Source organism: Conger conger, chromosome 12, assembly GCF_963514075.1.
Source record: "Conger conger chromosome 12, fConCon1.1, whole genome shotgun sequence".
Classification (NCBI taxonomy): domain Eukaryota; kingdom Metazoa; phylum Chordata; class Actinopteri; order Anguilliformes; family Congridae; genus Conger; species Conger conger.
In genome coordinates this window covers 24,878,282-25,127,027 of record NC_083771.1, presented here as the reverse complement: position 1 = coordinate 25,127,027, position 248,746 = coordinate 24,878,282, and the positions used below count along the sequence as shown (strand labels likewise).

The following is a 248,746-nucleotide window of genomic DNA, read 5'->3' as shown; positions in this document are numbered from 1 at the left end:
CTTATAGTCAGTGGACTGTTAAATTAGGTGAACTAAGTTTCTAAATTAATTTAATCAAGCACCGCAAACTCGCAGAAACGATTCCCAAAGCGTAAGTACTATTGTTGCGGTGATTTCATTAATTTGTCTCTTGACCACCCAAATTTCAACTAGGTGTACGCGCCATTACGCGCTATAACCATAGTCCACCATTATAAGGCCCAAGCTATATTCTCCACCAATTCCTTCCCCCATCCTCTTCGCCCGCTACGTGTACTCACGTGCACGTGCTTTTTCCCTCTTGTCCTCCATCTTTCTTCCCACTTCAATGCGTTACTTTTCCGTCACGCCCTTTTTATTTAGGTGTGTTTATGTGTTTATCGTGTTCAATAAATACTCTTTATTGTCCGTCTCAATGTTTTTCCAACACTGAATCAAGCCAACTAGCTATTTAAGAACTACTTATAAGGCTACTTATAAAATTCGAAGTCATATAAGTTGTTGTTGAATTCATAGTATTGATTCAACTGTATGACTGCTGAATGATTTATTAAATCATTACTATTGAGTTCGTTATTAATAAAGTAGCTAAATTGAAATAATTAAATGAGACTGATTTAAAATACGATATTACCCTTAGGAACCTACAACTGTTACAAAAACTAGACCATTACACCAGTCGCACTGAACCAATCAGAATAACACCAAACATTACTACATGCTATAGTGTCCTGAGTGTCACAGTTTTACATTCTTCGCCGGAGCCATGAAGAGAGTCTTCCGCCTCCGAACCAGCAGCAATGCGCCAACTATTTCGGATCCGTCCTAATGCTCAGACTAACGCTCTCACGGGTGCCCCCTTGGCCAAAATTTACACTGTCACTTCACCTCTCAGCCTCCTGATCTCAGGGAACCACCAGGAGGAGGTCGCCTTTTATATCATGAAATAAACCTTTGTTCTTGTGGTATTGGGCAGGCTATAGCTGTTACGCCACAACCCCCAAGTGGACTGGGTCCAAGGGACAATCATGGGTTGGAGTCCCGGATGGCACGCGTCCTGTCTCCAATCAGCTTCTGGTCAGTCCCTGTCTACCCTGGCTACCAAAGAAATGCCCCCTGACCTATCTTCTGTTCCTACCGTCTATCACAACATTGGTCAAGTATTCAGTAAGTCCCAGACAAGTCACTCTGTCCCTATATCGACTACTGAGGGCTGAATGACGTCACAAAGAATCACTACCCAATTCCACTGATCTCCTCTGTCTTCTCTCTCCAGAATTTCAAGTTTTTTTACCAAGCTGGATCTGCGCAACGCCAACCATCTGGTGCATGTTCGTGAGCGTGAGTGGATGATGGCCTTCAACACCCCCAGCGACCACTACAAGTAACTTGTCATGCCTTTTGGGCTAACCAACGCGCCAGCTGTCTTCCAGAACCTGATAAACAATGTTCTCTGTGACATGATTTCTAAATTTGTCTTTGTCTACTGAGACAACATCCTCATCTTCTCTACTTCCCTTGAAGACCACGTCTGTCACATCCACCAAAGTCCTGCGGTGCCTTCAGGAGAACCGTCTGTTTGTTAAGGCTGAGAAGTACAAGTTTCACTGCTCCACAGTCCAGTTCCTTGGTTTTGTGGTCTCCCCAGGCCAAATACCACAGGAAGACTCAGGCTGTAGTCAGTTGGTCTGCTCCTTCTAATTAAAAGCCAACTGCCAACTTCTAAAGATGCCTCATCCCAAACTAACCCTCATATCCAGCAAAGTCTCCTTCCTCTGGACCCCTGAAGCTGAATCTGCCTCAAGAAATGCTTCTCCTCTGCTCCTGTGTTAACCATGCTTGACCCCGAGAAGCAGTTCAGCCTTGATCGGTTCTCCAACTTTGTTCGCTTTGTGCCATTTCCTAAGTTGCCCTCGTCCAAGGAGACAGCAGAGCTCCTCCTCATCCACGTCTTCCATCTGCACGGCGTCCCCTAGAGCTGACCACGGATCGTGGTCCACAGTTCTTCAGCTGCTTCTGGAAGTCGTTCTGCTTACTCATTGGAGCCAAAGCCCTATTGTCGTCTGGTTCTATCCCCAGACTAAAGGACAGACCAAAAGGGGGCGACATGGCTCAGGCAGTAAAAGCAGTTGTCTGGCAGTCGGAGGGTTGCCGGTCCAATCCCCCGCCCGGGCTGTGTCGAAGTGTCCTTGAGCAAGACACCTAACCCCTAAATGCTCCTGACAAGCTGGTCGGGGCCTTGCATGGCAGCCAATCGCTGTCGGTGTGTGAGTGTGTGTATGAATGGGTGAATGGAGAAGCATCAATTGTACAGCGCTTTGGATAAAGGCGCTATATAAATGCCTGCCATTTACCAAAAGGATGAACCAGGAGCTGTTGAAGTCAGCTTTTCTCACAGATGCTGCTACAGTAATAATGGAAGCTGATGGACAGAGCTTTTCTCCCAGATAAATATAGAGTCATGCCTAAACTTTATTGGTCTGAATCACTCATCTGAATCTTTCATTTTTGAGAGGAGCATATTTAAATATAATGATTTCATGACAATAATTGACCAAAATCATAAAGCCCAGTACATTAAAGTATTATGTTCTGGTCAACAAAGCATAATTATGCATTTAGATTTAAAATGTTTTTTCAACATCCAAAACAGGCATTTAGCTTGGAGTTAAGCACACACTCACTTTAGCATGAATGACTCCTGAGGGGAACAGGCTAATGGAAAACTGATGAACAACAGATATTTGTCAAATATAAATATTTTAAAACAGGAGAACACATTTTTCTCCAAGAACTCCTGACACTGAATTTATGTTTCTGATGTGGAATAGTGTTTGTGAATCACCTTTAATTCATGTGCACTACATTTGTGGTTTCTCCTTTGGAAAGAAATTATCTTATGAAGTACAGTATTTTGAGATCCACATTTTCACAAACAGCAGGCTTCTACTCCTTGTACATGCTAGAAACATTTCAACAAATTGCATATCAAACATAAAAATATATGGTCAATGGAATAATATAATACACTGAGGCTACCATTTGTGAACCGCTGTCCACCTGAGACCAGGTAACGCAGATTTTAATGTTTATAGAAATCTACACTGGAGTCCTTGCCTGTGTGCTAACAGTGTTGTTGGGGACCAAACAGCTGTGCTTCATGTGAAAACCAGAACAAGGCCAAGCCCCTGGAGACGGCCACACACGCTCCATAGGAATGGTTACCATGGCGACAGGATTGGAGTACGCACTGAAGGAATTGCCGTTAATATGAGCTGCACGCTGTTCAACTGTGAACCAGCCCCACATGCACACATACACACACATACGTGCATACACACACGCACACATATACACACATCCACGTATACACACACACATATACATACACACACATACACACATACCGGTTCAGTTAATAAGGATCTGCACACACGGCATATCTAATACAAGATTATAATCAGTAATACAGTTAAATTTCTTTTGAACATAGAGAAGATAAAACCAGTGAAGTGGTATCTTTGGCAAATCTCAGTGTAATCCGTTTATAGGGCAGCAAGATTTCCAAAGCTGTAGAATTGATTTGTTCTTTCAACCATGCAATTCAGCATACATTATGCAAGGTGTTCATTCATTATCAGCATCAATAGCTGAAATCATTTACATTTGCCAGCACCCTCATACAGAGTGCATGTGAAATCTATACAGCAGGGCCATCAAGAAGCAATTACTGGCCAAGACCATGCTACAGGAATTAATTAGAGTCAGCCTGATTATAGATAGGTAGCTGGTCTAAAGTAACAGAAACACAATTTTAAGTGTAAGGGTAAGTGTTATAAGTGAATGTCAACATAATTAAATAAGAAATAAGATAAAATACAAATGCACTATAATGTAAGTTTTTCTAATGTAGGTTATATCATGGTTTGACATATGGTTTTAGGTACAATGTATCTTCCATATTTAATATATTGTAGATATTGAACATATTTCTGGAGACAATATATTTATTGCACAGAATGGGATGTTTTTGATGACATACCAAAATAGAATGAAGGCCAGACAGACTAAGGACGGAGCAGATACATCATTAATCAATGTAATAAAAATCAGTAGGCCCTACGACTGCAATCACGCAATCTGATAAGGTCCTGTGTTATGTGACCAGGGCAGATCATCTGGATGAATAACCCATGCAGTGGTGCTGGGAAATGCCCTTTGACCTCTGTAATCCCCTGGCACTAATTTAGTGAGAGAAAAGGCTGCCATGATAAGAGTAGCATTACTTTGGTCCCTACAACAGCTGCGCACCCGTATTATATGTGTGACTGGGGGGGGGGGGGGGGGGGGAAGCTGGATAAGTGACTGGGTGTGTAATGTTTTGCTCGGTGAATGGAGAATATGCATTTAGCTGCTTTACCAGAGATTTGTTAGATTGTTATATCAGTGTCTCAGTATCATAGGTACTTGATTAAAGTTAAAAGCTCTCTTTTTTTTGTATGTTGTGGATCTGCCATTTGCATAGATTTATATTTACACCAAAAACCTCAGTCTTCTAGCAAGTTTTCAATTGACAGCCTATTGTCACCCTTCATTAAAACCACAAGTATGCCATGTACTGCTGGGTTGTCGAAATCAATGATACTATTAATACATTGGTATAGAGATAGAGAATTATACAATGAGACTAAATAAGCAATGATATAAAGTACTGTGAGATGGACCCAATATGATTATTAAGGGTTACTAACATAAACTTATTGATACCATAAATCACAATCCTCCATTTTTCATGGAGTATTCCTTTGCAGGTTTATTCCCATATATTAATTTTCCTCATATGGCCACAATCCCATCCATCATTTAGCACATTACATGGATTTCACCACACATATTAAGATTGAACCAGTTAATCACCACTAAATTACAACATACAAAATCAGATAACATAAGATCCCAGGTTATGACTTATGAATAAGCCATTACATTATTGATTTCAATTTAGAAACTGGAAAACACATTATTCAGCATGATTTTCAGAACTATTTAATGCAAATTGGAACTCAATTTCAGACCAAAATCTTTCATCATTGCTTCAGTGTAGACCAGTTTAACAATATAAAATACAGTAGACAGTAAACACATTCAGAATGGAAGTGGTTTGAAACTTCATAAATTAATTTGAATATTTTTTTGGAATGGTTACTTTGTCTTACTCTGGACTTTGAGTTGCTTTTATTTTGTAGCAATAAGTCTTAAATAAGTGTAATGAAACATGGACACATATTAGGACACCAGGAGCTTGTGAAGAAGGATGTAGAATAATATATTTAACACTGCTGCTTTTACTGTGAGCGGTGGGGAACGGTCTTAATTACATTCCACTCAGATATCACAGCATCTCAGTAAAACAAACGGAACTGCTGTGCTTTATTATTGTAATAATAATAATTATGGTGTATGGTAGTAAAAGGCAGGGACAGCAATAATTAAATTTAATTATTTTTAAATACAGCCATTTCGTTATTTGTGCCTAACTCCCTGATGATTTTTTCCCTCTGCATTACACCACTACATTTGCACCATTTACACTTGAAATGAATACATGTATAATGAATGCAGAGAGAGGAATTGAAACAGGAAGTGGAAGCAGAGTGGAGCGTGAGCATCCCCTTTGAGCCACCAGCTGATCCTGCAGGGCCTACAGGGCCCCAGGAATAAACAGTCCATCGCTCCATAAAGGAGCGCCCCAGTGCTGGCTCACACTTAGCAGCTCAGCTGGGCAACGTACCATCATGGAATCATGGCAATGGACCCGTAAAAATATGGCTGCCAGAGCACAGTCATAACTCTACCTTGATGAAACCATGGGCTCTTTCCAATCGCTTATTTTTCACCTCCCATCTCCTTGTCCTTTGCCTGACCCAGAAATCAATCAAGGTAAGCCATGTTTAAGGAGATTGCACCCTGTTAAATGTTCCTTCAAGGAGCTAGAAGTTAGGAGGCTGCCAAACTTTCCTTTGAGCAAAGGAATATACCCAGGTGAGACGGAGGTGATCTTCATCCCTGCTCTAGCCTCTCCCTTCTCCGATTTCTCCATCTCACTGACCTCATCCCCTAGTGCAAGAAACCTTGGAGTGGTGATGGACAACAGGCTGTCCTTCTCTGGGAACATCACTACGGTGACCCAGGCATGCAGGTTCTTCCTGTACTTCCGGAGAATCCAACCCTTCCTCACCACCTACTCCACTCAGCTTAAGCAATGGTCCTGTCCCGCCTGGACTATTGTAATTCTCTGCTGGCTGGCCTTCCAGCATCTGTCATCAGACCCCTACAACTGATCCAGAATGCTGCAGCCCGTCTGGTACTCAATGTTCCCAGACATTCACATGTCACCCCCCTGCTCAGCAACCTCCACTGGCTGCCTGTTATGGCCCGCATCAAATTTAAAACTTGGGTGCTCGTGTACCAGGCAGTTAAGGGATCAGCCCCTGTATACAGTCAATCACTTACCAAGACATATACACCAGCAAGACCTCTCTGTTCATCCACTTTGTGCCGTCTGGCACCTCCCCCTCGCCACACCTGCACTTCTCGCTCACGACTGCTCTCTGTCCTGGCCCCACAGTGGTGGAATGACCTCCCTGTGGATATCAGAATGGGAGAGTCTCTGACCTCTTTCAAACGCAGACTGAAGACTCATCTCTTCAGGCTGCACCTTTCCCTCCCTACCTCACCACCACCTTGTATATGACATAGACGATAATGGCACTTATATACTTATAGACAGATATTGTTGTGTTTTATATTAGCTATTGTACGGTTGTACAACCGTGGTATGCTAGTTTGTAAGTTCATGTATTCCTCAAGGGTTCCGATTGTATCTGTATGGTCACGCTAGGACTCGGAACCGTACCGTGCTCTCGGGTCCTCTTCACACTTGTTCCTGTGTTCGATCTGCACTTTATTGTACGTCGCTCTGGATAAGAGAATCTGCTAAATGCATTGTAATGTAAAAATGTAATGTAAACATGAGCCTTTCTGAAGTATTTATTTCAGACAGCGTGATCTATAAATTATCGACCTGTGGATCCACCTCTCCATATCTGCCATGTTTGTAATTGATGTGACTTCAAACTTACATCTGACGGAGCAAGGACATTGCATTGCATTTCCATAGATACAACGGGACGCTCCACACAGACCTTAGCTGAGGTACAAATGCGAAACCTATTTTCCTTTTTATCGCACGACACTGTCAGGGAGTGGGGGTCGGAGGACCAAACATGACCGAATTGGGTTCTGAAAGTTATCCACAAGATGTGAGAACCATTAATATTTTCTGGGGACATCCCTAGAGACAAGGGTTGCACCCCGGAGGAGGAAGGGGAAAACAAGAAAGGCAATAAATAACTCCCCGGCAATTAGCCAAGCAATAAAACGACCTTTCAAAATGGTTGAGAAGTGTAATCTGACTTATGGGAGGAAATAACAAACAACAGGGAAACTCAACCTCACGTCCTACTGATTACAACGGTAGACAAAATTAGATGCAAGTAATAACTTGGTACACAAACAACACCAGGGAGAAAACTATGCAGGCTCCCAACTGCGTTATAGCCTACCAAGGACTTGGAATGGCAAAGTGATAACAAAAGAAAAACAAGACATCCCGTTCCGCACTAACCCTAATACTAGCATACACAAAAAACATTAACACTGTAATTCAAGTGATGAAACAGGAATATTTATACATAGGTGAGGAGTGTACACGAACAGCGACGGAATCATGGGCGTCTCAGGCACAGAACCCCAGCACAGGGTCACGGGGGTCTCAGACACAGAACCCCAGCACAGGGTCACAGGGTCTCGGACACAGAACCCCAGCACAGGGTCACGGGGGTCTCAGACACAGAACCCCAGCACAGGGTCACGGGGGACTCAGACACAGAACCCCAGCACAGGATCTCGGGGGACTCAGACACAGAACCCCAGCACAGGGTCACAGGGTTTCAGACACAGAACCCCAGCACAGGGTCATGGGGGACTCATACACAATACTGAATGTGCAGGAGACTTAAAAATGCAGTAATTGAATGCACCTACTGCAGTGTTATTCAACACAGACCCCTGGGTGATCGGCGAGTCTTGTGAGGCTCTCAATGAGTGGGGTGGTCTCCCAACAACCATGCATTTAGTCCCGGTGAAACTGCACACTAATAGCAAACATATAGTAATATTGACATAACTACAATATGCTTCTCGGCTCCACCACCAGTGCAGGAGACATAAGAAGAAGCAAGATAAATACACAAACAGCCATGAGGATTTCCCGTAAAGAACTTGTGCACCCCAGACTATCGGGGGTGCACAAGGCTCGAAAAGGATGTTACCTCCGACAGTGGAGTATAGAGCCTTAGTGCTATATGCACAATAACAGACAAAAATGTAGACAAAAACAATGAGAAATGAAAGTGACAAAAAGAAACACCTCGCTATACCAAAGTAAACGCAATGCGGCTGTCCTTTGCAGAATCCTTTCTGCAAACGGATAGGGGGAACATTGAGTTATCCCTTATGCTTGATCAAAGCTGAAGGGAGTCTGAGGCAGTCTGAACCACCGACAGAGGGCCTCAGTACTCCTAGGTCCACACTAACTCAGCCTTACGCTCTTTCCTTCCAAAAGGTAGCTTTTAAACAAGGTGGAAATAAACTATGTGGATGAACAGCCAATGAGGGCAAGTCTGCGAAAAAGGATGCAATAAACTGAAAGCCCCAACACTAATACTTGGCTTAGACAGAAGGAAGCAGCTTGGGTCTCAATTCCCAGAGGAATCCTGTTTCCAACTGTCGTGTGTCTGACATTTGTGCACCAAATAAAATGTGAAGGTGAACGTGTGAAAAGTTTCTGTGTGTTCAGCCTCCAAAAACAGTCACAGACCTCATATAGTATAAAATAAAACAGTGCGAAATGGAGAATTCAACAGACAAGCACCGATTCAAAGAAAAGCATGACTTAAATAGAAAGACACGCAGCTGACCTTCATTGGTAATCAGACCACACAGAAGACAATTGGAATCAGTCATCAGCACAAGGGAATTGATTGCCTGAGCACCGCTCATTGGCAAAGTGAAATGAATTACCAAACTGAAAGAAATACAGCAAGGCCCTCTAGCAGCACAAAAAGGTAGCGCCTGGAAATTCATCAGAATAGAACTTCAGAACCGTCACAGAAGTAGGAATCAGGCTCCAACATTTCTCAGGTAGGGACACTCATTGGGTCTTAATGTCTCATCACATTACTGCTTATCGGCTCCTTTGGATCAGGGTCCTGTGCAGGGTGTACAAACCTGCTGAGTCATGACAGCACAAACCTGCTGAGTCATGGCAGCACAAACATGCTGAGTCATGGCAGCACAAACCTGCTGAGTCATGGAGACACAAACCTGCTGAGTCATGGAGGCACAAACCAGCTGAGTCATGGCAGCACAAATATGCTGAGTCATGGAGGCACAAACCTGCTGAGTCATGACAGCACAAACATGCTGAGTCATGGCAGCACAAACATGCTGAGTCATGGAGGCACAAACCTGCGGAGTCATGGAGGCACAAACCAGCGGAGTCATGGCCGTACAGCTCAACTCCTGGATTATAAGAAGCAGCAGAGCTACTGCATTAAATGTATACGTTTCTGATTGACTTTAATGCCCATAGATAAGGCCATGAAATGTGCAAGGCCTAATTCTTTACCTCCCATTGACTTCTACTGGACCATAAAGTACATTCCACTGAAAGGCAGAATCATCCATCATGTTTAAATTCCTTCAGATGCCGGATTGTAAAGGGCAATTTGAATGTCCAATTCCTCAAAACCAAATGCAAGGAAGTAGCTAAACATCCCCTGATGTCAGACAATACTTTTGAACACAGAATATAAATACCAGCAATGTGTTCTCATCAGGAAATAGCTGCTTGTTTATTACTTAATGCATGCCCCCAAAAACAATTCTTAGAGTATATTCATACAGTATGTTACAATATTGTGTCTGGGAAATCACACACAGATCTAATTTTGTACTTAGGACAGTTTGATATAACCAGTAAGCATAAAATTATGAGATGGGTGGGAAAATGACCTCTTTCCCACAGGAAATCGATATGTTGAACTGGACCTTATTATACACGCTTACCATATATTGAGCTCAATCCAGAATGGATGAGCTGTAAGCAAGCTGGAAAGTCATGGGACAGTGGGAGAGGATTTGTGTCACACTCACTGTACACAATAGATCCATATTAAGAGCTGAGATGGGAAGATCTGGTAACAATTCTCTCCAGAGAAATGAAGAGAATAGCAAGACTTATTTCTAAGCTGGCACACATTACATTTTTAATTTCCAAAGCAAAGGTCCGTATTATGTCTTCTGTTTAAATGGGGCTATGGGGCTTGACTGAGACCTGGAAGGCTGGTGGTTCAAGCCCCAGTGTAACCACAATAATATCTTGTAACTTCAGGGGTGGATTGGCCCATGCCTAGTCTTATCAATGTAAGTCCCTTTGGATAAAAGCATCAGCTAAATAACTGTAATGTAACATATATATAGATCAGAACAATAGCCTTTCCCAAAGTTACAACACCAGTGTTTTATTTAGTATGCAAGCCTACAACAAACACAATATTTGCCCAAAAATGAATCCCCAGTTTCCCCAGATTTATATTACATGCCTGGCTTAACAGCAATGGCTCTCCAAAGCCATCACCTGCAAAAACATGGGATGCTCTCAGAAGTAAGTGTCTATTAACAGAGGCTATGTAACTGTGCCCTGGGAGTTCATGTTTGCCTTAGGTAATTTTATATCTTCTGAGTCAATTTTCTCCTCAATGACAACCATCATTTGCTGCAAAATGTCAGCCACCAAAATGAATTTTAGCAGCCCGGTTCAGTCCACTGTAGTCCTTCCTCACAGAAAGAACTGGTGTAATGAAGACAACACATAAGAATATAATAACGATGGAAGCTTCATTTTTCCATTAATTTAATTCCATCTATGACAGCCTTGCAACCAACTCACCAATTTTCAGGATTTAATTTAGGTAAATTTCTGGTCTGTCATACGGGTCATTTTTCTCCCTTTAAATCCTGGGTCTAATTCAGGTTTGATTAAATTCAACAATTATGTATTTGAATGACAGCCCCCAGACAAAGCAAACTGGTTGATATGAAAGGTAGGAGATTAGACACATGAGGAAAGAAAACTCAAATATCAAACAGCATGTGCAACTAATGGGCAAATAAATAAATAAATACATAAAATGCGTATGCATACATACTGTATGCACTATAGAGTGACCAAGCATATTAATATGTTATGATCCTGATTTCTGTCAGTATTTTTCTGTAAATGTATTAGTTTTCATATTCATGTCTGGTTTTCTGGAGTCTTTGCACTCGTCTTCACCTCTGATGTCTGTGTCAGAATGTTTTCTGATCCCCACTCCCCTGTCTGCATGCTTCACTATTTGGGTGGATCCCACGATTCCCTCGGTCTCGCTGTTCTTACTTCCTGCTTTCTCTCCATTTCATGTTTGCAGATAGCACTAATATACTAATCCCAACTAACATAGAATTTGTACAGTACTAATTATATGAACACACGAATATGTGCGTCTAACTAACATTCATGAGTTTTGGGTATTTGTAATGAAATCACATAACTCACAGACTAACTCTACCTCTACTTCAATACTGCTCTATAACTCTGCCTCCCTGTTTTATCCCTAAATTGCTTGCCTCCATTCAGTGAAATTTTTACACCTGCTCTCCCCTATCACTACATGCCTTAATTCTGTACAATTGTCTACTCCCTAGTCCGGAGCCATTTGTATTACATGTGTGACTTTGTGAATCCAGTCCGCGTTTTCGTTTCCCCCTCATTATTGTATTATTACCCTTTCATGTGTCTCATCTGATGTTTAATTGTTAGACTGCCCTCACTCCCATGCCCAGCCTAGTTTGTCATTCCTCTGTGTATTTATACCTGTCCTTTTCAGTTGCACCTTGCTAGTTTGTCTTGTCTTGCAGGTTCTTCCTATACAACATACGGAGAATCCGCCCCTTTCTCACCCCCTACTCGACCTAGCTCCTGGTCCAAGCGATGGTTCTGTCCCGCTTGGACTACTGCAATTCCCTCTTGGCTGGCCTCCCAGCGTCTGCCATCAGACCCCTCCAACTCATCCAGAATGCAGCAGCTCGTCTGGTCTTCAACCTTCCCAAATACTCACACGTCACCCCCCTGCTTACTTCCCTCCACTGGCTGCCTGTCATGGCTCGCATCAAATTCAAAACATTGGTGCTAGCCTTCCAAGCAGTTAAAGGGTCTTCCCCAGCTTATCTGCAAAAAATCATCAGACCCTACACCCCTGCCAGACCTCTTCGTTCAGCCTCCACAGGCCGCTTGGCACCTCCCCCTCTCAGAACCTCCACCTCACGCTCACGACTACTGTCTGTTCTGGCTCCACGGTGGTGGAACGAACTCCCCGTTGAGGTCAGAACTATAGAATCCCTCCCCACCTTCAAGCGCAAGCTGAAGACACACCTCTTCAAACAGCACCTCTCCCCATCCCTCCCTACCTCCCTGTGAACCTTAATTGTTGTCTCTGTGACTTGTGTATCAGTATTTTAGTTGGCTAGGTAAGCAGTGTTTGGATAGTTAACTTTGGTGACTTTTGCTCTGTTTGTTTGTTTGTTCAAAAAAAAAAAAAAAAAAAAAAAAATGGCCCTTGTCCTTATCTTTGTTGTACAGGTAGCAGTTGAAATTGTACTTACCTCTAGGGTCTTTCAGCGAACTTATCCCTGGTTATGGGTATGCACTTTGTTGTACGTCGCTCTGGATAAGAGCGTCTGCCAAATGCCAATAATGTAATGTAATGTAATGTCCTGTTTTTGAGTCTCGAGCCCTTGAATTCCTTCCCCTTTGTTCTAGCCTCCTTGTTCCCGTGCCTTTGCCCTTGTGGCATTGTGTCCTGGTTTTTCTTGTTGGCTTTTGTTCAGTTTCTGCATCTCTTGTTTATAACCCCTGCCTGCTCTTTTGACTCTTCTCGTTGGATCACGCTTTTGGACCTCTGCCTTGTTTGGACTGACCTCCCGGTTTTAGAACTTAGCCTGTTTTTGACTACGCTCTGTCTGCCCCTTCATCTGCTATTAAACCTGCCATTGTTCTACATCGCAGTGTCTGTGCATGGTTCCTCTGCTCTGCCTATTGTGACAGTGTGTGTCCTTGTCATGATGTTTATTTGATACTTCACATGGCAACTTCACATTGGACGACAAAGAGATTCTCCATCGAGTCTTTTGAGCATGGATTAGTTTCTTGGACAAAGTGAAAGATGAATTAAATGAATTAATGAATTAAAATGACCCGAGATGGCAAGAGGCTTTAGAGGGATATTGTGATATACACAAAGGGATGTATACATTTCAACTCAGCTTCTTTTCATAGGGTAGCAACTCAAAAAGAACAGAGAAACAGAAAGCCTGTAACTCGAACAGCTGATCTTCTTTAAGCCGAAGGGATTGCCTTCACAGTGCGAAAAATGGTCTTAAATAAAATCTCCAACTGACCAGCAGATGTAACATATTAGACTACAAAACATGCATAAATACTGACAAACAAGGAATCACAAGCAATCGATTGTTCTCATTCTGAACACATTAACAGTTTTCACACAAACAGCTTAACCACACGAGTGAAAACACACAGAATCATTTAATTATGTTACAATAACACAACTGTGCAACTACCGTAACAATAGGCTACAGGCTAAGGAGTACAAGAAACATCTGCCTCGCAAGTGTGCCAAATAAATACACACAGCGGTGCATCTCAAAAAATAGCTGAAAAAAGTAAAAAAAGTAGGCTACTTGGGTGTTAGGCTAACAGGGCATTATTGCCAAATAGTATGCATGCTCAGTCAACTTATCCTGTAAAAATAAATATGAATATAATATAATAATAAATACATTTCAGCTCCAGGCTAGCGTTAGAATCGCAGTCGAACACCCACTGTAAACCAACAACGGACAGTCTTCGCTCTAGCAAAGGCTCCTCTGGGCTTCTGGGAATAGCATATCTATGGCCTATGCTAAATGCCAAAATAAATCACCCGAAAGAGAAAACACGCCCCTCCAATTGAACACCCATGTGGGCACAGCGCAAGTAAGCCCCACAGCCGGAAGCAAGAGCCGTGTCCAGCCAAGACTGACAGAAATGAGAAAAAAGCTTTATTTCATTTTTTCTGCACTGACAGATTGTGGGTGGGGCGGTGCCACATGTGCCCCTATTGACTGGCTGCCACTGCTACCTTAGTCCTAAATCTAGCCACACTGAGGTAACTCTACAGCCCTGAAGAATGCACAGGACTATTCCACATGCTTACAGGCCTGATTGCGAGATCTGTGCCTTTATCAGCTTAGTAACACGTGGGACGTTCCTTAAGATCCTTTTTCCTTTTCATATTTTTTACAGTTTTTCCTGCAAATTAAAGCGCTGGTGGAGGCAGCTACCTGCCAGAACACTGGCAATTAAAACCACATCAGAGTAAAGAGAGTGTGACCTTTCTTTCTAAGTTTTACTTTCAAGATACCTTAGTCTGCAGCACCCAATTTTTGGTTTTAATTTGCAGCAAATTTTATTCAGCAGCCAGGATGTGCAGAGTGAAAGCACTTAATGATCCAAACAGAATGAACCACAAACCATGCAGTCTAATTGTCCTTGCATTGTACAATACTCCACTCACATCTCATTCCTCATGTTTTCAACTTTAAAACTCAAATGAGGTATTTTAATACATTGTAGACTTATACAGTACATAGACACATTGCACTTGTGCTTGAAGTAGAAATGCAGACATTTGAGTATAGAGTGTGAATTCAATCATTTACATTTATGACTTTAGCTTTCTGTTGAGTCACTGATGAATCACAAGGCTGTTTGTTCAATGTACTGTCAAAGCGTGTCTCTCCTCTTCTGAGTCTGTCATAATGAAGATCACCAGCAGCACTGCCTCTTTTTTCAGTGGTGAAAAAAGCTAATTAGATTGGCGAGAGCTACAGCTTTCAGCACCTCAGTATGTGTCTGGTGTGAGCAGCCACGGCTCCTGTTGGGGAAGAATGTCATGGGGTTCTGAGAAACTGCCTGGGAACTTCCTCTCAACATTTCTAACCAGCACTGGATGAGGACAGCACAAGCCCATTGAGAAACACCCAGGCTGGAAAGGGCCCCAGTGACTGGATACTCTAATGCACACTGAAATAGAGCCATTTCTCAAGTCCACTTCTTAGCTAAAGCATCCTTTTAATCTCTGTAGGGATATTGTATTGTCAAGCACCATTACAGTTTAGAATTCATCCAACCAAATGTACAGTAATTAAAATGGAATGTATAAGATCATGGCACAGTAAATACATTTCTCACATGGGAAAACAAGTTTACTTCCCTCAGTTAAAACAGAAATTAAGTACAATAGAAATTCATTGCCCGTGCTTATAGAATTGCATTTTAATTTGCTCATTAAAACGCAAGGTAGCATTGCAATTTATTAACTGCCTGACAGCTTGAAAAATTATTATTGCTTATTAGGGTATATTTAAACCTTTGCTGTTTTAGCATATCAAAGAGCATTGTTAAACTATAGCAGTGTACTGTATGACTATAAATAGGTCCTCTTTACATGACTCTAGGGAAGGGCTGATTGCAGATTTTTTAATCTGCTATTTTTAAGTCCTTCACTTTCACTTTTCTCAAAGGCAGTGTGAAGACACTGTGAAAGTGGCAAGAAAGGAGAGCTATTTAAGACAATGAACACTGAAATATACTCTACAACAATTCAACATCAATTTCATCAACTGTGTTTGAAAAGTTTCAGAACAGTCACTATTTCACAACCCTTTTGTTTTTTGTTTATACATGCATATGCATAACTTTCAGTGTTATCATATCATCATATCCTAAAGTGGTGTTCACTTGAGAACAGACTTTTGTCATTGTCTTCACTCAGTGATCATAGTAACATAATTCTAATTACTGAGAGATGATCTGGTCTTTAGGGTGAAGTATCATCAGCCTGAGAGCTTAACTGAGTTTTATTCAGAAATAATGTATTCTGGCCATGTGAGCCATCGCAGTGTTCAGATGCATCCATTTTGACGTTACCATGACTACCTCTTCAGCTGAGGCTATTTATAGCAGCTGTTACACTCAAAACAAGCAAATATTTTCTCAGGGAAAAAAGGCTTCTGTGGGAAGAAGGCCAAGGGAACATGTCAATGACAATGAGACAGTAATTAGTTCTACACTTCATACAAAAGTATTTGTATTAGGTGAAAAAGGTTTTTATTAACAGTTGACCGGAATACTGAGACAGTGAAAACACCATGCGGACATTTATTGGCTACAGAATGCACATAACCACATACCAATTTTATTTCATAAGTCGAATGCATGTCATTAATATATTTCCTTATGCATATTAATGCACCCTTCTCAAATATATACACTCACCGGGCACTTTTTTACTTTATTACACCAACTTATTCATGTAATTATCTAATCAGCCAATTGTGTGGCAGCAGTGCAATGCATTCAGTTAATGTTCACATCAGAATGGGTAAAGATATATATATGTGGGATGATTGTTGGTGGCAGACAAGGTGGTTTGAGTATCTCAGAAGCTGCTGATCTCCTGGGAATTTTCATGAATACTAGTCTCTAGAGTTTGCAGAGAAAGGTGCAAAACACAAAAAATCCAGTGAGCAGCAGTTTCTGCAGACAGAAAAGCCTTGTTAATGAGAGACATCAGAGGAGAATGGTCAGACTGGTGAAAGCTGACAGGAAGGTGACAGTAATGCAAATAGCCACACATTACAGCAGTGGGATGTAGAACAGCATCTCTGAACACACAACACATCATAACTCTAAGTGGATAGGCTACAGCAGTAGTCTAAAAAGTAATAAAGTGCTCACTGAGTGTATATCTTTGTTTAGTCTGTGGTTTCCATTTCCTTTCACACAGCTCATCCAGTAGAAACAGGAAGCACTATTTTAAGGGGATTTGGTTGTTTTTCCATCACTAGATTGAACCTGGGGGCAGTTTTTTCCAATGCATCCTTTAGCTTGACATCTTGAGTCAACAGAGAAATATTCGACTGTGGCAGAGCACCCTGCTCTGATGTGGGGTTGTTATTGTTAATACTTTCTATAAAGATGTGTGTATATCTCACATATGTAAAAGAAAATGAGAAAAAATAACAGGTCAAACTATGAAACTGACATTTTTCGGAATGGATCAACAGGTCTATTTCACATTTTGCCGTGAAACAAGGTTGGAGCATCAGTGAAGAAGGAATGTAATTTCAAACATTTCATAAAAACTAAATTCCCTCTTGTACAGTATACTTGTTACTTGTACATACTGCTTGTTACGCATATATGAAATTACATGATTTTGTGCATATTTTTGCAGATTATCCTGTAGACAAACCACATATTCTGCAAAATTAGCTGTTGCTGCTCCCTATTATTCTGTCTGCTCATATTCAAAAGTATGTATCGTAAAATTCATAATTACTTCTTTATTACAACTGTGATAAAAGTCATAGGTAATATAAAAAATTGTAGGCCTGAGGTGACCAAGCTCACCCACCCAGAATGTTGTGCCTTCCCCCAGAAATATATAAGCTAATTTTCATATAAAATAATGATTGCAAGGCCCCTGAACCATAATCACAATCACGCTCCACTCCCCAACACCAGTCCACGATTGGTTGGTATGCAACCTCCTCCACACACTCACACACTCACTCTCACACTCTCTCTCACACTGTCACACACATTCATGTATGCAACGAGCGATATCAACCAGCTACCAGCTGCTTCAAAACCAAGCTTGAGCTATTTTTTTCCAGCATGGAGGTAAATTTCACACTGATATTTGTTAGTTTTTTGTTAGACAGGAAGCCAGTTATACGTGTGTGGGGCAGCTTGCAAACTCATGGTGTAGAGGCAGAGAAGCCCAGTCGGGCCACAGTGCTAGATGCCCTTGTGTCTGAATGACAGGCCTGGACGAGCTCACTGACTGACTGGTACGTTCTTCATGAAGTATTATCATGTTAACTACAAATTGAAGTCTCCAAAGCATACAGTACAGTGAATGCAAAGCACAAATATTTATCTCATAAGCTTCTCACCATCCTGGCTGGCGGACGCGTCTTAGGAACTTAATTTACAAAATATTGCTCCAACCAAAGATGGCAACACTCTGACTGAGCCCTGGGGCTTCACATACTTAACAGCAGGAAGGGGGCTATCACCATGGAAACTCTCCAATGGAGTGAATGCATAACTGAGAGTTGGGGAGGCAGAACACTACTGGACGAGATTAAATAGGCTCATTAACACAGAGGCAATTTACCACTGCATTTGCACAGCAGCGGAGCACCCAGTGAGTTTAGAGAAGATGGCCTCTCTTCATTAGAGAGCACAGGAATCACAGTGATAGCCTCTCCTATAATCGCATGAGTGACTGATTCTGATTGGCATAATCTCTCACATAAAGGGAGGAGGCACATTTGTGGGGTATGGTGAAAAAGGAACACCTGTACACCTACTTATTCATGCAATTATCTAATCAGCCAATCATGTGGCAGCATTGCAATGTATAAAATCATGCAGAAACAGGCCAGGGGCTTTGGTTCAACCATCAGAATGGGGAAGTAAAGTGACTTTGACCGTGGAATGATTGTAGGTGCCAGACAGGGTGGTTTCAGTATATCAGAAATTCAGATTCAGAATGGTGTGAAAAACAAAACAACATCCAGTGAGCAGCAGTTCAGTGGGCAGGAACATTGTTAATGAGTGACATGCAGTGGTATGCAGAAAACCGGCTATTCTCTGGCAGGGGAGGGGCGATGCCATGTGCGAGAACATCAACTGTAAAGCACGATACAACAACATACAGAAACACAGGCTATTTACTTCTTGTGAGGTAAACATTTTTCATGAATGGAACACGTTTAATTACGGAAAATGGCACGGATGACTGGACGTCATGAGTGCATTTCTTAAAAAAAGCAGCATTCTTAGAAAAAGTAGAAATAACTAAGCTAAACAGACCAACTCCAAGAGCAAGTGTATTTCTTATGATCATATGTGTGCTGTATTGCAACTTCTCTCTGTGTTTGTCTGAATATCCAGTAATGCGCGTTTGTAAGTTACCACTCTGTTCTGAATTTATGAATGATTCTAACCATTACATCTCAAAATAATACCTTACCTTTTGCAAGACATTGGGAAAAAAACAGAATACTCTGTGGAAGTGCAAAGAGTGTGATGCCCCCTTGTGCTTGCAGCTAAACAAAACAGGAACTGTTTAGAAAAATTGAGGTATTTGTGAATGGCATCTTCATTTTTTGTAGTTTTTGTGGCGATTTCAATAAATTATTGAATCAAAAAATGTATTAGTTTGTGGAAAGGCTTTGTCTTAGGGAGGGGTCAGGCCAGGTGTGAAAAGCCTACTTATCTGGCAGGACCGCATACCACATAAATAATAATTGAGAAAGGCCATTAGCCCTCCCATTGTCAGGCAACTAGGTTTTTGTAATTTATTTTATGTTTCTAATCGGATTTTGTACCATATTTTGTCATCTGGCGGCACGGATGGTGCAGTGGGTATTTGTATATTGTTACATACTCTTTTTATTTTTCATCTGCTTGTACTATTACTCCGAACCTAATTCTACCTGCTTTCTGTGGATGGCTGGAGAAAGGCTTGCCAAAACCTCAGGTCTGGTGTGGTAGGTAATTGATATATCAATAAATAAGATAAAATAAATTACCATAATGTAAGCATTACCATGGGCTGCAAGATGATGGTCAATAACAAAATAGGGGCCAGTTACATGAACACAGATAATGGATAAGGATAATCTCCTATTAAATGTAGTATAGGACTAGGCTTAATCTGCATCTGTGACTCAATAGTTATAATTTTAATCACTTTGCAGCATTGGTTTATTAATATACACTTACTTTTACATTTTTAAATGAAAGGTAACTGTTAAGCATTTAGTTTAATCATTCAAAGAAATCAAATGAGGCCAGATATTGCTCATGCGAGAAATCGGGAGCTATGATTTGGGGACTACAAATCTACATTATGTTTTAGGAAAACCTTAGGAATCCTAAGGAAGGCGATTGCACCATTGCATAGTAAAATTATAAATCTTTTCAAAACTGCATGCAACTACAGTGCATGCCACTCGGGTTCTACAGTAGCTTTTAATGTTAACGTCAGTTACAAACAAGCTCTCGAAAATACAGTTCATATTTGTATGACACTGGAACACAAAACAATGTCCATGCAACTAGTACATAACGTTACCTAACAAGACATTTAAAATCACTCGCTGCCCTGCTTGCATATCGATCTTAAAGACCATACTGAACGGTTTTTAAAATAGTGCAACCCCTTATCAGGCTCCTGATCAAACTTTACATTACATGGCCGTTTCACTGAAAACACAGCTGCTTGTGTGAACATTGACAATGAAAATGTCACGTTTCAGGTCTGTCTCGCCATGTTTTATGTTTATTCATTTTGTCTTAGTCTCGTATTGTCTTATCATGTATTATGTTAGTCTAGGTTCATCATGTTGTTTAGTTTATTTCTTGTTTCGATTTATTTTCTCGCCATGTCTAGTTATGTTTCGTTACGATTATATTACCTTGTTATGTTGAGTGGTTATCGTCTTAGTTTCGTTTTGTATTATGTTTTGATTTATGTTTATTGTTACGTAGACTGGTTACTATTTAAACATACACTTTTACATGTCTTTCCGCAAACCTTGCGTTCCGCCTTTTCTCTCTCTCTCTGTCATTCACACCCTAATTGTTTCCATTTGTCTATTTACTAAAACTACTAACGCTAGATCAGGATTGGGTAGAACTAACAAACTAATCATGTGTTCATGTTACCTTATGTTTCTCGTGCATGTCATTTACTAATTTACTAATGCTAGGGCAGGATAGGTTTATTACTAACGATTACTAATTACCTTTTTAGAATTGTCATCCATCGCACCTGTTTTCTATTTCCAACATCACTAAAACTTGGCAGTCAACAAAATAAGAAAATATGCTGATTAAACGGTGACACAAACATTATACTGAGTCTGACAAGCGTCATTTGGCCAACACAACTGTTTATCCAAGTTTCGTTAATGCAACACTGAACAGCGGTGGGATCACTGAATAGCTCCGGTGCTAGAAAACTGACTTACCTTTCCGAATGAGTTTTCAAATGTCTGTTGAAATTAGATGTGGTGCTCCCGCATCTTTTATTTTAATTCTCCACATTTTGTGAGTTGCAATCATTTTGCTTGGCTCGATGAGCCTGAACTTTTTAAACTCAAAGGCCACAACTTGCGGAACTAGCTAATCCAGAAAATACAGGGTAGGGTGTTTCTATGGTTACAACTAAAAGGTGCACGGTGTGGCGTGTAAAACGGCGTTGAGTGTGTTTTAACTAAGGAGTGTCTTTCATATAAATAATTGAAATTGGCTGTGATATTATTCACTTTGTCATTTTCACAATGCCATTTGGCAGACTGTTATTGTTCACGAGTCCTTATTGGTGAGTCGAAGTTGAGCCTCTGAGTCTGGAGTCCGTGTACATGCGACTCAAGGGCGACTCGAGTCCGAGTTGCTGACTCGAGTCCCCATCTCTGCTCCACATTACCAAGACTATGGTTCTTAGCTCTCTGGTTTCACTCATCCCTGCTTCTCTTTCTTGTAGTCTCCCTGGCTCCGTGTGCAATATGTTTAGTTACTCTTTCTCCACCTGTAGCACTAATTTTAACAAATGTGAGCTTATTGCTGGGTTGATGGCGAAGATTGCAGAGCTAGAAACATGCGTCTGCACTTAATATAGTATTAAAGCTGCCAAAGATTTTATTGCATCTGGGGCTGAAAAAGACTCATCAGCTAACCTTTTCCCTAGACAAATCACCCCCCTGCTTACTTCCCTCCACTGGCTCAGTGGTCACTTTTGCTCTGTTGTTTGTTTGTTTCTTTGTTCAAAAAAAAAAGAAAAAGAAAAAAAAGTTGCCCCTCATCCTCATCTTTGTTGTACAGGTAGCAGTTGAAATTGTACTTCCCTCTAGGGTCTTTCAGCGAACTTATCCCTGGTGATGGGTATGCACTTTGTTGTACGTCGCTCTGGATAAGAGCGTCTGCCAAATGCCAATAATGTAATGTAATGTAATGTAATGTAACACACCTGCTGAGAAACCTTTTGAAAGAGCCCTGGTAATTGCAAAAATGTGAGAAACGTGAAAGTAGCGACTCTGACAAGCCTTTTATGTACCTTTAATGTACATAAAATTGTATCTCGAATGATCGGGAGGCAATGAAGGGTTTGATACGGGAAACACGGAAGATCGGCGGGATGCAGTGTAGGGGAGGTGGGAGGTTAAGTTGGACAGCAGAGGGGCCGATGACCCTGGTGATGGAGTAGGTGCAGATGAAGCGAGCGACTAGCTTGGGGGAGGGAGTGCAGAGGGGAATGTCCTGGGACGATAGCCGGACACTCTGCCCTTTGTCCGATGCGTGTGACAAACGAGGATAGCAGGCATTTCAACTTCTTTCAACCTCAAGGAAGAGAGGGGGCTGCCGCCCCAGGCAGCAGGTAAATGGCGACAACCCTGTGGAGGAGTTTGGCAGAGTTGTGGGCGTACTGTGAGTCAGTGAGTCAGCTCAGTACATGGGGGACCTCTCCCCCATGAACTGTAGGCTTTTCTCAAGTTCCTGATTGAGTCGCTCAATTTGGCCATTGATCTGCAGATGAAATTCGGAAGGTAATTGGCTCCGATGGGCGAACAGAAAGTAGTCCAAAAATGGGAGCTTGAGAATTGCAGACTTCTGTCCAATGTGACTTCCAGCAGTAAGCCGTGTATAACAAATACATGTGAGAATAGCAGTTCGGCAGTTTGTTTGGAGGAGGGCAACTTGAGGAGAGCAATGTAGTGGACGATTTTGGAAAACTGATCACAGAAAACAGGTCAACACACAGGTCAGGCAATCAGGTAAATGCTGGAGAGTAAGAAAGAAGCATATAACAATATGGCAAATACTAGACGAAAACATACGGGTATATATACACAGGTAGATGAGCTGAAATGAGAAATAGGTGTCAGTGCAGATCAGGTGGCAGTTACGCTAATATCAAGACCATGACGGTTCTCAAGGCCTCGACATGGTGTCTTTCTGACCAGGGGCATGTTCAATCTGAAAAAGTTTTGCTACGGTTTCTGTGTTGAATGATATGTTTTCTCCCAACAGTGTGCAACATTTTACAGCAGGCTTTGAGGTATGCTTATTCCTGTTTGGTGGGTATGTTAGGGGTGTTGCCCGAATCAGTAATGACATGGACTTATGCTATAAGACCGGAGAATTCCTTCTCAGACACTATAGGAACAAACCGTACTACGTCAGTCAGTCCGCCCACGGTTTCCAAAAGGATGTTCAACGTGCCACCGTTTCTGTTTAAAAAAAAAGTCAAATACAAAACATCAGCTTATGGAAATGATCAGAAACTGATTGATGTTTTAGGGGGATGATTTGTTGTTTTATGCTTAATTACCTATACTGTATATGTGAAGCTACCAGGATGCCATGATAAGATTTTCAGTAATTGTGAGAATACATTGTGGGGGTTGATAAAAATATAGTACATAAGAGTGTGTTGGCCTTAAAGAAAAATAATTTGAAGACATTTGTGAATGCATTATACAATTTGATATGCAATTCAAAGAATGCTCATTTCATAATGTTTATTGGCCCAAGGTATGTTCTTTAGGCCTTTTGCTTTGCTTGCATTACATCATAGTACTCATTATTGCTGATTTTACAATGTACATCATTTCATGAAAATGTGCCAAAATATATCCCACTAATTATGCGGTGATATGTTGTGTAACGGTTAGTCTTCAAAACTGTTATTTTCAAGCGTGGCCTCCGGGCAAAGCGCTAACGGACTCAGCACATTAGAAGCTTCCGCTATTCCTAAAATAGCAAATTCACTTTCAAAATCAGGGAATGGAGGGGAAAAATCTGAATATGCAGTATTAATTGTAAGCATTCTGTGCACAGTCTATGAATATGTATTAACATTTTATCTGCAATCACAGAATTCAATCACAGAATATACACAAGGACAGAATCAGATCCTTCTTACTCTTTTTATTTAGCTGACGCTTTTATCCAAAGTGACTTACAGCTGATTAGACTAAACAGAGGAGCTTAAGCTTCCGTGTCCCATTCAAGCTCCTTAGCCACTAGGCTATAAGCTGCGTTTCACTTTCTCTCCTCTGCTCTGTTCTCAATCAGGCACTTTAAATTCATTCAAAATTTATGGAAAGATGTAAATACATATATCTCAATATTCATGTCATGACAAGATGTATTGTTCTATCCAATCCTCATCTGGTTTCCACTGTTTTGTTTTGGTTTTATTGGGGTGGGGGGTGCATATCATTAACACAGATCATGAAGGCTTCATTAAATAGACAGCTGAGTTTAAACATCCTTTCACCTCTACTCTAAGCAACCTGGAGGCAATCAGACACACCAAGAAGATCCTCTGTGAGCCGTAATGGCAGGTATTCTCCTTCATTACCCAGAACTGCACTGTACCCTGGAACCACCACCCAAATATCTCTAAAGATTAATGGGTTTTAAATGGCATTTTAAAAGCAATTTAAATCACTGTAAAGGTAAATCAATGGCTTGAAAGTACATTTTATGGCATCATCGTATGCATTCAGCATCGACAAAAGTGAACAACCTGAAATAAAATATCCAGACTGATAATGTTGACAGGTCACGGGCGGTATGCCCGTCAAGGATATGCTGTCAAGTATATCTTCTTTTTTTTTTCTTCACAAAAGAAGAATGCAACAGTTTGGTGATGTCAATGGGTTTCAGGTTTGATGCAGTTATTGCAAGCAAGGGATGTGCTACCAAATATTAACATAGCATTTCGAATCAGACTAATATTGGGTGGTCTGATTCAAAATGCTATGTTCTAAGTAGTTTAACACATCTAGGTGTAAATACCAGAAAATGAAAGCTGAAAAATGAAGCTAATACTCTTGTCTCGTGTTCACCTTTTTATCTCAACCCCAACTGTATTCAAATGTGTACTGCAAAAATAAAGGAATTGGCTGTGCTTTCCAATACTTTTGGAGTGGACTGTATTTGTAAAGTTAAAAAAGTTAATTTGTAAAGCATATTAATTTATAAATATGTGAAACTTCACTAATATTTAGCTAAATGTATGAAACATTTCACAAAATATATAATATAATAAATATTTATTTAGCCAAATGTTACATACATTACATTTAGCTCAATATTTACCGAAATATTTCACACATTTATTTCAATAGTTAGCTAAATGTTGTATACATTTACCTAAATATTTAACTAAATGTTTCATATATTTTGTGAAATATATAGCTAAATGTTTTATCCGTTAATAACGGTAAATAATAAAACATTTAGCATATATATATATATGTGGATGAGGATAGGATAGATCATGAAAATTTGGGGATAACACATTTAACATTTACACCTGCCATTTCAAAGATCCTTTTTTCATTGTAAGGAAAAAATATTTTGCTAAAATGTGGGAAAAATGCACAGAAAAATTATTGTGCCTAATGTCATATTTGGCACCCCATAACATTTATACATTTTTATCAGAGCCCGGTGCTGGCACTATGCAGTCATTCAGTGCCACAAGCATCCTTAAGACACACACAATTCAAGCTGAAGACATGGGTGGCATTCTTGTTTTGGGCCAGCAAATCCCTAGGGCTCTAATTTTGCCAAAGTATGGCACCAATTGTACTTGGTTACACTGTTACCACCTTCCAAGCTTTTCCATACACAGCGCTAACGTCGGGCTCAGGGACGGCGGAGGTCACCAGGGTAGTAACGTCGTGCCCAGCCTTCATTTCCCCCAGATTGCATCTGGGTTCAGCGGGTACGCGCAGCGCGCAGCCTGGCTATTCCCATCCCTCCCTTAACGCCTGAGTGAACGCTGTGTGGCTGCGCGCTCACGCCCCGCCCCCTACTCACAGCGACCGTATTCACCCTCTTAAATACACACATATCCCCTCATCACTTACCACAACCTAAGCACCGATGACGGGGTGCGGAAATTATGCGTACGAGGATGGAGTAACATGCCTTCTTTCTCGGATTTTCCGTTGCTTCCTTAGGCGGATTTCGATCCTCATATGAATACAATTTGATTTCAAGGTAAATTACGGGTGACGGGGCCGTGGGTGCTAAGTCTATAAGGAAGGAGATGTCCACAGTAGCAGGCTACTTCTATTGTCTGTTGGGGCGCATGATGCCTTCGCTGTTTTATCTTGAGATGCTGGGAAAGTTCGCTTCCTTCTGTATGCTAATGCACAGGATGGGAGATCCGTGTGGTTTCAGTAAATGACTTGGAAGAGGATAATTTTGAACACCAAGAATCCCTCACAAAAAATAGCTGGGAAGAGAGATGCTTTGCAATGGAGCCGTTTACAGTGCATACGGAAGCATCGTGTGGAAGGCAAACCTATGTGTAACCAACAGTGTTTCTACTAGGCTGATCAGATTTGTGTAATTATGACCGAAAGCAAATATATATACACATATATTAAATGTTAAACCGTCTCCATTATTCATTTCAGGAAACGATTCCAAATGATGGTGTCCAGATAGCTACAGATTTGGGACACCATAATTGGGATCCTAATCTGAAAATAATAATAGATACGGGTAAACACCGTTATTTGGAGTAGGCTACAAATTATTCTAAAAATAACTCCCTTCTTTGTTGGTATAGCTATTTGTGCATGCCAGTGCGTAGCCTACTTACGTTTTCCCTTCTTTTGGATTCCATTACTCCACCGAGTTTACACCCAACTGTCGTACGCCCATGACTGAATCAGTATTTTTAGAAGCACGAATAATTTTTAGTTTAAAATTGAGTATTATTTTAGCAGAAGATGCGAACTACTTGTTTTAATAAAATTAACTTAAAATTACCATACCTTGGTAGGTGGAATTATATGGGGTTAGGAAGATGTTGACTTCAACAAAGCTCTTTGGCTGCATCCCAGTGTGGTTCTTAGTCATTTTAAACATCATTGTCATCGCGGAATGCGTTGACTACCATGTTGTGGTGTTGTGTAGTATTATAATGCAATCAGTAAAATGGCTGTAATATTTTCAGACAGATTAATTTAAAAATCAGCCAGTCAGTCAGTCAAGGGGCACAGGTGCACGGAAATACCCACGCATAACTGCTAGCATTTATAGCGCCTATAAATTATGAATAGGTCTGCATGGCGATAGTAAAGGTGCCGTAATTAGGATCAATAGCAGGGATGATAGGATTTAAAACGTAATGGGACAAATGCCTCCAGGTCACCGTGGAAGGAAATACTGCCTAGAAGCATTCTTGTAAGCTTTAAAAAGAAAAATGTCCGAAAGGATTTTTTGTTAGTTATTGTTTTAAAATGTGTGTGAATGTTCTGTCAGTCTCAAGGTGGCCAGAAACACTATGAACAATATAAATATTAACTAATTTAACTGGAACATTCTATGTGTATAACCTCTATAGATCTGGGATTCCAGCAGAAAACATTGTTTTTGTCAGAAAATTGATGTGACAAAATGTGTCTGCTTGAGTTAAATGTAGGTCAAGAAAACTAATGCAAAATATAACACTGCAAACAGTCAATTATGTCAGCAAATGCAGATCAGTGTTTGAATCTAAACTCGTGTGACATGATTATACATGATTAGACTGATTAAATTGTGACGGTGCAAAATAAACCAGGATACCACTTGCAAAATATGCACTGTTTTCATCATAACGGAAACTTTTTTTTTTTTTTGCAATCAATTTTGCAATCTTTTATGATAAACATTCAAGGCCTGCAGCCATTTTTCATCACGATTGTGCTTGTAATACTGTATACTTATTTATTACCTTTGGAAGTGTCATCAATCAAATCACACCTGTAATTTTGAGCAAATAGAGCAATATACAAAATTACATTTCCACAGTTTAACCTTTGCAGTGTAATATGGCCATGCCTAGTCTTACAATATGCATGTGGGACATGTAATGCAGTGAGACTGGTTTTTAAATCTGTCTGGGACATGCGCCTTATTGATTGTAGGAATTGATCTCCATTTAGTAGCTTTGGGCTCTTCCTTTAAATGTGAATGTTTTCAGATGTGATGCTCTTCTATGAGAAACTATATGGAACGTGCACCAAAGAGTCAGTAGTTAGTTTTACTGGTAAAGTAATCTTTTGGTTAAGTCAGTGTTATAATACTGCGGATATTTTTGTCTACAATATAAATGGACCCTTTCTGTACCCCTCTTCTGACTGTAATGATGATCACTTGCTGCATAATTAGACTATTTTTTGAGGGTTTCTTACCTTTTGGTTGTAGTAGATACTGCTGTTGGAAAGGTTTTGACATATTATGAATCAAACAGAATAACTGCTGGTTGCCAGCACTTAAGATGGCCAATGCGTCATACTTACAGCTCTCTCCAGGCATTCGGATGTAAAGCCTTTTTTCATGAGGGGTGACTGAAGCAGTAATTTCGTTTGGCGTAAGAAAGTCAGGCCAAACCTAAATGATTATTCCATGGCTATAGCCCAGCAATACATGTTTGTTTTGGTCAGATAAATGTATAAAGCAGCTAAATTTGAACCTCAATTTCTCACCTGTTTCAAAACCAATCAATGCCATTTTGCAGGTCTACTGCAATGGGAACAGGCTCGCCAACTACTCATTTTGGTACAGTTATGTTAAGCCATGTTAAATAAGCCTATGTTGTGAATACCTAAAAAAAAACGCATATAAAATAATTTACTTTTTGCGCAAAAATAACTTGAATTTAATCCAATGAATCCCTACAAAAAATCCCTCAATCTGTGGGTAATTTCGAGACAAGCATGCTTTTTCAGATTTTCTGGCTGCAGAGTTTATTACATTTGAATTAGACCTCAAAATTATAGATTTTATCCAGAGACTTGGGGAGACACAAACTTCTCCAAGCTTGAATCGTTCTAAATTCTAACCGAACATCAGAATAACGAGAGACAGTGGTAGCAACCAGAGCTAGTCACACTCGCTCTGTCCTGATTTCTTGACGGTTCCAATAAGGTGAGGGTGATGAAAAGAGACCAGCTAAGTTGGTTTACATAACAGAAAACGTACAGCAGTCCGGGATGGCCTATTCTGGCCGTTGTAATTTAACTTAGCTAATGTGGCTAGCTATCATTAGCTACTAAGGCCCAAGCCTTTTCCCATCCTGCTCTGCATGAAAACACATAGACATTTTGCTAGCTGGAGTGAGATGATAATGCTGCATCGTACGCCCTCCCTCATATAACATACAACTTACAGTGTGTGTCTCAAACCACATAGCTAGCCATTTCTGTTAATGGGAGCTACCGTGTTGTCTTTAGGGTAAGGTAGTGAAATGGTCCAGTAAAGGTTCCATGCATAATAATAAGTATTAATTGAACCTCTTGGTGTAAAAACAAAGAAAATGAATCACAAAAACTTGACCAAGCCCTAACTTCAGCTTGCTCTCAGTCAAGGTGTATCAGCACAGATCTCTGACAACATGCTACAGCCCTGTAGTTTATATTCAGTGAATGCAGAAAAAGACCTAATTTATACCCAGTTATTTGCATAACATTAACATGGCAGCATATTATTATTTTGATAAAATCATCAAATACAATATAAATTGGACCAGTGAAATCCATTACATACAACATTATGACATATATTCCCACAATGAGAATCAAATTGATTTGTGGGTGACAGCATCGTTAGACTATCCACAGTAGTTAGCCACGACATTGTTCAATTGGTCAATTACTCTTAAAAATATTAATAATCACGTATATAAACCCATATACTTCTTAGCAGACACTTTTATCCAGGCCAACATACAGTAGGCCTAAGTCCCTTCAATCTCCTCTTCAGGAGGTGAAATGCATGCTCAATTGGGTTCAGGTCTGGTGATTGACTTGGAAAGTCTAAAACCTTCCACTTTTTCTCCCTAATGTAGTCTTTTGTTGTGTTGGCAGTGTGTTTTGGGTCATTATTACATTACATGGCATTTAGCAGACGCTCTTATCCAGAGCGACGTACAACGAAGTTTCATTGACTTGCTGCATGATGAATTCGTTAGGTCACATTTCTAATTAGTTGGCAGACAGAATGTTTTTGTAGACTTTTGAATTCATCCTGATGTTATCATGATGAGTTACATCAACAATAGATATTAGTGAGCCCACTCCAGAAGCAGCCATGCAAGCCCAAACCCTGACACTTCCTCCACCATGCTTGACTGATCAGCTTGTATGATTTGGATCATGAGCAGATCCCTTCTTTCTCCACACTTTGTCCTTTTTGTCACTTTGGTAGATCTCTGGTTAATCTTGGTCTCATCAGTCCATGTGCAGAGATGAGCCACAAAAGTTCTGGAACAAAGGTTGATTCCTTGTCGACCTGTTCAATGTTCAATACAGCAGCAGTTTCTTTCTTTTTCAGGACATTCTATGTTGTTGTACCAGCTATCCCCAATGCTTTTGCAGTGGCTCTGATTTGCCCTCTTTTCTAAGCTTAAAAATGTCTTGCTGTTCTCCCAAAGACAGGTCTGTGGTCTTCATGTTGGTTTATCTTCTCTAACACAAATGCAGTCTTCACAGGCAAAACCCAAGACTATTGTTTCACCAATCAATCTAACAAGACACATCTGTGCAGTAAAAAACACCGGTCACATGTTCCAATACTTTTGCTCACCTAAAAATTGGGTTGTCTGATATGAAAGGTGATATGTTGTAAGTTCAACAAATCTAGATAAAAATACCAAAAAATAAAAGTGGAAATTCAGATTTGTCATCTCATCTTTTGACCTCAAACTCAATTATCTTCAGTGTATAGCAGAAGCAAAAAAATTGACCTTGCTGTTCCAGTACTTTAGGAGGGGACTGTATATGAAATTGCCTGTTTTGGTGAGCAAATAAATTCCTACTTGTACTTTCACTCACCAATCACTTTTTAAGAACATTTTTACTTTATTACACCTACTTATTCATGTGATTATCTAATTGCCAATTGTGTGGCAGCAGTGCTATGCATACAACCATGGGAGCGACATGGCTCAGGCAGTAAGAGCAGATGTCGGGTCAGTCGGAGGGTTGCTGGTTCGATCCCCCGCCTGGGCTGTGTTGAAGTGTCCCTGAGCAAGACACCTAACCCCCTAATGCTCCTGACGAGCTGGTCGGTGCCTTGCATGGCAGCCAATCGCCGTGTGTGTATGAATGGGTGAATGAGAAGCATCAATTGTACAGTGCTTTGGATAAAGGCGCTATAAAAATTCCAACCATTTACCATTTACCATTTACAACCATCTAGATACGGGTCAGGAGCTTCAGGTAATGTTCACATGAACCATCAGAATGGGGAAAAAATGTGATCTAAGTGACTCGAGAGTTTGCAAAGAACGGTGCCAATAAAACACCAAAAAAATCCAGTGAGCGGCAGTTCTGCAGACAGAAACGCCTTGTTAATGAGAGACGTCAGAGGAGAAGGGCCAGACTGGTCAAAGTTGACACGAAGGTGACAGTAACGGAAATAACCACGCATTACGGCAGTGGTATGCAGAAGAGCATCTCTGAACACACAACACATGATAACTCCAAGTGGAGAGGCTACAGCAGTAGATAAAATAAGTCTAATAAATACCTAATTAAGTGCTCAGTGAGTGTATGTTCACATTCTGTGTATAGCAAACAAAAAAACAAAATGATGTACAGCAAACGCCAATAGGTTTCACAGTCAGTGAGCAGTTACAGTAGCAGGGTGAGTGTTGGAAATACAGGATAATCATTAAAAATGCTAACCATTACAAGACTGTATACACAGCCCATAGCTTTCTGATGTTCCCATCTGTCCAGAACAGTGCAAATACAAGTGTCCTGAGCATGCACATTCTGTCTCCTGAAATATGAATGCTTTCCCCCGCATTGCATACTGCCAACTAGGTTCTACCTACACAGTAAAATGTTCAATGTTAAATCAACTCTTAGAGTACATATGGTCCCAATGGTACTAATTTTACTGTGTAGTGGAAGTCTACAACTGGTATTTAAAATCATGTAAAATGGTTCTCCAAGCCAGAAATACACAATTCATTTGTACCCATTTTGCTTGTAAAAGGTACTTCATACCAAAATAGTACACAATTGTACTTTGAACAAAAGTGTACCTCCACTGTACCTTTATGTCTCAGAGTGTATGCATATGAGGAAAAGTAAGGGCTCAAGCACAGGGCAGTGAGGGACACCCTGCATCAGTATCTGAACATTTGGAGAGGTGACCTGCTTACTGTTGATGGGGTAACAGCAGAGTGGTGTGAAATTAAGCACAGGTAAATGGTGGGAAAAGGTAATATATCCCGGGGGTCAAACAGAGCCTCTGTGGTGTTGCTGTTCTGATTGGCTGTTCTGCTGCTATTGGCTGTTCCGACTGGCTGTTCTGCTGCTATTGGCTGTTCTCCTGGTATTGGCTGTTCCGACTGGCTGTTCTGCTCTGAAAGGTTGTTTCCTCTGCTCTGCAGTGTAGCTGTTTTGCTTGCTCAGGGATGAGAATGTGTATGATTGAAATGGACAGGTGTTTTTTGTTCTACATAATACATGGGTGTTTAACACTAGTCTCACTGCCTTTAATTTTTAAAGACATTATTCTAGCAGGCATTTGGACTGAGGCTGTTACCCATTTCCATTATGCATTTGGAAGAGAACATGGCGATATTTTATTTCACTACTATTCAGGGAATCACCCATAGCTTTCACCAAATACTGTACATAATGTTTGTTGAATACATGCCTATGATATACTAGTATATATACTCACCGTGCACAGTAGTCTCTGGAGTTTGCAAAGAATGGTGCAAAAGACAAAAAGAATCCAGTGAGCAGCAGTTCTGGAGACAGAAACGCCTTGTTAATGAGAGACGTGAGAGGAGAATGGCCAGACTGGTCAAAGCTGACAGGAAGGTGACAGTAACGCAAATAACCACACATTACAACAGTGGTATGCAGAAGAGCATCTCTGAACACACAACACATCATAACTCTAAGTAGACAGGCTTCAGCATTAGAAGTCTAATAAATACCTAATAAAGTGCACACTGAGTGTACATGTTATTGTTGTGTAAATGCATTGCTACATCATTTCAGTACCAAACTAATGTAAAACATGGCATGCTTCTTGTACAGGGTTTCCTACCCTTTCTAACAAGTTATAATGTGTCATTCAGGTGACGGACATATCGCTGTGTTTTGCACCGCAGAATGAATATACAGACGCGCGTAATTCCAGGATTTGGACTTGCTGTAGATATAAACCTGTAACTGACGGGGCTCTGGTTAACCTAATTTTAAAATAAAGTTCCATTTTAAATGTGATGCTGATTTGTTAGAAAGTGTTCGGTTGAGTTATCCTTTTTGGAGAGCTTTTTGAACACTTTGGAGAGCTTTGGGAAGCTTTGGAAAATCTGTTTTAATAGAAAAATAAGCTTTTCTGATCATTCATGCGTCTGGACAAAAATATGCAGATGTTTTAGGGACATCTGGGTGCAATTTTGGGAAAACTCATGTCGAATTGAATAAATTATTATTCATTAAAATACTAAAATGGCGATTATATATGATGGCTCCCTGTTAAGAACAGTGGCAGACGCAGGTTTATATTCCCCCTCGGAAGGCTCCGCCTACATGACTATGATGCGTTACCAACTGGATCTTTGAATGTTTTTGACAGAACAGGCAATGAAAGGCAATAAGTGTTTTGTTTTTAATAATGGCGTGATAATGTAAAATGTCATCATCATTTCACACAAATGTGTATCTCACTATGTTTCCCTGTGGCGATTGTGTTTAATGAAGGCACTGAGCATCTTTTGAGAATTTATGATATAAACATGCAAGGCTTTGGCTGATTAGTCAATTACCACTTCATTCAAATTCATTCATAGCACATTTTTAGCTTGCTAACCTTGGAATAGCCAAGATGTTCACATTTGCTTCTCTATGTTTGCAAATTACGCATTTGTGCTAATGTAACCCTTGGCTCAAACATACTAAATACTTCAAGAACAGAACTTTTGATATCTTTCTTGTCTTTTTTAGATTGTGATCGAGACTCGAATCTGAGGAAATGGCATCAGACAACACACTTCGTAGTTACTCCATTATACCGTGCTTCATCTTTGTAGAGGTAAGGGCTTACTCCATTAAAAATGTGACTATTCTGGTTTTATTTCATTTACATCTTTAACAGTGATATTCCTTAAAATTGCAGCAGTGCATTACAATGAACGTGCAGAAAATAGATAAGAGGTGTCAACTTGCTGTCTAGCAAGTCTAGCTGTCTAGTATTGTTTTGTGAACAATATTAGATTTGAGTAACATAATTACACAGGTCCTCAATAACCTTTCAGTCATAGCTGAACGTTACAAGAGTTTGCTTTAAAGATGTGAGGTTTGAGAATGTATGTTTTGCTTCAAGTGTAACAGTGCATACTCTATTTGTAGTTCAGCACATTTTGGCTACGTCTGTACTATGAATAGATTATCAGCTAATTAGAGAGCTCCAGTTGTATTTAATTGAAACACAGCCTAGTTAACTTTAATTACAGAAGCAGATAACCTAATTACAACTTTGGAACATTTAAACACACCCAAATACTACACAGGAGTGCATACACAAACAATTGTTCCCCGGTGAGCGATGAAAAATCTCTTTCATGAAAGGATGGCCTCCTTGTTAAAATGCGATGACATTTTAATTATTTTTTTATTTTTTCCATCTGCCATTGGTTCCTGTCATGTTAACAATTCCAGTTAGCTCTAAGTGAAACTCACTTGCATATAGCCTGAAGTTGGCTGAAAACTCGCATTAATTCGGCTCATACAGGAAAATGAAGGAATAATTGATGGATCTGCTGCCATGTTTTCTCTGGAGGACCACTGGTCCCACAAGAAGACGTTTGTGTGGTTTTACATACAGAAAACAATCACTGTCTTTAAGTGGCCATTCATCAGTGCCTCTCACAAGATTTTAATGAAGCTCGGTTCTGATTGGCTGGCTTGCTCCCACACTCTGAACGGCGTCTGTGCAGAGCTCTTGGATTGGTTCCAGCTACAAGGAGGGCTGTGCTGAAGCAAACAAGCTTATCATGGTGATGTCACAGCTTCGAGGAAGTCCAAACGGCTCTTTTAAATGCACATTTTCTTCATAGCGATTGAGGGGATTGATTTGGGGACTTTGCATTTTGATACTGTCAAATCTGATCAAATCTGTATCGGAAAAGTTTTCTATGACTTTATTTTAAGGTACAATGGGTAATTTCTGACTTCAAGAGAGGAATTGCAGCAACAAACACCCTCAAACCACAACACTGTTTATCCCCCCACATCATTGGCTGTGGCAATTAGAACCAATTTTCAACTAATGAGCTTGAATAATAATACAGTTATACTGTCAGGGATCGGACAAAGGGAACCAATTGCAGACTCAGGGGTAACATAATAAGGCAAGCTTTAATGACAAAGGGCAGATCCAAAACGTAGTCCAAAAACAGGCAATGGTTGTAATCCAAGCAGACAGGATTATGCAAGGCAGGCAGAGTGTAATCGGGAAAGTCGAGTTCAAAAACCAAGAAGACAGACAGGCAAATGTACAAAAAGAAAAATCCATAGCAGAGACCAAAAACCAGTAAAATCCAAAACAGAGCAAAACAGAGCAAACCAGACAGAATATACATTACATCACATTACATTAATGGCATTTGGCTGACGCTCTTATCGAGAGCGACGTACAACAAAGTGCCTAGGGATAAGTGCGCTGAAAGACCCCAGAGGGAAGTACAATTTCAACTGCTACCTGTACAACAACTATAAGGACCAGGGCCTATTTGAATTCTTTTTATTTTTATTTTATTTTTTAAACAAACAAACAAACAACAAAGCAAAAGTGACCAAACTTAACTAGCCAAGCACTGCTTACCTAGCCAAACTAAAAATACCGATACACAAAAAGCAAATCACAGAAAGACAACAATTAAGGTTCACAGGGAGGTATGGAGGGACGGGGAGAGGTGCTGCTTGAAGAGGTGCGTCTTCAGTTTGCGCTTGAAGGTGGGAAGAGATTCTACAGTTCTGACCTCAACGGGGAGTTCATTCCACCACCGTGGAGCCAGAACAGACAGTAGTCGTGAGCGTGAGGTGGAAGTTCGGAGAGGGGGAGGTGCCAAGCGGCCTGTGGAGGCTGAACGATGCACAGGGAAGAGGAAGCTAGAACCGGGGTAGGGAACAGAATATAACAGATAAGACTAGCAACAAGAAACTGAACAAGGACAGGATTAAATACACTACTGACAAGCACACAATGAGAAACAGGTGAACTGAATGACAAGAGACAGAAAGTAAGTACATGTAAGGCGTGGGGAGGTAGAGAAACAAAGACAAGACATGAGACACAAGACACAGGTGGAACAAATGAATGAGAGGGAATGAAACAGAAAACAGACTATGGTAAGCACAGAGGGTACAAATCAATGGAAATGCTCAAGACTTAAACAAAAATAGATACAGAAAAACACAGAACCTGACATATACTGTGCAATGATTTGGTACAGAGTCTCGGTCCGTTAACTGTATATTTGAAACCCAAATTTAAGGATTTTAATCACAGGCATGTCAGTAAGCCTTTTTCAACAATAGGAAGGGATTTACAAAGATCTTGTAACAATGTTTTAACATAGAAATCTTACCTAATGTACCTTCAACAAAATACAAAACAATTAGGAAAATTATGATTTGTAAATCTCAAATTTGCTCTTTTCTACTGACACACACACACACACACACACAAAAACACCCAAAACATCCACCACCAAATTTTTATTAAATAAATCCAGGGTGGACTTTTGCACAGGTCTGTAATGGGTGTGGATTCACCCTGCAGTCCAGCCGAGCTGTTATGGTGACAGTGTGCACATCTACTGCTTGCTAGACAGTAAGCACTCATAAGGAGTATGTCTTATGAAACCAGGTTAGAACCTGAGACTCAAACTGGTGGTTCAGAGACTGTGGGTCAGGGCCATAAGCCGTGTAGGTCAGGACCCACTGCTGGGTGAGGAGCAGAGCTGGGAGGCCCTGAGAAAACAGTGTGTGCTTACTCATTTCTATATGAAAATCTATTTCCTGTGCTGTGCTTTTATGATAGGAGTGGGCTCTAATTGCCATATGAGCTGTTTTTCTCATGAAGACATTGTTTTAAATTAGTAATGTTTAGTTATTATATGTATTTCTTATGTCTAGGAATTCAAATTGACTTTTTATTAAGTTATGAGGAGTCTGTGTAAGATGTGCTGTGCTGTGCAAAAGCCCAACTAAACAACCTGTGTTAGTATATGCATTACTGATAGAAATAGTAGTTTTATCATCTCAAAGGTGATCATTTATCCTTAACATTTCCTAGAAGAACTGCACAGAACTTTTATCTGTATTTAAAATATTATTTTAAATGTTGTTTCTGTTATACCACTCCCTCATTTTAGTGAATTATGACACTAAATAAAAATAATGTTGACCACCCAAGAGAGGGGTGGGGGTGGCGGGAAAAATACATTAAATGGCATAAATGGCGTTTTCTCTGCAATTGAATAGTTATCAACAAAATTAGTTTTACCATCCAATTTTGCAGCATAACCTCAGAAAAAGCTTTGCTAAAATCCTTCCAGGAATTTGATGAGTGATGAAGCAGGATGCAGGATTGCTGGGTACACACTGACCCCTGCAGGAAGTGAGGGAGTACAATACTATCCTCTGTTTCCTGCCTGACAAGGTCACTGCAGGATCTTCCCAAGAGTCTGCAGTCTCAAAGACCCACCTAAATTTTGCAAGATATATTCCCCAGTGTGCTGCCATGTCCTAGATAAAAAGTCAGTTTGTGAATACAAAACCAAACTTGAATCATAAAAAATAAGGTTTGATAAGATAATGGTAAAATGAAAGACGGTCATCTTTGCCATTGCTAGCTGTGTCATTAGAATACAAATGTATTTTTACGCAACCTGTGAGTGCCTTTACCGAGGTGCTCAAGGCCAGTTCATTTGTAGTGTCAGAGATCAAGTGTGCTGGTACGACTGTAATGATTCAATCAAACTCATGTGCCCCCTGTACACTTTTACATAACCTCGGGCCAGGAGGTGCAGTGTGTATGGTTCCAACAAACACAAGTGCTTCTGTGGGGTGTCACTACATACACTACACTACAGTAAAGTTTATTAAAATGATTATATGTAGCTTGCTATAACCCAATATTAATAATTCATAGTCACCAATATTTATGTCTCCTGTTTCTCTCTGAAGTATGGCTGCAAACGGTCAGTATAAACACAGTGACAAACATGAAGAGGCCTCACCACTGACCTGAGAGAGCTAGGAGATTAATAATACACATTATGAAATGTATGCAGTTGACGTCATGAGAATGTATATGTGAGATGAGACCTTGCCACTTCACAATAGCAGAAGAGCTGCTGTATTAGAAAATATATGTGGATCATACATCCATCCATCCATCCATCCATCCATTATCTGAACCCGCTTATCCTGAACAGGGTCGCAGAGGGGCTGGAGCCTATCCCAGCATACATTGGGCGAAAGGCAGGAATACACCCTGGACAGGTTGCCAGTCCATCGCAGGGCACACACACCATTCACTCACACACTCATACCTACGGGCAATTTAGACTCTCCAATCAGCCTAACCTGCATGTCTTTGGACTGTGGGAGGAAAGCGGAGTACCCAGAGGAAACCCACGCAGACACGGAGAGCACATGCAAACTCCACACAGAGAGGCCCCGGCCAACGGGGATTCGAACCCAGGACCTCCTTGCTGTGAGGCGGCAGTGCTACCCACTGCACCATCCGTGCCGCCTGGATCATACAGTGTATGTAAATGAATTAAACTAGCACTTTATTTTCATGGTGACACTACTTGTAACATCACACTCTCTATGGCAGCACAAATGAATAACCACCACCAAAAAAGAATAAAAGTAAAAATAAAAAAATGGACAAAAAAGAACAATCACACATTACAAGAATGTAATAATGAAAATGCTTTAATAAATGCAAAATGCAAATAAATAATTGTGCTATGCTTCCAACAGAATAAAGATGCTTCCTCCTGTGTAATATTGGCAGTGACAGGTTTCATTAAATATTTAGTGAATGAAGTGGCAAGTTTAGCAGAGTGGTGGTCTCTGTAATATGCATTCATGTCAGGCTGAAAGCAAACATGCCAAAAATCAAAGCGCAGGCATGCGTATGTAAAACAGCTGGCTGACTTGCCTAAGGCAATGTTGAGTGGCAGGCTCTTTCTGTTCCAGGTCCAGTTTGCTAGCACACTAGAAACAAAATACTGAATCACTATGCAAAAAAAAAAAAAAAAGAATTGTATCAAGTGAACCTCTCTGTATTTTGTAGAACAGAGGTGTCCAGTTTCATCCAAAAAGGGCTTGTGTGGGTGCAGGTTTTTGGTTTATCCCACACTGAGACACCTGATTCTACTTATCAAGGCCTTGATTGAAGGCCATGATTAGTTCATTAGTTGAATCATTTGTGTTTATTCCTGAGCTTTAAAAACAAACAACACGATTTTAATCCTAAAACTAACCGGGAGCCAGTGCATAGAGAATCGGTGTAAGAGAATTGGAGAATTTGTGTAATGTGTCATGTTTTTTTGTACCAGTTAAAAGCCTTGCAGCAGCATTTGGCACTACCTGCAGGTGGTGGAGGGATGTCTGTCTGAGACCGAAGAGCAGGGAATTGCAGTAATCAATAAATCAATACACTATTTCTGTGTGTAATAGAAAATACATTTCAGCAAGGCTCCAGAATTATTGTCACCCCTGGTTTAGTACTTGGTGAATAACTGCATGAAGTCTTGACCTGTAATGCTTGGGAACGGTCAGGATTGTGGATCATTGCTTTATGCAGATCCTTGCAAGATCCTTCACATTCTTGGGTTTGCGCTTACCAACTGCCCTGCTCAATTCTGCCAACAGATTTCTGATTGGATTGAAGTGCGTCAGTCAGTTCCTTCCAGAAACAGAACGAGCTGCCATCCCTTATTCCCCTGCGAACACTTAATATTACAGCCTATGGGACTGTAGTTTGTAATTGTCACTGATTATCTGATTGCTCTGCATTTGCTTACTGTATTTTGACAACTACTGTACTTTGCACTTTTGTAGTTTATCACTGTATTTAGCACTTTTGTATTTTTTTACTACTGTATTCTATGTATATGTTGTTTGTAAGCAGGGCACATCTGGAAAGTCCATCTCCTGCCATGTCTCAGCCTTATGGTAGAGGCAACCATGGTAGATTGTCAGCCAAAATGGTCTGATACTTGGTAGAATCCATTATAGCATTGATTTTAACCAGTCCCACTGGACCCCTGGAATAAAAACATCACTGATCCTCCACCAAATTTAACTGGGGGTAAGAGGTGCATCTTCTTTTATACAATGCCAAACATGCCGATACTCTAAAATGTCCAAAATGACCAATTTGTTCAATTTGCTCTCATCTGAGACAGGACCTTGGGGCAATAATAGTTTAAACCAACATTTGAATGACCAAAATGTGTTCATTTGGATAATAAGAAGTAATCTTTCTTCAAAAAAATACATCGAAATGTCACTAAAAAGGCTTCCTTTACTGTATATAGCTGGGTGACAGTTTGCTGTGGCTGTTGGCTGCTGAGCCATGTGAAAATAAAATAAGAATTCTTGAATGATGACAGTTGAATGCTACTCATGGTACTAATGGCTGAAAAAGCCTTTTAGTGAAAAATGTCATCTTGTCCAAATGGGAACTATGAAATAACTGAACACAGAACACTGTGTTCAGTTCCTTGTCCACTTTTGTTCATCGAGTCTGCATTATGCAGAATGGATTCAGAGCATGAAGAGAGGTCACAAGTAATATTAGCATCTTTGCACACATATTGGAATGTACATTATAGGCAGTTGAAACCATTATGCAAGTAAACAATTTTGCGGTGAAATAGTTTGTCATTTGCAACTTTTCCATTTTCAAAACTGAGTTATGTGCTATTTTCTGTTAAAATAACGTTGGGTGACGGAGCAGCCTGCCTTTAAGATAAGGGCAGAGTAAACCGCTTACAGCTCTTTTGGTTCTTGCTTTTCCCAGAATTTATCTGTCATTAGTTGGTCTGCATTTCCTTGAGGAGTGCAGAATCTATAGTATTTTTTATAGTATGTTTGTGTTCAGATTACTTTGACTGATTCTCCGCTTTTATGTTCTTTAGAATTATTCTATTATTGCCCCCCCTCCCCCGCCCCCAGGGATTATTTTTGTGTACTTTATGTCTGAAACATGAAACGTCATATAATTTCTACTGAGACATCTGAAATTACTGCATTTATTGTCTATTGCAAGGCTTATCTGTATGTCGTACAATGCACTATAATAACTATTACTATCCACCATTCCACCATTCTCTTTACCATCATATTAGTTGCAGCCGTAGACAAACACTGTTAAGCAACAAAACACTTGCATAAAGGAATGGTATGCAGTAGGGATGCACTGATCTGATCGTATTGAGCTGATGTTAGCCTACCATGCTGGTCATATTGCGCCGATGTTAGCCTACCATGCTGGTCGTATTGCGCCGATGTTAGCCTACCATAATGTGAAAAGTACTGCTCGAAATCTGGGAGTAATTTTTGACTCAGAACTTAATCTCAATCTCCACATTACAAAAGTAATCCAGACTTGTTTTTACCATTTAAGAAATATCTCAAAAATCAGATGCATGTTATCATTGCAGGATACAGAAAAAATCATTCATGCTTTTGTTTCTTCACGTCTGGACTATTGTAACTCCATATATACATGTCTAAGTCATAAATCCATGTCCCGTCTCCAGGTGGTGCAGAATGCAGCAGCCAGACTTTTGACTAGGACAAATAGAAGGGCCCATATTACCCCAGTTCTAGCGACGTAACACTGGCTTCCTATTGAATTTAGAGTCAATTTTAAAATTTTACTTATTACTTTTAAAGCTCTGGCTGGCATTGCTCCGGAATATATCATTGACCTTTTAACATCATATCAAACTTCTCGCACACTCAGATCGTCTTCCTTGGCATTATTGGCTGTTCCAAAGTCCAGGCTGAAAATGAAGGGTGATCGTGCTTTTTCGGTTGTAGCGCCCAGACTTTGGAACAGCCTTCCTTTGGATATCAGAATAGCTTCCTCCGTGTCCACTTTTAAGTCCCAGCTCAAGACTCACTCTTATAAAATGGCTTTTAATATTTAAGGTTTGATGTTTTGTGTATTTTTATCTCTTTTATATTTTATTGTTGCTGTCTTGTCTAATTCTTGTTTTCTTTTTGTGTGCTGTTTGTGAAGCACCTTGTGCTCTTATGCTTGAAAGGTGCTGATATAAATAAAATTTACTTACTTACTTACTTACTTACCATGCTGGTCGTATTGCGCCAATGTTAGCCTACTATGCTGCTCGTATTGCGCCGATGTTAGCCTACCATGCTGCTCGTATTGCGCCGATGTTAGCCTCCCATGCTGGTCGTATTGCGCCGATGTTAGCCTACCATGCTGGAAAGGGGAATACGGGACAATAGACTGGGGGAGAGTCTATGCAGAGAACTGACGGTAAATCGGTTAGAACCACTGCCGTTCATGAGTGATTTGAGTATTATTATGGGGAATGGCCTGATACAGAATTATTGCATGGATGTCTCATGCATTATGAATGACAATGATTGCTGGACCTTTGTCTGTTTTTAATAATTATTGGGTTATTGGGTTAATACTAACATATATTAACGCACACACTTTACAGCTAAGCTAAAGCTGATGATGCCTAACTCAGTTTAGTATCCTAGTCACAAAGTGTCTGCTTAAACGGATGTTACCTGTGATTCAAGAGTATTAATCATGTTCGCAAACCAAGCTATGAACTTTAACAGTTAAGTGCACTGTGCCTACTTAACCTGTGACTGCAGTATAGCTCAACGTTACCATTAAGCTAATGTAATGTCTATTCTTGTGGATATCAAGACTTTGTGGATGTAACAATGTTAACCCATGATCTAGTTGCTTGTATAAGCCTGGACTTGAACTTTACAGAAAAACACTGTAGCAATATATGCTACTGCATCTCAGAACGTCAAGCTCTTAGCATCTCATAGCATAGCATCTCAGGAGATTCAGAGTCAAACCGCAGGGTTTTTAGAAAGTAACCTACGTCAAGAGCATTGCGTTACGAGAGCAGCTGCCACACTGGCTAACCTAAAGACGACAGTATGTAAGTGACGCCCTTTCGTAACTAAGAGTGGCGTGTCTCTAATATAGTATGCAGGTAGGAGAAAGAAAACAGAAGCTGGCTGGAGATGGTCGGTGCAGTTCTGACCACTTTCGGTGAGGGCCCAGCCTGTGCCCCTCACTGTGCCCCCGTGAGTGACCAGCTCCATCGTCTGTCTATGGAGTAGTTTTCAGAAACCCACGCAGACACGGGTAGAACATGCAAACTCTGCACAGAGAGGCCCCGGCCGATGGGGATTCAAACCTGGGACCTCCTTGCTGTGAGGCGGCACTGCTACCCACTGCACCATCCTTGCCACCATAATAAGGGAACACCCTTTCTAAATAATGACTGCATTCAGTAATATTTCCTGCATATTTACTACACAAATAATCATAATTCAAAAAGCAGCAAAGAGTAATTTATTAGCCTACACAGCATGTAATGAGTTGTTGTGGGTGGGGAGTTTTAGAGGAGCCTAGTTGTTATTAGGCTGTTTTTGGCAGCCTTATAATTAATCGGCGTGTGTGAATTAGTCGTTCTGACTGGGTTATGATTGTGCTGATTGACAGATCATGTGGATTTGGTATTCAGCGTTGTCATTTATAGAACCACTGTTATGCACAACAGTGGAGTGTTTCAGCATTTTTTTATGTTCTCTTCCATACATTTTTACTAGCAATACTTAGCATAGATTAGAAGCATAGCATAATCTAGACAGCCACGTCATACGGACATCACAAAGGCTGGTGTTGATTCACCGAAAAAGGCTTTATTGAATGTTATTTAAAAATAAATTCAAAACAGTTGTGAAATTTTTAAACAAATGCTTGGTGTAAAAAATGTAAATGCATTTCACAAGCTTTACTTAGTGTGTCGTAGTGTACAATCTGCACAATATTTTGTACCTTTTTTTTTTGTGGAAGCAAACAAAAAACCAAGAAAAATCTTCAGGGTTTTGTGAGATGTTTCTAACACCTATAAAATCAGTAATGAAGCTTTTCAAATCTGGCCTGACACATTGTTATAGTCCTATAGTCTGCTTTGTCGTACAGCCACCCACTCTACATTAAGTCCTCCTAGCAACAGGGTAACAAACGCTGGGCTCAAACCACAGAGTGCCCCTTACCAACAACTGCAAAACTGGCAGATAGTGAGTGGGAACATTTTAATATGTAAAATATTCATTGCAGTCAAAAAGTTTTAGAATATAAAAAAACCTGTCTGTGAACTGTCATTTTAAACAGTACACCCCACCAGAACAAACTGGCCTGCTGATGAGCCACATGAAAAAATCTGAACTTTAAATAAAGTAAACTCTAGAAATTATAGAAATATATTTTTTCTTTTACAGTAGTTTATGAAATATCAGTTTAATGATGGACTACGACTGAACATGATTTATAAAGAATATATACAGTAGATATTTAAAATGATCACACTTTCACTTTGATTGATCACTCACTATCTGTAACGGTGTGGTGACCCGCTGGGTGAGAGAGAGAGGGAGAGAGTGCAACACGGGTCAAGTAATTCAGCACCGACCAGTCAGAGTGGTGATTGACAGAATTTCTTTATTTTCTGACAATTCGTTTTCTGTAGGCACCTTCAGAGTGCATGACAAAAACATCAAGAACCAAAATAATTCTCCACAAAAAAATCTTTTTTTAAATGAACTGCCGCCTCTCCCTTCCCGGGGCTGGGAAAAAAAGAAAAAGGACCGGCATTCAGATCACAACGTTCGCCCATCTTTGTTGGGGGCAGGGCATTTTAGTCTCCACAGTTTCCTGGTCTCGGTTGTCCTTCCTAGTGCTCCTGGGATGATTCCGTCTAGGAATAGAGGTACAGGGGGTTAGCTTGCATATGTCGGCAGTGTTGTGCTCACATGCGTCCTGGATTTGGGTTTCTTCAGTGTGGCCTCTCCGCAAGCAATGGAGCTTTCTCTTTCTTTCTTTCACGGATTTCCTCGACGCTTTGTCTAACCGTGGATCTGTTTGTCTTTAGCAGGGTTTCGGGAACGCACTGGCCTCATGTCTCTCCTTCTCCATAACAAGCCCCGCTCTGTTTGCCAGCTTTCCTTCTTGTAGGGCGCGGCTCTCTCCCTCTAACGCAGTCCAGCTGTGTCTGTTCAATTAAAGATCATTAGTTGCGTGCACGGTCGCGTTCCACATGCGCCTCGCCCCGGTGGTGCTGGCCTTGGTGCTGACTCTCCCCCCCCGGGCTCTCTCCAGGGTGCTGCATCATTCAAATAAGAAACAGGGAAATACTCGCCGTCAATCAGCGTTCCTAGCTTCTGGCGCACGGGCCGTTCCACTCCAGTGGCGTACCGATCCCGGATCGGGCCACAACACTGTGCATGCTTATACATACCTGCCTGCATTGGATAAAACCGAACACTCTGTGTGCATGCCTGCCTACACACCACATGATGGACAGAATTTCAGTGTGTGTATTACAAATATAGGCTCCTTTGTTGCACTTTCTGCATGTGGCCTCTGTCTTTGCATCCTCTGATAGTCTTCTTCTGATCTTAGTGATGGATTATAGAAGTAACCAAGCGATTTCTTTTTTTTATTTTACCAAATGTGTGTGTGTGTGTGTGTGTGTGTGTGTGTGTGTGTGCGTGTGTCTGTCTGTGAATTTGTGTGTCTGTCTGAATTTGTGTGTGTGTGTGTGCATGTGTCTGTGTGTGAATTTGTGTGTGTGTGTGTGTGCGTGCGTGCATGTGTTTGTATGTGAATTTGTGTGTGTGTGTGTGTGTGCTTGAATTTGAGTGTGTGCGTGTCCTTGCATGTGTCTATGTGTGAATTTGTGTTTGTGTGTGTGCTTGATATCCACAGAGAAACTGAGAGGTGATTTTGAAAAGAAATGTGTTGAGGGAATCCTTATGGATCAGGAGTAAGGGGTGGGGGTGGGGGGTTCACTAGGGGGTGTTGTGTGTATGGGGGTGGTGGTGGGTCACTAGGCTTGGGGATGTGTGTTGGGACAACTGTGTGTCCTTCACATTTTTAACCTGCTGTAAAATCCAGCTATGCCAGCTTGACCAGTTTAAAAACATAGCTTGAGCAGGTTATCCCGTGTTTCAGCGGGGGCTGATGCTTTGTGAAAACGCTGTGTTTGCGCTGGGGCTGATGCTTTGTGAATACGCTGTGTTTCAGCTCGTGATCATGGCGGGAACGGTGCTGTTGGCGTACTGCTTCGAGTGCACGGACACGTTCAGTGTGCACATCCAGGGCTTCTTCTGCAGCGACGCCGAGCTCCTGAAGCCTTACCCCGGGGGGGAGGAGAGCAGCTTCATACCGCCCCTCATCCTGTACTGCGTGGTGGCGGCTACGCCCCCCGCTACTGTGAGTATGACCCCCCCAACACACCCTAACCCCTCTAACCCTGCCTAAACCTCTCTAACCCCCTCTAACCCCCTCTAACCGCTCTAACCCCCCCTAACCCCCTCTAACCCCCCCTAACACACCCTAAACCCCTCTAACCCCCTCTAACCCCCCCTAACCCCCTCTAACCCCGCCTAAACCCCTCTAACCCCCTCTAACCGCTCTAACCCCCCCTAACCCCCTCTAACCCCCCTCTACCCCCTCTAACCCCCCCAAACCCCTCTAAACCCCCTCTAAACCCCTCTAACACACCCTAACCCCCTTTAACCCCCTCTAACCCCCCTAACACACCCCTCTAACCCCCTCTAACCCCCCTCATCCTGTACTGCGTGGTGGCGGCTACGCCCCCCGCTACTGTGAGTATGACCCCCCCTAACACACCCTAACCCCCCTAAACCCCTCCTCCTGCTCAAGACTTTGCTTGACGGCTTTGACTATACTTCTGTTAATCAGGGCCAGTACCACAAGTGCTGCCCAATCGTTCTTGTAGCTTTTTTTTTGTTGTTTAGTTTTAGTTTACACCCCTTTGGGTGTAAAGGCTTTTATTATTAATGTCAAAACTGTGTATTCACGGTTTTGGTTCCATTTCTCAACCACATTTACATAGTGTGGAGTCAACTACATCGTACACATTTTAGTGCCCTTATATTTGTGCTGTAGCAGAGCATTGATCACAAAGCTTTGCTTACACTTGTACAATGGGCACTTTCATTAGACTCCTGATTTAAGTGCTGGCGTATCGTGTCAGCAGTTGCAGTGTGGCATAGTGGCTATGGTACTGAGCTGACAACTCCAGACTGCAGGTCTAATATCCTGCTGCAGTACTACTGCTGTGCTCTTCAGCAATGAGCGTAACCCTCCGATTATTCTGAAATCTTATGCTGCCTTTTTATGTTTGGGGTCAAATTGACTCCCAAAAGTTTAAAATTACACAAAATTATTGCAGTAGAAAAATAAATACTTTAAATGTTGCCTTCTTAACATCACCCATCACTAGTTATTTATCCCTAAATATGAAAAAAAGGTCATTTCAAGCTATAGAATCTATGGGCAAAATGACTCCACACACCATGTTTATACAATGTGACTACATTACCGATAGCATTTTGTTGATTGCATGTTTACTTAATTTAATCCCACCAAATTAGGAAAAGTCATATATCAAGTATCAAAAAATAAGGTTAACTGTTATTTAAAAGATTTCAAACACTGAATGGGGTTAAATTGACCCCAAACATAATGAGGGTACTTCAGCAAGGTGTGGAGCAACATACTTAACCTGGATTGCTTCAGCTGTTTTTTGATTGTACAGAAAGTAAGTACACTGTGTAAATTGCCCAGGATAAGAATATCTGATGAATTCCCAAAAAGTGGAATGGTTTGATATTGAAGAGGGTTATCAACAGCCCTGAGAACTCCCCTCGTAGGCTCATAATAGAATGCTTGGCGTTCTGTTTGGTGTGCACATGCAAGAGAAATTGGAACAACACTAGAGGGTGCTGGAGCTACAACATACTCATACACGGAGAGGGTCACTGAGAGTATCTCTCCGCTGTTTTGGGCAAAATGTCTGTTTTAACATGCACTCGCACGGGTTTACAATGTATATTGCACGTGTCATGAACAGCTTATGATGTTTTTGCAAAACATACATTTTAAATGCAACATAGCCCCGCTGAATAGCCCAATAATAACATACATACATGATCTTTTTTTAATTCATATTTTTATGTTCTATTCAACTGAGAGGCATCATTTTTCTTTGTCTGTTAATGTTAAGTTAATAGCTCATAAGGTTGCATTAACTTACACGGTATAAGACGAGTTAATGTAACCACATAATTTACCGTATTATCGAAGCATTATTCATTATTGTAGCACACTTGTATGAGCCCTTTGTACGCAAAAGTATGATACATTTATGTCAAGAATATGAGTATGTTCTTGCATGAGGCCGAATGTCCTGTCATATAATGATCCAGGTTGTGCCAAGCTTTAGTGGCTAAACTGATCGCACATCCAGAGTACAGTGAGAGGGATTCATGGTGGACTGTGGATTGTGGGACATCCAGGTCCTGTGGCTGTGTAAAACAGCCCCAAATCATTACTTCTTCCCAAACACGCCTGATGGGGACCATGAGGTTCTTGTGGCAATACATGGGGTTTAGTTTTTGGAGTCGTGCATTACAGCCAGACTATTCTGATTTGGTCTTGCCTATCCATAGAGCAGTGCTCCAGAAATCTGTGTACACAACAGTTCCTGAGCCATGTTTGCATTGTCACACAATCACATTGATGAGCACCTGGTCCTAATTACCTTCTTAATTGACATATAGGCCATAAGCATTTGATCACACCTGGCTTCTGTATGGTGGCTTGTTTTTGGCTGAATAAATAGCGACAAAGTTACATTTGTGTGTTATGAGTCACGCTGAGGTTACGCTGATCTCCTATAAACTTCTGAGACCCTGCAGAAAAGGTTTACGTGTTCTTTGACATGATACAGGTGTCCTGGATGAGAAAAACATGTTGTGAAATTATCTTTCAGAAAATTATGTCTTTTATTTTTGATTATTGTTCCTATTGTTTAGATTTCATCACTGTACAATATATGGTTCACAAACACACATTATTAGCATTACTGGGCTTACTGTGTTTGATTTACTGTGACTGCTCCCACAAGAGCTTTCATTGATGCCAATTGATTAATTAATATAGCGTTTGAAATGACTATTCATTTGTTCACAGATTTGTTTTACAATATATTTAATCATTTTTAATTTGTGGTTATATATTTTCACATTATTATTTAGACAGAAAGATAACTGAGAAAATAGCTCTGCAATGGACAAATAATTCAGAAATTTATATCGCAAAGTGTGATCATTTGCTCTTGAAATTGCCTTCCAAATGAGTGACCCAGAAGATTATCTTCACCTCAAGCTATTATTTCTGAGAAACGATTTCCTTTGTAATCTGCATTGGAAGCAATCAATTCAATACCTAATTCATGTTTTCTTTATTTAGTTTAACATTTTATTCCTTATTCTTTCCTATAACATGAGACCTTACGAAGTCCAGCTTCATTATAGGCAGGTATCAGGACCCAAATCAAACTTATCATACCCAGTGCTCACGAATGCCTAATACTGTGTGCCCTCGATTTAAATGTAAAGTCTTGCCTCACTTTGGCTGTTGGTCATTTTCTAAATGGCTGAAGTTGTAAAGGTGGTGTTCATAACCTCACAATTCACACCCTGCAGAAAACCAGCCCCCAGAAAGAATTTACGATTCAATTTCATGCTTCTATACTTACTATACAATGCTGTGTGTTGGAAAGCCATCCCTTTCAATGTGCTGTATACAGTAGATCTATACGTAATCAATTATATATCGTAAATTTGATTAACCTCTGACTTCTTTGGCAAAACAGTATTTTCTCATTCTGTGGCATTAATAGTTTTAGCCAAATTAAGCTGTTCCTGAGCCATGTTTGCATTATCACACAGTCACATTGATAAGCAAACAGATTGATCTTAAATGTAATTATAAATAATCAGAGCCGTTGCCTCCAGGAAAATAATGACAACTTGCCGTTGGTTTGTGAGTGTATGTATAAATGGGTGAATGAGAAGCATCAATTGTACGTACAGTGCTTTGGATAAAGGCGCTATATATATGCCAACCATTTACCAAGTATTTATTTTTAAGGACAAATTTTGATAGTGAACCAGGGTTTAAAAATCTGAATACTCAGTCCACAAAGCCTGGATCAAGATGCTTAAACATGGAATGTAAGATTTGCGCTGGTGCATTGTCACCGATGAAACTGGCTTTTGAAATGGTTGCATTTATTTAATTCCACTGTCACGACAATGTGTTTGGCATTTCTGTACAGAGTAAAATGTTTGGCTTGCAATGTGCTGGTAGAAATGAGCAGCATCAGATCTCCATGAAAACACAAGTCTTTGTGAAGGTCCCCTCAGGGAGAAAGGCACTTTCCCCTGGCCTTACTTCCTCTCCTGTGTACAGTGGGCTTACCTCAGTGCCCTCAGTGTGAGCATAAGTGCTTTGATTCATATCAGGACAAAGTACACTGGAGAAAAATAAACTATGTACTCTTAACTTGATATGGCAGTTTCCCAAATCAACTATCTCTCAAGACTTTTTCAGAGCTACAGAATTGCACATAGCTTTTGGAGTATGCCAGGTCAAATGATTTAAAAAAAAAGATAGGAGTATTAAAAAACAAGTATAAAGCTTGAACTTGTACAGCTATGAAACAAACATGCAGTCTTGTGATATGCGCCATAAATTGGTATCCATCTGGCCGTGTGTGTGTGTGTGTGTGTGTGTGTGTTTTTACGAATCGCTCTGTGCTGGGAAACGCATTCATCAAATTGAGCCTATAGTGTGCTGTCCGAACGGTAGGGCACCTGACTAGACTCAGTTAGAGAGATTTCCGAACCTACAATGGGTGCTGTGGGCCTAATGGAAAAAGGAAAATCAAATGGCACCAAAACCAAATCCTCCATTTCCACAGGTGACTCTGTTGGAAGATGGCCCCTTTATTCCCAATCGTTCTGCCTGCCGTGCTCTCTTGGTGCTTTGGCGGATAGTTTCATTTAAGTCGTAGTGGATATAAAAGATACAGAAGAAAAACCAAGCAAAACAAAATCTCTGGCACTGTGGACAGCCCTCTACTTGTAAAACTCCCCAGGCGTGGGAGAATGTAGCATCTCCCGAAAAGCGTTGGAAGAAGTAATAAAAAATACGTATTGAGACAGTGTAATATTACATGTGGAAACCTTCCCTCTAATCGGCTGACCGGCACGTGGCAAGAATTAACTGCTTTCCCCTAAGCAGTACTGACTGTCCTCCCCAAGGCCAATCTTAGTTTGCCTTCATGTTTTTCACATAATTAGAAGGCCAACCTATATCACCTGTGGAACAGAGTTGTGTCCCTGACGTCACAGCAGCAAGTGCCAAAACATAAAAAGGGGGGGGGGGGGGGGAGAAAATGTGTGTAATTCCTAGTCATAATCGCGCACACATAAAAACAGATGCTCATAGACAGATTTGGGAATAACAGAGTATGATGTGACTGTAGCCAGGTTTTTATTTTTTTATTTCTCCTCCCCCAGGTTTTAATGCTACATGTATTACAGTCCGAATCAACAAAGAAACAGTCAATCATGACTGCCGAATAGCAGAGACATTTAACCAGTATTTCCCTCTCTCTCTCCACAAGGGACAAGGCACAGTACTGCATGTATCTTAGTTTGAAGTGACAAAGGTCAACGACTTAATAGTGCATAGGTTCCCCAAAGCATTCGGAATTAATCTAGTGTGAGTACATTTATGAACTGTAAAATAAGTTTCACTGGCGCTAAAATCAATCATTACAGCTATAAATAGTATCTTGGCTTTCAACCACATACACTAGAGCTGTAGAGTGTAGATACCATTTATTCTTACAATCATTAGATTTTTCTTTCTTCAAAGCCATATTGAGTGCAATTGTGCTTTTACTCAACTGATCCTAAGTGACCCAAAGTAAATTCTCTGTGAAATTCTCTGGAAATGTAGATGCTAACTCTTGCTCTGAGATGACTGTTCCCCAGGCTGTGAAGGATAGATGTGTCGTTCACTCGAGGAACTCGAGTAGCTATTGTTATTATGCCAGAGATGGGCATGCAGCATCTCTATCTGTTTCTGGATTCGATCATCGTCTTCTTGTAATCATTTAATTAGCCCAACCATATACTGTATATGAACTGACATTTTAGCCACAGCTGTAGGAATGACAGCTGATACCTGCTTCTGTGTTCTGATATGGATGTTGGTTGTTGGTATATAGAACTAATTAGCTCATTGAGTTAATTAGCAATCCAGGAACTCCCAGAAAGGAAATACATTAAGCACTGCCTGCTCAGTTCTTGTGCACTTTTGCAAATGTGTTTTATTTTTCATGTTTTTCTGCTGACTAAAAACTAAAAATCGTATTTATAAAGGTTTTTCCTGTGTACACTTCTTGTTTTATTTATCAAAAGGACATGTCTTTAAAGTTGTATAATATTACACCACAGCAAAATGCAACATTGTAAAATAGCAACTATAGCAGGTGCAGTACAGTAACCAATCCCTCAGATTGCACCGTAAACGTTCAGTTGGACTTCGTATTTGGAACACATTTCATTACACATTAATCTACACAGGGTACTCCATTTTGTTTATTAATTTGCTTGTTTCTGGTTTCAGATTTTCATTGGAGAGATCTCAATGTACATCATGAAATCTACCCGGGAGGCCCTGTTAGCCCAAGAGAAGACCATAGTGACGGGGGACTGCTGTTACCTGAACCCGCTCATTCGCAGGATTATTCGGTTTATCGGTGAGTAAAACAGCTGACACAGTTGGAACAGTTGGGAAATGTAAGCGTGAATGGCACTGTATGATAGTCCTACCATGACAAAGCTTACCAGTGCCCTGTAATTAATGTACACTTTAATAGGAACACCTGTACACCTACTTATTCATGCAATTATCTAATCAGCCAATCGTGTGGCAGCAGTGTAATGCATAAAAAAATTTGATTTTAGTGATCTCAACCATGGCATGATTGTTGATGCCAGACGGGCTGGTTTGAATATTTCTGTAACTGCTGATCTCCTGAAATTTTCACGCACAACAGTCTCTAGAGTTTACTCAGAATGGTGCAAAAAAACAAATAGCTTCCATTGAGTGAAGTTCTGTGGACGGAAATGCCTTGTTGATGAGAGAGGTAAATAGAGAATGGCCAGACGGGTTCAGGCTGACGGAAAGGCTACGGTAACTCAGATAACCACTCTGTACAATTGTGGTGAGCTCAAAATGGTAAAGGGTTATGGTTAATGGTTGGAATTTATCCAAAACTCTGTACAATTACTGCGTCAACCTTTGGGGGTTGGGTGTCTTGCTCAGGGACACTTCAACACACCCAGGGCGGGATCGAAAACCGGCAACCCTCCGACTGCTAGACGACTGCTCTTACTGCCCTGAGCCAATGTTGCTCCATGAAAGGCATATCAGAATGCACAACACATCAAACCTTGAGGCAGATGGGTTACAACAGCAGAAAACCACGTTGAGTTTCACTTTTTTCAGCCAAGAACAGAAAGCTGAGGCTGCAGTGGGCACAGGCTCACCAAAACTGGACAGTCGAAGACTGGGAAAACGTAACCTGGTCTGATGAATCTCAATTTCTGTTGAGGCATGCTGATGGCAGGGTCAGAATTCCAAAAGCATGAATCCATGAACCCAACCTACCTTGTGTCAACAGTCCAGGCTGGTGGAGGTGGTGTAATGGTGTTGGGAATATTTTCTTGGCCCACTTTGGGCTCGTTAATACCAGTTTATCATTGCTTGAGTGCCACGGCCTATTGGAGTATTGTGGCTGACCATGTGCATCCCTTCATGGCCACAATGTACCCATCTTCTAATGGCTACTTCCAGCATGATAATGCAGCATTTCACAAAGCAAAAGTCAACTTAAACTGGTTTCATGAACATGACAATGTTATTCAGTGGCCTTCCCAGTCACCGGATCTGAATCCAACACCCTACACTAATCCAACACACTACACTAATACTGGATAGGGGAGGCCCTATCCAGTATTAGTGTAGTGTTCCTAATAATGTGCTTAGTATGACATTATATCAAAATAATCAGATGTATTTTCACAGAATACGGAACAAATTCAAGACATGTTCCCATCATCTATTTTGTAAATGTACAGTAAATATGTTAAACGACGTTTAAATTAAGTCACTGTTATAGTGATTCTATTCAGAATTCATAGCTGCTCTGCAAGGAACACAGCTACTAAAACATATACACTCATATACACTCCTCATAGAATATACTGCAGGTAGTAGCTTCACATTGGTATATGGTTGACTGCTGTGGCTTGTATATGCAGATACGTAAAAATGTAGGATACATTTAGTTACAGAGCTAAATAGAACAGGTGTATTCATAAGGTCTCATGAGATGGAAGGAACAGCATTTGAGTTTTTTCAGGTAAATAAAATGTATCTGCAATGTTTCTGTTGTTTTGTAGAATGTCTGTGGGCCACAGAGTGGCTGTCTCTACGGCCCGTGCTGTATGCACCATAATTCACCCAATCTGAAAGACTTCCAGGAGTATTAACATCGAGCCATGAGGTGACAAGCCCTGTGCCTTCCTGTCTGTAAGAACAGTTTGTCACTGCGAGATTAAACCAGGCTGGAATTAAATATTCATGACAGCCACGCCTCAAACCACAGATTCTGATTAATGCATGTTTACAGTCACACTCCAGTCTACAAGGCTGGTGGGAGCCATGGCTATTAACTGGGCACTGGATGTCAGGTTCATTAGCATAAGTAATGACTATTCGGAATAATGATTTCTGCATGTAGTGGTCCTTCATAATTATTTACATTAGGGACTGGACATCTCATAATATAGGAGTGAATCTTAATGAAAACCTTTATCTGACAGACAGGGTAGAATTGACATATACTGAAATTGCAATCAGTGAAAACCCTCACCTCGATGCACTAGCCTCCTTTCAGCAGAGAGTGGGGCAATCTTCTCCTCTCAGCCTTGGTATTGCAATGATATGGATCATCGTATCAAGTAATCTTAAAACACTTTCCACACAAGACAAAGATTTTCCGTGCCAGTGATCAGAGATTATTATATTGTCTGTTACTTTGCGCACTCATATTTTGCTCATATTGAGCAAACTATAACTCCTTGCTTTGAGGATATATTTGCTATAGTTCATTCTATTATCTAGTTATTGTAACAGTTAAGGTGCAGTGCAGGTAGATCTCCCGGTCTGTGCCACTTTATAAGTATACAGAGAGACACATGGAACATTTGTATTGCAGCCAAAGTTTTTGAGTTCCATTTTTATTCATTGGTTACACTGGTCTTAACGTGTAATATTAGCTTAGATACATGACGAAATGTATTTTCTTACAGTGAATGTGTCGAGTAAGGAACATGATGTAAGTTTAAGTTCTTCACTGAAACTGTTGATATTACTTATTGATATTATTGTTGGTACCTCCTGATATTAAGCTTTGTTTCATGTTACTGTAGCTATGCGCCCCTTAGTCAGGTCAGGTCAGAATCAGGCCTTCGTAAATACCATTCGGCTGTGGATCACACAGGAAGGATGAAAGAGCACAATAAATGCAGTAAAATATGTGTTAGGATTTATACCAATAAAATGCCTATGAAACAAATGTGGTGGAGATGTTAAGGTTATTGTTAGATATTCACACAGTAAACTGGAACCAATGCCGTGGTTAAGAGACTAGATATATCAGGCACGTCAGAACACCAGACCCAGATGCGAGACCAAGCTTTTCGTATAATCTTCAAAGAAAGGCAGGTGTACGTCCACCCCACATGACGTCTAGCTCAGTTCAGCCAATCCCGTAATGGCGGTAGCAATAAACTTTCCCTGTATAAGAGCAAGGCATGCTCTTGGGAAACCCCCCTCTTTCGATGCTTTTTTCTTCAGCTCATCTGCTCCGAGACTCGGACAGAGGCTGAATTCTGCACAGCGCACCACCAGGCCTGCGGACACACCTAGTTTACCTCACGGTCACTTAGTGGCCTACAGCGAGTGGGAACTGGTGTATGCGGAACGCTACATCAGTTTACTCCTGCAAAGCACAGCAACAAACTTTTCCACCCGGAAAAAGGACCAGAGAACATCTTTTCAGCAACCGAACGGACCAGAGAACACCCCAGCTTTGCGCACCTCTCCAGGACAGCATTCACAGCACCATCGAGGCTCCTACAAGGACAGCACGTCTTTTGGATCCAGCAATGCGTATAGACTCAGTAAGACAACAAACATTCAGGCATAGCCAGTGTTTAGATTAGTCTAAACTGACTAAGGCCCTTCTCCCCCGATTGCTCAGTTTAGAAAAAACCTCTTTCATGTTGTCATTATGGGGTGTTGTGTGTAGAATTCTGAGGGAAAAAAATGAATTTATTCCATTTTGGAATAAGGCTGTAACATAACAAAATGTGGGAAAAGTGAAGCGCTGTGAATACTTTCCAGATGCACTGTATATTTGCTGTCTTATCATTTGAATGTATTTTGTTAGCTATATATATACGTGAGTTGATTTGCGGTCTTTTGCGTATGTAATTATAGTGTAAAACTATGCAAGTAGTCTCTCTTTCCCCAGCTAACACACTAACACTCCCACTTTTACCTTTCCTTTGTTCAAGGGACACACACACACATCCTAACATACCTTACCCTACTAACCTCCCGTTAGTCCAACCCTATATCTGTTCTGTGTTTGTACGTTTGTTTAATAAATATATTTTATTAAACCAGGTGTCTGTTTTGGCGTCACATAGACATGAGAGCCGAGTTAAAGCAGTCTTTCAAAGAGCTTCCAACCTTCAGGTTATCGGTATGTTAAATCATTGATATTGGTTATTTTAATTATTAATTGAAATACTAAATTTGTGGTTAGATATTTCTGATAACGGTAATTTTATGAGAATGACTACTTTTTGCAGTTATAATGCTACACTATATTAAGTAGCCCAGGTTTCGTAGAGAGTAAAATCCCTACGTTATTTGGCGGCCCGTGCGACAGGCAGGGCTCAGTAGCCAGCAAACAGGGATAGCAGGGAATAAGCAGTCCGTAAATAATAGTCCAGGCAATGGGTCAAATCTCCTGCAAAAAGGTTTAATACGGATAATCCATCCGAAGGGACGAAAACAAACAGGCAAATCAGACAGAATCAGAATCCAGAGGCAGAAGTCGAAAAAAAAAAACAGATCGGTAAACTACGGATCAATACTACGCAGGAGGAATGTGCATAAGACAGTTCCTACCGGGAATCCATCAGGAGAGTATGGATTTGACATAACAATCTGGCAACAAAACATACGAACAGAGGGGTTTTAATAAGAAAGGTAACAAGAGGGAATGGCAATCAGGTGTGGGAAACAATCAGGAAGTGAAAACACAGGTGAATCGAATAACAATGAATGAACGAACTGACAGGGTGACTATGGTGTGCACAGAGGGTATGAAAACACGGAAACGTGAAGCACATAGACAAAAAACAGTAAAAACACGGAACCTGACACTAGACAGGTGTGTATTATTAAGGGGTTTCTGTTGACATCACTTTTCAAGTTGCTATGTAAATTCCAAGCCAGTAAAATGAGGAAGCACAACAGCCCCATTGCTGTGGGAAGCTGTCTTACAACTTCCACAAGGAACATTCCATAAACTTTTTTGCTCTAAAATTGGATCTCTCTTTGCTGAGGGGTTCCCCATGCCATCATGCAATCATGACTCCTCATCATTTGCCCAAGTCTACAAATAGAAATTTTCCATTCCAAATTAGTAAAAATGTATAATTTTTTGTATCTTAGAGACCAGTGGCCCATAGGGCAACACCCTTAAATACCTTATGTATATCCCCAGCAGGGGATTCAGGACCCCGCCATCTCTGTCCCATCTCTGCTTTGCCCGAGTATAAATACAATTCAGGCGGCACAGATGGTGCAGTGGGTAGCACTGCCGCCTCGCAGCAAGGAGGTCCTGGGTTGAATCCCCGTCAGCTGGGGCCTCTCTGTGCGGAGTTTGCATGTTCTCCCCGTGTCTGCGTGGGTTTCCTCCGGGTACTCTGGTTTCCTCCCACAGTCCAAAGACATGCAGGTTTGGTTGATTGGAGAGTCTAAATTGCCCGTAGGTGTGAGTGAGTGGTGTGTGTGCCCTGCGATGGACTGGCGACCTGTCCAGGGTGTATTCCTGCCTTTCGCCCAATGTATGCTGGGATAGGCTCCAGCCCCCCTGTGACCCTGTTCAGGATAAGCGGGCTAGGATAATGAATGAATGAATGAATAAATACAATTCAGGGATTCAGGGCGCCTGAAAAAAAGGAAAAGCATCTGCTGCACTCAGTGAGCACTTTACTAGGTATTTATTAGACTTTTTTTTAGACGTTTTAAGTCTTCTACTGCTGTAGCCAATCTACTTAGAAGTTTCACATGTGTGTTCTGAGATGTTCTTCTCCATACTGCTGTTTTAATGCATGGTTATTTGTGTTACTCTCACCTTCCTGTCAGCTTCGACCCTTCTCCATTGACCTCTCTCATTAACAAGGCGTTTCCGTCTGCAGAACTGCCGCTCACTGCATGTTTTTTTTTGTTTTTTACACACCATTCTGAGTAAACTCTAGAGACTGTTGTGCGTGAAAATCCCAGAAGATCGGTAGTTACAGAAATACTCAAACCAGCCTGTATGGCACCAACAATCATGCCACTGTTTAAATCACTGAGATCATATTTTTCCCCATTCTGATGGTTGATGTGAACATTAACTGAAGCTGCTGACTCGTATCTGCATGATTTTATGCATTGCACTGCTGCCACTCAGTTGGCTGATTAGATAATCGCATGAATAAGTAGGTATACAGGTGTTCCTAATAAAGTGAGTGTATATCAGAATGTGGCAGTACTATTCTAACCCTTATAGAAATGGCTTGATTTTTATCAATAACATAAACAATATTTCTGCTTTCTTCCTGCAGGTGTCTTCGCTTTTGGGCTTTTTGCCACAGATATCTTTGTGAACGCAGGTCAGGTTGTTACTGGGAATCTAGCTCCTTACTTTCTTAGTGTCTGCAAGCCAAATTACACAGGAACAGAGTGCCGCTTCAACCACCAGTTCATCTCGAACGGCAACATCTGCACCGGTGACCAGGCGATCGTGGAGAAGGCCAGGAAGTCATTCCCATCCAAAGATGCATCTCTTAGCGTGTATTCAGCCGTTTACCTGACGGTGAGTTCTCTTACGGCATGGCTCCACTGCAGCCATCGCCATCTGCCGTCGGACTCTGATGGAACGAATCCATTGTAATTAATGACAGCCACTCCACTGTAGCCATTGTGTCACGTTCAATGGCAGCGTCAAAGTTAGACAATTGCCGAGGTTGTTACAAATTATAAAGTGGGTGGCTATTCACGTCGGCTATGTGATCGTGCATGTACTACAGGTGTCGTCTTATGAGCGACTCTGGCTAGCTAGCTGGCACGCTAATTTAGCTGATTACAATTTTGAAACAGTCTATGGTTACAACTGAACCAGAGCATTGTTGCTTAATCTAATGAAAACTGTCGACATCCAATGTAAAGTGAGCTAGTAAAACACAACTATAGGCTGTAGCGATAGCTGCAGTGGAGCTGGTATAATGTGAAAATGATGGCTGATGGCTGACGTTGATGGCTGCCGTGGAGCCGTGCCATTAGCGTGTCTTGAACTGTTTACCTGATGGTGAGTTCTCTTAGTCTGTATTCAGCCGTTTACCTGATGGCGTGATCTCTTAGCGTGTTTTCAGCTGTGTCCCTGACAGTGAATTCCCTTAGTGTGAATTCAGCCTGATGGCGACTTTTGAATTCAGCCGGACGGTGAGTTCTCTTAGCGTGTATTCAGCTGTGTCCCTGATGGTGAGTTCTCTTAGCATTTATTCAGCTGTGTCCCTAATGGTGAGTTCTCTTAGCATTTATTCAGCTGTGTACCTGATGGTGATGGGGGCGACATGGCTCAGGCAGCAAGAGCAGTCGTCTGGCAGTCGGAGGGTTGCCGGTTCGATCCCCCGCCTGGGCTGAGTCGAAGTGTCCCTGAGCAAGACACCAAACCCCCAAATGCTCCTGACGAGCTGGTTGGTGCCTTGCATGGCTGCCAATTGCCGTTGGTGTGTGTGTGTATGAATGGGTGAATGAGAAGCATCAATTGTACAGCATTTTGGATAAAGGCACTATATAAATGCCAACCATTTACCATTTGGTGAGTTCTCTTAGCGTTTATTCAGCTCTGTCCCTGATAGTGAATTCTCTTAGCATGAATTCAGTCTGATGGTGAGTTTTCTTAGTGATTATTCAGCTGTATACCTGATGGTGAGTTGTCTTAGCATGAATTCAGCTTGATGGTGAGTTCTCTTAGCTTGTATTCAGCTGTATACCTGATGGTGAGTTCTCTTAGCTTGTATTCAGCTGTGTATTTGACGGTGAGTTGTCTTAGCTTGTATTCAGCTGTGTCCCTGATAGTGAATTCTCTTAGCGTGAATTCAGCTGGACAGTGAGTTGTCTTAGCCTGTATTCAGCTGTGTCCCTGATGGTGAGTTCTCTTAGCTTGAATTCAGCTGGACAGTGAGTTGTCTTAGCGTGTATTCAGCTGTATACCTGACGGTGAGTTATCTTAGCGTGTTCACTCAAAATTTTAATTTACACAAGCTATTCATGCAAATATTTATGTGTTTCTGAAACTGATACAGGCTAGCACTCATTTAAAAACTGGGAAGAGGTATAATGGAAAGGATTACAAAATAAACATCAAAAAACAAAAACACAGCTCAGCAGAATGCTGAAAGCCACTTTCATCTTGAAGCAGAACAAGCTTATTGAGTTATGTCTTCAAGCACCTCTCATAATTGGGTTTCCTCACTTACTGTTTAGATTAGAGAATTATATTGACTTTCGCTCATCACTTGAGTAAATAGGTATGAAGCCCACTCATTTCTCTTCCTCACATCTTTAAAACTCTGAGCTGTTTGTGCCCTCTCTCCCTGTGGTGGTGTCTGTGGTCTCAGATGTACATCACAAGCACCATAAAGACAAAGAGCAGCAGGCTGGCCAAACCGGTGCTCTGCCTGGGCACCCTGTGTGCGGCGTTCCTCACGGGTCTGAACCGGGTCTCGGAATACCGCAACCACTGCGCCGACGTCATCGCCGGATTCGTCCTCGGGAGCTCGGTCGCCCTGTTTCTGGTACGTTCCTCCACCGCGAGAGGAGGGGCTGCTGTTCTCCTTCTTGCACTGATATGAACACCAGGACATGCTGCACACACCTGAGGAGCTCTGAGAGGATATGCTGACTGTGAAATGAGGAATGCTGGGATAGGGCCCAGAATGCCCGTGGCAGGCCTGTCAGATCAGCCTGACCCTGCTGTGCTTCCTGCGATGGGAGACACGGGCACCGCGCCGAGGGCATACACAGAGGAACCACGTGGGGCAACTTTTATTTTATAAAAGTTTCTATGAATAATGATAAAACATAACTTAAATAGTTCATTAGCAATTCATGTTGCTGACAAAAATAAAATGCTTACTAAAGGATTATAGCTAACAAACCCTGTAATTTTAGTAATTATTTTCTTTTTTTCCTGCTTCATTCCATTTGCCCCAGAACTTGCATGAATTCTCTTTCAGCCGACAGTTAAAGTCACACACTTAATATATTGCAACAGGCCAGCTGGATTTCTTATTACATTACATGTAATGTAATAGAAATGCAGCCAGCAGCTATACAGTACTTTTATTGGGCATTTTTTTATGTTGGTCACCAGTGGAACAGCATCTCAAAACAGCACCTCATTTTGAAATTACTGAAAGAAGTTTGAGTTATTCCCGAAAGCCTCTATCAACGCACTGCTGAATCATTTGTAATAGCACAACATTCATGTTTGGTTTAAAAAAAGCCTTGAATATAAGAAACCATTTTAAGGGCTTTGAATTTAAGAAATAATAAAAAATAAGATTTGATTACAAGACGAAAGATACTTGTAAAGATGGACATATCATACAGAGTGGGCTGCTTGTCTGTAGCCCTGCCCCCCCTTCCCGAACCCGGTGGCCATGACTGCATTCACTGTGCCGCTGCTGTGGCCTACTGCACATGCCAAGTAGAGCAGGCTGATACCCTGTTGAATGAATCTCTCTCTGGGTGGGATAGTGGTTATGTTATGGGCTGGATCTCTCTCGGGGTAGGATAGTAGTTATGTTATGGGCTGAATCTCTCTCTGGGTGGGATAGTGATTATAGTATGGCCTGAATCTCTTTCTGGGATAGTGGTTATGTTATGGGCTGAATCTCTCTCTGGGAGGGAGAGAGGTTATGTTATGGGCTGAATCTCTCTCGGGGTAGGATAGTAGTTATGTTATGGGCTGAATCTCTCTCTGGGTGGGATAGTGATTATAGTATGGCCTGAATCTCTTTCTGGGATAGTGGTTATGTTATGGGCTGAATCTCTCTCTGGGTGAGATAGTGGCTGTGTTATGGGCTGAATCTCTCTCTCTGGGAGGGAAAGTGGTTATGTTATGGGCTGAATGTATGTGTTGTCATATTGGACTCCTGGGCACGATTGACACTGGATTAGACCAGGATGACATTTCAGACCAGGAGGGTCATCACTGTTTTGAAACCCACACTACCTCAGAGCCACACAGTGCCACAAGGTCAGGAGTGCTTAGATGCTTCTGTATTCACATTTTTATTTTGCCACAGCAGTAGAGTCTGGTCTAACCCAGTGCCTGGGCTGTTAGTCATTATGTTAATCGGAGCATCATGAAAAGGGCCGTGTATGAGAAGTCAGACAGTTTGAAACAACCCGGCACTTAGTGTGAGACAGGCAAACATTAGGTTCTGAATTTGCATGTGTTCAGTATGAGACAGGCAAGCATTAGGTTCTGAATTTGCATGTCTTTACTATGAGACAGGCGAGCATTAGGTTCTGAATTTGCATGTGTTCAGTATGAGACAGGAAAAAATTAGGTTGACAATTAGTATGCATTTAATATGAGACAGGGAAGACAGGCAAGGGTAGATGCATAATTTGTTCATATTTGTTCCTGGGTTGGACTTTAAGATTTTAACATGCAAATTTCTGACGGGTTCCTTTCAGTTTTGGGGCTTCTAAGGTTAATTATCTCAAGCCTTTCTCCTCTGGATAACACAGGAGCTCCTAGTCATTAACCTGGTTTTGGTAAGGAGGTAATATGGAGTCTGTTTACTTGTAGGGAATCTGTGTTGTCCATAACTTCAGGGGGGTCCACACAGCCCCCTCCAAGCAAAAAACAGAGGAGTACCGTGGGCTCCCACTGATGACCTTCCCCCGCGTGGAGAGCCCCCTGGAGACCCTTAGTGCACAGGTAAACTATTATTATTATTATTATTATTACTATTATTATTATTATTTTTATTATTATTATTATTATTACTGTTTTATTATTATTATTCACATTATAATCATCATTATTAATATTGTTATCATTAGTTTTATTATCATTAGTAGTAGCAGTAGCAGTATTAGTAGTAACACCAGCAGCAGTAGCAGTAGTAGAAATATAAGCAGTAGTAGCAGTAGCAGTAGTAGTAGCAGTAGTGGCAGTAGCAGTAACAGTAGTAGTTGTAGCAGTAGTAGCAATAGCACTAGTAGCAGTAGTAGTAACAGCAGCAACAGCAGGAGTAGTAGTAGTAGCAGTAGTAGTAATAGTAGTAGCAGTAGTAGTAACAGCAGCAACAGCAGCAGTAGTAGTAGTAGTAGTAGCAGTAGTAGTAGCAGTAGTAGTAACAGCAGCAACAGCAGCAGTAGTAGTAGTAGCAGCTGTAGTCATAGGAATATTTCCCAATGTTTGTGTGGTTACTCTAGCAAGTTCATATTCCACCTGAGAGATTGTGTCTGAAAGCCAGCTCAATAAACCATCTGGGGGCCTATATCATGAACATATCTCAACTTATTCGAGCAAAATCCTAGAGATCTGGGTCCACAAATCCTAAACATGGCAATCACTGATAGCAGGTAACACCACTCCAGTTATAAACTCGCTCTGCCAACCCTGTAACTAAGCCTGACGCTATCTACGCATTCATAGAGAGAGCTAGAATTTACTGCAGGCCTGTCCGTATAGCGGCGGTAGGTTAGTTCATTCATAAGCGCATCTTTAGGGATAGAAGTGGGATTAAGAATCGATCATTTAACTTCATTAGATCCTTTATCCTACAATTTTTGTGTTTCTCACAATAAATCCTCACTAAGGAACCAACGACAGTATTTTATAATAAAATGTATTTCTATTATTCAATATAAGCTTACAGAAACAAAGTTACAGAAACGCATTTTTTCTCACTGAAAATATTTTCTGTTTTTGAGTGGGTACAGATTATTGTGGCATTGTAGAAACTATCATGCATTTGGTTCGCTGGACCCTTGCCGAGAAAAGGACACTCACATTACCTTGATTTGTGTAGTCTGTTGCAATTTTCACAAAATGCAGTTTGTAGGCAGTCCCATTTGCTGATTGCCTAATGAGCTGTAGCCTTCGTAGATAAGAAGTTAATTTCAGGCAGATTGCGACCACACTAACATACCCTTGTCAGGCCGCCTTTTGCTCTTCAAGGTTCATGTAAATCTGGCCCGTAGTCTGCTTTTTGCAGGCCCCAGGACTCCGCACTTCATTGTTTTGCAGTATATTGTGCATCTCTACTCTAATGTATGAGGGTACAGTATGTTTTTGCAGTACATTTCAATATATTGTGCATCTCTACTCTAATGTATGATGGTACAGTATGTTTTTGCAGTACGTTTCAATATATTGTGCATCTCTACTCTAATGTATGAGGGTACAGTATGTTTTTGCAGTACATTTCAATATATTGTGCATCTCTACTCTAATGTATGAGGGTACAGTATGTGTTTGATACATTCATATTGAATTTAGTCAAAAATATTTAGATGTAAAAAATGAGTGAAGTCTGGGAGGCTGATTAATGGAGTGTGGCTTTGCCAGAGAGCCAGAATGGTGCCAATTTATCATCATTAAACTGGGACACTCGGGGGTATTACCCTGTTCTGCTTCATTTACTGGGTACTAATTGAGAACGACTGATTAGCCAGCACCCTCACTAATTTTGGGCGAGTACCCAGAGTTACCTATAGGTGTGTTAGTCGTCAGATTTTCCTCTAAACCAAGCTCATTTGAACACACATAAATCACACAGTCCCAAAATAAATAGCAAACCTTCGATCATTTTGTATCTTTTATTTCAACTACACCATTTTAGTAGTCCTGCATATTGTCTTGCCACCAATCTCCCAATATCCATGTAAAATACTTACCTTTGGTCTCTTTGTTTATATTGATAACCCTAGTGTATTCACACAATAGAAAAACAAATGCTTGCTGTATTAAAGTCCCGTGTATACGACAAGTAAGGATCGCCCTGGTGCTACTTTTCATTGCCACAGCAATTTATTAGGTACACCTGTACACAGGCTTGCTACTGAAAATATTTAATAAGCCAGTCATGTGGCAGCAACTAAATACATAAAAGCATGCAGATATGGTCAAGCACAGGTTCAGCTGTATTTCAGACCAAATATCAGAACAGGGAAGAAATATGATCTAAGTAACTTTGACTATGGAATGATTGTTGGTGCCAGACAGGGTGAGTATCTCAGAAATGGTTGATCTCATGGGCTCTAGGGTTTGGAGAGAATAGTGCGAAAAACCAAAAATATCCTGTGAGCAGCAGTTCTGCGGGTAAAAACGGCTTGTTAATGAAAGAGGTCAGTGGAGAAGGGAGTCTGGCCAAAGCTGACAGGAAGGTGACAGTGATGCAAATAGCTATACAATAGTGGTATGCTGAAGAGTATCTCTGAACACACAACATGTGAAACCTTTTAAGTGGATAGGCTACAGCAGCAGAGGACCAAGTCTAAAAAAATAAGGAATAAATACCTAATAAAGTGCTCACTGAGTGTATGTTCCACATTTTGATGATTGTACTCCTGTGCCAGTGCTCCAACATCTTTTTAAATTCAGAGGGGTGCAGGCAAGTGCTGGTATCCTCCATATTGCTTATCTTCACTCTACAAGCTCTGCTGTGCAGCCGTTTCAGCAGAGGAACGCAGCATCAATTTACATGGTCTGATGCATGCTGGGAGAACACACGGGAGCCCATCAGCCAATAGAGTCACCACGGCTGGCTTCAGCAGGAGCACTCGAGTGTAACCTACTGTGGGCGACACTATGGACACACCTTTTACAAGGGAGATCCATCCAAGAGGCCAGCACAATAAATAAATACACAAATTATACAATAACAGATATGCAAAGAATAGCAATTGTTCTGTGTTTTTGAAATAAAGAATATTCTGGCCATTCTCTTTAAGGCTTCTTCATGAGTGTAAGTAATTGTGTGAAAGTCAATTATCATTCATTATTTTTCTCTCTTCCTTGTAGAACCACTCAGCATCGATGACGGAGGTCACATGACTAAGAGGGCAGCATAGAGTTACCTTCGCATCACCTCAAGAGTTCTAGGCACAAATGTTTTGTACTGTGTCATACTGTAAAAAATGGACAGTATTATGGTGTACCTAGTTAGATGCAGATGTTTTGTACATTTTGTATAAGAGAGTGCTGTAGCTAACCCTTATTATGTCAACTTAAAACCATCACATCTCAGAATGTATGCCTTCCTAGCCGTGTTTTTACATTACAAAGTAAATCCCTATATAACATGGTATTGAAACATTGATGTTGTCATGTGGTATTTGTATAACAAACTGTAAATCTTCCATAAAGGTCAGATTTTGTAACCTTTTTGTTAGCATTGTATAAACTTACTACTTTGCCCAACTTTGCCTGCAGTTTTTCAGGAATGTTTTGGTATTGATATATTTTGGTGTAAAGAAAAGACAACAGACACATTGTGATCCCTTATTGATGTTTTTTCCTTTGCCATCTTTACTTGTTCTTTCACTCAGCATGGAGTAAAGAAAATAAATCCCCATTTGTACTTTGTTTCAACTGCCATTCCAATACTATGTATTCTTTATAGATTTTTGACTTTGTCCACATTAAATAATCTCTTCTTCAGTTCTTAATTTAATATATTGTCTCTTACTATTTTCAGAAAGCTTGTTTGAAATGCACACTACTACATTTTGGAAGGCTTGCCCTATGGCTCGGCATGAAACTATACACACATGCAAATTCTTTTAGAATCTGGTTGGATGTCAGATCACATTGTGGTTAGAATCATTATTAAAATTTATAGCATGTCATGAGCCTATGTTAAAACAGTGACGAAACCTCCACATAGCTTTTCTCATCAGGTTATCGGGGAAGTACATACAATACATAAATATAAAGAGCATATGCTACTGAATATTTTAGTATATATCATGGGCTCACATACAGTCCCCTCCAAAAGTATTGGAAGAGCAAGTTCAGTTCCTTCGTTTTTGCTATACAATGAAGACAATTGAGTTTGAGATCAAAACATGTACATGAGATGACAGATCTGAATTTCCGCTTTTATTTCCTGGTATTTTGTATCTAGATTTGTTAAACAACTTAGAACATATCACCTTTTGTATCAGACCACCCAATTTTTAGGTAAATGGTTGGCATTTATATAGCGCCTTTATCCAAAGCGCTGTACAATTGATGCTTCTCATTCACCCATTCATACACACACTCACACACCAACAGTGATTGGCTGCCATGCAAGGCACCGACCAGCTCGTCAGGAGCATTTGTAGGGGTTAGGTGTCTTGCTCAGGGACACTTCGACACAGCCCGGGCGGGGGATCGAACCGGCAACCCTCCGACTGCCAGACAACTGCTCTTACTGCCTGAGCCATGTCGCCCACGGTGAGCAAAAGTATTGGACTATGTGACTGACAGGTGTTTCTTGTTGCCCAGATGCATCCTGTTAGATTGATTGGCTAAACAATAAATAGTTCTAAATGTCTACTCTTGGTTTTAGGCTTGTGTTTTGCCTGTGAGGACTGCACACAGAGAACTGTCTTTGGGGATAACTTGTACAACAACTTGGAATGTCCTGAAAAAGAAAGAAACCACTGGCATACAGGTCAACCAAGGAAAGCATGAAGAGGAAGTGGCATGGCTTGGGCTTGCATGGCTGCATGATGGCAGCAGCAAGATTAATTTAGAAGTCTACAAAAACATTCTGCCTGCCAACTTATGGAGAAATGTGTCCAAACTGATTGGAAGGAACTTCATCATGCAGCAAAACACATTGCCAACACAACAAAGGACTTCATAAGGAGAAAAAGGTTGATTGGTTAGTTGGATGGTTTTTGACTGGCCAAGTCAATCACCAGACCTTAACCTAATTGGGCATGTATTTCACCTCCTGAAGAGGAGATTGAAGGGAAAATCCCTCCAAAACAAACAACAACTGAAAGAGGCAGCAGTAAAAGCCTGGAAAAGCATGACAAAAGAAGAATGTAACAGTTTGGTGATGTCAATGGGTCGCAGGCTTGATGCAGTCATTGGAAGCAAGGGATACGCTGCCAAATATGAAGTTCATTTTCGTTTACTTACTCTCTGTTCCAATACTTTCGCTCACATAAACATTTGGTTGTCCAAATACCAGATACCAAAGGTGCTATGTTCTAAGTAGTTTAACACATCTTCGTGTAATACCAGGAAATAAAAGCTTGTCTCGTGTCCATTTTTGTCTTCAGTGTATAGCAAAAACAAAGGAATTGGCCTTGCTGTTCCAATACTGATGGAGGGGACTGTATCTGTATGCTATGGGGTGGCATAGTAGGTGACAGTGTCATAAAGTGTACAGTATATGCTAATGTACAAGAAATGCCTTGATTTACAGGTACAAGATTGATTTATATCTTTGTATAGAGTGTAAGTAAAAATATGCCACCCACATACAATTTGAGAACTCCAACATCATAGCACAGATAATAACATGGATATATGGTGTTTTTACACTATGCAGTCAATGTTGGCATTTGCTTCGTCTTTGACCTTTGCTTCATCTTAGTTTCAGTGACTCCAAACTAGTCCACTAGTGTGTTATCTTTTCAAAAGAGCATTTGTCATATAGAGGGTTAAGTGAAATCTTAGATTATCAGATGGATTAAAACTACGCTGGGGTATAAATATGGGACACATATTCCACATACTGTAGCATTCATGGCTACATCAGAAATACTTTGCCCTTGAGAGGGTAAGTAATCCTTCATCCTAACATTAAGCACATATGAATATATTTGACAGACAATTTCGATCTGCAGCTCCGATAGGCTCCAGATGGTTTATTGACCCAGGAGAGACGAGTGCACTCCACAGAGTCCTCCATCAGAGCAGAGAGAGAGAGGGGTGTAAATGGGCAGTAAACGGGTGAGTGGAGGACGATCGGAGGGTGATCCACGGCATGCGTGAGGTACATTCCAGCAAAGACGGAGAACAGCCACTAAAATATGAACCGCAAATTTGTCACTTGTCCATTTCAAGGCTGCACACATTGCAGAAGAATCAAAACACCAGCTAATATTATCTCAATATTATCTCAACCATAATACACACCTATGGTAAAACAAAGGCAAAACATTTCTAATATTTTTCCACCATCCCAGATATTTATTACTCAGATTAAAGTGCCAGCATGGCCACTATAAGATTGCTGCAGCTGCTGGGACCTTGAGCAAGGCCCCCGTATTGCTCCAGGGGGGATTGGCCCCGTCTTGTCTAATGAACTTTACGTCGCTCAGCATAAAAGCTTAAAAAAAACAAAAACCTTTTAAGGCGACAATCTCATAAAATCCCCTGCCTTCTCCAACAGCTACTGCGTAGTGTGAGGGGAGGTGCCAAGCAGCAGTAGTCTACATCAGGGATCAGCAACTCATGGTCCTCGAGGGCCAAGAACGACTGCTTTTCAACCCTCCCTTTACCTGGGAGTCCAGTCTGGCCAATCAGGAGCAGGAGAAAAGAAACCAGGACTGGATTTGGATTTGAGGGCCAGAATTGATGACCTCTAGTCTACACTGTCTTTTGCATGCTTCTGAAGTTTTTTCCCTAATATGAAACAGTCTAGCACTCACACCTCTGCTATTCACACAGTAAACTTAATTGCACAATGACCATGCATTTTTTTCTCTCAGTCAAACTTTCATGAGCATTTATGATTCTTAAAGAATGTACAATATATCAAACCAGGAGAATAAAGTCATTTAAGATACATTTATTCTGCAGGCCTTGGATAGCCTGATTTGCATACACCTTTATGTTCCTGTACAGGATTAATACTGTTGTATAAAATGTGTTGCCTTATCAGCTTAATTATGAAGCTACACACATTAGGTCAGTGCACTCGAGGCATTCCTGGATAGTTTAGATGTATTACTTGTATTAAAGCTGCTTATCTTTTTAATTGCTAGTTTCTCCCTAATTCATTAGGCCAAATTCCAACAATACCATACGACCGGTTAATTTTGTGTCATAAATAAGGCACATTTAAAGGTGCAATATCTCATTTTGGACTCCTTATGGTCAAGAGAGGAACTGCAGCAACAAACACCCTGAAACCACAACACTGTTTATCCCTCCCCATTTTCTGTAAACGCACTGATGTTGAACCCCCCTATTGTACCTTTAAAGAAGATATCCACAACAATGTCTTATTCTAACAGAATACATGTTTCTGCTTTTACTTTATACAGTCAGTGTTTAATTTTTTAGGGTTTGTCTTGTCTACTTTACTGATAGAAACTTTTATCAGGGGTAGAGATCAACTTGACATGTTTTTTTCTTCTGATGCACCATGACTTAAGAGTTTTCAACCCTTATTTTTTAAAGTTTTTTCTCCTATTTTGGGATGGCCAGTTGTATCTGTGGGTGGCGGCCATTGCTGAAACTCCCCTTGCGGATGTGGGAGAGAGCACAGATAAGCATGTGGACTCCTTCAAACTTGTGATGTCAGCTTCCATTCCTTATCACCCTGCTGTCCCAAGGCTGTGCTCCCAGAGCCCTGAGTCAGGTGCTCTGTGTGCAGATTAGCCCTTCTCCCAGCCAGCTGGACCCACCCCAGGCTCAGGCGAACACTGAGAGTGTGGGGCTGCTGCCCACAGTTGGCACTGGATTGAGTATTTTTTCTTTTCTGGAGCCACCTGGGTTCTGACTTGACGCACCTCCTGTAAACTGCCAACTTTAGGAACTATAGGAATTGGAACGTGGTTCTATTGAAGATGGGTATAATGTCTATGTCCCAGTGCTATGGCTACAGTCTGAGGTGTAGAGCAAAGACTGTGTAGTGTATTCCCCTACTGGCTATGAGCTTTTCAGTGAACCACTATCCTTATGGCTGTGTTGCTACTTCTGGGTTTATACCTTGTACACCTGGCAGATCCGTCCACACATGTTTCCAAGGCTCTACGGTATGTTGACTAAGCATATATACATTTGGAACGGGGGGGGGGGAGGGGGTTTGACACCATGCCACATTTCATTTTAAGGAGTTAGCTGAAAGTAATATTGCATATTCTCAAACTAAAACCAACTGAAATCAATAGCTGAATGGAAGAACCAGCCATTACAATTTATGCATTCACTTATGCAAGAGAATTGACAGTTTTTAGATGGCCAGAATGTTAGTACAGACACACACATGTATACTTCATAATTTACTCTCTCTGGTAAAATTGGGGAAACACAACAGTTGTACTTTCTGTACCAGAGATGTTATTATATCATACACTGTACCAGAAGTGATTTTCTACAATAACATGAGGGCAGCTCATTCTTGAACCCTTGTCAGTTTCAATTTTACCATCATCCAATAAAATTAAACTAAATTAAATTCAGTTCTCAAGTAGGACAGACAACATCCATTGGCTCTGCTTCAGTGAGATGTGTTTTTATTACAGGTCATCACGATCTAATTTTAGATTAAAAAGTTAGGTTCCATTCCCACTGCTCATATGTCTATGGAGCCATGTCAGAAACAATCAAACATGACATAATGTTTAATACATGAGTTTAATTTGCGTCTCTCCAAGCTTTAACTTTCATAAACACAACTGGAAAAGATATTTTGGTGATTTTCACAATTTAGTAGTACATATAAATAATTGAGGTGACAAAGTCCCATTTATCTCATATAAGATAGCAGGCTCTATTTTGTCACAATAAAAAAGCTAGTGTCGAGTTACAATACAGCTGTGAGCAATGATGAAAGATTGATATATTGCAGTGGCACATACAGTCATGCTTGGGTCAAGGATGTCTATTTGTCCTTGTTTCGTACTGCTTACACAGAACAGGTGGGGCAGGGCTGGATCTCTCATTCGGGGGAAGGGGTTGGAGTAAATCAGAGCATTGTGGGGGAGGAAATCAGTATATTTGCATTTTGCTCAGCGGTATCTGAACAGACCCAGTGGGTCTCGTATATCTCCTGCCAGAAGGCAATCACACCCTGGCACCAGCACCACAGCTCATACTGGATGAGACCAGATCACAAAAAAAGTGCAGGCTTATGAATCCAGTAAAATAGATGCTCAAATGCCTAATGGTAAAATGTACACATTCATGACATATTTGTTCTACACCTGTTTTTATGCTGACTTTAAGTTCAACCAATTACAAATGTGGCACAAAGACCAAACTGTGTGATTAATGCTGGAATGCTGTCGGTCGTCTCGTTAGATGAGTCATTCTCATTTCTGAAATCATTTGTTTAATTGCATAACTGTGGAAATGCAGCCAAAACCAACAGACACGTGGAAAAACACTGATAGCTAGTAATGCTTAACTTGTGGAAACCTGATGCAAATTTTATGGATATGATGCACTGAATACAGTTTCTTTTTACAGTTTGCTTTGCATAATTCTTCATACTTCCTTTCCACTGAGTGTGTATATATTACAAAGGTGTATGATAACAAAGTAATCAACCCAGACATCTTGGTTGGACAGTAGTCTTTCTTTCCCTCATCCCAATGAAATGTGAGTGAAATATCATTACATGGTTCATCATCTTCTGCAGACTGGAGGTCTTTGAAACAAAAATGAAAGTACATTTTGCTGAGCAATTTTATAAAATATTATATTATTTGCAGCACTCCATTGAAAATGTAAGACAATCTAATCGCAAACAAATATTTTAAAGATAATCTCTAGCTGAAATCTGTGCATAAACATCAGCATTACAGTGGGGTGCAACAATGTGGGCACCCCTGGTGAAAATGTCTGTTATAATGAATCTGGATGTGATCGAAAGGAAACCTGAACTCTTAATGGTACAGAGTTAAACAAGAGACCTTTCTGTGAATTTTAAAGCAAGATTAAAAGCTTTTCTAAACAGTTGTCCAAGAATTTCAGAATGAAGATGGTTCATTTCCACCAAGAAGGAGAAGGCTACAAAAACTCTCTAAACGTCTCTAACTACCATTCCCACTGTCAGAAACATTATTAGAAAATGTAAGATAAATGGAACAGTTGAAGTCAAGGCAAGGTCTGGAAGACCAAGAAAGATTTCAGATAGAATGGCCCGAGAAATGCTTAGAGGAGCCCACACATCACTGCAAAAGAGCTGCAAAAAAGAGTAGCAAACAGCAGGACAACAATACAACCTATTCTAAACAACAAAGACTGACATGGCAGAGTTGTCAGAAAGAACACCTCAACATAAAATTAAATGTGTGAAGTATGCAAAAGACAACATTGAGAAGCCTGACGCCTTTTGCAATGTGCTTCGGACTGATGACCAAAATTTTACTTTTTGGCCACCACCAGAGAAGGTATGTTTGAAGAAAACAGCCTTTGTAGAGAAGAAAACCTTGCCAACTGTGAAGCGTGGAGGTGGATCCATTATGCTTTGGGGTTGTGTGGCAGCTGGGGGCACAGGGAATATTGTGCAAGTGGAAGGAAGAATGGATTCCACCAAATATCAAAAAATTCTCAAGGCTACTGTTCAAAGGTCAGTCTAGAGTTGAAGAGAGGTTGGGTATTCCAGCAAGGCAATGATTCAAAGTATACCTCAAAATCAACCATGAAGTACCTCCAGGAAAGACGGATGAAGGTTTTGGAATGGCCACCACAGCCCCCCAGACTTGAATATTATTTTTAATCTGTGGAGAGATCTCAAACATGCCATACATGTAGGCTTGCCACGTTTGATTTGTGAAAAACCGGGACATTTGACACCATATTTGCAAATATATTATGTTAACAGTTGGGTTGGCCTTTTCCATTCAGAAAAGTGCTATTTTTGCCCAGTTTTTGAGTTGTATGTTGTATGTTGTATATCGTTTTTTGTTTTTTTTGCTGCTGGTTGCTTGTCTGAAGCAGGAAGAATGGGAAAAATTCCAAAACTGAGAATTGCAAGACTCTTAGCTGGAAACAGGAAGCGTTTACAAACTGTTATAGTTGCCTGAGGAGGAGTTACAAAGTACTAACTGACAGGGTTCCAAAACTTTTGCACAGGGCCTTTTTTCTTTTTCTATTATTTTGAAACTGTAAAAAATTTAATTTAAAAGTAATCTTAGTAATCTTGCTTTAAAATTTGACTAAATGTGTCGTTTTAACGTTTTTTTGCACACTACTGTATGTTGTATATGATATGTGAAGTGTACTTCCACTTTAAAAAATGATATAGTTGATTTTGCTTTGTAGTTGTAGTTCATGTAACACTGTAATGTGTGTTCAACTACACAAGCAGTAAGGACAAGGACATGGACATAGACAATTCATACAAGAAAACAAGTACAAGTTTGTTGTTTTAAAAATAAAAAATGATACAGCTGGAACAACATGGGAATGTATTTTTCAACTGAAAAATAAAATGTGTGGCTGGAAAATTTTAATTACAAGGATAGAGAGGCAGCAAAGGCAGAGATACTCAAATTAACACTGATTTTGGCCATTTTGTCAACCAATATCAAAATAAACTAGTGGCTAAATGTAGTTAGTGGATTTAGTTACCCATAGACAACTGCCTAAAGATTCAACTGACAAACATACCAGGCCTTTCCACCCTACAGAGGTGCAGAACCAGCAGTAGTACAGGTGTGTACTAGTCAGTCAAAAGAGTTTGCATGCAGTTTAGTCCAGTGCTGTGACTGCCAATATAACTCTTCACTATCTATGTGATTTAGATAATTAGTAATAAAAATAGGCTCATTAGCATTCAGTTCTCCTGGTGCTATTGACTGAGATGATTTATGGAATGCTATCATACTCTGGCTCAATATATGAGACACCAAATCATGATTTCTTAAATCTGTGTTATTAATGTTTAACAAGCGGTAAGACTCAGTGGTTCACATGTTCATATTAAGTGCAGCTTATATGAAGAATGCCTCCTCTTACATATCCAAAAGCAGATATTGAGCACCAATGTACCCACATAGCAATACACATCAAAACTGCTAAACAGTGCAAGTATATAAACATCTTCCTCCAAAGACCACACACAACAGTGGCAGCTGGAGTCGTACGTTATAAAAATGATCCGAGCAATTTGCATCCACGGGTAACAGTGGAGTTTGTACTGCAGGAACTGTACATCGTATTTTGACATCTTTTGACACTGGCCATTTTTTGACCAAAAAAGAAAAAGAAAAAAAAAAGACATATTTTATAACACAATCTCACTATCTCCACCTGAAGGCTTGCTAATGAGTACCAGTTCCATCCAATGGCCTCCTTATAACAATCATCAACCACAGTTAGAAGTTGTCTGTACCATCAGAAGTTATATTTTAATCATATATATATTTAAAAATAGGATGTGCAGACACCATATAGCAAAACTGAGTCTTAGTATCATCACACCCCAGAGCAGGAAGTTCAGTTAAAGCTTAGATGTACCCACCATGAAGGTCAAAACACTGTACCCACCAGCATGTATCCACCATGAAGATGAAAACACTGGATACAGAGCTCATTCAAGATGATGTATCCATCATGAAGATCAAAACATTGGATACAGTGCTCCTTTAAGATGGTGTATCCACCAAGAAGATCAAAAGTAAGTCGTCCTTAGCTTCAGAGCTGATCTCACGCACTGCTCTCGGATAATGTTGTCATGTTTTGCTGCTGGTATTGCTCTAGTTCTTTCTTCTTATTTATGGCTAACTGTAGCTCCTGCTTGATGACCTTTATCTGCGTCTCCAGGTCTGAGAGCTCTTGGAGCACAGGATTCTGGGCCAGGCCCAGCAAGTCCGTCTTGCCGTTGGAGGTGGCCTGCAATGGGAGAACTCTTTTAAGCTGGGAAGGAGCAAGGTCTTTGCATTGCGTAAACTCCTGGGGAGATGGGCGGTCTTTGCACTGCATAAACTCCAAGTCATTCTGCTGGGCCGCAGGGATGGGAAGCTTTTGTCTGTTGCAATTTGAGTTGTCGGAGGTGTTCCACGGCATTTGCAGGTTTTTCCCAACGTTACACCTTGAAATTGAAGACCAAAAGGGGCCCTTGTTTAACAATATATCCATAAATATATCAAATTTTCTTGATTAATTAACCATTTTTGTGAATAGCCATGTCCATGGCAGCCAGGTTTATAAGATCAAAACCTTTCTGTAGGTTTTATACCTCAGTCAAGATATTGTGAATTCCATATTTTATGCAGACTTCGGTTATTATTAATTTGTTTGTTGATTTGTATCTTTACCAGAGAAAATGACAATGACAGATGACAACACATAGTTGAAAGGTAAATTAGGAAAATGGATTGAGAACCAATTTTCAGGTCATGAAATCAGTTGGAAAGTAGTGTTAAACCTTTATTTACTTGCAATAATACAACCTTTTTTTGGCTTTAAATGGGTAGCGTACCTTTTTTCTGTTTTGTCCATTGTTTGCGGTTTGTCTTCACTGAAGGATGAGTTAAGTGCTCGATGTAATCTCTGAGGAAGATGATTTCCTTTAGTATCATGAAGAAACATTTTCTGACATATGCATGTACTTGATTCTGAGAATTAATTAGTGCACATCATTTTTATATATAATTTGAAAAATTGCATCAATGTCACATTCTAACTATAAGTGGGAAGCAACTGAATGTAAACTGAATGTACCTGACTTGTGTGAAGCCAGTACTTGAACCGAGGCTTTTTTTTCATCCTTGGAATAACCAGCCGGTAGACAATGTGCTCAGCTAACGTGGTAAGAAGGGACAATGCAACTCCTACACACAGCATCACAAACAGCCCTGAGAAATGTTTGATGCCCATCTGCAATGTCTGGAGAAAGGATCACAGTCACAGTCATCAGTACATTCATACAAACACCAGACAGACTGCTCCCTGTGCCGGCCGGTGGAACAGCTGTTATGAACACTTGATGATCCCAAACAGTGGATAAAGATGAGGACAGAGGTGTAAGGTCCAGGGGTCAGAAAGTAAAGGTCCTGCCATGAGCTCAGCCAGCTGATTTCACGAATTAGTTCTACCTCCTAGCTGAACAATTGTGCTTATTAGCAACTACAGGCGATTGGAAAACACAGGGGAGGACTTTTACATTTTGAACCTGGACTTTTCTGGATTTATCTTTGATTGAGGGTAGGGTGTGTGTGTGTGTGTGTACATGTGTATGTGTGAATTTCTGACTAAACCAATGTTCTAAGTTAAAAAAACTACATTTTAAGTGAAATGTTTGTTTTTGCTAAAAGCCTCAGAAGACAGGAAATTAAATTGATCACCCTAACGCTAACATCAGCCTGCTCTCATCAAGGTCTGAGCACAGATCTCTAACTGCTACAGCCATGTGTAATGCATACGTCAAACAACATTCGCTCATCACTGGGAAGATTGTGGATTCTTTGAGAGGTTTGAATCTTAAACAATCTTAGAGTAGAGCACTGTAAAGTGTGTTGGCAATATATTTATTTTGTGCTTTTATAAAGCATGCTTTATTTCCAACATGTTTTACCCTCTGTGCACGCCCATTCTGTTCTGACTGTTAATTATTTTCACCGGTCTCTGCCCTCCACTCTTTATATGTATTATTTCATTAGTCATTAGTTTCACATATTGCTTGTTGTGTTTAATCCTGCACTTTTCTGTTCTTGTTGCTTGTTGCTAGTTCGTCTTATCCGTGATTCTGTTCTAGCCTGTACTTCCTGATTCCGTTTCCCCGTCTCTTTGTCTGTACATTTAGATTTTTTTGATTTTCTGGTTTGTGATCTCTGCCTGTCACTCTTCTGATTACTTTTCTTATTACCCTGTATGTACCCATCCGCCTGGATTTCAAGCATTGCCTGTTTGTGGATTAAGTTTTGGAACTACCCTATGTCATTAACACCTGTCTAATTCACATCATCCCTAAGTCTGCTCTTGTTTCTCTCTGTCTGATACCTGACATGTGTCCTATTTGAGATCACATATCTTATATCACTCTTTTAGCATAGCTTGTTGGTATGTAGCATACTTTTAACTAGTGTGATTAATTGATAGATCCTGGATTAATTAAAGTGTTTATTATAGAGTATAGAGTGTACATTGCTATGATCTCATTCATCTATGCCTACTGTATGTCATTCTGGATAAAAGTGTAGAACCAGATGTATTGCCTACCTACAGTATGCACGTATATGGGGCGACACATAATTATTCAGTAATTGACCAATTAAACAAAGTCATGTGCATTCAGTCACTCAATGTCTCACCCACAAACCACCATGATCCTCACTGAAGAATAAGTTGTGTATATATTGCTGTATGTAATATATACAATTTATTTTCTATCTGTTGAATAAAAAAAAAAAAAAATGCTGCCATGTTAATTCTATGCATCTAATTGGGTATAAATGAGAGTCTTTTTCTGCACAAACTAAGCTAAGAATATAAGCTACAGGGTTATAGCATGTTGTCAAAGATCTGTGCTGATACCTTGATGGAGAGCAGGCTGCTTTTTACGTTAGGGCGTTCCTATCTTTTCAGGCTTTCAGCAAATGCAAGTGCTCACTATAATACATGCATTTGGCTAGAAATAGAAATGTCTAACATTAGGCTAAATTAGATGATGAGCATACCATATAATATGGTAGCATAGGGTGTTAGCATGTAATCTAACACCCTAGTTTGCATAGATTATGTAACGTTAGAACATAGTCAAACACCATACATTTAGCTAACTTAGCTAATATAGGTAGAATGGCTGTTGTTAGGTCTAACAGCTCCTTACCAGCTACGATGTACCTTACTCATGAAAATAAATGAAACACATTCACTTTGGCTAGTTGAACAAGACAGAACAATTTATCATTGTGCTAGCTACTTGGCTAACACAACTTGGTTAACACCAACTAATTATTAAAGGGAACATTTATTAGACTGTGTTAAGCTTCACCGTAGGTGCTGGCCATATCAAGGTATAGCTAGTTATCAAAGCTAGCTCAACATCAGTTATCCATGAAGGTCCTGCTGAAAACATAACCATAGTCCCCTCAGATCATAACAGTGAGCTGTTACATTGAGCTAGAGCTACAGCAGCTAGCTAACTGAAGTTAAGTTATAAGACAATATAGCTAACTTAAGTTAAGTTAGCTAGCTATATTTATTATTCTTCAGACAAATGCGTTATTAGCTGACTAGTAGTTAGCTAGCTAACATTTCACTGTTATCTCACTGAGCTGGCTAGCAAAATTAGCGGGATGTTTAATTTGTTTGTTTCTAATTTCATTACAGTGCAGGTTGGTAATTTAGCTTTACCAATGGTAGCTAGCAAATATAGCTACAGTAGCTACATTAGCTAAAGTAGATGCCCCTGGTGAAAGAGGGCAGCTCAGGAAACTTACAACACGCCTGATGGAGTTTTCTGTTTATGTATGCCGACCTTAGCCGCCATCGCTTTACTGCATCCAATTATTTACTGTACTCCATTTTCATAAATTGAGTGCTTGTTTGCCACTGTCAGGCTGGCTGCTACTGTCAGTGTGCTAATGTCATCTACTAGTTGCCCGCAATACAGTTGCTGAACGTAAAGGTATCTCGTGATTCTCATGTTTTTCACATTTACTGATAGAATGTTCAATTAACCTAATTTGTGTAAGCATGTGTCTCCCCCATGTAAAGTCTATCGACAATTAATTGTTGAAATGAATTTTGAGGTCAATTTCAAATGTAATAAAATGTACAGTCATGAAATTACAAAAAGCATGCATGCTTCTGAATTACGGACATAATGAGTCACCTTGTGTCGGGATCCGTGGGATTAAAAATGTGCTATTTTGAATGGAAGTGCAAACCAACGCAAACACTATAATACTTCCAGTGATTTCAAAGTCATCTGAGGCTACGGCAATTGGAAGCCACCATTGCTTTGTGGAATTTTCTTGCATTAGCAAATAGTAAAGACCCACTTATATTGACCCATTATCAAACCACAATGCAATAAAACAGTAATGCAATACCATATAATGTATTATTTTATTACCTCTGTGACAGCAAAACTTCTCTTGCCACACGGCACCACTTTGTACCACTTGTCATGCAGCATGTCCATGAAGCCATCGGACTTGTACTGACTGACCAGCTCAGAGATGTTTGAGGTGAGCGGGGAGTTCTGTGGAAGGCCGATCCCATATCCTGCAAGCACAGATTCCCACTTAGGAATGGCTGAAAGAATCTTTATTAAAAATATAATCAGAAGTTCTCTAAATAGCATCACACCTGATGAATAAAAATGGCTTTGCATAACCTCTGCCTGCAATGAGCTTTAACAGGAGTCACATACGTATATATAAGTTAAATGATGCCCACTTCACGATGCACAAATGTGAACATTGTCTTATTTTATCTATGTCCGTTTTCTATTAGACTTGGTCAATTGTAATGTATCTCTATAAAACATACTTTTACCATTTATTTCCTGCAATATTACTCAGCAATTTACCATGGTATAAAAATCATATATACACTTGCCTTCAATTGCAAATGGCTTTCCCACAGTGAGTGTCTTACAGTCAGCATCTATTGAAACCTCGTAGTCTAGGAGGGCTTTGTCCATAATGAAGGCATCCAGTTTCTGAGGATCATCCCTAAAGGGATCAGTAAACAGAGGACTTAGTCATGAGATGTAACAGCTCAAATATAATAACACCGTGCTTTCAACTTCCCTCCTCCTGTCTTCCTGTAGGGTGCGGCTTTGGCTAAAATTAGCAACAATTATTACCCAGTGAATTGTTCCTGGCAGGGATTGTTGTATTGGAAAGAGCTTAATATTAATGAAGCACGCTGGCAATCCACAGCCAGTTTCGTCCTCCACTGTAATTATTTAACTGCTACTTTAGGATAATGACCATTCCCTGTCACTAGCAATTCACCGGACTTAATTGTAATAAACAGTTGTGTCAGGGGATTATAACAAAGATTTTAGGTGAAGTTCAGACAGATAAGCTGTAGTGCTTTTGTCAAATGGCAAAGCAGGGTTTTATTGCTCTTATTGATCTCATTCAGTCAAACGAGGAAATTAAAAGGCAGCCTGGAAAACAAAACACTTCATCTTGATTAGAGCATTCTGCTGACGGTTTGTAGAAAAACATCCATACACTTAATTTCATAGAGAGCAAAGTTATGGGAGCAACAGTGTTGCTGAATATAGCATGCTGCTATAGCAAACACATCAGGTAAACATTGTTAAAGATAGCAAGCACATGGACAGTGAGTCAAGGTTGGTAAGAGGTGAAGTTGGCCTGATCTGCAGTATGGGTAAACATGATCCCAAGCATATCCCGACTAAAGGGTTAGGATTAGGGTTAGACCTACAGTATGGGTAGCCACTATCCCCAGGATATCATGACTAACTTGGATTTGGACTGGCAAACTTATGGCCACCACCAAAGAAGGTATCATTTGGATAAAAAGGTTTTTTTTATTTATTGTTTTGAAACTGTAATAAATGTAAAGATAATACAAGTAATCTTGCTTTAAAATTTGAAGACATGTGTCACGTTTAACTTTAACTGCACCATTTAGAGGTCAGGTTCACTTCTGATATTAAGATATTAATTTAACAATGTGCCCAAAAGTTTGCACACGACTGTACCGAGACAGACACAGAAAAAAGCACACAGGAATTCTGCCATATATTATTCTGCTGGGGAAGGGCACTTAGGGGGTGACACTCTTCCCAACAGAAAAGGGGTCCATGAGAGCAAAAAAACATTATTGCTTAACTAAACCATTATTGTTAAACCAAGGAGATAGGAGCTCCCCCAATTCAAATCATTTTCTAATTTCCTCCACAGTTAACCAAACCATTATAGTTTAACCAAGGAGATAGTTCACATCATTTTCCAAATTTCCTCAACAATTTTGTTTCAAATCCAGATGGTATTTCCTGCACAAGTGCACAAAGCTATCTACAATGAACCACTAGTTCTGGATGAGGTCCGACCCCATATCTGAAAAACAACTCAAAGAGAATATGTAAAGCCTTTCCCTCAGTCTAACTAAACTACAGTAGCCTCTAGTGCCATATTCCCATAGCAGGAAGAACTGATGCAAAGAAAGATCCATCCATGAGCTATAATTTTAATTTGGAGCACTTATGGCCAGTAGCTACACAATGGCCCTGTATGCATGAACCATACTATGTGAAATGTAAAGGACCACCATACACTTGTGATGTCCAATGATTTAATATACAAACAAAACATCCATCTAAAAAATGAAATTTTTTAAAGAACTTAATGCCTGCAGTGGCTGCAGGAGCACAACCATGGCTCATCGGGGAAAGAAAACAAGAACTAAATAAATAATACAAAATTAATTACAGCTTGGAAAATTTCAAATAGGCATGGTGGTGTATTTAAAAACTATACTGAGGGTTGTCAATCAAAAGAACACTGAAAGTTTATAAATCTGCAGGTTTATAAATTGCTCCTGAGTATTGCAAATGAAACAGGGGACAGATACAAGTGTTTCACTGAAGCAAAGCTGTGTACATACTGAATATGCAGTTCTGCTTTTAGCCCTTTTTATTCTTTGTTTTATTATGAATATCAAGTTCAGATGGTTAAAACATGATCATTTGCAGTAAACGTGGCCTGTGTGTCATATTTTGTTTTATGCTTACTGCTGAACCCAGGGTTGAGAATTGAACAGCGTTGTACATTAGGCAATATAACTCGACCTTTAATTATCTAGTGCTACTGAAGATTTGCATAGCAGAGCATAGTTTTGGCAGCAGCTTTTGACTGCTATAAAAGCTTGACTATTTAATTAGGAAATTAATTTCCAAGTACTATAATCCCATTGAGATGGTAATACTGGCATCAGGGCTGTCGCGATCATGAAATTTTAGTTGACTATTAATTGTTGTGCAAATAATTGCAATTAATGATGTAATTGTCTTTGTTTTTAATTTTATTTGAAGAAGAACAGACAATTCTTGCTTTGTAAATGATTGCTATGTAAACAACAACAACAAAAAAAGACATAAATAATAACTTAAAAACAAATAACTTAAATATATAAAGCCTATTACTGAAAAATACTAATAAATGATTGAAAATGACAGGTGCCAATAATCAAAATAAACAATGTACTATGGCCAAAACAGGCCATATCCTTGTCGTCCAAAAAATGTAATAACTAAATCCACAACCAAAGCCAATCCTCCTCACTGATATGATCGTTGACCACTCTTCTAGTCAGAATACTTTGTCCATGCATTCTATGATTCACTTCTCACTCAGCGGCACATAGATTGATTGATTCATTATATATTTATTGATTTAGCTTGTACTAAAACTATCATGAAGGCTTAAAGTCACTGGCATTGCATTCAAATGAGCCAGGAGGGTTAGAGTTAGGGGAGGCTGCTCATTCTCCCAGCACTTACTGTGAATTAGATTTGTTTGTTCAATTGCTGGACTGCTTTTCTGCTGTAAATTCAGCATTCCAACAATGTTAAGTCAGGGGGCTGACATAATGATATAGAAAATGTAAATTGTATTGTATTAGGCATAAAAACACAGTGAAGAATACATTCAGTGCTTTTCCTCTGATACTGACACATGAGTAGCTTATAGGCCTAGTTATGTAAACATCGCAACTATTGTTAGATGATTTGTTGATTTGTTGTTCGATTCTATGACCATCTACGTTGGTCCTTGGTTCTGACTTGATTCATACAGATGTTCTAAAGTATCACAAACAATGTAGCCTGTCCAAATAACCAAAGTAACTCATGAGCCAAATAAAATCCAAAGTATTGTCTGTAAAATAGCGGTGCTGTTTGTGTGTGTGTGTGTGTGTGTGTATTTTTGCGTGCGCATGCCTGCGTCTTAAGATGAGGAAGGGCCCACAAATAAATCTTGCACCGGGGCCCATACTAACTAGCTGCCGCCACTGCTTCTATGGATCCTACATGCCCCAAGAAACTGCCCAAAAAACATATTGCACACTCCTTGGCCCCAGCTGTAAATGTGATAGTAGAACAGTAGAACAGCAAGGAAGAGGGGAACTGTAGTGTAAAATAGAAACCATTTATTTCACATGAAAAATAAAATAATATGAACAATTTAGGAATGATGATCATTCATTAAAAAATATATATATTTTATTGGAATGATTAATAATATTACTCAAGCCCTACTATTTTTAAAGGGTATGCATTTTGTAGCCATAAATCGTACCTTAAGTTAAATCGTTCACACACACAAGCTCACTGTTATAACTCACTTGAGGCGATCTATGCCGTCAGGAGTTGCTGGCACGTTGTATCGTCTCATGTATTCGTGCATCTCTGGGAAGCTTTTCTTCACATAATCCTCTGCGCTGCTCTCTCGAACAGTCCCAAAGCGGAAACCTTGGGATGGGTGATGGAGCTTAAAAAATAACAATTATTTTAAACGGTTTTACTATGTTTGGATTAGAAGATGTTCTTTCCAGCAGACTTCAGTCAAATGCATAATGTTTTGGATTCAATTATTTTTCCATGCTTGATTGATCTTGCCTGGTGCATCAGAGTCAACCAAGACGACTAGAAGGCGGGATTTGCACTTGAGAGTATTTCATAGGGCACAGTACACTAGACAAGCTGAGCAAAGCATAGAAAAGTATTTCATATTACACATTTGACCCAGGTCTGCTCTCCACATGAATCTCACTGCAGTTCGCACTTGGAAAGGTCTTCTTACCTTGGGATCATGAATTCCTGAGAGCTGCTCATAGGTCTTTTCCCCAACCATCACAGCAGCCAGATTGGCTGTGTACGTGGACAGACAGAACAAGCAGAAAATGGCCCACAGGTTCATGAGGAACCTCCCTGTCCAGCACTTTGGCGGTTTAATGGCGGCCGTCCTGCCGAACAGTATGGCGTAACAGACGTTGAGGGCCGAGGAGAAGGAGAAGACCTTGGCTCTGTTTCTGCCCTTGGGCGTCATGCCGAAGGGGCTCCTCCACTCGTACAGGGTGAGGAAGATGGCCGTCACATGCAGAGACACAAATATCCCCAGCCACATGCTCCAGTGCAGGGGCCACATGAAGGCCCCGATGGGGGCGGCCGTGTCCCTGGTCCTCACCAGGATGCCCAGGCTGGTGGAGAAGAAGGGGCTGGTGAAATCCATCACCTGGCTGCGGGCGGAGTTGATGCTGAAGGAGGTGACGGCCAGGTGGGCCGCCCCGCTCAGGAGGTCGCCCACCAGCCCGGTCCAGCGGCCACCCTTGTAGGCACCGTACTTCCCATCTCCCACGATGTAGAGGTCAAAGTCGAAGCCCATGTCCTCAGCCAGCTTCTCCAGCAGGTCGATGCAGTAGCCGTAGCAGCACTTCTTCAACTCGAGGGGGATGGTGTCGTTGAGCCCCTGGAACAGCCTCTGGAGCACAGCCGTGTTGTTAGTCAGGGGATCCAGGCAGAGCTGCCCTGCGGGACACATGCCGTCCTCATCCACCTCCCGAGTGAAGACGAACGGGTGCTCCACCAGGGTCACCACCCTCAGCTGCAGCCGAGACGAGTGCCTCCAGCCCTCGCTCCGGTGGCGCTGCGCCTTGTCCGGCCATATCCCATAATCCATCAGCACTCGCCCTTCCTTCCACCGCCCCAGCCTGGTCCACATTGGGTTTCCGATGGGGTCGTGCTGCAGGTTCCAGATGAAGTAGTGTCCCTCTGAAGTGATCACCGTCTCCTCCTGTGACCGGATGTAACCGCTCAGGCCATCGAACGACGTGTTGGCCAGAAACCTGGGTGAGGACAAGAGACAGCTGTGTGATTTGATTGATGCCTTATTTCTGTGATGTTTTTCAGAGATTGGTCAAACAGTGCCCTCTATATTTTATCATGCCAAGTGTGGTATAAATTGGGCAGTACCATTCAACCTGGGAACCCACAAGACCGTGGTACATTCACAAAACCCACCAACTCATCAAAATAATAGACTATTCATCGTATTATACACACGCATAATTCATTGGCGTAATTTAAATGCATAATTTATCAAGCATTTAAAATGGAATTCAGCATAGAATTTTTGATTCGACACATTTGGTCTGCTCTGTCAAACTGCCAAAATATCTGGCACATCAGACGTTATAGATTCATGCCATTCAACTGTGAAGGGTTTACTCACTGCCTGTAACATGCTAAATTGGTTCAGTCAAGATAAGGATTACCTGAATCAGGTGGTTAAGGGCCTGACCATAATGAAGCCATGCAGACTGTGCTGTCCATGGGGACCCGGGTAGGCTCAGCTCTTAACCAAATATTTAACTCCCCTTCTGCCTTTCATTAAACCCAGTAAACATTCACACACCCCCCACAATTCACCCCTGTTACCTCAGGGGGCTATTGGGCCATATGGACGCAGCACAAAGCCAAATAATGGTTAGGAGGGATAGCTGATAAACATACGTAATAACAGGTTGCCATTTGGACTAGATGTTAAAACCAATCCCCATTTTCCATGTTTATCAACACACGTAACACACATAATCACAATCTACTCTGACTAATCAAAAGACAGGTATTTTAACAGAAAAGGAAGTGTAATGTGTGCTCTGAGTGAGGTGTAGCAAACTCTGTTAATTTCACAGTGTTTTATGACTGCACATTTAACTACTGCTGAACTGTTAAAGGTTTATTATGCTGCATAACCCCCAGGGTGTCTTTGAGTATCATTGAGTTATCAGTCTCATACAAACACATTCAAACTCATTCTGGTCATTTCAATATTGTTTGGAGTAGAACTGTCGTAAAGAAATCTTTGCAAGCCCTTAATGCAGAACAATTAATTATTCATAACATTACAGTACTTAACATTACCCTTAACAATGTCAAACAATAAACAAAAACACAATTAAAACCGCTGCGTGCAACGTACATCTCATTACTATACAAAGACTGGATTGGAATGAAAAGCGAACAAAGAAAAAAGTCAACTTAAAAACTGTTCCCAGGAATTTGACAATTCACTGACCTTGGTCATGCTCTGCATGATGGATTTTGATATAATCAAGAGGTATTTAAAGACTAAAATTGAGTTTGAGTTAAAGGAAATCGTTACAGCATTAATTACAGGCAGCACATTATTTTCTAGGAGCCGTCCTCATAATTCACCATCAAAGGTTATATGAGGATGTTTGGAATATCTCTGAACCTCTCGGACATCAACATCCCAATGTTAATATGCAAGTGACGCAGAAAAGGCCAGCTTCTTTAAAGATAATATCTCACACATCCTTATCTGCACACAGCATACAGTATACACCAAAGGAGGCATATTAGTTGTATAATTAGCAATATTATTCAAAGTGCAGCATTATGTAGGAACAAGGAAATGCAATTATTATTAAGTCCCATATTTTTCCCTCTCAAGTGATATAACCAGCACAAGATATGGTGTGGAGGAGACATGTTGGAAACAGTAAAAAAAAGTCTGTAATAGAATCCTGCCATTGCCAGGGGAGACTGTTGCTTAATTGGGCAGAGAGTTGCTTATTGTTGTTAGTGCAGAGTAAGCTCATACACATGTTTTTGCATGCTGTAAGATGGGCTTGTGTATTCATAGCCACTTCTTGTTGGCCTGTTTTGGCTAAGAGATATAATAAAACATTATATAATAAAACATACAAAGCATGCCCAGTCAAATATAATGTAACATGGTAAAATACTCTTGTCAAACAGCAGTAAGATTACATTTCACAAAAGCAAAAGAAATTGGCAGAAAATGAAGTGAAGAAAATAAATTGGAAATTAATAGGAGAAATTTTGTGATGTGACACTCTGAGTGGGATTAATAAAGCATGGAACAGCTATGATAAGCAATAAGAGAAATACGTCTTGATGGAATTTCTTTTGAAAAACTTTCTAAATTTCTTATTTAACTTGGCTGAATTTTGAGGACATCTGGAGCAAATTAAATCAGGAAGGCACCTCATTGAAAAGACTACAAAGGGAACAGAATAAAGAGACAGAATAAAGGCATGTTCTAATGAACAGAAGTGAGTGATGAATCATATTTCTGCACTCAAATTTCAAGTCAAGTTTCAGATCTAAACTTTAGAGAGACTGTAAACGTGTCCTGTAGTGTAGTGGTTAAGGTACATGACTGGGACCCGCAAGGTCGGTGGTTCGATCCCCGGTGTAGCCACAATGAGATCCGCACAGCCATTGGGCCCTTGAGCAAGGCCCTTAACCCTGCGTTGCTCCAGGAGGATTGTCACCTGCTTAGTCTAATCAACTGTACATCGCTCTGGATAAGAGTGTCTGCCAAACGCCATTAATGTAGTGTAAACGTAAATCCATGAATGGATTCAGACTGCATTGTATTGGATTATTATGGTATGTGTTAAGCATCAGCAAAATCAAATCAATCTATCAGTCTAAACATTTCCATCAATGATGGACTCATTGCTATGGAAATATTGCTATTTTTCAACTCTTTCATCTACCAATCGTATCCTTCTCCCAGTCTCCTTCTCAAGTTCAGACCAGCTCCCAGATTGACATGGTTTGACCATCTCAAGCTATGTTTAGCAGCAGCTGGAAGCTGGTTGACCAGCTCATACCCAGCTAGACCAGCTTTATGACCTATGAAAAAAACGATGAAATCAAATGTTGCAAAACTATTTTCTTCCTGTTGTTACAGTACATGCACTGTCTGTCTCCTCCTACTCATCTATTTCAGAGAATGCAGATCTTTGTTTGAGCAAGGACTGCACACAAGCCTGTCTACAATTTGGCATATAGCTTAACAAGTCATTTTTTCCATCCCGATCAAATGGTGAATTGTACTTTTACAACAAACCTGATCTTTCCCCTGTTAGTGAACACTGGGACATGGCTGATGCCATTACATCTGATACCATTGACAGGCCTCGTGCCTGTAGGCTGTTTTGATGGATCACAGGGATTTCAGTCGGAGATGTTATGTCCCCTGTGGTGTTTTTGGGGTGTCAATGTGCATGTCTGCAATTTCTCACCTGAAGGTATTCCATTTACTCTGAGTTTTTCCCTATTACATTTGAAGTTCAGGGACCTAGAAGCTCTCTCTTGTTGACAACAGTGCCAATCATCCATTAAAACATGCCACGGTACCAGCAGTGAGGGAGGGAAGGGAAGGGAAATTGAGGGAAATTGTCATGCCAACCAAGTCCGTTCCACTAATGTGAATATTGCACTATTTTATATTTTATAGTCTGTAGGAAAATATTTCACTTTTGTTCCGTTGTCCACAGCAGAACAGAAATGTGCTACCATGGCTGCTCTGGTACCTGTTTGAGTCGGTTCTGCTCCACTGTCTTCCCTGTGGTCAAAGGGGCTTATTTAGAAAATTACAAATATTACAAATGTTTATTAGGGTTTATAGTCCTACAGGCTTTTGATCATCCATTCCACAAAAGATTTTTATTATTTACTGTATGTTGGTTGTCTGCTTTGTATGATTGTTGCTCTACTTTGATGTCATGTTTTTAAACTGGCTCCTTCCACTGACAATACTGGCACATTAACACTCTCTCATTCTACCCACAGAACTGCTGCTCACTGGATATTTTTTTTTCTGCAGCATTGTCTGCAAACTCTAGAGACTGTTGTGCGTGAAAATCCCAGGAGATCAGCAGTTTCTGAGATACGCAAACTACACCAACAATTATTCCACGGTCAAAGTCACTTACATCACATTTTTTCCCCCATTCTGATGGTTGATGTGAACATTAACTGCAGCTCTTGACCTGTATCTATATGATTTTATGCATTGCACTGCTGCCACACTATTGGCTGATGAATAAGTAAGTGTACAATAAAGTGCTCAGTGGGTGTATAAAAGGGTACAGGGACATATTAAATTGGGTTGGGATGCTGTTCTTTTAGCAGTGTACTCATTTCCACTTTGTGAGAGATGTGGAGGAATGCTGTGCATTGGAGAGGAATAAAGCCATCATTACACGCACTATCAAACAGCCCCTCATTTCATTAAAGAAGCTTTTTGCTTCAATTTCTCTCCTGCTACTCACTCAAAACAAACCAGCTGAAGCAATCTCATTGCTAAAATGTTGAGGACCCACTGTTTTAATCAGCCTTCAGCCTTTTGTACAAATACATTTGGAAGTTAATTGGACATCACATTGTCAGCATGGCTGTCCCTCTTTATCAATCTGTTTATTTTAATAAATACAATTTCTCCTGAGTTGTATAACAATGTTTTTGTGTGCATCATGGTATTGGGTAATTCAGAGTGGAATTAACATTTGGTAAAAAAAATTTTAATTATCATACTGGAATTTAATAATATAATTTAAAACAAGGCCACAAACGTTACATTTGAAATTTAATGTATGCTTCGAATATATGCAACTATACCTATAAGCATATTACTATGTGAATCTGGGCCCCGGCCTGGTGTTTCATCGCTTCCTCCCCTTCTGTTACACTGTGAAGCATCTTTGTGACAGTCGTCTGTGAAACGCACTGTACAAATAAAACCAACCTCAAGGCCAAACCAACTGTGACAAAGCCTCTACTTTGCCATGCAGAATAATTTAAAACCATCTGACATTCCAAAAAAAACCCACAGAAATGTTTTTCATAGAGTCTTCTACCCTACATCTTACAAAATGGCCGCTCCCCTACTGCCTGCACACCCGCTTTAAAAACATGCTAATTGTAATCACCAGTCTTAAACAGATTTAGACAAATAGTAGAGTTAGGTAAACCAGTGGCTCCCAAACTTGGTCCTGGAGTACCCCTGTGTATGCTGGTTTTCGTTCCAACCACAACTGCAATCCAGGAAGCTGTTAATGTTTCTTAAATAGGTGCCTTTCATGTTAGAGGGATTACTTACCCTCTTAAAGCACATTTTATCATTTATTCCAATGTTCCTACTGTATTATTTGTGCTAAATTCCAAACAATGCATACATTTTGTAGAAAAATTGCATAAATAGTGGTAAGTTATTATTAACGAATAAAATTAAAGACTAAGGTGAATCAGTAGGTTCCTAGTTGGTGAAAGTGTAGACATCTGGCCACCAAAACTAACCATTTGGAAGAAAATGAAGAATTCAAAGGCAAAGCAAATGATAAGAAGGCAACTGCACGTTGATATGTATAAGGGGAAAAAATACAATTGAAGTGTGCTCAACTACCTAATTAGAGCCTGTTAATTATCCTCAGTCTTTTAATTGTTGCAAGATGGTGCAGTAAGCAAAGCACAATATGAACATTTATTATTCATGCAATTCCCAAGCCATATCCAGCATAATGTGCTTTAAGGTAAATAATTAATCCAAAAATGAAACACACCTAATTAAGAAAGATTAAAAGTTTGTTAAAACTTTAGATGCCAATTGTGGTTGGAACGAAAACCAGCATACACAGGGGTACTCTAGGACCGAGTTTGGGAACCATTGAGGTAGACTAAGGTAATGTGTGAAACTATATAAAAAACTTCAAACAAATATATAGTGGAGAGGTCTTCATCTTCACACCTATTATGAAGTCCACCTACACATTTGCTTTATTCATTTACATTTGTCTGTTAAAGGGGCACTAATAGCATGCCAGAGGGACAACTCCAACTACACTGGGGCTGTTTAGCAGCTTGCCGCGGCTATGCTGATATTTCCAAAAGGCCACACTGGCCTGTTGTCAGTGTTCAGGCTCACAGTCCAATAATCCTGTTGTGGGTCTCCTCCAAGTGGTCAGGCCTAAACAAGCTCTAAAGTGGAACAATCCATTAACGTTTAGTAATCCGGTCACAGAACAAACATAAATTACCTCAAGCCCTGACCTGTGAGAGAACGTAACATTACTGCAGTTAACGGCATTGTGGGTTCTCCTTAAGTTAACCCATTTTCCTCTGCAGCTACAGAAAATCAATGGGTGAAAAACAGTGACATTTCATTTGGTATTTTAAAAAGCATGTTTATAAAAGACTCATGCCTTTGCTGGGACGAGCTAGAGCCTAGAGCCCTTTTAGCCCCTGATAAACACAGAAATATGTAAATATGTAAACCAGCTTGTCTTAAAAATGATCACTTTATTTATATCTAGATTCCATCAAACACACTTGGCTGTATTGAAAGCATATGCAGTTCTGAAACAAGCTCTTTAACATTAAATTAAACTGACCCCATGCTCACAGGATTATGTTCAGTAGGACTGGAACAGATCTGTCCATAATGCTTACTTCTTTAGACATATTTGGAGATCTTTTAAGCAGCACTAACACATTTTATATAATGCTTAATGGCAGATAATAGTAGACAGACTAGATCTTTACTTCATCTAATTTTGGTTGGTCGCTTGGCTGGTTTGTGCATAGCATGAAGGCTTGGAGTCTGCATGTGGAAAGTAAAGAATGAAGATGAGAAATTTATTGACAAAAATCTAACTGTTGAATCTGAGCAACCCTTGCCAGTAGTAGTTAATCAAAAAAGATTAATTGGCCAACAGAATGCTGGCGTATACAAAACAATGCACATAAATATCAAGGGACCATAAATAAAGAGAGTTTATATTGACGTCATACAATGCATTTGTCAGAACACATTTAGAGTACTTGTTGTGGGCATTGCACAGTGAGCTATATACTCAATGAGGACTTTATTAGGTATTTATTAGACTTACTTTTTAGACTCCTGCTGCTGTAGCCGATCCACTGAGTTATGATATGTCGTGTGTTCAGAAATGCTCTTCTGCATACCACTGTTAATTTGCGTTACTGTCACCTCCCTGTCAGCTTTGACCAGTCTGGCCATTCTCCTCTGATGTCATTAACAAGGTGTTTCTGTCAGCAGAACTGCCGCTCACTGGATTTTGTTTTTGTTTTTTGCACCTTTCTCTGCAAACTCTAGAGACTAGTGTACGTAAAAATCCCAGGAGATCAGCAGTTTCTGAGATACTCAAACCACCCTGTCTGCCACCAACAATCATTCCATGATCAAAGTCACTTAGATCACATTTTTCCCTCATTTTCATGGTTGATGTGAACATTAACTGAAGCGCCTGACCCGTATCTACATGATTGTATGCATTGCACTGCTGCAACACAATTATTTGATTAGATAATCAAATGAATAAGAAGGTGTAATAAAGTAAAATGTTCCTAATAAAGTGATCGGTGAGTGTATATGGTCTTGAAAAACCTATGGACTAAATTGGTTGCTGCTATGAAATGTTAAAGTTATGGAAGATAGGCACTATTCAGGTTTAGCATAAGGAGACTAAGGAGGCCTTTACTGAGGATTGAAATTCAGGAAATGTACACCACTGAACCACAAATTCTGGGTTTTGTCAACAGAACAAGGGGGCATATGTGGAAATGAAGGTAAGTGAAAGGGAAGTTGTGTAAATTCAATACTGACATTAGGTACTGCTTTTTTAGACAGAGAGTTGATGTCAATGCAGAGATAGCTTGTCAGTAGAACTACTCCAAATTCTCAGGATTCACTCCAAAGCAGAGGTGCACAGCTCTGGTCTTGGAGGGCCGTTCTGTGTGCTGGTTTTTGTTCCAACCAATTGCTTTCATTTTTGCTTTCTCACAGCTCCATAAATTACACTGGTTCACTCCCGTACTGGATCACAGTGAAATCTTTAGGATACACTTGTAGTTTGTGACAGTAGCTGGTGTTTATACAAATTACCAAGATCCAGTATGATTTAGCTAATTAAATAATTAAGAGCAGAAGTTGCCACAAAATCCTGACATGATATATGAACGGAATACTCCAGATTCATAAATAATTAAATCTAGTACAGTGGTCCTCACTCCTCGAGTCCTGGAGAGCCGCAGGGTGTGCTGGTTTTTTGTTTTCACCTTACACTCTTACTCTTTACACTGTACGATCAATGCTTATTTTCTAAATCATATGGTGCTGAAGATCAAACTAACCAAATGAGATGTGGTGTACAAGAGACAACAGTACAGGAGCACTCCAGTGGGACACTGTATACGTATGACCCAGCATTCAATTTAACCAGCAGAAAAACTACTGCAACAAATAATGGGATATATTTCTCAGAGGGCTTGTAAAATTAATTGCAGAAATATTTCAGACTACACCAATGCATGATATCCCACCCTGTCCCAATAACCACAAGCTATGCATTGGATTCCAATGCCATTATCCAAGCTTATCTTACACCAATCTTGTAGGAATCCACTGAAAATACACACTCACACCCACACATATTCAAGGTACCTGACTGAATTAAATAATGACATTTTACCTGGACAGATATTTCCCTGAGGTCAGTGTTGTCTCCTGCATGGCCATGCAGTTAGTGGTGGTCGGAAGCAGAGCGAGTTCTGGGGAAATGAAAGCTGCAGTGCCTACGGCCCTGGCCACCAGCTCCAAGGCATCCTGCACGTAGTGATCCAGCGTGGGCTCTGACATCTTCCCATGGGCCAGGATCCCCATCGGCAGGCCCTCGGTGCGTAGCTCTTCCACATTCTGCGAGTCCCCCAAAATCCACTGGTACCCGGGTAGGTCCAAACCAAACTTAGAAACAGTGCTGAATATCTTCCTAATGTCCTTAATGTCACATCCAAATGTCACCACCGTCGATGTGGAGTCTTTTATGGACTCCAGGTAACCTTGCAGAGACGACTGCAGGTCAGGTTTTGTGCTGCTGTTAATGGAGATGTTGATGATGGGTCCCAGGTGAAATTTGGAATTATTGCGCAGCAGAGAGACAAAGTCTGAGATGTTCCATTCTGTACACAGCACGAGGCTGACATCATACCAGCTGTTCATGGACAGAAGGGAAAAAAGAAGTTTCACCTGAGGAGTTGGGGGATTCCGCATTTTCATCTGAAGATGCAGTGGATTCTGTTGGGAGAGAATAAGAGGTTATTTTTATTTGTGGTTATATGCTGAACAGCTGGGGAAACAGTTTACACATTACTAATTTACCGTAAACTGCACCATTTAAACACATCTAATGATAACACATAACACGACATTTACTGCAGCTTCAGAAATTAAACCGGTTGTTTAAAAATCCAAAGTGTGTATATACTGTGAAACTGAAAAGCAATGGCAAAATCCCATTTCAGTATAACAATATAGTCTCAAGATATGCATGGATTATCACTTCAATCCAAGAGTTTATTTACACTCTTGAGATAAATAATTGGACAGTTATTTAATAAGTAAACCAAAGCAATATAGAAATGGTGAGTTTTTTGACAAAACGATTTTTGTCAAAATATAAGCATTTTTACATTCTCCGTTTTACATTTTTGTCATTTGGCAGGAGCTTTTAATCCAAAGCATCAAATACATAATTAGTAACATTTTGAATGAATACAAGCAGAGCTTGTCCTGGTAATGTTTTGTGTAATAGAATTAAACAAAAATCCGTCCATTAACTCTTTTATTTATCTTACAGTAACAGGATGGTAGATCATCTTGGTCATCTTGAAGTTGCACCAGACTAATTAACAGTTTAACATTGTCCTATGCTATGGGGAATAGTGAGCTGAGTTTAGCAAGCTATAAATGTTAAACCAAATAAAAGCTCTGTTATCTATGACCAGCAACTATCCCACAGTGCACCTGCTTAATGGCTGAAGCTAAGCAGGTGTGGGCTTGGTTAGTACTTGGATGGGAGATCTCCTTGGAAAACTACATTACTGCTGGAAGTGGTGTTGTTGGGCCATTAGGGGATGATTGTCAGATAAACCGCAGTGCATTGATTGGGACACTGAGCTGTGGGAGATGTTGTCTGTTAGATGAGATGTTAAACCCAAGTCCTGGTAAGGAGTCCCTGGTGTCCTGGCTAAATTCCCAACCTGGCTTGCACAATTTGCCATCTAAATATCCATAGTTTAATTGGCAAAAAACTGTTTGCAAAATGGCTGCCATGCATCAACCTCATAGATATAAAAAAGTTATTTGAGTTTCGAGAAAACCGCTATATAAATGCAAGGAATTATTCTTACTTTACTAGACAACAAGGGCTTGATATTTGCCAAATTATTAATTTGTGCCTATATCCAATTACTGACAGGCACATAGGATTTACAATAATCACAAGCAATCTTCTTCTTGTCCTCGATGTCTACAACAATACTGCAATTGACCCAATATGAGCAAACAAATTTGAGGACATGAAGCAATTCTGGAGTCTTGAGAGCTATAAACATGGCAAGATGAACCTGAATCCATTCTGCTAATCATTTTGAACATTTAACAAGAGTGCTGTTAGTAAAGGTCATCTCTTTAGTTGATCCCACATTTACTTGATTAACTTTATTGTGTGCCGTCTAAATTGGTTAGTCATAATTGTTTAAGCAATTATTTGAGGCCCTATACCAATTAAAATCTAACAAATTACAGCAAGAAATTTGCTGGGTCAGGGTAAGGCTCTTCCACATAAAACATACAGCTGTACCAAGCACACAAGTACAGCTATTTCTGTTAATTTAGAGCAGGGATGCCCAACTCTGTTCCTGGATCTCTGGTCGATCTACAGCTCTAGCTGTTGAATGAGGTTGGAGTGAAAACCTACAGGACGGTGATCTCCAGGAACAAGGTTGGGCAGCCCTGCTCTAGCTCTTGAATGAGATGTGCTTTGTTAGGGTTGGAGTGAAAGCCTACAGGACCTTAGATCTCCTGGTACAGGGCAGGGATTTAGGCCCCATTCCTCAGTTTGCCCCCAGCCAGTCTTGTGTAATCAAATGTGACCTGCACATTATTCTAAATAACGTGATCTGAAACATTTTCTTTGAACTGGACTTGCTCAATGACATGGGCAGCCTGTAGCGTAGTGGTTAAGGTGTTTTTATCCTTTTTGAACTCCAGGCAATATCGCTATGGCAAGCTGGAAAGAAAAAACATAATATGCTCACGCAACCCTACAGAAGTTTCACCATATGCAGTGCCATGTAATTCCGATGGAGGGAAGAAGAGTGGGAACAGGGCGGCCTGTAGCGTAGTGGTTAAGTTACATGACTCGGACCCACATGGTCGGTGGTTCGATCCCCGGTGTAGCCACAATAAGATCCGAACATCCGTTGGGCCCTTGAGCAAGGCCCTTAACCCTGCATTGCTCCAGGGGAAGATTGTCTCCTGCTTAGTCTAATCAACTGTACATCGCTCTGGATAAGAGCGTCTGCCAAATGCCAATAATGTAATGTAATGGAATGTAAATTGTAATTAAGGCCTTGGGTTCAGAACTCAAGGAACTGTCACAGCTCTTGATGGTATCTATAGCATGTTGGAATTCTGTAAAAGACATAAATAGACCTCATGCTGTTCTTTAATAACATTACATGAAGTTAATCTGGTACCATTTGCCAGTAGCCATTCATTTTACTCAACTGTGACATTTTTTCCCTAATAAGTCTTACATTTTTAATCAGATTTATTCAGCTCCAGTGCTCATTAAACCATGATGTTCCTATCTACAGTAATACTTCACATCCCAGTACTCTACATTTTATATGAGCACTTCCATTTCTATATATTTTTGTGTGGATGCATGAATACAGTAATTAACACCAAATAAACTGCAATTGATGCACATATGAATAATTTGCAAAAAAAAAGAAAATAAAAAACTCAAAAGATATACATTCACTTTTACATATGCATACAAATCTTTTGAACATTTGTGGAACCAGGTTATGCCAAGTTAAGCAATTTTCCAAAGATTGTACATCATTGTACAAATTTCTATCTACTTATGAAGAGCTGAATGAAATGTGGTCATTGTAATTCAGATCCCGGATATCTTGGTTTGGAGAGTATAACAGGGTTAGGGCTGCCCCAAGGCTTATCTTTTCAAGTCTAAAACCAGTCTGCAACCTCATGAAAAATGAATATCTGATATGTCAGAAGTTTTGTCCGTGACATTTTCATCATAACGTTTGAGGGACTCTATGTGGCAGGGTCCTTAAAGCGCTCGTGTTAGCTAATGGGAGCTGAGACAAAACGACAAGCTGAGAGGAATAAAGATGGATGAGAGAGGAAGGTGGCTGTGTTTTACAGTGCTGGACTGGCTCCATAAGCACAAACTCACTTAGCTGTGGCAGGAGCTCGGCTGTCTGTGTGCCATCAGCACCAGAGATGCGCTGGTTGTTGGCACTGGAGATGCTAGCAACCTGCACTGACCTCCAGCAGCCAAATTACTGAAAAATACTATAGCATTTGGTAATGGCCAATTTTCATCCCAATACCATTTTATTCCAACCTTTTTGGGAGGCTGACATTGTTTTCTTATTTGTAAAGTTGTGGTTATCTATGCTATTCATATTCATATACCTCTCTTTAAAAAACTCTGATCTCTTGTCACCACTCTGGCTTAGTGAGTGGATATGGCAACAGTCCTACAGTATAAGTGTCAAACATTGGGATTCAGTAAATGTTTATCATGTGACTAACAATATAAGTGAAATGTGTTTTACAGTATGTACTTTCTTCATGAAAACAGTTCAGCATTTACTGAATCTCACTAAATAGATTTTGTGAAGAACAGTAACTCGTGTCAAATTAAGGACTAATGTTTGAGTGTGCACCTTCCTGAAACTGAACTACAGTGGGGTGAAAAGGTTTTGGCACCTGTGGTTTAATGTCAGTTTCAATTAATCTGTATGTGATCGAACGTAAACCTGAACTCTAAATGGTACAAAGGTAAACAGACCCTTTTGCAATTCATTTTTACTGTTTATAAATTATTAAAAAGGAAAAGGGCCCTGTGCAAAAGTTTGGGAACCCTTTTGGATTATGTAATTTTTTAGAAAGTGAATCACTAAGGTGATTTACTTGCTAGGGCTTCAATGAGTCAGGTGAGTATATTTCCAGGGCTTAACTTTTTATTCTGAATCAACTCCTTGCCTCTGGCTGTTCTGTCTGGTGTTAACAACCAGTGTTCCTCTAAACAGTTGTCCAATGATTTAAGAATGAAGATGGTTCATTTCCACCAAGAAGGAGAAGGCTACAAAAACTCTCTAAATGTCTCAAACTACCATTTCCACTGTCAGAAACATTATTAGAAAATGGAAGATAAATGGAACAGTTGAAGTCAAGGCAAGGTCTGGAAGACCAAAAAAGAATGGCCCAAGACCTGGTGAGAAATGCTCATAAGAACCCACACATCACTGCAAACGGGGCTGCAAAAAAGCAAATACAGGTCTAACTGTTCACAGGACAACAACACAACGTACTTGGCAGTGTTGCCAAAATAAGGACCTCAACACAAAATTATGCATCTGAAGCATGCAAAAGAAAACACTGAGAAGCCTGAAGCCTTTTGGAACAATGTGCTTTGGACTGATGAAACCAAAATTGAACTTTTTGACCAACACCAGAGGTACAGTACTGTGCAAGTCTTAGGCACCTGTATAACATTATGTACAGATAAGATTCTTTCAAAAATAATTAAATTAAAGGTCCTAAATATACATACGATACATTTTACAAGAAATTTTAGTAATTTGGCAGAATAGTTAAAAACTGACCACCCTTCGGCGTTAAAACTGCATCACTTCTCTGAGATAGCCAACGCTGCCCTGCAGTTCTATGAGACAATCAGCAGGGAGGTTGTTCCAAGCATGTAGGAGAACTTGCCACAGTTCTTCTGCAAACTTTGGTTGGCTCCTTGTTTCTCAGACAGCCTTGATCAAGTATTTATGTAAAAAGTAGTTGCAATTGCTTACAGTAATATGTTTTAATTAAATACAAAAATGTCTCTGTAATATGAAATCTTTTGGAAAATGAATATTTGGAAATCTGAAATGTGTTCTTTTATAATAACACACACACAAAAAAAAAAAAAAATATATATATATATATATATATATATATATATATATATTTTGTGGTGGCCCGACCTGCGATCGGTACACCACTGGGGTCGAACAGCCCGTCAAGAGCTGGGAAAACTAATTAACGCCAAATATTTTTCCCTGGCATATCTAAGAGCGGCACCTTGGGGAGAGGCCAGGAGGAGTATCAGCACCAAGGACAGCACCCCCGAGGCGAGACACGTGAGGAATGTGACTGGAAAATATGAACCTTCTCTGATTGAACAGGTACAGCTGAGCCGAGTTGGGGGAAGGGAGCGGCGCCATTTAAAAGGAAGAACACAAACGCCAAGCGGGGCTCATGACGGAGGAGGGTTACCCGGAGCCCGAGTGAGTGAACCCTACGACTGAACCCCCGAGCTAAGCATGCCGCAAAAGAAGCGGAACTATCCTGGACGGACTACGAGAGAGCCCCATTTCACGAAACGAAACCCCGCGGACGAAACCTCCAAAAGCACAGAGTCACGTGAGAAAATCACCATCCCCCTAACCCAGCTAATCTATCCCTCTCTGTACCTAGAACGGAACATCCCAGGCGGACGACTAGGCGGCCGGGACGCCACAGGAATTGAACAGATCCAACGGACTAAAGACGGACGAACGGATATTCTTTTTGGTTTTTTGGATTTTTTTCTTTTGGATTTTTATTTTTTGAAAAGAAAAGCACCTGGCTGTGCTGAATAGCTGAGGAGTGCCCTGAAGGCACGTGTGGGAAAAAATAAAAACGATTGTTTTGTACCAATTTTACTCTCTCTCTCTCAACCAGCGGTTCGCCACAAAATATATATATATATTACAGTCTAGGGTGCCGAAGACTTCTGCACAGTACTGTATGTTTGGAGAAAAAAGGGTGAAGCCTTAGTAGAGAAGAACACCTTGCCAACTGTAAAGCATCGAGGTGGATCCATTATGCTGGGAACACAGGAAATATTGTGCAAGTGGAAGGAAGAATGGATTCCACCAAATATCAAAAAATTCCAGAGGCTAATTTTCGAAGGTCAGTTCAGACATTGAAGTTGAAATAATATAATATCCTGAAGCATTGGACAAGCTCCTGGCTAGAGCAGGGACAGGTCCAGTGGTTATGGTCCACATAGGGACCAATGACATAAGTAAGGCCAGGTTTTAGGTTCTGAAAGACACATTTGTGGAATTAGCAGAGAAGATTAGGAACAGAACTTCCAAAGTAGTCTTCTCCGGAATTCTACCTGGAACACGTGCAGGCAGAGGGAAGCAGAACTTAACTTAACACGTGGCTACAACATTTTTGGTAGGCGAGAGGGGTATAGGTTTATGGGGCATTGGGACTCCTTTTGGGAGAGGGGTGAGCTGTATATTACATTACATTAATGGCATTTGGCAGACACTCTAATCCTGAGCAATGATTAGACTAAGCATTAGACAATCAGGGTCTTGCTCAAGGGCCCAACGGCTGTGTGGATCTCATTGTAGCTACACCGGGGATCGAACCGCCAAACCTGTATGTCCCAGTCATGCACCTTAACCTCTACACTACAGACCACCCTATACAAATGTGATGGGCTGTACCTGAACCGGAGGGAAACCTTTGCACTGGGTCAGCGTATTCTTTGGGTAGCACAGGATTATTTAAACTTGGGACTTGGGGTGGTAGGGAGGATAGAGAGTGACATGGGCAGGGAGGCACAGACTGCCCAGACGGAAACAGTAAAGGCTGCATATAATTGTGCACTAATAAAATCTTTTCGAGGCAAAATTCTAGTAATGGTGGCTTAGGACAACAGGGAGTTTGGGAATGGGAGAGTTTGTGTAGAAGCAACACGCTGAAATTTGAAAATTGGAACTGGAGGCTGTTATTATTAGTGGGGGCTATGACATTGTAGGGATTACAGTGACATGGCTTGGGGATGAACATTGGGATGAATATAATATAGAGGGGTATACACTTATTAAAAAGGACAGATCCAGTAAGAGAGGTAGGGGTGTGGCTGTTTATGTAAGAGAAAATCTTTATGTGCAAGAGATTCCAGAAATTGACCAACTCATGCCTAGTGAGGATAATTGGATGAAGTTTATTGCGAAATAAGAAGAGGATTTTAACATAGTGTGTTATCAACCGCCAGCCTCAGACAGTCATGAGAATAAAATGCCCTTTCAAAATATAAAACAAGCTTGTCATGGAGGTGAGGCTATTATCAACAGAGACTTCAATTACCAAAATATTAACTGGAATTTGGTGACCGGACAGGGAAAAGGGAGGAATTTTCTTAAATTACCTTTTTTGACAAAGTATGTCAGTCAGCCTACAAGAGGGCAATCGATTTTAGATCTAGTGATATATAATGATTCTGGCATTCATTATATATCACCACAGGAGATGAATTTGCAGTATCAAAGTAATGGAACTACAAGTGATCATTCCACAATAAGTTTTGATGTATTTTGGCAAATTAAGTGGGGCTCCTTTCAGTCCAGGATTTTTAGGTGTGCCAACTTCATTCTTGATTGCAAGACTGTGAATGAAAAGTGGGGCAGGTTCCAAAGAGTTATACTTGATGCGTAGTGTAAATTAATTCCAATGGTGCTGAAAAGTAAGTTGTCTCCACAGGGGATGAATAAAGCCATATATAAGAGTTTGCGAAACAAATAATAAACTGTATAAGACATATAAAAATGACAGCACTGAGTAATGAGGCTGAATATTGCATTGCATTACATTACATTACATGGCATTTAGCAGAAGCTCTTATACAGAGCGACGTACAATAAAGTGCAAATCAAACACAAGTATGAGTGCTAAGAGGACCTGAGAGGACAGTGCATTTCCGAGTCCTAGTGTAAACATACAGATAATCAGAACCCTTGAAGAGTACAATCAACTACCAAACTAGCATACCACAGTTGGCAGCTAGAATACCCTGAATACAACAGCCAATAAAAAACAACAATGTCTATACAAGTAATAATAGAGACTCTGCCGTTCTGACATCCACCGGGAGGTCATTCCACCACCGTGGGACCAGGACAGACAGCAGTCGTGAGCGTGAAGTGCAGGTGTGGTGAGGGGGAGGCGCCAGACGGCATGAAGTGGCTGAACGGAGGGGTCTTGTTGGTGTATAGGTCTTGATAAGGGATTGAATATATACAGGGGCTGATCCCTTAACTGCCTGGTATGCGAGCACCAAAGGTTTAAATTTGATGCGAGCCATAACAGGCAGCCAGTGGAGGTTCCTGAGCAGGGGGGTGACATGTGAATGTCTGGGAACATTGAATACCAGACGGGCTGCAGCATTCTGGATCAGTTGTAGGGGTCTGATGGCAGATGCTGGAAGGCCAGCCAGCAGAGAATTGCAATAGTCCAGGTGGGACAGGACCATTGCTTGAACAAGGAGCTGAGTGGAGTAGGTGGTGAGAAAGGGTCGGATTCTCCGGATGTTGTACAGGAAGAACCTGCACGCCCGGGTCACCATAGCGATGTTCTCGGAGAAGGACAGCCTGTTGTCCATCACCACTCCAAGGTTTCTTGCACTAGGGGATGAGGTCACTGTTGCATCCCCTAGTGAGATGGAAAAATCGGAGAGGGGAGAGGTTAGAGCAGGGATGAAGATTACCTCCGTCTTACCTGGGTTGAGCATTAGAAAGTGGTTGCCCATCCAGCTCTGGATGTCTCTCAGGCAGGCGGAGATAAGGGTAGAGACCTGTGTGTCTGATGGGGGGAAGGAGAGAAAGAGTTGGGTGTCATCGGCATAACAATGATATGAGATGCCATGAGCAGAGATAACGGGGCCAAGGGATCTCGTGTAGATGGAGAAGAGGAGGGGTCCGAGGACTGAGCCCTGAGGGACTCCTGTAACAAGGGGGCGAGAGGTTGACACCCCTGGGAGGACCGGCCAGAGAGATAAGATTTGATCCATTCTGAAGCTGTGCCACAGATCCCTGTAGATGTCAGGGAGGCTAAGAGGATGGAGTGGTTGACCGTGTTGAACGCCGCAGAGAGGTCAAGAAGGATCAGGACAGAGGAGAGAGAGGTTGCTCGTGCAGCCTGAAGGGACTCATTGACGGAGAGGAGTGCGGTCTCCATCGAGTGGCCAGGTCTGAAGCCGGACTGGTGGGGGTCCAGCAGGTTATTCTATGAGAGGAAGGAAGAGAGTTGGTTGGAGGCAGCTCGTTCAATGGATTTGGATAGAAAAGGAAGTTTTGAATGCAGGAGGGGTCTAGAGTGGGTTTCTTTAGGAGTGGGGTGATGTAGGCCCTCTTGAATGATGAGGGAAAGCAGCCAGAGGACAGAGAGGAGTTAACAAGGGAGGTGACAAATGGAAGGATGTCAGGCGTGATTGCCTGAAGGAGGTTTGAGGGGATGGGGTCCAGGGCACAAGTAGTAGGGCGGTGGGAGAGTAGGAGGTGAGACACATCAGCATCTGTAAGGGGACAGAAAGAGGAGAAACAGGGGGCAGATACAGAAAGGGAGGCAGGCATAGAAGTGGTGGTGGTGGTATTATGTGTGCACATTTTATTAAGGTAAAAAAGAACTAAGGTTAGCCAAAAGCTTCTGTACTTCTGTTGACTTATGTTGTACTTGATGCATTATGTAGGTGCATTTGAGGGATTTTTGAACCATATGATGAATAAAAGGTGAGTGTCATGTCCCCTGCTACAGTGGTCAGATTGCCAATGGAGAATATACCAGCAATGAAGTGTAAATACAACACAAAAAGTTCTGGAGGACTCACAAGACACAATAATTGCACATGTGCTACAGAAAGGGCTAAGCATTCCCACCAGTGACTCTAAGGCTCTGTTGGCAGAATTCCTCACAGGGTCTGATAAATGAAACACTTAGCAAAGCTGCTTAATTTCCCCGGTGGTCAGCTCTTAAGTGACAACACAAAACAGGCTAATCTATCCTGATTAAAATGAAAGCTAATCAGGGATTAAATTCAATATGTCAGCAGAGAGGAGGACTTGCTTCCCAGTAATAAATACTAAGAAATAAAAAACATTTATTCACTCATGCATTTCGTAGGTGAGAATTGAGTCCCAGAAAAGAAGACATTAGGTAGACAGACTGATTCTGCCGTCCATCCAGTTTATTAAGAGCTAAAACGTATTTTAATTGCCATCGGCCATAATTTTGAGATTCTGCCAGCCATCGCCATCATCAATAAATCTGACAGCCCACAGTTGTGTTTTACTAGCTCACTTTACATTGGATGTCGACAGCTATGATGTTTTCACTCATTAGATTAAGCAACAATGCTCTGGTTCAGCTAATTTAGCTAGCTAACTAGCTAGCCCCAGTCTCTCATAAGACAACACTTGCAGTATGTGCATGGTCACGTAGGCGACGTGAATAGCCACCCACTTTATAAAACAAACAGAACAACTACATATCGCATTAAAATCAATGCACTATATGGAAATGAACGCGCACGTCATCCATCAAGAAATGAGCCTTGGAGATTCTCCAACTTTGACGCTGCCATTGGACGTGACGCAAAGGTAACAGTGGAGCCGCTGTCATTAATTACAATGGATTCTTTCCCTCAGCGTCCAATGGCTGATGGCTGACGTGGATGGCTGCAGTAGAGCCGTGCTGTTAACAGTAACTAACCATGGAACATCCTCACATAGACATAAAACTTGCTCTGTAGCTGCAAGGTACACCAAAGCAGCACGACAGGCCGTAGGCGCGTTTACACCAATTAATCTGTTTCCTGTTCGCTTATCTGCTGTTTTCCAACGGGCTGCCTTTGTTTAACAGCTGTATTTTGCTTCAGTCCTGAGTGCCTAAGTGGTTCTTACAAACAGACACTGCTAGCACAAAGGCAGACTCATTCCTGCTCTCAGAGTTTAAATTATAAAAGGCTTTTCTAGAGAAAGGATAACTGACAGTGCACAACTCTGAAAACAATAATTCATGAGCCATTTTAAAACATGTCTTGAGGAAAACATAATCTGTAGGTATTAATTCTGAAGTAATTATCAATTTTATTGGTGGTATTGCTTCATATTTTTTTAACAAATTGCTTATATGATGCTCCAGTGACTACTGTAATGTCATTTCATGCAGTATGAAAAGAAGGTCTGGTAAAGATTCAGCGGATGGTCCATTTCCTTGAATTTCTACTCTACAGATGCAGTCTGCTTGACCTTCTTTTATCGTTAAATTCCACGGCACGGCAGGGGCTATTTTCAGCCCCCCCTCTTCCCTCACCGGTATCTCATCTCTGGGGCTCTTTGAGAATTATCAATCCCCTCCACAATAGGCAGCAAGAGTTTCTGTTGTGTATTTGTCTAAAGTGACACTGTGAAGATTCCTATCTATACACTGTCCACAAGCCTTTCTCAGAGGGAAGACATGCAGAGACATCAAACGGGTGCAGGGCAACGGCAAGTTGAAGGGATAGTTTTTACTTTCTGGGGTGTTCTGATTTTATTTATCTGGTGTCCATGAAGCATCTTACCTACAGCCCATTTTAATAGTAGTTTGGCTTTGCTTTACTGACAGAGTAGTATGCTTTTTGGTCATATGTGAGCACAATTCTGCTAGCATATCCCTGTCTTTAACCCTAAAATGACATTTCATAATAATTAGCACTTGGTATCTAGTTGGTACCTAGGTGGCACAAAATGTATCAATGAGAGAGGTAAATTATTAACTTCTATACACTCTTTAACAAGGTGCTTGAATTATTCATTGTCTTGAGAAACGGGCTCGGGTAAAAATGTGGACTAAATTACTTAGGCAACAGAAAAGGGGAGTTGTTTTAGGTCATTGTTTACTGGGCAAAGGTTATGTATATGATATGTAATAAGTGCATAAATTGAGGCTTGAATGGAAATCAGGGGGGTCGCCAGTCCAGACCTGGGCCAAATACGTAATTGTTTTGGATTGTTTTGCAGACCCTGCATCCCAATCCTCTTGGTTGGATCAATTGCACTAGGCAAGATCAATCAAGCACAGTAAAAACAAAACAATTAAGTAATTGACCCAGGTCTTGTCACCACAGAATTTGACATAGAATGTGGGTTAGGGGTGGGGATGGGAATGGGAGAGAAAGAACGATGTAGTCTGAAGAGGATCTTCAATCTGCATCTGAACAAAGATCCTGCTGTGAAAACCACTGTGGAATGTTTGCTCCACAACACATAGGCCTAAACAAGGAGGGAGGGGCTGGTCCCAATGTTGCTGACCTAGCTGGGGTGCAGGTTTATGGCTGTGAAATGATGTTAGCGTCAGACTGTTTTATCTCGCAGTCCCTGGTTCGTTAATGAACACAGGAATTATTATCAGCATCTTCATCTTAAACAACCAAGGTCACAACAACTTCCCTGTATACGGACATATCTATATGCCGCAGTCTGTGCTGTGAAATAACCTTTAATTGAAAGGTATATAAAAATGTCAAACTGGAGAATATGTGTTTAGAATTGTTTGGGGACCTCTTGCATCCCAGTGTCCCAGAACGGCTCTATATTTTCAGGCAGCAGGATGGGCGATGACAGGGGGAGGAGATGCTCCTCTCCTCACAGAGCTGTCAGACAGCCTCCAGCCCCTGGAGCTCAGCAACCAGAGACTCCACGAAAAGATGGCTCTTTAGGTCCAGCAATTAATCTCACTACAATCTATTTCCTTAAAATGCTTCTCCCTGTTCTTAGCATAATTTGACACAAGATATACAACAGGGACCAAAGGTCTAAAGACACTACTAAGTCCTGGTTATTTTAATTATTTATCAAGGAGTAATGCAATTATGATTCTCCAATTATACTTCTTATTCCAGAATAGAGAGCAAGGGGAGCTTATTATGATGGCATTCCTACCACAGTCACTGGATCTGAACCCTGTCTAATGTCCATGGGAGTTAAAGGGGCAAGAGGCCCAATATCAAGTAACGAAAATAGATCATCTGTGTTCCCACGTTGAGAAAGTGCTGGGATGAAATGGAAGATTCAAGCCAAGACAATAAGACCTGCACAGCCGTTGGGCCCTTGAGCAAGGCCCTTAACCCTGCATTGCTCCAGAGGAGGATTGTCTCCTGCTTAGTCTAATCAACTGTATGTCACTCTGGATAAGAGTGTCTGCCAAATGCCAATAATGTAAGCCTTGGTGAGCAAGGCCCCTAACCCCACAGTGCTCCAGGGATGATTGGCCCCTGCTTAGTTTCATCAACTGTAAGTGGCTTTGGATAAAAGCTTCAGCTAAATAACGGTATTGAAATGGAGGATGAGGTGTTGCAGAAGCTGATGGAGTCAATGCCCAGCAGAGGGAAGGTGAAAGGCAGACACATCAAGTACGAACAGTTTTGACCTCAGTTATACCTACACCCATTATTAATAATGTATTGTTGAATATGAAGTATAAAACAGCATCATAATTGTATCAGCGCCTAGTAAATAAGGAAAACAATCCATTCTCAGTAGTGCCTCAGACGTCTGGTCTGCACTGCATACGAAAAACTGAATAATTTACAATATTTTGTGGAGGATTTTGTAGTTTTGACCATGTTTCCAACATTCCTAGCTGGATATAGCCAAATTTACTTTAATTTTCTTTCCATTGATAGGAAAGCTAAGTATGATCTAAATGAGACAATGAGTATGCACCAAGACAAGACTTAGCACTACAATATATAAGAATTTAAACATAGTGCAGCAACAGTGAGGTTTATTTGTAACATCTACCAAACATGGGTACACATCAGATGTGCTCAAATGTATACTGAAGGAAAGCACACAGATAATTACCCAGATGCTTATAAACACATTAAACAGAGTACAGGAAACAAGTTTGGCCATTGTTGGTCTTCCAGCAAGAGGGAGGATTCAAAAACATGAACAATAAACCAGCTACAGTATGTCACCAGGTGTGCACCAGTATGTCACATATCAGCTGAATACCAGTTTGTATATTTTTTATTCAAAAACCTTAGAAATAAAAAGAGAGCATAGAGAATGCTAGATATTCAACATGTTCAAGGTGGCAAAGGTCCTAGAACCCTTCAACTGGACAAATGATATTAAAAAACAATCGAACTTATTTTCTACAGTTGCTACTGAGAAGCACTTCAAATACATTTATTTGTTCTTGATAAATGATTGATTTAGGTCAATCGTAATCGTAAAATATAAAATCATTTCTTGGAAGTTTGCAAGGAAGAAGATACCCTGTCACTTCACCAGGAGATGGTGCTGAATAGTTTCCTTTTAAATTTCACAACACCCAATAATCAAGTAATAACACTTTGTGCTAAGCAAAAAAAAAAAGTTTTATATGCCTGTGTGAGTGAATGTTAATACCGATATACACGCTGATGAGCTGTATATTTACATGTTTTAAAAATGAACTAAATAAATCAGTGGATAATCTCTGTTAAAATGTGATCTATGGCTGTTAAAAGTGACCAAATATGCACAAACAAAACACTATAACAAAATCCTTTCACATTATTTTAAAAAATGCAATGTCGATCCAGCAGGGCCAGATAACCACCCGTCTGAACAGACACGTTGCACTGGGAGAGCATGCGGAATACATAAAATGATTTTCCTTTCCTCAAGTCTTGGGGCATTTGTGGCTAGTTCAACATGAGTCTCAGGTCGACTGGGGCAGGATGGGGAATGCTATCCTCCAATGGACCCAGTGGACTTTGCATTGTGGGTCGACATCACCAGCCATCCTGGAGAACGATGAGTCAGACTGGCAAGGATAGTGAGGAGGGGGTAGCTGGCCCTGAGGCTGATGGGGAGGGGTTGCCTCCACCCTCGGAGGCGGGGGGGAGGAGAGTTTGGCCTGGGATTCGTTAGCCGACCGTGACCCTCCGGTAGACGATTTGTCCAGGGAGGAGTTCCCCGAGACAGGGAGAGATTGCTCGCCTTCCCTTTCCTTCCCTTTTTTAGGGAAAAAGACCCTGCATAGATTACAGAGGTCTAAACACCATCCCAGGAAAAACCAGCACCCCCTCCCCCTAATGAAATCTGTGTTCGAACACCTCCAGGGGACTTCTAAATTGGACCTCCGCAATACCTACAATGGTGTGCATCCAGGAGGGGGATGAGTGGAAACCGCTGTTAAGACCTACAGTGCCGACAATGAATACCTTGTGATGGCGTTCTGGCCTCCGTCTTTCAGCCACTAGTGAATGACGTGCTCAGAGAGATGTTAGAGAAATTTGTCTTCGTATATGTGGGTGAGCAGGCGGTTCTGGTGGTCAGGGATGGAGAGGGACGTGCAGGTGTTTGCGTGCCCGCAGCAAAGGGTCTCAGCTCTCCCCGTCCAGTCTTCTCAGACATTTGCCCGTCCCAAGCCATCCTTCAAATCATATCGCCATGGACATGTCTCAGATCTACCGCTGTCAGATGGTCATACCGTAACCCTGGTGATTGTGGACGACTCTCCAGATTCTCCAACTTCATCGCTGGCCTCCCGGGACTGCTCCTGAGACAGCCCGGCGGGTGGTGGACCATACCTTTCAGATCCATGACCTCCTACTTGACGTGGTGTCGGACGATGGTCCCCAGTTTGCGGTGCAGTTTTGCCGTGCTTTCTGCCTCCTCCTTGGAGCTTTGGTGAGCCTTTCCTCCAAGTTTCACCCGGAGACCAGCAGGCAGACCGAGCGCACCAACCAGTCCGGAGACTAGCAGGCAGACATCTGCTTGACATCTGCCAAGCCCTTCTCTTGGAGTCAACACCTTGCCTAGGCGGAGTACGCGCATACTACCCTGTGCAACACATCTTTGGGTTTCTCTCTGTTGGAGGTCCAGTTTGGGTATCAGCCGACGCTGTTCCCAGGGCACGAGAGGGACGTGGGGGTGCCGTTTGCTGTGTACTTCATTCGGCGTTGCAGGGTCAAGGTATGAGCCGCACGTTTGCCCGCCAGAAGACGCTCGCCGATTGGCAACGTTCTCAGGCACCTTCCTACCGGGTAGGCTAATGGGTGTGGCTAGATACCAGGGACTTACCCCTGCAGGTAGAGTCCTGGAATCTCGGTCCCCAGTACATTGCGCCCTTTACGGCAGGGCTTTCGCAGGCAGGGTTTGGAAGGACCAGAGCCACTACAGAGGTAGTCGGAGGACTGGATTGTTCTTTGTGTGAAATTCCTATAGCATAGGCTCTAGCATAGGGACCTCTCGACCTGTGGTCTATTTCCCTCCTCTCTCGGTTCTTTTGTCACTCAGGAAGAACCACGTCCGAGTTGACTCCCTCCGACCGCTTATTTCAGGCCGTTTTCAGTTGGCTACCTGCCGGGGAGTTTTTATTCCCTTTTCCTGTTATTTTTCACGTTTGAGTCTCGGTAGACTCAAACTTCAAATATTACGGGAATACTTATAGCCTACAGTACGGTTATTAAATTGTGTGATCAATACCCTATGAGTAGCCTACAACAAAAAAATAGCCTACAAGTGCCTCTTTTTTTACTTTGACCTCCACAACAGATTGAATTTCAATACTTAAACACTTGAATTTTAAGAGTTACATGATCATGGGCAAAGCATGTGAAAAATCCAATTTAATTTACTGCATGAAGGAAACGAAGATGTACAGTCAGGTCCATAAATATTGGGACATCGACACAATTCTCCTCTTTTTGGCTCTATACACCACCACAATTTGAAATTAAACGAACAAAATATGCTTTAACTGCACTTTCAGCTGACTTTCAGCTTTAATTTGAGGGTATTTACATCCAAATCAGGTGAACGGTGTAGGAATTACAACAGTTTCTATATGTGCCTCCCACTTTTTAAGGGACCAAAAGTAATGGGACAATTGGCTGCTCAGCTATTCCATGGCCAGGTTTGTGTTATTCCCTCATTATCTCATTTACAAGGAGCAGATAAAAGGTCTAGAGTTCATTTCAAGTGTGCTATTTGCATTTGGAATCTGTTGCTGTCAACTCTCAATATGAGATCCAAAGAGCTGTCACTACCAGTGAAGCAAGCCATCATTAGGCTGAAAAATCAAAACAAACCCATCAGAGAGATAGCACAAAAATTAGGTGTGGCCAAATCAACTGTTTGGAACATTCTTAAAAAGAAAGAACGCACCGGTGAGCTCAGCAACACCAAAAGACCCGGAAGACCACGGAAAACAACTGTGGTGGATGACAGAAGAATTCTTTCCCTGGTGAAGAAAAACCCCTTCACAACAGTTGGCCAGATCAAGAACACTCTCCAGGAGGTAGGTGTATGTGTGTCAAAGTCAACAATCAAGAGAAGACTTCACCAGAGTGAATACAGAGGGTTCACCACAAGATGTAAACCATTGGTGAGCCTCAAAAACAGGAAGACCAGATTAGAGTTTGCCAAACAACATCTAAAAAAGCCTTTACAGTTCAGGAACAACATCTTATGGACAGATGAGCCAAAGATCAACTTGTACCAGAATGATGGGAAGAGAAGAGTATGGAGAAGGAAAGGAACTGCTCATGATCCAAAACATACCACCTCATCAGTGAAGCATGGTGTTGGTAGTGTTATGGCGTGGGCATGTATGGCTGCCAATGGAACTGGTTCCCTTGTATTTATTGAGCAGGATGCATTCTGAAGTGTTTTGGGCAATATTATCTGCTCATATTCAGCCAAATGCTTCAGAACTCATTGGACGGCACTTCACAGTGCAGATGGACAATGACCCAAAGCATACTGCGAAAGCAACCAGAGAGTTTTTTAAGGCAAAGAAGTGGAATGTTATGCAATGGTCAAGTCAATCACCTGACCTGAATCCGATTGAACATGCATTTCACTTGCTGAAGACAAAACTGAAGGGAAAATGCCCCAGAACAAGCAGGAACTGAAGACAGTTGCAGTAGAGGCCTGGTAGAGCACCACCAGGGATGAAATCCAGCGTCTGGTAATGTCTATGCATTCCAGACTTCAGGCTGTAATTGACTGCAAAGGATTTGCAACCAAGTATTAAAAAGTGAAAGTTTGATTTATGATTGTTAGTTTGTCCCATTACTTTTGGTCCCTCAAAAAGTGGGAGGCACATATACAAACTGTTGTAATTCCTACACTGTTCACCTGGATGTAAATACCCTCAAATTAAAGCTGAAAGTCTGCAGTTAAAGCACATCTTGTCCGTTTCATTTCAAATCCATTGTGGTGGTGTATAGAGCCAAAAAGAGGAGAATTGTGTCGATGTCCCAATATTTATGAACCTGACTGTAGATGAGAGGGTATTTATCTTGGCTACTGAAATGTTTAATCACTGTAACTGGAAATATTCTGGCCCATAAACTGAAATGAACAGGAAGTGCCTTCATTCTAAAACAAGGGCAATCTCTGCCCATGGAGAATAACAGATTAAGACAACCACAATCTCTGCCCACGGACAATAACAGATTAAGACAAACACAATCTCTGCCCATGGAGAATAACAGATTAAAACAAGCACAATCTCTGCCCATGGAGAATAACAGATTAAAACAAGCACAATCTCTGCCCACGGAGAATAACAGATTAAAACAAGCACAATCTCTGCCCACGGAGAATAACAGATTAAAACAAGCACAATCTCTGCCCACGGACAATAACAGATTAAGACAAACACAATCTCTGCCCATGGAGAATAACAGATTAAAACAAGGACAATCTCTGCCCATGGAGAATAACAGATTAAGACAAACACAATCTCTGCCCATGGAGAATCACAGATTAAGACTAGCACAATCTCTGCCCACGGACAATGACAGATTAAGACAAGCACAATCTCTGCCCACAGAGAATAACAGATTAAGACAAGCACAATTTCTGCCCACAGAGAATAACAAATTTTAAAAAAGTACAATCTCTGCCCACGGAGAATAACAGATTAAAACAAGCACAATCTCTGCCCACGGACAATAACAGATTAAGACAAACACAATCTCTGCCCATGGAGAATAACAGATTAAAACAAGGACAATCTCTGCCCATGGAGAATAACAGATTAAGACAAACACAATCTCTGCCCATGGAGAATCACAGATTAAGACTAGCACAATCTCTGCCCATGGACAATGACAGATTAAGACAAGCACAATCTCTGCCCACAGAGAATAACAGATTAAGACAAGCACAATTTCTGCCCACAGAGAATAACAAATTTTAAAAAAGTACAATCTCTGCCCACGGAGAATAACAGATTAAAACAAGCACAATCTCTGCCCACGGACAATAACAGATTAAGACAAACACAATCTCTGCCCATGGAGAATAACAGATTAAAACAAGGACAATCTCTGCCCATGGAGAATAACAGATTAAGACAAACACAATCTCTGCCCATGGAGAATCACAGATTAAGACTAGCACAATCTCTGCCCACGGACAATGACAGATTAAGACAAGCACAATCTCTGCCCACAGAGAATAACAGATTAAGACAAGCACAATTTCTGCCCACAGAGAATAACAAATTTTAAAAAAGTACAATCTCTGCCCACGGAGAATAACAGATTAAAACAAACATAATCTCTGCACACAGAGAATAACAGATTAAGACAAACACAATCTCTGCCCAAGGAGAATAACAGATTTAAAAAAGCACAATCTCTGCCCATGGACAATAACAGATTAAGACAAGCACAATATCGGCCCAGGGAGAATGACAGATTAAGACAACCACAATCTCTGCCCACAGAGAATAACAGATTTAAAAAAGCACAATCTCTGCCCATGGACAATAACAGATTAAGACAAACACAATCTCTGCCCATGGAGAATAACAGATTAAGACAAGCACAATCTCTGCCCATGGAGAATAACAGATTAAGACAAGCACAATCTCTGCCCATGGAGAATAACAGATTAAAACAAGCACAATCTCTGCCCACGGAGAATAACAGATTAAGACTAGCACAATCTCTGCCCACGGACAATGACAGATTAAGACAAACACAATCTCTGCCCACAGAGAATAACAGATTAAGACAAACACAATCTCTGCCCACGGACAATAACAGATTAAGACAAACACAATCTCTGCCCACGGAGAAGAACAGATTAAGACAAACACAATCTCTGCCCAAGGAGAATAACAGATTAAGACAAATACAAGCTCTGCCCACGGACAATAACAGATTAAGACAAACACAATCTCTGCCCATGGAGAATAACAGATTAAGACAAGCACAATCTCTGCCCATGGAGAATAACAGATTAAAACAAGCACAATCTCTGCCCACAGAGAATAACAGATTAAGACTAGCACAATCTCTGCCCACAGAGAATAACAGATTAAGACAAACACAATCTCTGCCCACGGACAATAACAGATTATGACAAACACAATCTCTGCCCACGGAGAAGAACAGATTAAGACAAACACAATCTCTGCCCAAGGAGAATAACAGATTAAGACAAATACAATCTCTGCCCATGGAGAATAACAGATTAAGACAAGCACAATCTCTGCCCAAGGAGAATAACAGATTTCCGATATCATCATTCCTCAGTGCGCGTTGTTTGTCTACCTGTGGCATGATGCAATATTGAGATGGTCGAATGTCAATGACTATCAATGGCCCTATAATTGCTTTAATAAGCCTATAATGAAGGCATCCCCATGAAAGAATATGGGGGCATGACCCATGCATTTCAAAATATGATTCAAACGACTTATCAAACAAATTATCTCCATAATAGCCTATAATTTGCTTGACTAAAGGAAGCCCAAATAGGGTTTTAAATGTTATATGTACCATGCCATGGTGGATTCCGCAAGCAGTGTGAGCACGTGTGGGAGTGGGTGGAGAACACGATCAATTATAAAATGAAACGTCATTCCTGTAATGTGCTGTTGGTAAAAAAAACAAAAATAAAAAAAACAAAAAAAACAAAACCTAAAGACATTAAATGAATTATCAATAGATAAATGACTAAATAGATTTCCAATGTTTCCGCATCTGTTGGTCTCCCCTCCTCTCTCTGTAAGGGCTGTGCAGTATTGGAGATTGAATATGGTTATGCATGCTTTATGGTTTCGCAGGCTGCTGAGGAGTAAGATATACATTCATTCAGAAGAGCTGCAGCAAACATGATAATTTGGGCTCAGTCCACTAACGCGTGCGGGCACACACACACACACACACACACACACACACACACACACACACACACGCGCGCGCGCACCTGTTAACTGGATTAAACAAACTCTATTGTTTATAAGTAGTAAAGCAGAAAGTATTCTTATTGGTGTTCTACACAGCCACAGACGCACTAGTGTGCATTTATTGACATTGGTGCTGAGAAGTCAATACAAGAAACAGATTTAGTCAAGCATAGACAAAAAATTGCATTAAAAAGAAAACGGCGCCAATTCAATACATCTACCCAATAACAAATTTCCATCAACAAACAGAATTACAATCTGATAAACACAAATCGGTACCATCACATACATCTCACTGAATACTGTCTTCATTGTTACCCGTAATCGCACATTCGTATATGTTCTAGCATACAGTATAATTCACCGCAGCAGTAGGTCGACCGTAGAAGAGGAAAGTATGGTGAAAACGCAGAGAAAATGTCACTAACTCGGAAATAAGACATCCGTGATTGAATATGCACTTAACATATGGGGATTGGATTGCCACAGCAATATCTGCTCCCGTTCACACAATTATTTTCACTGCTGCAATCTCAAAAGGAAAACGGAGCTGCCCAACGTTCTCATCCCATAGGGGTTATCCAAGTTCACGCAAAGTTCTCCGCTTCATGTGCTCAAATATATTAAATCACATTTTAATTGATTAAAACAAACCAGAAATACTATATATTTGTACAAACATAGTCTTACCTTACTTTGCCGTTTGAATTCGTTTTCCACGATACTGATCACGGGGATTTGAAGTGAGGAGGATATGAATTCCAACTCCACAATGTCGTCCCGGCTGTGTGGAAAAGCCATTATCGCGGACACTCCTTGGACTACTACGGTATTACAAACACTTTGTAGAAAAGACAGAGGATCTGAAAACACTGGGGAGGGCGAAGAGGAAAATGAAAACGCGGGCAACTCCCCGAGACCGGCTTCAACGGCCATGATAACCTCCAAAGACAAGTTGTAAGGTAACAAACCTGTCATGCGGTTAAGCGTGTCCATGGCGAGCAGCATTGATTCCCTCGGTAAAAACACACTCGTTTCCCGCTCTACACTTTTGTTAGCATATTTACTTTTTGCGGCGCCCTTGTGCAGGTTGTCTAATGGGCTCCGAGTTCTACCGATTCTCAAACCGTACTCGTTCCCACTTTGAGTGCGGATTTCAAACTCTTTCTCCCCGGCGCCTCTCGTTTCTCCCTCGGTATCTCCGTCTTCCGCGAAGTCCCTCTCCACGACAGCGTGGTTGCGGTAGCCCCGGGGCTGCAGGTGAACGGCCCCGACTCTCACCGTGTGCCCGATCCGCTTCAGGACCTGGCACGGCTGCGGATGAGAGAGAGACTCTGGAACCCAAACTAGCACCAGTGTGCATGGCGTCAGGAAAGGTAGCAGGACAAACCTGCAGAACGCACTCCAGACCCGCAAACCCGGCATCACTCAACAAATACCCCCGGTCCACTCGAAAAACGGAGACTTCTCCTTCCACCAACACACCCTGTGGTACCCACAAAGCCACGGAGAGATCCGTCCTATGTACTCCACATATAGGGAAGTTATGCGCTCCTCCGTCCTGCAGTCTGGAACCCAACTACGAGCGCTACGTTGAGAAATTATTAATTTCGCGATAACTACAACATGTGGACATCACTTTCTTGAATGCCAAAAACACAGTGAAAACAATGACACGTTAATCGTACATTTTCTTTGTCAAGCAGTAGTAGAAATTGTGTTAAAATGTATCAATACATTAAAATAAAATAAAAATAATAAGAATAAATAAATAAATATCCAGTATTGATTTCATTATGAATGAAAGAAAAGTTAGACATTTCACAGTCTATGAGTTTTGTTATTTTTATCCGGTTGTCTTATCATATTTTCAAATTGTTATGTGCTTGAAAGAATGCATGTTTTCACGGTATATTCCAATGTGTTGCGCTTTTTATATTCCATTGAAAATACGAATGTAAAAATGAAACATAAATATATCCTTGATAATTGCATAAGTTAATAGTGTAGTCTGCGCTGAAAGACAAAAATGACCGAGTTCCGCCTCAGTATTTCGAGAAAAAAAAAAAAAAACACCCAGTCGCTTGGCTGCGCTCAAATCCCACCGAGGAGGTTGAACTGAAGAAACCCCAGCCATAGGGCTCCAGAGTGCTGAGGTTTCTGCTGCCAGGCCTGTCTTCACCTGCTCCATTGCATTTCATCGGTGCTAGAGGAATGTGCATGGTTTAGATAAATACGAGTGACACAATCTGTAAATAAATACGCAAACTGCGCCCTGATAGAATTTGAACTCATACCTGAATATCGTGTGCCTTTAACATGCGGCATGAAATATCTTGTTTTAGTGAGCGGAGTTTTAATATTAATGTTAGCTTGGTAAGAGTAAACAATACAGGGGTTGCTAAATTGTAGCGTTCATTAATACGTTTATTTAATGTCGTAATATTTTCATAAAAGACATAGTTGATATTTAGTTAAAGTGACTGTTAAGCGTCTGGAAAAAGTTGAAAACACAATAAATTATGACAAATTTATGAGGGATGTATCCACTAAACATCCACCAAATATCTATAATAAACATTTAATCCGTATTGAAAACAACTTCAGGATGCTGTGGACTTGCCTCACAACCCCACCTCCCTCCTCAACCCCTCCTTACCACCCACAAGTAAATTGTTTTGGAGTCGGAGGGAGTCTGAAAGAGGGATGAGGTTGGTAGAGGGAATAAGAGATGAACAATAGCTAAATGCAAACTCCACACAGAAAGACCCCAGTAGGGATTTGAACCCAGGATGTTTTTGTTGTGAGGTGATGGTGTTATCACTGCTGTGCTGCCATAGATTTTGCTACAGATCTCTCCATAAAAAATCTCTCTAATCTCATGAAACTATGTGAGGAGATATGCAATGCGAAAAAAAAAATTTCACTACTGAAAATTACTTTGCGTTCTTTTCTAATTTAATACAAAGTTTTTCAATACAAATAACAGTTTGAGTAAGACATTGAATCTTTGAGAAATGTATGTGAATTTAAAAAATTCTATTTGGTATGTCAGCCTTTTGCTTTACTGGCAACATGCAATGTGTGCTTTGTTAGGTTTGGAGTAAAAACCTACATGACAGTAGATCTCCAGGAACAGGGTTAGACAGTCCTGCTCCAGCTGTTGAATGAGATGCCCTTTATTAGGGTTTGAGTGAAAACCTACAGGAAGGTAGATCTCCACTAACAGGGTTGGGCAGCCCTGCTCTAGCTGTTGAATGAGGTGTACTAGGGTTTGAGTGAAAACCTACAGGATGGTAGATATCCAGGAACACGGTTGGGCAGCCCTGATCTATTTGTAGAATGAGGTGTGCTGTGTTAGGGTTTGAGTGAAAACCTACAGGATGGTAGATATCCAGGAACAGGATTGCTAACCACTGCACACACTTTTAATGACAAACACTTGGAATTTGTGCACTGTTACAAATATGGGGCAGTATCCTGAAACAATATGCTGTTTGCTAGATGATATGTACATATGATCATATGTACTGAACACAGTAGTTCAGGTATCTCATTCAGTTAAGGCACCTCGTGGATAAGCCCTGCGGTCTCTGATCAAATCAGAACCGTGGCAGTACTGTCTGTGGCCTGTAGTTGCTCAAGGGTAAGGCAGGGTCAGTTAGTTAGCACTCCCGTGTTTCACCACTCTCTAGCGACCACTGCTGGTTGATCAGGAGCCTGTAAACTACATGTAAACTAGCTGCATATAAGATCTCTTCCTCCATCTGGAATCCGTAGGCAGAGCAGTGTGATAACAAGCAGGCTGGCAACACCACACTCTCAGGAGGAGAACTGAAGAAGTCTTCACTCTCCTGAACTGGTAGCAGGGATTGTATATGGATGCAGCAACAAATCGTTAATTGGTTATTGAAATTTAAGGTGGCAATTGGACATATTCAGCCCCACATTGGGTTTGAAAGTCACAGCCAAACACACACACACACACACACACCTGTGGTTAACGTGTGACTTCTCATCAGTATATTGGAAGGCTCCATCACTGAACTGCAGCCCTTATTTTCAGCCATTAAACGTCTGACCTCTTTCCCAATCTATCAGTGTTACTGTGGAGGGCAAATCCAGCCATTAGCCAGGACAACAGCAGTGCATTAGTATGACCTCACTCATTGAGACCGTATGCTATTTTCTCCCTCCCACCTTGAATTAATCAGTAATGTACAAAAGTTCTGTGATCCCATTTGATTTTTTGCACTACACTCTTGGAAATAGTGACAGAGGAGGTACATTTTTGTTCTTCTAGGGTCAAATTTCCCAAATGTACCCTGAAAGTACTGTAACGTTCTCTTTGAGTACTACACACAGATTGCTGGCTATGGGTAGAATTTTGTATGTATCTAGGGTACCACAGCAACAAGCATTTGTACCTTTTTAGGCACTTTTCATACCTTTATTTCTGAGAGTGTACCTCTAAATATTGGTTATATTTGTCAGATCCCAAGTTTTACAATATGGCATTGTTCTTGTTATCATGGATGCAGATGGGTGACCATTAAATGGAACAAACGTACATGTTCCATTGGTAAAAACTGTAAATGTATTCACTTCTATAATTGAGCGGACAGGCATGTTTAAACACAAACATAGAATAATGCATGTTTTAATGTGCTGGTCAGCATACTGAGGGATGCATGTATTAAATAACCACAAAGAAGTTCAAGTGGTACTGGCCAGTCAAGATATAAATGTTCCTTCACTGATGCAGAGTCTTATAATGCACATACAGTCATCCTTTACTGGCTCTCAGCTCACAGTCTGGTCAGAGTCAGAGGTGGGATTTGAACCCCGGCCTCTCACTCATCCGAGTTTTGGTGGACAAATGCATTACCAGTCAGATAAAGACAAACTCAACTCTCACCAAGGGCAACAACGTTCTTTTGAATTTGTGTGTTACGTCATCAGGGAGTGTTGTCATGGTACCCTGCTACGAGCCTTCACTTCCACTGCTCTTCACTGTGATTACTAGCGAAATAGCCAAGCTAACCCGGCTACATATCCTTCTACTGTATGTGCTTGTCTTGGGCAGTAGTTATCACTGTCGCTAGTCCAGATGTACCACTGTAATATTCTTTATGACATTTCAACATACACTTCAACGCTAGATTTTGCAAACATAAGACAGTCAACCATTTTTTTTTACAGTTCTGATTCCTTTGCTGTCTATTTAGTATTTCAGAAATAAACAGAATCTTCCTTTTTTAAATAATGAATTAAATTATCTCTTATGTAAAGGCCTACTGGTAGTCATCCCTTCATCCCTAATGTTGGTGATTGTATAGCAGAATCCCAACTTGCAAATACATATGCATGTACTGTAGAAATCGACAAAGAAAGATGGCCAAAAACAGCCAAGCAGGCACAGGTCAATGTGTGTTAATACACTTTGCGGTCAAATATGGATTTGCCGCAAAGCATTTTTGAAGCCACATCATTATTTCATACGATGCCAGGAGTGGAATTTGAATGTGCTTTCGCTGTTGGTTAGGAAATGCTATCGCTATATTGCAGTTCGGGAGAGGGAAAAGCGAAGGGCATATTGGCACAGAGGTCCCCGTCAGTCTCATTACACATCGTAGCGGCTGATTAAAACGTGAAGAAGTCCATGTTTTCGGATTTCGAGTGAGAGATTCCTGATGTGGTCATTATAAACGGGAATTCTATGCAGAGGCAGAATAAATGTTTAATTTATGGTTGAATCCGAGCACGATCTCTGCCACAGATTCAGCTTGGATTCGACAGCATGATCTCCCAATGAAACGTGCTCCAAAGCCCCAGCAGACAGTTGATTGGTTTTACACAATTTACACATTACTGCTATTACAGCTATTAATACCAACTGCAGCCATGCTATCCATATTGAATACAAGGAAATAGTTGCTTTATTTAATTTTAATTATAATTAATCTTATCAATTACTCGTTGAATGAGTACTTATTTGTACTGGTGATGTGGTTACCTAACTTGGAAATCAAGTTGCCTTACGAAGCACATTTTGTACATTTAATCAGTACAGATTGGTTAATTTTGTCATAGTAATTCTTAAAAAGGATACTTATCCTCAATACTCCCACTCTGGGGATTACAGCTAATCTAAATGTCTAATGGGAGTTACAGCCTTTGATGTAATTATGTTACATATACACATTTGTAAGCCTACTTCGATGACCACATGATCAGAGGTCCAGGGCTATAAAAATTGAAACGGAGATGGGGCTTCAGCACAGAAACAACATCTTATTCTGTGTACTGAATTCTACAGGGCTTTACATCTAACCTTACATGTTTCTTTTTCCAGGGGAAACCTCATATACTATTTGGCTGTTATTTCCCCTTGCAACATGCGTGAGCTAGACCTGGACTGAGCAGGCAGGCAGTGCAGATGTGAATCACAGTCTATGCTGACACCAATATTGTCAAACTGCATCAAATTTGATGTCCTGCTTTTTCTTCCCTGATACAGCCCCACTGGCACCTCTCCTCCCACTTTGATGTACGGCCAGTCACCAAATTACCAAATGGGCCCAAGTGTGTCTCAATCCATGACCAGAACACCAGTCTGCCAGTATGACAGCTTGCCACATGCCATGCGCCATCCAGGAAGTAGAGTCCAGTGTATCAATTCCACTTTTTTTTGCTAAGAAAAAATTAGTTGCACATTTTTATTGTACAATTTGATCAAACGGATCAGAATTGAAATGTTGAGGGTTTGTCTGAACAGGATGAACATGCAGTGATACATTTTATTTGGATAGGGATGCATATTGAAATTGTGTATACCAAGAATTTGCCGATTGAAATGGTATACTGTACTTTGGGACTGTGTCGGCCTGTGCCTTTTAGCTCTCTATAATAAGTTGTTTTTCACGTAACCTTTCCCCTGGCAGCAGAAAGAGTACTTTACTGGATTCCATATTTTGTGCTCAAATGTCTTTAGTTGGAACCTTGTTGTTATTTGTGTTTCTTGTAATTGCCAATTTAAAATGAGAAACTGGTATTTTGTGGACGTAATTCACACTGGAGGTGGCAATAAGGCAGAGCAGGAAGGAATACGGAACAAGCCCATTCTCTCGTACGAAGCTGAATCAGACAAGATCTGATATTTTTGTTCCAATTGAATTGTGATAAAATGCTTTGATGAAGTCATCAATACAAATAATATTATTAAAAAATAATAATACTGTACTTACAAAATGTAATGTTATATTGGTTTTGGATAACCTTGTTCTTTAAAGAATTTTGTACAGTTTTTTTTTTTTAGAACTCTGCCTGTTTTCCCGATCATGCTCTGCCTGCCCTGCATGTACCTGTCTGTTTGGATTCCGACCATTGCCTGTTTTTGGACTACGTATTTGATCTACCCTTTGCCATTATTGCCTGCCTTATTCATGCAACTATCTAATCAGCCAATTGTGTGGCAGCAGTGCAATGCATACAATCATGTAGATATGGGTCAGGAGCTTCAGTTAATGTTCACATCAACCTTCAGAATGGGTAAAAAATGTGATCTAAGTGACATTGACCGTGGAATGATTGTTGGTGGCAGACAGGGTGGTTTGAGTATCTCAGAAACTGCTGATCTCCTGGGATTTTCATGCACTAGATTTTTATGTCGCTAGAGTTTGCAAAGAAAACGAAAACAAAATCCAGTGAGCAGCAGTTCTGCAGACAGGAACACATTGTTAATGAGAGAGGTCAGAGGAGAATGGCCAGACTGGTCAAAGCTGACAGGAAGGTGACAGTAAATAACCACACATTACAACAGTGGTATGCAGAAGAGCATCTCTGAACACACAATGCATCATAACTCTGAAGTGGATAGGCTACAACAGTAGAAGTCTAAAAAATAAGTCTAATAAATGCCTATGAATGTGCTCACTGAATGTATACTCAGTGAACACTTTATTAGGTACACCTGTACACCAGTTTGTAAATGCAAATATTGAAACACCAGAATATTAGCGGTAGGAGCAATAGTCCACCAATTTGCTATCACACTCTGCATTTTCTTTAGGAAATGCAGATCTCTAGTTCTTATTCTTATTATTATACTACTACAACTACTACTACTACTACTACTAATAACAATAATAATAGTTGTAATTATAAAGTGTTATTGTCAAAGGGTTAAAATGACAATTCACCTGTTAATTTATAACATTGTTCATTATAATGGCATACTGAATATAACCTGCATGAAGCGATGGCAGCAATGTGATGGAATTAATAAATCAAGTTAAAACAGTTCAAATATGCCCATACTGTCAATATTTAGAGCATCGATACAGATTATCAATTAAAATAAAATCACAGAAAATCATTATTCTGGGCATGAATATTGGTTTATCTGAAATCTTGGGAGATGGGAAAACTTAGGAATTGAGTGAAAGAAACACATAACATTGCCCCTTTAAAGCTTATACTAGTAAACCAGCGGGATAACACTAAGCAATACCAGAGTGCATGGATCACTTTCAGAGCAGAATAAATCCCAGTGTCCTGTTCACTGAATCGAGGGAGCTGACCTTGAGTTTCACCCTCAGGCAGTATGTCTTACAGTGATTACTTCACAACCCTTCTCCATTTCTAATATACCCCGCAAATCACTGTGTCTACTCGTGCCTACCTGTACTTCTTTAGCCTGGTCCGTATGCGGGGTCGGCCCATAGCCTTACATTTGTCACGAATGCTCATGGTGCCTGTAGAACCAAAGTTTTTCAGCACTGCCCTGCATATCCTGCAGTACACATTATGCTGCCATTGGTGGATTATTTATACTGGACCCATACATCTTCATAACCATTCAAGCATTCAAGCTCAACCTGTAATGACAACTGTAATTACAGGTTTTGATATTTGTGCAAAATTCTCCAAATATGAATGAATATGGGTAATACTTTGACAGTCCCTACATATGCTAGGTATTTACCCAATTATGTGCTCTTTTACAGCATATTTACCTGATTAATACCTATTTTTCTTATTTAGTAATAAGCAGCACGACTGCAGTGCGGACTCTTAGACAGCCAGCCAGCACACTGCCTCTTTTATCAGCTGTCTGTAAATATTGAGTGTACCATGTACACTTGTCTTGGGTGATGTGCAGAATAGTCATGAGGCACAGCCATTAATAAAGTTATTTGGCAGCCAGCCGCTATTGTATCAATATCAATATGACTGTAACATCAAGTCTTTTACATTTTGCAATGTGGCAAGTAATAACACTCATCATCACTTGGTAGTCTATTGCATTTCTTGGCAGCTGAGTTGATGTATATACTATACAGGGAGGGGCTTGGGGAGGGATGTGGGATTAAGTGTCAGTGTTCAAAAACCCCAGAGCTACAGCTTAGAACTCCGTAACTGTAAATGTTACAGAGTTAAAGATGAGACCAACAGCTAGAAAGGTCGCATCAACTCTGTAACATTTATAGTTCAGGTTTGCTTCTGTTCATCAAGATAAAAGGATTTTTTACCAGTGCCCACGTCTTTGCATACAACGGTACTTATTTTGTGGACACTGCTACATTTGTCACAGTTGTCAGGGAAACCTGAAGCTGCACAGAATGGAAACTGATGGATCCATCAACAACTGAAGGAAATAAATCCAGCCATGCCCAGTATGGATACACAGTTGGACTGTGACTACATCAGTGGTCTCTTGATGGTTAAACAGACATTGTAAGACCTGCGGGTATATTATGAAGCAAGATTACAGGGTTAGCGAACTAACCTAAACTCTAGATCTGGGGTTTTGACCTGTTTCATCAGATTGCTTTTTATTTTCATTTTTACTGTTTATAAATGATAAAAAAAGGAAAAAGGCCCTGTGCAAAGTTTTGGAACCCTTTTGGATTATTGTTTGCTACTTTTTAAAAAGAGCCCAGACCCAAGTGATTTACTCGTTATCGCTTCAATGAGTGAATATAATTCTAGTGCTGAATTTTTCATTCTGAAGTAACACTAAAATGACTTCTAAAGTATCTAACTGCAGTGGTTGTTCTGTCTGGTGTTAACAACCATCGGTTCCTCTAAACAGTTGTCCAAGGATGTCAGAATGAAGATGGTTAATTTCCACCAAGGGAGAAAGCTACAAAAAACCTATTCCCAATGTCAGAAACATTATTAGAAAATGGAAGATACATTTTGAAGTCAAAGCAAGGTCTGGAAGACTAAGAACATGTTCAGCTAGAATGGCCCGAGACCTGGTGAGAAATGCTCAGAAGAATCCACACATCACTGCAAAAGAGCTGCAAAAAAGATTAGCAAACACAGGTCTAGCTGTTTACAGGACAACAATACAACTTACTTTAAACAACAAAGACCTACATGGCAGAGTTGCTAGAAAGAACCCTTTCCTACAACCTCAACACAAAAGTAAGTGTCTGAAGTACGCAAAAGAAAACACTGAGTGGCCTGAAGCCTTTTGGAACAATGTGCTTTGGACAGACAAAACCAAAATTTATCTATTTGACCACCGCCAAGGAAGGTATCTTTTTGGAGAGAAAAGGGTGAAGCCGTTTTAGAGAAGAACACCTTGCCTGGGGGTGGATCCATTATGCTTTTGGGCTGTGTGGCAGCAGGGGGCATATTAAATATTGTGTGAGTGGAAGGATGAATATTAAGAAATTCTAGAGGCTAATGTTCAAAGGTCAGTCCAGACATTGAAGTTGAAGAGAGGTTGGTTATTTTCTATCAAGACAATGATCCCAAGTATATCAAAAATCAAAATCAACCAAGTACCTCCAGGAAAGGCAGATGAAGGTTTTGGAATGGCCACCACTGTCCCCAGACTTGAATACTATTGAAAATCTGTGGAGAGATCTCAAACATGCCGTAAATGCAAGGAGGTCAAATAATATTTTGAGAGCTTGAGGTGTTCTGCTAGGAAGAATGGGGGAAAATGAAAAGTTAAAAGACTCTTAGCTGGCTACAGGAAGCCCTTGCAAGCTGTTATAGTTGCCCGAGGAGGAGCTACAAAGTATGGACAGGGCCTTCCTTATTTTTTAAATTCTTGTGTGGCCCTCGTTATTGACACTAAACGCGCTCAACACCCATCAAATATATAAGTTACGCACTCAAATATATAAGTTACTACAGTTTGCACACGACTATTTAAAAACCTTAGCCTTCCCAATAAAGATCCATGCCTTCATTTGTGACTGATTAATGTCATAGGTTTCAGATGGGCACAGTCAGTGGACTCATTCCAATCCCTTATTTTCTCCTCTTTTTTATTTTTCTTGCTCTTCATCTACTCCTAGCTCCACCCACTGTGAGAGGCTGAGAAAAGTAGCAAGAAAAATAAATTAAGGCGAGGAAGTCGAGAATGTGAATTACGCAAATTGCTCCTTCAAACGTCAGTTCGAAGCCAGTTACAGACATGGCAGATGCATGGCAGATGGGGAGAGGTGGAGCCACGGGTCAATAATTTATACATCATGATTTCCAAAAAATTCAGCAAAGGATGCGCTGATGTTTTCTTCGGAGTTCCTAACTTCTACTTCTAGCTCCTAGGAGGACCAGTTAAAGGGTTGGAAATGTCCTGAAAATTGGCAGACCTCGATCTATTTCTGGGTCAGGAGCAAGGAATAGATTTTAAAAAGTCACGCTGCCCTCTGCCCTAGAATGCCTTTTAGTTTCACACATTAGGTCAGGCCGGAGACCATTTTCTTAATTTGGCTACATCCACCCCAATTGCAATACTTTCCTCACTTGCAGTTATGCATGCTTTAAGGCTAGAAAATTTGCCTTGTTTCACCTTCATCAGTTTTCTGCCTAGATTTCCTGGTTTCTCTCCACATAATTCCATTGAGGTTTGGCACACTTAAGATGTGTTTATTGTCTTTGTGACACCCTTCCAAAGAGTTTGTTGGTATTTGTTGGCTACCATTAATGACTATTTTGATAGTCGAATAATCTATTGATTATTGAAATGATTAATTGACTAGGCGGCACGGATGGTGCAGTGGGTAGCACCGCCGCCTCACAGCAAGGTGCTGGGTTCGAATCCCCGTCGGCCGGGGCCTCTCTGTGCGGAGTTTGCATGTTCTCCCTGTGTCTGCGTGGGTTTCCGCCAGGTACTCCGGTTTCCCCCCACAGTCCAAAGACATGCAGGTTAGGCTGATTGGAGAGTCTAAATTGCCCGTAGGTATGAGTGTGTGAGTGAATGGTGTGTGTGCCCTGCGATGGACTGGCGACCTGTCCAGGATATATTCCTGCCTTTCGCCCAATGTATGCTGGGATAGGCTCCAGCCCCCCTGCGACCCTGTTCAGGATAAGCAGGTTAGGATAATGGATGGATTAATTGACTATTCAGATTATGAATCGTACAATTACTCAATGGCTCTTATTTAGCAATCAGCTTTTAAATTTAGCATGTGCTAACTTTAGCATGTGTGTTTAAATTTAGCATTTTAAGTTTTAGGCATGTGCTAACTAACAATAAAGACAATAAAGATGACTACTTTGTTCATCATTAACTTTGTCTTTCAATAAACTTTCCTGCTGATACAGAAGATAAATACAAATTCCAATATCCATTTTTTTTGTGTGAACGGGATTGTTGTGAATAATAATGGTTAAATTCTTGTTTCTGATTGGCTGGAGGTGTGTGCATTATTGCCCAGTAAATGCACAGTAATAATCCACAGCTATGAAGTAGTTGCAGTATCGCCGTTCAAATGAACACGCAAGCTCATTCAACACTACTGAAGATTCCATTCACAACTGAACAACAAAATTATATTTCCATCTAAAAATAAGTGATTTTCCAAAATCTTTTGTCTTTTTAGCATGTATGGATACTATAATTATTATGTCAGATAACCTGCCGGATAGACAGACCACTTTTTACTGGACTATCAAAACACCTGTCTTCAAGTGACCAAACACGACGACTGGATAATGTTTTCCCTGTAAAGAAATTCTCACCCAAACTACAAGAACAAAGATTTAAATGGCCAGTCTCCTGTATCCCTTGTTTAAGACGCTGTTTTCACACAGTTTTTTTCCATATTGCTTTAGAAACAGTTTGGTTTCAACAAATAAATTCGATGTGGTCTAGTCATAATTTCTCCGTTTCTTAGTGGTGCTAACATTGATGTTAACATTAGGTAAAGTAACATTACCTAAGATGGACACTGCATGGTTAACATCAGCTAAACTGTAGTTCGTGACAGGGGGTTAAGTTGTGGCAGTGTAAGTGGATGTGTATAGTTACATAGCTATGTTCCTTTAAAAAGAATAGGCAACATTTTAAAATGATGTTTATCCAGACTGTGCAGATAGTGATCGCTAAACACATTGCTATTAGCTAAATTCCATTCAGTTAGCTAGCTATATTATATTATTATATTATTATAGCTATATTCTGCGGATGTGCACAGGTATAATACTCTTTTATCAAAATAATAAAATAGTTTGGTCAGTAGCTGTGGTATAAGCAAAATAAACCACTCTAGTTCTAAGGAAATAAACCACTTAAGGGTGGTTTTTGGTCGTGAAGGTGTTGCCATCACACTATTGTTCACTTCACTCCAGTAACCAGTAATGCTGCAAGTCAGAGCATTCCGTGTCAGCATGAAAAACACATGCAATGATGTAACCAACGAATCGACACTTAAATGAATTGGCAACTAATTTGGTCACCGATTTTTGTTGACTATGTCAACTATTTGTTGCACCCCTAGTTCCTGGCAAGTTTGCAACCATTCCATATGTTTTATAAAAATAACATTTTATTATTGCCCTTACAGTGCTTAGTGGTATTTTTAATCGTTTATGTATTTTATGTACCCAATACCCGACTTGGTATTGGCAATTGATGGTCAATTGCCATCTATGGCTTTTCCCATGCTGGTTGACAAAGGGAATTAGCATGCTTGTTGCCTCATTTTTATACTCTAGTGAAATAGGAGGTGATGGAATTCCATAATATACTTCCTTTGACTGATATAAATTAAATTAAAGTAAAATTTCACTTTTTAAAATTTTATTTACAACATGAGAGTAAATGTATTCAAATAAAAGTATAATTTTCCCATATGTTTGAACATAAAATACAGATCATTAACCATGTTGCTTATTATATGCAGGCCACTGTATATTTGGTAAATGGCCATTTAGGTATATAGCGCTTTTATCCAAAGCACTTTACAATTGATGCTGTTGGTGTATGTGAATGGGTGAATGAGAGCCATTAATTCTAAAGCGCTCCAGATAAAAATGATGTATAAATTTAGTCCATTTACCATTTCTTTTTTAAAAGCAAAAATACAAAATGCACACCTTGTGGGGATTAGTGAGGTGCAGACCTAGGAATCTTGAAAGAAAAACTTGAAAATAAAGGTCACACTCTTTACTCCAATGCAGTTTTTAATTGCCAACGTTTCAGCAGCAAAGCTGCCTTCGTCAGGACTTTTAAAAGCTGCTTTGGAATAAAGAGTGTGTGACCTTTAAGTTTTTGTTTTTTCTTTTGTTAAAATCTTCACTACTGTTTCACCTAACATCATTATATGAAATGTGTTTTAAAGGCAGGGGGCTTTGATGTGCACAAAGATGCTTGCTTAATTGAAAAAATAATGTTATTTTGTTCATACTAGCTCATCATTTTATTTGATGCCAATGTCACCACTAAAGTTGTGCACCATTGAAACATAGGGTTATAGCTACAGTAGACGATGAAAGACAAATATTTCAGCCACAGGTGATGTATGTACTTCTGTGATGCCACTCATGAGCATGGTAAAGTTATAAATTATATGCCACTACCATGTTGCTTATATTTCACTTTGTCTTCATGTCCAGGGGAAAACTAGCCTTCATGATAAAATGCCAATTCTGTGGTCCTTTTCAGTCTGCAGAATTGAAGTATGATAAATTAGGGATATTTATTAAGTTAATGATAACTTCTGAACACATAAAAAATTGGTGGTTGTTGTGTTTTGTGAATGTGCCCCATTAATGATTTGCACACGGCTTGACAAACACCAGTAATAGGCAGGACACCCACAGAACAAGGACAGTGGCGATGTGCTTAAAACCACTCATTTACCTGGGTCATATATAAATATTTATCTAGAGCTCTTAGCAACAAAATATTAAAATAAAATCTTGGCTAAGAGACCAAGTATTACAGAGAAGGTGCCAGTCAACAAAAATTGCAATTTTATGGGAATTTAAGTGGAAAATCATCATGATTGTATCCAGCTGGTAAACAACCACATAACTGGCCATAGGTGGACTGCTAGCTTGCTACAGCAGTTGACTGGTTTTTCTAAGTCATCATCCTGAATGTTTTTTTGGTCTACCTTAGCTCTTCTGAATTCCACCCCTACTCTAAATGGGCAATGACAACCACAGGTCAAGAAGTGCAGACTAGATGCTGGCCTCAACTGCCACAGTAGCTAAAACAAGCTGGCCGGTTGGCCGGTTGACTACACTAAACTTCACTTGGTATGGTATACCTGTGTATCCATGCTTTACAGCAGCTTAGTAATAAGTGTTTATTAACTAAACTATTGACAGTCAAGTTTGTACCTGCGAGCAAGGAAATATGTTGCTAAATAGAGATTTAAACACACACATAAAAATGCTATAGCTCTGTACACAACACAAATCACAACTGATCTTGAAGACTGAGGCATCAAGGTGAAACAGAAATATGATCAGTCCAGTGGATATTTCACTTATGCTGAGTTGTGACTTTTTCAGACTCCCTCTTGATAATCCCTAGGTGGTAAAACCCAGGTTCAGTGTATGACTAGAGATTGCTTTTTAAAATATTCAGACACAGGAAACGTGAAGTACTGTGCTAAAGTCCGGGGCACCTTAGATACCTTTTATGGAGATTTGCTCAAACTGTTTATGGTCACTATTTATGACTATTTTTGAAAGCATCTTCACTTTACTGAATTTTTTTACATGTGCCCAAGTCATTTGGCACAGTACTGCACATCCCTGCTGATATAGAGTATGAACAGGTACCACACACAGCAGAGAGGATCAGACAGCATGTGTCTTCTGATAGACTGCAGATATGAGCAGAAAAGCAGCATCTTGCTTTTTCAGACTGCTGTGGTGCACCTGAATATAGCCAATAGTATGAAAGCATAATGGGTATGTTTTAAGTATGCTTGGGGAAAATGCATGGGTAAGTTTTAAGTATGCTTGGGAAGAAGGTACAAATGGCAGAGACTGCTCTTCCCTTGTCTAAACAGATGGCCGTTGGCCCAAATGAGATTCATAATTAGGATTAACTCAGTAAGTTATTCAGATATGAACTCAACATCTGATTCACCATGGGAAGGCAAACATTTTATAATTGTATTTGGAATAACGTCAGCACTCACTTACACAGACTATAATACAAACAGGGATGCAAATCATCTGTGATCTTCAACCCAGCACATCTGTTTACGGTTGGTTGGCATTCCAGAGCTTCCTCCACTGAACTGCAGGTGAATGCTTAAAACAAATCTCCCCTTGAAATTATGTGAAAGCTGCGTTTGTGACAGACACCCAGAAGAAACAGACACACACCACACACCGAGAGAACGGGAGACAAGCTAGTGAATAAAACCCAATGGAATTCTTTAAGTGTCATAACATTTGGAGAAATGTCAGTGCACTATATGGTTTTATTTTACCCATTGTAGTTATTTTACCCATCTATTCCGCTGCAAAGGTCCTGTGCACATCCTTTCTGAGCAAACTAACCTGACAGTTCAAAAAGAGATGTCAGTTTAAGTCCAATGTCCAGTTGTAAGATGGTCTCCCATTTTCAGGATCAATCAAACAGATGAGTGAAAATATGGAAGGAAATGAAGATGTGTCTGAGAAGGAAATCTTGCCAAAAAGCGAGAAAGGAAATAAAACCAGTGGTGACAAATTCATGGAATAGACACACATAAAAATCATTAGAAGACATCAACACATCACAGTAGGGAGGAAAATGTATAAATCTCATCTCATCTCATTCCTTTTGGGTGTCCCCCATAGCATATGCAGCCAGTTGACGTTCATTAAGTACAGTGACTGTCAGTGAGGAATGCAGGTGGTCTGTGTGAATTGTTCTGCTAATTTTTTTGTAGGAAGCCATTCCTGTCTCTGAAATAAATAAGTAATTGTTTTTAGCTTTCTGAGAGAAATAACTGCACTATTACTGTACATTTGTCTTGGTCAAAGCCCTCCCTCTTGATAGTGATGTCATTTCTGTATGTAGGAGAAACTAAATTTCAAGATTCATATATTCTGAAAGCAATTAAAAGAACGCAAAATAAATGGTGTTTGTGTGATGGCATATCAAGTTGTGCAGAATCTGTGGTAGACACGTGGGGGAAAGGGTACTATACTCAACCCCCATCACATCCTGGTACTAGTACATAGCTCATGGCTGGAAAATGGGTCTCCATGTAAATGGTAAATGTAAATGATAAATGGTTGGCATTTATATAGCACCTTTATCCAAAGCGCTGGACAATTGATGCTTCTCATTCACCCATTCATACACACACTCACACACCAATGGTGATTGGCTGCCATGCAAGGCACCAACCAGCTCGTCAGGAGCATTTGGGGGTAAGGTGTCTTGCTCAGGGACACTTCGACATAGCCCGGGCGGGGGATCAAACCGGCAAAACTGCTCTTACTGCCTGAGCCATGTCGCCCCCATATGTAGAGTTGCATATGGTTTAACTATAGGACTGTTTGTGTATCCACATGCAGCATTGCACTGAATATTAGTGATAATAGGGAAATAACTAAAGTCCAATCAAACAGCCAACTTGAAATGGGACAAAGCAGGAGAAAGCTCAGAACGTCCAAATTAAAATCTCAGAACGTCCTAGTAAACGCTAGGCAGTCCACACCAAAGTGCCTAGTAAACAAATAACCAAATGTTTCCATAACAACAATTCTTTTTTGACTGTTTCTAGTGACCTTCATATGAGCATTTTGTTTTGCTAGCTAACATTAACGTTGTGTTGTCTATAATTATTGTTTGGTACCATGTTTCCTTAGCAACATAACATTAGCTAAAAAAAAATCTAGTTTTGTAAATAGTGTTGTTTTTCACTAACGTTGTTCACTGACAACAATGTGGTTGCAGCACTACTGGCTGCTCTTCTAGGGAAGTACTTGGTTATTAAGTACTGATTGGTTAAGATAATGTTTTGTCTATTATGTAGCCCTATGTTCTAAAACCAGTCTACGACAAACAGCCAACTTGAGACAAGACTTGGCATGGTCAGTTTCGGAAATGCTAGCCAACGAGAGTGTAGTGTATTCTATCTACATCCTTTACATCTGGCACTAACATGAGTCTCATATCCAGATTGCATCTATAGCATTCAGCTAGAACATATTTACACTTGGCAGTAACCCTTTGATCAGGAGGTTTTTCTGAATGTTCTTTTCAAAATTTGACATTAAAAGTTAATGTTCTTTAACTCTGTTGCTTTTCCTAGTGACTTCAATGGTAACGATTTAATGTGCGGCTCTTTTATTAATATGTTCCTCTTTCTTTTTAAGGTGTGTATTCACCACAAGTTATCAGCCACTGGTTTCAAATTATCTAAAGTACACTGAATGGAACACTTGAATGTCGATTTACAATCTGTGATTGTTTATAGAACAGCGCGGCTACCATCAGACACTTGCGCAAGACAAGAGTGAATTGAATTTGGTATGAATTCTCATTGTGATCCATAAGGGGTTTCTAATAGTCGAAAAGAAAATAACTGCGCATCTGCTTGCTTTATTTTATAGTCCATTCATCAAATGGGAGTACAGCATGGAATTAAGCGATATGACTTAGGCGTCAATGCTCTGTCTCTGATGACTCCCTGCTGTAAGCCAGCTCAAACAGGGAATGACTACAGCCCCGCCTCCATAGGGGTCTTCAGAAGCAGTGCTATGAGTCATGGCAGTGTAGGAGCGACCATACCCACTGCTGCCATACAATTGGTTGATTAGATACATTAATAAGTAGGTGTAATGAAGAAAAAATGTTCCTAATAAAGTGCTCGGTGAGTGTATATAGTTTATATTCTCGAGTTGTCTGCCCGAACTAGCTCCATCATTAGTGCTACCAATTTGCCAGACTGTCGAAATACCTGACACCCTGGTAAATGGAGGGTCGAAAACCAGCAGCTCTTAGCCCTTGAGGAAATAGAGTTGCTGCTCCCCCCACTAGACTTTCACCCTCATGAAGGCCCAGCTATCATCTAGAGATGTTCCACCCTCACATAATTCTGGCATTAAGGCAGTCCAGTGCATTAAGGCAGTCCAGTGCTACATTTGTGGTGAGGATGGTCATCTTAAGTCCCATGCCCAGTCAGGAAGAGCATATCTGCTAATATGTGCTATGTTCCCAGGCCTGAATGATAGGCAGAGGAAGTGGTGTAGAGCTGTTGGTTCTGGTTGTGGTTGATAGTCAGTGCATGGAGGCCTTGGTTAACACTGGAAGCTCTCAGACTCAGCTCAGACAGGACAAAGTTCAGCCTGCCTGGTGGAAGAGAAGGTCAGATATCACTATTCGATGCATCCATGGTGATGAATATTTAATAAAACGTATTAGATTTCAACAGATTTTTTCTTTCAATAAAAGCTATTAAATGTTACTAAACATTCAAGAATTCAAAAATTGTTTTACAATCCCAAGCAATACTGTAAAACCAGGAGATAAGGCCAGCTAAAGCTCCCTAAAGCTTGGCGAGGTTAAAACCGTCAGAATCTCTCATCATCCTCTCCTGATTGCAGAGGGTGTTGTGCTGGAGGGAGAGGGAGGCTAGGATCAGGGTGTGTGGCAGGCTGGTGGAATAAAGGGAGCGGGGCAGTGTGAATGTAGTCCTGCAGGGAACTATGGGTAGCCCAGGCTCTCATCACCTGAGTCATCAGAGCGGAAAGCTCTGCTATCTGAGCATGTTGGGCAGCTTACGTTTGTAGATGAAGGTCACTGTCATTCATCTGATTAAAGGACACCATTTTGTGAAGATATCAACGGCTGTCTCAAATCTTTTTTCTCTGTGTATTTTCACTGCTGCCACTGTGATAGACACAGGAACACACACTACTCAGGCTGTCCATAGCACAGTGCAGTCGAGTGAAATCATTTTAACATAAAAATAATTTATTTGAAAAACGTTTTGAAAGTTGACTTTGTGGCAGATTGGCGGATGTTGATAACGGGTAAATGAAACCCATGTCACATGCGTCTTCCCCTGCTTCAGCACTTCAGCATCCTGCGGTGACCAAGCTTGTTCTATGGCACGCCCAGGCATATCATCACTCCACAGTTTTGTATAAGCTAAAACCTTTATTACACATTTATGGGTTTACCGCCTGCTGCTTCCTTGGAGACGTTACAGACCGTGTCGTTTTGGTTGTGTACTGGGCTACCACGATGGGAAATCAATGCTGGGTAGAAGTAGAATATTTTGGAATCGAACTTCAGTGGAGAAAAAACGTAACAGGTTTTAAGGACAAGTGCAGGAAAAATGTCAATTTTGTGATACAGTAAAATATGTTTATGTTGGTTACAGGACCAACACAAGGCAAAGGTATAGGGTCGATCAGAAAGCACTGCAGCACTTTGTGAAAGGACACCCAAATGAAGAGTTCAACAGCATAATGTAAGGCTTGCTGTCGGCTTGAATGATATCTGATCTCCAGCCACAAACTATTATTTGTTGCGGTAGCTGGCTTAATGATATGGGTAACGTAAACTCACCGTGTTCCGAGCACCAAGTTAGCTCACTATGTTCCAAACAGTGCAACTTTCATGATGGAAAAAAAAACTTCCCTATCAGCTTGGTTTTTTGTGTGTGTGTAAAATCACAAAAACTTAGATGGTGATCTACTGTGACATTGTGGTGGGGAAGCTGTTACTAGCGAGAGACTACAAACTGTGCCGGCTATCAGCCTGCATAACACTGAATAGAATAGAAAATATGGTCTTCCACACACAGGGACATTGTGCAGTCAATATTGGTCCAATTCACATCAATCAAAGTGTTTTAGTGCCTGGGCTAGTCAATAAGCAATAATAATTATAAATCACATTCCCCAGGGGAAAAAATACCATTGTATGGACGTTAACTTCTGGTGGAAGTGGCTGGTTCCCTGTGTTCTGTTCGGAACATAGTGAGTTTACGTTAGCCCCAATCTGGAAGGAATGTTCTGACATAGGTCGCTTGAGTGGGTGGGGCTTACAAACGGTCAAAAACGGTCAACTTCATTTGCAAAGCTACAGCTGATGCTCCAGCAAAGAAGAATGTGGAGGATCGACAGGAAATGCATATTTTCATATTTTCTCATTGTGATGCATTATGGATTCATAGCCAAATGATAGATAAGCATTTGAAGATTCCTTATCTGCACTTAGCTCATTTTTTACCAGAATCAAATCAGACAGTTTTTTACCTATTCCGTAAAACTGAGAACTGCGTACCCCCTTTTCCACGCGGCGACACAAATGGCTAGTCTAGATGGCAGAAATCACTGTTCCACATTAAGAAAAGTATAGGTTAATATCCTTAATATAAGAAAAAGAAAGGTGCAGTTTTACTCCACCAACCATCCCAAAATAAAGTCAATGAACACCCAAAACAATTACAGCACAGCTTATCCAGGCAGTTTGTTCAGTTACAGATTCCATTTATGTCACACTTAACCCTCTTTTGTCAGATCACTGTTAATTATTAAAAACAACTAGAAAAGAAGTACTATTTAAATATTAATTACAATTTATGTGCAGCAACATCCTCCAATATTTATGTCTGTGAACACACTGCAAGGGCTTTTATCCTGAAAGCTTTTAATCATCCTATATTTCTCCAAGTGGCGAGCTCTGTCGACTCAGACTAAATTTGAATTAAGCTGCATGCCATATCTAAATTAATTTTGACAAACTACAGTTCAGTTCTCTTAGTCTCTATATTAAACATACCTGTAGCACTACATAACTCTCTTTGCTGACAACAAACAGGCTAATTAAAAAAATAAATGAATAAATAAATTACATTTACAGTTTCACAAGGCCTTGCAATATGATTCACAAGTTTGGTGAAAATTAAAAAGCAAATGCAAAATGAACTGCTTAAAGAAGTAATTGCAGGGGGATAGTGCATTACTGTTATTTGTGTGTGTTTCAGGCTTTGTATGATGTCACGCGTGTGATGTGAGCGTACAGTGTGCAACTATGATGTCACGTGTGTGATGTGAGTGTACAGTGTGAGACCATGAGTTCACGTGTGTGATGTGAGCATACAGTGTGCAACTATGATGTCACATGTGTGATGTGAGTGTACAGTGTGAGACTATAATGTCATGTGTGTGATGTGAGTGTACAGTGATGCAGCCATGATGAAGGTTTTCCACTCGAGCATGCTCGCTGTGAATACACTATAAAGGTCACCACGTAATAATTTCTGAAAAAGCTCCCTTTACAAAAATGGCAGATACCCCAAACTGGAAATGTTGAAATTGTGAAAGGCTGTGACAACAATTTAATCAAACTTTGATTTGATTAGCATTTTGTAATTTGAGGCACGGTCGTATAATGTCTGAACTACACACGACATAGATAATGTCTGAGTAACACACGAAAATTGTCATTTTGCCGTTCTGGGACCAATATACATGAAAAATCTTTTGGTAGAATCCTGAAAATCTGCTAAAAATCTTTTTTTATTAAACAGATGAGCAAAAATATTTGCATTTTCATCGTTTTTTTGCTCTCTTCTACAAACTTTTTAAAGCGTTGTACAATTTCTCACCCAAATAGAACATGTCTTACGTTACATCCCTGTCCAGCTTCGCAAGCGAATATTAACTCCTGCAGAAAAAGACACCTTGAGGTTTTGAAACAGCTGGTTGACCAGTTAGACCAGCTCCATAGGCTAATCCCAGAATCCCAATGTGTCCGATCTCAACACCGTGTACTGTAACAGTTTTATGTTCTTGGCTATTGTCGGTTGCATCTCACATACTCTAATTCAGAAACATTTCTGTACATTAGTGAAATGTAGCCTATGCTATATGGCGCTTCATGTTAGTTATAGCGAGTGTTCAGATTGAAAAACAATTATTTCCCAGTGTAACATCTGTAACAAATGTATTGGTAATAAATATGCCTATCGGTGTGTCTTGTTGGGATAGCTAGCTAGCTCTATGCTTAGCTAGCTAGTCTGTATTGGCTTGGTGGTAAAATAATGTTAACATCACTAGCTAATTGGGTTAGCTAGCTATCCATCCATCCATTATCTTAACCCGCTTATCCTGAACAGGGTCGCAGGGGGGCTGGAGCCTATCCCAGCATACATTGGGCGAAAGGCAGGAATTCACCCTGGACAGGTCGCCAGTCACACACATCGCAGGGCACACACACCATTCACTCGCACTCATAGGCAATTTAGACTCTCCAATCAGCCTAACATGCATGTCTTTGGACAGTGGGAGGAAACCGGAGTACATGGAGGAAACCCACGCGAACACGGGGAGAACATGCAAGATCCACACAGGGGGACCCAGGACCTCCTTGCTGTGAGGCGGCAGTGCGACCTACTGCACCATGCTATGGCAACGTTCTAACTAGCTAGCTATGTTATCCGGTATTGCGAGTTCTGTAAAGCACATAGCTTAAACCAACAACAGTAGTAGGCTAGTTGTCTCCACCAAGCTTACAAAACATTGCCTTAGTGTAACATTATAGATATGGCATCCTGGCATGAGGCATGACATCTACGCTGTGTATTGTCTTTCATTGCCCACCGCTACATTAATTACATGGATAGCTATCATAACTAGCAAGATAGGCAGAGCTAGCTAGTAACTGGCGTTGATCATGCTGTAACATTAGCTAGTGTGAACAGTAAATTTAGCCAAACTTCATCTCCTATGGTTGGTTGGTCAGGTAGCTATTTAGCTAACCTGTGCAGTCAGCAGCTATTGAAATGATCTTGTGATGGAGCTGTCATGTTTTTTTTCTGGTGAATTGCCCCATAGGATCGAGGATCAGATTTCCCTCCCCAAATCCTAACCTTAACCATAAGTAAATGAAAAAAACAACAGACCCTCGATCACAATAAAAGTAAGACTGACTTACTTGTTTTTATCCTTGTTTTTTTAACTCCAGGCAATATCGCTATGGCAAGCTGGGAAAAAAAAAACTTTATTTGCTCACGCAACCCTACAGACGTTTCACCACATGCAGTGCCATGTAATTCCAATGGAGGGAAGAAGAGTGGGAACAGGGTGGCCTGTAGCGTAGTGGTTAAGGTACACAACTGGGACCCGCATGGCCGGTGGTTCGATCCCCAGTGTAGCCACAATAAGATCAGCACAGCCATTGGGCCCTTGAGCAAGGCCCTTAACCCTGTATGCTCCAGGGGAGGATTGTCTCCTGCTTAGTCTAATCAACTATGTGTCACTCTGGATAAGAGTGAAACTGATGTAGGATTAGATGGATTTATTTTTAAATATGGCTGGTGGTCTTTATTTTCTCAAAATTGTACATGTCCTGGAGCACCTGTTAAGACGTGATCATGAACACCAGTACATATCAAGATGTTAAAATAACTAAACAATGCACCCCCCGGCCCAATGAGCTTACAACAAAAACAAAAATGTAACTTTTGAATGCAATTCACTTATGATTATCTGTTTACATAAGTACACGTATCATATAATGAAATATGAAGTTATATTAAGTATATTATAGACAAGTTTATACACTTTAAAGCATTTTACTGATGAAAAATCTGGTTTAAGCAGGTGGGTTTAATGTTGTGGCTGATTGGTGTATATAACACACTATATTTACTGATTATAGACATCTTTATATCAGTGGTCACACTAATGCAGTATTCTGCATTATAGACACAAGAAAAAAATGCAGATTAATATCTGCTTGTTGGAACGCATTTTGTGGTTAACTTATTAAAAGGTGCTGATTTGAGAAGCTACAGCAACTGCGACTTACCCTGTGGAAATAATTGCTGCCACACACACACACACACACACATTACATTACATTACATTATTGGCATTTGGCAGACGCTCTTATCCAGAGCGACGTACAACAAAGTGCATACCCATAACCAGGGCTAAGTGCGCAGAAAGACCCTAGAGGGAAGTACAATTTCAATTGCTACCCGTACAAAAAATATAAGGGCCAGGGCCAATTTCTTTCTTTTTTTTTTTTTTTTTACAACAAATGAACAAACAACAAAGCAAAAGTGACCAAACTTAACTATCCAAATACTGCTTACCTAGCCAACTAAAAATACCAAAACACAAAGTAAATCACAAAGACAACAATTAAGGATCACAGGGAGGTAGGGAGGGATGGGGAGAGGTGCTGCTTGAAGAGGTGCGTCTTCAGTTTGCGTTTGAAGGTGGGGAGAGATTGTACAGTTCTGACCTCAACGGGGACTTCATTCCACCACCGTGGAGCCAGAACAGACAGTAGTCGTGAGCGTGAGGTGGAGGTTCGGAGAGGGGGAGGTGTCAAGCGGCCTGTGGAGACTGAACGAAGAGGTCTGGCAGGGGTGTAGGGTCTGATGATTTTTTGTAGGTAAGCTGGGGAAGACCCCTTAACTGCTTGGAAGGCTAGCACCAATGTTCTGAATTTGATGCGAGCCATGACAGGCAGCCAGTGGAGGGAAGTAAGCAGGGGGGTGACGTGTGAATATTTGGGAAGGTTGAAGACCAGACGAGCTGCTGCATTCTGGATAAGTTGGAGGGGTCTGATGGCGGACGCTGGGAGGCCAGCCAAGAGGGAATTGCAGTAGTCCAGGCGGGACAGAACCATCGCTTGGACTAGGAGCTGGGTCGAGTAGGGGGTGAGAAAGGGGCGGATTCTCCGTATGTTGTATAGGAAGAACCTGCATGACCGGGTCACCGCCACAATGTTCTCGGAAAGGGACAGTCTGCTGTCGAGGTTCCTTGCACTGGGTGATGCCGTGAGTGTGGTATCCCCGAGGGAAGTGGAGAGATCCAGGTGGGGAGAGGTATTAGTAGGAATGAATATCATTTCAGTCTTGCCTGGGTTGAGCTTTAGATAGTGGTTATCCATCCAGCTCTGGATGTCACTCAGGCAAGCAGAGATACGGGCAGAAACCTGTGTATCAGATGGTGGGAACGAGATGAAGAGTTGGGTATCGTCCGCATAGCAGTGGTAGGATAGCCCATGTGCAGTGATCACAGGGCCAAGGGAACGAGTGTAAAGAGAAAAAAGAAGCGGGCCCAGGACTGAGCCCTGGGGAACTCCTGTGGCAAGGGGCCGAGGTGTCGATACCGTACCAGCCCAGGCAACCTGGAAGGAGCGACCAAAGAGGTAGGACTCAATCCAGTCCAGGGCTGTGCCACAGATGCCCATTGCTGACAGGGCGGACAGGAGGATGGAGTGATCCACAGTGTCGAAGGCAGCAGAGAGAGCTAGAAGAATAAGGACAGAGGAGAGGGAGGCTGCTCGTGCGGCATGGAGCGACTCACTGACGGAGAGGAGCACGGTCTCTGTCGAGTGGCCCGATCTGAAGCCAGACTGATGGGGGTCTAGCAGGTTGTTGTTAGAAAAGAAAGAAGAAAGTTGAGTAGAAGCAGCTCGTTCTATGGTTTTAGAAAGAAAAGGAAGAAGAGATACCGGGCGGTAGTTCAGGATGATGGAGGGATCCAGGGTAGGCTTTTTTAGCAATGGAGTGATGTGGGCCCTCTTGAAGGATGCTGGAAAACAGCTGGAAGACAGGGAGGAGTTGACAAGGGAGGTGACAAATGGGAGAATGTCTGGTGTGATAGTCTGGAGAAGAGAAGAGGGGATAGGGTCAAGGGCACAGGTTGTAGGGTGGTGGGAGAGCAGGAGTTGAGAAACATCAGTAAGGGGGGAGAAAGTGGAAAAAGAAGGGATAGGCCTAGAGGGGGGGGGAAGGGCACAGTAAGGGGGGCGGTGGTTGTAAAGGATCTGCGGATGACTGTGACCTTCTCATCGAAAAAGTCAGCAAAGTCATCAGCAGCGAAGGAGGACTGAGGTGGAGGAGGCGGTGCGTTGAGGAGAGAGGAGAAAATGGAGAACAGTTTCCGGGAGTTAGAAGCGGAGTTCTGAATTTGTGTCTGATAGTATTTTGCTTTGGCGGCAGTGACAGCAGAAGAGAATGCCGCCAGGAGAGACTGGTAAATTGTGAGGTCTGAAGGGTCTCTGGATTTTCCCCATTTCCTCTCCACTGCGCGGAGGCTGCTCCTGGAGGTACGGAGGGTGTCAGATATCCAAGGACTGGGAGGGGATGTGCGAGGTGGCTTTGAGACAGGGGGACAGAGAGAGTCAAAGGCGGAGGAGAGAGATGAAAGGAGGGTGGCAGATGCAGAGTCAGTGGGGAGTTTGAAGAAGGATTCGAGAGGGGGGAGTGAGGCGGTGACAGTGCTGGCAAAGGAAGAGGGTGAGAGGGAGTGGAGGTTACGGCGAGCTGAGGAAGTGTGGGTGGGAGGAGGGGGAGGAGGATGGGGAGGAAGAGGGAGGGAGAATGAGATGAAGTGGTGATCAGATGTATGCAGAGGGGTAACCGTGAAATCGGAGCATGAGCAGTTCCTCACAAAGACAAGGTCTAGGACATTGCCCGCCTTGTGGGTTGGAGGAGAGTGTTGCAGGGAGAGGCCGAAGGAGTGGATTAGCGGTAGGAAGGCAGCAGCCTGGGAGGCTTCAAGGTGGATGTTGAAGTCTCCAAGGAGAATCAATGGGGTGCCATCCTCAGGGAAGGAGCTGAGAAGGGTGTCTAGCTCATCAAGGAAGTTTCCCAGGGGCCCTGGAGGACGGTAGATAACTGCAATGAAAAGGTTAGTAGGGTAGGATACTGCAACAGAATGGAATTCAAAAGTGGATATGGACAGGTCAGAGAGGGGGAGAACAGAGAATTTCCATGAGGGGGAAATTAAAAGACCAGTACCACCGCCACGGCCGGAAGGCCGGGGAGTGTGCGAGAAGGAGAAGGAGGATGAGAGGGCAGCGGGAGTGGCGGTGTTGTCAGGTGTGATCCAGGTCTCTGTGAGGGCAAGGAATTGTAGGGACTGGAGAGAGGCATATGCAGGGATGAAGTGAGCCTTCCGAGTGGCAGACTGGCAGTTCCATAGTCCCCCTGTGACAGCAAAGTCAGCGGGGGGTAGCTGAGGTTCGAGCGGTTCCGACGCCGTGGAGGCGCACGTCGCAGGGGGGGTCTTCGAGGGAGAGAGCAGACTGGGATGGGGTGAAACATAACATCACAAACTGGGACGGAGCGACGCTAGCGTCCCTCTGACATGCCTATTTAAATGGCCTACAATTGCGCACAAGCAATACCAAATCAAAGCTAATCTACTGATAAATTCCACAGCTATTTAAGCTATTTAAGACAAACGTTCAATCACTCTACAGGTATGCAACTAGTAGAAGTGATTAACAGCGATCGAGACAAACAAACTGGCTCAAGCCTTAACCCTTGCTGTTCAAATGAGCAATTTAAAATAAAACGTTACCGTGTCTAGAGGAAAATCCGCAGCGAAACTACAACACCTGGTTGGAATGATGCACTTACTTACACACACACACACACAGACTGACCCTGTTGAAATAACTGAATGTCTTTCTTCAGCTTTGGAAATCTAGCCTGTGTTGTAGTTAGTATCAGAATATTTACATGGCCCTGGGTAGCAAATTATAGAAAGTAAAGTGCATACGTGACATCATCTCTTTCATCTCTTCTCTATTTGCACTAGCTTAGTGACCTAGTACTAAATACTAATACAATTACTTTACAAGATCTGTGGGGAAAAGGACAATTACTATGGTAACTAACAATACAATTCTGATTATTTTTATTTATTCTTTATTTACACAGGAAATTATTTATTTATTTACTCATTGAGATGTGTGTCTCATTTTCAAGAGTTCCCTGTTAAAAATAGAAGCAGTAAAATACGACAGAACTATACATTTTAAAATAGAAGTTATTACAATTTAAAAGTAACATTAATCAAATTCCTCTGAAAATAATCTATTTGATTGTTGATTGAATCCTCAGCAGCCTGCCCAGTGGTACATGTTGTTTGAAGTAGACCATCATAGTTACAGTACCCATAGCAGGTATTAATGCATTGTGTGTTGGAAGCCTTGTCAGTGTATAGGTCAAGATAATGTTATCGGTGCTTCTGTTAATTTCCTGTCTTTTTCGGCTTTGCCAATCATTATCTCTCACTTTAAACTTAGTTTTTGTGTTGAATTATATACCAAAACCGGTATAATTATAATTTATTCATCCTAGTGGGTCATCGAAACTATTATCAAATGCAGATATTAAATCTTGCATGCTATTATACTCATTTCTGTAAGCCCCCCCATCTTCATGCATATGTGTTCATGGAAATGCAGTGTAAGAGAAAATACTGTTCTTACACTTAGTGACCACTTTATTAGATAGACCTGTACACCAGCTTGTTAATGCAAATATTTAATCAGCCAATCATGTGGCAGTAACTAAATGCATAAAAGCATTTTTGGTCCAGAGTTGGAATGCGTTGTTAATGAGAGAGGTAAAAGGAGAAGGGCCGGACTGGTTGAGGCTGTCAGGAAGGTGACAGTAGCGCAAATATACACATATTACAATAGTGGTATGCAGAAGAGCATCTCTGAAGACACAACGGGTAAAACCTCTAAGTGGAAAGGCTTAAGACTTAGTAAGTCTAATAAAAACCTAATGAAGTTCTCACTGAGTGTCGTCACCGACATTACCTCATGGGGGCAATGATGAGACATTTTTGTTAATTATAATCTGGACTAATTTTAAAAGAAGTTAAAGATCGCTTGCTTTTTATTACAATTTGATGGTGGAATTATTTGTACATAACTCTGAATTTGCTGTGTTGTTACCTGTGGTTCACTACAAGTGACCTGACTGTTTCAGGCTATTTATTGCCGGAAAGAATCAAAACAATTGTTGAAAGGTGACTTTTACTTTAGAAGCTGATCCAGTCATAGGGAGAATTGATTTATGAAAAAATCCACCGGGAAGCCTAAATGTACGCTGTACGAAAGCATGTGTAGAAACAGGGAATCTTGGGTAGTTCAGTTGTTTATATGGGGAATGCAGGCATGTATTTCATAACCCACTAGTTGCCAGCAATGTGACCCCTCCAAACAGGAAACAAACTGGGACACACTGGAGCTTGCCATGTATGGTGATTCTATTTCTATTTGCCATGTATGGTATGCTATTTCTCTGGTAGTGCATGTGCATACACCTTCCCACCACTGTGGGTGTCCTGTGAATCGTACGTAACTGTTTTGCAGTACTTGATACATTTAACTGGGAACAAAAACATTGCACTCCTTTTGTGGATTCCCTTTTTAAATGACATCAGCTGTCATTTGAATTAATTATACACACAAAAATAGATACTTACCAACATTGTTTACAATACTGTGGAAATGAGACATGGATGATATAGTGGTATTTAATTTCTAAATAATGGACACAGATTTTATGTACATGGTGTGACTATTGATTTTACACAAGCTGAAGTGACCTTTATTGTAATGCCATCAGCATTTATTGTAACACCACTTCATAGCAGTGAATGCATCTCCGACTCGGTAATCCGCTCTGACATGTTTCTGTTCAGGGGAATGGAGCATTCTCTCCAATGTCATATCTCAGATGAATTTTTTTAGCAGATAATCTCAGACGCTGAGGTTTTGAGATATGAATCTATGAATGATCCTTTTGCCCACAGTAGGAGAAAATTGGTTTCATAATGAAAGGAAATTAATGTGTCAGGTTTACCATCATGCAGGTTTGGGCTGATACAAATTTCTTCTCTTGTATATTGTGCTCTCTTCTAAGTCAGTGTGTTTGATTATTTAAGATGTTTTGTGTTTTGTATCTATATGATGCTGACCAATGTATAATCATACTTATTTTTCGATCCTGCAATAACCCTTCATAATTAAATGGTATATGGTTGGCATTTATTTAGCACCTTTATCCAAAGTACTGTACAATTGATGCTTCTTGATCACCCAATCATACACACACTTACACAGCAACTGCAACTGGCAATTGATAAGCAGCGTATATCAAGACACATTTCAAATAAAGTAGCTCATTTCACCTGAATTGGGATCAGGAATGCAGTGTGTTTTTGTAAACGGACACCATCCCATTATTTCAATGATTAACTGTGTAACTGATACTGCTTATGACCGCCAGGGGTCGTATCTTTTTTTTAGATGACAAATTATTAGTAGGGTTAAATATTAGTGGCCCCTATGCGGAGAGTCTAGATCAGCCAATAAATAAACCATGATACAAAGACAGTAGTACCACTCTGCCTTCCGCTCTTTACTGGTCCGGGCTGACCAAGAATCTCCACAATAGGGCCAATACATTCACCTTCGTTATATCTGACTCCATTTAGAATAATAATTTAGATTAGTTAGCTACCTTTGGTAGATGTCTTATTTATCATTTTGACTTGATCGCTATAGGAATCCTGTACTAAGATTTACTCTTCTGAACAGTCCTCTGCTGGCCGTTATGTGCACGTCTCATGAGCTGACTAGATATCTGTAGTCATTTCAGAGGTTGCAGGAATAGCTACTTTTGGGTATATCTGTTTACAGCCTAGGGACCCAAGAAGACTAACATTAGCTCACGGATGGTGCAGTGGGTAGCACTGCCGCCTCACAGCAAGGAGGTCCTGGGTTCGAATCCCCGTCGGCCGGGGCCTCTCTGTGCGGAGTTTGCATGTTCTCCCCGTGTCTGCGTGGGTTTCCTCCGGGTACTCCGGTTTCCTCCCACAGTCCAAAGACATGCAGGTTAGGCTGATTGGAGAGTCTAAATTGCCCGTAGGTATGAGTGTGTGAGTGAATGGTGTGTGTGCCCTGCGATGGACTGGCGACCTGTCCAGGGTGTATTCCTGCCTTTCGCCCAATGTATGCTGGGATAGGCTCCAGCCCCCTGCGACCCTGTTCAGGATAAGCGGGTTCAGATAATGGATGGATGGATGGATGTTCTCGACATGAATGAACTACCACGCGGAGGCGAGTGATTTACCATCAGAGGTCTACGGGTGCTATACGCCGTGATACATTAAGCGTAAATTTACATCCTCCCTAGACCAACTCGAGGGGGTAACCAAGCATTCCCTGTGTAACATTGAGTGTCAATAAGCGAAACCACACAGATCAAGTTTTAACAATTTATTTTACCAGGCAGGTTACATACATAATTACACTCTAGTGCCAAATAAAATATACATACAAGTAGTACAAAGGAAACCAAATGACGGAGTCTTAAAAGTCATACCTGGTAATAAAAGCTACATACGGGAGTCTGGCTACAGACACCCTGTACATAGAAGTTACGTGCACGGTGTGCACGGGAGTCTGATTGCATCCTCCCTGATTGCTTGGTTTGGTCTCCTTAAATCCAAAATCAGGCCTTTGATGTTGACCACTCAAATGGGTCCGCAATGAACCAATGAACCCTCTGGCATTTTATAACCATTTGGAATTTGGAGCCAGGCCTCCCCACCTCCAAGCGCAAACTGAAGACGCACCTCTTCAAGCAGCACCTCTCCCCATCCCTCCCTACCTCCCTGTGAACCTTAATTGTTGTCTTTGTGATTTATGTAGTGTTTCGGTATTTTTAGTTGGCTAGGTAAGCAGTATTTGGATAGTTAAGTTTGGTCACTTTTGAGTTGTTGTTTGTTTATTTGTTGATTTAAAAAAAAAAAAAAAAATAGGCCCTGGTCCTTATCTTTGTTGTACGGGTAGCAATTGAAATTGTACTTCCCTCTAGGGTCTTTCAGCGCACTTAGCCCTGGTTATGGGTATGCACTTTGTTGTACGTCGCTCTGGATAAGAGCGTCTGCCAAATGCCAATAATGTAATGTAATGGGGTTGAGGCACATGGCTTTCACTGGGGCAGATCTCCACACAGTTTCTCCTTGGTTCCTGGTTTACGGTTGCAGAAATGAAACCATTGCACCAGTCGCACTGAAACAATCAGGGGGGGGGGGGGGGGGGAGTCCGCAAGCTGATCAGTGCACGACACCAAATTATGAGTTACCAAGTTAATGATTTCCGGCTTACACTGCATAGGGGTACCAGGCAAGGATGCCCACTCTCTCCATCGCTTTTTGCTCTGTTCATAGAACCCCTTGCTGCAGCAATACATCAAAACAACAACATCAAGGGAATCCAAACCCTCAACACTCACCACAAGATTAGCCTCTATGCGGATGATGCGCTACCTACAAGAACCATCAAACTCTCTCCAGGAAAACCATCAAGCTCATTAATTCATTCGCCAACATTTCCACCTATACTATAAATTGGACAACAATTCTACCCATATATGGTGATGACTGGAATGCTGCAGCTCAAAACCCACCCCTCCCCATTCCCACTGGTAAAGCAAATTCTACTGGAAAATTAAAACACCCCAAATCAAATTGGTCACATTACAGAAACACAAAACTCAAGGAGGATTAGAATTATCCATCCAGCTATCCATTATCTTAACCCGCTTATCCTGAACAGGGTCGCACAGGGGCTGGAGCCTATCCCAGGATACATTGGGCGAAAGGCAGGAATACACCTACTGTTATGTTGGCGTCAATGTTATGTATGCTAATGTTATGTTGGTGTCAATCTGTCAATGCTGGGTAAAGCTATTTCCAATATGAGTTTCCAATTCGCATTTTCTCTAACAAATATAATGTAATGCCTGGCCGTGTCTACTACCAAAAGCAAACATGGGAAGCTGAAAAGCGAATTATGAGCTACGTTTGCTGTTAACATACCGTAAATCATGAAGACTTGTGTGACCAGCAACCGCATTCCCCACAAGATCCTCGGACTGCTAACTCTCACAGCAATCAGGCAATACACCTCATTTAACACACTGGGCTCGCATGGATTATCGGTACATTTCAAAATAAGTAAGGTTGGAAAAAACTGCCCCATACCTTGCCATCGGGTGACGTCTATCCTTCTCCTACACTACAGTACAGTCAGCCTCAAGTAGCCAACTAGGTTACAATAAACAAGCTTATTTCAATTCAGCTACTTCACCATTTTAGGAGCAAAAAATTTGTTGAAATGATCATTAAAACTGTAGAAAGTCTGACCCAGATGGAAAGCTCGCTCCATAAAAAGTGCCATTCGTGCTGTGAAATGTTTGGGGCGTGTCTATATAATTCACATATCGTTAGCAACCCAGAACATACACCTTATAAGGTTTGGTCAGAAACAGCCAATAACTATAGTTCCAACCAGAGGTGTGTTCAAGACAGTGAAGTGGGCTGGCCTCCATACAATTCACAACTCCGGTGTTACTTTTACTTTGACATCTTGAGTTTAAAAAGCTTAAAAACTATATTTTTCATCTGAACTCTTTATTTTGGCATTAAGACATGTAGATTATGAAAACCATAATATTGTTCTACAAAATGAAGACTAAAGCCTAAAACAGCCAAAAATGAACATTTGTACATAAACATCGATTTATGAAATTGGCTGTTGCGACTGATTATGATAGAACAGGTCCACTGTAGGACAGACGGCCATCATGGCTGGCAGAATTGACCAGGGAGGGAGGAGATAGCCAGTTGCTATGGGAATTCCGAGGAAGAATAGTCTGTTTGAAAATAAATACCTATTCACCCTATTCAGTAATACAGCATCTATAATGGTGTGCAGTATATAATGCAATTCCATGGTCATTCACTTACTGTAGTATCTGTCTCTCCCGGGTCCTAGAGTGCCTGATATGGAGGCAAATTAGCCTCCAATGACAAGAAAGATCTCAGCCCAGGGCTCCATGGGACAAGGCAGTATTTTAATGTGGGGTTATTTGACCTGTGAATCTTGGCCTCCTTAGGTAGTTGTTCTTTGCCAGTGTCACCTCTTTCCTGCTAACCGTAGAGGTCTTTGTAAAAAATCTGGACCCTGTGTATTATCCAAATGCTTGATCTGGGACAAATTACAGTGGAATTTCATTTGCAATAATGTTACACCAGATTGGATGTAAGTCGACAAATTGCCCATCGAAACCATCAATCAGCCATGAATTCAATGTCATCAAAATAATATTTTATTGAGAAGACTTTACAGAAGATGAAAATCTGTGTGTGTCTGTCTGTCTGTGTGAGTGTGTGTCTGTGTGTGTGTATGTCTGTGTGTGTGAGTGTGTGTCTGTGTGTGTGTGTGTGTGTGTGTGTGTGTGTCGGTGGCATTTCATTTTTTAAAGAGTAATGATGAGCAGGGTCGTCCCTCTCTAAACGCAGAACACGCACTGCGTGTAGGGCACCATGTTCACATTGGGCACCAAGTCAGCTCAGTCAGTGTGACCTGTCATCTGACGTTGCACGCATTGCCGCATTACAATGTTGATGGTCAGAGACGGGAACAATATGATGTAGAGATGGTGTCCAAAAGACACCAAGAGTTGGGAGCAACCAAAAGAAAAAAGAAACACAAAGGAGAAGAAGCTCATGCTACACTTGCAGGTATGTTGAAATAAAGATCTAAAACTTTCTCCACTAACATACACCTCAGCTGCTAAAATAAACAGAACACGGGGAAGCAACCGCTCCCAACGGAAGTTAAGTCCATACAATGGTAGTTCTTTTCCTGATGAAGGTGGTTTATGATTATGGTTGCTTATTGACTATCCCAGATACTGAAACTCTTGAATTGATGTGAATTGGACCAATATTTATAGAGAAAAGGACAGACAACTCCCTGTGTTAGGAAGACCATGTAAAGACGATGGTCCGAAAACCTATTCACTCTGCTATGCAGTCAGAGCCATATAAGCCTGCCCGGTTCGTAGTCCCCACCACAATGTTACGGTGCATCACCATTACCATGTCACTGTATGCTGAAATGGATCGCGTAGGCGACTCATACCAAGTTTTTATGAAAACAGAAGGAATTTGAACTTTACACACAGGTATTTATTTATTTATTTATTTATTTATTTGTCAAGAAAGTTGCAGTGTTCGGAACATAGTGAGCTAACTTGGCATTTGGAACACAGTTTACTCTGCAACATCACCAGATAGGAGAGAAGCTAGCACTAGCTAGCCAGCTAGTGAAAGCTAAGAGCCCACTCCGCTCAGTGCTGCTCTTTCAGTCACTTGGCTATGAAAAGCTCAGTTGGGTCCCAGGCAAATGAGGAGGTAAGGAGCTCACTTCAGTTTTGGAGCTATATTGTCGCCATCTGTTGGGAATTAAGACATTAAATGTTTAGAGAAATGTAGTTGTGTAGTTGATACATTTGTGGACAGAGGGAACTCAATTTGAATGTACATTTTGAAATATAATTCCGTTTCATCCTGGATTAGCATCTTTTCTTAGGATTGTACGTAAGGTCCCTATAATATTCTGCTGTGCAGAATTTTTGGTGAAGCAGACTCACCATCACCCCTGGTGAACATCTAATTCCTGTTATTGCCATGTTTTACCTGTTGACCTCGGCCATTTTGAGGAGATAAAAACTGACCACAGTTATATGCAGTTCATTAAACAGTTTTAAATTGATTAACTGCCTTCTTTTAAAGCACAAAAAAAGAATAGTAGGCATGTACTCATCACATGTATCCAGTCAGATTGTGACATCTCATTATCCATCACCTATGCATATTTAATAGGCTGGATGAACAAAACAATATTTAATCAGTTGTTATATTGTTATATTTTTATACATAACAGCTGCACCATCGTATTTTTGCTGAAGTTTCTGCCTGTAGTCATAACCAGCTATCTCCAGATCCACAAAATTAAAAACCAAAGCTGCATCCCTGCCTGATGATTTTCCAATGTGTTCCTCTAGCCCAATGTAGCTGGAAGGCAGCAGCTTGTAGTAACATAAATACAGATACATTTCATAAAAATACATTAAATAAGTTAGCTAGCAAAGTAATAATATGTACACATAATCCATAATGGCTGCCTTGCAGACATCACCGTGGGAAGGAAAGTGCCAAATGTGGAACCATTTTCTTTTTACCTGTTGCATAGTGCGTGTTACTTGAGAAAGAGTTTACAACAGCTAGGATATATTGTTTTAGTCTTCCACAGCTCTGATAATTCCTTGCCTTATGCTTACACTACAGAAATAAAATACACCAACTGAAATCAGCCAACCACCTGCTTAAAACAATTTGTCATGATTAAAAATGCCTATAAACACTTAATATTTAATTAGGCTATATGATATGCCTACTTATGTAAGCAGATAATCATAAGTGAAATGCATTCAAGACTAATTTTTAAATAAAAATGGAAGTCTTGTAAGCTTATTTGGGGGTACACAGTTTTGTTATTTTAATATATTGGTACGTACTGGTGTTCACGATGACGTCTATCTTAACAGATGCTCCAGGACCTGTAGAATTTTTCATGTTTAACAAGAAATTAAGGCCACCACCATATTTAAAAATACATGGCATCTAATCTTACATCAGTTTCACCCTTCTTCCCTCCGTTGGAATAACATGGTACTGCCTGTGGTGAAACTTATGTCAGAATAGATCCCATGCATTTTTAAATATGCCAGGTCTTCTTTTTTTCTGTGGCATTTGGCCTTTTATTTGGCTCCTCAAAGGAAACAGTCATTGATATGATAATTTAACATTAAAGAAATATGTGTTATGTGTGATATGCATGTTCTTTTTTTTTTGTAAGCACTGCTTCACCTGTTGTCTTAGAGAAACCTCCTCTGATATATACACTCACCGACATATGCAGCTTATAATACGTTTTTACCTACATCAGAGAGGACAGAATCGTAATTTCTTCAGTCAGATGTGCCTTGTTTGTAAGACAAATTAAATGTATTCAAATACAATGCCTTAACATGGCTGTTTACCTTAGTCTTGCAGAAAATATGTCCTGGTGTCATTGGCAACCAAGCCCATTAAGGATTAGCCATTGACCAGATTTAAGATTCTGAGTAACAGCTACCTAAAAATCCCATAAATCAGTCTGAGCAGGCAGATTGGAGGGTGGAGACATGCATCTCTTTACTATTTTACAGCTCCTGCTGTTGAGATTTGCGATTAGTTTACTGCCTGATGCCTTATGTCAGCACATTGTTTTGTCACTTAGATAGTCCAAGGAACATATATCAACAGCTCTCAATTAAGCCTTAACAAATTAAAAATGTTGGCATGTCCTCACTTCTGAAAAAAGTAGGACCATCAGCATATACAAAATCTAGGTGTAAGGCACATTTTACAAAGTGGGCAGGTCGGTCTTATATTTATTATTAATAATACTTTGTTAGATTCTTAACAATATAAATTACTATCCAGAAAATATGCAGGACTGTTTCTGAAATCTATGCACATTTATTGAGTTGCTATGCAGCTAATTATTTGCAAAAAAGTTTGGGATATAGGGGTTATATTTACAGTGGTGACCAAAAGCCTGAGACTGCATTGAAAATCAAATAAACATTTTGAAAATGGCAGCGTCGATTGCACTGCCGCCTCACTGCAAGGAGGTCCTGGGTTCGAATCCCGGTTGGCCGGGGCCTCTCTCTGTGGAGTTTGCATGTTCTCCCCATGTTTTCCTGCCTTTTGCCCAATGTATGCTGGGATAGGCTCCAGCCCCCCTGCAACCCTGTTCAGGATAAGCAGGTTAAGATAATGGATGGATGGATGGATGGACATTTACTCTCATATTTCAATGTTTCTTACTTAGTCATCTACTTTTTTTCTGAAAATAACATAAAATCAAACAAAGTCAAATTGGCAATACAATTTTACACAACTATATGGTGCCATTCAATCACTTCCTGTTTCAATGGAGTATAAAACTGAGGTAACAATCGTGCAAAAACCCTTTGTCAACCATCTGCAAACTTAGCAGGAAGTGGATGCAAGTGCATATTATCCCCACAGATGGTAACAAAGATGGTGAGGGAGGCCATACGTAATCTAAGGGTCGCAGTTTAAGAATTGCAGAGATTGGTTGTGTCTTTGGGTCACCAAGTTTAAAGAAAAACATAAAATGGCACCTCCATACCAACTCTTTGGAAAGGTGGCACAAAGACAGCCCTAACTGAGCACAGAAAACAAACCTCATTGGAATTATGGCTGGTCAGGTGAGACCAAAATGGAATGTTTTGGCCATACACACCATCAACAATTTTGGCGGCAAAATCTTTTGGGGAAATATTTTCATTAGAAAAATGTAATTTGATTCTGTTAAATCATTAATAAAACACTGCTTTACACATGTTGGAAAATAAAGCAAATTTATAAATAATTCTGGAGCTACTGTGTATGTATTAACAGACAGTTAATAACAATAAAAATATTATATTGCCCCCTAATTGGATCTATTTTTACCAGCTATATGATGACTTAAACCATTTAATGCACCAGAGTAGTGATGTCCACAAAGCTCATATTTCATGTAATTTCTTCAACCGATAATCTTAGCTCTAAATATATCCTTGCAAAATTGATATGCAAATTAGGTCTACATATTTTGAAATGGTATTTAATTGGGAACATGCAGCCAGACAGTTGAACGAGTTCAAGTCTTAAATTACTAGTTGTAACAAGGTTTTTATGGAGTTTAATAGTAGTGTTTTTAAAAGTGTTGGAGACTGAGTGCTTGGATACTGTGTGAAGTAAGGTTGCCTTTAATGAGGGATCTTCATACAAATAGAAATGCTTCTGTTTGAATAGGAACACCCAATTATGAAAGGTAGTCTGTGCATTCTTGAAGCTAGTAATCAGTACTTAAAGGAGAATTTTGTTTTTATCAAAGGTTGTTGCTGGATATTTGAAAAATGACTGGCTCATCAACTTACTTATTTTTTTCCACAAAAATCAGTCCTATGCTTTTATTCCTATTGCATAGTATGAGTGAAATTAAGGTTATTATTATAATTATAAGCCACTTGAAGAATCAGCTGTTGAAAAATGTTTCATAGATGAATCAACAGCCTATCACACAGTCAATCATATCTGAAGCTAAGAAAGTACCCAGCGCAGCAGAGACTGCTTCAGTCAGAGAATATATATTCATACTTATATATTTGAACCAATCGGTCTAATTGAATAGAAGAGCTGATGTATCTAGGAAGGCTGTGGAATTCTCCGACAGCTAAGACTCACCTGGTCTAACATGATTTGTTGTCAAGTAAACAAGTAGTATAACCATGAAGAAGAAAAATTGGAAATGTATTCAAAGCTTCAGCAGTCAGTGATTGAACCAATGCAGCTGCTTGGCAGATAGAGCAGTAAAAAAACCCTGTTGGGTTGAGTGAAGATTTAATGATATTTTAATGCAAAATAAAGCGTTACTCCAGACTCCCTGAGGGGTGACCTCACAGGATCCAGTCCAGCAGAAAGCCTCTCCGCTCCCAGCACTGAGGGGATATTTTTAAATCTGTGAGCACGGGAGGGATACACCCTCTTATTGACCATATTCTCTCTACATACGCTGACAACTTGACGTCTTCCTAGCCTTCTCAACTAACTCTGGTTGAAGGAAGGTCCTTTATTCAAGGGCTGTTACACACCATTTTAGATGTAGTCTTATGTGGTAACAAAGTAACAGGGTCTTATCAGTGTATTTAGCAGAGAAAACATAGAGAAACAAGTACAATTATTATTATTATTATTATTATTATTATTATTATTATTATTATTATTATTATTATTACAAAACCTGATTAAATGCTAAAAAGCCTTCCTCTATGAAAAATAGTACAGAGATGTGTTGGGTTTTTAAACATTTTACTCTTGTCTCCTGACCTGGGTTCAAATGGTATTGGTTTTGGATTCAAATACTTTTCTGCATTTGACTAAGCTTGCCTGGTGTATTGGAACAAGTTAAATGATCCCAAAAGTGTAAACCAATGCCCATCTGCTCCTCCTGCAATACAAAGAGCACAGAAAAGCTTTGAATCCAAAACAAAGACTACTTAAACCCAAGTCTGCTTGGCTCATAGCAAAAGAGACATTAAGCACATAAAAATAAAATGATCAGTAAAATGGGATTTGCCCGGCTCTTTTTCCCTGGCACACTCTCCCTCCAACCCGGTCTAAGCCCTGTTCAGCACAGCCGCCTCCTACAGACACAGCTCCAAACAGGCCTCATTAGTTTGATTGTTTAAATCAGCACATTTTGATTCTGGCTCTGGAAGCAGAACGCTCTGAAATGTAATGGCCGATTGCTCACTCTTCCAAAAATGACCTGTCTGCCATGCGTAACCATTCTCTCCGGGGCGGGAGGACCTGGAAAATACTCCCCCTGCCCTGCACTAACACTGGAAAAGGGACCAGAATACACTCGAAAATGGTCTAAAACAGTATGAATGCTTGTCGCTGGGGTATCCTATAGGTGCAGAAAATTGTACCTCTAGCCAGCAATATATAATTCATTTGTACCTTTTTTGTTTGGAAACTGCACTTATTTGTACCAAAAGAGAGTGTTACTGTACTTTCAGGGCACCTTTGGGTACAACAAAAACAGTACCTACACTGTCACTTTATTTCACCTTATGGAACTTATTTCACCTTATGTAACGGATGTACAAGTATATTTAAGTCATAGGCGTGTAATGTTTCAAATTTCATATTTTGACCATCAAAGCTATAAGTTCCTTGAAACCCCCTCCCACCTCCCCTCCTGAAAGTGCAGCTACAGTGCCAACCCACCAGAGAGAAGACGCAGGATTGAAACCCACACAAAGTTTGTACACAAGGCTATTTAGAAAGACAGTATTGTTTATTTATTGTTTTGTGTGCAACATTATTCCTCCAATTAAAACTAAGGGATGCTGTAACCTGAGGACCCCTGCCTAGTGCAGGTCTGAGCTGTGCACTGTGATACGGTGAGATATCTGAGCACACACTCCTTCTGTAACCAACATTCAGTTCTTTTTTTATAAATATATATCTTCAGCGACTTAAGCAGCTCCTCAGACTTGAGGATCCATCTGAGCAAGTTCTGGCTGTTGAGTTTTTGGGCATTTATTCTCTGGGTTACATGGTGTTTTCTGGCAGCAGATCTGACTAAATTGTCCTTCACAGATGCAGAAATCTCAGAGATGGCACAGGAGAGAAAACGGTTTGTCTCTGGACCCCCTGAGATGTGCTAAGGTGTTGACTTTGGCTTTTGGCCCAGAATAAAAAGCGCTTGATGCATTTGACTATCATTGGTCCCCAGCTAAAGCCTGTGTCAGCTCCTTCCTTGAAAGATACATTCCCCGGAATGCCCCCTTGACTCCATATGGACGAAAATAAAACCTGTGCCCGTCTATGTAACCTGTGGTTAATGAATAAGAATGTCATACTGTTCACAAACCCAACTTGACCTGAACTTTTTAAAATATTTTTTTTTATATCTGCTCTTTGCTACCTGATCCCTTGCAGCGACTCCTGCAGTGTAGCTAGCAGGTGTGATTGAACAGGTGGCAGCTGGCAGTGCAGCGATTGGCATTACACAGGAGGTTTGATCAAGTCTGCTGTCCACATCAGGAAAACACTGGCATTGAATGTGCTTTCACTTACTTATCTACTGCTTGCTCATTAGCAATACTTTACAAGGCCCAGGACAGCCTCTCAGTCAGGCTGAGTTTTCCCGCAGACTCAGTTTGTTCCTATGAAACGGATAAATAAATAATCGGTCACTGGGGGGTGAGAGTAGCCTATTTATTCAGGTGAGAGAGGGAGACAAAGGCAAGACCAGGCAATTAGGGGGAAGAGCAATAGGTAGCCACAGCGGCAGATACAGGTGATTATGTAACAGGCAAGTTCAGTATTGAGACTGCCTGACACCTTCCATGTTTTAGTAGGTTGTTCCATAGAAGCTTTGTAGAAGAAAGTTCTGTTTACCTGTTTAATCATTTGATATATTTTTTGGGATTGTCTGCATACTGAGAAAAGAAGCAAATGTGTACAGTTGGTGTCAAAGGTAGAGGAAAGTTGCTCAAAAACACTGATGCAAGTCCATGGACATCCTTGGAAGCTCATCCAAGCCAATCATGTCTGCTCTATACTTTTAGGGAAGCTGGCAAAGTGACACTGGCATTGAAGTAGTATTGCTTCAGTGTGCATTTTGAACACACTTAAGAATGTGAAGGACTGCAAATGAGGCCCAGATGGCCTCAAAGGGTTGATGTGGGCATTGAGGTGCCACTGCCAAGGAATTCAGAGGAATTAAATATATCAGTTGATAGTTGATATGATATTAGTTTATGTTTCCCAAACTGAACACAGAAGGGACATCATTCACATGACCACTGCCTGAAACGTTAAACGCGTTTCTATTCAATTCAACGAATGCAAGACTGTCACAAAGCAGCTTTACAAAGAGCCCACGCCTGAAACCCCCACAGAGCAAGCCTAGGCCGACAGTGGACAATCTCCCTGACTGGAAGAAACTTTGAGCAGAACCAAGCTCAGAGCCGGAGCCCATCTGCTTAATTTGTCAATATTTTAAGAAATCTGTTCAAATGTGTGTGTGATAGGAATCGAACTAACAAATTCGGCCTGATTTATCAAACCAGCGTAGACACTGTTTTTTTTTTTTCATATCCACATGTGTATGTTGATAAATACCAAGTAATCATACATCAATGGCATGTTCACAAAATTTGTTATTTGCATAAATTGATGCCCCAAAAATACCATATATGGACTTTTGGCTTTTTAAAGAGAAAAAATAAAAAAGCTTCTCTGAAGCAGTGATTGAAGTTCTGTTAATGGAAGTACAAGTCAAACACAAGTTTTATTTTGTAGTGTAAGCAGTGAATTGTCAGAGTTGAGGAAGACTAAAGGCTCTTTCCAAAGTAGGCTACGCCATGCCCCAAATCTTCTAATGAAGAAATGAATGTACATGCAATGTAAAGAGAGGCCAGCCATATAAACGATGGTCTAAGCAAGCTACGTCCTATTTTTAGAGACTTTAAGGCTACGCCCTATTTATAGGAAACTTTTAAACTTTAACCGTGCACAATATGAACAGTTGAGAGCACTTGTGAATTGCATATTGCTCCTAAAATAAGCTGACATCCGAAAACTTTGATAAATCCCACATTATTTGTACAAATGCATTTCCGAAGGATTCACGGTGATTTTCGCTCAGCTCACGTTTGACAGATGAGGCCTAGTGAGTTTAACAGTAGTGTTTATATGTAATATATAAATAAATTAAATTAATTGTACAAATAATAAATTATCCAAATAATAATTATGCAAGTAACAAATATAGATGATTATCTGGGAAGGTCTGTCCTTGGCAGGGATGGCAGAACTGGCAGGTTAGAGGCCGGGGTCAGGTTGTGGTGCATCTTGTCTTGAAACTGGTGATTTTTGGCTTTAAGCAGAAAACCAACTGGATTATTGTTCTTAAGACCTTTACAGTTCATGCCTGGGACAAGGCCCATCTCTTAAATTTAAAATAGAAAGAAGTTGAAATCTGACATACTGCAAGATAACTATTTCTTCCCTATTCTGAGTAAGTTAATAGTGTAAGTACAATGTGACACATACGGCAATAGCACCTCCATTTCACAATGTATGTCAGTCAATATTGATACTGCTTTATTCTCAAATGTAGGGTATAGTTGTAATGGATTCCATCCCAACATGACCATATTGCTTGAACTGAAGGGGATGGGCATTGTGACTGAAATGTGTGGCGTGACAGGTATGACTAATGTGCCTCATCTGTGCTAGGAAAATGAAACACAAACAGCAGCAGGTGCCACAGTTGTGTCTTTGTTATCATGAGCAAATTAAAATGCCAAGATATGATTTTTTGCTGTGTCTAATTCTGAGCACATCACCATCATTTTGGAATGGGTTCAATTCTGGATAATTATGGGGTGGCTTTTCTCCACAACACCACATTCTTGAATTTTGAAGAGGGCAATGAGAAATTTGTTTAATACTACTTTTACAAAACTGAAGAAGAAAACTATCTGATGTGATTTAGTGTAGTGCAGAGCAACCAGGATTAGATTTGTCTCCTCTACTTCACAAAATAACCATTTTGCTTCCCACCCCATAAGAGTTGTGGTGCAGGGAGGATTACATTGTGGTTGCAATAGACTTACTCAAGCAGGATAAAGAAAAGGCAATGTCAAATGTCCAATGGCTTTAACTTTTTTATGGCACAAACAACATGAATTCAACATCGTTGTAAAGGTTTTTTCAGGGAAGTTTTATTTTGGCAGCCATTATATATGCACAATTCAAATGCCCAAGTTTCAATTTAATTTGCATTTGATCAATTATAGCAGGGCCATGCTTTCAGACAAAAGAAGAAAGAATAAAATTAAAATATTCTAGTTATTTTTTCTGCTGGAGGCATGGCCCTGGGAAATGGAGCAGTGTTATTCATATGCACCTGTCTCCAGGATTTCTACACAGAAGCAGTCTGAAACACAGGGTATAAATTACTCTGCCCTGCGGCCCACAGTATTCCCGCACTGGTCATTACTGTCCTGCAAAATCCTAACTATTGGAGATTTACGATGATTGTAAATATCCCTTAGTGCCATTGTTTGGCAGCTTTATCCACCGATACTGAAAATAAAGGTTAATTTATTATGTCACACTAAATAAAACGAAACCGGAAGAGAATGAAGAGGTCAATGTTGCTTGTGCTAGACTGAATTTTCAAATAATTTGTCTTTGTACTACAGAAGTTACAAATGTTGAAAATGATTCTCTGAGGAAAATAAAAGCCTAAAATGTTAGTATATTATTATTATATGAAGTTCCTGAATGTTAAGTGCCTAATGAAGTTCATTAGGCTCACACTGAACTGTACACATGAATAGATATTTATCTTAGTAAATGCATAAAGCTACAATATAATGTGAAGTGACATAGAGGCTGCAGTAGGGAGGGCCTGAGAATATTGTGGGCCTTATTTATCAAACTGAAGCCGAACAAAATTGACCATAAATACTTTGGAAATGCATTGGCACAAATTTCATATAAAAACGTAACAGGATTAACATTAAAATGGGTGATGTTTAATTCCGGTAATCCTGATTATGCTAAGATTGAGTTGTATACATTTCATGAAACACTTAAAACATTTTTTATATGAATAAGGTGTAGGCTGCAAGTCTAAAAGTTTGCTATAAATAGGGTGTAGCCTGCTTAGACTGTCGTTTATATGGCTGACCTCTCGTTACAGTACATTTATTGCTTTAGCCCTTTAGAAGATTTGGGGCATGGCGTAACCTACTTCAGAAAGAGCGCCTCTTCAATGACCTAGCTGATTTCTTTGGTGAGGCAGCAGCTTGTAGAGCTAGTAAACTATACAGGTTTAGGTTTTAGTTTTCATTGAAGAAAAGCTGCCTGCAAAGTTAGCTACACATCATCGGTGGTTGGCAGAGCAGAAACTGCTGCCTTCCAGGCTTCACTTCAAACTTTTTATTTTTACCTGCTGAATAGCGTGTTACTTGAGAAAGAGTTTACTATGTATAGAATTTTATATCTAGCCTAGCTTCTATCAGCTGACAGGTTTTGTGTTTTCACTGTGTTGTATTCTGTCAAAGTGCGTTGGGTTTCCATGTATTAGTACCCTCTGTGCACACCGTAGTCACCCTGTCAGTTTGTTCACTCCATTAATTCGTTTCACCTGTGTTTCACTTCCTGATTGTTTCCCCTGATTGCTATCTCCCTCTTGTTGTTGTCTTATATGTCTCATCGGCAGATTGTTATTGTTCTTCATCATACTCTCCAGCATTTTCTGATTGACTTATGCTACGACCTGTTTTGCCCCCAACTTCCACATTTTGCTTTTCGCCTGTGACCACGACCCCGCTTTGGATTTGTTTGCTGGTGTATCAACCCATTGCCTGAACACTTTATTACGAACTGCCTTATCGCTGCTGATTCCGTTTTCTGCCTCTTGATCTTCGCCTGTCTGACCTGCCCATTTTATAATAAAGACTCAAATCTACACCTTGGTCTCGCATCTGGGTCGCTTGTTCTACAGACCTGATAACAGCTTGGCTATGTATCGGCAGATTTACTCTTCCCCAGCTCTGACACTTCAACTTCAATCTCCGCTTCAGCTTTTGAATGTTTTCGCCTATCTCTTTAAATAACCAAAATGTATGCTAATCGTAAATTTCATGAATGCGCCTTTGATGTACGATTACTTGGTATTTATCAACATACACACGCGGATATGAAAGCATTGATAAATGAGGCTGATTGATCCTATCTTACCACAAACAAGCTTCAGGGTGTAGAATGCCTTGTGAGAATATAATGATCCTATATTAGCGAAAACAGGCTTCAGGATTTAGAATTGCTTGTGAGAATATAATGCTGGCTGCTGATGGAAGCACGGTATCGTACACTAAACGTAACTGGGGGGTCAGGAGCTGGAGTGGTTGTCTGGCAACCAATCCTCAGCCCTCTGGGTAATGATTGTCGAAGTGTCCTTGAGCACGACACCTAACCCCTAATCCCAACAAGCTGGTTGGTGCCGTGAGAATAAGAGGCATTATTTGTAAAGCACTTTGTGTGGCCATAGTTGCTGGAAAACCCACAATATAAATGCAGTCCTTTTGCCATTTGTTATAAGGAAAGATCACAGAAAGGCTTTCTCCAGGGTGTGCAGTGCCTTAAAGGGCCCAGGCCTCCTGGGTTTAACTGATCCCACTGCCTGCAGCCATTTTAATGTCTGCATCCATCTGTATAAGGCTCTGAATGCAACCAGTGGTGGGATGAGCCAAAAATGGGATTAATGTGTATCCCCCTCGAGTGCTCTGAGCCCTGCACACAGGTTTGGGATTTGACTGAGCTGGGACAGGAACTTTCATGTCTTTTTTCTTAGGCTTTTGTACAGAAAACAAAGTCCAGTCTAAATCTGGATAATCCTTTTTTTGGTTCTGAAAGTTGACTGACACTACCTGACATGATGACTTTTTTTATCAATGGGTTTCACATTTCACAAATGGATTACCCATTCAAAATATGGCATCCAATCTTATTTGCAAGAATGTAAACTTTAACACATAACTGTGCTGCATAGCTATGCAATATTTGTGAATAGATTGTTATTTACTATGTGTCAGACATGTTTGTTCCATAACATCAGTTACACACCACAAATGCACAAATGACTTCACTCCAAACCATTGATATCTATTTGTTTTATTATTAACAATTAATGTCATGATATTGGAACTAATGTTATCAAACCCTTTTTTCCATGGACTTTGTTTAATTCACCACATGGAACCCAACCCTGTGTTTGCAGGAGGAGCCACCTGGTGCAGGTCTGGGCCTGGCAGTGTTGTCACGGGAACGTTTTATGGAAATGGAGTACGATAAAGACCCTACATTTTGCATAGGAGCCTGGTCTCACACTAATTGAATGACAGGTGACTGAATGTTCTTGTCACTGAAATTCGCCTCTGTGTTCCGAAATCTGAAAATTAACAGTAATTCTAATTCCCCAACCAAAACTGAGGCACTCAAATACATGCGTACACAATGTTTTTGTATCTCTATGATAAATGAATACTGTTTACCCTTCTATTATGTTTGGGGTCATTTTGACCCCATTCAGTGCTTGACATCTCTTAAAAATCAGTTAACCTTGTTTCATATTGATACTGTATCATTTTTCCAATTTTGTAATTTGGTGTGATTAAATTGTAAATATGCAATAAACATACTGGTATGCTAAATCCTGTACCAACTTTGCATACAAATGTTGTGTGGGGTTTTGACCCTCTGCAACTGTATAAAATGTATAAAATAAAAACATTTTTATTTTTATCTCAGATTTCTTTGTGAATGATTCTGGTGGCACTTTTCCATAAAAGTGTCAAACTTTCACTTACTGTACCTTAGGCTCTAAAATGAGATGTTTCTCGCAGATTTTTCATTAATCGATAAAAGGCTAGTCAATTTGGAAGGCGGCAACCAAAGTGTAAAAATATTTATATTATAATAATTGTGTCTTAACATAATAGGAGGGTTAATGTTACATCTGAACCCTAATCATAACCTCTGTTGCTAAATTTTTTTGCTGTTTGCCCCTGGATCAGGTGTAATGTGGATTTTATTTCTCCTTGCAATTGCAGAATGTCATTGTGGGGAGGCACTTATCCAGGATTCGGTATATGTGAACCAATTTCCTGGGCATATACAGGATATACAAGAACAACTTCCACAGACAAAATGCATGAAAAGACACATTCTCTGTCTTTCATAACCTCCCTTTAGTTTAGAGTAGAAGTGTAATTGTGGTTGTGTCAGAGAGCAGAGTGCTATAAGTATGGACATGGATCTTTTCATTGATTTCTGGGACAAAAACAAGAGCAATGTGACTGGGGCAGCAGATGTGGCTGCAGTAATTTGCACCAACCGTAGTCTGTCCTTTTGCTGTGGCTCCTGTAAGGGTCAAGGTGAGTACATTTTTATGCTCACTGCAGTGAACTTAATCGTTCTTTTTTTCCCCGATTCATTCACACAGTATGCTACTGATAAAAGTGGATATTACATGGCTGTCAGGGAGAAGAATGCAGTGGCTAATTCTGATTAAGCAGTGTGCTGTACAGAGGTTTTATAAAAATGATATGCAGTTTGGCTTCACAAATGGCCGGAATGTCCAAGTGAAAATATTTGAAGTACTATTCCTATTGCTAATTGGCGTTGGCATACCTGACATTAAGGGAAAATTTGAGCGTTGGATTGTACATATGGTTTAGGTGAGCAGTTACATGTCACTACACATTCTCCACGATCCACAATTAGCACTGTGTCTTTGAAGAGCATGGTCTATTGGCTGAACTATCCACCTGACTACAAATACATTCAATCAGTTTTTTTATTCCATGTATAATACTTCCCGAGTGATTTTCTAATTGTCAAATTTACATTATTGCCATTGCTCAATTGCAAAATTATTTCCATCAGATAGACATTAATGCGACTGGAATTAAAGATCTTCTGTAAATTTGATCTCATTATTTGAGTCTGCATTCAAGCCTCGAGCCTGAAGAAGCCCCTGTGAATGTCATGACTTGGCATCACCTTGTGGGAGACTACACCTGATTAAACCTAAAACACAATGTAAAGTCTTACTTGTTTAAGGGCCTGGTCATGAATTTAGAAACAGTTAGAAAGGGGGAAAGGAGGCAGTGGGAGCAGGAAGTTTGCTCTAACCGTGGGAGGTACAGCTATTCCTGTTGACAATGTGGGATTGGGTGATAAATGGAGATTAGCCATGCCAGGACGGGCGTTGGATGCCAAACCCAAGCAAAGGCCAAGGGCGATGCTGAGCATGTTTATGAGCGGCTGCCCTCATCATGACTAGGTGAGACACAAGCACCTAGACTCCCTGAGGGATATATGGCCTCCGTGCCAATACAGAGGCCAACACAAAGTGTCAAAAGATTAATCAAAGCTGACCTTTGAGTCTGCTTATGCAATATCTTTGATGCTGGTTATGCAATATGTGTGTGTGTATCGATGGTGAACACTGATTTCCCTTTATCCCATGCTAATGGGATACAGGGATGGGTGACAGTTCATACGGAACAAAATTGATCTAGGCCCCATCATATCTGAGTATTACTTAATGGAGAATTCTGGGTACATGGTGTAAAAATATTGTCATGCTTTTTAGAAAAGTAGACTGAGATAAATGTAATTTTCGGCTACCATCTTAAGACCAGCTTAGAAATGTTGCTGTATAAACTGAAACTTAGATCTGGCTCTTTTGAAAGTTGACAATACATTGGCCAAATAAATATGGAGAATAGTTACTGTTATTTATGTAGATGCTGTATACTTGCAGAATGTACTTGACCTCAGTTCTAGCTGTTCCACAGTAACTCTAGTTGGTTGCCAGTTCTTGAAAGATAAAATATGGATATAGAACATTGTGTGTACGTGCCTGTGCATTTATGATTCACCTTTTGACAAAAGAAAAAATAATACGTTGGAAAGGGCCGCCATAAGAATTAGAACTGAAATGGACAACCGGGAATTCTCGGGTGGTATACAAACTCTCCTATTCACCCTGTGCTTGCAGGAGATTATCAATATCCAAATAATGTATTACTGAAGGTGACATGCACAAACATAGCCATGCTCCTGATGTTGAATATGGACAAACCTCATCTGAAATGCCACATCCACATACAATAATATTACTTGTTGGTAATCCCAATGACCTTCTCATCTCACAGAACTGAGCAGTGATTATACCCTGATAACCACACCTCTGAATTATTTAATGAAATAAAAACAAGCCCTGGGCTATGCTTGAATGGAAAGATGTACCTGAGAATTAAGTGTAAATTCAGTCTGCACAATGGTGAGTAAGGGTAGGGTTAGCGAGGAGACCAAAACTCTCCTGCGGCCCATGGGAATTCAAAATAGAAACTGCCTTTTTTTGGCAATTGATCAAATTAAAAATATCTTGCAAGAATATATTATGGTCAATACATTAATTAAATTAGGGATAGAACTGAGACAACTGACTGCATGAAAGTCACAGTCCAATTCATACACAATCTCTAAAGGACCCTTTTCAACATGATAGCATCTAACAGAGGTACAATTACAAGCTACTTCTGATGACTCTCTTCCTAGGATTTTGGATCAAAGAGTCACCCTCTCTCACCTCTTGGTGTGATGACCCAGGGGGTGAAAAGGAGTAGAGGGTTTCTGTGGGTTTCCTGTCTGCTGAGATGGAACTGACTTTATTTCCTGCTCACCCTTGGTGAGGACACTTTTACAAGGGCTACAGATGAAGTCATAAAAGCTTGACTGCTGTGAAGTCATATCTCAATTACCCTACACCGTTCCAGTTAAATTTGCTCCCTGTGCCCCCTGTTGAGAACTATTCCAATCTGTCTATTTTAAAGCAATCCCTCTGTTCAATCTGCAGATATGTGCAAATACAGTATGGAATGTCATCTATGCGGACAGAAGAACCATGCACAGACTCAGGGATGAATAGAAAAACGGCAGGCTTTAATGAAGACAGGCAGGCAAAAAACAGGTATTCAGTCCAAAAACATAATAATAAAATAAAAATAAAAAATAAAATCCAACAGATCCCGACACAAGACCACTCTTTCTGTGGGAAATTCAGAAATATACGTGCCTTTTCTAATTTCTTGACTTCAATTTTTTTTTCTGCAATTTCTTGATTTCAAAATTCTCATTTCGATCCATAGATTTAGCATGGGGGAGATGCATGCTAACACAAATTAGGCAATTGAACATGCAGTAGATGACACCATTAGGCTACTCCACTTTAGACAGTCTCATGGACTGGAGCTCTGGTGAAATGTAATTGCTAGCTCTAATGTTAACTAACTGTTACATTGGGTGTGATCTGGGGTGACTACACTTATATTTTCAGCAGGACCTTCGTGGCTAACTCATGTCTAGCTAGATTAGATAACTAAATGTATTTAACCTAGCTCCAATGTTAGCTATACAGACAGTTTACTACTACTTACTACCACATTCTGTACAAATTAGCTAGCTAGCTGACTGGCTGATGTGGGATATTTCACATTAACATTACACATGAGAGAACATACAATCTCCTTATCATTCCTACGCTGATGACACCCAACTCTTCATTTCCTTCCCCCCCGACACCCAAATCACCACACGGATCTCTGCCTGCTTGGCTGATATCTCTGCGTGGATGACTTCCCATCACCTGAAGCTCAACCTTGCCAAAACTGAGCTTCTCTACATCCCTGCTAAGTCCTCTCCGTCAGTCGACCTCTCATTGACTGTTGAGGACTTTGTAGTTTCCTCCTCCCGTACGGCAAAGAATCTTGGGGTGACTCTTGATAACTGCCTCACCCTGGCTCCACAAGTATCCTCCACTGCCAGAACCTGCAGGTTCTTTCTGTATAATATACGCCGTATCCGTCATCTCCTGACTGAGAAAGCCACCTAGCTCCTAGTCCAGGCGCTCGTCATTTCCCGCCTGGATTACTGCAACTCCCTCCTAGCCGGTCTCCCAGCATGTGCCATCAAGCCTATCCAGCTGGTCCAGAATGCTGCAGCCCGCCTGATCACCAGTCAGCCCAGGTCGGCTCATGTCACTCCGCTTCTCATTGGCCTCCACTGGCTTCCTATTGCCGCACGCATCCGTTTCAAGGCCCTAGTGTTGGCATTTCAGGCTGCTAAGGGGACTGCCCCACCTTACATACAATCCCTGATCACTCCCTACTCCCCAGCTAGACCACTCCGGTCTGCCAGCACTGGTCGCCTTACGGTTCCCTCTCTACGTGCACCTGGCGGTCGAGCTGCACATTCCTCAGTGGTGGAATGACTTGCCTACCACTGTCAGAACAGCAGAATCCCTCCCCCTATTTCGACGCAGACTCAAAACCCACCTTTTCAAACTCTACCTTAGTCCTCCCTCCTGATTTCCCCTGCCCCTCCTTTCTGATATCCCTATCCTTGTCTAACCCCCCCCCCAAAAAAAAAAAAAAAAAAAAATGCACTTCTGATGACAACTATGTTTAGAACAGCATTTCCTGTGTATTTTGCTAGTTTCTGGATGTGATGCTCTGACTTATGGTAGAACCTATGCACTTGTAAGTCGCTTTGGATTAAAAGCGTCTGCCAAATGACTAAAATGTAAATGTAAATGTAATCTCACTAGTTGATGGCAGACAGTTGGCATCTCTTTAAGATTTGACTGAAGAATGTGTTTCACCCTGTGCAAGGAACATTGCGGCAGTAATCCGGTCATGCAGGTTCTTCCTATACAACATATGGACAATCCGCCCCTTTCTCACCCCCTACTCGACCCAGCACCTGGTCCAAGCGATGGTTTTGTCCCGCCTGGACTATTGCAACTCCCAGCATCCGCCATCAGACCCCTCCAACTTATCCAGAATGCAGCAGCTCGTCTGGTCTTCAACCTGTGACCCCCCTGCTTACTTCCCTCCAGTGGCTGTCTGTCATGGCTCGCATTAAATTCAAAACATTGGTGCTAGCCAAGCAGTTAAGGGGTCTGCCCCAGCTTACCTCCAAAAAATCATCAGACCCTAAACCCCCGGCAGACCTCTTCGTTCGGCCTCCACAGGCTGCTTGGCGCCTCCCCCTCTCCGAACTTCCACGTCCTACTCACGACTACTGTCTGTTCTGGCTCCAAGATGGTGGAACAAACTCCCCGTGGAGGTCAGAACAGTAGAATCTCTTTCCATCTTCAAGCGCAAACTGAAGATGCACCTCTTCAAGCTGCACCACTCCCTGTCCCTCCCTACCTCCCTGTAAACCTTAATTGTTGTCTTTCTGTGATATTTACTTGCGTATCAGGATATTTAGTTTGGTTAGGTAAGCGGTTTGTTCATACATTTGCGTGTTACAGTATTACAAAAAAAACGCCAAAAAAACAAAAACCCTGATGATCAAACAGACTCTTGTCCTTATCTTTGTTAGCAGTTGAAATTGTACTTCCCTCTAGGGTGTTTCAGCGCACTTATCCCTGGTTATAGGTATGCAGTTTGCACTTTATTGTACGTCGCTCTGGATAAGAGCGTATGCAAAATGCCATTAATGTAATGTAATGTAATGTGTTTCAGACAGCAGAATTATTATTGAAATGGAGAAGAATGACACTAAATATACTTTTAAATCATACATTGTTAAGCACGCTAGCTAGCTATAAATATAAAACCTTGGGGAGAACTCACTTTCAAATTTACCCCTGTTGGGGCCAACATAAGAACTTTTTCAGGGAAATGCCTTTGTCTAAGTCATTGATGACGCACTCCGTGCCGCCTCCCACTGTAAATTTTAATGGACATTTAACCAATACAGTAACAGCCAGAGATACGCAACTGCTGGACCTCACAAAAGCCTCAGGCACAACGGTCTCTTTCTAACCTACTGCCACCCTGTGCTGTTCGTTTCAAAAGAGACCCCCCCACCTACTTAATTTTAGAACCTTCCCTTTGTTTCTGAACCCCTGATCATGGTTCTATTCATTGGGCCTGCTAGTTCTGAAATTATATCTCGCAAATATTTGCAAGGACCCGATATGTTATCGGAGATCGCACATACCTTGTGTGGCATTAATCAACCTTGGAGCCATAAGATGACCGGCCTCTCTTCCAACTCCACCCACGCGTGAGTCGATGACGCCTTCCCCTGATCAGGCCAGAGACTGATTTCCCTGGTCCCACCAGAGACGCCCTTCCCCCCGGGACAACGGTAGCTGGACAGCGTTCATTCCCAGGAGCATCCCAGACTCTCCGGACAAGACACTTTCCCGCCAACAACAGTCCGACCGCAGATCAGCCGTTTTGAGACTGGGTTAATATCATCGGATATTAACCCTCAAGTAAGGTCGCGCATCTGGGCATTAGTCTTGTTATTTTTGTAATCCATCATATCTACTAGATTACTTGTTTGTGTAACTTTGTTTTAATTGTTTTTAACTGACGCATTATTATCTAAAAGCACACAAGCTCACAATTACATTCTACGCTCTCTTTTCCTTCCAACTAACCACTAGAGAATAGCCTACGGCTCTCCGTCCTTATAGTCAGTGAAACTATTTAAAATTTGGTCAACTAATTTTTGTAAATTAATTTCGTTAAATACCGCAAATTCGTGAAAACGCTTCCCAAAGCATAAGTACCCTTGTTGTGGTGATTACATTAATTTGTCTCTGACTACTCAATTTCAACTAGGTGTACTTCCTTTGTCTCCTTCCCTCGTTCGATGTGTGCATATGTGTACACGCATTCCTTTGTCCTCCATCTTCCTTTCCTCTTCTACACACAACTTTTCCGTCACGCCATTTTTTTATTTAGCTGTGTTTAATAAATACCATTTTATTGTAACTGGTTGTCCACCTCAGTGTTGTTCCAACACTGAACTAAGCCAAGTAGCTATTCAAGAACTATATGTTAGCCTACTTATAAAAATCTAATTCATCTAAGTTGTTATTATATGACTGTTTTGATTTATTTAATCATTACTATTGAGTCTGTTATTAATAACGTAGCTAAATTGAAATAATTAAATGAGACTCATTTGAAATAGAATATTACCCTTTGGAACCTACACCCCCTTTTTCTCCCAATTTGGTAGCCAACTATAACTACGTAATCCTTTTTGCGTTAGCTTGGATATACTGCTTACGACCCTGTTCCTCAGTGGATCCTTGGAGCATGACATGCCTTCTTCAAGCCGTACCGTCTCAGTGTTACCATGATTCCGAGGCAACCCGGGGCTGTCGAGTCCCTCACTAGGCGAGCCAATTATGCCGCTCCACTTGAGCCGACCATCCTCGGCTATAGCAGGACCAGGAATCAAGCATGCTATATGGTTAACTTGGCATTAGTTAGCCAGCCAATATAGCAACCCAACACAAACATTTTATTACTTATAGGTACAATAGATAAGATTTCTGTGTTAAAACATTGTTACAAGACCATTGTAAATCCCTTCATATCATTGAAAAAGGCTCACTGACATGTTGACTCACTCTCTGCCTGTGTTTATAGTCCTTAAATATGGGTTTCAAAGTGTACATTTGTCGGGCCGTCGCTCTGTATCAAAACATCTGTACAACAATTCAAGCTAATTGGTTGAAAATTGGTTCTAACTGCCACAGCCAATGGCGTGGGTCCTTATTCAAGTTGCACTCCAGGCAAGCAATCACTGAAACTCTGTATACTATTGGTTATTATCCAAGCAAAGACTACGTATCTATTTATAAAACAATACCAGTTTGTTATTGGTAGAAACAAGTAAATTAGCTGTAGTTAGCTTGACAAATGTACAAATATCCACTTACGATAAAAAATATAGGCAATACGAACATAGTAGTAATTGCACAAGCGTTGTGCTTAAGGTGTATATTTGTAAATTCGGGAAGCTGCATTTACATTTTTATGCATTTAGCAGACGCTTTTAATCCAAAGCGATTTACAAGTGCATAGGTTCTTCCACAAGTTAAAGCATCACATTCATAGCTAGTAAAATACACATGAAGTGTTGTTCTAACTAGTAATAGTTAATTTGCTTGTTGTTACTGCTAGCGAACTGGTATTGTTTTCTAACTAGATAAGCAATAGTATACAGAGTTTCAATGATCGCTTGTCTGGCATGGAATTTGCGCAGCTACACATTCCTTTTATCTCCTTTTATATCTTTTATGTTCAAGCATCCATGTTTAGCTAAACCTTTATTTCTCTCAAACTGTTAAGTTACAGTTGCATAGTTTGTAGTGGACTATCATATATTAGTTATATAGCCTAATAGCTTGCTCACAATATAGTTGGTTTGCGAAAGTGAAAAATTCAAAAGGACAAAAAATATAAATAGTGTTGTATCAGCACTCAGAACGGGGGATCCAATAGTGAGACCAAAAGAAAGTCCTTTGGTTAACAAAGTCTTTATTTTCTCAGGTTGAGCAAGCGAGGGTCAATAGCCAGATAGAGCAGGGATAAGGCAGTTTGTGTACAATCGGAAAACGCTGGAAAGTACGGTATTAACACATAACAATCTGGCAACGAACAAGACTTACAAAGGGGTCTATATACACAGGTAACAATGGGGAAATAATCATCAGGTGGGGAAAAACAATCAGGAAGTGAAAATGTGAAGTGAAAAGACGTCAGGCTCTGTTGCGTTTGTCACTGTCAGCTTTCCAAAACAATGCACGAGAACACTGTATAATAAGGCTTTATATTAGGCGTTATATTCATAGACTGGGAAAGCTTAAACAGTGTTGTGGTCTGAGGTTGTTTGTTGTTGCAATTCCTCTCTTGACCGTTAGGAGTCATTCCTCCAGGGGGGATTATACCTCTAATCAACTGCAAGTCGCTTTGGATAAACGCTTCAGCTAAGTAACAAACTACTATTATATTACCATGCCTCAGTTCTCCCATCTCCCATGAAAGCTCCTGAAAAAAGGAAACCAGAGTTAAGATTCAGGGGTAGGCCCACACATCAACAGTGTTGTACTTGGTCTCTCAGCTCACCAAGTGCTTTACAGCAGTTCTGAAGAAGGCAATTAGCAGCACCTTATCGCATTACACTGGGTCCAGTGGATCCCCAGGGGGGTGTTGCAGAAAGAGATGACAGGAGCTGAAGTGGAGAAGTCCTCTCTCACCCCAAACCAGCATCATGCTAATAATGTGAACCCTGCTGATATGCTAATTCAGCTTTAAAATATGATGAAATATGCATTACCAGTAAAAGCATGGAGGAAGATTTTTGTGTGTGGTTATTCCAGCTTAGCTAGCTTCTGTAGAACATGTACATCTGAAGTGGCTGCGTCTCAGGAAGGTTTCAAAACTATTTACCAGCCCAGCACAAGAACAACAAAATTAACTATTTGAGGCCCTGTTATGGTACAGACATCAAGGGCATATCCTCAGGATTTTTTATTAAATCTTGTGATACACAGCATCAGACTTACTCTCGTACAGCAAACACCTCACGTGAAATGTGACCTTATTTATACAATAGGGTAGATTATTTCATTACTGTATATTTCAACAATAATATGTAAATATAATCATTTCATTAGCATATCCTTATGGTTTAGACATTCTGTCACATAAGATGGGGAGAACAAAGCAAGTGAGCTTCAGTTTATTCTATGTTGAAAGATTGGTTTCTAAGCATGTATAAACTAATCCATGCAAACACATTCAGCTTAGCCAAACACTGCTTCAAAGCACAAGGTCATTTAGGATTAATGCCACCTACTTAGAAAATGAAGATGAAAATCATGTAAACTTCAGCAAACCTAAGCTGCCCAAGGTTTAACAGGATGGTTCTACCTAATAAAATGGTCACCGGGTGTATATGCATTCACTGCAAAAGAAGATTGAGATATCAATTGACCAACCTACAGTTGTTAAATATTAAATACAAGTATCCTGTTTATTAATTAGAGATAATTGGAGTCATTTTAACCATCCATCCTAGTTAGCAGCATGTTAGCACCTAGTGTGGATGAGCTGGGTTCTCATGCTCTGCTCTTTGGTCAGGCAGCCTGTTGGCAGGAAATGGGGTCATTCAATGCAAATCTAAATTTAAAGCAGGGTTGTCCTACAGCTGTTGGGCCAAGATAACATTATGATCTGACAAAGAGATTGATTGAGAATGATATCTGTTGACCAACTCAGACAATGCTCCAGTATCTAGTATTTATAAACAAACATTCAAAACCAAAGTATATTTGATGCATGTATTCTTGTCACACATTAACACACGATATGTTTGTAATGTAAATTAGATGCTTTACTGTTGAATACTTTAACACAAAGAAGAAAGCGGTCAGATTAATCGTTTCATAGCGCAAGATATTAAACTATCAAAAAATGTCAGAGAGGAGATTCAATAATTAAAATATGATTAAACAATGCATGTAAAGAAACTGCTAAATATTGGCACATAGAAGCAAAAGGTACAGTACTGTGCAGAAGTCTTAGGCACCCTAGACTTTATTATATGTATGTTTATTCTTTTGTGTGTGTTAGTACAAGATAACACATTTGAGATTTCCAAATATTCATTTTCCAAAAGATTGAATTTTACAGAGACATTTTTGTATTTCATTTTAAAAAGTTACATATTACTGTAAGCAACTGACTACTTTTTATATACAAACTTGATCAAGGCTGTCTGAGATCAGAAGCAAGGTGCCAACCAAAGCCTGCAGAAGAACTGTGGCAAGTTCTCCAACCTGCTTGGAAAAACCTCCCTGCTGATTGTCTTATAGAACTGCAGGACAGCGTTGGCCATCTCAGAGAAGTGATGCAGTTTTAATGCTGAAGGGTGGTCACAAAAAATATAGATTTGATTCACTTTTTAACTATTCAGTCAAATTACTCAGATGTAATGTAAAATGTATAGTACGTTTATTTAGGACCTTTCATTGAATTATTTTTGAAAGAATCTTATCCGTACAGAATGTTATACAGATGCCTAACGTAGATTGCACAGTACTGTAGATGGAACTTCAGACTTCAAACAGTCTTCAAACAGACTTCAAAACAAGTGATTATTCTAGCCACTTCACATCCATGACAGAATAATTGTAATTTTAAGTAGTATTAATTATTGTTAATGTTTTATTTTTTACTTTCTGTTATATACATGCATGTTTCATGTTTGCTTTGGCAATATGTACTCCTGTTTTTCCTGCCAATAAAGTACTTTGGATTTAAATAATAATAATTTAAACTACTTCAATTGTCAGGCACCAGGACTGAAGAACCTATCGCAACCAGAAAATATGCTGAATAGAAGTGTTTATTAAATTCAGGACAGGCTGGGTTTTTTTTGCCAGAAAACAGATAAAACAGGGGTAATCCAAGACAAGGTCGTTGTCACAGGCGAAAGTTCATACAAATGTTGGAAGTCCGACAAGGCAACAGTACAAAGGGAAATCATTAAAAAAAGTTCAGTCCGAATTCGACACCAGCAGATCAAAACAAAACAGAATCAGAATCCGAGAAATGAAAGTCGGGATACACAAAATGGGTTGAATAACATTTCAGGCAATCCGGAAAATGCTGGAGAGTAAGGGGCAAGCACATTACAATCTGGCAAAGAACCACATGGGTAAAAATACACAGGTAATTTAACTGAAATGACACTGAAGGTGTTTGTGTGGAGAGCTGGAAACAAGACACAGGTGAAAGGACTATGAAAGCGGGAGTGGACACAAAACACAGACACAAGACACAAAACGGAAAACACCCAAACACACCAGACACAGAGTCTGACATGAGTACTGAAAAGGAAATGGTTAATAAATGCACCATCAGAAGGGTTAATAAAGGCAACAGTCTCAAAGTATCTTTGTGGACACATCCCTCCAATATCCCATCCCAAAAATGAAATGAAATGCAATATAATTGCATTAAAATCGTCTCCGTCACAGCCTCTCTCCCTCCCTCTCTTCTTCTTTCTCTCTCCCTCTCCTTCCGCTCTCTGGTCCCAATGCTGTGGAAAACTACCCACACACTACCCTCTCTGTGCACTACCCACACACTACCCTCTCTGTGCACTACCCACACACTACCCTCTCTGCACACTACCCACACACTACCCTCTCTGCGCACTACCCTCACACTACCCTCTCTGTGCACTACCCACACACTACCCTCTCTGTGCACTACCCACACACTACCCTCTCTGTGCACTAGCCACACACTACCCTCTCTGTGCACTACCCACACACTACCCTCTCTGCACACTACCCACACACTACCCTCTCTGTGCACTACCCACACACTACCCTCTCTGTGCACTACCCACACACTACCCTCTCTGTGCAGTACCCACACACTACCCTCTCTGCACACTACCCTCACAATAACCTCTCTGCACACTACCCTTACAGTACCCTCTCTGTGCACTACCCACACACTACCCTCTCTGTGCACTACCCACACACTACCCTCTCTGTGCACTACCCTCACACTACTCTCTCTGTGCACTACCCACACACTCTGTGCACTACCCACACACTACCCTCTCTGTGCACTACCCACACACTACCCTCTCTGCACACTACCCACACACTACCCTCTGTGTGCACTACCCACACACTACCCTCTGTGTGCACTACCCACACACTACCCTCTCTGTGCACTACCCACACACTACTCTCTCTGTGCACTACCCTCACACTACTCTCTCTGTGCACTACCCACACACTACTCTCTCTGTGCACTACCCTCACAGTACCCTGTCCTGTGCCATCCAGTCCCATCACTTTCACTGTACACTTTCTGCCATTAGTCAGAGTGAATTACTGGTTTTTGTTTTTTTGTTTTTTTTAAAATTAATGCATAGTTGTGAAGCAATTGAGGTTACATTCCATATTCAAGGGTACAATGACAGCACCCAGACATGGTTAGGCATGCTTTTTGGCTGCCATATTCCGCATATTTTTTAAATGAATCAATCATAGTTAGGGCATTAAACTTACCCCTTTAAAATAATTGCATAAAATAATATTTATTAAACAATGTGGATTTAAATCCTCTCACAGGTTGTTCACTCTGTTGGAGTGCCAGTGGGTAAAAAGTGAACTATCTTTTCTGTGATTTATATAATTTGTCATATTACCTTGCAATGCCATTCATTCCAATATACTTATCTAGTATTAAAGGGATTGAACATTTATCTGTGTATAAATATGAAATATCCAATTTTGATAACGGTAATGGGCTGGGTTATCTGTTTTATTACAGAAAAAGATCTATGGCAGTTGAGGTACAAAAGCACCATCTTCATAAATCAGCCCTATTTGTATAAGGCATGTCAGTTTTTTGTGTGAAACACCTATCATTAAACATGTCCGTTTGTGAGATCTGCAACTCACAAAAAGCAGCAATGGAATCTGTTACAGAATATACAGGCATTTCAAATGTTTCCCCTCACAAAAGTGTCACTGTTGTTTCCACATAAGCCATAACTAGCACACAAAGCATAAACCTCTTCTGCAGTCCATCAGCATAGGCCCTTTACAGAAGTAATTTCCAGAGGACCAATATTAAATACGCACATGAAGTACAGGCAAAGACAATAACCAAAAGAAACATAGCCCTTTCCTGATGTTCTGCCTCTGAAATTATACAGACCCTATCAAGGTGAACATGATCATTGCTTTAACCTGCCAGTCATGCCTTTCATAGAGATGTGTGTGGTAAAAATGAAGGCATTGCTGTAATCAGATTTGTGAGATTGTAAATGAAAATCCACTCCAGTCGCATTAAGGACAAGATTGCGGCTATGACTATTGCGCTGTCGAACATTGTTAAAGGAGCCATTTCCCTGGATCTAGCCTGTAGCCCATTAAGCTAAGAATCTGTGGCCTGTGCACCACACTTTTCTGTGGAACAAATCAGTTTTCAATCATGCGAGTCCACTGAACACAAAGAATTCCATAAAATCCAACAGAATATGGCCTTGAGCTCCGAAATTACCTCACAATAGTAGAAGGTTGTTTTCAATTCTATCTCTCATCTCACCCAGTACAGATGAAACATCAGTGAAGATACTGGTAGCCATTTTGTTAGTTATCCAGCTAAACTACAGAACACAGGAACAACAAGCCCTACACTCAAACTGCCACTAATTCAGTTGGCAGGAGGTCTGAATTTGATTGGTTAGGTTATCAAAGCTTGGTTTGGTTCAGTCATGGTTCACCATCTTTTTTAGGGACATTCCAACCTGTTAAATGGTCCTTCTAGTAGCTAGAAGTAGAAGTTAGGAAGTCTTTAATTTTAGCTAGAATGCACAGACACATATTATCAGTCTCCATTCCACATCCCTAACACAGGGTTGGGATTGAATTCTGAATTATCACAATAATATGGAATAAATGCATCAAGCTTTAGTGGTAATATGAGCATGGCTGGTCTAGAATTGCAAGTCAATTCTAGACTTATGGTGCCACCCGTTTGAAAAGAACAAAAAAAAGTTGCATAATTTAAGGAAAGAAAAAAAACGTCATTTAATTTAATTGCCATAATAACCAACATGATTAAACTGCAGAAAATTAAGTAAATATGACAAAAGGAACATTAGGTTAACAATCAAAATATATATTCTTTGACTATTTGACTAACTGCAGTTCTTTGTGGGTCTTTATGGACTAAGGTTCCAGCTATTTAATGACTAAACATAAAAGCTACTCATATAGAGCATCTTGCAGCACATGAATGCTGAGAGGATATGAATGTAACACAAAAGGTTACACTGCTTAAGAGTGTCTGTTAAAGGCAATCCTGTAGCGAGCAGTAATGACTTCACTGCAATTATAAAAATGTGTTCAATCATATAATCATATTAAGCTTCCCTGCAGTGTACATGGACTGGGAATTCCTCAGCTCAACATTTCCCTGGCTGGTTTTACTGGGATGATTTACAATGACTTCAAACAGAAGGTCAGAAGAATCAAACCCTCTTTGCTAAATTAAAACCTAAAAATCCCTTTGTGGTTAGATCTTAGACAAAAGCCTTGTCATATATCAGCCTTCCTTCAGTTGCAAGGCTGTACTGCCCCTCTGTGTGTGTACTGCACCTTGAATGCTTGTTGGGATTGGACTGGATTTGGAGATGATATTGACACTTATTTCCATTTTATCAATGTTAATTTTAAAGCTGAATTATGCAATGATGTACATAGAAATAATTTATAATGACCTCTAAAAAGGACAGGGATCCAGGAACTGGTGGGCATAACGCATTCTGTTATACAAAATCCTCAAGATCCTTCAGTCTATAATCGTTCACAGCTTTCTTCTGGTCAAACCCTTCTGGTTACATTTGGTTAGTTGGCCATTTCCTACTGTCGTTCTTTATTTTTTTAAAGACTTGCTTTTGACTTGCTGCTGAAACAACCAATATTGAGCTTCCTACAGAAGAAAGCAGATATCTTGGCACTTGCTGGAGTTGCTAATTCCATTGAACATGCCTATACTTGTGTCCTGTACCGAGCAGACTTGAATAATGGGCAGCGACAACCAAGGTGTGGTAATGGCAGTGGAAAGACATTGGTGGGGTTTCCATCCAACCATTTTAATTTTCGCTTGGCCGTGGTGGAGTATGAATAGATAGACAATATGAAAAGGGGTGATGGAAGCCGATGGAAACAATGTTCATCACGCTTCTGCTCCTGAAAACACAAATGGCCCAGAGACCATCCCCCAAATCTCTGGCTGGCCCCAGCTGGCAGTCTTTTGACTGTATAATCTTGCTATGCCCTCTTCAGAACATTCACAAAACAGTAGTTGATGGAAAAATGTTTTGCATGATTGCATTTTTTAATTTTCTTTTGCCAACTTTTCAGAAATGTGCTTAACATTTGCGAAACATTTGGATGGAGACTTAGCTAGTGATGAGATGGCACTTGCAGCACAAGCAGCTGTGGATCAGCACTGACCTGGGAGCACAGCTGGCTCTCTCTGGCTCTCTCCTTTTACCCCTCATAAACTGCTGATTTATGTAGAGCGGGAGAAGATATCTGAAATCTCACCAAGCTGAACAGTCAGTGTTATACTGTCAGCATGTTCAATGTCCCCTTTTCTTTACAACAGAAAGGCCCACAGGGTAGAACAGACATTTCCACTTACTCATTCAGCATACAACATCCACTCACCCATTCAACATACAACATCCACTAACCCATTCAACATCCAACACCCACTAACCCATTCAACATCCAACACCCACTAACCCATTCAACATCCCATGTCCACACAATCTCACACCCCCAACTTTTCTGACACCAAACTCTCTTGTCTTTGGACTTTTCTGATTGTCTTTTACATTACATGTCATTTGTAACCCTTACGACTCTGATTCCTGCCCAGCCATTTTTGATTTGTTCGCCCCAATGCCTCACTCGTGCTCAACCATGTTTGCCCACCCTGACTGTTCCTTTGATTTGCCCCTCTGCTCGTCGTTTAGTGGCTCTGGAAAGGTGGAGTGTTTCCAGCTGGATTACATCCTTCCAATGGGACGCTGTTTTGAAGGCGATCCTGGGAGGAGACTTGATCCTCCGTTGGTGGAATCCATTCTTCCTTCCACTCGCACAGAATTTCCTATGCCCCCAGTTGCCACACAACCCCAAAGCATAATGGATCCACCTCCATGCTTAACGGTTCAATTTTTGTTTTGTGAGTCCAAAGCATATTGTTCCAAATGGCTTCAGGCTTCTCAATGTTTTCTTTTGCATAATTCAGATGCTTCATTTGTGTTTAGGTTGGAGGAAAGGCTTCTTTCTGGCAACTCTGCCATGTCAGTCTTTGTTGTTTAGAGTATGTTTTATTGTTGTCCTGTGAACAGCTAGACATGTGCCTGTCATTCTTTTTTGCTGCTTTTATGCAGTGATTTGTGGGTTCTTCTGAGCATTTCTCACCAGGTCTCAGGCCATTCTATCTGAACATTTTCTTTGTCTTCCAGAACTTGCCTTCAACTGTTCCATTTTCTGATAATGTTTCTTACAGTGGAAAATAGGCATTAATTCTGACATCCTTGGACAACTGTTTAGAGGAACCCATGTAACACCAGACAGAATAGAGGACCCATGTAACACCAGAACAGAATCATGGAGTTAATTCAGAATGAAAAGTTCAGCTCTGGAATTATATTCACCTGACTCATTGAAGCTCTAACAAGTAAATCACCTGGGTCTGGGCCTTTGTAATCATCTTTTTAAAAAGTAACAAAGAATAATCCAAAATGGTTCCCAAATTTATGCAAAGGGCCCTTTTCCTTTTTTATTATTTATAAACAGTGAAAATGAAAATAAAAAGCAGTCTTGCTTTAGAATTTGCAGAAAGGTCTCATGTTCAACAGATCAGGTTTTCTTCTGTTCACAAAGATATTAATTGTAAAAGGCTTTTTTACCAGGGGTGCCCAAATGTTTGCATAAGACTGTATATTGCCCCTGACATGGTTCCAGGGCTTTACAGAGGAAAGGGTAGTATGAATTGCCTCAGACACAAGGGACAGCAGTTTGGCTGGGTTGTAAGTGTGTGAGAAACACTTCTCACCGTAATTGAGCCGGCTTTCCTGAGCTCACACAGTATGATTCTCAGAACACACGACTCAGGATTCATCTGACTAGGTTACCATGGCATCCACATAATTGCCTCTGCAATCTCCCAGCCAGTCTAAGATCTGCTGGTGAATTTCTTATGTGTAAGAAATTGTCTACTGTATGATGCTGGATAATTGTGTGAGCGATGCATTATTGAGCAATCTCCCTTTGAACACTCCAAATATCCAGTAGTGGAGAAAGTAAAAGTTAAATAGAAAGTGAAGCAATGATAATTTGTTGAGCATATTAAATTGTGTGATGCATTTATTATATGACAGTGCAAGACAAACACACACCTCCCTACTGCACCACTGTATCGCTCCTGGATGTGTAAGGTATATGGTGTATCACACAAGCATTGTTTACACACATGAAATTAACTGGAACTCATTTGTCAAGGTGAGCCGAATTAAATTGACCCTAAATCTTTCGGAAATGCATTCATACAAATAATGTGGGATTTAAGTTTTCGGATGTCAGTTATTTGGTAGGATCCAAACACACTTCACAAGTGGTCTCAGCTGTTCGTATTGTGTGCGGAAATAAAAGTGCAGTTGTAAAACTATTCCCTTCATCCAAAATTATTTTAATAAGCCAAATTAATATTATCATTAATATATTATAAAAACGCATCAGGATTCAACATTAAAATGGGTGATGTTTCAATCAGGTAATCCTGATTAATTAGTGCTTTAGTGGAGTATAAATTCCATAAAACATGTAAACAAAGTTTGCTATGAATAGGGCCATAATACATTTTAATGTTCACAAAGAAAAAGTAGCTGAAGCCCATTTAAAAAAAAAGTGCTAATCTTTTCTCTTGCATCTTTTTAATTTGATTTCCGTGATACTTTTAAGGTATTTTAGGGGTGTCAATTTATGGTAATCATAAGTGAGATCACTTTTTATTTACAATTGATTGGTATATATCAACATAAACACATGGATATGAAAAAAGCTGTTTCTACGCCTGTTTGATAAATCTGGCAGAATTTGTTAATTTGTTTCTGATCACATAGAAATTTGCAAAAGTTACAAAAATATTGATAAATGAGGCCCACTGAGTTTACCTGTGCTAAAAATATACACTCACCGAGCACTTTATTATTTATTCATGCGATTATCTAATGAGCCTTGTTAATGAGAGACGTCAGAGGAGAATGGCCAGACTGGTCGGAGCTGACAGGAAGGTGACAGCAATGCAAATAACCACACATTACAACAGTGGTATGCAGAAGAGCATCCCTGAACACACAACACATCATAAATCTAAGTGGACAGGCTACAGCAGTAGAAGTCTAAAAAATAAGTCTAATAAATACCTAATAAAGTGCTGCATTGGCCTACGCCTAGGAGATATTGCTGTTTTTGTAATCTCTGTCTTGAATGGGAAGCAGAAAAGCTTCTTAGCTATGCTTGCTGTTAGCTAGCCAGTACTTTCATGCAAACATGAAGGAGTTTTTCCTCCAAAGACATTGGATTTGAAGCGAAGATATGGTCTTGAGAGCTAGCTTGAAAAAAAGGGTAGCAGGTAACACACCAAAACCCACAGAAAGTTTCAACAGAAAGTGCCTGTTGACAGTAGGGCAAACCAATGGGTTTTGCTAGGGATGATAATAATATGGTAATTCTATGGTAATTCTGGAAGTCTGACAACTTTTTTTTTTACACTGGATCCCACTTATTTTGTGCATGTGGCTTTCCAGACAGTCTCTATTTCAGATGGACTGTTTTGGTGGTGGCTTCATTTGTATGCATTTGCTGTATCTGTGAGTGAAAAGTGAGGACAAAATGGTTTTGAACCCAGGCTTAAGTCTTTACTGGGGAATATCCCATATGCCCTGTGCTGTCATGTCTGCCACTGCCTCTGCTTCCGTCAGACTACTGCCTACCGCCACTAATGGCTCGACAGGCCTCCTTCCCAGAAAAATGTTTTTCCTGACCTATGACCTCTGCTGATCCCCCACATCACCTTTGCTGGGCGCCTGCCTGGAACACATTCACCTGTCTGAGCTGATTCAGCTCTGCCCTGTGGCTGGCAGTCTCTGGGCCTCACTGTTAGCTTGAATTAAATAACACTGTCGCACATCTTACACAGCTGTCGTTAGCGTCTTCTGACTCCATCAATAATCTGTCCTCCTTGTACTTCGCCACCAATGATTTCCAGGGAAGCTGACAGCCACTACTGTCAAACAGGCCTACAGCCGACAGGCTCAGGGACCTCTAACAGCGTTCTGATCAACCCAATCATTTCCCACCTCTATTGGTTGTGTATAATTTGGATGCATAAGATATAGCAGCTATAAATGACTACATACGATCTGATATATGCTAGAGAGGGCATGTCATCTCTTAAGGTATTGTGGTATGGTATATTATATAACTAATTCTTCACTCTTTTCATCAATGGGGCCTCTGGAGTAAACTGTTCTTTCAGTTGGATTGCTGTCTCAAACAAAAAGATGGTAATGTAGTTTTGTGATGTATGTGGAGCTTAGAATAACTTACTTCGAGCTGTGGGTTCAGCTTGTGGGTTGAGATGTGTCGGAACCAAAATGATAAAGAATAATGAAAAATATCTTGGGAGCCAGATATGATATAATTAAGTGAAACCAAATTCACAGGTAACCGTAGGCAGCAGGTTTCGTCTTATTAGAGTTCACAGGTAACAGCAGGTTTAGTTGTATCTGAGTTCACAGGTAACAGCAGGTTTAGTTTGATCAGAGTTCACAGGTAACAGCAGGTTTAGTCGTATCAGAGTTCACAGGTAACAGCAGGTTTAGTTGTATCAGAGTGCACAGGTAACAGCAGGTTTAGTTGTATCAGAGTGCACAGGTAACAGCAGGTTTAGTCGTATCAGAATGCACAGGTAACAGCAGGTTTAGTAGTATCAGAGTGCACAGGTAACAGCAGGTTTAGTCGTATCAGAGTTCACAGGTAACAGCAGGTTTAGTTGTATCTGAGTTCACAGGTAACAGCAGGTTTAGTAGTTTCAGAGTTCACAGGTAACAGCAGGTTTAGTCGTATCAGAGTTCACAGGTAACAGCAGGTTTAGTCGTATCAGAGTTCACAGGTAACAGCAGGTTTAGTAGTATCAGAGTTCACAGGTAATAGCAGGTTTAGTTATATCAGAGTGCACAGGTAACAGCAGGTTTAGTCGTATCAGATTTCACAGGTAACAGCAGGTTTAGTTGTATCAGAGTGCACAGGTAACAGCAGGTTTAGTAGTTTCAGAGTTCACAGGTAACAGCAGGTTTAGTAGTATCAGAGTGCACAGGTAACAGCAGGTTTAGTCGTTCAGTTCACAGGTAACTGTCTCAAAGGAGAGGGGGGATCATATACACATTTATTCTGAAGTAGACTCATCCATTCATACATTTTAATAGCCAAATCTCCAACTACTTCAGTATTATAAATTAGGTCATTTCACCCTCCATTAAACTTAAATGTGCCGTTTTATGGTTTCAGTCTTTCAAGAGTTACTAGGCAGTCACACTGCAGCAAGTGCTGGGGAAATGTTTAATGGTCTAAAAAAAGAACTGCTTCTCTTTAACAACAAGTGTTTTCAAATATTCTGATATTTTGGGCAAGGACATCATAATTGATTGAATATACGGCTCTTTTATTTATAATCGGATTCAAGAGTTTTTTAAGTCACACGCCACGTAACAAAACAAAATGTGCTATATGTTACAAAGTTCAAGTCACATATAACACATTATGCAGGTATGCAAAGGCATACAATTTAAACTGGTTCTAAATAATTAACCTGGGCAACATACTGTGACTTAAAACTGAGATATCAACAACTGGGCCAGTTTCACATTCTGAAAGTTGCTCTTGTGTTCTTTTTACATTACATGAATGGCATTTGGCAGACGCCAAATTGTAATTTATTAGAATAATAATTATTGTAATTATTAGAATAATTTTAACTAATTGAATTTTATTTTATTTCAGGTGAAATGGAGTTCCTTGTTCCAAGGGGAACAACCTCAACATCAGTGATATGTAACCATGCAACTCACTACACACCTAATTCATCAAATTGCTGTGACTATTGGAAACCTATAAATAATTGTATAATTATGATAGAGGTTTGGTGGTTGGTTTGTCTGTGTGCCGTACAATTGACCTGAGCATGCGAGCTCACCACTGCAGCATTTTCTCTCTCTATGGCACTGATGAGACACACCCCAACGGGCTTGGAGGATGACATATGGCTACACGTCCTCCCACAACAACAATGCAACACGCCATTTCTCAGGCATGCTGAATGAACCCATTAATCATAGTCAAAATCCACCTTGGCGGTGAACAGACTGACAAATACTTTGGAGGGTGAAAGCTCCCAAAATCCCTCATCAAATCTGTTGGCTTAATCAAAGAAAAAACATGCAACACGGTGTCCCAGTATACTGTTATGATCCATTGTTATGGGAACTGAAAACATGATTACAATGCTCAAAATTCTAAAGACCTTAAATTCAGACATTTCACAAAGGCATATACACACCTCTAAATTTATCCAGGTGCTCAGCAAAAAGCACAATCCAAAATACGGACTGAGTAATGTTGTGCTATTATGCTCCCAAGTGATTGAAAAAACCCCAGTAAAAAACAGTAATCCATGAAGTGACACTTGACTTGACCGTTCGATCAAGTAAAGATATTCAACACTGCAGGCAAAAAATGTTCCATTCTGAATCTGATTTACTGAGCATTCCCTCTAAAGTTTATCTAAAGAAAATGAATACCCACAACGCACCACAACAGTAGATGTATGAACAATAAAATGCACTGTACATTCTATTGTATGTCTTACTGTATACATGCGACATTCAACATGTCAGATGGAAGCTGATGATACACACTATATATGTGGTATAACATTTCCTGTTGGGTTGATTTCAGTGTGCTTTTAGCGAGAGACTAGCAGAGATTTAACACATTTTTTGGGTCAGAGGTTTAGAAAGTTTTTTTATTTTTTTTATTTCTGAGATCAGTGGCCTTGTCAGAAATTCATTTTTTCCAGTAATCATCTTCTGTCTCCAGCTGAAACTGAACATGAAATGAGAGAATATATCCATGCAAAGCCTGGAGCTCTCAAAAGTATCTGATCTTTGGTTGTTCACATTAGTGCTGATAAATCCACTACTTTCCTTGAAAATGGGTCTATGAAAACTGTCCGCAGATACTGAACAGCCAATGTCAGGAGCCTAATCACACAACAGGTTTCCCAGCATCCTTTGCACTCACATATTTCCCAGTATCCTTTGTACTGTTAGAATGGATGTTTTTGTGTCAGTTTGTACAGAAACCAAAATCTACTGACCATGTACATATATTTTATGCTAATATATAGCGAAATTGTAATAGAAAATGAAATGTATAGTAATGTTTTCATATTCTCTTTAATGCATAATATGTGAATATAGGTGCTTTTACTGTACAAATAATTTCAAAATAAATCCTTTTTGAGACCTGGGGGAAACCCAATATCACTGAATATGAAACATGATACAGTGTATCACTCTCAAAAAGATGTGTATGGTGGATGGTTTTTTGATAAATGAAGCATTTCAAATTGGGTCAGTTTTAACAAGCATATACTGTATATGCAGAAGCTGAAAAAAGTTCAAATGAATGCTGAAAAAAGAGTTTGAGAGATTTACTGAACTTATGATATGAAGATGAAACATGGACAAAGGCAGAGACAGTGTGTTCATATATTCATGGACACAATACTTCCCTGAACTGTCCAACATAGACTCTGATTAGTTTTCGAGTTGGCTGTAAACCACAAAGCATTATTGGCCTTAAGCCAGTTGTGAATTGTGTCATCTTTTTTGAATGATCACCACTCTCTGCTGTAGATTTGAATTAGGCCCGTAGTATGCCAAGAAAAGCCTGTGTCTCTCAGTTGGGAATACTTATAAACTTCTGACTCCTGCCTCAGGCAGTCGAGCATTGTAAGCACATAATTCAGTGTAAAGAGTGAAGTTAAAACATAAACCTATAAATGTAGTACTTGCTTCGTGCCAAAGCCAAGTACTCCCATTTCTGCAGCAAAATCAAAAAATTGTGCTTGTGCCACACAAGGACTTACCCCACAGGGACCCACTTCAGGTCAGGGTATTGTTAGCATAATCAATTCACTGAATCTTCTGACCAAATTGAACATGGACACATGATGGGATAAAGTGTTCTGTGATGAAACCATCACCACATTCAATTTATCTTTTGCATGATTAATAGACAGTTCAAATGATTCCTTGTGTTATTTATATCTAGAAATGACAAAACATAAAGAAGTAATGAACTCTGCAGTATAGTACATGTCCTGGACAGTATATCTGTCATTTCAGTATATCTATCAAGTTTTTTTCTTGCTTTTTCAATGTTACATTTTGACAGTGGCCGTTTCATTATCAATATAATATTATTTTTGTTCTTATTTTTATTTGTATTGTTATTACAGTGAGTTGGTGAGCTTCTTTCTCTTCACAACTCTCTACTTCCAGACACAATAGACTTGGGCATGAAGTGGTGCATGCTGGCAGAACTAGTGTACATACTATAACTGTGTAAATTCATATAAAATGTGGGAAATTGATTGCATCTCAAATCTATTCCACCCGGATCCTCTTCAGTTTGTTTAGAGCACACAGTGCTCAGTGGTTTGGCTCTGAGCTCCATTTCATTGCTGGATGCTCTAAATCCCTTGGCACATGAACATACTCTCACATTATCACACTACTTTACAGCTGTGCCCTGTTTGTAGCATAGGGAACTGAGAGAAGCAGTCACTAGAATGGCAGGGCTTTGCCATAGCTTACACATGTTTATTTAAAGCTGAAATACCCTTCGAGACCACCTGAATAATGGAGTTACATGAAATCCCAGAAAACAGGGATATTTTCATTTCACATTTTCTGAAATCACTTGGCTATCCTTTTTTGTCACAAGAGGACACATTTTAATTAACAAGAGGAAAACAGACTGGTCAATGTTTATGAACATTAGCCCTAGAGTGCCATGAAGACATTTGTAATTATTGTTGGGGTCAGAAGTTTAGGCAGCATCCCCTGGCTGTGCATTGTTAGGCAATGAAGAAGGCAGCACAGCATTCTGGATTTTGATTGGAGGAAAAAGTGCTCTCATTCTGAATGGCTGTCTGGATTATACCGCTTAAGAAAATGTGTGTACTCTCTACAGTATGATTTGGACAAGACGAGTGAATGACTGAAACATTGCCTACAGCATGTGGAAGGCCACATGGGGAGATAACAGTGGAAGGAATGTGTTGAATGTTTTGACTTAGATCAGAGGTGTGCCAACTCATCCGTAGCAGTGTGGATAGAGGTTTCTGTTTGTGGCCATCACTCAGACACCTGATTCTACTTAAAGAAGAACCAGGTGACTGAGTGATTGAAGATTATGATTAGTTGATTATTTGAATAAAGCGCTGGGCAAAAACAAAAACCTCCACCCACATCCCTATTTTTGAAAAAGATTGACCACCCCCAACTTAGATATCTTCCTTTGTAACAGTTAAGAGTAACCCTATGCTTTGTTTAAAAATACATAAAATAAACAATTGGATGTGATGGAGACGGGGAGGAGTAAAATGACTGGCATTAGTCCTGTCACTGTCATTGACTGATGAGAGAACACAAAAAAGGAAGTTCAAGCCATCAAGGAGTTTGACAAGTACAGCCAGAGAAAAACAATAATTCATAATTGTATTGGTAAGATACAGAAATACAGACAAGATGAAAATGTAATGTGTGTGCGGGTTGTGGCTAAGAAATTGACCATAACCAGTCAATAAGTTAAAAACCTTGCTGATCTACTTGTAGCTTCAATAATTGAATGGTTGAAAGGTCTGGGTTTATTGTGACATTGGAGGTACTGAAGGCTTCTTGTGCTGATGCACCTCAGTTTTGTCCCAAAGGTTTGCAGTGGTATTTCAGCCAAAATATGTTCCCTCGAAAATCCACACCTTCACACCTCTGATACAGTGACAATTAGTCCAGCTAATCAATATTTCCAAAATATTCTTTTACAGTTTTTTCCAAATGTTTACACACTAATACAGGGACTTGAAACACTATAACCAAAACCTTACACTCAAGACCCTATGCCATTTCTGCAAAAATACAAGCACAGCTTTCCACTCAGATCACAATTACTGAATCACACTGTGACAAACAGGGTGTGGAAGTTGCCATGGTCTGGGTGAATACTCCATACTGACTGGATGCTAGGTGGTGATTAATCGTATAATCCTACAACGTTTGGCAGGTAGTCCCGGTCAAGCCTGATCACCGTTCTAAATTAATGCTCTGCCTGCATTTTGGCCAAGGAGTGACCAAAAGCCAGCAGTGCAATAAGAGACAAATTTGTCATGTCAATAAAGTCACTTGCACTTAAAAATTGTGAAATGGCAACAGATATAACTGTGAATGGTTTTGTGAAGCTAATAGCTGTAAACTCTCTAATGTTTTCAGAGATTGCTAACATTACTAGCTACTAGGTAACGTGCTGTCTATAACCTTTAACCTTAAGTGGCTAGCTATCATCAGCACACAACAGAGAATCTGGTTATATTGGCAAAATTGTGTGATATAGTTGTGTAATAAGTAGCCCAAGATGATTCTGGCGTTGAAAAACTTGTGAAAATTGCACTGCGGCAGTTACAGGACTGGTGTAGCTAAAGAATTTGTTTACCGGGAAATATGAATATGAAGTGGCGAACAAGAAACCAATTTAAACCTCATTATTTCATTTTAGCCATTCTTCCTCACTTGAACACTGTGCCCAGCATTATACCTGGCTGGCTTTGAAAGAGATCTGCTTAAAAGTAGTAGTGATGCCTCTAAAGTGCACAAATGTAATATATAAGCAGTGTCATCAGCTACCCATCTCTGCATCGACTAGGTGATGGCTACACTGCAGCATATCAAAATGTCAGTTGGCATAGTGAAGATATTTTAGTTCAGGCAATTTTCTTAGAGAAGGAAGAAAAGACAATTTTTTCTTTGTATGAAAACATCCCTGGTTTGGTAGGAAAGGATGACATAAAATCAATCAAGAATGATTGAAAGAAGCTTTTTGTAAAACATTCATCAAAAGCAGTGGATCAATGGGTCATCAGAAGTAAATGTCTTGTCAGTGGTTAATATTAAGACTGTCAGTTTAATAATCATCTCCAATTTTGATAACAGAATGCTATGCTTGGTTTAGTATACATTTCCCCTCAGACCTTTCATTTGCACCATTTCCTTGCAATAGGCTCATTTGCTGTACTTCTTATTATTATCAAAGCAGCAGGATTAGGGTTAACATGAGGGTTGTCATGAGAGTTAGGTTTTAGGGTCCACAAACCAGTCCAAGTCTAATCCAAGCAAACCTATAGGCTACGCCATGCTAAATTAAAGTTTTTAATTGTTTACACACGTTTTCTGGAACCATACCTCAAGTTCTCAAAATGCTCAACGAAAACAAAAATACCATTACAGTTTTTTTTCTAATGTTACACCAACTTGAAACATTCATTTATTAATTCATTCATTCATTATCCTAACCCGCTTATCCTGAACAGGGTCGCAGGGGGGCTGGAGCCTATCCCAGCATACATTGGGCGAAAGGCAGGAATACACCCTGGACAGGTCACCAGTCCATCACAGGGCACACACACCATTCACTCACACACTCATACCCACAGGCAATTTACACTCTCCAATCAGCCTAACCTGCATGTCTTTGGGCTGTTGGAGGAAACCAGAGTACCCGGAGGAAACCCACACGAACACGGGGAGAACATGCAAACTCCACACAGAGAGGCCCCGGCCAACCGGGATTCAAACCCAGGACCTCCTTGCTGTGAGGCGGCAGTGCTACCCACCGCAGCATCTGTGCCGCCAAACTTGAAACACAATAACCAAAAGCATACACTCATGTATCAAACCCCTATAACTGTAAAAGGAATTCCACAATCAATGTAGTATTAGGCAAACTAAGTGAAAAGCACCTGCAGTATCTAACTGACAGTATCGGTAATCAGCATGTGGCAAAACCAGTAGCAGATAAAACACGGAAGCATGAAATCTCAGCTGTACACTCTTAACATTTAAAAACTTATAATAAAAACTGCATTATTATGGTAAACTATTTACATAAATGTACAGGATTTCACTGTACTTTGAAAACACTGTCAAAGTCATGTAGAATCAGGGCAATAGCTCATATAATACCATGACATAACATTATTCCTACAGTTTTCCTTCAGCAATGGTTTTTCACTGGCAACATTACTGCCAGTTTTTTCTCCATTTTGTTTGGGACATTTTTCTGTACAGTGCACTGTACATTTTAATGCAACACCAACTGTGGCAAGTTGAATTTCCCCAATGTGGGATCAAATAAGGGCTATTCGTATCTTGTTGCTGGCCATTTCATCTGTTGTAAAAACCATTTTAGTAAAAGAGTAGCTTCCATAGATATTTGTACAAAGTGCTCTGGACTAACACAATACATACCATATATAAACCAAAGGGTTAAAAGTGCAATAAGATCAGGGGAACTCTGCCACTGAGGGATTTCTCCGGCGGATATGGGCTGTCACTTTAACAAGTTGGAGCTCAGAGAAGCAGATTAGGCTTCACTGATTCCTAGAGGGCAGAGTAGCAGACCAGACACAACCTCACTAATTGGCAGGAGGTCAGAGTAGCAAACAAAGCCTTACGAACAGGCTAGAGGCCCAAGTAACACTGTGGGACATACAGCGTGAACAATTAAATATCCAGCACAAAACCCCAAATCGTTGTTCTTCACAAAACAGTAACATGCACCTAAACGGTCTCCGCAGTAATTACCTAAAAGCTAGTTAGCAAGGTAGATGGATTTGTCAAAGGAGGACACTTTCCTAAATTGACTGCAAGCTCTGTTACCAGGCAACTACATACCTTTTTAGTTAATGATAAGATAAAAGAGTAAAGAGAGCATATTTTGCTCAGTATGCAAGTAAGCTAGGCTTGTTTGATAAAATACAGCCATGGGCTCACTTGAAATCTTTTTTATACAAATGGACAAGACATCTCTAGAAAACTGAATAGTGTAATAATGGCTTTAACCTCCCAACTTCTAATTATGTTGAACTTTAATGCGCATATTTTTCTTGACACTCAAAAAATGGAGTAACTTGGGAGAGAGTTATCTATTCATATATTAAGCATTTCCCTTCTGGGTTTAAGTTCACTGCACCTATGTGGGGGTGAACTCTGATTGTATATATCTGAAGTGTTTCAAACTGGGATGCAGCCAGATTTTCTAAAAGAGTGGTTCCAAAATGGTTTTGTAAAAAAAAAATAAAAAGAATAAAAAAAAAGAAGATGTCTCAGTTTCAGTCTTAAATCAGACTACTGCCCCAGGCTTGCCCTTGAATTAGACCAGGTTGTTGCTTCCGACAATATGGTTGATTCTTGGTCAGAGAGGCGCATTACAGTATATGTTATTTGTGTGATTTATAGCAAACACAGCAACTAAACAGAGTATACAGTCATCACTATAAATGTTTTTGAAGCCTAGCAGGTTTAATACTAGGTCGCCTATAGAAGCTGGAAATGATAGCCACCGTTTACATCATTTAAATGTGCAACAAAGTGTCTGGAATTATTCATAGAGATTGTGATTGCAGAAACCAATAATGTAATAATACATTGAGCAGAATGCAATTATTCTCCAATTAAAGTGTATTATTCAGTGGAACGGAATCATTAAAACAGTCACATTGAGTAATTCTGTGTGTTTGGTTTCGAGTTCATTGAGATAAAAAAAAAAAGTTCATGTAATTTTTATCTTCATAGTGTAAAATGAGCACAGAGTAATTCTTCATTTTACTCCTTTAACTTTAAATAATTAACTCAGCCTTCAAGGCTTCAGAGTGTTGCGTTTTACTCATTTCATGTTCTTGTCTCTCTCTGTCTGGTCAAAGGTCACTGCTTGTTGTCTCTCTGACAGGTGAAGGCAGTGATGATGTCAGGGTCTCCTGTTCCAGGGTGGAGGTCAGTTCAGGAGCCAGCAGTAATGGGATTATCAGATAAATTATCTGAAGCCATTAAAGCAAAACACACATTTGCATAATTTCAATGCAAAGAGATTCAGTTCTCAAATCATCCCTGTTGGCAAAGACTTGATTTATTTTCCTTTGATTGTTTTGCAAATCACGGAGTAATTTGCACAGTTACTTAACAAGCCAGTGTTTGTGTGGAATATCGTTCATTCATAGCCTCAAGTTAGTTAATGGTGAGTATAATGAGACGGGTGCGTGGGGGGTTGGACCCAAAATGCACGACTCAGACCAAAGGGATGACGTCGGGGCTTTATTCAGGGAGTATTCAGAGAGCCTAGTCAAAAAACAAGTGTTCATACACGTAAAATCCAGCCAAAACCAAAGTACAGTACTGAGGGAGAAAGCAGTCTCGTAATCGGTACACCATGTAAAAAGTCCAGTAGCCAGGAAAGCTATCAGCGGGTCAGAAGTACAGGCGGATGGTAGGCAGGCTCAGGGTCGATGACAGCACAATAATCAAGATCAAAGTCTGCTCCGTGGGGCAAAAGCACAAAGACAGCAGGCAAAGTCGTGGTACAGGCAGGCAATGGTCAACAAAACAGAAGTAAAAAATCTTTGGTCAATAAACAAGCTTGGATCGTAACGGGTAGACAATGGCTTGACAAAACCCCTCAAGAGTGCACTGACGAACAGGGGGCAACAATTTCGCAAAGACATGACATGGAACTGAGCTTATATGTGCAGGTGTAAACAGGTGTAGACAATTAGCTTGAGAGCAGCATGAGAATGGAAATCAGATGTGGAGAATTGACAAGTTAACAAGATAATTAGTAATTGTTAGTAATAAACCTATCCTGCCCTAGCATTAGTAAATTAGTAAATGACATGCACAAGAAACGTAAGGTAAACATGAACACATGGTTAGAATGTTAGTATTACCCAATCCTGATCTAGCGTTAGTAGAGTAGTAAGAAGACAAGGGAAATTGAAACAATTAGGGATGCGTGAGTGACAGAAAGGGAGAGAGAGAAAGCATGAATGCAAGGTTTGCAGAAAGACACAAAAAAGTGTATGCTAAACAATGAACAGAACAACATAACATGAAACAACATAAATCGTGACGTAAGTTTGCGAACTGTGACATGAATAAATTATATAACGTGACAAGGCAAGACTAAGAAATAAATCGTAACAAGAACTAAACATGAAACATAACATGACATGAAAATTAAATGTAACAAGAAATAAAGCATAACAACATGGCGAGACTAGACTAACATAATATGTGACATGGCAATAACGTAACTAAGACGAATGCCACTACAGATGGAATATCAACATCAAGTCTCCAAATTGAAACACATATCCACAGCTGAAATAATATGAGTGCAATACTTGTGTTGTTTTTCTATCAATGCTGATCTTTAAATCATAAGGACTTCTGATCCTATTCACTGGGTCCATTACCTCCGCAGAGTTTCTAGACTAAAATATCTGTGAAAGGTTTGCAAGGGAACTTCATTTTACATTCACGTACATAAGAATGTCTAACAATGGTGGCTTCAGGGCTTGAAAGCAGTTGTGATAAATGACATCAACAATCACTTTTTCTATTTCCTGTAGCATTTTGCATTCCTTAAATTGGCATCTAGGATGCCGAAACTCAAGTCCTTTTTCAATATTTGTAGAGTGGCTATCGAAATAGTTAGTCTGTTACTCAAGTAACACAACTTTAAACTCCAGTCATCGGGAGCTGCTGAAGCAGGTCTTTCACACTTTGTGCCAGTCTTGAGTTTCAGTTAAAAACACACCTGGGCTCTAATGGGTTCGGGTTGTGCAATATTACACTGTGGCCTGGAGCAGAAGTGGACCCTGAGGACTGGAACAGCTCTGTGCTCTCATATTAAAAAGCCAGAGGCAATTAAACCTCAGACTAGCAGTATGTTAAATACAGAGCAGCAAACAGCATAGCTACGGAGACCCTCAGAACTCATATTAAAAGAGACGTACGTCTGTGAAAACACAATGCCTAAAATCATACTGTATTAATATCAAGTTACAACCTATCATTCAAAGATTTAAAGAAATCAATGATTTAAAAAAAAGTGCACTCTGTAAGTATTTGAACAGTGACAGTTAATATTATTGTTTTGGCTTTTCTGCAATATTGAGGGTTGCAGACTGTCAGCTTTTATTTGAGGATATTTAAATCCATTACCATTTTGGAATTTCAGTCCTTTTTTGTATAATTATGCACCTGTATTTATGTATGGACATTTGACAATTGGATTGGATTTTAATCCATCCATACAGGTAGGTTTATGCCTGATCCAGCATCCAGGTTATTATCATACTAAACCTGGAACCAGCTATGAAAAACCGTTGTAACTGGAGTACAAATAAGAAACAAAGAAACTAAAACAAGAATATGTGTCTCAAACTAAATACTACAAATCCTACATAATTGTATCATTTTGGTTTATCTTCTAACCATGGATGTTTTCAGGGAAATAAAAAAAGTTATCTTTGGCTGAGGCCCACACACCGAAACGCGATATCAGGCAAATCTCACAAATAATGGTACAAAAACTGCCTAAGAAGGTACATATGCTTGTTGCTGGGGCAGTAAAGGTACAGAAAATTGTAGCCCTAGCCAGCAATATAGAGATACTATAATTTTTTTTTTTGCTTGGGAAGCATACTCATTTGTACCCAAACAGAACACTGCTGTACTTTGAGGGAACATTTTGGAAATTTGATGCTTGAAGATCAAACATTTACTGCCACTGTCACTATTTCTGAGAGTGGAGAGATGTGGCTCTGCCTTGCATGAATCTGAATGCATTATTGCCATCATGCTGCTCCTTTTTATTTTAGTGCATTGGTTTTGTTGTTTTACAGATACATACTGTAGTGACATTGCATTGACTGGGAAGGCTTGTCCTTAATCATACATCACTTTCAATTTCAATTACAGTTTTGCTCTTAATCTAATTACAATACTGTGTATATACACTCACCAAGCACTTTAATAGGAACATTTTTACTTTATTACACCTACTTATTCATGTGATTATCTAATCATCCAATTGTGTAGCAGCAGTGCAATGCATACAATCATGTAGATACGGGTCAGGAGTGTCGGTTAATGTTCAGATTAACCATCAGGATTGGGAAAAAATGTGATGTAAGAGACTTTGACCGTGGAATGAGTGTTGGTGGCAGACAGGGTGGTTTGAGCATATCAGAAACTGCTGATCTGCTGGGATTTTCACTCGCACTAGTCTCTAGAGTTTGTAAAGAATGGTGCAAAAAACTATAAACAATCCAGTGAGTAGCAGTTCTGCAGACAGAAACACCTTGTTAATGAGAGACAGAGGAGAATGGCCAGACTGGTCAAAGCTGACAGGAAGGTGACAGTAATGCAACTAACCACACATCACAACAGTGGTATGCAGAAGAACATCTCTGAACACACAACACATCATAACTAGGTGGATAGGCTACAGCAGTAGAAGTCTAAAAAATAAGTCTAATAAGTACCTAGTAAAGTGCTCACTGAGTGTATACCATAAAACACAATTGGCATGTCTAAGTGAAATTGCTGTATATGACAGAAGTGCAAGAGCATTATGCCAAGATTCTCACCAGTTGTGTATAAATTATTATGTTGAAAAGTGCTTGCTCAGCACCGTGCTGATACAAACCTGCTTATGATTACCATGAGATTCAGTATCCTATTGATTTCTTTACACAGTCTCAGCACAAAGCTTTTACAGCCTGTTCTCTTTGGTGTAATGCTATTGATTAACTCATTTGAAATACAATAGCTGAAGGCTAAAGTTTAACTTGGGCGGAAACGTTGTACATGAGCAGTTTAAAAGATCATTGGAATCCTTAATATTTCACACACAACAGGCGGTATAATTGCACATTATTGTGACTTCTTCATAGAATTGTCTAATTCTGATCTAATGGTTCTTATGAACCTCAATGATTTGCAAGTAGTTTTATGTTTTTTCTGAACATGTTTTTATTGCAAGTAGTTGTATACTCACATCTTGTATTGCAGGGATCAGCAGCTCTTGGTCCTCGAGGGCCGAGAACTGATGGTTTTCCTTTTACCTGGGTGTCAGGTGTGAAGACAGTCTGGCCAATCAATAGCACTAATTACCCAGGAGAAAACCTGGATTTGTGTTTGAGGGCCAGAGTTGATGACCCCTGCTCTATTGCATCTGTTCATGAATTTGGGGGAAGGGTGTCAGCACTGTGTGAAGCTAATCTTTACCAGTCATTCCTATAAAGCAGGGATGGGCAAGGAGGGCTGTTTCAGTTTCTGGATTTCAGACCATGTTCTGCACTTAATTATTTAATTAGCCCATGATCTGTCATTTTTAGCCACAATTCGGCTAACAGCAGCTGATAAAAGTTATTGTCTTGTAGCATTTTATTGTGGTCTAATTCATGAGTGAATTGGTCATGGGGCATATGGCTAATTAGCTGTCTGTCATGGTGCATATGGATAATTAGCTGATTGATCCAGGGTAATCCTGCACACGCCGGCCCTCCAGGATTGGAGTTGCCCATCCCTGCTCCACTGTCTCGCCGGGACAAATCCAGACATCCAAACCCTTCGCATTTAAGCTGCTAACACTCTGTTCGGAGCTACTCTTGTGTCGTGTCCCTCTGTCACCATGTGGTCCTGGGCACTGCACTGCACTAGCAGCAGGGGGATAGGGGGAGCAGAAGTGGACCCGGAGGATCTCATATTAAAAAGCCAGAGGCAATTAAACCTCAGACTAGCAGTATGTTAAATACAGAGCAGCGAACATAGCTACGGAGACCCTCAGAACTCATATGTCAAAAAAGACGTACGTCTGTGAAAACACAATGCCGAAAATCATACTGTATCATACTGGGTGATGATGAATGGGGGGAGAGTTGTCAGTTGTTTATTTGGTGGGGTGGGATCACTGCAGGTTGTGTAGAGCCTGGGAAACACATTCTCCACCCATACTGTTCTGCCGGTAAAAAAAGACATCACCAGGAGACAAGCTGTGCTTCTATTGCTCCTGCGTCTGTCAACACAGCTGTGGGTCACATACAATCCAACGGCCTCAGGAGCCGGCTCTGGGGGAATAAAAGCCTGGGAGACATCCAAAAGGACACAACTCCAGTAACATCAAAACAAGGGTATTTTACGTCCAAAGTTTACTTTAGTAAAACCAGACATTTTGTTTCATAGAATATACAAGATACGATAATTCACAACACCAGATGCGTTTTGTAATTAGGCACAGAGGCGATATCAGTCACAAGCAATTAATGAAAAGATGATTAATGAGCACATCTGTATCATGCTGCGAGACCTGAAAATGATTAGCCCGATCTAATATGATATGATTGGGTACAAGAATCACTTTCAGACCTTTTTTGCTTATACTTGAGATGGTGCAAGCACATAATCTGTGATTAAAATGATTTTAAAACTCATTTTCTACATTTTGTTAAGCCATGCAAACTCTGAAAAGGCTTGAGCACCCAACTGAAAATTAATTGTCAGAACTACATTTTACATTATTTGCAACATTTAAAATGGTTTGCATACTAGGGCTTGAAGTTATGAAGCTATGAATCTCTAAGCTATGAATCTCTATCAATGATATGCCACTGGCTACCTTGTTTTTAAGCAGTAGGGCGTGTATGTCGATCAAATGTATTATGTACTTGACTATAATATGTATTTATATATATGTATTTATACAAACAATTTCACAGACTTGTGAAGAGACACAGACACATGGCGGAAGGCAATTCTCATCTTTCACTCAAGGGAATAACAGGTCACATGGTACAGAGTCTTAACCATTGCAGTCGCCACCTAATGTTTGCCATGCTAATAACCAGGGATATTAATCACTGCATATATAACAAAATGTCTGTCAATTTTCCATTCCCCTCAAATCAATATACTTTTCACGCTCTCATTTGATGTCCCCTTTGGCATCCCTTTTGACCGCCCCTTTGACGACCTCTTTCTCATTTGACGTCAGTTAGATATACTCCCTCCCCTTCAAAAACTCCCCCTGAAAGATCCGTTTCAGTTGTGTGTACGTAATTTGTACATGTAGGAACAGCGCACACTATGAGACCAATCCAAATGACACTGAGGTGGTGTAACCAGATGAGATGTTTGCTCAAGGTCATTACAAGCTGGATCAAATGGGGCAGCCTGTAGCCTAGTGGCTGAGGCACTTGACTGGGACCTGGTGTTAGTAGCCACAATAAGATCAGCACAGCTCTTGGGCCCTTGAGCAAGGCCCTCAACCCCACAGTGCTCCAGGGAGGATGTCCCCTGCTTAGTCTAATCAACTGTAGGCCACTTTGGATAAAAGCAAAATAACAATATTATTTTGAATTATTATTAAATCTACCAATCAATTGGCTGTAGCATCACCTAGGAAGGGAGGGTCCTGTTTTGCATTCAAACTTGTCCACTCAAAATCGTGGGTGGGATGCTGAAAACCTTTACAGCTGGGCTGCTTGGCTGGTTGACTGCCCATACCCATTCAAATGCACAGAAATAGAAAAGCCATTTCAGTATCTCCATTGCACATTTATCTCAAATTGCACATAAAAACCCAAATGTCCATCAGCACCTTATGGACACTGCATCTGCTATCTGCTTCTGTTGCCCAACATGAGATGTGGGTGGATAACTTCCAAATTATATGAATGCATTTGTTACCTTGTTCGAATGCCAGCAGCTGTACTTGCTTTAATGCACTTTCCATTCCCCTGGGCGGTATTCTCAGAAGCACATTTAATGTGTTTATGTATCATTTTTTTCCTCTGGACTGTAGTAGGCCGATTGCCAGTTTCTACTCCATACGGGGGAACCTGGCACGTTAGCACAACCCCATATTCTCTGACGTCTATTTCAACACTGCAGTTAATTTAATCTTTCTTCCAGTCAGTTCCCTGATCCAAGCCTCATCTCAATCCAAAACCACAGCAGGCAGGGAACCATGCATCAGCACAATATAAAGACTGATATTTATAGTCATAATTGTGAATAAACACATAAAGATGTGATCATTTCAGAATCTTCCGAGTGCCTGATTTGCCCTTGATGCTGTAGTTGAAATGTATCATTCTTTACAGAGCTCTTGGTCAGAAGTACTGACGATCATTCACTGTATCGAGCCGTTAAGTGATATTGAGTAAGTGACATTGGGATGCTGTAGGAGGAGGCGAGGCATTTTCCCCCGATGCTTAAAACCATGCTATTCACCATTAAGGCCTTTTTTCCTGTAGATGTCTCGGGTGCACAAAATATGTTTATTTGCTGAAGAGATGGAATAGTTAGGAATCTGGACTTGAAACTCTGAAGCTGTAGATTTCATTTCCCAGGTGGGTGTAATTGCACCCTGAAGCAAGGTACTTAATCTGAACTGTTGCAGTTATTATCCTGCTATATGAATTTATTGTATGCACAGTTTGCAGAGTGCAAGCTATGTAACTCACAATAGATAAGACTGCTAAATACCCAAAATGTTAACGTGAAGCTGTATTGGTGATGGTTACAACTACAACTACATCTACTGTATCAATCAAAACTGTAATTTGATCCATGAGTACAGTTGTGCTCATAAGTTTACATACCCTGGCAGATTTTGTGATTTTTTGGCCATTTTTCAGAGAATATGAGTGATAATACAAAAACTTTTCTTTCACTCATGGTTAGTGGTTGGGTGAAGCCATTTATTATCAAACAATTGTGTTTGCTCTTTTTAAATCATAATGACAACAGAAACTATCCAAATGACCCTGATCAAAAGTTTACATTCCCTAGTTCTTAATACCGTGAATTGCCCCCTTTAACATCAATGACAGCTTCAAGTCTTTTGTGGTAGTTGTGGATGAGGCACTTTACTGTAAGCGTATTGTAAGCGGGCTGCTTTGTGGCATTGGCGTAGTAATGGCTTTCTTCTGGCGACTCGACCATGCAGCCCATTTTTCTTCAAGTGCCTCCTTATTGTGCATCTTGAAACAGCCTTTTTTTCCGAGAGTCCTGTATGTCAGCTGAAGTTATTTGCGGGTTTTTGGAGGAGCCAATAGTTTGCACCCTGGTTAGGGTATAATTACTAGCACACCTGAGCGTATTGCATTAGTGTTCTGCAGTGGGTTGGTAGCATTTTCTGTATTCAGCGTCAGTGTTATTTAAGCAGTTGTGTAGCGCACCAGCGGCAGCTGTGCGCGGCAGCCTCAGCTACTTGCCTCGGCGTACGAAGTTGCAGGCATACAAAGTCGAGGGTGCCTATCTACGGGTGTCCATCGAGGCTGTCTGAGAGCCTGATGAGTGATTTTGTTTTCACTGCCTGCCCTCATTTCACTACGTAGTATTCCTCTTGTCCTCCCTAGTTCCCTCCATGTGTTTCCTTCCCATTCCTGTCCTCTCTCCTCTCCCCAGGTCCCAGTCAGGTAGGAGGTTCGCCTCCTGCCAACATGGGCAGAATCTCTCAAACCTCATCTTCCCTCCCAGATCCACTGGTATTGATCTCTGTGTGGCTGGTGGCCTCTGGAACTGCCAGTCCGCCGTCCAGAAAGCAGACTTCATATCTGCCTATGCCTCCCACCTCAACCTTGACTTTCTTGCTTTAACTGAAACGTGGCTCTCACCAGAGAACACAGCCACCCCGGCTGCCCTTTCCTCTGCCTTCTCTTTTTCACACACACCCAGAACCTCTGGCAGAGAAGGTGGCACAGGTCTCCTAATCTCATCCTCATGGAGATCTAGTGTCTTCTCCTCATCCTTCGCCTCCTCCTCTTTTGAATTTCATGTGGTTTTTGTTACTTTGCCGTGCAAACTGTTTATTATTGTTGTTTATCGCCCCCCAGGTCCTCTGGGGAGCTCCTTGGATGAGATGGACATCCTCCTTAGCTCCTCACCAGTCATTGACACCCCCCTGATCCTCCTGGGTGACTTCAACCTCAACTCAGAGTCCACCCAGTCTACCTTTCTCTCCCTCCTTTCTTTTTTTGACCTTACCCTCACTCTTTCCCCTCCCACCTACAAAGCAGACAACCTGACAACTCCTTCATCTCTTTTTCTCTTCCACTGTCCTCTAACACCCATCCATCTCTCCCACCATCCACTGTCACCTGTCGGCGGAACCTACGCCACCTGTCTTCCTCCACCCTCTCATCTACAATCCTCTCCTCCCTACCATCCGCGGAGTCTTTCTCTCGACTGTCTCCCGATGATGCTGCTACAACTCTCATGTCCTCCCTCTCATCTTCCTTTGACTCTCTGTGTCCCCTCACCACCAAACTAGCTCGGGCCTCCCGCCCCCAGTCCTTGGCTTTCTGATGCTCTGCGAGCTGTCCGAACCGAATTGCGGGCAGCGGAGAGAAAATGGAAAAGGTCCTGTCAACCCAGTGATATAGCTTCCTTCCATGCCCTCTTATCTTTCCATTCCTCTGTCTCTCTAGCTAAATCTTCTTTCTTTCACTCGAAAATTAACGCGGCCGCCTCTAATCCCCGCAAACTGTTTTCAACCTTCTCCTCTCTTCTGGCCCCCGACCCCCCCACCCCCCTCATCACTCACACCTGATGACTTTGTCTCCTTCTTTGAAAAGAAGGTTGATGCCATTGGCAATTCCTTCTCACAACCCTCTCCCCCTGCTGACCCTCCTACCTTCCCCAACTCCCTAGCCTCCTTTTCTCCCCTCTCTGACGCCGACACATTGAAACTCCTTACTTCCCACCGCCCGACCACCTGTCCTCTTGACCCCATCCCCTCTCCCCTCTACAATCTATATCCAATGACATTCTCCCTTTTCTCTCCTCTCCAATCAACACCTCCCTCTCCCTAAATCAACACCTCCCTCTCTTCCGGCACCATGCCCTCTTCCCCCTTATCTTCTCCAGAACAATCTCCATGACCCCAACCAGTCTGGCTTCAAGAGTGGCCACTCCACTGAGACTGCCCTGCTCGCGGTCACTGAGGCACTCCACTCTGCTAAAACCAAATCCCTCTCCTCTGTCCTCATCTTCCTCGACCTGTCGGCCGCCACTCTATTTCCTTCCCCCCCGACACCCAAGTCACCACACAGATCTCTGCCTGCTTGGCTGATATCTCTGCGTGGATGACTTCCCACCACCTGAAGCTCAACCTTGCCAAAGCAGGGATGTAAAGAAGCTCAGTTAAGTCCTCTCTGTCAATCAACCTCTCACTGACTGTTGAGGACTTTGTAGTTTCCTCCTCCCGTACGGCAAAGAATCTTGGGGTGACTCTTGATAACTGCCTCACCCTGGCTCCAAAAGTATCCTCCACTGCCAGAACCTGCAGGTTCTTTCTGTATAATATACGCCGTATCCGTCATCTCCTGATGGAGAAAGCCACCCAGCTCCTAGTCCAGGCGCTCGTCATTTCCCGCCTGGATTACTGCAACTCCCTCCTAGCTGGTCTCCCAGCGTGTGCCATCAAGCCCCTCCAGCTGGTGCAGAATGCTGCAGCCCGCCTGATCACCAGTCAGCCCAGGTCGGCTCATGTCACCACACTTCTCATTGGCCTCCACTGGCTTCCTATTACCGCACGCATCCGTTTCAAGGCTCTAGTGTTGGCATTTCAGGCTGCTAAGGGGACTGCCCCACCATACATACAATCCTTGATCACTCCCTACTCCCCAGCTAGACCACTCCGGTCTGCCAGCTCTGGTCACCTTATGGTTCCCTCTCTACGTGCACCTGGCGGTCGAGCTGCACGTTCACGCCTGTTTTCCTTCTGGTTCCTCAGTGGTGGAATGACTTGCCTACCACTGTCAGGACAGCAGAATCCCTCCCCCTATTTTGACGCAGACTCAAAACACACCTTTTCAAACTTTACCTCAGTCCTCCCTCCTGATTTCCCCCGCCCCTCCTTTCTGATATCTCTATCCTTGTCTAACCCCCCCCCAAAAAGAAAAAATAAATAAATAAATGATGACGACTATATGTTTAGAACAGCATTCCATGTGTATTTTCCTAGTTCTGGATGTGATGCTTTGACTTGTGGTAGAACCTATGCACTTGTAAATCGCTTTGGATTAAAAGCGTCTGCCAAATGACAAATGTAAATGTAAAATGTTTTTCTTTCCCGAACAATTTTCCTGAAATTTTTGTTGGTCTACCTGACTGTGGCTTGGTTTCAACAGAATCCCTTATTTTCCACTTCTTAATTAGAGTTTGAACACTGCTGATTGGCATTCTCAATTCCTTGGATATCTTTTTATATCCTTTTCCTGTTTTATACAGTTCAACTACCTTCTCCCGCAGATCCTTTGATAATTATTTTGCTTTCCCCATGGCTTGGAATCCAGCAACGTCAGTGCAGTACTGGATGAAACATGCAGGGGTCTGCCAGGAGCCCTGGAACTCACTGACTTTTTATACACACACATTGATTACAAGCAAACAGATCACAGGTGAGGTTGGTTACCTTTAATAGCCATTTAAACCTGTGTGTGTCAACTTGTATGTATGTTATCAGGCCAAAACCTCCATGATCCATGATCAGGGGCATTTGGATAGTTTGTTGTCATTATGATTTAAAAAGAGCAAACACAATTTTTTGATAATAAATGGCTTCACCCAACCACCATGAGTGAAATAAAAGTTTTTGTATTATCATTCATATTCTCTGAAAAATGGCCAAAAAAAATCACAAAATCTGCCAGGGTATGTAAACTTATGAGCTGTATATACAGTAGAAGACCACACAACCATGTACTGGAACTGAATAATTTACCCAGTAGCCTTTCACAGGACACCAAAATAACCCAGGAATTATGTGGAACACTGTCAAAGGTGCATGCTACAGTATGCTAGAGGAAAGATCATGGAGTCACCAAAGTCAATAGGTTTCTTCTTGAATGTAGGATATACATAGGAACATTTTGTGGCAATCTGGCCATTACTTTGACATATGGCTGTCGTGGATGTCATTACGTATCCTCCTTGGTGGATGTAATTAACAGAATGGTCAGGCACACGATTGCCAAAAGGCAAAATCACAGAATCTGTGACATCCATCCAACCCTAGGTTACAATGGCAAGAGACCAGATTACGCCACCACCAGATTACGCCTTGCACCTTAAGACTTGCAGTTCACACTCTTCAGGTCACACACATTTCACAAGATTTTAAGATTTGCCAGTCTAAATAAATACATGAATTAAAAAACAAACTTTGTTATGTCACACACCAGGAGGAGGGCTGTGGCTGACTGCAGTGTGCTACCAGGGCCAAAGCTGGAGCTTGGGAAGAGAGCAATCAAAGCACAGAACGCTTAATCAGAGCAGATGGGCCAGCTGTCAATATGTTTGCAGAAGCTCACAAATGCTCAATTATGTCTCTTAATTTGTAATTTATTTTTATTGAGTTTTATTCGAAGTTGTGCTTCGTGCTGCAACTGCATCTTGCATGTGATATACATCATGTTAAATGTGTTAGGACTTGATTGGATTGTAGTAATCATTTCCCAACAGCCGTTGCTTTGTGTGCTATACCCGACAGTATGCAATAATACTCATAGCTCCTCGCTTAATGTCACTCTGTTGCGTCCATCACATCGTGTGTTAGAAGCGTAGTGGCCTTCATAAACAGTTTTTAGGTGTTTTTAGAATGCTGTTGCATCTTAAACTTGATATGAATCCAATCTTCAGCATGAGGTCTTTTTGCTTCATCTCAGTGACACTTCCTGCTTAAACAAAGGACAAATAAATAATGTACCCACGCTAAAGATTTAATTGTCTACTCCTCTCTGTCAGCACAACTACCCTAATTCCATTTTCAGAGTGGACTGTGTATGATTGCTCTGCACTGAACAATGTGTGTTGGCAAAGGCATCACACCTGGGAACAAAATCTCCGTACACACTGGCTAACTGCTAATTTGGCCAAGTGTTCATTACACTGTCCAGCTGCAGGAGCAACATATTGGTAAATGCCACATAAATAAGCCTTTTAATTAGTGTATATTTCTATTCTTATTTGTAGTTGTATAATGAAGATTATGGCTTTTTCGACACAACATAGCTTGATTTCACACTCCTTGTGGATCACAAAGCAAATATGCCACAAACTAAAATGTTTCAGGCTGGAATTCATTTTAATACAAATATTTTTTTAAATCACAAAATATCACCACATTATTCCATTAAAGACAGTTGCCTAAATCATGACATGAAGAACATGTATTATTGTGAGGTTGGGGGTGACGGAGAGCCAGTTGCGACTAGAAGGAGAACCCTTCGAAAAGCGCGCATGCGAACGTGTTCACCACTAATTTCCCCCTGAACAAAACGGAACTAAAATACTTCCCTTCTCCCGAGACAGAGGGAGGAACAAAAACAAACCCGAAGGGGATTTAGAGTAAATAAACAGAAATAAGGCCCAAAAACTGGCTAAGGAGAAAATAAAACAACCCTTACAAAACAGGGCGAAATACCAAACCAACCAACTTAGTGCTTGGGAACCCTCAGTGATTGTAGTGGACTGAGGAAATCCCGAAAAGAAAATACAACCTAGCGTAAAAATGCTAGGCACGATAAAATAAAACCCACAAGACGCAGCTCGGGAAGAAAAGACAAACAAAAATACAAGTACCGGGGACACCGTCCCTCTACCCACGACTCACACGAGTCTAAAATAAAAAAAACACAGAACCTTAAAGGAAGGCGTCCGTGAAATAGAGCAACAAACTGTACGCCAACCTTACCCGTAATTGAAATTCAAAACCACCAGCACAATACCTGACTCATTGAGTATAGAGTCTACCCTGTGCTTTTACCGGCTTGGTACAAGAGCGAACAGTTGATACTGAAGCACTGAAAGGAAGTCAGGACTGGGCTTAAATAGTCTCCCGGGAGGTAATTCCCCTGAAGTAAATGAGGATCAGGTGTAATCAATGATCCTCAGCCCTCAGGTGGTGACCAGGGGTATTACCTCCCACCCTGACAATTATAGCTTTGCTCTTAAGGTGAGGTGCCATGAGAGGAAAACAATGGAAACAACTGAAGCAGTAAATCTGGTGTCTCGCACTTTAGTGCTGCTTTGGTGTTACTTCAGTGTTACCCAGCTGCCAGATGGCTGCAGTGAGGCCAAAGTCTTCAGTGAACCCAAGCGAAATAATAGTGACACGATATGACAAGCCAAACTGGCTGTTCAACTCTAATAATGACATATGAACCACATTTGCCTTACATATTGCCTACATATTTTTTGAGACTGAAAAACATTGTAGAATTACTCTTGGCCTGTCATCTAAATAGCTTTGCATTTCAGGAAAGAACCGCTACTAACAGTTTTCTGGAAATATTATACAATTAAAGAACAATTAAAAACAATACCCTAGAGCTACTACTTCTAACCATTACTATGATTACTAACAGACTCCTAGGAGGTATAGGAAATTTCACTTGTTCAGCAAATTTGAAAATGTCACAACATGACAAAGAGCAGCTTTTCTATTATTTTAAAATCATGTGGCTGGTTATAAATGCTCTGGTGGATTAAAATGTTATTATTGGTGTTGTGCCCATGGACACACTGCAGACATGACAGGACATGATGAATAATTGCAGCAGTGTGATTAAAGAGGGAAACACATTAGTGTGAGTGCAGTCATGCCAGGCTGATCTAATGATGGGGAATTGATCAGTGTCACGGAGATACACGGAAGTAAGAATGTCAGTGTCCATGCGTAGTGGTAAAAATATGACTTGGCCTTTTCTGAGTTAAACCGCACAGGTGCATCAAGGATTAACTTAATTAACTAACATGACTGATTGGGCACTACCAATACATTTGAGTTTGTCTGAATCATTGGAGTCTACTTTTTCTAATGAAGACATTGTAACACAAATTTATACATTTGCAAAAAGGCGTAGAAAATGTTTACAAAACGATGAGTGTACAATTTGACAATATCCTTGAACTTACTTTAATCATTAGATGCTGGCAGATGTTAAAGTAGATGCTGTCAGGACAGGTTATTCTTCTTTTTTTTTTCTTGCATGCATGTCTACAAAATCCAGGGCATGTTAGCCACATCTAATTTAGAAATACTGCTACTGGCAGTAAATGTGTCATGCGCCCCTTGCAAGGAAAAAAACGGCACAAACCTCTTTGAGATTTGTTTTTGAGAGAGAGAGAGGGCAGGCGAGAAGTAATAGAAACATGACATGCAGTGTGAAATGGCACAGGAGGAGCAAAACTGCATTACTGGATGCCACATTGCATCAAATCACATTGCTTTGTGTGAAATTCAGTGGTGAATACAGCCTTTGTAATAAACTCTGTATTTCATCACCACTGTCTTCTACAACCTCGGGGTGTGTAACCAACCCTTCCCAGTCACACACCCTCTCTGTTCTACAACCTCGGGGTGTGTAGACCAGTCACACACACTCTCTGTTCTACAACCTCGGGTGTGTAACCAACCAGACACACACCCTCTGTGTTCTGCCCCCTGGCAGTGAAATACATCTCCTGTGGTGGTCAGGGTGCTTGCATCTAGGCCAAGGATCATCAAAATACTGTCCTCTGAGTGCTGCTGGTTTTCCACCCTCCCTTTACCTGGGAGTCAGATGTGAAGACTGTCTGGACAATCAGTAGTAAAAATAGCAGTAGCTAATTACCTGGGAGCCTGATCCTCTTTCATAAGGCTTTTCCAGCTCCTCCTTTAATTGTAAATAAGTTGGCAGAGCAACAGAAGCATGTCGAACAGTACTATGTTAAAGTAAATAATATGTTTTAACATATGTAACTATGTTAAACCCAATGTTGTAGTTGCTAATTCAATTTCATGTCATTTTTCTTGTTTCTCTCTCTTTTGGATTTCTCTATCTTTGCAATTCCCTCTGGATAACAGTTTGCTCAATAGAAATCATGTAATAAGTCATAAAACCTTCCCAATAAATCTACAGTTACTCTGACAGTATTCTCTCGGTTTTGACTGAGTAAAATGGTTATTCCATTTGTATTTGTGAATGTTCTCTATTCTGTTATCCAGCTGAAGCAGTCAATAAACTAACCACATTTTGGGCTTTTGTTCACCAGCTGAGAGAACACACTGCTGTGTTGTGAACGTCTGTATAAGTGTGTGTCAGTTTGTGGTTACCTTGTGATGACATGGTAATCAGTGTTATTGTAGATGGGGACCAGGTTTCATGGATTCATACTCAAATCTGTACTGCATTGAGGTGCAAACATAATTTTAATTATAATTTACAACTAATTATCACACAGAGCATTTGTCCTAATCATACAGTCTTTGGTGACTTATTATTGAGCTATGGCCATAGACCTTTGTATTCATAATCATGCCCATCTGCTATGCCTACCCAGCAAGGAATGAGTAATGTAAAGTATAGGTAAAGGATTTTAAAGTGAATTAATTGCAACAAATACAATCCATCTGTGATCACTGAAAATCTCCTTGCACCAAATGTTCATATTATACAGTAATGTGCAATAATTGTACTTGTGTCTTCTTGCAGAAGAAATATTGGTCATCCTTGTGCATATAAGCACTGGCAAATGTACGAAGCAGACATGAAAGGCATGTACAGCACTGCACAGTCATTGGCTTTGCGATTCACAACCCTGTACCACACCGAGGCTGACTAAGCCTTGCCCCGTCACATTTCACCATTGGAAAGCTTCATTTGTTGAAGACTCCGTGCAGACCAGCAACACACTTTCAGTTTGCATAAAAAAATCAAATACTGCAGATTTTTTATGTTAAAAAGGTAATTTGTATTTATCTGGAGCAATATTTTGATTGTCGTAATCATAGGGCATATGTGAGCTGCTCTATCAAAATCAGGTATTGGCACTGACCCAAAACATATTAGAGTTTTAGTGAGTTTTACTTGAAAGATGAGCTTTGATACCACAGTTCCCTCCAGATATCAAGGGATTTGTGTCCCATAGCTTTTTGAGTGCCACCAAACCATGTTTTTGAGAAAAACAGCATTAAAGTTTTGTTGCGCAAAGGTAGTCACAAGAGGCTGGGAGACTACCAACACAGGGATAACAAAACTCTGGGGGTATAACTTTTCATATTACGTATAAATCCTTTAAAACTATTTTTTTACTCTGAACAGTTACTCTTGAAATTAAGACATACAGACCATGAAATAAAAGAAGCTCTAATACATTAACATGTAGCCATGAATGCAGTTGATGTGGTTGTTTATGACTGGTGAACGGTGACAAGCTTTAGAACACCATGCTAGCTTGTGATTTTACATTTAAAAGCATTACTGATCAGATTTAACCAAATACATTAGCTTGTAGCTGTGAACGCAGCTGATGTGATTGTGTGACAGAATGGTGACAAGCTGGCTAACCTCTGAACAATGCACAACAAATCTTTTGTTTAAAATCTTAAAAACTTCATTTGGCATTAAGACATGCAGATTATGATTTTGTTCTACAAAATTAAGATGTAAGCCTAAAACAGGCAAAACATTTCTCACATAAACATTGATTTAGGTGACATTGGCTGTTGGTGCAGCATGGCAGAATTAATATGGTATCATATATGGGGAAATATGTCCACGGACTGCCATAATGAATGCCACACTTTTCACACCATACCACAACAAAAATGGTTTATGATTACATCTCAGTTTCATGCATTTCTGTTCAGCAACAGAATTCTTGTTGTGCAATTGCATCAAGAAACAAAGTCCTTGAAAAGTCAAATTTGAGCCCTCTGCCGTTCTATATAATTAATAACTGACAGAACTTCTGTGGTCTTCTACCCTCGTATTACTGGATCCTTCAGGCCGACATGGAAAGAACGTGTAGTGATGGAGAGAGACTCAAGACTGCGGTATCTGATTAAATTTACTTACACACTGTTAAAGGTGCTCGTCACCGCAGAGCAACACTGTCATTTAAATGATGGGAACTGCATGTACAATTATGGGGAGAGATTTGGTTGGTCAACCATTTCCATCAAAAATAAGAGCTCTAAGATCTTGAAAAACGGATCACGTTCTGCGAGAAGATGACAGTGTGATTACTTCCATATCAGACATACAGCAAAATTGGCTGAAGAACGTGAATATTTACATTTACATTTTAGTCATTTGCCAGACGCTTTTAATTCAAAGCGACTTAAAACTGCATAGGTTCTACCATAAGTCAGAGCATCACATCCAGAAACTAGCAAAATACACAGGAAATGCTGTTCTAAACATAGTTGTCATCAGAAGTGTTTTTTTTTTTGTTTTGTTTTTTTGGGGGGGGTTAGACAAGGATAGGGATATCAGAAAGGAGGGGCAGGGGAAATCAGGAGGGAGGACTAAGGTAGAGTTTGAAAAGGTGGGTTTTGAGTCTGCGTCGAAATAGGGGGAGGGATTCTGCTGTTCTGACAGTGGTAGGCAAGTCATTCCACCACTGAGGAACCAGAACGGAAAACAGGCGTGAACGTGCAGCTCGACCGCCAGGTGCACGTAGAGAGGGAACCGTAAGGCGACCAGAGCTGGCAGACCGGAGTGGTCTAGCTGGGGAGTAGGGAGTGATCAAGGATTGTATGTAAGGTGGGGCAGTCCCCTTAGCAGCCTGAAATGCCAACACTAGGGCCTTGAAACGGATGCGTGCGGCAATAGGAAGCCAGTGGAGGCCAATGAGAAGCGGGGTGACATGAGCCGACCTGGGCTGACTGGTGATCAGGCGGGCTGCAGCATTCTGGAACAGCTGGAGGGGCTTGATGGCACATGCTGGGAGACCGGCTAGGAGGGAGTTGCAGTAATCCAGGCGGGAAATGACGAGCGCCTGGACTAGGAGCTGGGTGGCTTTCTCAGTCAGGAGATGACGGATACGGCGTATATTATACAGAAAGAACCTGCAGGTTCTGGCAGTGGAGGATACTTGTGGAGCCAGGGTGAGGCAGTTATCAAGAGTCACCCCAAGATTCTTCGCCGTACGGGAGGAGGAAACTACAAAGTCCTCAACAGTCAATGAGAGGTCGATTGACGGAGAGGACTTAGCAGGGATGTAGAGAAGCTCAGTTTTGGCAAGGTTGAGCTTCAGGTGGTGGGAAGTCATCCACGCAGAGATATCAGCCAAGCAGGCAGAGATCCGTGTGGTGATTTGGGTGTCGGGAGGGAAGGAAATGAAGAGTTGGGTGTCATCAGCGTAGGAATGATAAGAAAAGCCGTGGGAAGAGATAACAGAACCAAGAGACATGGTGTATAGCGAGAAGAGGAGAGGCCCAAGAACCGAGCCCTGCGGGACTCCAGTTCGTAGGGGGTGAGGGTCGGAGACTGCGCCCCTCCAAGTCACCTGGTAGGAGCGACCAGAGAGGTAGGAGGCCAAGCGAGTGCAGAACCTGTGACACCCATCCCAGACAGCGATGAGAGCAGAATCTCATGGTTGACTGTATCGAAGGCGGCTGACAGGTCGAGGAAGATGAGGACAGAGGAGAGGGATTTTGCTTTAGCAGAGTGGAGTGCCTCAGTGACCGCGAGCAGGGCGGTTTCAGTGGAGTGGCCACTCTTGAAGCCAGACTGGTTGGGGTCATGGAGATTGTTCTGGAGAAGATAAGTGGACAGCCCGTTCCAGAGTTTTAGCGAGAAAGGGAAGAAGAGAGACAGGCCGGTAGTTGTTCAGGGCAGAGGGGTCAAGAGTAGGTTTTTTGAGCAGGGGAGTGACTCTGGCCCTCTTCAGGGAAGAGGGCATGGTGCCGGAAGAGAGGGAGGTGTTGATTAGAGAGAAGAGAGAAGGGAGAATGTCATCAGATATAGATTGTAGGAGGTGAGAGGGGAAGGGGTCAAGAGGACAGGTGGTTGGGCGGTGGGAAGTAACATATAACATTTACGCTCACATAAACAGGTAACGAAGCAATTCTCATCTGCTTCGTAATTTTACCATATCCATCTTCTCTCCACCTGGTTCATAGCAGCAGCAGGTCCACACCATGTTTACCCTCTTCCATTTTACCCGTCACACTTTTGTACGTCCATTGTGAAATTGGTAGCAATTCTGTCCCTGTCCCCTCCATCCATTTTGAACATTGTTCATTTAAAATAAATGACATTTTAAAGAGTCCACTCTGACTCTCAATTTGCTGGGTGTATATGTGTACCTGACATGCACAGAGATTGCCCTGTTAGTGGAAGGTCTCTGTAGTTGCATAAGTGTTTAGTGTGTGAGTGGGTGTGTGTTTACTGTGCCAGGATCTGTCGCGCACATATACAGGCCTGTTTATGATACCATAAAAATTTTCGTTATTAGAAGGGATTCATTTTTCACATTTTTACTCACTTGTGACTCAATTTCAGCATTTCATATAAAATTTGTAACACAAGTGCAACCCTTTAACTCTGAAGTATTAGTATGGATACCTCTAATCCCCTTGAATTAATATAATAAAAAGTTATAAACTCAGAAAGACAACCTGTCACTTTGTCACAACCAACCCCGACCAAGAGTTTTCATACTGTTTTATCACCAACCTTTCATAGCAAAATTCTCAATGAGGTAAGGTACTGCTTAGGTGTCTTCGATGGACATAACCAGAAAATATTTCAAAGGTGTGGGATAGACATTAGGTTTAGGCTATAGATTTGACATGAACAATTACATCTGACAACCAACCCTAAAGTAAATATAACAACAATCCTCAACAGTGCATCTTTGCTAGAATTGTAGCTAGTAGCTTAACAAAGAAGAACTTATAAATGATCCCTCCCTTTACAGTGTTCATTTCATTAGCATAGCAGTATAGACATATAGAAGGAAAAACATCAATGAGTTGAAATTGTACTTTCTGACATGAAAAACATGAACCTCCCACTCACTTCAATGATATGTGGCTTATTTATGAAATGACCATGTTACGTACGGTCAGAGACCCAAGCGCAGACCAAGGGATAATCAGAAACGTGGTTTATTACAGTCCAGAAGTCAAAGCCAGGAGATCCAACACACAACAGTTCCAAATCGAGTAGTCAAAAGAATGGTAAATATACAGTCCAAGGTCAAAATCTAAAAAGCAGATGTGCAGAGGTACAATAGGTTAAGGCAGGGGGGAAGTCGAATGTGCAAAACAAATGTCAAAAACCAAGACAAAAACAAAAGGGCAAAGGCAAATTCAATGTCAGGCAAAGGGTGTCTCAGGAATGTCAATCAATACAGGCTTACTAAGAATCGGCAACTGCAAAGATGATCAACATTCTGATCAAGGGTTCTATCAAAGACTGGGGTTTAAATACATGAAGGGAAGTGACATACTAGGCGTGGCACAGGAGTGAGGAGGGTTAAACAATTAAACAACAGGTGAGGAACATGAATGAGCAATAATAAAGTAACATGGGGAAACGAAAATGCAAACTGGGTACACATAGATCAACACATAAAACAGGTGCGAACACTTCGGTGAAACTAAGCAAGTAATCCGGGATAGCATAGGAAGGCGGAGCTATAGAACAGCATGGAAAATAGGAGATTTAGTTTGTTACGTGATTAAATCTATCCATCCATCCATCCATCCATTCATCCATTATCTTAACCCACTTATCCTGAACAGGGTCACAGGGGGGCTGGAGCCTATCCCAGCATACAGTCCATCACAGGGCACACACACATACCCATGGGCAATTTAGACTCTCCAAACAGCCTAACCTGCATGTCCGTTAGAATCTGCGATTTGCTAAGGGATGCCATTTCCTCCTTCCAAAAGCACCTAATTGAAGTCAGTGCCAATACTTGATGTACAACACATTTAAAATAAGTTTTCTGACTGAGAGAATGTCACTCAAAATCCCTGCCAGATTAGCCTGTCAGACACTGAACCTGACCTGTCTGGATAAGAGCGTGATCCATTGCGCCGGGTGGATAATACCTGCTGGACATTATTACTGCAGCTTCATCACCAGTGTGGCTGTATTTCACTCTCCGCCCAGATGTGTGTCTCATATAATGACTTCACATCTCCCGGGGCTGGGAGAACTGGGCCCCCCGTGGCTCAGAAACACTGTAAATCAACCCAGGAGAAACATCCACAGCACACAGCCAGTTATGGATGTCCGTTTGGCTGCATTGCCAGAGCAAGCTGTGCTTCAATGGGTTAAGTCCTGCCAGGAAACCATTCTTTTCAGGGGTATTCTTTTCTTGGTATTGATCAAATAAACAGCAGCAAAAACATATGACATGCGCTGTGATCTTGAAGACACCCTACCCATCAATATCCTCCCCTGAGAACACCCATAATTCCCAGAGTCATTCTTATCACATACTCCTTTCTGCTTGTCCCATAAGTCCATAGTGCACAAGACAATGCATTGTAAAATAACATTGTAATAGCAGCAGTTATTCACCTGTGTCAATATGAAGCAATTTTCTGAATAAACATTTCAGTTTCATACAAACCAAATCATTTTTAGTCATCCTTTAGCATGAAAGGTTTTTTAATTCAGTATGCCAAACATGGACACGAATGGACAATAGTATACCTGTTCTTAAGGGTCACTTAATATGCACTGTTGTAATTTAATGACATAGGAAGTAGCTATTTGTTAAGAATAATTATCAATTTAAACTGGAAAGCCGCTGGAGATCAGAGATTTCCCTCAGGACATCTGCTGCCTGTCCCATAAAAGTCAAAGTCGCTCCAGGATAGCGCTGACTCAGCATGTTTTAAAAGCATCCATCATTCCACAACCATCGGTGAGTCATCAGTCGTCACCTCTGCTAGCATTCTGATACATTGCCTCTGCTGCTGTCAAGGTCAAGCCATCCTCAAATAAATCCATCAATGTCCAATTATTATTCAATATCAAGCAATCCATGCTGTCATATTAAAACAAAATGTTAATATATAACTCTCTATATTGATAGAGTGAGTGCCTTCGCTTTTCAGGTATTGGTTACATTCTTCCAAGCCTGGGGAGTTTATAAGTAGGGCTGTCCATTGTGCCAGAAAAGTTGTTTTACTCTTTTTTCTTTTGTTTTATGTTTATTCATGTTGTCTTAGTCACGTAGTGTCTTATCATGTATTATGTTAGTCTAGGTTCGTCATGTTGTTTAGTTTATTTCTTGTTACGATTTATTTTCTCGTCATGTCTAGTTATGTTTCGTTACGATTATATTACCTTGTTATGTTGAATGGTTATCGTCTTAGTTTCGTTTTGTATTATGTTTTGATTTATGTTTATTGTTACGTTAACTGGTCGTTGTTTATGCATACACTTTTACATGTCTTTCCGCAAACCTTGCGTTCCGCCTTTTCTCTCTCGCTCCTTCTGTCATTCACTCCCTAATTGTTTCCTGCCTCTAGTTTTACTACGCAACTCTTGAGCATTATTTTCTGATTGATTCACGTTAAGATCCAAGCCTGTTTTACCGACCATCGTTATTGATTTCTGTTTCGTTGACCATTGTTTGTTTTTGACCACGTCCTCGCCTACCGTCTTTGTACTTTTGCCTCGCTGATTGTTTTATGGTTTCGACTTCCGCATCGCCCTCGACTACGACTCTGCCTGCCGTCCGCCTGTACATCTGCCCCGCTGACAGCTCTCCTGCTACCGGACCTCCCTGCACGTTTACCGACTACGAGTTTGCCTCTTCCCTCGGCACCGTGCTGTTTGTTTGTTTAATATTTGTTTGGCTGGATCTACGTGTATGGACATTGCTTGTTTTGACTACGCTCCTGGGATTCGTCCCGCACCCGTCTCACATTATTTCCAGTACACATGCCAAATAGGCCAAGTTAGTAAGGAAGTAGAACTAACTACAGTACCAAAATGAATACAAATGCAAATACAATATGAATACAAATAAACAGCAACTAGGTTAGACTACAAAGTACAACAAGGGGCTAAAAGATTGAGACAGGTGAAACAAATCAGGGTACTCCCGCAGAGGAGGTAAGTTACCGTGTGGAGCGATGAGTCTTCAGACTGCAGAGGAAAATAGGCCTGCAGCAGCAGAGTGGAGCAGTCGAGCTAGTGTGTAGGGTTAAATTATGATGTGGGTAGGGAGGGGCTTGTTGGCTGCAGCTCAGGCCAGAGTCAGGACTGTGAATCTGATCCTGGCAGCAGCAGCTGGCAGCCAGTTGAGTGACTTTAGCAGGGGCATGCTGCATGAGCTGGAGTGGTCGGATGGGGCAGGCTGGCAGACTTGCAAATAGTGAGTTGCAGTAATCTAGTCTGGACGAGTAGCTGTGTGGAGTAAGTGGTCAGGTATGGTCCAAACCTCCTGATGTTGTACAAAAGGAATCTTTAGGACCATGATGTTGCTGCAATTCGGTCTTTGAAGTCTGACCGGTTGTCCAGGACCACCCCCAGAGTGGGAGGCAGTCACTGTGGTACCATCAACAGTGACTGAGAGTTCTTGTCTCTATGCGGGATGAAGGCTTAATGAGGGATGACGAGTAGCTCAGTCTTATTGAAGCTGGGCTTGAGGTGATGTCCCAGAAATGCCCGTTTCAGCTGGCTGGAGATCAGTAGTTGGCGGTTGACTGTGTGAAATTCTGCGGATGGATGGAGCAGGATCAGGACAGAGGAGAGGGGTGAGGCTCTTGCAGTGCCAAGGGCCTCTGTCACAGGTCCCTGCCAGGAGAGCGGTCTCCATGCCTGGATCAGAAGCCAGACTGGTGAGGGTTGAGCAAGTTGTGATGTTGGAGAACCACAGCACCAAATTCTGTTTTACTTGGAGTTATTATTACAAAGATTCAGGAGATAAATTTTAACACTACCTCTAACACAATTACCTTAACGTGCTACACTTGTTTCCCTAAATAGTCATATGGGATTAACAACCTTGTCCAACTGCCCAGATCAAATGCATAATGCAGCATGTCTTCATAAAAAAACTTGTCCCCTATTGTTTAATTCTTTTGAATTATGACTTACAGATCATTTAAAATGATCAACCCATACACATTCAGTACTATTTGAACTGATACAATGCAGTGCTCTTCAGGGAATTCTGAATATTGAAAATGTGTGTTTGATGAAAATAAAAGCCTACTTACTCTTACTACTTTAGCATGTTTTTGACATTTATTCTACTGGTGCCATAGCTCAGTCAATCATGCCACATGGTATCATATATATCATACAGCTATTCACACTACATTTATTATTGGCTGTGGAATGTTCAAGGCACTTGAAACCCATTTAAAGACCCACACTGTGTAAAGTCCCATTAGAGTTCTTTAATGAAAATAATGTGTGGTTTTCTTTCTAATATAGCCTATAGGCATATAAGATTATACAAGTTTCATATTTTATACAAGTTGCCAATTGGAAACTTTTTTTGCTCAAGGGAATAGCAATTCAATCCCATTATATTTTCCAATAGTAGTTTGATACCATGAGAAAATCTAGATATTTTCATGTTTTTTTTCATGTTATAAACTCCAACTTCTATGTTTATTGGACTCCAGATTGAATCCTATAAAATAGGATTCCATTCTTTTCAAATTAAATGGAGCAGCTTCAAACTAAAAAGCGGGAAAAAATCATCATCCATGGGCTAGGATTCATACCACTGTCCTGTCTGACTAGAACAGAAGGAACAGGGTTCTCTACAAAGAGCTGACAAGCATTGAGGAGGTCTTCTTCATTGGTTTTCCAGTTTCAATTCCTCCAAGTTGGAATGACACACAGCAAATAACATACATGCAAGGGAGAACATTCTCCTTGATGAACTGAGATTATACACACCCTGCCCACTCTATTTCAGCTGTGCATGCCAACACATAACAGAAAACATACATCCTGCTAATGAAAAACACAAAAGGAATCCTCTCCATGGTGTGCCTTAATAATGAACAGGACAGACACACGGTGGTTTTTACGGCTTTCCTCTTTCCTATTGACTGTGGAGCTGACAGTTATGTCTCTGAAGACGTGTCACTCAGGCGCCTGGTTGGATCACAGCCCCTCATACACAGCTCCAACCCACCCACATGCTCAATAGTGACAGTTTCGCCCGACATGACATACTGGAACAGACTGACTGACACTGATGACAGCGGTGGTGGAATGACCTTCCTGTAAGTCTTTGACCACTTTCAAGCACAGACTGAAAACTCACCTCTTCAGGCTTCACCTTTCCCTCACTGCTATAATTAACCATGTGTATGCTATAGGTTATGATTGCACTTATGTATAATTGTTTTAGTATTCAGGGATATTCTGGCTGCCAACCATGGTTTGCTACTCTTTAATGGTTCAAGTTGTATCTATATGATCACTCTTGGGCTCGGAACTGTACTTTCCTCTTGGGTCTTAAAAACACTTGTCACTGGTTCTGATTTGCATGTTATTGCTCTGGATAAGAGTCTGCTAAATGACTGTAATGTAATGTATTGTAGCTGGTAACCCATGGTAACGTGTGGAACACTGGCTCACTATCTCCGTCACATGTTACCGACAGTGTAAAACACTGAAATCTTTTCAAAATTCAACATTTCTGTTCAGGACATTCCAGTCTGGTATTGCATATCCCATAGGTGTACCTTATTGAATATGAAATCCAAGTGAATCTAGGCTTATATTGTCATTTATATACATATTCTGCAAATAGTTTAAACTGCTGAGTCCATAATGGTTTATAATGCCTTATAATGGCTTCCTTGACTGTCATTGACACAACTCTGGGCTGCCTGTAGCCTAGTGGTTAAGGTAAATAACTGGGAGACACAAGGTCGGTTGTTCTAATCCCGGTGTAGCCACAATAAGATCCGCACAGCCGTTGGGCCCTTGAGCAAGGCCCTTAACCCTGCATTGCTCCAGGGGAGGATTGTCTCCTGCTTAGTCTAATCAACTGTACGTCGCTCTGGATAAGAGCGTCTGCCAAAATGCCAAAAATGTAATGTAATGCATATTAACAAACGCCAATAACAGACGCCAATGGCAATCAAAAGCCTAGAATCAGGACGAGTGTCTCAGAAACTTCTGTGATTTTCACACACAAAAGTCCCTAGAGTTTGCAGTGAATGGTGCGAAACACAAAAAACATCTTTTGTGTTCTGTGGGCAAAAACACATTGTTAATGAGAGAGGTCAGAGGAGAAGGGCCAGACTGTTCGAAGTGACAGTAATGCAAATAACCACACATTACCACAGAGGTATGGAGAAGAGCATCTCTGAACACACAAAACTGTGTTATATCTCTCAGTTATATCTTTATTTACAATTATCACAAGTATTAAAATTATCACCCCTGCCTGCACTGTCCCTTTAATAGAGTTACTTGTACTGCTGTACAGATATAACCATTGTCTCTGTCTCTAGACATTTATATCTTGTTTATAGACACTCAAAATAAATGGTCATTCCTAAACATGTATTTATATTCTGCATCAGCATCCTCAATGCACTTTACATACTTCCCAGTATCCTAGGACATGCATCACAGTGATGAATAATTAACTTGCATATTATCCTATAGTTTAAACAATTGAACCGTTTCATTAAACTTGAAACTATTGAGCGAGCCAAAAATATAAAATTAAAAGGAATGGGATACGTGGAGCCATTTACAGGACAGGATACAAAGCTATCAGCACCGAGTGCTGAAACCCGTTGTCTCTACAACAACGGCACATAACGTTAATTGGAGAACAGAGTACGTTAATGTTAGCTAGAATAGCGGCAGTGCCAATGTGGGCTAACTTTACATAAGTAACTGAATTGATATCCAAACGAATATGAGCATATGCCCTTGGTAGCTAACATTAGCTAATTTCGCGCCAAACAGGAAAACAAGCAATGTTCGCTAACTTTCCCAATTTCACAGGAAACTAACGTAGGGCTAATGTTAACTTTGCTAACGTTAACTTTGCTTAGTAACGGTAAAATTAATTCAAATAAGTTCTATAGTTAGCTAGCGTTCGGAGCGTTCATAACATTACTGGCTAACGTTAGCTAACTTCTCACATCTTAGTTAGCTTACGTTAGCTAATTTACACCAAACTAGACAAACTGGACATTCACCAATCTGACAAATGGTAAATGGCAGGCATTTATATAGCGCCTTTATCCAAAGCGCTGTACAATTGATGCTTCTCCATTCACCCATTCATACACACACTCACACACTGACGGCGATTGGCTGCCATGCAAGGCCCCGACCAGCTCGTCAGGAGCATTTGGGGGTTAGGTGTCTTGCTCAGGGACACTTCGACACAGCCCGGGCTGGGGATCGAACCGACAACCCTCCGACTGCCAGACGACTGCTCTCACTGCCTGAGCCAAACGTAAATCAAACTCTATACTGATTTTATAAAACTGAATTACACAATACATGGTGCTTGTGGCACTTTACTAACCTGGAAAAAAAATGAAGAGTCAGTTAGACGTGATCTGTTTTCACGAAGTCTCTCAAAGTTATGGAGAGCCCTCGCCAAGTCCAATACCTAGACTCAACCATGTCACAACACATCTGGTGTTGTGTAATTGCTATTACAGGCAACTTAGGTAAAATCATTATCGTGAAACAAATAGACAGATTTTACCTGTAAAATAAAATTATAAGCTCGCAAAAATAACATCACTAATGTGATCACATTTTAGTGGGCATCACATATGCTACAGCAGCAGTAAAAAGTTAATAAAAGCCTAATAAAGCGCTCATTGAGTGTACATACAGCATACACATACATTTAGTGGTTTTAATGTTATGATTCTGTGTTCTGTCTGTTAGTTATTCTTGTAATTTATTATTTTTCATATTCATGTCTGGTGTTCTGTTTATATTCATTAGTCTTTGCACTCGTCTTCCCCTGTGATGTCTGAGTCTGAATATCTGAATATTTACTAGCCCAGTCACTGTCTGTGTGCCCCACTATTCGGGTGTTTACGGTAGTTCCGGGGTTCAACCTTCCTTCCAATCTTGCATTCCTTACTTCCTGCTTTCTCTCCATTTCATGTTTGTACATAGCGCTAATATACTAATCTCAACTAACTTAGAAATTGTACAGTACTAATTATACTAACACACTAATATGTTTGTCAAACTAACATTCACTAGTTTTGGGTATTTGTAATTCAAATCACTGAACTAACTTACTAACACATCTCCAGTTTCAATTCTGTTCTGTAACTCCGCCTCCCTATTTTATCACTGATTACTTGCTTAGTTTCAGCAAAGTATTCGCACCTGTCTCTCCGTATCTCTGCATCTCCTGATTCTCTGCAAATTGTCTACTCCCTAGTCCGGAGCCGTTTGTATTACATGTGTGTCTTTGTGAATCCAGTCCGCGTTTTCGTTTTCCCCCTCGTTATTGTCCTATTACCCTTTCATGTGTCTCACCTGATGTTTATTTGTTAGACCACCCTCACTCCCATGCCCCGCCTAGTTTGTCTCATTCCCCTGTGTATTTATATCTGTCCTTTTCAGTTGCACGCAGCTAGTTCGTCTTGTCCTGTTTTCTTGTCCTGAGCCCTTTATTCCTTCCCCCAGTTCTAGCCTCCTTGTTTCCTTGCCCTTGTTCCTGAGTCCTTGCCTTTGTATATCTGGATTTCCTGTTTTGACCCCTTCCTGCTTCCCTGGACTCTTCTTTGCATGTTGTGGATATCTGTACCTCTGCCTTATTGGACTGACCCCCTGGTTTTTGACCCTGGCCTGTTTTTTGACTCCGCTCTGTCTACCCCTGCTGTTGTAATTAAATCCGTCATTTTTTCTTCACTCCAGTGTGCTTTCGGTTCCTCTGTTACCCCCGGCATAACATTTAATTGTGTTGGTACAGATGGTACAGAGCCCTACTTTAGGATTAATAATTAATGCTATTTATACAAATAAGGTAAGTTAAGCATTTAGTAATTTAGTGTGCCAACATGCCACTGGCAGGTAACAATTTAACATTTCTAACACAAGTTGTGAGTGTTTAATTCATAGACTGTATTTTTATGTTTTGTTCAGTCATATCCGAAAGGCTGTATATGTCAGTTTGTCAAGATTAAGCACACAAGTGAACACACACACATTCTGTTCAGCAATTCTGTGTATTGAAACAGAACATTTATAGAATATTATTGAATGAGACTGAACAGAACATAGTTCACACAAAGGGCACTATTGGGCAGCAAACACATCCATGAACCCACTTTGCACTTTGAGGCCTTTGAGTGATCAATAGGGAAAATAAATTCAGTCTACAACACAGCACATCTGTGCATTTCCTAGTTGAGTATTGGAATTGAATACACCCCTACTATGCATTATAGGCCATGTGTCTACGTATCATGAGCATTGGACTGCACTGAATGAGATGGGAATTAAATTAGTTGAGGACATACTATGTTTATCCATAATTGTTTGATGCCCTATGTGGAGTCATATTTTTACCAAATCTGTCAAGGGAGGGAATTGAGCAGAGATTTTACTTTAAACTTGATCTTTGCTCTTAACCTTTTTCAATTTGTTTCCCTTGAATAAACAGTCAGCACTTTACCTTTAATATTACCTTAATAAACAATAAGAACAGGTAGAGTATGGCTAATTATGGTCAATTGGGCTTTTAAGGCATCCAACCACATTCTTTTCTAATCACTCCATTGGGCCTTATCTACCTATTGATTTGAATCTGCATTATTCCTTCTGCATATTGAGAGAATATGAAGGTCTTTAAGTGCTTAATCAGATCTCTGCTGATTCTGCACTTCAAATGATCACAAAGAAACAGGTATTCTAGTGGGGTTTTTTTCCATTGGTCTTTATTGTGTGTTGTGCTGAAACCTAATGTGATAGCTGACAGTAATCCCTTTTTAAGTCCATTACATCTAAGCATTAAAGTGGAATTTTCTAATTTGAACTTGTCATTTACAATTCTCTAACAAGGCAGGACGAAAAGCGATGTTATATGAGACACAGTAAAAAGATAAAACTTTCTAAGCGAATGAGTCATATAATTGGCACACTTCTACATGAAACAAGATCAATGAAAACAGGTTGAAAGCAGGAAATCATTTATTATCACATCTACTCTCACCATGGTTTTTTCTTTGCAAATGTAAGTAGTTATGGATTTAAATGTGATTCTTTGTGGGTGCCACTGGAACACAATAAGTAAAGAAACAGTATTCTGTTCACTCCATATGGTGTATTCTGGTATCCACAGCCACACACAATTATGCAGGGTACAGTTTCTGGTGTTTGAACAGCTAAAATATACTGTAGCTGCAAGACATCTCCATCAGTCCTCCCTCCCAAATGAGGAATTCAGTCCCTGTTCCACTGACATATAGCAAGCTCAGAAAATGAAGTGAAATAACTGACCTTGTCACAAACATCACTTTTTATATTTCCCTTGCTCCTCAAGGCAAACCCTGCCACTGACCCATGCCACCTTTTTGTGTTTGTAAAACAGGGCCCATGAAGTCAAATCTCTTCCCTGCGTATATCTATAATGTGCCTTTGACTAAGTATCATTGCCTCTGTTGAAAGGGCTGTGATTGTAATACTGATTATGTACATATTGATTATGTACTGTTACCATCACATATTTTATATGTGATGGCCTATCCTAGTTTCACAATATTTTTCATCAACCTGGCAACGATATCTTAGGATAGAGGAAAACCATTTCCCCATTTTTGATCAATAATTCACAATTCACACCACAATTCACAACAATCCATTTTGACTGACATTTTAACCCTCCTATTATGTTTGGACCCCATTCAGTGTTTGACATTTTATATTGAAACTATATGATTTTTATAATTTTATAATTTGGTGGGAATAAATAGTAAACATGCAATAAACACAATGCTACATGTTGTCCTGTACCAACTTGGCATACAAATGTGTTGTGCTGTGTTATTTTCACCCACTATAACTGTATACAATGCAACAAAATATAGAACCATTTCAAAATGTTCTCAGTTGTCTTTCTGAATGATTCGGGTGCAACTTTCCCATACAGGTGCCAAACTTTCACTTACTGTTCCTTCGGCTCTAAAATTAGTTTCTCACAGATTTGTAATTTTTCTTTTTTATAAAAAGCTCGTAATTTGGGAGACAAAAAGAAGGTGACACACTATGTGTCAAAAAAATGTATTACAATATTTTTGTGCTTATTTCAACAGTTGGGCTCAATTTGACCCCAAACTTAAAAACTTAACATAATAGGAGGTTCATTGACATAACGTCCGTGTGAACAATTTGGCTGATATAAACACAATAACAACTGATTTCCCTCGTGCCAAAGGTATTACATATCAAAATGGTGACTTCTGACAAATTAGTTTCCAATTTGTTCAATGTAGGAGACACTTCTTTGACCTGTGAGTAACCTACAAATGTATGAATACCATTGTCTTATTCATATTCAGCAGAACATGAAATTGATTTCAACATTTTCTGGAAGAAGCCATGTTAAAGCATTGAGCTGCAAACACAACACACACCTAACCTGTGTGCAGGAGTGGCAGGAGGTGTGATCTGTCTCCATCGACCAGCCAGCTCATACCGCTGTATAATTCTCATGCAGAGTAAATTAAATTCATGTTGGTGAAATCCTCAGAGCAGAAATCAATCAGCTTTGACTCTAACCTCAGGTACGCAGGAACCTTAATGAGTTTTTCAAGGATCAACTGGCATAACATTCAGACGTGGTTCATCAGTGTTTTGGCAGAATAAATATTAACCGTTGGCTGTTTACAAATGCTGCGGTGAAAAGGTTTCCAGCTGACATCTCTAATTGCTATACATCAGCATCTTCACTGCGGCAGGCCACGGGTTATGCCTGGCTTCCAGTGTTAGTATTGACAATACAATGCATACTCTTACTCACACTCTGTTTTCATGTTGAAGAAAGGTTTGCCCCTCATTTAATGAGGACCAAGGTGTCTCTGTCTTTTTAAATAATGCAACAGAAAAAGGAACAGTTGTTTTTGTTGGTGATCTTATCTTTGTTTCTTTCGTCCAGTAGGTGACAGTTACACTTACATGCAGATCAGTCTGGACAGTAGAGAACTGTGAGAGAATTCAGTATTGGCAGCTGTCACTGGTATGAATACGCAGTGGGAATACATTCATGGATGCCCATCATTCTCCAACTTATAAAACTCTAAATTAAATGATAGTTTTGCCAGCCGGGCAGTCTCGAGGGCGGGCGGCAATCCGGGCAGGGGGACAAAATGAGCCGCTTTCGAGAACCTGTCCACCACCACTGCGCAGGCAGAGAAGCTCCTGTCCCAGCGAGGCGTTCCACTGCCCCTGAGTCAACTCAGTGTTACAGGGGCATTGGGCCCATGTTTGAACCCAGTGCGAAAGGATTGTGTCCTGTGTCTCGCTGAAGCCTCTCGCACTCTTTTCCTCCTCGTGTGCCCAAAGTGGCGGCAGGGACAACACTGCACCTCCCTAGACCAGGTGTCGCGCAGCAGTGAGCTATCCACCTGCATAGGCTCATCAAAATTCTGAGAACTACAAGTGGTTGATGAGGCGGCAGCAGGGGGCTCATAAGGAGGCATGTGATGAGATAGAAAACCTCTCCTAACCTCTCTCTTGGTCCCTGAGCCGGCTGTCCATGCATATGGCCATACACACCAGGACGTCAGGCTGGGGGCTCCAGTAGGGCTAGCGCATCCTTAACCGGCTCCGAGAGAGTGTTAAAAAAAGAGACTGCAGAGGCCCCTCTGCCCATCCCATCTCGCTGGCCAGAGCCCGGAAGGTGCACCGTCATTACCCCAGCGCAGGCGAGCTAAGCTCATGGCAGCCTCTTGGCCTGAGATGTCGTGGTCAAACACCATGACCATCTCCTACATGAGGTGGTCCACATCGCGCATAATTGGGGAGTCAAAAAGAAAAGGAAGAGCACTTCCTGGCTAAGCTTGCCAAACAAAAACAAACCCCGATAAAAGCTGGTGAAAAGTCCTACCAACTACACACCGTATTCTCCGCAAGAAAAAAAAAGGAGAATAGGAATTCTGGAAAAGTCAATACCAGGAGGTGTTTTAGGGGTGAGGTGAGCTGGAAACCAAGTAGACTCTGACGGCACTCACTCGAGCCCTAAACAACAGAAGTTCCTGCTTAATTTGTTTTCCTGCTTTACCGGCTTGGAACCACATCAGAATGTGACTGAGCCCTGAGCACAGAGCAAACCAACCTTAAATAGAGTAGCCACACCTGTAATTAATAAAGGGTAATTAGGTCTGCCTGTTGCATGAGGAGAACAGCGTGAACCAGAGGAGCGCCTCTGCTGGCCCGGAGAGACGACACCCAGAACTGACCACAGCAGGCAGAGACCTCCGACAATCATAGACACTGCAAGGACCTCTCTCCTCTAAACATCAAAGGAGTAGAAGTGGAGAGTTTCTGGGAACTCACATCACAGAGGACCTCACATGGACAATCAGCTCCACTGCTCTGGTGAAAAAAAGGTTACCAGCGACTCTAGTTTTTAAGGACACTTAAGAAAACCGACCTGTCCATGGAGACGCCTGTGTCCTTTTTTCACTGCTCTGAGTGTACTGACATACTGTATCACAGCATGGTACGCCAACTGTTCAGCAGCAGACAGGAAAGCTCTGCAGAGTCATAAACACAGCACAGAAAATAATCACTCTCCCTGCCCTTACTGGAAGACACCTTCAGATCACGCTGCCTTCACAGAGCCAGCAGCATTCTCAAGGATGCAACTCACCCCTGTCATCGTCTCTTCTCTCTGCTGCCATCTGGAAGGCACTACAGAGCCAGGCTCAAAAACAGCTTTTACCCGACTGCCATCACTGAACTGAACTCTACAAAACACTGTCCCCCTACCACCATCCCCTCAACATCATCATAAAACTCACACATAAAACCATAGGACTAACAACTGAAATTACTTTCTGTATCTGTATGTGAATATCTGTATCTGTATATATATATATATATATATATATACTCAAATAAGGAATCCAGAAGTGGGCGGAAACCTGGAAAATGAAATTCAATACAACTGAATGTAAACTTCTACATGTGGGAAATAAATATGTAAGGCAGGATTACTTTATGAGGTGTACAAAATTGGATAGTGCTCAAGGGGGTAATAGTTGACCAAAGCCTTTCAGGTTCTAGTAAATGTAGCAGTAAAGAAGGCCAACATGGTGCTAGGATACATAGCCAGGAGTATTGAGTATGAGTCCAAGGAAGTTATACTCACCTTATATAATACTAAAACATACAAGTTAGCTTTTAAATTCATTAATGGGATTAAGAAAGTGAAGTATAGGCAATCTTCAGGGTGAGTTTGGTTAGCAGTACAAGAGGGCAGAAATGGAAATTGGTCAAGGAAAAATTCCGTACAGATATTAGGAAGTATTTTTTCACACAGCGAGTGGTCGATGTGTGGATTAGCTTGCCAGTACATGTAGAGGAGGCAGAATATCTACGGTATTAGATACTATTTAGCTTTTAGGCAAATGAAGCAGTACACTCAGGGGTGGGCCACATGCCAGGGCAGTCAGGCCGTCAAGTAAAAAAATATTATTTACAATAGGTTGATTAATTTAACTTAACTTTAGTTTTTAGTTCTTCATTGTTATTTCTCGCAGTGCAATCCATAAATATTTGGTCAGTGAGACATTTGTTGTTGTTTTTGAGCTGCACTCTTCCGTGCCAGATTGTAATGTGCTCCTGCCATTCTCTGTCTGATTTACCTGTGTTCTGACCAGTTTTGTTTTCCTTGACGGCCTTATGGATTCTCCTTCTATTCGTGTTTGACCTGCAGTTCTTGGACTTTATTTGGATTCCCAGTTTGTGTTTTTGGATTTCGTTTCTGTTCATCTGCCTGTTTGGACTGCCTTCTGGTTACTGCACTTTTGCCTGTGACCACGACTATGTTTTGTATTTCCTTTGCTGTATCTGTTTGTCCTGTTAATGAACCCTCGCTTGGATTATTGGTTTTAAACTGTTTTGCCAGCTATCGACCTTTGCCTATTTAACCTGCCCAAGTTTCAATAAAGACTTTTATTCAAAATTTTATGAGTTTGTGACTGGGTCTATTGTCCTGAACCTTACATGGAATTTTAAGCATGTTGTCATGCTTGTCATGAAGGAATTCCAGCATTGATGTGGGATCAAACCCTAGTGCTGGTACATTCTCCTGTGGCAAAGAGAATAATCTTTGAGTGTGGCATTACAAAGTCCCACACCAATGATCACGTATAAATAAAAAACATTAATCATCACTCTTCAGTTCACTGGGCAAAGAGAGGCACAGTGAGTAGCAACCATCGCATCCAACTATCAGGGATAAGGGGTCAAACATTAATGATGCTGTACTGCAGGTTATTTTGTTTTGTTATTTTTACCACACAATTGATCATATTGTGTTTGACAGTGTAATGTGTAAGATAGACATTTATCTCTCTAAACAGCGAGTGATGACACATTAGTACCTGTCTGAGGCCAGCCTCTGAAGCAGTGATTAAGAAGACATACACTCGGCATTCAAAAGATAATCCCTTCGGTGGCAGACAGCTTCATTCTCTTTCTGAAAGTTGTTGATCCCGCAATAAGATTAGTTCTCTCTGAAAAGCTGCTCAATAATTTCAGCCATCAATTTCTTGTCCATTTTTGTAAAAACTGGCTTGAAGATGGTTGGATGAGCCCTCACTACATCTTGGAGTCCATATTAACAAAGTCCATCCTGGAAACTATAAACATAGCATTGTCTACCTTTATATAATTCATTTAAATGTACATTAAATTAGATTGGCTGAGAAACAGAATCATTATTACCAAATGGAAACTCTACTTGGTCTCAGTACCTGTAAAATGGTGCCCTTACCAACATACCAGTTGATTACATCTTGCACAACCTCTTTTTGGTGGTCAAGAGTGATGGTTCTCAGGCACCCAGTTAGCATAAGAAGGTTCTCACATCTCTCCACTGCCTCATGCATGTTCTCTTTACAGTCTGAAGCCATAATCTATAATCATGTATAATAATCTACATTCATGTACAATTTTTAATCATGTGACCCTGAAAATATTACAGAAAAAAAAATCAATTTGCAAGACTATTTAAAAAGATGACTGATACTGGTATAGCTACATAAATGCATTTTTATAATTATTATTTACAATTAAATAAAAAAAATTTTTTGTCATATTTGCATGCCATGTTAAGTAAAAATGTTGGTTCTTCCTTACCGCAGGCAGCAATGCTTCATGATTGTGTATGTCCTCAATGTCTGCCTGCACGTTGTCTGAACCGGACACTACAGCCTCAAATAAAATTGAAGCAAAGACATATGCTCCCTCCGGGTTGGGAACGAGTCTTTGCCCCAAGTGAAGGAGTTCAAGTATCTCGGGGTCTTGTTCACGAGTGAGGGTAGAAGGGAGCATGAGATCGACAGGCGGATCGGTGCAGCGTCAGCAGTAATGCGGGCGTTGCACCGGACCGTTGTGGTGAAGCCGGAAGGCGAAGCTCTCGATTTAATGGTCGATCTACGTCCCAACCCTCACCTATGGTCACGAGCTTTGGGTAGTGACCGAAAGAACGAGATCGCGTATACAAGCGGCCGAAATGAGCTTCCTCCGTAGGGTGGCCGGGCTCAGCCTTAGAGATAGGGTGAGGAGCTCGGACATCCGGAGGGAGCTCGGAGTAGAGCCGCTGCTCCTTCGCATCGAAAGGAGCCAATTGAGGTGGTTCGGGCATCTCATCAGGATGCCTCCCTGGCGCCTCCCTTTGGAGGTTTTCCGGGCTCGTCCAACTGGGCGGAGACCCCGAGGGAGACCCAGAGCCCGCTGGAGAGATTATATATCTCTCCTGGCCAGGGAACGCCTCGGGATCCCCCAGGAGGAGCTAGAATGCGTTGCTGGGGAGAGGGACGCCTGGAATACCCGGCTTTGCCTACTGCCCCCGCGACCCGACTCCGGATAAGCGGGTGACGATGGATGGATGGATGGAAAGACATATGGGGATAGTCCCCGGTGCACTATGCTCATTGCTACCAACTGTCCTGCATAAAAGTAGTTTATGAGTTATCTCTCAGTGCTACCAAAGAGATAAAGTGAGAAAGCATAGCCTCAAAGTCAGTCAAGGTAATCACTGCAACAACGGAGTACAAATCTAACTAAATGTTTCATGTTTTTGCTCCACAATACTAACAAGGTGCATGAGAGGTCAGAATTTGCTGGTAGTTGGGGGGGCTGTGAACATTAAGCTCTTGCTTACATGTTGTTTTACAGGGCTAGTCTAAAAAAATCCCTTATTAATTCCCCTGCAATCCACTGTTCCTTCAGAATTTCTGCCATCATCAACTTTATGTCAGCTGTTCTGCAGAGAAATTTGGCCTCCTCATTGTTTGCACAGCACCATTCCAAACGTTTGTTCCGTTTCTGTTAAAGCTAATGGGTTCCTCAATGTCCAAATCACTTTGCAGCAACTGCAAAATATCCTAATGACCCAAAAATAATAGTTCATTACACATCAGAAATTTGTAACAAATAATTAGTTGAACTTTGAAAAGCTAACGTACTTGGCGTCTGTATTATCTTTTAAGGATTCTTCTTTAGCTCTGTTGAGCTGTTCTTCCTCTGAGTTCAAAAGAGTCAGAAGTCAAAAATAATTCAAATGAAAGTTGGCAAGATATTTAAAATGCATCTTTACATTTCAAGTCCACTGTAATTGATATATGAATCCATCCCAAACGACTGCTGTGAACAGACAGCAGGCCGCAGTCTAAGCACTGAGGGTATGTGATACTAGGCAAGGCTCTTGAACATTTAAAGAAGGTGATGAGGTATCAGCTGATTGCTGGATTGCTTCTACGGAGTGTATACAGTATTTCGTTCTGGATAGTGTTTAGTACTGAAAAGTACACATTTCACACTAATAGGACAGTACCTGAGCATGCACCTTTATGAATGCATCAATATACAGGGGCTTTGGAAATAAAAGCAAAATGCAGGCACAGCGTTTCTGAGAAGAAAGTAATTTCTTTTCACTTTGTTTAAGTATAGAACTACAGAGAGTTTGATCAGCATTTACAGATACTCCAAAGCCTATTTTGCTCTTATGCATGATAATGATACAAATTGCTCTCAAGAGCAAATCTGCATAATTAAAACGAAAAGAATAAATGGGATTTTTTTTAAGCTATTCATTACATCCCTATGTGAACATCCCACTGCCATTATTTTTTATCGAATCTTTTATTAATTTAACCGGAGACCTACTGCACTGAAGCGATACAAAATTATTTTTAATTATTTTTAATATTTTAAAAGATGTTTTTTTGCTACCTGTGGCATCAAGCTTGTCAAGCATTACAATATTGATTTCTGCAGGCACAGGGACATAATTTCATAAAGATTATGAAACCAAATGGGGCAGAACTATTTTCTTGAAATAGAAAGACAGAGCAGAATCAACATGAACAGAAGAGAAATCCGAAAGGCGATGATTGAAAACAAAACGGGTCAGTACACAGACAGATCAGACAGGAAAACCACTGGAGAGAATGGTGGGAGGACATTACAATCTGGCAATGAACTAACAAAACAGACAGTTAGACAGACAATTAGTAGAAACAAGAATCAGGTGAGCACAACAATCAGGAAGTGAAAACAGGTGAAACAAATGAATGGGGATGAATGAACAGATAGACAGACTACGGATAGCACAGTGGGTAACAAAAGGCAAAACGCTAGGGACTTATACAGAAAACGGAGAACAGAGAAACACAAATCATGATGGATGGTGTCTACTGGGCCCCGTTGATGAGTTGGAGGGAGGAGTGGGTTTGGCAGGTGGGCTAAACTGGGAGGTCACATATAGCTTAACCCGGGAAATGTGGAACACTACATGGATGCGGCATAGGGGATGTGGGAGGCACAGTCTGATGGCAGATGGGGTCAGGACACAGGTGATAGTAAAGGGGCCGATGAATCTGGGGGCGAGTTTGTGACTGATGGATTGGAAGGGAATATCCCAGGAGGAGAGCCAAACCTTTTGGCCCACAGAATAGCAGGGAGTGGGACGACGGCAGCAGTCTGCAAATTTCTTAATCTTGGTGACGTGGCGTAAGAGTGGAGTGGGAAAGAGGTGGCTCGTAGCCTAGACAGCAGGCGAAAGGTGACAGGACACTGGGAGCGAATGATATGCATATTCCACCCAGGGGAGTGAGTCGACCCAGGAGTACAGTGATTCCTCCATCAGGCAGAGCAGCATCTTTTCCAGCTCCTGGTTCATCTGGTCTGTCAGATGACAGCTGGGCCTTGGCGCCAATGAGTGTGCACAATGACTTCCAGAAGCGGTGGAGAATTGAGGGCCACAGTCCGGGGCAGGCCGTGGAGCTGGAAGACATGAAGGAACAGGAGCTCTGCAGTCTCTTTAGAGGAGGGCAACTTCGGGAGAGCCAATACGGCAAGCCGGTAACAAAGTCCAGGGCAATGTGGGACCAAGACCGATGTAGAACAGACAATGAATGGAGGAGGCCCTGGGTCTGCTGGTTGCTGGCCTTTCCTTGAGCACACTGCATGCACATGGGACATGCAGTGATGAACTTAGCTGTGTCCTGCTTGCAGCTTGGCCACCAGAAACAGCGGCCCAGGAGGGCCAGTGTGCAGCTGACTATAGGGTGACAGGTGAGAGGGGAAGAGTGAGCCCACTCCAGGTCTTGGGGTCAGACAGCCTCTGGCATGAACAGACGGTTTGCAGGAGTATCGTCAGGAGCGGGACAGGGCTCAGGGCTTCCTCCACCGTACTGATAATGTCCAGCTGGGCGGCAGCGACCAGGGTACCGGGAGGCAGGATGGTTACTGCCTCTTTGTCCACCTGAGGAGGAGAGGGCAGCTGGTAAAGTGCCTCAGGCTTGAAGGTCAGGTTGAAATTAAACCTGTTAAAGAACAGGGACCAGCGGGCCTGGCATTGGTTCAGTTGTCGGGCAACCTCAGGTACTCCACGTTTCCCGACAATGAATGGGACAGAAGTGCCTTCCAACAGGAGGCACAACTCTTCAACAGCCAGCTTAACTGAGAGAAGTTTGCGGTCGCTAATGCTATAATTTCTCTCTGTGGGAGTGAGGCAGCAAGAAAATAAAATGGAGGGGTGCATCTTGTTATCTGGGCTCTCTGGGAAAGAAACCGCTCCAACACCAGTGTCAGAGGTGTCCAGCTCGAAGGTGAACTGTTTCCCGGGATCGGGCGTGGTCAGGACAGGGGCTGAGGAGAAGCGCTTCTTGAACTCTTCAGCTTCAGGGGTCCAGCAGAAAGTGACCTTGCCGCAGAACAGGGCTGCGGCCAAAGAGCTGTAGATGCGGACGAATCTTCTATAAAAGTTGGTGAACCCCAGGAAACATTGCGGTTGGTAGGGAGAGGCCAACTGACGACACCAATGATCTTTTCTGAGTCCATCTCAATCTGCCCTTGGGAGAACACAAAACCCAGGAACTGGACGGCAGAGCGATGGAACTCTAGGCCATCTTCTATTCGTCCCCCTCACGGATGTGGACAAGTTGATATGCATTGCAAAGGTCAAGTTTGGTGAAATACTGGCAGCCTTGCAGTGAGGAGAAGGCTGAAAAGATCAACGGAATGGGGTAGCAGTTCTTTACCCAGTTCATTCAGCCCACGGTAGTCAATGCAGTGACGGAGGGACTTGTCCTTCTTCTCCAGAAAGAAGAATCCAGCACCAGCGGGTGGAGAGGATGGATGGATCAGACCAGCAGTCAAGGACTCACCGATGTACTTCTCCATAGCCAGGGTCTCTGGAGCAGACAATGAGAACAGATTCCTAGGGGGAGTAGATACCATATCTGCATACCACTGTTGTAAGGTGTGGTTATTTGCATTACTGTCACCTTCCTGTCAGCTTTGACCAGTCTGGCCCTTCTCCTCTCTCATTAACAAGGTTTTTTTGCCCACAGATCACTTTGCTGAACCGCTTGGCCATGTCTTCATGCTTTTATGAATTTAGTTTCTCCCACATGATTGGCTGATAAAATATTTGCTTTATCAAGGTGGTGTTCAGATCTACCTAATAAAGTGGTCACTGAGGGTATATGTGAAGACATAATTATTATTACCATTTTTTAGTTATAGAATAGTGCATTTAAAGTATTAAAGTCATGATACAGGTTACATTGTAACCTTTCTAACTGTCAATAATATATTATATTACATATTATGTGCACGTGTGCATGTATGTATGTTTGCATGCATGTACAATTCATACTTCATAGGTAGCAGGTGATGATTTCTGTTATTTTGGTGCTGCTAACTGAACCTGTCATTTTCCTTAATGAATTATTGATAGGCAATAAAGTAAATAATCCCATAATGGTAAACGTCCATATAAAATTTCCCAGTGTCAATACTCCCGGTTTTAATTTCTGTTTATCTCATTACTTCCTTCAGAGTGAACCCAAAGCATAAACAGATCAATATTATTGATCTTGTGGGACTTTCTGAGAATAATCATAATACATTAACTTATTTCTTTGTGTTTTGGGAATATATGAAATATGTTGTGCCATTTCACACTATTCAATTTGCCCCTTGTGGTTGAGTCTGTGATTGTTATGTACGGCACTGAGGACCCAGACGCAGACCAGGGAATAATCCAAAAACGTTGTTATTTATTCAGAGTTTGAAAGCCAAGAGATCCAAGACAATGCCAAAAAACAGAAAGTAAAGAATAGTCGAGTAAACAGGCAAAAAGGTCAAAAATCCAATAAATCAAAAGGTGAAAGTACAAAAGGGCGAAGGCAAAAATCAAAGTCACAAAAACAAAGCAGATAATCAAAAACCAGGAAGTCAGAAGGGCAAACAAAACAAGAGGGCAAGGCAAGCTCGAAAATCAAAGTCAAAGGGGTGTCTTCAGGAATCTCAAAATATAGGCATACAAGGAATTTGGCTCTATAAATGATCAACATTCTGACAATGGGTGAAACGGAGACTGAGGTTTAAATACATGAGCGAAGGTGACAATCTAGGCGGGGCTGGGGAGAAGGTGGGCTAAACAAATAGACAACAGGTGGGGAAACAAAATAGGGTAATAACAGGAGGGAGACGAAAATGCGGACTGGATGCACGTAACCAAACATTTACAACATACGGTCCGGATTAGGGAGTGGACATTTGCATAGATTGAAGACGTAGTCATAGTTATAGAACAGTGCAGAAACACTAAGAGATTGCGTTAGTGAATTAGTTACGTGAATATTTCTAACTACCCAATACAAGTGACTGTTAGTTAGTTAGTTAGACAGACAGTAAGTGTATTAATTGGATTAGTACTGTACAATATCTAGATTAGTAGTAGTTAGTAAGAATAGTGCTTTACAACATTTAACTACCAAGAGAAGCAGGAAGTAAGAACTGCGAGGTTGGAAGGAATGTTGAAATCCCGAAACTACCGTAAACACCCGAATAGTGGGACACACAGACAGGGGAGTGACTCGGCTGGTAAACATTCAGAGGCAGACACAACAGGGGATCACAAATGAGAAACTGTAATGGAAAACAATAACCAAGGATGTATGATAATGAATAAATAACAAGAATAAACATTAATACAAACAGGACAGATACAGAAACATTACAGTGATGTCCCAATTATTGTTGTGTTCATATTTATATCATACAAAAAACTTCTACGTAATAAAACCAAACTGTTAAAAAGACTCTCCGCTAGCGAGAACAGCAGTTTAGATGCTTATTAGCCTCTTATTTAGAAAGCAGGGCAACAAAACTCCAACCTCCACCTCGCCACAGACTGAGACAATAAAAGGCATATTCTAACAATCCTTGATGACCTCTACATCAAAAAAATCATGTTCCAATATAAGAACAAAAATATTTTTAGCTCACTTTTATTCCATGTTGACATATTTCTGATTGAAATATAAGTTTGTTTGCAAATTATTCTATACAGCATATTTATGGAACCAACTATCCCACTTGGTTATGAAGCTACAACTGTATTCTGACTAAAATTGAAGTATATTTTGTAATCTGTTCAGCCATTTTCAAGAAACTATATTTTTGCCGGAACTATACCTAAGTGAGTGCCATCTTTTACTACTGCTTATTGATGCATTACTAGGTCATTTCAGTACTGAAATAATGTAAAACATGCTTCTTGTATGGTAGTTTCCGACCATTTCCAACAAGGTAATTACAGTATTTGGACTTGATATAGATAAACCTGTAATTGTTCAATCAAACGGGCTGTTAACCTAATTTTGAAATAAAGTTCAATTTTCAATGTGATGCAGGTTGGTTAGAAAGCATTAGGGTAATCCTTTTTGGAGAGTTTATGACACTATGGGCATTCTTTATAAAACAAACTCTCATATGTGAGCAAAACACACATGAAGATTAGTTTTTTTTGTTTCAAAAAACCTTGTTTTCATAGAAAAAAACACACGTTCCGATCATTCATGTGTCTGGACAAAACGATATACAGATGTTTTGTCTTTGGAGAGATTTGGGGACATCTGGGTGCAGTTTTGCAATTTCAATGCATGTCAATTTCTTTACCATATTTTGAACACAAGTTGACATCAAGTTTGCGCACAAATATAAAGTAGCTCTGGGTTGGTCCTTGACTTAGACATTTAGAGATATTCACTGCTAAACTACACAAACAAGGCATTTTGTAATTTAGTATTTTAGTGTAACTTCTGTGTACATGCTGACAAATTTGTTCTGTCTCAAATTTCTGAATGGTACAAGTCTCTTCTTCAACCGTGTGCAGTAAATAGTTGAGACTGACACTTTTATAGGACTAATACAAATGAGGTGAAACTTCGCATCTGTGGGGGCAAAGTGGAAAGGGATAAAACATGTTTTTCCTTGCATTATAAAATAAAAATAATAATAATAATAATAATAATTATTATTATTATTATTATTATTATTAGTATTAGTATTAGTATTAGTATTAGTAGTAGTAGTATATTGTCAACAGGTCTCTTCCCTAAAAATATTGTTTAAAAAATTATTTGATTCATTTTCTGACTTTCGGTGTGAGGTATATAGTTAAATCAAATGGTAAATAAAAACTATAACTGCTAGGGATCCATTAAGTAAATAATGAGTTGGTTTACAAGATGCACATTTTAACACATTAAATTTAAAACTGGTTGGGAATAGCAATAAGTTATTTTGTTTTCAGTGACAGATTTACAATATACAAGGCAACTGAAAATGTTCTAAGAGACCATTTAATTCACCACAATAAATCAAATGGTGCTATGAGTCTCCTTTTATATAGAGCTCCAGACAGAAATATTTCTATTTGCTGAGTTCGCATTTTGCTGTTTGTATTTTACACATTAACATTTATATCAAAATGAATGCTTGGTAAGCTTATTGGATATAGGTACCAAAAAAGGGTGATTATGTTTGCAGATCAATTCTGCTTCTCATTTTATTGAGAACTGGCAATAGGCCAGTTTATTGTCCGGCGACAGAGTGTTGTTGTGACTGATGACATGCAATGGATGTTGTTGGTTGCAGCTACATTTGGTTCATACTCTGGGTGACTGGAGTGCATTTCTACCTTTTAGCTAAGGACAACAACCACAGTCTATGTCAAGCGACAGTAGAATGTTCATGAACGTTGTGTGATTTCAGTAGAGCTGGTCTATAAACTTCCCTTTATACAGTACAGTTCTAAAAAGGAAAAAATGTCAGCGATCTATTTCAAACATGACCAGTTACATGTAACCATTTTGTCTCTCACATTACCCACAAAAAAATTCAGAGTGTACCACAACCATATCTACCTGGTACAGTGCACACAGCCAGGATGAATACATTTAATAAAATATAATTAATGTATATACATTTATAAAACAGTTTAACAATAAATCACACAAACAAGATGTCAACAGACTTCACTGAAACAAATATCAGTCTGGGTCTGAGAAACACCAATGATCATTTGTCATCAGGGAAAGGACAGCTTTGAACAGTGGCCAGATATCATTCAAGATGGCCACGATCAAATAATCAGAGTTTAGGAGCTTGAAGAAGATCTGAACTGTCATTTTTTCAAATTCAGCTACCTCTACTTACTGTTAATACTTTTCACTTGTTTTACAGTTTCTGTACAAGATAACTCATGACCGCTCATTTTGAATGCATTGTCCACTGCTTCAAATAAAAACACGTCATACATATTTCAATGTCGCAATCAAATGGACGAAATATAAAATCAGTACAGCTTGTAAACATTACTGTCAATCATCATCTGTGCTTAATTAGTGACAGGTGCATTATCTGATATTTCTTCCCAAAAACAACTATTGACCTCCTTAGATATTTAAAATGACTATATTTATAATTATGTTTTCAATTTTTTCTCCCAATTCTTAATGTCCAGTCATATTCACCTCTTCTTTAAAACCAAGATGGCTGCCAGCCCCTTGTCGGCTTTCAATTTTTTAAATTTCCTCTGCTTTCAGTCACTTTTCATCCTTCCTTCTACCTGTAGGCTTTGACTAGCCACCTGGTTAATTGGCTCCCTGAAGCAATTACCACAATCCAACTTTACTCCGCAAGAACACCCACATGCACACAGACACAGACAACCACAAAAAAAGATAAGATTCTGCTAAAATCACAGGGATGCCGATGCTAAATGCTAAAAACACAACTGGACGTCAGATATCTGCCACTGCTTTTCCTCTCTGTTCACCCAGCCATGTCCTTCAATCTCCGCTTTATTCTTTCTTCCTTTACGTCTCTTCATTACATTTTGAAATGGCTGAATAGTCGGCTGACATCCAGAATTTTGGCCTTTGAAAGGAGATGATATTTGGATGGCAAATTAGACAGATACCCATACAGCAGGGAATATTTTAATGATTTCCCACAGAAATAACAGTGCCCATATCGTACAGTATGTAATCAACCATGTTCCAATCCATCACCACAAACAAGTGGAATTAGGGCATCTAACCTGTACAACAAAATTGGTTTTGTTTTGGAAAGTGGTTTTGAAAAACTCTATTCTGTGCCTGTTGATGGTGCCATTAAAGACAATCATGTAAACTGTGCTGTATTTGCCTTGACTGCTATTCATGTTTAATGATCTACCCTCTTTAACCTTTAGCTGTATTAAAACATATCCAAGATGCTTGCTACTATCATTCTGTCAAGACATCTCCATTATCCAGACATCAACCCCTAATCTGTAGAGGACATATTACTTGGTACTTGTACTCATTAAATGCAAATTAGTACAACTGAATCTATGAAGTTATCTTCTATTTAAAGGATGTTAATGTGCACATGCCAGGGTGTGAATATTTATAGGTGTCACCAGCAGTTTTGAGAGTCACATCCAGACTCTCAGATGATGATATAATTCCTGTGGAATTTCCCAGGGTGAATACCTGCCAAATTTTGTTCTCTGACAATTTCTTTCAAGGTTCTCTGATCTCGAAGAGGCAAAAATACAAAAGAAAAATAGCTGGAGCGTTCTCGGTGTCAGGTAAGCTAGGCTTCCTCAAGACAGGTGTGACATTTTTAACAAGCTATGTGTCAGCGTAGTGAAGCTGGGCCTCAGTGGCATTGGTCAGATGTCCCAACCTTGGGTAGGAGATGCACTGCCCTAAAATAAAATAATAAACGTGAAAACAAATAATGTTTTGAAAAGACAGGGAAAAGCAGTTTCTAATTTATACCAATGGCTCTGTTACTGGACACTACTAACTTCTCTGTTTGTCCACACTTTTCAACATTTGTCATAAAAATCAGATTTCTTACAAATCTTTGAATTTGTATCATTAAGTTTTTTAGTATAATTTATTATTATTATTATTATTATTATTATATTAGTCTATTTGTTCAAGTTCAAAAAAGGTTGTATAATTATCTGTCACTAAAATTAATCAATTGTAAGCAAGCTTTATCTGACCTTAAATGATTTCTATGCTTTTTGAAAAGTAAGCTCAATGTCATTACTAATAGTACTACAATATGTTAGACCAGATCCAAATTCTTTGTCTAATTTTTTATTATTATGTATATGTTAAATGTTAAATAAATATATCAACCTTTCATAATTAGTGTAAATTGAAAAAATATTACTCAGTAAGGCTAAGTATGTCCCAGAGGTATACAGTATTTACACTGATGTGAAACAGCCCAAAAGCACAGCGATCACTGCCAAACTGAGGCTCATGCACATTTTACCCAGGAGGCTTTTAGGCTAATTGCATTCCCTCATTCTTGTATTGCTCATTAATTAAAGTCACAAGTCATGGCATTCCCTTCCTTATATGCAGACACTGAATGTGACCATGTTAGAAATTGGAATGTAGTGTTTAATTATACATATTGGTTTGTATTCATTACAACGTTACTAGTTAACTTTGAGTAGATGAGTAGCTGAGTAGACAATTCCACTAGTACACCTGCAATCATATTTGTTCACCAGTGACCATTTTTGTGCAACCATTTTTGTAAGCAATAAATGGCAACTATGTGGACTGGAACTAGTTTCATAATTGTCTAACAAGTTATGCAAAGTGTGCTACTAGTGCTCACTCAAGTGGCTCCTGATCTCTCCCTCCTGGCCACTATTCTACCATTGTACCAAATGATTATAATACTGATCCAGGAAATGTGTGGCCAGCAGACATTTTGGCATCAGAGACAGATTTCTTACACCCAACACGTTATGGAAAAGTGTAAGGAAAACATTTTGGTTGTTGTACTTCATAACTAGTAAACTACTGGACTCTTTTTAATGTAACACGTTAACATGTGGGCCACCAGGTACCGCTACCACAAGTAAACGAGTTGCCAATGCAGCACAACATGTTGGCTAGGATGCAAATGAAGTAGGGCGGACAAAATTTGTTGGCTGACATTTAAAATTGGGCTAGACAGTCTTATCATGCTCGTTCCGGAAGTTAATTATTTCATTTGAGTTTAAAAATGTATTAGCAAGTGTGACAAAAGACAGACCAGGGTTGAGATTAAAAGATGAAAGCTTGTATTTCCTGGTATTTACACCAAGATAAATTACTTAGAACATAGCATATTTTGTATCAGACCACCCAATTTTTAGGTGAGCAAAAGTATTGGAATGGAGAACATTTAAGTAAATTAAAATAAATAACACTTAATATTTGGTAGCATACCCCTTTCTTGCAATAACTGCATCAAGCCTGCAACCCATTGACATCACCAAACTGTTTCATTCTTCTTTTGTGACACTTTTCCAGGCTTTTACTGTAGCCTCTTTCTGTTATTGCTTGTTTTGGGGTTTTTTCCTTTCAGTGCTTCATCAGCTTGTATGTTTTGGATGATGAGCAACAATTTGGCCTTTCCATCACTTTGGTTTTGGTTAATCTTGGTCTCATCATTCCATAAATCTTGTGGCTAATCTCTTAACCTCTTTGCTAATTGTAATCTCGCCTTTTACTACTGATGAGTGGTTTGCATCTTGTGGTATAGCCTCTATACTGCTGCTCTCTATCTGTTATTTGAACAGTTACATTACATTACATTATTGGCATTTGGCAGACGCTCTTATCCAGAGCGACGTACAACAAAGTGATTGAGATACCTTCACCCCTGCCCCGTGGAAATTGTTTGTCATGTTATCGACTGATGTTTTGTGTTTTTTCTTCACAGCTCTCACAATGTTTCTGTCATCAACTGTTATTGTTTTCCATGGTCGACCTATGCTCAGTACACCAGTGGTTTCTTTTTTTTTCAGGACTTTCCAAGTTGTTGTACAAGCTTTCCCTCTGTCTAAGCTTGAAAATGGCTTGCTTTCCTCCCAAAGACAGCTCTCTGGTCTTCATATCGGTTTATCTTTTCTAACACAAATGCAGTCCTCACAGGCAAAACCCAAAGCCAAAACCAGGAGTAGACATTCAGAACTATTTATTGTTTTACCCTCTAACAGGACATATCTGGGCAACAAGATGTCAGTCACATGTTCCAATACGTTTGCTCACTTAAATTGGGGGGTCTGATACAAAGGTTCTGAGTTGTTTAACAAAAAGCAAAAAGCTGGAATTACGATCTGTCATCTCATGTATATAACTCAATTGTCTTCAGTGTATAGCAAAAATAAAATAATTGACCTTGCTGTTCCAATACTTTTTAAGGGGACTGCAATCAATCACTACAACACAATAAATGATTCCATGATTCCAATAAAATGTGATGATCATGGGCATGTACATGACAGCCTATTCCTATCAAAAAGAACAATTGCACTCCCTATGCCTTTATTTTTATTTCATTTAACCTTTATTTTACCAGGACATAGTCCCATTGAGATTTACATCTCTTTTACAAGGGAGTCCAGGCCAGAAATATAACAAATAACACAGATGTTGCATTACACACAGCAAGACACAGAAGAACATAGACACTATACAAATAATTTAGGTAAAACAAGTGCATACAGTGTCCATTGCATTGCTGATAAGCAGTTTTATTAGGGTGGCCTGAAGTGTAGTGGTTAATGTACATGACTGGGACTTGCAAAGCAGGTGGTTGGATCTCCCGTGCAGCGACAATAAGATCTGCACAGCCGTTGGGCCCTCTGCCATCTGCCAAATGCCATTAATGTAAAGTAAAGTTAATATCAAACTTGATTTTCTCTTGTAACTTCTTCCATGCTGAGGGAGCAGCATAATTGAAAGATTTTTACCAAAAACAGGACTATTATTTTTCCCACCGACATCACAAATCAATCATAGTGATATCACAGGATATTTAACATGGTTTGGCCATTCTAATCTGACGTCTCTCATTAACAAGCTGTTTCTGTCTGCAGAACTGCTGCTCACTGGATGCTTTTGTTTCTTCTGAACCATTCTTTGTTGCAAACTCTAGAGACTACTTCTGAGATACTCAAACCACCAACTGCCACCAACAATCATTCCACGGTCAAAGTCACTCACATTTTTTACCCATTCTGATGGTTGATGTGAACATTAACTGAAGCTCCTGACCCATATCTGCATGATTACATGCATTGCACTCCTGCCACACAATTCGCTGATTAGATAATCCCATGAATAAGTAGGTGTAATAAAGTAAAAATGTTGCTAATAAAGTGCTTGGTGAGTGTATTAATACAATCTATACATTTTATTTAGCTCTTTTTGTGCAGATAAAATTTTATCATTCAAAAAAGGCTTGAGATCTCCTTCAGTAACCATCAAGTACATTTCGAGTATGAAGTGTAAATGATGATGTAGAACTGAGGTGAGGTGTCACTAATGTAACAGCTGAGGAAGAGAGACATTCTTCACCACACTTATCCAAACCAAGGACGTGATGCAGCCATATTCCAAGGGCAAGGCATTCATCTGAAATTTAATCAATACAGTATGTACAATTCTCCTATCAACGTAAGTAATACAGTATATACAATTCTCCTATCCATGTAATCAATACAGTATATACAATTCCCCCCCACCCAGTGTATGCCAGCCAGCATAATAAAAAAGAGTAAATTGAGTTTCCAGGGTGATAGAATTTTATTACAATTTCCACTCTCACCAAGGTTATGAACATTTATACACCTGATAGTTTTAACTGTATATTTTGTGCCATTCTTAGTCAATCAATAAATACCAGCTCTAAACATAAGGTATAATCCACCTTTTAAAATGTACACTTAGGTAACATTTTTGTTCTACGTGCTCCAGTTTTAAACTTGAAATACTCACTTCATTCAAAAGAATAACTGTAAATAGTTTTGGGGTAAGGTTAGGGTGAGGCAGCTGTGCTACATTGTGAAACAAAGGCACAATGTGACATTTCATTTAACTGTGTTTTTTTTGCTAGGTTTTCCATAACAGCAAGGACAGCCCTAGATTTACAGGGACACAGCAGTGACCGATCCATTCACTCCAGCTGTGATTCCCCCTGCCTCGGGATGGTGAAGGATAACCCTCAGCTTCTCGTGGCATCATCCCACAGCAGAACTACCGGCATCACCAGGGACAAGTCAGATTTGGCTGTTTGCCAAATGTCTGGTCTGAGGGAGCTCAGCTCAGCTCAGAGCAGAATTGTCCATTTTACAGAAAGCAATCGTATCATTCACTGCTTAACAGCAGAAGGTGCATGGGGGTAAGGTAATTTGAGATCTCCCAAAATACTGTGATAAAATTTAAAATAAAGATGGTGTAACATCTGTAAACAGATATTGTTCGGAATGGGGTATTATCTTGTGGACAGAGCTCTGTATCTGCAGGTACAGCAGCACTGAAATGATTATTATTATTATTGTTATTATTTATTTGTAATCTCATTGGCATTCATGACACACATCCACATTCACCTCCTGCTTTCTCCATAATCAATCTGTTTCATGTGGACACAGAAGTACAAAGTAGCCGGCTAGGCTACCAACCACAATCAGGTTACAATAAAGGCTTATTTCAATTCAGCTACTTCACCATTTTAGGAACTAAAAATGCATTCATTGACACGATCATTAAAACACTGTACTTGCAAGTATGATTGATTTTCAGCCCTGACCAGAGAATGTGTCTTAATGCAAAGTAAGTGTGACCCAGGTAGAAAGCTCACTCCATATAAAGTGCCGCCATTCATGCTTTGAAATGTTTGGGCCGTGTCTATATAATACACGTATCGTTAGCAACCCAGAACATGTATGTGATAAGGTTCGGTCAGGAACACCCAGTGACTATAGTTCCTACCAGAAGTGTGTTCAAAGCAAACTATGTTTGCAGCAAACAGTTACCGTTGAACGATTTTCAATGAACATTCCATTTTGTTTGCCACTAATGCATTTTTAATACAAATGGATGCAACTTAGATCTAACAATGCCATCTAGCTGATTCGCAATTGATTCTGCAGCCATTTTGGCTCGCATCGCACTACCTTTTCAAATTGTTAGCTAACTTTGATGCCAAACAGAAAAACGTTTGAATATGTTCACTTGAATGTACCTCTGGTCACACTATGACAAGTTAAGTTGTTATATCCTTTTATATCTATGATCGGAAAAACGAAGAGGTCTGGCAGGGCTGTAGGGTCTGATGATTTTTTGGAGGTAAACTGGAACTGACCTCTTAACTGCTTGGAAGGCTAGCACCAAGGGTG

General features: G+C 40.7%; 2 protein-coding genes across 2 annotated transcripts; one reads left to right on the top strand and one right to left on the bottom strand.

The window, feature by feature from the left end:
- Window positions 1–26,211: 26,211 nt before the first annotated feature.
- Window positions 26,212–67,719, top strand: plppr1 (phospholipid phosphatase related 1). Its single transcript, XM_061263338.1, has 8 exons — window positions 26,212–26,362; window positions 34,336–34,423; window positions 46,739–46,927; window positions 53,228–53,360; window positions 59,581–59,831; window positions 61,639–61,815; window positions 63,843–63,974; window positions 67,068–67,719. The coding sequence occupies exons 2-8, from the start codon at window positions 34,364–34,366 to the stop codon at window positions 67,098–67,100; spliced, it is 975 nt and encodes a 324-aa protein (XP_061119322.1). The 5' UTR covers window positions 26,212–26,362; window positions 34,336–34,363; the 3' UTR covers window positions 67,101–67,719.
- Window positions 67,720–76,636: 8,917 nt separating this feature from the next.
- Window positions 76,637–118,345, bottom strand: grin3a (glutamate receptor, ionotropic, N-methyl-D-aspartate 3A). Its single transcript, XM_061262107.1, has 9 exons — window positions 117,611–118,345; window positions 95,268–95,869; window positions 85,742–86,783; window positions 85,284–85,429; window positions 81,519–81,634; window positions 81,031–81,182; window positions 77,673–77,837; window positions 77,431–77,501; window positions 76,637–77,040 (listed from the first exon to the last, which is right to left on the bottom strand). Exons 1-9 carry the CDS (start codon window positions 118,343–118,345, stop codon window positions 76,656–76,658), a joined length of 3,414 nt encoding a protein of 1,137 aa, XP_061118091.1. The 3' UTR covers window positions 76,637–76,655.
- Window positions 118,346–248,746: the final 130,401 nt, after the last annotated feature.

Bases quoted from the DNA above. Each gene is read 5' to 3' on its own strand.
- plppr1 (XM_061263338.1), top strand. From the start codon at position 34,364: ATGGCATCAGACAACACACTTCGTAGTTACTCCATTATACCGTGCTTC. The intron at 46,928-53,227 runs GTGAGTATGACC...TTCTGGTTTCAG, and splicing joins CGGCTACGCCCCCCGCTACT to ATTTTCATTGGAGAGATCTC. The intron at 53,361-59,580 runs GTGAGTAAAACA...TTCTTCCTGCAG, and splicing joins CAGGATTATTCGGTTTATCG to GTGTCTTCGCTTTTGGGCTT.
- grin3a (XM_061262107.1), bottom strand. From the start codon at position 118,345: ATGCCGGGTTTGCGGGTCTGGAGTGCGTTCTGCAGGTTTGTCCTGCTA. The intron at 86,784-95,267 runs GTAAAATGTCAT...GTCCTCACCCAG, and splicing joins TCAGGGAAATATCTGTCCAG to GTTTCTGGCCAACACGTCGT. The intron at 81,183-81,518 runs GCAAGTGTATAT...CTGTGCTTGCAG, and splicing joins AAAGCCATTTGCAATTGAAG to GATATGGGATCGGCCTTCCA.